Source organism: Bufo bufo, chromosome 8, assembly GCF_905171765.1.
Source record: "Bufo bufo chromosome 8, aBufBuf1.1, whole genome shotgun sequence".
Lineage (NCBI taxonomy): Eukaryota > Metazoa > Chordata > Amphibia > Anura > Bufonidae > Bufo > Bufo bufo.
Genome location: NC_053396.1, coordinates 199,075,437 through 199,338,052, shown reverse-complemented (window position 1 = coordinate 199,338,052; position 262,616 = coordinate 199,075,437). Strand labels below are relative to the sequence as shown.

The following is a 262,616-nucleotide window of genomic DNA, read 5'->3' as shown; positions in this document are numbered from 1 at the left end:
CTCTTCATCAGTCCGCTCTTCATCAGTCTGCTCTTCATCAGTCCACTCTTCATTCGTCGGCTCTTCATCAGTCCACTCTTCATCAGTCCATTCTTCATCAGTCTGCTCTTCATCAGTCCACTCTTCTTCAGTTAAGATGAATGGCGGACCCTGAAATACATGGACGTGCCTAGTCTGACAGGTTGAGAGCAGTTGTTTATTAGCGGATCTGTGCTCCGGTTCATAAGGAAGAATCCTAAGCAGACGGCCCCTTCTATGTTGTCAATATACTTTAAAGAGGACTCATCAGCAGGATCCACCCTGTAATACCATGCATACTGCCTAGTAGAGTTGATACTGCTAATTAAAAAGATATCTGCTTTGTGAAAATTGGTTGTCATTTCTGACTAAAAAGATGTTTATTCTTTATGCCATTGAGGGCTTCAGTGCACCGAGGGGTGGAGCCTAACCTCTTGGCTTCTAGTGCTGGCCCCGCCCTCTGTGCACTGAAGCCCTCATCTGCACAGAAAATGAAAGTCTTTTTTCTCAGGTACACCGCAACTGGTTTTAACAAGATGGGCATCATTTAATTCGGCAAGAGCAACCAAAACCAAGCAGTATAGCTGGATTAAAAGTGTAGATCCTGCTGACTGGTGCTTTTTAAAGGGGTTCTCCAACATATTTAAACATTTCCCATAAGCCAGAAATTGTTATAAAATAATAAAATAAATGCTATACTTACTCATTTAACCCCTGCTTCTTTTAGCAGTGGTGTCCTGATCTTCCCCATCCCTGCAGCTTTGAGATGAGGAAACAGCTCTCATTGTGTGAACATTGTATTTGTTTGTGTAGATAAAGTTAGCTGATTTGAACTGACATTCTGCTCTTTGGCCACAAGGGGCCGCTGTTTCCTAAGCACAGCTGACAGACTGCATTTGTATGTTCATGAGATGTTATACTCTGATGAGTGGAGTTACAAGCCTGAGAGGAAGTGAAGGATCCTCCATCGTAAGCCTCATTCACACGTCAGTGTTTTGGTCAGTGATTTCCATCAGTCATTGTGAGCCAAAACCAGGATTGTAGCCTCCACAGACATAAGGTATAAGGGAAAACCTGCACCTGTTCTGTGTTTAGAGCTGCACCTTGTTTTGACTCAAAATCACTGACTGTCATGTAAATGAGGCTTTAGAGTGAGCCTGGGGGAAGGATACAGGAGCTGTGTGAGAAGAATCCCTTGACATCCAGGCATGAGAGCATCTTCAGGGACCAGAGCTGCAGCCAAGTGGAGCTGATCGTGTCCATGACCCTGATCTTGTCCAGTGGAAGGGGAATTGCTGCTAGGAACACTGATGAGAGCTGAGGAGCAAAGCAACATACCATACGCTTGTTGGAGAAACCCTTGTTCCATCCACAGTCACCAGCTTATACAGAAAAGGCCTGGGTTGGTAACACTGATAGCGAATGCATCTCATACAGTTTTGGCACCTAGGATCCCAGAGACTGAGACCAGGCCTGTAGACAGTTAGTTAGGGTTTATCTTTGTCTCAGGCCACAAGGATTGTTAACTGCTCTTAAAGGGGTTGTCCGGGCTCAGAACTAAACCCGGACATACCCAGAATTTCACCCAGGCAGTCCCCCTGACAAGAGCATCAGAGAATTTCATGCTCCGATGCTCTCCTTTGCCCTGGGCTGAATCGCGTAGGAAAAAGGCATTTTCAGGAGATCCGGTGACGTACCAGGCTTTCCTTAAGGCTGCCAGACGGAGGCTTCCACCCAGCAGTGAGACCTGTGACGTCACCCGCTCTGATGGGTGGGCTTTGGCGCTGCCCTAGCCTGTAAAATGGCTAGGGTAGTGCTAAAGCTGCCCCATCATAGCCGGTGACGTCACCGAATACACTGCTGGACGGAAGCCTCCCCCTGGCAGTGTTTTATTGTAAATAAAAAAGCCCTTGTACTGCGCAATCCAGCGCAGGGCAAGGGAGCGATGCTAACATCAGGGGGGCTGCCTGGGTGAAAATATGGGTATGTCTGGGTTCAGATATGAACCCGGACAACCCCTTTAACAAGAACTTGACATTTAAAGTGCCAGTTCACACCTGAGAGCTGAGAAGCTTCACAACTAATTCAAGCCAGGCTGGTGTTTATTCAAGAGAAATACTAAGGCATGTGCTATTTGACCGGTTGTTGGGGAAGGGAATTATTATAGCATGGAATAAAAAAGAATGTAAGCCGTTGTGCTGTACCGCAGGCTAGTCCGCACCACGCACCAAATAATTGTTCCTGATTCTAGGATAATAACAGGTAAGGCGTGGCTGTAAATTACCGCTCTTACCTCCAGCATCCACCGGAGGGCGCCGCGCTGTACAGCACAAGGGTCTCAGCCTCCTGGCTGGGTGTATATAAATTTATTCGTGGTCACATTCATTAACACGGTTAAGTAAAATACGGTTTTCGTAAATCTGGTGTTGGAGTCGCTTTCCTCTTTCTTGACTTCGCTGTATCCTGGGGAGCCCACCCCGGTGCACGGCTTACACAGCCACGATGTCATCTACCTGGCTGCAGTGACGACATTCCATATACACAGATACTTCAAATATGGCTGGCTGGGATTGCTGGTACTTGTTGTGCTAGCCCTGGGAAGTGATAACGATGCCTGACTGTGGCCAATAACCGATCATACAGCGAGCCTGTGTCATGTGTTCCTGATCACGCCCCTGGCTCTTTACTGAGCGCTATTGTCGTTTCCACCTCAATAAAGCGTCACTATTTTATTAGATATTCATGTGTGTGGTTCCAGATGGTAATAACCAGGGCTTTTTTTCTGGCGGAACGCACCGGAACGGCGTTCCGCCACCTTTTGACATCGCAGCCTGCGATGTATCAGCGGGGAGGGACTGGGAGGAGGAGCTGGGGGCCGGTACGTTCACTGTGCTCCGGCCCCGCAGCTCCAGTAGAGACTGTTATCGTAATGCAGGCCGGGCAGACTGCTTCATTCATAAAGTAGGACGGGCAGGCACGTGACGTCAGTCAGTGACGCTGCCGCTCGTCTGCCCGGCCGGCCTGCATTACGATAACAGTAGCCCTGTGAGTACAATATATTGAAAGTTATACTACTGAGGGGGCAGCATGAATCATTATTCATTTTATTACACATTTTTTAACTGTACTGGTGCGGCAATGGGGGTCTGTGGATGGCACTGTTATGGGGTGGGGGGGTCTGTGGATGGCACTGTTATAGGATGGGGGGGTCTGTGGATGGCACTGTTATGGGGTGGAGGGGGGTCTGTGGATGGCACTGTTATGGGGTGGAGGGGGGGTCTGTGGATGGCACTGTTATGGGGTGGGGGGGGTTTGTGGATGGCACTGTTATGGGGTGGGGGGGTCTGTGGATGGCACTGTTATGGGGTGGGGGAGTCTGTGGATGGCACTGTTATGGGGTGGGGGGGTCTGTGGATGGCACTGTTATGGGGTGGGGGGGGTCTGTGGATGGCACTGTTATGGGGTGGGGGGGTCTGTGGATGGCACTGTTATGGGGTGGGGGAGTCTGTGGATGGCACTGTTATGGGGTGGGGGGGTCTGTGGATGGCACTGTTATAGGATGGGGGGGGGGGGGGCTGTGGATGGCACTGTTATAGGATGGGGGATCTGTGGATGCCATCCCCAGATCCTCCACCCCATTAACAGTGCCATCCCCAGATCCCCCATTAACAGTGCCATACCCAGATCCCCCATTAACAGTGCCATCCCCATCTGGGGGGTTTCTTTGCTGGGCTGGACTTTTATAGCCCCCCCCCAAATTTTACTTGCATCCCTGTTCTCTAAAGGGGCGGTTTTAGGGGGTGGTCCTAGGGAGTGGGTATGGGGGCGGTCCTAGGGAGTGGGTATGGGGGCGGTCCTAGGGGTGGGTAGGGGGCGGTCTTAGGGGCGGGTAGGGGCATGGCCAGGGGAGGGGGGGGGGGGTGAGTTCCACCACCTTTTCTCTGAGAAAAAAAGCCCTGGTAATAACATATAAGAATCTGGCAGGTGTTATTAGGCCCCACCCAGAAAAGCACCTGGTTACCATGGAAACCCTGTTCCATGATGTCATAAACACTACTGTGATGTCATCGCTGCTATATAAAGCCGGGTGTCACCCAGAATGCTCTGAGGGTTGTATAGGAGAGAAGGAGAGTGGAGTTTGGAGACTTTGCTGTTGTTTTTTGCTGACGTCATATGGAGAGATTTCTTGTAAGTAGGTTTTATTTCCTGGTATTAGGATTATTATATTATTACTGCTGAGATTTCCAGAGATTAATACAGTCCTGTATTGTAATGTAGAGCGAGGAGAGAACGGAGGATGATTGTAGATGGTCCACAGAACTGTGTGTCCAGGGACAGGAATACGATTTCCAGATGTTGTATTTGCCCCCAGACCCCTCTCCCTGCACCCAGAGCACAGTGACCCGCAGTCCTGAACTTGCAGAGACAGTCCCTGCATATTCAGGCTGCGCTGGGCTAAAATGGGCGGGGCTAAACCGGCGGTCCTGCTCTGTTCAGGGGCCTATTTCTCCCAAATTTACCATCCGCAAATTGTAAGTCTGTCAGAGGAGTCAAAAAGGGTAAAATGATAAGAAAATATGAAGTCTGTTTGCTTGATTTCCACAGTTCAGTTTTTCTCCACCGTCTGTCACCTGGTTACCATGGTAACAGTCATTGCCCATTTACCAGAGTTCTAACCGTGATGTCATCGCTCTTGGAGCCTGATGTTACCCATAATGCTCTGGGGCTTGTATAGGAGCAAAAAGTGGGTTTTGCAAAAAATAAAAATTTTGGACTGATTCCTTGTAACTGGATTTTATTTACTGATTGATTAGGATTATTCTGGATTATTACCTGCGGTCCTCTCCAACCGTAGGAGCATGCTGGGAGTTGTAGTTTTATGACAACTAGAGATTCTCTGGTTGCAGACAAAGCCAGGAGCCCGGTGCTAGCAGAGGATAGCCCTGGGGCCTCGCAGCGCTGGGGCCCTGGGTGCAAATCTGACCATGGACAACATCTGCATGGAGTTTGTATGTGTTTGTATGGGTTTCCTGATAGGGGCCTGTGGGTACCACTGAGGACAAAAAGTGATGAAAATGTCTATAAAGTGCTGTGGGAATATGTGAGTAAAATAAAATAAAAAATTGATATTGATGGAAATTCCTCTGGATAGGTCATCAATATCTGAACACTGGGGGTCCGACACCTGACAACCTGCAGATTAGTTGCTTCAGGAGGCTGTTTTCTCCTCTTACCCAGCACAGCGCCATCTATTACACAGTTGGTTGTGCTTGGTATTGCCGCCCAGATTCATTCACTTGATAGTGGCCATGTGACTGATGAATGTGGCAGCGACTTTTTTAAACAGCTGATCGGTAGGGAAGTTGGACCCCCAGAGATTGGATATTGATGACCTTTCCTAATGTCAATATACCTGGTGGTCTAAGGTATTGAAAGGCAGCATCCATTGTAGTATTTTGCAAAGAAAGGGTTAAAGGGGTATTTCCATCTCGGACATTGGGGGCATATCGCTAGGTTATGCCCCTCAGTGCCTGAGAGGTGCGGATCCCAGAGGTGAGCTATTTCCGTCAGAGACGTGAATGGAGTAGTAGCCGAGCTTGTGCGGTGCACTTCCCATTCATTTCAATAGGACTTCTGAAAATAGCCCAGCGTGTTGCTCTACTGTTTTCGATGCTCTTATAGGAATATATGGTGGGCGGCCATGCATGCAATCTGTATTCTAAGTATAGGTGCGTGTCCCCAGTGCCCGAGATCCGAATACCCCTTTAATGTAAGAACCTCTGGTTGTCTAGTAAGCTTCCCAGTTGAGGACAGTGGAAAACCAAGGGAACGTGTCACCTCCAGGTCCTATTAAGTGCAGTAATACATGAATAGTTCTGCTCCTACTGACTGCAGATCACTCATTTATATTTCCATACTAAACCCTGTGGAGTCCAGGACCAGAAGACATAGCGAGGACTCATGAGCATACACACATAATGGAGGTTACATGACGAGTCCTCTTAATGCTACATATCTGGGTGCAATGGTCACTTACCTGTGTCGGCTCCAATGTTGTTCTAGGTTGGGCATAGAATCTATGGGCTCCTAGGTGAATCCAGTCCTACTCCCAAACTACCCCTAGCATCCATGCCCACCACCAGAAAAAGCCTAACTCTAACCCTAACACATACAAAATACCAGATAGATCACCTAGAAAAAAGTCGCACAGTCCCCTATTCTCACCACCACCCTCCCTCCTGTGACCTAAACCTCCTTCGGACCCATACACTTTAGGTTTTACCAATGTTTTTGCTGAACCCTCCTGATTCCTCCTGCACTGAAGATAGAGATGAGAGCAGAGAGGATAGAGAGGACTGTGCAGCTGTAACTGTATGGCCACACAGTTCTCACTATGATCAGGCATGCTCTGCCCTATCTTTAAATGAAGCGCTGAAGATATTGACTTTTCTGAGTAAAGCTAACTCCTACATATGCAAACGGGCTCTTTTAACCATGTACCCCTCCCCCTTCCATGCATCATTGTATTTCATTGACCCTAAATTCTGTTTTCTTTTTTCCACTACAGAACAAACTAAATCGGCGCGCCCAGCTTCACCCTCGGTTCATCGAGGCAGAGGAGTTAGGGCAAGCCAGGACCTCGTCTGAATGCCGCCGAAAGGTAAATGGATGCATGATATGAATGAATGAATTGGAGGACAGTTGGTTGGATGGATGGATCATTGGATGGTAGATACATGGATTGATGGATGGGTGGATGTTAGTTGGTTGGATTTTGCTTAATTGGATGTATGGATGGATAGTTGGAAAAGATGAATGGGTGGATGGTTGATGGCTGATTGGGTGTGTGGATAAATGGATGGAGGATGGATCAACAGATAGATAATAGATAGATAGATAGATAGATAGATAGATAGATATACTGCAGATAGATAGATAGATAGATAATAGATAGATATTGTCCACCTTGCATATGTCCCTGTATTTTACTGACACTAAATTCTATTTTCCACCACAGAACAAACTACCTCGGCGTGCCCGTATTTACCTTGTGTCCTCTGAGACACAAGGAGAGGAGTCAAGGAGAGCTGAAGGCTGCTGTTTTTGGAACAAGGTAAATGGATGGATGATTGGCTGGGTGGATCATCAGATGATAGATAAACGGATATATGGACGGATGGATGATTGGTTTCTGCTTGGTTGGATGTATGGATGGATTGATACATGGATATTTTGATTAAAAGACTGATGGATGGACAAATGGATGAATATAGGGTTGGTTGGATGAATAGGGGATCGGTAGGAGGGTAGATGTATCCTTCCTGTACTCATTAGAGAGATAAGGACAGAGAAGGGATCAGGGTTGCCAACAATTCAGAAATTTCTAGACAGTCCATAAAAATATGCAACTTTTTTCCTGAGTCAGTGAAAAATAAAGGAATGTGTCTGTGATTGTTTTAAGGCCGGAGGTTCTTGTCTAGATTATTTTGGTGGTAATTATAGTCATTTTACAGCTGACCGTAAATGCTGGAAATTAGTTCTTACCAGTATATTGAGCTATGGACATGTACTGGAGCGCTCTATCCAGTCTTGGGATGAGAGAGGCTCAGGGAGTCTGTGCAGATGTAGAGTTTTCCTCAGTGAAGCTCCTAGATAGGCAAAGAGGGCTGTTTTATGGCCTTTAAGAGGAGCTCTGATAGTCTGTGAAGCTTGCCCCTACATAGTCATGGGGGCTGTTTTAACCATGTAGCCTATCCCTTCCATATAAATTCTGTTTTCCTCTCTCCACCACAGATCACACTACTTCTGCGGAACAACCGTGTTCACCCTCTGTCCTCTGAGGCAGAGGAGTCAGGAGGAGCCGGAACATCAACCAAATGCTGCCGTTCTATGAACAAGGTAAATGGATGCATGATTGGATGGGTGAAATGGAGGATGGCTGGCTGGTTGGATGGATCATTGGATGGTAAATAAATTGATGGATGATAAATGGATGGATAGTTGATATTTGCTTGGCTGGAAGGGTGGATGGTAGGTGGTTGGAAGGATGGATTGATGGATGAATATTTAAATGGAAATATTAATAGGTGGATGGATCGAAGGTTGGTTGGTATGGTGGATGTATGGATGAGAGGATGAATTAATGTTTGGATTCATAATTGAGAAAAGGATAGATAGACAGAATTATTAGATAGATAGATAGATAGATAGATAGATAGATAGATGCCAAATCTCAAATTATAGTCCCTCCCCTCCCTTGCATAAGACCCTGTATTTCACTGTCCCTAAATTCTGCTTTCCTTTATTCACCACAGACCAAACTACTTCGGAGCAACCGTATTCACCCTGTCTGAGGCACAGGAACCAAGGAAAGTCGGGACATCATCCGAATACTGCCATTCGCCAGGGACACCAATAAGCGCACCTCCATCTGAGCACAAAACCAGGACAGTCAGGACCTAGACTGTAGACCTAGGCCTGAGGACAAGCAACTTTGTTCAAGTTGATGAGAAGGGCCGTAAGAACAGCCACATGGTTGATGCTGCAACTTTACCGAACAAGACCTGATCCCTGTGGTGGGTGTGACAAGGACTGGACATAACCTTGTAAGGGGGTGCTTTGATGAGGACTGTCAAAAGGTAGAGCTTCTCGCCCTTTGTATGGCTTGTATTGTTGAACTGTGAATTGTCAGTGGTGGGTAATGTCTGGTTATGTTCTGCATGATGAATGTGCCTGCTGCTTTCCATTTTTATTGCAGACACTGTCCCTTTAGCAGTCGTCTATTTGTGCTGTATCCTGCAGTGCTCTACATTGCTTTTTGTAATGCATAACTCACATGACACTAGGAGTTTCAGAGAACAAGAGTTTGGTATGTAGCTGAAGCCACATGGAGTGAGACTTTAGGCACATACCCAGTTAATGGCAGGGACCATGCCAGATCATTTTTTCCTTCTGTATTACTCATTGGCACCAGGGCTCTTACATATAGCTCACTTCAATTTCAGTCCAATGTTGTAGATGTGTAGCAGCCTCTTAGAGAGGATGATATGTGTAGTGACAAGGTTTTCTTGTAATTTTAGGCTTATATATTTGTCATCCCCTTCTAGGAGTTTGTCATCGAAGGACTGGAGGTTGAGAGTCAATATAACTGGGAAGATTACCACCACGGAGCTGCTGATATAATTAATTTCCACGTGAGAGTTGGCTGACGAATAACATCAGAAGAAGCAGAAACATCAGGCACGACCAGGGAGAAGAAGACTGTGTCACCACCAGTAATAATATGGAGAGACATCATAGGGTAGATTCAGCGATCGCATAAGAACACCCAGATACTAGGATTTCATGTCCCTGGAGGCGAGAGGACTTGTCACCTAATGTCCAGAGAAGGAGAAAACATTTCACAGCAGCCGGTGTGATGACAATGAGTTCTCCTTCATAGAGAAGAGATCATCACCATCCCTCAACAAGAGCACCCACTTGTTCACATTCCTCCCCTGGTGGAGAGAAGACACTGCATGTCCACATCATCCCTTGAGGGCTATGTAAAACTTTGCTGGGCCCCATGTTCTTCACTGGTCCCTGAGGAGCTGAATGAAGAACATCACCGCTGACCAAAGAATGGAGACATTTTTTTTTATTTTTTTACAAGCTTTAAACTTGTAGCAGATATTTCTTATACTAAAATCACCATCAATAAATGTCATCTGAAAAACAGAAACTTATTGAGATGATATTTGGAAGGGAGGTAGAAAACCATCATGTGTGTATGTGGTCATGGAATGGCTGTGTGGTTACATGGGGGTGGGCTGATATTTACAACGGACTAGATCTTTATTATGAAATACACCTGTCTAAATTGATTTTGGTTGAAATGTAGATTTTTGGACAACTTAAAAAAAAACAAAAACGCACCCCCAATGTGTACACACTGTCAGCGTACAGGAAGAGATCATGGAGACATGAGTTAGGTTCAGTGGCGTCTCTAGCTTTCAAATTTTGGGGGGGCACACTGGGGGCCAGGACAAAAGTAGGGGGGGCAGCTATAACAACGATACATTTACACAAGTACGCTTAGAAATGCTGCAATACTTTACCCAATACCTAAAACCGCAACAGGGAAGAAAAGTCCAGCTGTCTGTGGATGACACTTTTATAGAGAGGGGGATCTGTGGATGACACTGCTATGGGGGGGATCTGTGGATGCCACATACCGTATATAGCATCTTATGCTATATGTGTCACCCACAGATCCACCCCATGATAGTGTCATCCCCATTTCCCCCTCCATAACATTGTCATCCACAGATCTCCCTCCCCGCCTCTCACAGGAGTGTACATATATAAAATAAACATATTTCACATGAACACTTACAGTTACTTGGCCCTTGGGGATCTCGGACGCCACTTCAACACTTTGGCCGGGGGCTCGGCGGAGCTGATGTTGTGCTTTATCCTAATGAGAAAGATTTCATAATAAGGATTTGGAGAAGGGGCAGAGGGATAGTAGAGCAGGGAGAGGCTGGTGCTGTTACTAGGGGCTCATACCATGGGGGAGTAATAAAGCCCATCATAATGCCCCCCAGTAGAAATAATTCTCCTTATAATGTGCAAAACATACCCCCTTATGCCCCCAGTTGATCCCCCATAATGTGCCAGTATAAAATACCCCTATATAGTGCCCCAGTAAATGCCTCCATAGTGCTCATCTCCCCCCTTCCTGCTAGTGCCCCCCATAATGTACCAGTATAAAATGCCCCATATATCGTGCCCCAGTAGATGCCCTCAGTGTCCCCCATAATTTGCAAGTATAAAATACCCCTTCTTAGTGCTCCCCGTAGATGACTCCATAGTACTCCTCTCCCCCCTTCCCCATAGTACCCATCATAATGTGTCCCAGTATAAAATGCTACTGTACAGAGCCCCCCATATAAAACACCCCTTCTTTGTGGCCTCAGTAGATGCCCCTATAGTGCCCACCAATAATGTGCCAGTAATAAGTGCCCTCAATAACGTGCCACTGCCAGTAACAAGAGCCCCCCAATGTGCCAGTAATAAGCCCCCATCACGTGCCAGTAACAAGAGCCCCCATCACGTGGCAGTAACAAGAGCTCCCATCACGTGCCAGTAATAAGCCCCCCATCACGTGCCAGTAATAAGCCCCCCAATGTGCCAGTAATAAGCCCCCCCATTACGTGCTAGTAATAAGCCCCCCATCACGTGCCAGTAATAAGCCCCCATCACGTGCCAGTAACAAGAGCCCCCATCACGTGCCAGTAATAAGCCCCCCATCACGTGCCAGTAATAAGCCCCCCAATGTGCCAGTAATAAGCCCCCCATCACGTGCCAGTAATAAGCCCCCCATCACGTGCCAGTAATAAGCCCCCCAATGTGCCAGTAATAAGCCCCCCATCACGTGCCAGTAATAAGCCCCCCATCACGTGCCAGTAATAAGCCCCCCAATGTGCCAGTAATAAGCCCCCCATCACGTGCCAGTAATAACCCCCCATCACGTGCCAGTAATAAGCCCCCCCATTACGTGCTAGTAATAAGCCCCCCATTACGTGCCAGTAATAAGCCCCCCATCATGTGCCAGTAATAGGCCCCCCATCACGTGCCAGTAATAAGCCCCCCATCACACGTGCCAGTAATAAGCCCCCCAATGTGCCAGTAATAAGCCCCCCATCACGTGCTAGTAATAAGCCCCCCCATCACGTGCCAGTAATAAGCCCCCCATTACGTGCCAGTATTAAGCCCCCCCCATCATGTGCCAGTATTAAGCCCCCCCATGTTCCAGTATTAAGCCCCCCCATCATGGGCCAGTATTAAGCCCCCCATCGTGCCAGTATTAAGCCCCCCCATCATGTGCCAGTATTAAGCCCCCCCCATCATGTGCCAGTATTAAGCCCCCCATCATCATGTGCCAGTATTAAGTCCCCCCATCATCATGTGCCAGTATTAAGTCCCCCCCATCATCATGTGCCAGTATTAAGTCCCCCCCATCATCATGTGCCAGTTTTAAGTCCCCCCCATCATGTGCCAGTATTAAGTCCCCCCCCATTGTAATAAGCCCCCCCCAATATGCCAGTAACACTATTGTAAAAAAACAAAAACACTTATACTTACCTCAGTATCAGCGATGCGATGCAGACTCTTCCTGTGTCCCGCGCTGTAAGGCTCAGGCGGCGCGATGACGTCATCGCGCTGCCTGCGCCGGCCTCTGATAGGCTGCCGGCCTAGTGCCTGCAGCCTATCAGAGGAAGGGGGAGGGACACGCCTCTCCCTCCCCTGCACCTCCGCTGGCACAGGCAGGTTACAATGGAGATGAGCGCAAAGGAAGCGCTCATCTCCCTGTGCCCGGCGGCGGCGGCTCACTTAGGGGGGGGGGCATTTTAGTTGGGGGGGCACATGGGGGGGCACAGCATGATGTAGGGGGGGCCGTGGTAAATGGATGCATGATATGAATGAATGAATTGGAGGATGGTTGGTTGGATGGATGGATAGATCATTGGATGGTAGATAAATGGATGGATGGGTGGGTGGATGTTAGTTGGTTGGATTTTGCTTAATTGGATGTATGGATGGATAGTTGGAAAAGATGAATGGGTGGATGGTTAATGGCTGGTTGGGTGTGTGGATAAATAGATGGAGGATGGATCAACAGATAGATAATAGATAGATATAGTCCCCCTTGCATATGGCCCTGTATTTCACTGACATCAAATTCTGTTTTCCACCACAGAACAAACTACCTCGGCGTGCCCGTATTTACATTGTGTCCTCTGAGACACAAGGAGAGGAGTCAAGGAGAGCTGAAGGCTGCTGTTCTTGGAACAAGGTAAATGGATGGATGATTGGCTGGGTGGATCATCAGATGATAGATAAACGGATATATGGATGGATGGATGGATGGATGGATGGATGGTTGTTTTCTGCTTGATTGGATGTATGGATGTATTTATGCATGGATATTTTGATATACAGACTGATGGGTGGATGGATGAATTGATGAATATATGGTTGGTTGGATGAATGGGGGATCGGTAGGAGGGTAGATGTATCCTTCCTGTACTCATTATAGAGATAAGTACAGAGAAGGATCAGGGTTGCCATCCGTCCAGAAATTTCTAGACAGTCCATAAAAATAGGCAACTTTTTTCCTGTGTCAGTGAAAAATAAAGGAATGTGTCTGTGATTGTTTTAAGGCCGGAGGTTCTTGTCTAGATTATTTTGGTGGTAATTATCGGCATTTTACAGCTGACCGTAAATGCTGGAAATGAGTTCTTACCAGTATATTGAGTTGTGGATATGTACTGGAGGGCTCGATCCAGTCTTGGGATGAGAGAGGCTCAGGGAGTCTGTGCAGATGCAGACTTTTCCTCAGTGAAGCTCCTAGATAGGCAAAGAGGGCTGTTTTATGGCCTTTAAGGGGATCTCTGATAGTCTGTGAAGCTTGTCCCTACATAGTCATGGGGGCTGTTTTAACCATGTAGCCTAGCCCTTGCATATAAATTCTGTTTTCCTCTCTCCACCACAGATCAAACTACTTCTGCGGAACAACCGTGTTCACCCTCTGTCCTCTGAGGCAGAGGAGTCAGGAGGAGCCGGCACATCAACCAAATGCTGCCGTTCTAGGAACAAGGTAAATGGATGCATGATTGGATGGGTGAAATGGAGGATGGCTGGCTGGTTGGATGGATGGATCATTGGATGGTAAATAAATTGATGGATGATAAATGGATGGATAGTTGATATTTGCTTGGCTGGAAGGGTGGATGGTAGGTGGTTGGAAGGATGGATGAATATTTAAATGGAAAGATTAATAGGTGGATGGATCGAAGGTTGGTTGGTCTGGTGGATGTATGGATGAATTAATGTTTGGATTCATAATTGAGAGAAGGATAGATAGACAGAATGATTATATATATATATATATATATATATAAAAAGATAAAGTATATGTTTTTAGTGCCTCATCCATGGTAGAAATGCCCTCTATGCCCCCTCTGTTAAACCCCCCCCCCCCCCAAAAAAAACAAAAAAAACACAGTACCTACTCACCTTGTCCCGTTCCTGAAGCTCACAGTCCTCTCTCTCCTGAAGACACAGATCGCTCTGCAGCACAGTGTGGGAGGAGCTTAGGCAGATTCCAGGGCTGCAGGCTCCTCCCACACAGGCCAGCAGCGCGATCTATGCCTGCAGGCTGAATGGTGGAGCAGAGAGAAGTCTCCTGCTTCACCAGTCGGTGCAGGAGAGACGTTGTGCGGGGAGCCGAGTGACAGGACCACAGCTCCCTGCGCTACAGCAATGAGCGCTTCCATCTGTATTGATGGAAGCGCTCATTGCTTGTGGGCTCTAAACAGATACAGAGTGGGGGACTAACTCACAGATTGCCCTCAATAATAATAGTGCCCCCTATAGTACCCCCAATAGCAATCCATTAGTAGTAGTGCCCTCCATATTGTGTCCAATAAATCCCCCACCGTACCTTCAATATTAAAGGGGTTTTGCCATCATAGACAATGGGGGCATATCGCTAGGATATAGGGGTGGGCGATATGGCCTAAAATCTATACTGCGATATAATTTTAAGCATGTGCGATATATATTACGATATATTGTTTTCTATATTGGGGGGTGGGTGGGTGTTTAAACTTTTTTTTTTTTTTACTTTTTATTTAATAACTATTAGCCTCCTTAAGGGCTAGAACCCTTGTCATATTCACCCTAATAGAGCTCTATTAGGGTAAATAGGACTTTACACTCTCCCTGCTGCCCTGTGCTTTGTGCACACAACAGCAGGGAGCTGACCATGGCAGCCAGCCTCTGATCCGCCCCCCAGCCTCTCCCTCTTATCAGCCCCCTCTGGTAACTCAAACCCACCCCCCCTCCCCAGTATTAATCATTGGTGGCAGTGGCCACTGGGTCCCCCCCCCCCATCATTGGTGGCAGTGGGCAGTTCCGATCGGAGTCCCAGCAGTGTAATGCTGGGGCTCCGATCGGTTACCATGGCAGCCAGGACGCTACTGAAGTCCTGGCTGCCATGGGATGTTAGTGAGCAGCATTATACTCACGTGTGCCGTGGCCGCCGGGCGCTCCTTCTTCTCATAGGTCTGTGTGGCGCATTGCTAATGCTATAAGCATTAGCAATGTGCCGCACAGACAGAAGAAGGAGCGACCAGCGGCCACGGTGCACGTGAGTATAATGCTGCTCACTAACATACCATGGCAGCCAGGACTTCAGTAGCGTGACTCCTGGCTGCCATGGTAACCGATCAGAGTCCCAGCAGTGTAATGCTGGGGCTCCGATTGGTTATATGGCCGGCACATTCATTGGTGGCGCAGTGGCCACAGTCCCTCCCCTCCTCCTCCTACTTTGTTCTCATTGGTGGTCAGCGGCAGCCGCGCACAGTGGGGAGGGAGGGACTCCCTCCTTCTCCTTCTCCACTGTATCGGCTCAGGAGAACATGGTGCGTGCCGAGAGCGCGATCATATCGCGGTCCAGCAATATGCACAAAATCCATATCGTGGCACAAATTTATATCGCATATCGACTATATCACCCACCCCTACTAGGATATGCCCCCATTGTCTGATAGGTGGGGGTACCAGAAGAAGTAGAGGAGGGCGCACTGGCTTGGCAATTTCCATCGGCCCCATAGAAATGAACGGGAGTCGGGGCCGCACATGCGCGGTGCGCTCCCATTCACTTGTATGGAGCTGCTCTTGGGGTTGGTAGTATAATGCCCCATATATAATGCTCTCCCCCTCTAGTATAATGCCCCATATATAATGCTCTCCCCCTCTAGCATAATGCCCCATATATAATATGCCCATATATAATAGTATAATGCCTCATATATAATGCTCTCCCCCTCTAGTATAATGCCCCATATACACTCGCCTAAAGAATTATTAGGAACACCATACTAATACGGTGTTGGACCCCCTTTTGCCTTCAGAACTGCCTTAATTCTACGTGGCATTGATTCCACAAGGTGCTGATAGCATTCTTTAGAAATGTTGGCCCATATTGATAGGATAGCATCTTGCAGTTGATGGAGATTTGAGGGATGCACATCCAGGGCACGAAGCTCCCGTTCCACCACATCCCAAAGATGCTCTATTGGGTTGAGATCTGGTGACTGTGGGGCCCATTTTAGTACAGTGAACTCATTGTCATGTTCAAGAAAACAATGTGAAATGATTCGAGCTTTGTGACATGGTGCATTATCCTGCTGGAAGTAGCCATCAGAGGATGGATACATGTTCTCATTCTGTTTACGCCAAATTCGGACTCTACCATTTGAATGTCTCAACAGAAATCGAGACTCATCAGACCAGGCAACATTTTTCCAGTCTTCAACAGTCCAATTTTGGTGAGCTTGTGCAAATTGTAGCCTCTTTTTCCTATTTGTAGTGGAGATGAGTGGTACCCGGTGGGGTCTTCTGCTGTTGTAGCCCATCCGTCTCAAGGTTGTGCGTGTTGTGGCTTCACAAATGCTTTGCTGCATACCTCGGTTGTAACGAGGGGTTATTTCAGTCAACGTTGCTCTTCTATCAGCTTGAATCAGTCGGCCCATTCTCCTCTGACCTCTAGCATCCACAAGGCATTTTTGCCCACAGGACTGCCGCATTCTGGATGTTTTTCCCTTTTCACACCATTCTTTGTAAACCCTAGAAATGGTTGTGCGTGAAAATCCCAGTAACTGAGCAGATTGTGAAATACTCAGACCGGCCCGTCTGGCACCAACAACCATGCCACGCTCAAAATTGCTTAAATCACCTTTCTTTCCCATTCTGACATTCAGTTTGGAGTTCAGGAGATTGTCTTGACCAGGACCACCCCCCTAAATGCATTGAAGCAACTGCCATGTGATTGGTTGACTAGATAATTGCATTAATGAGAAATAGAACAGGTGTTCCTAATAATTCTTTAGGTGAGTGTATAATGCTCTCCCCCTCTAGTATAATGCCTCATATATAATGCTCTGCCCCTGTAGTATAATGCCCCATATATAATGCCCCCAAGTGAGGGACACTGGGATGGGTGATGAGGCTGTGATAATGTTTCATGATTTGGTGAGGAGCTGTATGAGTTCTTGGGTTTTCCTTGGCCCTATTGTTATGCACTTTACTTGGCTAGTGGCCATTATGTGGAAACCTTTTCTGTGTTTTCCCCATTTTTTGAGAGTCATTTTGGGGTGATTACCTTGTGTATACTTTGATGTAAACCACACTTATGGTATTTGCTGCTACTCCCATGTATACCACTAACTATTGGCCCTCGCCCCCTTTCCCAGTAGTCCCTCTCTTATGTATGTTTTACCCCATGGAATTTTGTAGACTCCATTACATGTGTTTTATTGAGTATTTCCAATAAAGATTTTTTTGCTTATTATATGGTTGCTTGTGTTTCTGTGACCTGGGTATGCACATATTGCTTGTAGGTTTCGGAATACATGTATAATAGCTATTCCCCCAGGGTAATACCATGTGAAACCCAAGGAAGATATGTCAAAGCTAAATATATAAGGCTGGATACATGGATAGCGATACACTCACCTAAAACAGCATAAAATATAACTGCTGTAGGCTGAGTATATAAAGAGGAGTATAGAAATAATACCAGATGCCCTATAAGGCTAAATATATTATGCTGAATACATAAATAATATGAGACACCCTATAAAGCTAGATGTATAACGCTAAGTACATGGATAATATGGGTATGAAACGCCCCATAAAGCGGAGTATATAATGCTGAGTACATAAATGACACAAAAGGCTCTAAAGTATTATGCTGTACCTCAAACTAAATACATGGTATAAAGTAAATGGACAGTACCAGTGAATGAAAGAAAGTGTCCGGCTAATAAAAGGAGCCATATAAGGGTCCATTCACACGTCCGCAATTTCATTCCGCACTTCCGGGTCTGCAATCCCCTTCCCCAATAAAAAATAGAACATGTCTGAAATTGCGGACAAGAATAGGACAAGAATAGGCATTTTCTATTAAGTGCCGGCGATGTGCGGTCCGCAAAATGCGGAAAGCACATCGCCGATGTCTGTGTTTTGTGGATCCGCAAAACACACACGGACGTGTGAATGGACCCTAAGGCTACAACAACCTACCCAAAGACATGGTATGCAGCACACCGAGAGGTCACCACACACACCAGCACCTCGACACGTGTTTCGCCCCTTAGGCTTCGTCAGGAGGTGTATTCTAATATAAAATGAATGTATATATAGGGAGAAGGGGCATCCAATTAATTACAAAAGCAAATCACATGAAACACACCGTAGATGGCGTGGCCCCGCCATGATGGCCGATCCTCATCTCTGCAGCGCGTCTCCACGTAACCAGCGCGCATGCGCGGAACTAAAGGTCCCGTGTATCAGAGCGCATCAAGATAGAATCATTCAGCGCATAAGACGGGCCGCGACTTGATGTGGTCATGTGATTCTAGCATCACGCGAGCAAAACCGGAACTTAGTATCAGTGGTGAAATGCCAAGTTGTCGCTGTTCTGCGTATATAAGTGCGCTAGATAACACCGCAATTAAATAGGATGCACAATCGCAGTATAAATACAAGCATCACTAAAATACCGAAACCATAATAAATCACTATGAGATGTCCACATGATTAAGATAGAGAAAAAAGAGAAGAAATTGTAGAACAAAAAAGGAAAAAAGAACGAACGAAAGAGAGAAGGACAAGAAAAGAGTCCTCATGTGTGCAACAATGTAATCATGATCAATCTCTCACCTCTTTAAAGAAATTAATATATGAAAAATTACTAAAAAAAATACATATAATCATAGCTTATAAATTTATTAATATACATATAATTAATAAAATACATTCAATCAACGTAAATAAATTATTGTGTAACTCCATAATTAATACCATGATAAAGTTCATAGTGTGGACGTGTCACCGGGATCCTGTGTATAGAGCTGAGGACATGGGCTGCTAGATGGCAGCTAGCACATCCGCAATACCCAGTCCCCATAGCTCTGTGTGCTTTTATTGTGGGAAAAAAACGATTTGATACATATGCAAATTAACCTGAGAGTCCTGTATGTGAGATGAGTCAGGGACAGGACTCATCTCAGGTTAATTTGCATATGTATCAAATCATTTTTTTTACACAATAAAAGCACACAGAGCTATGGGGACTGGGTATTGTGGATGTGCTAGCGGCCATCTAGCAGCCCATGTCCTCAGCTCTATACACAAAATCCCGGTGACAGGTTCCCTTTAAGGCTCCAAAAAAAAGGAGCAATATTGCCCCTTAAAAATTAAATGTTATAAATAGTGCAAAAATATGTACAAAATATATCAATTCATATGATGTTTGTGTCTGCACGAGACCATTCAAAGCCCACAACAAAGGGGCAAATGTGTCTCATGCAGGCCATACAATAAAGTGCAAAAAAACTATACCAAATAAAAAAGTGTGTGAATACCATAACTGAGATTATCATATCTAAATGCCAAAAAAACATAAAATCAGGTGAAGCCTGAAGATGAAGTCCCACATGACATTGTCCGTGTAACCCCTATAGGAGATGATACAAATACAGAATCAGAAACTAAGAAATCCCATATCTTCCATAACAGTCATAACTAGAAGACACATCTCTCCCTCCCCTTTCGTTCCCTTCTTGCTTGTGATATTTATATAACTTCATCCGTAGACCGTGATTCATTCGCCAAAAGTATGCAAAGAGCAATCTAGAAAATATATTAAGAAAATTAATTACACATTAAAAAACAAATATATATAAATACCTCCAAAGTTACAGTTCATGTACTTCCAAAAAGGATTTAAAGCTGTTCTGTACATTTCGGCCCCTTGGAGTCATCGTATCCAACAACACTGTGCATCTGGCTTCTTTTCCTAACACTGCTGCCGACTGTCACCACCTCCGGAACCAAGTCCCATCTGTACCCCCCTCACCTGGACCTCTCTACAATCATGGCGCTTACGAAAAATACCTCCAGCATACAGTCCCATGTAAAATACATCACTCTCACTGTCTTCAGTCCCTTTAGCATACAGTCCCATGTAAAATACATCACTCTCACTGTCTTCAGCCCTCCAGCATACAGTCCCATGTAAAATACATCACTCTCACTGCCTTCAGCCCTCCAGCATACAGTCCCATGTAAAATACATCACTCTCCCTGTCTTCAGTCCCTTTAGCATACAGTCCCATGTAAAATACATCACTCCCCTGCCTTCAGCCCTCCAGCATACAGTCCCATGTAAAATACATCACTCTCACTGTCTTCAGCCCTCCAGCATACAGTCCCATGTAAAATACATCACTCCTTCTGCCTTCAGCCCTCCAGCATACAGTCCCATGTAAAATACATCACTCTCACTGCCTTCAGCCCTCCAGCATACAGTCCCATGTAAAATACATCACTCCCTCTGCCTTCAGCCCTCCAGCATACAGTCCCATGTAAAATACATCACTCCCTCTGCTTTCAGCCCCTCCAGCATACAGTCCCATGTAAAATACATCACTCCCTCTACTTTCAGCCCCTCCAGCATACAGTCCCATGTAAAATACATCACTCCTTCAGCCCTCCAGCATACAGTCCCATGTAAAATACATCACTCCCTCTGCCTTCAGCCCTCCAGCATACAGTCTCCAGTACAAGGATCCTTCCTCCCCCCCAGTACACAGAGCAGTCCGTCCCCTCCTCCACACACCGGCCGCCGCCGCCTCTGCTCCTCTCTCCTCTCTCCAACAACGATCTCAGTCTGTAGAATCTCCGGCAAATCCTGAGGCCCCGCCCCCTGTCTGTTGAGACCCCGCCTCTTCCTATGACATCATACCTGCCAGGAGCAACTCCATACAAGTCACTACCCTTTCAGCAGCGGCTGGTGTGTCCGTCTAATCCTTCCCTCTCCATAAAGGTTCCGCTTTCTGCCCTTGACGGGTAACATGGCCACTGCAACCAAATTAATTCAGAAGCTGAGAAACTGGGCGTCTGGGGTAAGATCACGACGTCGTGCTCATGGCACAGTATAACTGACAGTAGACGGAGAACTTGTGGAAGCGCTTGTATCTGTTACTGGGCATAGCAGGTGTGACGGTTCAGGGATGGAGGTGTGCGATTTCTGCCTTGGTTATACCGCATTGTGTGAATAAAAGGGTAGTTCAGGTCAGGTTTGTATCTGGATCCAAAATGTCCAACAAAATGCTACTAGAGCTCCCGCTAAACTCCCAGGAGACGCTGCAGAGATCACCCAGTGCACAGTACTGCTGCCAGACTGTCTTTATTCTCCTCTGTCATTTGACAGCTTTTGGTTTTTAAAGGGAACCTGTCGCCAGCGTGCGCCCCCCCCCCCCTCTGTCGCCAGCGTGCGCCCCCCCCCCCCTCTGTCGCCAGCGTGCGCCCCCCCCCCTCTGTCGCCAGCGTGCGCCCCCCCCCCTCTGTCGCCAGCGTGCGCCCCCCCCCCTCTGTCGCCAGCGTGCGCCCCCCCCTCTGTCGCCAGCGTGCGCCCCCCCCCCTCTGTCGCCAGCGTGCGCCCCCCCCCTCTGTCGCCAGCGTGCGCCCCCCCCTCTGTCGCCAGCGTGCGCCCCCCCCCTCTGTCGCCAGCGTGCGCCCCCCCCCTCTGTCGCCAGCGTGCGCCCCCCCCTCTGTCGCCAGCGTGCGCCCCCCCCTCTGTCGCCAGCGTGCGCCCCCCCCTCTGTCGCCAGCGTGCGCCCCCCCCTCTGTCGCCAGCGTGCGCCCCCCCCTCTGTCGCCAGCGTGCGCCCCCCCCTCTGTCGCCAGCGTGCGCCCCCCCCTCTGTCGCCAGCGTGCGCCCCCCCCCCTTTCGCCAGCGTGCGCCCCCCCCTCTGTCGCCAGCGTGCGCCCCCCCCCTCTGTCGCCAGCGTGCGCCCCCCCCTCTGTCGCCAGCGTGCGCCCCCCCCCCTCTGTCGCCAGCGTGCGCCCCCCCCCTCTGTCGCCAGCGTGCGCCCCCCCCCTCTGTCGCCAGCGTGCGCCCCCCCCCTCTGTCGCCAGCGTGCGCCCCCCCCCCTCTGTCGCCAGCGTGCGCCCCCCCCCTCTGTCGCCAGCGTGCGCCCCCCCCCCTCTGTCGCCAGCGTGCGCCCCCCCCTCTGTCGCCAGCGTGCGCCCCCCCCCTCTGTCGCCAGCGTGCGCCCCCCCCCCTCTGTCGCCAGCGTGCGCCCCCCCCCCTCTGTCGCCAGCGTGCGCCCCCCCCCCTCTGTCGCCAGCGTGCGCCCCCCCCCTCTGTCGCCAGCGTGCGCCCCCCCCTCTGTCGCCAGCGTGCGCCCCCCCCCTCTGTCGCCAGCGTGCGCCCCCCCCCCTCTGTCGCCAGCGTGCGCCCCCCCCCTCTGTCGCCAGCGTGCGCCCCCCCCCTCTGTCGCCAGCGTGCGCCCCCCCCCTCTGTCGCCAGCGTGCGCCCCCCCCCTCTGTCGCCAGCGTGCGCCCCCCCTCTGTCGCCAGCGTGCGCCCCCCCCCCCCCCTCTGTTTAATAGGAAACAAGGGCGGCCAGAGGGGTGAAAGGTGTGGTTTTCTGGGCACATCGCTGAGGGACCTGGGCACTTGCTGCAGTAACGCCGCACCCTGGGCCGAACCTCATTAGCATAAATTTAAAGTATTTTTTTGAAGATCTCGGCGAGGGAGAGCACAAATAAAGGTACCACTGTAATGTGGGCACAGGAGCTGTCTAAAAGGGTCAGATTAGGTGACAGACTCGCTTTAAGACATTTTTCTTTGGGAAGTGTTTGAGATACATGAAATAAGTTTATACAATGTGTTTTTTTAAACCCACAGCATAATCTTCAATCAAAATTACAGCTACGTTATACGGAAATTGCAAGCAGGTAAGCATTGGCAATAATGGTATTGCTATAGATGGAGAATGCTACTTTGCATAGTACCCGCCTCCAAAACCGCCTAGGGCAGCGCTATACACCGCCCATTTGTGCCTGTGACGTCACTGGGCTCACTGCCAGGTGGAAGTCTCCGCTTAAGGGTCCATTCAAACGTCCGTGAATGTGTCCGCACCCGTTCCGCAATTCTGCGGAACAGGGGCGGACCCATTCATTCTCTATGCGGCAGGAATGGATAGGGACAGCACTTCCTGAGCGCGACCCCGATCTTCCGGTCCGCGGCTCCGGAAGAAAAACAAAACATGTCCTATTCTTGTCCGCAATTGCGGACAAGAATAGGCAGTTCTATGGGGGTGAATGAACCCTTAGGGGGCACATGCACACAAACGTATTTTCTTTCCGCTTTCGTTCCGTGTTTTTTTTTGTTTTCTTTGCGGACCGTATGCGTAACCATTCACTTCAATTGGGCTGAAGTTACTCCGTGTGCATGTCCTATTATTGTCCGCAAATCACGGCCCGAGACGGAATGCACACGACACACATCCGTATTTTGCGGATCCATACTGTAGAAATGCTATGCCCAGCCCATATTGCTCATGAGTTTGATGATTAATAAGTTACCGTTTCTGTATACGATCCGCAGAAAAAAACGGCTCAAATACGGAAACCATACGGATATGTTTTGTGCAGGAACGGAAGAGGACTTAAATCGGGAAAAAAAAATCTCCGATACGGAACAGATCTGTGAAAAACGGACCGCAAAACAACGGTCGTGTGCATGAGCCCTAACATAGTGATGTGAAGCCCGGTACGTCACAGGCTTGTGCTGCGCAATGCCGTGTGACAAGGAAGGAAACGCTCCACTCATATAGTAAAAGAATAAAATGTATCAGGGTTCAGCCCTGAACCCAGAGAACCCCTTGAACCGCACTGGAGTCCAGCAAGGCCCATCTGCAGGTAACCCCGTTCCTCCTGTCCACCTCTCGGCTCCAGTGACGTTACCATGATGGCGCTCCAAATCTTGCTGGCCTCAACCTCATACCGCTGGTGCATGCACAGTTTGCTGGCTGAAGATTTCAGACTGCACGGCCGCATGCAGAAAAGGGAACGTGTGCCCTCCTGATATTTGGAGACGGCACCGCAGCTAGGAGGTGGCCATAAAAATGGTGGTTGTTGTGTTTTTTTGTTTTTTGTTTTTTTTTTAAATCAGATAATTTTTTTATTCAAGATTTTACTGTACATATACAGTTCCAATCAACAAGAACAGTACAAAACACCTCCCATCCAGTATGAACAAATATATTTCTGAAAGAACTAGGCTCATAGCAGTACAATTTCACCTACTTCCAAAGGTCCTGCCGTCCACACGTGTCCACTATGACGCCAAGACGTACAGCATCCAGCCCAATGTGCAGAATCCACATACTCCACTGACCTTCAAACTTTTTGAGGTACACCCTCCCCTCAATCGGGACTCCCTACCATTGAGCACTGAAATGGATGGGGCAGCAGGTTCTAGCAGAACAATGGTATCCGCTTCCTCGCCTGATGTAGTATCTTGGCAATAGCTAGGCTGATATACTCCCCAGTGCCTAACGTGTTTAAGTACACAAGTGGGGGGGGGGGTTATTAGGAACTGTAATCTGATATATCCTATAAATCAGAGCCAGTGCTCCCTTCCAAGACCCATCTAATATCGGATAATGCCAGAGCACATGCATCGAATCAGCAGGAGAAGCCATGCACCTCACACATTGGGTCGTATCCCGTACCAATATCCTATGTAAAAAGGCTCTATGAAGGAGATATACACTGCTCAAAAAAATAAAGGGAACACAAAAATAACACATCCTATATCTGAGTTAATTAAATATTCTTCTAATATACTTTGTTCTTTACATAGTTGAATGTGCTGACAACAAAATCACATAAAAATAAAAAAAATGGAAATCAAATTTTTCAACCCATGGAGGTCTGGATTTGGAGTCAAACTCAAAATTAAAGTGGAAAAACACACTACAGGCTGATCCAACTTTGATGTAATGTCCTTTTAAACAAGTCAAAATGAGGCTCAGTAGTGTGTGTGGCCTCCACGTGCCTGTATGACCTCCCTACAACGCCTGTGCATGCTCCTGATGAGGTGGCGGACGGTCTCCTGAGGGATCTCCTCCCAGACCTGGACTAAAGCATCTGCCAACTCCTGAACAGTCTGTGGTGCAACGTGACGTTGGTGGATAGACGAGACATGATGTCCCAGATGTGCTCAATTGGATTCAGGTCTGGGGAACGGGCGGGCCAGTCCATAGCATCAATGCCTTCGTCTTGCAGGAACTGCTGACACACTCCAGCCACATGAGGTCTAGCATTGTCTTGCATTAGGAGGAACCCAGGGCCAACAGCACCAGCATATGGTCTCACAAGGGGTCTGAGGATCTCATCTCGGTACCTAATGGCAGTCAGGCTACCTCTGGCGAGGTCATGGAGGGCTGTGCGGCCCTCCAAAGAAATGCCACCCCACACCATTACTGACCCAATGCCAAACCGGTCATGCTGGAGGATGTTGCAGGCAGCAGAACGTTCTCCACGGTGTCTCAAGACTCTGTCACGTCTGTCACATGTGCTCAGTGTGAACCTGCTTTCATCTGTGAAGAGCACAGGGCGCCGGTGGCGAATTTGCCAATCTTGGTGTTCTCTGGCAAATGCCAAACATCCTGCACGGTGTTGGGCTGTAAGCACAACCCCCACCTGTGGACGTCGGGCCCTCATATCACCCTCATGGAGTCAGTTTCTGACCGTTTGAGCAGACACATGCACATTTGTGGCCGCTGGAGGTCATTTTGCAGGGCTCTGGCAGTGCTCCTCCTGTTCCTCCTTGCACAAAGGTGGAGGTAGCGGTCCTGCTGCTGGGTTGTTGGCCTCCTCCACGTCTCCTGATGTACTGGCCTGTCTCCTGGTAGCGCCTCCATGCTCTGGACACTACGCTGACAGACACAGCAAACCTTCTTGCCACAGCTCGCATTGATGTGCCATCCTGGATAAGCTGCACTACTTGAGCCACTTGTGTGGGTTGTAGACTCCGTCTCATGCTACCACTAGAGTGAAAGCACCGCCAGCATTCAAAAGTGACCAAAACATCAGCCAGGAAGCATAGGAACTGAGAAGTGGTCTGAGGTCACCACCTGCAGAACCACTCCTTTATTGGGGGTGTCTTGCTAATTGCCTATAATTTCCACCTGTTGTCTATCCCATTTGCACAACAGCATGTGAAATTGATTGTCACTCAGTGTTGCTTCCTAAGTGGACAGTTTGATTTCACAGAAGTGTGATTGACTTGGAGTTACATTGTGTTGTTTAAGTGTTCCCTTTATTTTTTTGAGCAGTGTATATAACTGCCCACAGATACTCCCATTCTATACTGTCAAACGCCTAAGCGGCATCCAGCGAGAGAACTACTCTATGCCCAACATTGTTTGGCTTTGCTTATAGATTTAGAAAGAGTTGTCTTAAAATTGACAGCCATCCATTTACCAGGCATAAAGCCTGTCTGGTCTGGGTACTAGAGAGGTGACAACGTTAGCAAGTCTCATGGCCAGAACTTTCACAAGGAGCTTGACATCTGTTGGAAGTAAGGAGATAGGACGGTAGGAAGTGAAGGGTTCTTACCAGGCTTTGGAAGGACTACAATAACGGCATCTCTCATAGAGGCGGGGAGAGATCCTGTATGAAAGGCTGCTTGCAAAACTTTCAACAAGTGAGGTATTAAAGTGTACTGTCCACATATCTCTTATATTATAAAAATGAGTTTCTGTCTGTCCTGACGTCTGTCTGTCTGTTCTTTATGCGCGACCAAATGACTGGAGCGATCTTCACCGAATTTGGCACACATATACATCAGGTGTCCGGGAAGGTTTTAGACCGGGTCTTAGCTATCTAGGATGTACCGTTCCTGAGATATTCCCCAAAAATGACCTGCATTGGCCAATACAAGCCTGCAAGCCATATCCCAACTGCCATACACACGGTCACATGTCCCTTATAAGCCAATAGAAGCTTGCAGGCCCTTAGTCTCCACATACACACAGTTTTACTCCAGGTTTCCATAACAACCCAGCCATTTTTCTTCACTGCTGTAGGTCAGCTTTAGGCTAGGGCTACAGGACGACCATAAGTCGCACGACACATAGGGCACAACTACGCTGCTACATGCACCCATCTTGGATCAATTTTTTGCGACTGTCGCAGTCGCAGCATGTCGTAGTGCGACACCATAGCCTATCATTATAAAAATTGTTGAGACAAAATGTGTCGCAACACATGTCGTTGTGTAGCCCTAGCATTAAAGGGGCAGGGCGCTGTGGAGGTCACTGCTAAGGCAGCAGGGTACTGTGGAGGTCACTGTTAAAGGGAATCTGTCACCTGGTTTGACCATATTAAGCTCTCACCATTGCCATGTTTAATAAAATGTCTTCTCTCCTGCAGTGGTTTTCTTTCTTATATTCATGCTTTTCATTTTGCTAAAAAAGCGATCTTTGTGTTATGCAAATGAACCCTGAAGGTGCCCAGAGGGGCGTTATTCTTCACCCTCTGAGCCCAGTAACGCCCCCCTGCAGTGCCTAGCCCGCCTTAGTTTATAGCCCAAGCACGCCTCCTCGCTACGTCCGTTAATACATCCAAACCAGGCACCTGGAATCTTCAGATAGTCCGGCTGAAATCTCGCGCAGGCGCAGTACCGCCTGCGCCTGTGTGATCCGACCGCTCCTGAGGGCGACAGCGATAAGAAGACGTCACTGGGCTCTGCGCATGCCCAGTGACACTCTTGAGGCTGTTGCCCTCAGGAGCGGTTGGATCGCACAGGCGCAGGCAGTAGGCGGTACTGCACCTGCGCGAGATTTCAGCCGGACTATCTGAAGATTCCTGGGTCCTTATGCTAGTAACCTATATATTTCTGTCGGGAGACCATCCATTCCCGGGGCTTTGTCATTTGGCATACTTTTGACAACAGCTTCAAGTTCCTCAACACGAAGAGGTTCCTGTAATAAAGACCTACTCTCAGCAGACAAAGCAGGCAGTTCATGCTCCGACGCTCTCCTTTGCCCTGTGCTAAATCGCGCAGGGCAAAGGCATTTTCTGGAGTTTCGGTGACGAACCGGGCTCTCCTTAGGGCTGCCATCAGTGAGCCCGGTGACGTCACCGATGGGCAGGCTTTAGCGCTGCCCTGTCATCGAACACACTGCTGGGCGGAAGCCTCCGCCCGGCAGTGTGCTACTGTAAATAAGAGCCTTTTTTTTTTTTTTTTTTTTTTTTTTTTTTACGGCATTCACCATGTGGGGTACATAGCACTTTTTTTGATCGCTCAATATTGCACTTTTTGGGAAGTGAAGGGACCACAAAATGGCTTTTCTGGCACCTTATTTATTTCTTTATTTTTTACGGCATTCACCTGGGAGGTTAGATCATGTGATATTTTTATAGAGTCGGTCATTGCAGAAGCAGCAATACCTTGATGAGCAGAAAATGGCACTTACTAAAGTGCATTCAGCTTCTCCTCTCTGCTCGGTCACAGCATTACCAACTAGGAGTCCAAAACCGCTGTCATCCGGAGCAGAGGCGAGGGGCTTATTGTAAAGCTTGTGTACAAAAATGATTAAAATATAACAAACATGCAGTAAAAATAAGTAATGCTGAATAGTTTGTATAAAATGTGACATTACTTACAATCAGGTCACCTCCTCCACCAAAACTTCCAGTGGGTCCAAACCACAAGTTGGCCAACAACTACTACTGCACTCACGATGGACGCCGAGAAAATGCACCTCCTACTATCATTATGTCTCCACAAAAGGCTCTGGTGTCTGGAGAATCCTCACCCAGGTAAGTCATTTCTTCTGGTGCAATAGGTTTTGATAGGTCCTGGTAGAAACCTTGGAGATGTGGGTGAACCTGGCAGCAAGTGTTCAATTTCCCTGCTGCTATAAGGAGGCAGTTTTCCCACTTCTGCCTCTTCAGTAAAGGATTCCATTGTTTTATCTGGAGGCCGTAGGCGAGGATGTTACAGGTAAGGCACGTACAAGCATTTTTGGAGACTACCGGTTGAGGAATGGGCGTATCTGAGAGATCTTGGGTTGGAGGTGGAAAAGACTTGTATGTGCAGTTTGAAGGACAGAGTAGAATTAAAGGTTACCCCAAGACAGCGGACTTGGTTGACCAGGGGGAGTTTCCAGCCATTAACTGTGATAGATAGGTCTGTTGGTGGCGCTGAGTGAGATGGGGAACAGGTGATAACTTCTGTTTTAGAAAGTGAGAGGAGATGGAGGATATAGCAGATGGGCATTTCAGGTTTCTTAATAAAGAGGTGATACCTGGACCAGAGAGGGGAATTTTCATGTAGTCAACATAGAAGTGATACTGAAAGCCATGCCACTCAGGCCAAAGTTGTAGATTGAGAAGAGCAGGGGTCCTAGGACAAAGGCTTGAGGGACACCAACAGAAAGGGGTCGAGATCAGGTGGTGGTGTGCGAGTGTCCGGTCTGTGAGATACGAGGTGATCCGGGAGAAGGTCATATACATGACGCCAAAAGAATTTGACACTGTCGACCATTCCTTTCTGTAAGGCCTCTTGCCCACGAACGTAAGGGTTCCGTGCCCGTGCTGCGGACCGGAATTTGCATGGGCACCGACCGTGGGGCAGCCGCATGTGGATCGGGACCCATTCACTGGGGGTCCGCGATCCGTCCGTTCCGCAAAAAGATAGAACAAGTTCTATTTATTTTTTAATTTTTTTGCACAATGGAAGCACGAAACGTAAACCCCACGGAAGCACTCCGTAGTGCTTCCGTTCCGCACCGCATCTCTGGATTTGCAGACCCATTCAAGTGAATGGGTCCGCATCCGTGATGTGGAATGGACACAGCTGGTGACCCGTGTATTGCGGAACCGCCGTATGCGGTACACAGCATGGGTACGGAGCCCCTATGTTCGTGTGCAAGAGGCCTTAAAAAGACTAAGGCCCCTTTCACACGAGCGAGTATTCCGCGCGGATGCGATGCGGGAGGTGAACGCATTGCACCCGCACTGAATACCGACCCATTCATTTCTATGGGGCTGTTCACATGAGCGGTGATTTTCACACATCACTTGTGCGTTGCGTGAAAATCGCAGCATGCTCCTCTTTGTGCGCTTTTCACGTAACGCAGGCCCCATAGAAATTAATGGGGTTGCGTGAAAATCGCAAGCATCCGCAAGCAAGTGCGGATGCGGTGCGATTTTTCACGCACGGTTGGTAGGAGACTATCGGGATGGAGACCCGATCATTATTATTTTCCCTTATAACATGGTTATAAGGGAAAATAATAGCATTCTGAATACAGAATGCATAGTAAAACAGCGCTGGAGGGGTTAATAAAAAAAAATAAAATCATTTAACTCGCCTTAATCCACTTGATCGCGTAGCCCGGCATCTCCGTCTGTCTCTTTTACTGAATAGGACCTGTGGTGAGCATTAATTATAGTTCAAGGACCTGTGATGACGTCACTCCGGTCATCACATGGTACGTCACATGATCTTTTACCATGGTGATTCACTGCACCCACCGCTGGATATGGGTTACCATCTATACGTGGATAATTACTACACCAGTCTACCACTCTTCCAGTTCCTAACCTCCAGAGGTACTGTGGCATGCGGCACAGTATGCAAAAATCAGAGAGGCCTCCCTAGATCCCTGGTAGGGCAACCATTGAGAAAAGGAGACAACCGTGCTCTCCTCAATGAGAACATGGTGGTGGTTAAGTACAAGGACAAGAGGAATGTCCTTTTGCTGACCACCATTCACAGTAACACCAGCTCCCCAGCCCCTGTACGTGGTACCACTACCACTGTCCCCAAACCAGACTGCATTCTGGACTACAACAGGCACATGGGGGGTGGGGGGTGGGGGGGGGGGGGTTGATCTTTCAGATCAAGTTCTGAAGCCCTACAGTGCCACACACGAAAAACAAGAGTGTGGTACAAAAAGCTGGCCGTGCACCTCGTACAGATGGCGCTGTACAATGCGTACGTGCTATTTAGATCTAAAGGGCCAGACGAGAACATTCCTACAATTTCAAGAGGTGGTGATAAAGGCCCTAATTCTTCCAAATCAAGCAATTGAGGGCCCCAGTACTTCTGTAAGTTATGGTGCCCGAGTTGTACCAGGGAAGCATTTCCCCGGTGAAGTCCCCCAAACAGCGAGGAAGGGAAGGACCCAAAAAATATGCAGGGTGTGTTCCAAAAGGGGGATAAGGAAGGACACCATTTACCATTGCGAAACCTGGCCTGTGCATCAAGGATGGTTTCAGAATCTACCACTCATCCATGGAGTAACTTCATCCATGATGTAGTTTTACCACCTTATATCTCTGATTACATATTCATTTCTGTAAAACACCAGTTTGGTCAAAGGTGCCCTTTTCACCCCTTAAAATGTTCGCACAGGGGTGCACTTTCCAAAATGGGGTCACTTCTTGGGGGTTTTCAATTTCTGGGGACCTCCAGGAATTTTTTAACATGCGACATGGCACCTAAAATCCATGTCTACCAATTCAGGCCAGCACAATCCATAGTTTGCTCTTTGCCTCTAGAGCCCTGCTGTGCGCCAATACAGCAGGCTACAAGCACATGTGGGGTGTTTCCTGAATGGGGAGAAAATGGGGAACACATACTGGGGTGCACTTTCTCCTCTTACCCCTTTTGAAAGTGAAAAATGTGGGAGTAAAGCAACTTTTTCTAGAAAAAAATAAAATTTTTCATTTTCACAGCCAAGTGTTTCCTAATTCTGTGAAATCCTTGATGGGTCAAAGTACTCACTATACACCTTGAAATATTCCTTGAAGGGTGTAGTTTCCAGAATGGCGTCACTTTTTGGGGGTTTCCACTGTAGGGCCACCTCAGGGTGTCTTCGTATGCGACATAGCTTCCAAAAGCCTTCTCGTTTGAACCCTGCCATGCGCTCATACGACCGTTTTTGAGCACATTTTTGGGGTGGGTTTGTAAACTGCAAAATCAGGGTAATAATGAGGTTTATTTTCCATTTAACCCTTGCTATGATACAGCAAAAATGGAAGAAAATGGAAAATCAGAAAAAAAATTGAAATTTTACCTTCATTTCCCTTTAATTCTTGTGGAACACCTCAAGGATTAACAAAGTTTGTAACATCAGTTTTAAATAATTTGAGGGGTGTAGTTTCTAAAATGAGGTCATTTATGGGTAGTTTCTATTACCTAAGCCCCTCAAAATCCCTTTATAACTGAATTGCTGCTTAAAAAAAAAAAATGGTTTTGAAAATTTTGTTGAAATTTTGAAAAATTGCTTTTAAACGTCCTAAGCCTTCTAACATCTTAAAAAAATAAAATTACATTTACAAAATGATCCCACCCTAAAGCAGACAAACGGGGAATGTTAAGTACTGTAATACATATTTTATGATGTATCACTTTCTGTTTTAAAAGCAGAGAAATTGAAACTTTGAAAATTGCACATTTTTCAAAATTTTTGGTAAATTTTGCATTTTTTTCATGAATAAAGGTGAAATATATTGACTCAAATGTATGACCTTAATTAATTACAGTGTGTCATGAGAAAATAATCTTAGTATGGCTGGGATAAGTAAAAGCGTTCCAAAGTTATTACCACATAAAGTGACACATGTCAGATTTGCAAAAATCGGCCTGGGATTTAAGGTGAAAAGTGGCTCGGTACTCAAGGGTTAAAAAAAAAAAAGAATTCACCCTAGACTCTTGCATTTTGGTGGCTTTGGAATAAGTATAACTAGCATTTATAGTTATGGTTTGAAAACAGTTGTGGAATTTGAAGGAGTTCTTTTTAGTCTGTAAAGCCTCATGCAGACGTCCGTGGAGCGCGGTCCGTGAGATACCGGACTGGCATCCTGCGGAGCGCACGGCGTCATTGGTTGCTATGACGCCGTGCGCTTTGTGCCGCAGTACAGGAATACACTCGTCTGATCTATACACGTGTATTACTGTACTGCGGCGGCACAAAGCGCGCGGCGGCACAGCAACCAATGACTCTGTGCGCTCCGCAGGATGCCGGTCCAGTATCTCACGGACCGCGCTCCACGGACGTCTGCATGAGGCTTTACTGTCATATATAATGATTGTTAGGTCACCCAGAGCCTCCTGATTATTTGTGGGCTACTTGGGTTATTCATATAAGCATTCCTACTTACATACCTCTTACAAATTGGCCTTTTAAAGGGGTTTTCTGAGTAGAGAAGTGTCCGATACCTCCAGAACCCACAGGTATCCTGAGAACGAAGGTCCCAGAATCCCCTATAAAAATGGAGTGAATGTGTATGGGTTCATTCACTTCTATGGGACTGTTGAAGATGGTGTTGGCCACATATGTGCTCCACTGGTCAATCCTTGTAAGGGACTTCGGGACCTCCATGTTCATGTGTCTGTGGGAAACCCTTTAACCATTAAGTCTGTGGAGTGGAGCTGAACCAAGGAGCTGGTATGGAAAATGTCATTCTTGAGTCTACTTTTCTTGGATGTCCCCGATGGGAGTCGATTCCTTTTTTTATTTCACACATGCAGTAAAATACGGGGTTTATTTCATGTCTTTGGCATATGTTTAACATGCACAGATACCTCAGACAGATACTGCGGCATCTGTCACCATAGACTTCCACTGTATAAGAAAAAGTATACTTTCTTGCATGACTCCCATCCTGCAGAATGTGGTACCTCGCCTTCCTTTTCCATCCTACAGAGTCTTGCAAAAAATGTATACTTTTTTTTTTTTACAATGGAACTCTATGGTGACGGATGCCACAGTATGGCATCCGTCTGATATCTGCTAATGTACGGTATACCTTTTTTTGGGTACGCTAAACATATGACAAAAACATGATGTGAACCCTGCCTTAAAAATGCCATATGCAGAGCATCATTGCATAGTTGTCTTATCCTTTTTTAATTTATTTTATTTATGTATTTTTTTGTAGCTCTGATGTGACCGTTGCAAAAGCCCTAAAGAAGCCGGTAACACCTGGAACGTGTCCTCCCAAGCTGAAACTGTCAAGTGATGAGCCGTACCTGTGACTGAAGCATGAAAACCTGAATCTGAAATATAGGCATCTATTCAACTATTATATTGTATAAATCAAAATAAAGAAAAAGAAAAATTTTAATTGTTTCTGTAATAATTTTTTTTTTTTTTGTGCAATATGTTGATATAATTGACCGTCCAGGCTCCCTCTAGGCTGGGTTCGTATCCGCCTCCATTGCAGATTCTTGCAAAAAAAAAAATGCAGCATGACTGATACCAGCAGACCCCAGTACAGTCATTGGGGGTCATAGAAATAGGGGACATGCCACAGGTGTGAACCTAGTCGTGCTAAGATTAGTTTCACATGAGCTCGCTGGGAGAGATTGATCAAAGGAGCTGTGAAAGATGAAAGCTGGAATCTGGTTGCTATGGGCAACTAAGCCAGTTCTACTTTACACCAGTTTGATAAATGCCCCCCATAGTGTGGCAAAGTGTCCCTTGAACTGAACTGAGAGCTTCATGGATCCCTATAATGCTATCCGCTAAGGTCAGGCTGGGACTATCCGCCATAATACAGGCACAGGAAACAATGTACAGAACAAAAGAAGCCCTTTCCCTTTTACCCACTTCAGTTATTTCCTATCCCTCTGAAAAAGTCTGAGGCGTGCCGATAACCAATAGCAAAGCTCCTCACAGCAAGGAGCTTTGCTATTGGTTGGTTCGGGCAGCTGCCAGAGTGATGCAGGGGAGGCTGGCGGGAGCTGAAAGGAGGAGGGGCTAGCTCCAGGGGGTTTCTATAGTAACCCGACAAACATGGCCGCGGCAGAGATGAAGAGGACTCCACAGTGGTGAAAACCACAGCCTTGGACGTCAAGGAGGTGACAGCAGTGTGTAAATGCACAGCAGGCTATTTTAGCCAAGGGGGTAGATCCGCTATATGGTCTGGATCACTTTTCTATAATTGCCTGATGTTATTTAGACGAGTAATGGTTCCCTGCAGAAATACCCACCTCTTAGGCCACATTCGCACCTCCACTATTCATTCCTGTTAGATGAGCAGAGCAATAAAAAAATAATGGAAGCGCTGGATTAGGAGTTTTTGTCATAGGTTCAACATGACACAAAAAAAAGTATACATTAATGGACGCCTCAGACGGATGCCATACTGTGGTATCCATCACCATAGAGATCCATTGTAAAGAAAAAAATCAAACCACGTTTTTCGATCCAGGAAAACATATACTTTTTTTTTTTTTTTACAATGGAACTCTATGGTGACGGATGCTACAATATAGCATCTGTCTGAAGTGTCTTTATATATATATATATATATATATATATATATGTTTTTTGTAGACATTAAAGAGATTCTGTCACCAAGTTTTCGGTTATAGAGATGAGGACATGCACGGCTAGATCGCCGCAATATACCGGTCCTGTAGGGCTGTGTGCTTTTATTTTCTTTAAAAAAAGGATTTTAGAGATATGTAAATTAGTCTTGTAAGGTGCCCAAGGGGCTGTACGAACCTTCCTGGTGCCCAGCACCGCCCGCCTGTGAACGAGGCCAGCACCGCCTGCGTCCTCCGAATCTCCTCCTTTCGTCATTGATAGATTGCCGTAATCTCGCGGATGCGCAGTTCCTTCCCTGAGGCTGATGCCAGCACAGGGAAGGAACACTATACCGGCACTGCGCATGCGCGAGCTCGCGGCTGTCTAACTGTGACGAAAGGAGGAGATTCGGAGGACATAGGCGGTGCTGGTCTCCTTAACAGGTGGGCACGGCACCAGGAAGGTTCGTACAGCCCCTTGGGCACCTTACAAGACTAATTTACATATCTCTAAAATCCTTTTTTTTTTTTTAAAGAAAATAAAAGCACACAGCCCTATAGGACCGGTATATTGCGGCGATCTAGCCGTGCATGTCCGCAGCTCTATAACCTAAAACTTGGTGACAGAATCCCTTTAAATGTATGACAAAAAATGTGATGTCCCGGCCTGACAGGTAAGAAGCTGAACCGACTGCGCCGATTATGAGGAGATCCTGTCTTATCACCAAAGTGCTGCATATAAGGCTATTTCTGTTTGGTCTTTCAACAGAATCTCCAAACGCAGATGTGGGCAAGTGCAGGCCTACATATTATGTATCTGTGTTACTGCAACTTTCATACTCCTCCTCGGGTAAAAAATACTCCTCAAAAACGGTAAGAGACGTATTTTTATTCTTCAGTGCGACCTCTGATCTCGTGTTTAATTTCAGAATAGACCAGGCTTTAGTTTGTGTTCTGTCTGTTGCAGTGATTTCTTTTAACTTTACGATTGTCTCAATTAAAAGTGTATTTTACTTTGAGCTTTATATCTGATCGGTGGGGGTCCGACTCCTGACCGGCTGTGGCACTCCAGCCTCCGAGCTTACCAGGCAGGCACAGACTCTGCTTTGTATTGCATGTAAATGAGGCCCAATGGGACTGAGCTGAACCTCGGCCCTGTGACCAATAAACGTAACATCTCAGTCTGCTGGGGAAGAGGTCAAAGCGCTCGCCAGAGCTGATCTGCAAAGAGTCAGAACCTGACCGATCAGCTACTGCCGCCCTGAAGATAGGCCGTCCATATCGAGAACCCAGACAACCCTCTGCTCAGCCAGTGAGGGAAATTACAAGAGAAGGGGAAGACAAAAGGCTTAAAGGGGTTGTCCAAGTTATATTTATTGATGACCTATCCTCAGGATAGGTCATCAATAGGGATGAGCGAATCCGAAGTCTATTCACATAAAACTTTTTTCAATACTGTACAGAGCGAGCGCTCCGTACAGTATTAGTATATTGGCTCCGATGAGTTATGACTGGCTCATCAGAGCCAATACTGTACAGAGCGCTCGCTTTGTACAGTATTGAAACGAAGTTTTATGTTTCATCCAAAGTAGATTCGCTCATTTCTTATCATGGGTATCATGACCGAAAACACCCATACTATAAAAATAAAAACTAAATAAAAAACTAAAAATTATAGGGGTCGGAATATGGTGATGCAAAAAAAAAAGTTTACATTTATTTTTGCACTATTTAGACATAAAAAAACAAACTTACAGATATGGGGTATCGTAATCGTACTGACCCAGAGAATGAAGGGCATGGGTCAGTTTTCCCATAAATGAAACGCCGTGGAAACAAAATCCGTAAAACTGGAATTTTTTTCTCCCCACCACATTTTATACCATTATTAATAGTGGAATTAGAAAGTACAACCTGTCCTGCAAAACAATAAGCCCTCATACAGCCATGTGACTGGGAATACAACAACGTTATGGCTTACGGAAAATAGGGAAGAAAAATTTAAATGCAAAAAACCTTAATAGAATAGATGCTCCGGAAAGGGAATGCAATTACTTTCCAGCACAGGCGAGGTGAAGGCATCTCTTCTGTAAGGTCACATTTAAAAATAAAGTTAAACTTTGTTTATTTCAATGTTTTCACATTTCACCACTGGACAGGCTACTTTGGGTTTTTGCACGGTATTGACTATTGCAATATTTTCTTCGTATTGAAATGTAATCAAAATTCTGGTAGTGACAACTCTAGCGCACATCCCTTTCACAGGAATCATAACACCAAGTTGTCAGACGTTAAGGGAGTTTTCCCATGAAAAATATTCATTTTGAACCCGGCACCTGATTTCTCTTGTAATTACATGCGATTATAAAAACGTGTTCTTTGACCTGCTCCACTCAGATGGTCGCACATGCTCAGTTTCATCGCTCCACTAGAATGGACAGACCCCATGAGAGGGCAGCTTGATAGAAATTAGAGCAATGAATTGGGGTCTCTGGATCCATGCGAGGTACGGGGCTGGTTCTGGCTTTGTTAGAAAGATTGTCATGTACCGTATGATGGATGATTTGTTTTTATTCCTCATGGGATAACCCTGGACAGTACACCTGACGCTACCACTACCTGCCAAACAGGAGACGACTAGAACGGTTAAGAGCAGAAGGCGTTACTGGGATGTCTACGGAGAAGAGACAAGGACACAGATAATGAAGTGGCTTCCACCACAGCACTTGTGATTGCAGCTCCGGGGCAATTAATGGTACCTGCGCAGCAAATATGCATTTGCGCGCATGAAATTCTGTAGCCTAAGGGGTGTATATCTAGGTCTGCATCCATTCAAAACAGATGTGGCCCCATTAAAATGAATGTGGCCACAAAAGATGCAGACAGCACCCCATGTGCTCTCCGCATCCATAGTGCCGTTTCGTGGCCCCACAAAAAAAGAGACAGAACATGTCCTATTCTTGTCTGCAATAACGGACAATAGGCGCTTCTATTATAGGGCTGGACATGTGTGCGCTCCACAAAAAGCAGACCGCACAAGGCCAGTATCTTTCGCGGATCTGCAATTTGCAGACCGCAAAACACTTAGGCCTCTTTCACGCGAGCGTGACGGACTGGCTCCGGATGAGTTCAGTGAAACTCAAACCATTTTGCAAGCGAGTTCTGTCAGTTTTGTCTGCGATTGCATTCCACGCGGGTGGAAAAAACCGTGAAGGTTTACAAACATCTCTTAGCAACAATCAGTGAAAAACGCTCTGCAGCCGCACTTTCTTCTGGATGCAATGCGTTTTTTACTGAAGCCCCAAATCACTTCTATGGGGCCGGGGCTGCGTGAAAAGCGCAGAATATAGAACATGCTGCGATATTCACGCAACACAGAACTGATGGGTGAAAAACCGCTCATGTACACAGACCCATTGAAATGAAAGGGTCAGGATTCAGTGCGGGTGCTATACGTTGACATCACGCATCGCACCCGTTCGGAAAACTTGCCCGTGTGAAAGGGGCCTTACGGTTGTGTGAGCGGGCCCTAAAACAGTAGACGTTTCTGCATAGTCATCTCTCCAGGCACTGTCCGTCGAGAATGAAGGGCTTTGGGCCATCACTGCTGCACTTAGCTGCTTCATTGCATATGGTTTAAGTATTTTTATTATTTTTTTTATCTCCAGAACAGAGAAAGAACGGCTGAATGAAGGGTATAAGTACATTCAGCAGAGCGAGCCCTACAAGGCATGGGGTCTGGTTTAACACTCCAGGTGACCCATTCCCTACTGCCCAGTTCGGACACTTTGAATTTTTATACTAAAGTGGACAGAAAGAAAAATCCAGACAAATTCCTTTAGAAAACTTTATTTTCAGCCAACACAAGTTCTTTCACTGCCAATCCATCTCCAATGAGCTATGGGGACCAAACATCGGGCATCTGAAAATGAACAGAAATATATATGTTACCTTCACGTGAATACAGCTCAATGTTGATACCACCACAAGTGCACATTTAGTTTAAATCCTTTAGTGTCCAGCCCGTTTTAGGGTAGTTTCACACTAGCAGCAGCAAGGGACTCCAGCGAACACGTGCCCCCGGACTACTGCTCCGACCTGCTTGGCTATAACAGGGGCAGGGCGGAGTTCCTGCGGCAGCAATGCCAAGAGGCGGCCGGACTAAAATAACATACTTTTAGGGCCATTTCACACGAGCGAGTCCATTGCGGGAATCACACCATGTGCGAGTGCGATCCTCCGCTCTGGAGTGCACGGCATCATGATTTATAATGCTGTGTGTCTCTGCTTGACCTGATTTCTACAGAATCATACTGACAGATTTAGGTCACCGATTCTGTGGAAAAGGCCATGCAGAGACACACAGCATTATAAATCATGATGATGCCGTGCGCTCCTGCAAGTCCAGAGCGGAGGATCTCGCACACACTGAGCGCGATTCCCACAATGGACTCGCTCGTGTGAAACACTCCCTTAGTCCTGCCGCCTCTCGGCATGCACTGCCATCAGAACTCCGCTCGGTGGTCCGGGGGCACGCCTGCACTAGCGGCAGCATGGATCCGACAGGTTGTTCGCCCGCCTGAAGTGTGAAAGGGGCCTTAGAAAAAGAAGTTATAGCTCTTGGAAGGTGACAAAACATCTATGCAGCCATGAGGGCTTTTCTTTTTGTGGGACAATTTGTAATCTTTAATGGCACCATGTTGGGGCACACAACTTACTGACTAAATTAGTAGCAATACTGCAACTGAGTTTTTAGGTTATAAATATTGCATGTCACAGAATTTTTTTTAATTTTTTTATAACAGGCAATCTTGATGGCTTCTGAAATTCTCTGCACTACAGAAATAGTGCAATATATTTTAATGTCTGCTATATCAACATTCACCAGGAGGCTGCACCGAGGCACACTAGAGGCAGACATGGGGCCTTTACTAGGCCCTGACCCGACTGCACTGAAATCTGCAGGGTGCCGATAGGAAATAAGGCGTCTGCTCCCTCTGTAACCGCTTACGTGCTGCAGGTGCCATGAGCAAGAAGATGAGTTACAAACTGGTACAGGAAGAGAGGAATGCCTGAGGGATGAGGAAGGGTACAGTAGGTAAGGGTATAAGCTACTCATATGGCAGAGTTGTGGCAGTGTTACTGTACATTGTAGGCTTCTCTGAACAGGTGGGGTTTCATGTTTCTTTCCATGGTAGGCGAGAGTGATATGTTGGGTAGAGTCTGAATATGGGGAAAGCATGGGGAGAAATCTTTGAGGCGACTGAGAGAAGAGTAGAGAAAGATCTTTGCGGATTGAAGATTCTGTGTGGCAAGGTACCAGGAGGAGATCAGGTCACATATGGAAGGGACAGGTTCTGGATAGCCTTGAGATAGTTAAAGGGGTATTGCGATTATAGAAAGTTATCCCCATCCACAGGATAGGCGATAACTATCAGATCTGAGGAGTCCCCTCTGATCACAAGAATAGGGGTCCCGTACCACATTGAGCCCCCTCTAAAAAAAATGGATGATGTTGCTAGCTGGAAGAGGGTCTTGCTGCTCCATTCATTTATATGTGGAATCTGTGGAATCAGCAGGAGGTAGAAAGACTTGGATGTGTCGTTTGAAGGACAGAGTAAGGCTACTTTCACACTAGCGTTGTTTTAATCCGGCGTTCAATTCCAACACCACTACTGAAAAAAAATATGGAAAAACTGATCCGTTTAAAACGGACCGCAAAACACTGAAAAAGCCATATGGTAGTGTGCAAGAGACCTCAGTCTGTTTCATCAGTGATTGAGCTAAAACCAGGTGCTGTCGAAAAAGAACATGTGCAAATATTTTTTTTTTTAACTTCTCCATGTAACCTCCAATCCTGGTTTGGACACAAGTCACTAATAGAAGCCACTGACTAAACACAGACTGAATAAGACCTAAATGTCTGAGGTGATCAAGGAGTGCGCCATGTCTGATGCCAAGGCACCCAAGTGGTAACCGTCAGAGGCAGAGGACAAGTCAAGGAGGCAGACCGTAGAGTTACTTGGCTTCGGGTAGTTTTAGGAGTGAGGACAGTTCAATGTGGACAAGTTTAAGTAACTTTGAGGCAAACGGGGGTAATGATAGGGGTTATAGGAAGACACAGGACAGGTCAAGGGAAAGCTTTTAATGATGGACGAGATGAGGATCAGGTCAAACTCAGATCGTGAAGAGTGATCTGGAGAGCAGGGTGGAATAATTGTTTTATCTAATGGTGGAGAAGCTGGTTTTGGGGGGAAATGACTGGACAGTTGTGTACAGGAGCTGCAGGTCAAAGATTTCTCTGATGTGGTCAATCTTCTGTTAGAAATATGTGGCAGATTTGAAAGTGTTGAATAGCTTGAAATCGAGAAGGGTTTGTGTGCCTTGAAGCGCTCCTTGGAGTGAGTTTTTTTTCCATTCTCTCTAACCCTAGAAACTCAAACTTGCAAACTTTCTTTAGTCAAACTTTCATGCCAGGCTTGTCTCGACTTTCAGTATTAAAACTGAAGAAACACTATATAAATGTCGTACCGACTTGGAGAATGAAGATAACATAAGGAAAGCTGTAAAAACCACCCATAAGACTGGTGGAGTTGCTCCCATCTTCCCCCCCCCAAACTCCACTCCATTTGGATTTTTCCAGCTTACCACTACATTGCATGCAATAGTAAATGGTGCTATTAACTCCGGGAAGGCAGGGAGTGAAAAGTGAAAATGCAAAAATGGGAAGTTGCCGAGGTGTGAAGGGGGTTACAATAATGCTTAAAGAGTAACTAAACTTTTGAATACATTTATGTTAAAGGGGTTATCCAATCCTAAAAAAAAAAAAAAAAAAGAACATGCTGAATATACTTACCTGGGTGCCCACTCTGCTTCTCCCTGTGCCCAGTTAAGATCTGGGGGCAGGGAGGTGATGGGGCCCAATGGCAGGCATGAGCCTCCCTAGCATCGCAGGTGATGCTAGGGAGACTTGTCCCCCCCACCAGATGTTTTCACCCAGGCACAGGGAGAAGCAGCAGCGTCGGTGCACTGGGTAAGTATATTTAGCGTGGGGGCCAGTCTTTAGGATTGGATAACCCCTTTAACATATCCCTAATGCCCTAACAGTTTTTGGAATCTACTTTATTAAATGTATTTTTAATAAGACTCTCCTCCCTAAACCTGTGTGCTTAAAATCCACTTTTCTGTTACACTGCTGACTTCTCATTTCATACACATTTTATCAATGGGGCCGCAACGCAGGGAGTACGGCAGGAGCACCTGTATCGCTGCTGCTCCTGCCCCCCACCCCGAAATTTACTAAATCCCGGCATAGCACATGGGTACCCTGTAACCATGTGCCGAGACATCATGGAGAAACGTCTCCCAACTCAATTACCTTCAAAGCAAGCTAGCGCAGTCTTCTGGCTTCACGTTCCGACTCCAGCAGTGTAAGAACATCCCCTTCTCTAACTGGTCCTTTGACATTTCTTATGATGGAACGGTTGCTGTCATCCATGAATTCTACACGGACCTATAGGAGAAAAAAAATTATAGAACTCCGTATACAGTTGAATGACAAAGTAAGATCTTACCATTTAGAAAACATGGACTTAAGATATTTATTGAATACAGTAATTAGTGTTAGTAGAGCAATAGGGGGTCCAACACCACCAGCTACTGGAGAGGCCGCTGCGCTCTGCTCTGCAGCCTCTTGCGACCCCAGTGGCATCGGACGGCCTATGTGCAGCTCTGTCCTATTCTAATGAGTGGGCTGTCAAACACCAAGCATAGCACCGTTTAGTATGCAGTGAGGCCACAGCAGCCTCTCCAAATAGCTGACCAGGAGTGTCCCCCACAACCAGATAGTGTCCCTTTTCTGATAGTTCATCAATACTGTACCCCGGGAAAACACCTTTAAATGAACCCGTCACTCTGAAATGTGGCGCAATCTGCAGGTAGCATGTTTAAGAGCAGGAGGAGCTGAGCAGATAATTGTGGAAAAAGATTTAATAAAACTTCTAATTGATAAATCTGTTCTTACAGTTCAGTTGTACCCAGGGCCATCCTATCACTTGCCGACAGCTTACTATGTATACATGCTTACACCGAGAATGCCACTGATCAGACTGAATTCAGCTACTGAGCTCAGAAAGAGCAGAGATTTTAAAGAGCCTCTGTCAGCATGATCAACCCTATAAAATCAGGCATATTGCCCGGCAGGGTTGATCATGGACAACTAAATCCATACCGTATTTATCTTTGTAGGTTGCAGCAGTCGAGATGAGGATTTTTATCTTTATGCACATCAGGCAGTTGAAGCATCAAGGGGTAGGTTGTAGCTCTGAACATCTCTGCTCCTAGTGCTCATTACAGCCCCCGCCCTTTGACAGGACTAATAACTCCATCTAGTAGTCGTACTCATTGGTGGTCCGGCATTATTATACAGAGTCTATCAAAATCAAGCAACCCCCCCCCCCCCCCCCCATTAGAAAAGCAGAATTTCCTGAACGTCCCTATGACAGCACCACAGGAGGTTGTCCTAGGTCTCCAAGAACAGGAAGAACGATTAAGGGGATTAGTGGGGACAGACGCAGCGTATCCCTGGTTAGGGTAAATATTTTAAGTAAATGTGCTTTGCCATCGCCCCCATAGAAAAATGGAGAGCAGAAGAACATTTCCCACCAGCTGCTCGGTCCACTTCAGTGGGGCTCCACAGGGTGTGGGGTCCCAGCGGTGGAACACCCAACTGAGCAGATAGTTACCCCTGGAATATCCCTTTGAGAAATGGGAAAACTAAAATACTGTCCATTCCACAAGAATGTCGAGAACTTGCTGTTATTTGATACAGTGAATATAAAATTATGGGAGGAAGTTCCCAAGCTCCATGTGCTGCTGGCCAAAGGGGTAAAGACTATGCCATATAAAGAGTCCCCTCAGCATAAAGATCCGATTGATCAAAAATCCGCCCGGTTACTTAGAGATCTTGGTCGCCAGCCACAGCTAGAATTAGCACAAACTACCACATTGGTGGCAAGATCTATGTTGCTAAAAACAAAGACTATCTGGATTCGCCTCCTTTGTTCAAGATGGCCACAACATCTATAGCCGATGCATCGTCTGAATTGGTCAGATATGCGGCCGGGAATGGAGCACTATGTGATGTACTCTCTGGCTTCACACATGGTCAGGTCACTGGTTTAACCCCTTAAGGACAGCCTTTTTACACCTTAGGACCAGGCCATTTTTTGAAAATCTGACCAGAGTCCCTTTAAGTGCTGATAACTTTAAAACGCTTTGATTTATCCAGGCCGTTCTGAGATTGTTTTTTCGTCACATATTGTACTTCATGACACTGGTAAAATGGAGTCAAAAAAATAATTTTTTTTGCACCAAAAAATACCTAATTTAACAAAAATTTGGAAAAATTTGCAAATTTCAAAGTTTCAGTTTCTCTACTTCTGTAATACATAGTAATACCCCCAAAAATTGTGATGACTTTACATTCCCCATATGTCTACTTCATGTTTGAATTGTTTTGGGAATGATATTTTATTTTTTGGGGATGTTATAAGGCTTAGAAGTTTAGAAGCAAATCTTGAAATTTTTCAGAAATTTACAAAAACTCAATTTTTAGGGACCAGTTCAGGTCTCAAGTCACTTTGCGAGGCTTACATTATAGAAACCACCCAAAAATGACCCCATCTAAGAAACTACACCCCTCAAGGTATTCAAAACTGATTTTGCATACGTTGTTAACCCTTTAGGTGTTGCACAAGAGTTATTGGCAAATGGGGAGGAAATTTGAGAATTTCATTTTTTTGTCTAATTTTTCATTTTAACCCATTTTTTCCACTAAGAAACCAAGGGTTAACAGCCAAACAAGACTATCTTTATTGCCCTGACTCTGCTGTTTACAGAAACACCCCATATGTGGCCGTAAACTACTGTACGGGCACACAGCGGGGCGTAGAATGAAAGGTGCGCAGTTTGGTTTTTGGAGGGCTGATTTTGCTGGACTGGTTTTTTGACACCATGTCCCATTTGAAGCCCCCCTGATGCACCCCTAGATTATAAACTCCATAAAAGTGACCCCATCTAAGAAACTACACCCCTCAAGGTATTCAAAACTGATTTTACAAACTTTGTTAACCCTTTAGGTGTTGCACAATATTTAATGGAAAATAGAGATACAATTTCAAAATTTCACTTTTTTGGCAGATTTTCCATTTTAATATTTTTTTTCCAGTTACAAAGCAAGGGTTAACAGCCAAACAAAACTCATTATTTATGGCCCTAATTCTGTAGTTTACAGAAACACCCCATATGTGGTCGTAAACAGCTGTACGGGCACACGGCAGGGCGCAGAAGGAAAGGAATGCCATATGGTTTTTGGAAGGCAGGTTTTGCTGGACTGTTTATTTTGACACCATGTCCCATTTGAAGCCCCCCTGATGCACCCCTAGAGTAGAAACTCCAAAAAAGTGACCCCATTTTAGAAACTACGGGATAGGGTGGCAGTTTTGTTGGTACTAGTTTAGGGTACATATGATTTTTGGTTGCTCTATATTACACTTTTTGTGCGGCAAGGTAACAAGAAATAGCTTTTTTGGCACAGTTTTTTTTTTGTTATTTACAACATTCATCTGACAGGTTAGATCATGGGGTAATTTTAAAGAGCAGGTTGTCACGGACGCGGCGATACCTAATATGTATACAATTTTTTTTATTTATGTAAGTTTTACACAATGATTTCATTTTTAAAACCCCAAAAATGTTTTAGTGTCTCCATAGTCTAAGAGCCATAGTTTTTTCAGTTTTTGGGCGATTATCTTAAGTAGAGTCATTTTTTGCGGGATGAGATGACTGTTTGATTGGCATCTATTTTGGGGTGCATATGACTTTTTGATTGCTTGCTATTACACTTTTTGTGACGTAAGATGACAAAAAAATGGCTTTTTTTACACCGTTTATTTTTATTTTTTTACGGTGGTCATCTGAGGGGTTAGATCATGTGATATTTTTATAGAGCCGGGCGATACGGACGCGGCGATACCTAATATGTATACTTTTTTTTATTTATGCAAGTTTTACACAATGATTTCATTTTTGAAACCAAAAAAATCATGTTTTAGTGTCTCCATAGTCTAAGAGCCATAGTTTTTTCAGTTTTTGGGCGATTATCTTGGGTAGGGTATGATTTTTGCGGGATGAGATGACGGTTTGATTGTTACAATTTTGGCGTACATGCGACTTTTTTGATCACTTTTATTACCTTTTTTGGGAAGTAAGGTGGGCAAAATTTCAATTTCATCATAGTTTTTTATTTTTATGGTGTTCACCGTTCGGGTAAAGTAACATGACCGTTTTATAGATCAGGTCGTTACGGACGCGGCGATACCAAACATGTGTAGGGAATTTTATTTTTTTCATTTTTTATCAGTGATAAATGTGTTTTTTGATTTTTACATTTTTTTCACTTTTATTCACTTTTTTTTTGACCCAGATCCACTTGGTTCTTGAAGATCCAGTGGGTCTGATGTCTGTATAATACAGTACAGTACAATATATATTGTACTGCACTGTATTTTACTTACACTGAACAGATCTATGCCTTTCAGCACAGATCTGTTCAGCACCATGGACAGCAGGACGCCTGAGAGGCGTCCTGTTGCCATGGGAACCTTCCCCGTCTGCTCAGAACTTCACAGACGGGGAAGGGTAAGGAGGGGATCTCTCGGGGGGCTGTCTGGGGGCTCTCTCCCTCTCCATCGGGGGCTGCAAAGGCACAGCAGCCCCCTGATGGGAGAGGGAGGGAGCTCCCTGCGCTGTTAACCTTTTCCATACGGACCGCTGTATGGAAAGGGTTAAACGGCTGACATCGCATCGCAGATGTCAGCTGTTTATACCAGGGTGCCAGCAATGTGCTGGCACCCTGGTATACCCACTGAACACCAATGAATTTTCAAGGGGAGGCGGGCGGGGGATCGCGATCCCGCCTGCCGCACCGCCCGCCTCCCGCACCCCTCCCCCTGCACCTCCCGCCACCATAAAAATCATTCGGGGGTGCAGGGGGGGGGGTTAATAAAACTTTTTTTAGGCATATAAAGTTTCTGATCCCTGCGGTCAGGGACCACGGGGACCAGAAACCGCAGGTCTGAATTGACCTGCGGTTTGCCGCGATCGCCGACATGGGGGGGTCACGGGACCCCCCCGCGCATTTAGCCTAGGTGCCTGCTCGATGATTTGAGCAGGCACCGGGTTCCGATCACTGCCAGCTGCACGGCAGTGATCGAAAATACACAGGGCGTACATGTACGCGCTGTGTCCTTAAGTACCAGGGCACAAGGGCGTACCTGTACGCCCTATGTCCTTAAGAGGTTAAAGAACTAATTATGCCCCACTCCATTCTCAGGATCATATGGCTTTTGTACATTACAAGATCCTAGGAAGAGCAGCCAATAAAACCATCAGTACACACCTGGCAGAGGAAAGGGAAAGAGCAGGAGATGGAGCAAGCCTAAGACCTCGTTCACACGGTCAGTATTTGTGAGCCAAAACCAGGAGTGGGTCCAAAACACAGAAGAGGCACAAATATTTCTATTAACTTTTTTCTGTAGGTTTCACTTCTGGTTTTGGCTTACAAATACTGATGCAAAATACTGACCGTATGAAAGAGGCCTAAAGGAGGGAGAGGACTTCTTTAAGGCGTTGTCTCACTTCAGCAAAAAGGACATTAATACAAGGGACTTCCTAACGTATTGTCCATATTGCTTGCTTTACTGGCTATAGACTTTTTCCACCATGTCATAAACTGCTCGTTTCCACGGTTACAACAATCCAGCAGCAGCGGTTGTGCTTGCACACTATAGGACAATGCACCACCCTAGGGTGCCAGGAGCAGAGAGGCTGGCACATATCTGAACAGTCTCCCCCTAGTAGCGGTGGATGGTCAACAAGAAATCAGACCTCGTCCCAAGTACTAAGGCGGTCTTTTTGGGAACTCTTCTGGATTCTTAGACTCAAATGTCATTTCTCCCACCTTTCAAACAAGGAATCATACTGATGAAAAAAAAAATAAAAAATAAAGTGCTCACTGATGGAAGCAACGCCCATTCGGAGGTTAATGACCACACGCATCCCGATGACCTCTCGGACTCCATTCCTGCACATTACCAAGAATGTTTTTGGTCCATTGGTATAGAGACCTCAGGAAGATGGCTTCATGGTGGACAGACCCACAAAACCTGAGGATGGGAGCTCAGCGGAAGCTCTCCTTACATTCTTGTCACCATGGATGCCAGTATGCAAGGGTGGAGGGCACAGAAAAGGGACTTTTCAAGGCAGCTGGTGTCTAACTCCTCCTCGCTCCACACAGGAGCACGCACTGTCCCTTTCCCTCCTCCAGGATGGCAGAGCATTGCAGACTGTCAGCTGTAACATACAGCTGACAGTCTGCTTCAAGCTACAGACATAACCCTTCCATGCCACAATCCTTAGGGACTGCGTATGGAATGGAAGGTGCTAACCATTGGGCCGCTGCTCTGATGGCGTGGCATTAATCCCCCCCTTTCCCATCTTTAGGAGGGCCGGGAGCTGCGCTGTGGACTCGCACTCAGGTGCAATGGTCACATTTGACCATGGCATTTGAGGAGTTAAATATCTGCAATCTACATGATCGCTGATCATGGATATGACAATGGAAAGAGCAGCTACTGCACCCATGAGCAGGTGCCATTTTTATAGACTAGACTTCTATCAGATCTATACATATATAGTCCCATAAAGGGTTAATGTATAAAGTACAAGTTACACTGAATGCTCTCAAAACTACCAACCTACACAGCAGTACTGACCACATAAGGGAGAAGCTGGGGTGAGACGTGCAAATACCATCAGGAGTGGTGTAATTAAAGTTTTATTCTGCCAAGCTCCGGTCTATTGCCCATGGGGGCGGAGTCACAAGTGCTTTCCCAGCCCCTCCCCTGAGTGACATCTAAGCCTCCCGGTGGGCTGGTTGAGCTGTCACTCCGCAGAGGAGGGGTTAGGAGACAGCTGAGACCACTTCAGGGACAGAATAAAACCTCACATGTGCACTACTCCTGGTGAGAAAAGCTCCACAAAATAAACGTTCTTACTGATCTCCCCAGCCCCTCCTCACCTGCTGCTGTCAGCTCCATCATCAATACTGCTAATAGAATCCTTTTAAAGGATTTTAGTACAAGGGCACAAAAGTGACAATTCTAAGAGAACGGAGCCCGGAGAGTGCCGTTGGGAGCACCACACATGCGCGGTCACCCGCCATTTGTTTCTACGACAGGGCTGAAGATATCAGGCAACTTCCAGCAACACCATAGAAGTCACACCATTCTAAGAGTAGACACGGGGGCCCCAAGTTGGGATGAGGGGTCATTCATTAGCAGGCCCCGCGACAGGGACAAGGCTCCTCAGCGCAACCCGCTAAGCTAGGGAGGCTCGTTCCCTTCGCGGCCCAATAATGGCTGCCCCCCCCCTGACCCAGACACTCATCGGCACAACCGGCCATGCCGGTACTAGAGGTGATGCGGGTGCCAGTGTACAATCTGTGAGGCCGGGTAAATGGGGGGACATTATAGATCTTTGATAACCCCTTTAAACTCCTTCCAGATTTCAAAACATCCTAAAAAAGTTTCATGGTTAACACTTTCCTTCCCGTGGCCCTGACACCTTACCTGAGTACATTGCCCTTGAGATCCAGTTCTTCCAAGAACTTTAGTGACCTAAAAAAAAAATATAAAAAAAGTGAGAATCGTTAGCAGCAGGTCCTGCGGTACCGCACGCGGCCAGGCAGAGGCGTACACACTGCACAGGGAACTGCGGCTACTGCAGCGCTTTATTCCCTATTATAGCGGGACCTCGGGGCGGTCAACCGGACAGACAGAAAAGGAAGGACCATCCGCTACAGATACGTTACCCTGGCTAATTTGATGGGTTGCACGCGGCTGGCGTCCATATCTGCGGCTGCTGTAGGCCCAAAAAGAGGATCACGTGTGGAGGCAGCGCTCTTTTATAGGACTGGGTGGAGACCGGAAGTGTCGTCAGCTGCGACCGTGCTGACGTCCTGAAGACAAACGGACTACAATTATATGGTAGAGGCTATTTCCTAGTGCTGACGTCAGTGCCCATGTGACCAGACTCTGGCGGCGGAGGGTCTTCGGTAAGATGGCCGCCTCCTAGCGCCTCGGTCGTTGCAGTAAGCTATCACAGTTTCTCTCTATAATTTCACCTTGACGAAAAGCAGACGACGTGATTGGCTGCCGCGTCCTCGCGAGACTTCCCTGCCGGCATTAAACAAACGTGAGGCGCTCGTCGGTCGGTTCTGGTTTCTGGAAAAAAAAAAATATATATATATATATATATATATATATTTTTCAGCTCAGAAAGTCGCTTCCTGAGTGACCGGCGCCGCCATTATGGTAAGAGCCGCACGGGGCCCTGTGTGCCCGGGGGACACCCTAGAGTGCGCAGTCTGCGCCATGTGGTTAGCGTGTTCTTGTAGAACTACAAGTCCCAGCCTGACTCTGTTCCTTACTAGGGAATGCTGGGATCTGTAGTTGCAGAAAAACATAAAGGCATGTGGTCTATACATTGTAGCGTGGACTGACTTGTTTTACTTTCCAGTAGATCCTGTTTTCCCTCCCAAATATCTCTGCTTGCTGTCGGTGAGTAGAGGCTTCCGTCTTTAGATTCAGAGGCTGTAAGTCTATACACCAAACACGAGGTATAGCTGCCGCAAGCTGTGAGATGTGCTGGTTCATTCACTGGCAGCAAGCAGTGGTATTGAAAACGCATAGGTACATGGCTGTATTGGTATCCCCTGTCAGTTCCATCATCTAGAGTCTCCTCTTGTCCTCCTCTGCAGCTCTTCTATTCGTTTTTCAAGTCTCTGGTGGGGAAGGACGTTGTGGTGGAGTTAAAGAACGACTTGAGGTAAGTGACTTACCTGCCACGTCTCCGGCAGGATGTAAGCCGGGTCACGTTCACACTGTTATCACGGCTTCTACAGATTGGGGGGATCGACTGCTGGGACACTAACGGGTCGTGAGTGGCATCAGGTTCAGTGTGTGTGTGTATATATATATATTACACAGGGGAAACTCGAAAAATTAGAATATCGTGCAAAAGTCCATCCATTTCAGTAATTCATCTTAAAGGGAACCTGTCACCGGGATTTTGTGTATAGAGCTGAGGACATGGGCTGCTAGATGGCCGCTAGCACATCCACAATACCCAGTCCCCATAGCTCTGTGTGCTTTTATTGTGTATAAAAACCTGATTTGATACATATGAAAATTACCCTGAGATGAGTCAGAGCTTGAAAATATGACTTCTCTGGTCACACAAGTAAGATATGACTTATGTTAATTTGCATATGTATCAAATCTGTTTTTATACACAATTAGAGCACACGGAGCTATGAGGACTGGGTATTGCGGATGTGCTAGCGGCCATCTAGCAGCCCATGTCCTCAGCTCTATAAACAGGATCCCGGTGACGGGTTCTCTTTAAAAGAAATTGCATTAATGCAGCTTAAAATTAGAATATTGTGAAAAGGTTCATTATTCTCAGCTCATGGTGTCGCACTCTCGTCAGCTAATTAACCCATACCCCCTGAGCAAAGGGTATCTCAATATTGTGACTTTGGGGTTTCGTAAGCTGTAAGCCATAATTATCAAAATTATAACAAATAAAAGCTTGAAATAGAGGACCGGGGAGCGCTGCATTCAGTTTCTTGATCCTCCGGTATGGATGAGCGCTTCCTTAATGGAAGCCCTTATTAGTATTCAACCCATAAGACGCAGTGACCCTTCCCCACATTTTGGGAAATAGAGTGTGTATTAGGGCTGCAGTAAAAGATTATTTTAGAAATCGAGTACTCTAATAAGAAAAAACTAAAGTTTTTCTTTATAAAAGCTCTTTCCCCAGTGCCACCAGCTTGCCCACAGATTCCTAGTCACCAACATTATATATCGGTCAAAAAAAAAAAACCTTCTCTATATACATATATTTTGCTGGGGTCCTAAGGCAATCTAACACAGGGGCCCCATGACCACGGAGCGGTGAGTAATAACAAATTCTTCACTCCGGCTCCGTGGCCACATAACACAAACTAATCTTGCATCGAGGATTTTTTGTGTCGAGTTAATCGATTCAACCGAGTAATCGTTTCGGCCCTGGTGGGCCTATATGTTATTTGTATATTTCCCCTCTCCTGTCCTGATACTGATGACTGGTTTCTCTCTTGCAGCATTTGTGGGACTCTGCATTCTGTAGATCAGGTAAGTGCCGCAGTGTGGAAAGATGGGCACCGTAAAGGGGTTTTCTGGTCCTTTCATATTGATGGCCTGTCCTCAGGATCCGCTGCTCAAGCATTCTAGCTCCAGTCATTGTGTGCAGGGCATGGGCGCAGCACTGCAGTTATCGACTCTGTCCACTGCACACGATAAATGGATGGACCTGTGTGGTTCCAGCACTACCGCAGCTGATCAGTGGGTTGTCTGGTGCCAGTCACATATTGTTGGACTATCCTGAGGATATCTGGTCCCAGAGATCTGTGTGTTAACTGTAGGCCGTTTGCTTTAAACAAAACTTCCACCAGGAAGACATTTGGGAGACTTGTCCTAATTGATGCAAAGGAATAGTGATGGATCCTTAAGGCTGAGTTCACACGGGCGTGTCCGGATTAGGTCCGGATGCGTTGCACCAAACCTGCGCGAGTAGGTACCCAATTGCAGTCAGTTGTGACTGCGATTGCGTTCCGTTGTTCAGTTTTTATCGCGCGGGTGCAATGTGTTTTGCACGCGCGTGATAAAAAACTGAATGTGGTACCCAGACCCGAACTTCTTCACTGAAGTTCAGGTTTGGGTTAGTTGTAGCGTAGATTGTATTATTTTCCTTTATAACATGGTTATAAGGGAAAAGAATAGCATTCTGAATACAGAATGCATAGTAGGTGGTCAATTAAGGGTTAAAAAGTAAAAAATAATTAACTCACTTTCTCCTCTTGATCGCGTAGCTGCCGGTCTCTTCTTACTACTTTAATCATGAGCTGCCGGCTAAAGGACCTGTGGTGACATCAGATCACATGGTCCATCACCACGGTGATGGATCATGTGAAATTATGTCACCACAGGTCTTTTAGCCGGCAGCTCATGATTAAAGTAGTAAGAAGAGACCGGCAGCTACGCGATCAAGAGGAGAAGGTGAGTTAATTATTTTTTACTTTTTAACCCTTAATTGACCACCTACTATGCATTCTGTATTCAGAATGCTATTCTTTTCCCTTATAACCATGTTATAAGGGAAAATAATACAGTGAATAGACTGTCTCCTAGCAACCATGCGTGAAAATCGCACCGCATCCGCACTTGCTTGCGGATGCTTGCGATTTTCACGCAACCCCATTCACTTCTATGGGGCCTGCGTTACGTGAAAAACGCAGAATATAGAGCTTGCTGCGATTTTCACGCAACGCACAAGTGATGCGTGAAAATCACCGCTCATGTGAACAGCCCCATAGAAATGAATGGGTCGGTATTCCGTGCGGGTGCAATGCGTTCAACTCACGCATGGCATCCGCGCGGAATACTCGCTCGTGTGAAAGGGGCCTTACCGGCACGTCGACAAGCCTCCAGGTGTTGTGACACTACAACTCCCAGCATGCATACTTGGGCTTCTCATAACTCTCCTAGAAATGAATGGAGCATGCTGGAAATTGTAGTTTCACAACAGCTGGAGTGCCGGAGGTTGCTGACCCCTGGCCTACACTATACATATCTGTCTGAGTTGTAGAAGACTAGGTCTAAATTTTTCTAAAAATGGCACCACTCATGTCTCTGGGCTGTGTTGGGTATTGCAGATCAGCTTAACTTATTATATTATTTTTATATATTTTTTTGCAGTATCTGAATATCAAACTAACAGACATCAGTGTGACCGACCCAGAGAAGTATCCGCACATGGTGAGCCCTCCATCCTGTCGGCAGCTGCTGTGAAACTACAACAGCCCATTATTGTCTAGGTGCTCTGGGAGTTGCAGTTGGTAGGTGCTCTGGGAGTTGCAGTTGGTAGGTGCTCTGGGAGTTGCAGTTGGTAGGTGCTCTGGGAGTTGCAGTTGGTAGGTGCTCTGGGAGTTGCAGTTGGTAGGTGCTCTGGGAGTTGCAGTTGGTAGGTGCTCTGGGAGTTGCAGTTGGTAGGTGCTCTGGGAGTTGCAGTTGGTAGGTGCTCTGGGAGTTGCAGTTGGTAGGTGCTCTGGGAGTTGCAGTTGGTAGGTGCTCTGGGAGTTGCAGTTGGTAGGTGCTCTGGGAGTTGCATTTTCACATCGGCTGCCGGTCGCAAATCCATTGTCTGCTTTCGTCCCGGTATAATTTCTAATCCTTTTCTGCGCTGTTTGTCTGGGCAGCTGTCGGTGAAGAACTGCTTTATCCGCGGCTCCGTGGTCCGCTACGTCCAGCTTCCTGCCGATGAGGTGGACACCCAGCTCCTTCAAGATGCTGCAAGGAAGGAGGCGGTTCAACAGAAGCAGTGATGTGTGAGCAGATCGGAGTCCAGCGATCATATTCTGGGCCATCTTGCCTCTCAGGTGTTTACCTGTAAGCTTGGCACTTGGACTACTGGTAACTTAAAGGAGACGAAAGTATGCAGCCTTTCTGCAGATTTTTTTTTATTTTTTTTGTCCCCCTGAGTGTAATGCCTTCTGTTTCCTGTTGGTGTCACTGACTGTTAATTTTATTTTTTTTATATATATTTTTTTTTATGTAGAAGTCTCCCAATCTAGGAGGTGATACTAAAGGGTTAATCTAGCGCCACCTTCTTCCCTGAGCAGGAGCAAAATTGCTGAACCCCTAACGCTATCTTGACGCGCAGTGGACATGCTGCAGATTTTGCTGTCCAGATCTGCAGCATGTCCGTGCAGATTTCACCTGTTGCAATGCCGATTGCTTGTAAAGCTCTCCAATCTCTTGCGGCTGGACGTGACTCCGTACTAGGACAGTCCTTTTTTGTGCGTCTTGCCCTTTTTGTTACCACCCTATTTGATTAAGAAATGCCATATTTAAAGGGGTGCATGCATCTGAGAAGAAGTCACTTCACTCTTCCAAACACAGCATATGGACAAGAGTGGCGCTGTTTCTCGGAAGGTGCAGGGATCGTGGTCGCGCATGTGACCGTTTTTGATGATGATGATGGTCCTGCAGGAGCACGGTATCACCAGCAGACTGCCATTTTCCAGAAATTAACCCTATCTGTTAAATCAGCAGAACCAGTTTATTGTTAGACTTATGTGGTGAAAAGAAGACGAGTGCGATATTTTTGAAGGGTTCATGGGGCAGATTGATTTTTGTTCTATTTTTATGTTTATAAATAAATAAAATGTTTGGGGTCCCACGTGGCCCACCGTCACTGCGGACTAGAGAAGGTTTTGGTGTTCAGACATCTGTATCTAGAGAGGGCTCATGAATTCTGTGGTCTGCAAAAAATACGGATGACGTCAGAAAGGAACAGCCTGCCCCTAATAGAACAGTCCTATCCTTGTCCGTAATGCGGACAATAATGGGATGTGTTCTATCTTTTTGTGGAACGGACATATGGAAACTGAATGCACACGGAGTAACTATTTATTTATTTTTTTGGCTGTCCATTGAAATTAGATGGTTCTGCATACAGTCCACAAAAAAACGGAACAGACACAGAAAGAAAATACGTTTGTGTGCATGAGCCCTAACACAGTGGGGGTGGGGTCGCCTGATCGGAACCCCAGACTCTCTCGTCCGTTATTAGCTGAAGCAAGGAGCCCTTACCAAGACCCGTTCCAGCTCTGGAGGGGGATGTATACGTTGGTATGGGGAGGGGGCCTAGTATTGGTAAAATGGATCTTTATCCCATTCACATCTTGCATTATTTAAGGGTCACTTGCTTTATCAAACTCCTGACATCATTGCTATGTCCAGGGGCTGAGACCCCATTGCTAAAACAAGGTGAAGGAAAATGTGGTGTTAAAAAGGTAGGTTATGCCATCTTAATTTTTACTTTCGCATACAGTAATTCTATGCACAGGGAGAGAAGAATATTGGTTTCCTATTTTTATTGCATCTGGAGTTTTCTAACATTCTCCCTTGTGCTGTGTCCTGGGTATGACTGCTCCTCAATTGCACGAAAGATCATGGAGACGTCATGGGGACGCAGGTTTGGTTATCTGCAGAGAGATGGGACATACTTTACATTTTGAAAGGTGTACAGCTACAATCCTCATTCACAGCAGATTTTACGTCCTGCAGCCAGAATTCATAAGCTTTGCTACCATTTAGCCCTGAATACAAGTTAAAAGGGAAACATGTCCCTAGGTTTGGGGCCGCTGTGCCAGGATGTCTTTAGCGACCCTAAGCCTAGTGACGGGTTCACTTCCTATCACGCTGCCCAGGGAAAGTCCTAGTACTGTTTTTGTAATCCTGGACCAACCCCTATGGTAGAGGAAAAGGCTTTCTATTAGGGCTCGTTCACACGACCGTGTCCTTTTTTGTGGTCCGCAAATCACGGATGGTGCCTGTGTGCCTTCTGCAATTTGTGGAATAGAACAGGAGGCCTATTATAGAAATGCCTATTCTTGTCCGCAAAACGGGTAAGAATAGGACAGGACTCATAATTTTTGCAGGGCCACGGAATGGAGCAACGGATGCGGACCCATTGAAATTAATAGTTCCATATAAGGACCGTATTGCGAACGGACCGTATACGGAACACAAAATGCGTTCGTGTGAACGAACCCTTAGGGACATGAGCTAGAAGGGGAGACTGCTTATAAACAAGGTCTCTCTATGAAGATACATGTCAATGAATTAGGCTAGGGCTACACAACAATTGTTGCGCGACACATGTTGCAGTGTAGTTGTGCCCTATGTGTCACGCGAAACATGTCGTCGTGTAGCCCTAGCCTTACAAAGGCAGCCGATTAACTTCAATAAGAACTGTGTAAAACCTCCATTTAACCTGTGGTGGCACTACAGGGAAATTTGAACATTTGCTGCGCCCAGCTTTCCATTTGCGGGCTGTGTAAATGCTGCGAGACTCTGTTGCTTTGTATGGCACAAGATGTGTGTCATGGGATTTACACACATGACTGCTTACCTGTATATCCTTGCACAGGTACTAAAGGGAAACGTATGCATTTACTGCATGTGCAGATAAAGCAGATTCTGTGGAGTCTAAGTCAAAGCTAGTTTCGGGTTAAATTTAAAGTCAGTAGAAATGTACTGACTCCAGCTTTAATTTTTTTTATTTAGTTATTGATATTGTGTAACTTATAAATACATTTTGAAAAGTTTTAGGAATGTTGATATAAATATATTTTATGTTTTTTTTTAGTAATCTAAGGTCCTTATCTAAAAATAAAGTGATAAGCAGGACGGTCTAGTGCTGATAGATAATCAGGTCTCACCACTCCTGTGTGCACTCCTGTCCCTTTATACTATAAACAGGGTGTTATGGTGGTGATAGAAAATCAGTTCTCACCTCTCCTGTCTTTATGCTATAATCAGTGATGATAGATAATAAGTTCTCATCTCTCCTGTGTTTTCTCCAGTCTTTATGCTATAATCGGTGATAGGCAGGGTGTTCTAGTGGGGAGTGATAGTCTGTTCCATCCTTTCCTGTCTCTAATACTATAAACAGTGATGATCAGGGTGTTCTATTGGTGATAGATAATAAGTTCTAGCCTCCCCCCCCCCCCCCCGCCTCTATTCAAGCTTGGCTTCTCCATTTTTACGTAGATGGCCTCCTTCACACCTCGTTTCTACCAATCGGCCTCCTTATCCAAAACACGTACTTGACTGTCTTCAAAGGTGTGACCTGTTTCTTTTAGATGTAAGTACACGGCTGAATCTTGACCAGAGGTTGATAGATAATCAGTTCTGTTTCCTGTGGTCTCCCTGGTCCCTTTATACTATAGACGGTGATAATATCCCCTGTCCTTATACAATAAACGCCGATTGTAAGAAAAGCCTGATGTCACCATTTTACTACAGTATATGTATTACTAAATTGGCCATTTATGAAGGGGTCGGGGTGTGATAAAATGCAGGCGTCGGTCAGACCTTTGGCTTACAGGCTCCACAGCCCTCGGTTCTGCTGTCACACTGCCGGTGTGCTGATCGTATTCAGCATGGGACATCCAGGGACAGCTGATAAAGCATGTATGTGGTGGGAAGTTGTCTGAAAAGCACCATCTTGTGCCCTATGGACACAGCCCCTGAGGCTTGCAGCATTTACATAGCCCATCGATGGGTGGCTTAGGGCCTTCTACTGAACAGTATGAGATTGACAGAGAAATGTGACACAAGTCCCTTCAATAAGACATAGCCATTACTTTGTATGACCCACCTCGTTGTAGAAAGTTGTCAATTCCCCGACTCAGTGTCCTGATCTTCATCTTTGTTTTCTCCTTAAGCTGTTATTGATAGAAAATGTGATTATATGTCACCAGCAATGCAGGAGAGACATCTCGGCAGAATAGGGGGGGGGGGTCTCTCACCATCTGGACAATCGTTTCTGTGCTTGGTAAGAGGCCTGGTCCAGAAGCAGACACACCTTTAATCGTTAGTCCGAGCTGCAGATCTGTAAGAAGTGACATGGGTTACTCTTAATATTTTGGGTTTCTGCTGACAATTTAACCATTTGTAATGTACACTGCTCAAAAAAATAAAGGGAACACAAAAATAACACATCCTAGATCTGAATTAATTAAATATTCTTCTGAAATACTTTGTTCTTTACATAGTTGAAGGTGCTGACAACAAAATCATGCAAAAAAAAAAAATGGAAATCAAATTTTTTAACCCATGGAGGTCTGGATTTGTTGTCACCCTCAAAATTAAAGTGGAAAAACACACTACAGGCTGATCCAACTTTGATGTAATGTCCTTAAAACAAGTCAAAATGAGGCTCAGTAGTGTGTGTGGCCTCCACGTGCCTGTATGACCTCCCTGCAACGCCTGTGCATGCTCCTGATGAGGTGGCGGACGGTCTCCTGAGGGATCTCCTCCCAGACCTGGACTAAAGCATCTGCCAACTCCTGGACAGTCTGTGGTGCAACGTGACGTTGGTGGATAGAGCGAGACATGATGTCCCAGATGTGCTCAATTGGATTCAGGTCTGGGGAACGGGCGGACCAGTCCATAGCATCAATGCCTTTGTCTTGCAGGAACTGCTGACACACTCCAGCCACATGAGGTCTAGCATTGTCTTGCAGTCTTTAGGAGGAACCCAGGGCCAACCGCACCAGCATATGGTCTCACAAGGGGTCTGAGGATCTCATCTCGGTACCTAATGGCAGTCAGGCTACCTCTGGTGAGCACATGGAGGGCTGTGCGGCCCTCCAAAGTAATGCCACCCCACACCATTACTGACCTAATGCCAAACCGGTCATGCTGGAGGATGTTGCAGGCAGCAGAACGTTCTCCACGGCATCTCAAGACTGTCACATGTGCTCAGTGTGAACCTGCTTTCATCTGTGAAGAGCACAGGGCGCCAGTGGCGAATTTGCCAAACGTCCTGCACAGTGTTGGGCTGTAAGCACAACCCCCACCTGTGGACGTCGGGCCCTCATATCACCCTCATGGAGTCTGTTTCTGACCGTTTGAGTAGACACATGCACATTTGTGGCCGCTGGAGGTCATTTTGCAGGGCTCTGGCAGTGCTCCTCCTGTTCCTCCTTGCACAAAGGCGGAGGTAGCGGTCCTGCTGCTGGGTTGTTGCCCTCCTATGGCCTCCTCCACGTCTCCTGATGTACTGGCCTGTCTCCTGGTAGCGCCTCCATGCTCTGGACACTACGCTGACAGACACAGCAAACCTTCTTGCCACAGCTCGCATTGATGTGCCATCCTGGATAAGCTGCACTACCTGAGCCACTTGTGTGGGTTGTAGACTCCGTCTCATGCTACCACTAGAGTGAAAGCACAGCCAGCATTCAAAAGTGACCAAAACATCAGCCAGGAAGCATAGGAACTGAGAAGTGGTCTGTGATCACCACCTGCAGAACCACTCCTTTATTGGGGGTGTCTTGCTAATTGCCTATAATTTCCACCTGTTGTCTATCCCATTTGCACAACAGCATGTGAAATTGATTGTCACTCAGTGTTGCTTCCTAAGTGGACAGTTTGATTTCACAGAAGTGTGATTGACTTGGAGTTACATTGTGTTGTTTAAGTGTTCCCTTTATTTTTTTGAGCAGTGTATAAGGTGCAACCCACAACAAGTTTCCCACAGAATGGGTGAGGGACATGCAAAATCTGTGACTGAAAAGTCAGCCATGTGTCCTGGTCCATCAGTGTTCTTGGGTTTTGTGGCAAGCCTGCTTAGCGGTATGAGAGCCCAGGATGCATATCTGAGGAGATGTTCTGGGAACGCTGGATGACCATCCATGTAAAAACGTTAGTGTCAGCCCAAATGGTCGACAGAATCTACTATACAAAGAAGCAACTGAAAGAACCGGCTGTGCAGAATGGACAACCCGAGGTCCAGTGGGTCTGTGCGCCATGGTTTTAATTCGCTCACTGTAGTGTGTCCTTCTGGTGTAGGACTCTCTGCAGCCATGTTTACCTGGTACATGTAGGACTGCCACCTGAACCTCACATAAGGTCAGCGTATCGATGCGGTTCGGTATGACCAGAGTGATGTATCGTCCGATCATTCCTTTACATGGAAAGGTCATTGTTGCACCCGCAGTCATGGAGGTGATGACCGAGCAGCTGGAAGAAAAAGGTAAAAAAAAGGGCAAAGGGCTGGTGCACATATATCTGAAATCATAAGGTGCGTTGTGGCAGTCTTTAGAAAGCATTATTACGGTAACTATTCATGAAGACTCAGCGCCTACTATTTCTAATACCCCAGTAGTCACAGTACCTCAAAGAGAAGATAGAAATCAAAGTCTTCATCACCTTCCTGTGCTCACCTGGGGTTAGACACGCCAAAGCCTTGGAGACTCTCGCCCACGTGGATCTCAGCCCAAGGCACCTGAGAGGTCAGGGTTCTGAGTTGGCTAGTAATGGTGACATTGGCAATTAGGTAGCCACGTCTTAGGTCCACGGTCCACCATGGCTGGTACTCGCTGGTTGTCTGACTGCAGGACCCTTTCAGAAAGTCAGTATTAGTGTTGTTGTCTATTGCTAAGTGAGCTTCACCCTGCCCCGGGACTGTGCTGGACTGGAAGGCGAGACCCTGTAGAGCCACGTTCACTGCTGAGAAGAGAGGACCAACATGGCTGTTAGATGTGCATGTGTGACTTGAGAGCCCAAGTTTTATTTACTCCATGTCTATGGCCAGCCTGTCGTGAGTGGAGCAGGGGACTGACGTGCACTACTACTTGATTCCAATTAAAGACGTGGGGACCCCTGCTCTTGCGATCACTGGGGGTCCCAACGGTTGGACACCCAGTGATCCTACATTTATCACCTGTCCTGTGGATAGGTGATAAATGTGGTTGGGGGACCACACCTTTAAGTGATTTTAAACAGGTTGGTGCTTCTTAAAATTGACCAAGGGATCCTGAGGTGCCATCATGATGTGTTAGGGTGCACTCGCGCTACGGATCTTGTTGCAGAAGTTTCTGCAGCTCAAAATCAGTTCTATTCGTTTCAATAGGGCGGCAAACACATGGACATCTGCAAGACAAATTCAGGTGCACGGAACTGATTTTCAGTAGTGGAAGTTTCTGAAACAAAGTCTGCAGCATGTGACGGCACCCTTAGGCTCTTCCCTAAAAATGGAAATGTATAAGAGCACATGGGAGTGTGGCACTGGCACCTTCTTTGCAGTTGTGCCAGACAGCAAGGTCCACCACTTCAGGAGGGCAACGTCCTACAGTTAGAGTACAGTCAGGCCTCTTGCAGATGAATGTAAGGGCTGCGTGTCCGTGCTGTGGTCCGCAACGCACGGGCACCGACCCTGGGCCAGCTGCATGCGGATCGCGACGCCATTCACTTGAATGAGGTCCACGATCTGTCCGTTCCCCAAAAAGATAGGACAAGTTCTATCTTTTTACGGAATGGAACACCGCAGTGCTTCCGGACCGCATCTCCGGATGTGCGGACCCATTGAAGTGAATGGGTCCGCATCCGTGCTGCGGAATGCACACGGCCGGTGTCCCGTGTATTGCGGAACCGCCGTATCCGGGCTGCAATACGGCCACGGGGGACACACGGTCGTGTGCAAGAGGCCTCACAGAAATGCCTGATACTTCCTTTCATCTTAATGGGGCTTACAGAAATCCAAAACAACCCAATTCACATGTATGGAACTGATTCGTGGTTGCAGAAATTTATGCAACAAATAAGGTTCAAAGTGAACTTTCCGCATGGAGAGCTCTGAATCTGCTCTGTAAGCCGCTTCTTGTGTATTTGTTAACATTTTTGATTCCTGCAGCTGCCTCTAGGTGGCGCTTACTGGATACATAATCCTAACACTTAATACATAAGTAAAAAAAAAAAAAAACATTATACAGGTGCTTACAGTTTATTCACTTACCCACAGACTCCACGTGTGTTTCATGCTTTAAGCCTGTAAACAAACATGTTACATATGACATGTGAGCAGCATACTGTATATCCTCCACATTCTAATCCAAAGAAAAAAAATGCCCTGAGCATCGGCCCAGCAAAAAGTACTGTAGAATTGTATTACTTGACTTCAACCACAGTGTATACCATCATAGATTAAACCATTGCGTTGGAAGATGTGGTACCGCGATGGGGTCTTGCGGGTTCCCTGAGATAAACTAGGTTATGGTGATCATACTGTTTCATCAACATTGCTTGTATAATTCTTGACTGAAAACCTGATGCCACCACCATCTTTAAAGAGGATCTTCCACCTCTCCTGACATGACATAGCTTCATGCATTCCCCATGTAATAACAATTCCAGAGCATCTATTCTTATGGCTCTATGTTGTGCCATTCTTTTATTATTTCTACTAGAAGTTATGAATGAATTGCTAGCAGTCTGCAGTAAGGGTACAGAGGGGTGGTAACAAATTGGGGGTGTGCAGCTGCACAGACTCACACTATCCAATCAGTGCTGCCATGTTCAGTCTGTGCAGGTACACCCCCCCAACTGGTTACCGCCCCTCTGTACCCTTACTGCAGACTGCTAGCAATTCATTCATAGCTTCTAGTAGAAATAATAAGGGAACCGCACAACATAGAGTTATAAGAATAGATGCTCCAGAATTGTTATTACACAGGGAATGCATGAAGCTAATAGCATGTCAGGAGTGATGACAGGTCCTCTTTAAGAGCGCACTGCCCTCCAGTGGAGTGAACCATCACGAGTGCTCTACCGCTCTACATGCATTGCAGTGTTGGATGTAGAGCTGAAGAAGGAACTGATCCTCCTGTTCAGAGAGTCGACCATAACAGTGGTAATGTGAACCTCCTATGATGAGCAGATCAAAAACGTTTTTTTTATTGCAGGAACCCTCAGCGATCAGCTGCAATCCATGTGGAAGGAAGTGTTGCTTTCCTCTTCAGCGCCACCACAGGAGAAAATAAGTATTGCATGGTTCTCATTGAAGTCAATGGTTTGTCCATGCAATATACAGACATGCTAAGTCCCCCAGAGTGAGAGATAAGGGTCCTGAATGGAAGACTCCCCTCTCTTAATGGGTTTTTTAAATGCAAATAACCCCTTTAATAGAAATGTGTGCTCAGAAATGACCAATTGTTTAAACAAAGTTATATTGTATTTTATTTTATTTTTTCAAATTTTTCATGTGTTTGGGGGGAGGAATGAAAAGTTGCATTTTTTTTACTCTGGGCCTCAAAGTAGGCTGACTTTTCTCACATCCGAAGTTGATTTTGTTTGAATACTGTACAGAGCGAGCGCTCCGTACAGTATTAGAATGTATTGGCTCCTATGAGCCGAAGTTATTACTTCGAGAAGTCTTGCGAGGCGTCGCATTATAACTTCAGAAATCAGGGTACCACTTGGAACCAAACCCGAGTTCAGGAAATGTTTTTTTTTACAGTAGAAATTGATTTATGAAGTTATTATGCGAAGTCTCACGAGACTTCTCGAAGTAATAACTTCGGCTCATAGGAGCCAATACATTCTAATACTGTACGCTAGCGCGCGCTCTGTACAGTATTCAAACAAAGTATTATGCGAATCGACTTTGGATGTTTCATCCGAAATCGATTCACTCATCCCTAATCCTCATCACCACAGGCAGAGTTACAATGACAGGTAACACCTCTGTACAGATAACATAGGATTCACCGAACGGTGATGGTCACAACTCCCTGCAGAATTACCACAACACTCTCCATTAGAAGTTGATGAGTTCTCTATAGACATTGGTTTCCTATGGTCTAGATGGCTGCTATAAAGCAAATCTGAACTGCTGTTTACAGAACAGCGCAGCTTCTCAGGCAAGATGGCCACTTGTGTACAGAAGGTTATCCCCATGATCAATGTAAAAAAAAATAACAATCAGACATCATATAGTACATGACATTCTCTTTCTAACAAAGCTAGAACCAGCCCTGCACCTCACATGGATCCAGAGATCTCCCCATTTATTGCTCTGCTAGATTCTCTTCAGGCTGGCAGCTCCAGAGGCGTGTCCTTTCTGTTGCAGCTGTCTCCTGATCAGAGATGTGTGTCCTTTCTACTGCATATATCTCCCTATGACAACTTATGGGGTGCGTCCTTTCTGTTGCAGCTGTCTCCTGATCACAGCTAAGAGATGTGTGTCCTTTCTGTTGCAGCTGTCTCCTGATCAGAGATGTGTGTCCTTTCTACTGCATATATCTCCCTATGACAACTTATGGGGTGCGTCCTTTCCGCTGCAGCTCTCTCCCTGTAACTGTCACAGCTTCTAACAGTAGATAGTGCTGGTGGCAGTTGAAGGATGGAACTGAGCGCGTGCAACCACCCCAGTAGGTGTACGTGCACATTGCCATGCAGATTACACACACCAATGGTTACCCTTGTACTCCACCCACACCAATGTCCCAACCTACTTGCACAATCTGCCATACATGGGGGCCAACAACTTGGCGATGGTACAGAGGCTTAAACCTAGTGGGGTAAAAGAGTAGTCCGACAGAAAGAAATCAAAACAAGAAAGGCAAAACCAGGATCGGATCAGGATCCAAAAGCTACGTCAAAATCCGGCCAGAGTCCAAAGCAGAGAGATGTCAGAACCAACAGAAGGTACAAACACAGAGTCAAATAGCAGATGGAGTCAGTGCCAGGAGATAATCACAGAGGTATAACCAGTAGTCAGGAGCAGAGTCAGGGACAATCCAAAGGTCAGAATGCCAGGAGTCCAAACGATACTACAACACGTGCCAGTAAGGCAATGAAGACCAACCACAGGCGCCTGTTGCCAGCAGCTGCCTGTTTAAATCTCTCATTGACTGGCACCAGGTGTCCCTGATCGGCCGACTGTCAGTGGACCTGGTTGCTCACCACCGGAGCACGGACAGGTAAATAATTGACAGACGTAAAAGAAAATATCTAATAACTGGAACGTTGTAGTCATAGAACGTAAATTACAAAAGTAACTCGTTTTTGCGGTTGAATTATATGAAGTAACATTTCATGTTGGCACAACCTCTTCAAGGCTATAGCTACAGATTGATGCCCCGCTATCCATTCTATTGCCATCAGGCTTACAGCTCTGTTAAATTGTTCCCGGGACCCTTCCTTCTATTTATATGTTGTATTACTCACCTCCAAGCAGGATGAATATGAGAATGACCGGCAACATCTCCATCTATTCCAGATGTCCGGATAATAGCACAGAGTCATTACTTTCAGTGTCGCTTCCCTTTGGTCTATTTTGCAATGGAAATCAGGACGATGTTAGTATATGCAGATAAATGGTCCCTAAGCCTAAAGTCAACAGTTTACACATAGAGCTGCTGCTAGCGCGCACACCTATGCATGTAAATGTGAGCACCGGGGATATATACGAGCTGCAGTAGTCATCATGGGGGTCAGGGAGCTTTCTAGACTTCTGGTCAGTGCTTGCATTGAAGAATACTACAGTCATCGCTTGCGTTGTGGCAGCTGTAATTTCCTAGCATTGTCTGACATCTGTCATATGGTGGACAGGAATGCTTCCCTAAAGCTATCTGCACACGCTGTGCTTCACACGCAGGTTTTCCATGCAGATTCTCGTGTGGAAAAACGGCAGCGTAATACAGTACCAGCAAATTGAATGAGCGTAGACCAGGGATCAGCAACCTCCGGCACTCCAGCTGTTCAAAAACTACAGCTTCCAGAATGCTTCATTCACTTCTATGGGGGTTAGAAGAGCGGCCGAGCGTGTTTGCATGCTGGGAGTTGTAGTTTCACAGCAGTTGGAGTGCTGAAGGTTGCTGATCCCTGGCGTAGACAAATCTCATGGACACTTTGCTTTTTCTTTCCGTACGGAAAAAAATGACCTGCTCTATGGATTTATAAATCCGCAGCATGTCAATTGTTTTGTGCGGATTTCACCCTTTGCAATGCAAAGGGTGAGATCGGGGCAAGACCTCATCAAAATCCTCAAGAAACGCATGCGGATTTTGGTATGGAAATCTGTGTGGAGCTACCCTGTGGGTGTTCCCTGCCGAAAGTGGCAGAAGGGTTAAGGACATCAATTGATCATTGACCCCTGTCCACCACCAAAAGTGACTACAATGGTTTCATGAGCATCAGAACTGGACCATGGAGCAATGGAAGAAGACAGCCTTGTCTAATGGATCACTTTAAATCATGTGGACAGCCGGATGCATGTGCATCACTTACCTGGAAAAGAGATGGCACCAGGTGTACTAGTAGAAGAAAAGCTAAAAAATGTGGGTCTTGGCCATTCATGTGGATGGGAGACATACAGTACAGACCAAAGTTTGGACACACCTTCTCATTCAAAGAGTTTTCTTTATTTTCATGACTATGAAGGCATCAAAACTATGAATTAACACATGTGGAATTATATACATAACAAACAAGTGTGAAACAACTGAAAATATGTCATATTCTAGGTTCTTCAAAGTAGCCACCTTTTGCTTTGATTACTGCTTTGCACACTCTTGGCATTCTCTTGATGAGCTTCAAGAGGTAGTCCCCTGAAATGGTCTTCCAACAGTCTTGAAGGAGTTCCCAGAGATGCTTAGCACTTGTTGGCCCTTTTGCCTTCACTCTGCGGTCCAGCTCACCCCAAACCATCTCGATTGGGTTCAGGTCCGGTGACTGTGGAGGCCAGGTCATCTGGCGCAGCACCCCATCACTCTCCTTCATGGTCAAATAGCCCTTACTTTCAAAGTTTTCCCAATTTTTCGGCTGACTGACTGACCTTCATTTCTTAAAGTAATGATGGCCACTCGTTTTTCTTTACCTAGCTGTTTTTTTCTTGCCATAATACAAATTCTAACAGTCTATTCAGTAGGACTATCAGCTGTGTATCCACCTGACTTCTCCTCAACGCAACTGATGGTCCCAACCCCATTTATAAGGCAAGAAATCCCACTTATTAAACCTGACAGGGCACACCTGTGAAGTGAAAACCATTTCAGGGGACTACCTCTTGAAGCTCATCAAGAGAATGCCAAGAGTGTGCAAAGCAGTAATCAAAGCAAAAGGTGGCTACTTTGAAGAACCTAGAATATGACATATTTTCAGTTGCTTCACACTTGTTTGTTATGTATATAATTCCACATGTGTTAATTCATAGTTTTGATGCCTTCAGTGTGAATCTACAATTTTCATAGTCATGAAAATAAAGAAAACTCTTTGAATGAGAAGGTGTGTCCAAACTTTTGGTCTGTACAGTACAACCTACCTAAATACTGTATAGACCAGTTTTGCTGACGTCACGCTACTCACATTCCCGCTGTTTGGTCCCGATCCTCTCGCTCTACCCTGTTAGTTCCATTCTCTGCAGGCTGTGACGGGGCGTCTGGACTATAGGCCTCCTGGCTTGCTTTATAGGGTGCATGCAGACTTACTCTCAGCCTCTTAAAGGGTCATCCCTAGTGTAGGTGCTCTCCCCCGTGGGAGGGTGCCTGAGCTATAGGTTCCTAGTCCCTAGTTACCAGCAAAGGTGTGATTCTCTGACTACCAGTGTACCATACTCCAGCTTGACAATGACACTGTCATCTGTCCTGACCTTAGCCTGTTTATTATATTAGCGATTGCTGCTTGTCCTGACCTCGAGCTTTGTGTAGATACTGCTTGCCCCGACCTCAGCCTGTTATTGGACTATGAATATTGCCTGACCCATCAGTGCTTTGCATTGTAGTCTCTGACTGCTGTAGGTCAGCCGCCAAATACACCAGAACTTTTCCAAGATGTAGTGGCCTGGTGGCTTCACTGCAGCAAAGTTCAGATCACTGTATAGGGGTTAAAGGCTGAAAAATGGTAATGCTAGGATAGTACCCTTAGAATTTGCCCAAAGTCAAACCGTTTAGCTGGCACAGTGGGACCACACTCGCTGCCCGTCACACAAGTACTCCTCATCGTGTCAGGGGTGCCCCCTAATATCAATGCTCTCTTTCAGCAGGATAATGCCCCAGCCACACTGCAGGAATGAAGAACATCACAAAGAGATCAAGGTGATGACATTTCCAAATTATACAAATCGGAATTTGCTCATCATCTGTGGGATGTGCTGGATACAAGTCCAATCCATGGAGGCCACACCGAGCAATATACAGGAGTAATGTCTTGGACACCTTCAGATAAGGCAGATGTTTTTTTTTTAAGGCTGATTGGTGTATTTTCTTGGTTCTCCATGATGTATTCAATGATGTGTCCACAGGAGGACGAGTCATGAGAATAGGGAAATCCTATTCAAAGTAGATGTACACATTGAACTAGACCCGAAGGACCATATGTATCTGGTATGTACCGGCCTTCAGCCTGCGCCATATGTGATCATCTAGTAACCATGCACAGTCATCAGGCTACTCATAGGAAGGACTTGAGGATGATGACGACAGCGTGAGAGTTTATTAATGACCTCTTTCTATGACATGAAGTCACTGTGTAAAGATGCCATAAAATGAGTATTTATAGTATTACAGCAAGAGCTGAGGTCAAGAGATAAAAGGATCATCCGGAACAGGAAGAAAGGGTTAACACAGCATGGTAGGCAAGGAGTGATAATCGCTGAGTACGTCTTACATTTATTCAAAGAAATAAAGGGATTCTCCAGATTTTTAATACTGCTGACCCGTTCTTGGATAAAGTAGGTCGTCAATATCAGCTGCTTCCCACACACAGCGGCTCCTGCAAACAGCTGATCGGTGGGATTGTCAGTAGCTGGACCCCCCCACAGATCTGATATTGATGATCTACACTAAGGATAGGTCCTCAATATGAAAGACCCGGGCACCTCGTTTAAAGCACAGCATACAGTATGTGACTATATAAATATTATATTACATGACATTATACCATATTACAATATATTATATTACGCTATATTACATTACATATTCTAGTTTACATTATTACGCTATACTACATTATATTGTATTATATTACATTATATTACCGTATTTTTCGCCCTATAAGACGCACCAGCCCAGAAGACACCTCTAGGTTTTAGAGGAGGACAATAGGAAAAAATATTTTTTATTAGACCTCAGGTCAGACCAGCAATCAGACCCCCAATATTACTCAGACCTCAGATCAGACCCAAAATCAGACCTCAGCTCACACCCAAAAGTGAATGACACCCAATCAGACCTCAGATATGAGCCCCAATATAAATAAGACCCCATTCAGACCTCAGATCAGACCCCCAGCCTCATATTAGCCCCCATGTCTCATTTGATCAGCCCCCAGCCTCATATTAGCCCCCATGTCTCATTTGATCAGCCCCCAGCCTCATATTAGCCCCCATGCCCCTTTTTATCAGCCCCCATTTCCTCAGATGACATAAAGTAAAAAAACACTTACCTCTCCTGCTCCTGGATGCTGCCGCCCCTCACCACCCGCGCTCTTCTTCCTCCAGCTGTGCTGTGAACCGGCGCGCATGGCCCTCCCGCTGTGCGCAGCCTTCACAGCCGACAGCCGAGGACCAGGAAGCATTGAGTACAGAGCTTTCAACGCTTCCCGGTACTCTGGTACTAATGAGCGCTTCCATAATGGAAGTGCTCATTAGTATTCACCCCATAAGACGCAGGGACATTTCCCCCCCACTTTGGATAAAAAAAACGGCGTCTTATGGGGCGAAAAATACGGTACTTCATAATATACTACAGTATGTTGTATGACATTATGTTACATATTATTACTTTACAATACATTTTATTATATTATACTATATTTCATAATACTGCATTACAATATACTACTGTATATTACAACATATTAATATACTTTACAATATTATATTTTACAATATTATACTGTGTTACATACACTATGCTATTTGACTATTATACGCTATACTAGATTACATGGTATTACTTTATATCACTTAACATTATACTATATTACACTACAGTATATACAGTATACTATAGTACAATATATTATAGTATATTACATCCATTATATTAAATGCACTATATTACATTGTACTTTATGACAATATACAGTATTATACTATAATACTGTATACTATACTACATTATATTTTATACCATTATACTATACTACAATGTATTATATTATATTGCATTACATCATGTTACATACCATAGTAACTAGTTTATAAAGCTGAAAAAGTCATCTGTCCATCCAGTTCAGTCTGTTATCCTGCAAAGCTGATCCAGAGGAAGGCAAAAGAAAAACTCATAAAGTAGAAGCCATTTTTCCTCATTTTAGAGAAAAAAATTCCTTCCTTGTATATAGGAAAAATTCGTACCTGGGATTTTACTTTCCTTGAGTCCAGAGGCAGCACAGCATGGGTTAATAGGTTATCATCTTCTCTCTAGGACCGCCCACCTAGCCAAAACAAGTAAATCAATTAATTAATTAGTCTAATAACTTGCCCTATAAGGGTCACCTCCCACAATGCACAGACGTGTTTAAAGAAATAGACAAAATATATGCAAAATAAGTAATTTATTAGGGAGGGTAAACTTGTGCTGCCTCCGGACTCAAGGAAAGTAAAATCCCAGGTACAATTTTTCCTTTCCCCTTTCGACCTCCGGCAGCACAGCATGGGATTTTTATAGATCTCATAGGGAGGGAATTTCATCCAAAGCTGCTGACAAAACCCCAGTACCAAAAGCTGAGCTCCTGGCATTGATGTCCAGATGATAGTGTTTCGCAAACGTCAGAGACGAGGACCATGATTCGGCATTGCAAATATCTTCAATAGGAACTTGCGCCATCTCTGCCCAAGGAGGTTGCTGCAGCTCTGGTGGAATGGGCCTTGACTGGAAAGGGTGGAGGCACGGCTTCAAGAGAATAGGCTTCCATAATCGTAGATTGTACATAGGGAAACCTGGATGACAAGGCTTGCAGTTCTCCCAGTCTTTTTGCGGACGTAATAGCCGTGAGAAATAAGGCCTTATAAGAGAGCCATTTGAGGTCTACATCCTGTAAGGGCTCGAAAGGTGCTGATGTAAGTCTCTTTAAAACTATGGAAAGATCCCAAATAGGTGTAGGATCCCTATGCACTGGCTGTAATCTTCTAACTGCCTTGAAGAACCTGGAGATCAGCGGATGATGATGGAATGTATTTTCCGTCATGGAGTTAATGGCAGTAGTGAGTGCCATATTCTTAGCAATAAGCCTTAAAGAATCCACCGGGAAATCGCAAAGAAATTCTGCCGCCAGTTTCAAAGTCGGTAGCTGCCGAAGTAGATCCTCCCTGCAAACGCCGTCTTCAATATCTTTGCCTAATTGGCTAAGCCATACCCTCAGAGCACGGGCTACAGGTACCGTGGCCATAGATGCGAGGTAAGTATGTAGTCTCTTGAGGGGACCATCCACCTTCTTTTCCATTGGGTCTTTTAATAACGCTGAATCATCAGCAGGGAAGAAAGATCTTTTAGCTAATCTGGTTACTGCCGAATCAACTCTGGCCGGAGACTCACAACTTGTGGATTCCGCAGGATCCGTCTTATAGATATTCTTGAATATGGATACTAAATGAATTCTTCCCACCGGCTGTTCCCATTCCTTATGCATTATTGCGTCTAGGACCGGGTGGCTGGGAAACACAGGTGCCTTCTTTTTAGGAAAGTAAAAAAGAGCTTCCTCCTCACGAGTACACGATTTTTCTTTACTGGCCTCCATAATATTTTTGACTTCTTCTATTAAACGATTTGCATCTTTTTTATTAAATAATAAATTATCTTCTATGAAGGGCGAATCCGAATCAGAAGAAATCTCGCCTTCCGAACGTTTTAAATAGAGACATAAGTTTATTTGTCTCAACATCTGACGGATTATCAGGATGAGTACAATCCTCACAAATATTGGAGGAACAGTCAGCTGGTAACTGGTGAAGACATGAGATACAGAGGGAAGCTTGAGATCTTTGTTTTTTCTTTGAGGGAGAGGAATCTTGCGTATCACGGTGACACCTGACACATAGATCCTGAAGAAAATCATCCGGAAGAGGTTGCTCACAAGCGTGACACATCCTATGTCTGCTCTTCCTGGATCTCTTTACAAAGGGAGGTACAATAAGTCAAGGTGGAAAAAAGAAAAGAAATCATCATGTCAGTGCACAACTGAAGATCCATGTTGATACCTCTAAATGTTGGAGCTCGGCTGCCTGGCACAACGGGCACCGAGCTCCAGCTAGATCCACTCTTGAATACTTAACTTTAGCGCTCAAACGGGGCCAGGAGGCGCGCCTATTGTGACGTCAGACAGAAGCGCCTGCGTGTCACGCTGCGTTCCACACGCGGGAGACCGTAAGTTCGGCACCTTAACTTCCGGTAGGAGGATCGCGCTCTGCCCGTAATGAATGCCCCGCTGCTGAAGACACATAGACTTCAGGGATGGCGCTGGAGCGGATGGGAGTGGAGCCAGGTCACACACATGGCTATTCCCACTCCTGGGCCTGAAACCTTGCCAAGGTATGAGCGGCCGCAGGGTAGTCTTCTTAGGTGGGCTCATCCTCAGGAAGAGGACAATAAAAAAACACGTCTGTGCATTGTGGGAGGTGACCCTTATAGGACAAGCTATTAGGCTAATTAATTAATTGATTTACTTGTTTTGGCTAGGTGGGCGGTCCTAGAGAGAAGATGACAATCTATTAACCCATGCTGTGCGGCCGGAGGACGAAAGGGGAATACAGTATACTGTCCTATGTAGTGTATATATACAGTATACTGTCCTATGTAGTGTATATATACTGTATACTGTCCAATGTAGTATATATAAATATATATATACAGTATACTGTCATTTTGTAGTATATATATATTGTGGGGTTTCGCTCTGGTAGACAGGATTAGCGGACGCAGTATAGAGGCAACAACAAGTTCTTTGGACCAAACAGTTCAGTGTTTTATTCACACTTTAGGCAAGTGACAAAACAAGCAGTCATAAACAAGCAAAAAGTCACCTTGCGGTGTTGGTGGTAATTCACACCATGCAGCAATTCTGCCTCAAAGAGTCCTTGCTGATAGCAGCACCAACCTGTTTTCACGCCAAACAGGTAGCAAGCCTTCCTCCAGACACAAGGCTCACAGATCCCAACGCAGAGACACAGCTTCTGAGCCCAGCTGCCTATTTAAGGACAGTCAGGTGCTGCCAAAACCCGGACCAGCATTTCAAATCTGGTCCGGTATTTGACCTCACCTGGCTGTAAATCAGCCCAGCAGCACATGCTGGGAGGAAAATACCAGTTTTTTCAGACAAAACCTCTCACTGTGTCACAATATATACATTATATATGTAGTGTATAGTGTACACTATATACACTGCAGTGTATATATATATATATATACAGTATACAGTCTTCTGTAGTGTATATATACAATATACTGTCCTCTGTAGTATATATATATATATATATATATATATACACAGTACAGACCAAAAGGACACACCTTCTCATTCAAAGAGTTTTCTTTATTTTCATGACTATGAAAATTGTAGATTCACACTGAAGGCATCAAAACTATGAATTAACACATGTGGAATTATACACATAACAAACAAGTGTGAAACAACTGAAAATATGTAATATTCTAGGTTCTTCAAAGTAGCCACCTTTTGCTTTGATTACCGCTTTGCACACTCTTGGCATTCTCTTGATGAGCTTCAAGAGGTAGTCCCCTGAAATGGTTTTCACTTCACAGGTGTGCCCTGTCAGGTTTAATAAGTGGGATTTCTTGCCTTATAAATGGGGTTGGGACCATCAGTTGCGTTAAGGAGAAGTCTGGTGGATACACAGCTGATAGTCCTACTGAATAGACTGTTAGAATTTGTATAATGGCAAGAAAAAAGCAGCTAAGTAAAGAAAAACACTCCCTGTCATTATAGAGTCCTTAAATATCAGAAATAAGGATCTGACTATGACATTACTTAATTCTCTTAGGAAACAGGGGTGTATGCCATCTGGTCCCGGCGATTTGTCTATTTTAATCTTTTTCAGACGCCGCTGCACTTCTTCCTGAGTCAGACAGCCACTTTTATTTGTCTTTTACATATTCTATTTTTTTTCTTGTCGTTTTTCAATGCTTCCTCGCTACCCTCCTGTTTTGGCGATTTAAATGCTTTATTTTTGTAATTTGTTGCTGTCTTTACATTTCTATCTTCCTTGTTTTTTCTTGTTTCTCACCCTTTTATTCCCATAAGGTATGTACCTCTCACCACGGGTGGATTGGCCATAGACCTTACATTTCTATCTTCCTTGTTTTTTCTTGCTTCTCACCCTTTTATTCCCATAAGGTATGTACCTCTCATCACGGGTGGATTGGCCATAGACCTTACAGGGAAATTTCCCAGGGGGTGCCTGTCCCCTCCTCATGGCCGCCCAGTGGAAGTTTTTGGAGATGTATTTTGTGCATCTGGCAGCAGGATTTTGTGATGCACTGTGGTATTTGGCTTTGTTGGGGTGGTATAATGTGCCACAATATGGTATTACTGGCCCCGTCTACTTGTGTTGGCCCTGCCTTCCATCAATTTGGACCCAACTACAAAACAGGGCCACTTTTAGTATTTTTTCCAGGGCCACTTTAAGTTTCTAGTCCACCCCTGCCTCTCACAATGAACGTTTAGGATGTCTTTAGATAGATAGACAAACAGTATATCCAAGGAATAGGCAGCACTCCAAATGTGGTAAAAGGTGATGACCCGTTTATTCCCAGGCAACGTTTCAGACCCCACACTGGATAGACAAACAGATAGATGCTGTACAAAACTAGCAGAACCAAAAAAGCAAAAAAAAAATGCGAGGTGCAAGTCCAAGAGGACTTGACCAAATCCCAGTAAATAAAGCAGCAACAAGGCAGCACACTCCAGTGGTTAAAAAGCAAAAGATAGATAGGACAGATAGATAGAACAGATAGTATGAAGTCTAGGTAGCGTGCAATATATTACATAATGTGTATTGGGTGGATCTATGTAAACCTTGGCAGTTTTACGACATGACGGGATGGTTACTGACAGACTTTATAGGGTAGGTGGGTGACGGATTTAAGGAAGGATCTTCACTTGCATCACTTCTTAGAAGAGTCTACGTCTTGACAGACACATCATGTGAGAAGCACGGTGGACCCGGACATCAGACTCGTTATTACTGTTTATGTTTTTCTTCTTCATCCTGTCCTGAGAAGTTGCCTCATACAGACAGCAAAATGAAATACCTTAAGTCTTGGGAAAGGTAGGTGGAAGTAATTACGTGTGGAGAGTGGAGACAGGATTATTCAGGGTAATTAATGTGGGCCATGAAAAGTCTTGGAGATAAGGAGCCTTGTTATTAATACACTGTAATTCTTCTCTCACCTCATTACATTTGCGTTTTGAGGCATGATTGTCTGATAAATCATTATCATTTTTAATGGTCAGTTTCCTGTACATCATGTATGGGGCATATGTCCATGTCCATGTCCTAGACTTGTATCTAAATACCCTGGCACCTCCTTTGCCCCAGGACAAGTCTAACCATCTAAACCCAAGCATACATATTTGACTGGGGACCCTAACCCATTGCAAAATTGCAAATGTTGATGGTTTATGCCATCCAACATGTCCCCTACTCTGGAAAAGGAGGCAAAAAGCGCTTATTTCCATATCTTGACGAGGTTGACTTGGCCTTCAGGCTGGTACCTTTCTTCAGCATTGGAGTGGGGAACGCTATAGGGTCGGCTTGGCTATTTCCTTAAGTCCCACAGTGGTGGCCCTGCATGCATGATGCGCTCTCCATTCACCACTATGAGACTTCTAAAAATACTGTTCGGAAGTCTGGCCTTGAAATCTTGCTCTTGTGCCAGCGAGACTTCATCGGTGCATGCAAGGTTGACCTCATGAGGCTCTTCCCATTGAGATCTGCACTGGGCATGCACCGATGAAGTTTCGCTGACACAAGAGCAAGATTTCGGGGCCACGCATCCCAACAATCAGGATAACAATCAGGATTCCTGATTAATCAGGCCATGAGGGGATTAGCTACAGGTGGGACGAGGTGAAGTAGTGCTCCGAGGGGCTAGGTCAGCCCCTCGGTGCTCAGATTACCACATTTACTGTGTCGGGCTCCAAGGGGTATGGAGTAACCTTTTTTGTGATTGGTGGGGGTCCCAGCTGTACAACCCCAACAATCTAATATATATCACCTATTTTGTGGATAGGGATAACCTTTATCAACCAGAATACTCCTTTAAGTGGCTGTTAAGCCCTGCCTTTGGCAGTGCTTAATAAGGACCCATCAATTTCACCATAGACCACAATAATAAACCACTGTGGTCAATGGTAGAGGTGATTGAATGATCCGCCTATTTCACTCAAAATTCCAGCCAAAATATGGCGGCTGCCGAGGAGAACCATGATGCCATGAACTGAGAGCTGGAATGTGGTTGCTATGGGTAATGACTCCACTTTTTAAACCAGCCACTTTCTATGTATTCGGAACTGGGCGATCCCAAGACTCCAAAACCTACATCAGTCGTCGCGCTTGTCGTGAGAGATTTCTTTCAGGCTTTACAAGGCGATGATAGCGGCGATGGACACGTCAGCCAGATAAAGCTTGTAAACATCTGGGAGGATTCGGAGGTGGTCTTTACGATCTGTAAACGGTGGCTTACACGGCGCAGAACATTAATTACCGTCTCGTTAAGCGTCGGGAAGCGCTCAGCTCCTCTTGTATAAGGGATGATGAGCTTGTGACTACGTCTGGTGACACAGCCACTCAGGAATGTTCCAAAATGGCCACCGCATAGACGTTCCTGACACCTTGAGGGATCATACGGATTTGTTGGGATTAGCAAATGGATATTTTATGGATTTTCAAAAGTGTTGGAGGCTCATGGCGCAATAATCCGGGGATTACGTGGCGTCTCAGCACGGCATGGCAATGGTTAGGCGGCGGGTATAACCTTGCAAAAAATAAATAAATTTGTTGCTAGGTCTAGTAGAGACGGATGAACGCAGGAGGCGAAATGGATGTGCTATACTCCAGGCGGACCTGAACGAGTAAGTCAGAATTTTTACCTATATATATATATTTACTTATATAGCAGCGCCATAGTCTACGGTATGTCACGGAGGAGGCAGTATTATACATTAAAGGAGTTGTTTAAGAATGGAGGCAACCCTCCGGCGCCGGCTCTCCTCTCCTTCTCCTCCCGGCCTGTGATGCTTCGCTGGGCTCCCTCGATGTTCACATCGAAGGATCGCAGGCCAGGAGGAGAAGGAGTGAGGAACCAGCGCCCCCCTCCCTTCCAGTCTTGCACAACCCCTTTAAGACAGTCCCTATCATGACTGGAGGATTCAAAGTGACCGTGCATTACATGACTGGCATTGACTTCAATACATGCTGTGCAGTACTTCGGGTTACCACTAGGGGAGCTGCCACAGGAGGAGTATGTCTTAGGTCTTGGATCGGTTAGTATTTCTTCCGTTTTTTTGCTCGTAGTCTTAAATAGCGGCAACATTCTGCAGCGGTGTGCACAATCTAATTTACCGTACCTCTCTCAGTCACGCACGCGCTGGCTCTATGTTTTCGGACGATGGGAGGACATGGGAAAACCAGGAGTCAATCCACCCTAACACGAGGGGAACACAAAAACAGGATTGCCAACCAGAATTTTTATTTTTTCTGGACAACTTATCCCAAAATCACGGACAGCCAACATTTTTGAAAAACAGTAATGAATGACGAAGGGGTGCACCATCAATGAGGCCAGGTGAAGCGATTGCCTCAGGCAGCACCAGGTAGGGGCAAGATGGGGGCGGGGGAAACAAAGGGCCATGGGCTGAAGGGTTAAGAAATTGGCATTGGTGAGGGAGGGGGCGATGTTTCAGTTTTATGCCTCAGGCAGCAGGAAGGCTAGGTGCACCCCTGCCCGGACTACCCTATGTACATACATACCTGTAAATGCAATTGGGCAGGGTGGTATAGGCAGCTGCCAGGCGCCTATGATGACGCTTATCTCTAGTACATAGAAGCGATATATGAAGATATAGATATAATAATAAATAATAGGAAGCCACCTGGTGGCCATAGGTGGCACTGCAATCTGGATTGCTTTTTTTTTTATTTTATTTTTTTTACATTTTTTGGCTAGAATTGTTGACATTCTAATAAATTATCACCCCCCCCCCTCCCCAAACTATTTCTCCATGGTAATTTCCACTGCAAGACATTTACAGATTATACACTTAAGAGCTCATGCACACAACCGTATGTATTTTACGGATGACATCCATGTGCACTCCGTATTTTGCGGAACAGAATGGCTAGCTCCTACTAGAACAGTGCGGACAATAATAGGACATATTCTATACTTTTTTTGCGGAACGGACATACGGAAACAGAATGCACTTCTGTTTTTTTTTTTTTTTTTGCAGACCCATTGAAATGAATGGTTCCGCATACGGTCTGCAAAAAAAAAAAAAAAAAGGAAGGGACCCGGAAAGAAAATACCTTTGTGTGCATGAGCCCTTAATCAGACATCCCTATTAAAGCAGGTCGGAGTCGTACACAGGACAGGAGCAGTAGCTAATAGGTGACATCACAAGGGCGCATTAAGCTATCACAGAACAGGCTCCTGTAATATGGGACTCTATGAGTAACCGCTGCCGGTTCTCTCCTCGCCTTTGATGTTGATGTCTTACATCCCGGGAAGCGGAGCCTCGACTCTCACTGCCGCACGTACTGCTCTGACGGCAGCTTTGGATCCCTGCACCAGGACAGTGGAAGGGCGACAGGTAGGCAGTCTGCGTGTTATTCTGGGTGTCCTATGGGCAGTGTCCTCTGGGTAGTGAAGACCGGTCATGTGTGACCTTGTGGATCTTCTCACACTTCCGTATGGCTGTGTAACTCCAACGTATTGGATATTTTAGCTTCTCTTATATCAACACAGTATGAAAATACGAGCTTAGAGCTTACATTACGTAATAATCACCTGGTGTCGGGTGAAAATTGTGGAAACAGAGCTCACTGAAATACTTACCTCTCTCTGCCGACCCACCAGGGCGGAACTGGGCACCTAGGTGTCACCTGAAGCTCCTGGGCCAACCTTCCATAGGGTCCGCTACCTACCACGTGTGGTATATCATGCTGGTGCCTCATGCAGCACACGGTGCACATGGCCCACACTTCCTCATAGAGAACCTACGTGTCACAGATTTAGGGCTCGTTCACACGAACGTGCCGTTTTTGCGGTCCGCAAATTGCGGATCCCCCAAAAACGGATGCCGCCCGTGTGCCTTCCGCAATTTGCGGAACGGAACAGGAGGCCCATTATAGAAAGGCCTATTCTTGTCCGCAAAACGGACAAGAATAGGACAGGACTCATCATTTTTGCAGGGCCACGGAACATAGCAACGGATCTTTTGCGGACCCGTTGAAATGAATGGTTCCGTATACGGACCGTATGCGGAACGCATAAAACGGTCCGTATACGGAACGCAAAATACATTCCTGTGAACGAGCCCTTATTTTGTCTCAATCGTTAAGCGTTAATGGATTTTAAATCGTACTTGCCAATTTTAGGGGGAAATAAATTTGCATACATAAGCCACACCCACAATTTTAGAGCCCACACCTCTTTTTTTTTAAATTCACGGACCATTTTCAAGACCCCCCTCCTCACTGTAATGTATAACGATGAGTGAATCAGTTCTAAAATTTGGTTATTCGACCCGATTTGATTCGACCAAATTCAATTCAAGGGCGTCATGGTAAGGGCTCATGCACACAAACGTATTTTCTTTCCGTGTCCGTTTTTTTTAGGACCGTAGGCGCAACCATTCATTTCAATGGGTCTGCAAAAAAAAACGTGTGCATTCCGCTTCCGTATGTCTGTTCCGCAAATAAATTTAACTTGTCCTATTATTGTCGGCATTACAGTAAGGATAGGACTGTTCTATTAGGGGCCAGCTGTTCCACAGAATGCACATGGACATATCCGTATTTTTTGCTGATCCGTTTTTTGAGGAAATACATATGGTTGGGTGCATGAGTCCTAAGAGGGAGATAGAGGAGATTTTACCAGGTGTGACACAGTGAGGGGTTGTGTCTGGCAAGGCAGGTATTTTCCTCCCGGCATGTGCGGCTGGGCTGGTTTCCAGCCAGGTGAGGTCAAATACCGGACCGGAGTTTAAGTGCCGGGTCGGGTTTTGGCAGCACCTGGCTGTCCTTAAATAGGCAACTGGGCTCAGCAGAGATGTCTCTGTTTTTGGGATCTGAGGCTTTGTACGCTGGGGAAACAGGCCCCCTAAAGCCTGCTGTGGACTACTGGAGGCAGAACTGCCAGCAAGGTGACTTGTGTTATAGGAACTTTCCATTGTGTGTGAATTAACACCAAGACTGCAAAGTTACGTGCTGTTTTGTGCAATTACCTCAAGTGTGAATAAACGCTGACGTTTTGAGTTAAGAACTTGTACTTTGCCTCAGTACTGCGCCCGCTTACCCTATCTACCAGAGTGAAACCCCACACAGGCAATCAGAGAACAGTTTGAAGAAATTCCGTCCATTTGGCCAAATCGGATCCAAAGAATTTTGCTTGTCATCTCTAATAATGGACAGAACTGCACCACACTGGGTTCCCCTCTACCGCCAGGCTGTGTGCCCCCTGGGGGATCAGGAGGGAGTTGAACAAAAAATGGTGTCTGCTAGCTGTGATGGGGGTGGGGTGAGCGCAGCGAAATGGTGGGAAAGAGAGTGAGGACTAAATGGCACCTGGGGGGAGGGGGGACTGGCAGACTGAACGGCTGTCAGGCAGAAAGACTGTTCCCACCACCAAGCTGAAGATGCTCCCCGCCCCTCACTTGATTAAGAGGGGTGGACATCCCGGACAATTTTGCGCCTGCGCTGCTGCTCAGGCTCAGAGACTCTGCTACTGCTACTGCAGCAGAAACTGCACATGCGCTGCAACACTTCCAGAGAGAGGTACACGATCAGTTGCTTCTTCAGTATCAAAAGCAGAGCACTTGTGGAGCACCAGCGCATGCGCGAGATGACCTGCATCATCAATCAAGCGTCAAGGGAGTGTCCTCAGCTTCAGGGACTCCCCCCGGCAGGTGCAGAACCCTGCTTGATAAAGTTGGTCGATTTTTACGAATTAATTCACTGATCTCTAATGGCGTTCGTAACAATCTAACCCCCCTCCCCACTTTATTATAGGGACTGAGGGGTGGGTGTGATGACAAGCTTGCTGACTGTTACCAACAGTAGTGTTGAGCGAACCCGAACTGTAAAGTTTGGGTCCGTACCGAACTTTGCGAGTTCGGGTACCCGGACCTAAACCCGCACTTTGCTGGAAAAGTTCGGGTTTGAGTTCGGTGTTCGGGCATTTAATAAAGCTTTTGGAAGGCTGCAGGGCTTTTAAGCTGTGTGCCCTTAGAAGCCATCACAGCCATGCCTACTAATGGCATGGCTGTGATTGGCCGGTGCATCATGTGACCCAGCCTCTATACAAGCTGGATCACGTGTAGCACGTCCCGTCTTAGTAGTGACTTTGCTCCTGATGAAGGGGGTATAGAGACCCCTGAAACGCGTTGAGCCGCATATTTTAACATTAAAGGGATCGATTACGAAATTCTGGATCCGTGTGCTGATTTACATCTGGGCTGCACATCCAGCGCACTGATATCGACCTCTACCATTCTAAACGCGATCCCGGCCGGGAAGGGGGTCACTTGCCCCAGGTGTCTTGAGTTTATCCTGGTGGCGACCCCCCAGGGAAGTGAGTGGATTATTATTCATTTTATTGTTTTATTATATTTCAATTTATCTCATTTTATATATAATATATTGTTTGACTCCACACGCGACTCACGCATGATTGTGGGGGGTGCAACTCATAGCATTCTGACTTAACCTGCTATTCTATCTGACACCTTTGAGATTGGCGCTCATTTCCTCACATTATCATTGACAACGGTGTTTTACCCGGGGTGGGTCACTTCCCCTTTCTTTTCTACCTTGTCACTGCTATATGCTGATTCTTTGTCTTATTCCTAAGGCCCCTTTCACACGGGCGAGTTTTCCCGCGCGGGTGCGATGCGTGAGTTGAACGCATTGCACCCGCACTGAATACCGACCCATTCATTTCTATGGGGCTGTTCACATGAGCGGCGATTTTCACGCATCACTTGTGCGTTGCGCGAAAATCGCAGCATGCTCTATATTCTGCGTTTTTCACGCAACGCAGGCCCCATAGAAGTGAATGGGGCTGCGTGAAAATCGCAAGCATCCGCAAGCAAGTGCGGATGCGGTGCGATTTTCACGCACGGTTGCTAGGAGACGATCGGGATGGAGACCCGATCATTATTATTTTCCCTTATAACATGGTTATAAGGGAAAATAATAGCATTCTGAATACAGAATGCATAGTAAAACAGTGCTGGAGGGGTTAAAAAAATATAAAAAATAATTTAACTCACCTTAGTTCACTTGATCGCGCAGCCGGCATCTCCTTCTGTCTCCTTTGCTGAACAGGACCTGTGGTGAGCATTAATTACAGGTAAAGGACCTTTGGTGACATCACTCCGGTCATCACATGATCTTTTACCATGGTGATGACTGGAGTGACGTCACCAAAGGTCCTTTACCTGTAATTAATGCTCACCACAGGTCCTGTTCAGCAAAGGAGACAAAAGGAGATGCCGGGCCGCGAGCAAGTGGACTAAGGTGAGTTAAATTATTTTTTATTTATTTTTAACCCCTCCAGCGCTAGTTTACTATGCATTCTGTATTCATAATGCTATTATTTTCCCTTATAACTATGTTATAAGGGTAAATAATACAATCTACAGAACACCGATCCCAAGCCCGAACTTCTGTGAAGAAGTTCGGGTTTGGGTACCAAACATGCGCGATTTTTCTCACGCGAGTGCAAAACGCATTACAATGTTTTGCACTCGTGCGGAAAAATCGTGGGTGTTCCTGCAACGCACCCGCACATTTTCCCGCAACGCCCGTGTGAACCCAGCCTAAGTGTTGAGCCTTGCTAACACTAGAGCAGCCTTCTCCACTACATCACCTCTTCAAACCTTGGTTACATCCACTTCATGGTCCTGTAGGCGCCTCTTGTTTATCTTTCCCCTTCAAGGACATACCCTGGTCCTGTGACGCATTCGGATAACCTCCCTGTTTTTTCTTTTGTTTTCACGTGACTACTTAGTAGCGCAGGGACACTGAAGCGAGGGAGAGTGTTAGGAATCCGGCTATTTGTTTTGTGGGTGACCTATAATGATTTTTTGTGGATCCAATACACCAGCTTTGCACCCCTGACACAGAAATATAATAGTTAATCCGTCTGTTAGTTCGGTGGGTGACATATACCCATTTTTGGTGTGAGGTACACCTGCACTTTATACGTGACAGGGAAATGAATATAGTTAATCCGTCTGTTAGTTCTGTGGGTGACCTCAAAGAATGAGGAGAGCATCAAATAAGGGACGTGGTGTTGCTGGAGCTCCTGTTGCAGGGAGAGGACGTGGTCGATCTGTGCCAGCTACGCGCCCAAATGAAACACCTTCGTCAGGTGCACGTAGGCGACAGGACGTTCAGCGTCATTTTGTAGGCCCGAAATCTGGTGTACGAATGGTGAGGCCAGAACAAGTACAGGCGGTAGTAGATTGGGTGGCTGACATTGTCTCCCACCCGGGCCCCTGCTGAAAGCGCAGAGTTGGCACCTGCAGCCTATGGGCATCTGTCTTTCACCTCACCCAATATAGTAGGGATATATCAGGATACAATTAAGGCGCAAAATACACCGGCCAGGGCACTCGCATGAAAAGTAAGAATCTTCTTCTTCTTTATTGAGTTTTTTTCTTTTTGTGTTAATAAAATAACAAAACAACGTGTTTCGGGGGGTACTAAAGACCCCTTCATCAGGTTAAAAAGACTCAATGCTATTTTTCAGTACTAATACAATTGTTATAAAAATATATATAAAAATAGTTAGATATTAAGATTAGGGGTGCACCGAAATGAAAATTCTGGTCTGAAACCGAAACCGAAAATTCAGGATGCCCTTGACCGAAAACCGAAACTGCCTTTTTGCCCAAATACTTTTAAAATACTTTTTTTTTAATGATTTTATTAATAATTCTTTTTCATGAATGAAATTCATCTGTGGGTGGCGCTGTTATGGAGAGGGGGATCTGTGGGTGGCGCTGTTATGGAGAGGGGGATCTGTGGGTGGCGCTGTTATGGAGAGGGGGATCTGTGGGTGGCGCTGTTATGGAGAGGGGGATCTGTGGGTGGCGCTGTTATGGAGAGGGGGATCTGTGGGTGGCGCTGTTATGGAGAGGGGGATCTGTGGGTGGCGCTGTTATGGAGAGGGGGATCTGTGGGTGGCGCTGTTATGGGGAGGTGGATCTGTGGGTGGCGCTGTTATGGGGAGGGGGATCTGTGGGTGGCGCTGTTATGGAGAGGTGGATCTGTGGGTGGCGCTGTTATGGGGAGGGGGATCTGTGGGTGGCGCTGTTATGGAGAGGGGGATCTGTGGGTGGCGCTGTTATGGAGAGGGGGATCTGTGGGTGGCGCTGTTATGGAGAGGGGGATCTGTGGGTGGCGCTGTTATGGAAAGGGGATATGTGCACTGTTATGGGGAAGGGGATATGAGCACTGTTATGGGGAAGGGGATATGAGCACTGTTATGGGGAAGGGGATATGTGCACTGTTATGGAAAGGGGATATGTGCACTGTTATGGGCATAACAGTGCACAGATCCCTTTCCCCATAACAGTGCACAGATCCCTTTCCCCATAACAGTGCACAGATCCCCCCTCCCATAGCAGTGCCATAGACCGATCCCCCTACCCATAACAGCCCCGGCCCTGCTGCTCACAGCATCACTCACTGCATCTTTATTTTACCTTACAATCGTGACGCTCCAGTAACAACTCTGCAGGCAGAGCGGAGGGCGGCGTAACGTCACTTACTCACGTGACGCACCTGCTCCGCCCACTTTATGAATGAAGGAGGCGGAGCAGGCGCGTCACGTGAGTAAGTGACGTTACGCCGCCCTCCACTCTGCCTGCAGAGTTGTTACTGGAGCGTCACGATTGTAAGGTAAAATAAAGATGCAGTGACTTAAAGTAAACCGCCCGCCCGGCGCGGGTGACAAATGCCACAAATCCCAAACCCCATATTTTCTGCCGATATGTACCAATATCGGCCGAAATGGATTAGGCCCATTTTCGGCCGCCGTAATTTCGGTGCACCCCTAATTAAGATGGGACATTTACCGGTATATATAAATATATGTATGTATAAAAATAAAGATAAAAATCAAAACAATAAGCATATAGGGGTGTTATTTTTATACATACATATATTTATATATAAATGTCCCATCTTAATATATACCCCTATTTTTATAACAATTGTTGTAGATATTATATATCCTTGATTTGTTATTTCCTATCCCTAAGTAACCCATACTAATGCCCCACGTGACCCCTCTGTGACCCTATGAGGAGCAACAAGTCAGCCGAGGTCCGCCACGGATGGATCGCTGATCGGCGCTTCCAACCCCGGGGATGCGCACCACGTGACCTCTGTGTATGCGATCACATGGGACGCATCCAGACACGAGCTGGATCGCAACCTACCAGCAGCGTGTCTGGTCGCTATGGCGATGGACCATGTGACCGCAGCCCAGCGGTCACATGATCCGCTCTGTGTGTTTTCACCTACATAGAGGGTGAAAGCTGCATTAGATTGGGGACAACAGAGATGCTCGTTTTCAACTATAATATACAAAGGAAGTGTCTCTACAGGGGTCCAGACTATGGACTCTGGTCCGATCACTATTTTTTATTAAAATGAGGTTTGTGCAAAGTTGGGAGCACAGGTGGAAACGCTCCCCCCGGGCAGCCCCCATGATGCTCAATTGTGTTTGACTATAAATATGTGCAATGAGTGCAACAGAAAGCATTGAGTCTTTTTAACCTGATAAGGGGGCTTTAGTACCCCCCGAAACGCGTTGTTTTGTTATTTTATTGACACAAAAAGAAAAAAACTCAATAAAGAAGAAGATTCTTACTTTTCATGCGAGTGTCCCAGCCGGTGTATTTTGCTCCTTAATTGTATCCTGATATATCCCTGCACAACCAAGTGGCGGACCACCGATACGTGGACCAGTAAGCACGGTCAGGGACGTTATATCTCCCTAACTGCACACTGGGTAAATGCAGTGGCCGCTGGGCCTGAGGCGCATAGCAGTTTGGCGCATGTCCTACCACCACCGAGGATTGCAGGACATTTCTCGTTGCCTCCTCATCCGGTCAGCGTAACACCTTCACCACCAACTTCAGCACAGCCCGGGGTAAACGACAGCAGGCAGTTTTGAAACTCATCTGTTTGGGGGAAAAACCCCACACCGGGCAGGAGCTGTGGACGGGCATAGAAGAACAGACCGATGAGTGGTTGGGGCCGCTGAGCCTCAAGCCCGGCCTGGTGGTGTGCGATAATGGGCGAAATCTCGTAGCAGCTCTGGGACTAGCCGGTTTGACGCACATCCCTTGCCTGGTGCATGTGCTGAATTTGGTGCAGAGGTTCCTAAAAATTATCCCGATGTCAGAGCTGCTGCAGAAAGTGCGGGCCGTCTGTGCGCGCTTTCGGTGTTCTCACCCTGCTGCTGCTCGCCTGTCTGCGCTGCAGCGTAACTTCGGCCTTCCCGCTCACCGCCTCATATGCGACGTGCCCACAAGATGGAACTCCACATTGCACATGCTGGAGAGACTGTGCGAGCAGCAGCAGGCCATAGTGGAGTTTCAGCTGCAGCACGCACGGGTCAGTCACTCTGTGGAACAGCACCACTTCACCACCAATGACTGGGCCTCCATGCGGGACGTGTGTGCTGTGTTGCGCTGTTTCGAGTACTCCACCAACATGGCCAGTGCCGATGACGCCGTTCTCAGCGTTACTATCCCACTTCTATGTCTTCTTGAAAGAACACTTTGGGCGATGATGGAAGAGGAGGTGGCACAGGAGGAGGAGGAGGAAGACGGGTCATTTCCATGGTTATCAGGCCAGTCATTCCCAAGTGGCTCCGAGGGTGGGTTCCTGCACCAACAGAGGCCAGGTACACAGTTCTGTATGATGAGGAGGAGGAACCATGTTCACAGCAGCGTGGCACCCAAAGCAGCTCATGGCCGTCACTGGTGCGTGGCTGGGGGGATACAGAGGACACAGACGATACGCCTCCCACAGAGGACAGCTTTTCGTTGCCTCTGGGCAGCCTGGCACACATGAGCGATTACATGCTGCAGTGTCTCCGCAACGACCGCCGTGTTGCCCACATTCTAACTTGTGCTGATTACAGGGTGGCCACGCTGCTGGATCCCCATTACAAGGACAACGTACCGTCTTTAATTCCGTCACTGGAGCGTGATCGTAAGATGCGCGAGTACAAGAGAACGCTGGTAGACGCGCTGCTGGTGGCATTCCCACCTGACAGCGGGGGCACAGTGGAAGCACAAGGCGAAGGCAGAGGAGGAGAAGGAAGAAGTCGCCAACGCAGCTGGGGCACCGCCAGCACCTTAGAAGGCAGGGTTAGCATGGTCGAAATGTGGAAAAGCTTTGTCAGCACGCCACAACAACCAGCACCACCAGCTGATATGGAACGTCTTAGGGCTCTTTCACACCTGCGTTCTTGTCTTCCGGCATAGAGTTCCGTCGTCGGGGCTCTATGCCGGAAGAATCCTGATCAGGATTATCCCCATGCATTCTGAATGGAGAGAAATCCGTTCAGGATGCATCAGGATGTCTTCAGTTCCGGAACTGAACGTTTTTTGGCCGGAGAAAATACCGCAGCATGCTGCGCTTTTTGCTTCGGCCAAAAATCCGGAACACTTGCCGCAAGGCCGGATCCGGAATTGATGCCCATTGGAAGGCATTGATCCGGATCCAGCCTTAAGCTAAACGTCGTTTCGGCGCATTGCCGGAGCCGACATTTAGCTTTTTCTGAATGGTTACCATGGCTGCAAGGACGCTAAAGTCCTGGCAGCTATGGTAAAGTGTAGTGGGGAGCGGGGGAGCAGTGTACTTACCGTCCGTGCGGCTCCCCGGGCGCTCCAGAGTGACGTCAGGGCGCCCCAAGCGCATGGATCACGTCATCCATGCGCTTGGGGCGCTCTGACGTCATTCTGGAGCGCCCCGGGAGCCGCACGGACGGTAAGTATACTGCTCCCCCGCTCCTACTATGGCAACCAGGACTTTAATAGCGTCCTGGGTGCCATAGTAACACTGAAAGCATTTGGAAGACGGCTCCGTCTTCAAATGCTTTCAGTACACTTGCGTTTTTCCGGATCCGGCGGGCACCTCCGGCAACGGAAGTGCATGCCGGATCCCAACAACACAAGTGTGAAAGAGGCCTTAGCAGGAGGCAGCATTTCACCAACATGGTGGAGCAGTATGTGTGCACACGACTACACGTACTGAATGACGGGTCTGCCCCCTTCAACTTCTGGGTCTCCAAATTGTCCACGTGGCCTGAGCTTTCCCTTTACGCCTTGGAGGTGCTGGCCTGCCCTGCAGCCAGTGTATTATCTGAACGTGTGTTTAGCACGGCAGGGGGCGTCATCACAGACAGATGCAGCCGCCTGTCCACAGCCAACGTGGACAAGCTCACGTTCATTAAAATGAACCAGACATGGATCCCTCAGGACTTGTCCGTACCTTGTGCAGAATAGACAAGTATACCGGCCTTAACCAGCCATTGTTATACTGCAGTGCACTTTCTCTTTGCTTTCTCTTTTCTATTTCCCAATATTTTGGGGTCTTCCCAAATTTATAAATAAATAAAGGGGAAAAAAAACTGTGTTGGCTACCTCCTCCACATCCTCCTCCTCCACATCCTCCTCCTCCACTTTGACCTCCACCTCCTAGTTCAAGATTATTACAGTATTTCTTTCTATTGTTTGTTATTTTAAGTCATTTCCCTATCCACATTTGTTTGCAGAGCCCTTGCCATGCTCTTACCCCCATTTTGCTTCCTTTAGCAGCCCTCTAGCCCTTACTACGACTATTTTACAGCCATTTTAGTGCACCAAAGTTCAGGTCCTCATTGACTTCAATGGGGTTCGGGTCCCGAACCTGAACATCCACGGGTCCGCTCATCCCTAACCAACAGCAGACAGCAGAATTGTGAATGCAGTTCTGAAGTATCATACTATAACTCAGAAGAACTGTGAATGTGGCTCTGAAGTATCATACTATAACTCAGAAGAACTGTGAATGTGGCTCTGAAGTATCATACTATAACTCAGCAGAATTATGAATGTAGCTCTGGAGTATCATAATTTAGCAGAATTTGGAATGCAGCTTTAGAGTATCATAATATAACTGAGCAGAATTGTGAATGCAGCTCTGGAATATCATAATATAACTGAGCAGAATTGTGAATGTAGCTCTGGAATATCATAAATCAGCAGAATTTGGAATGCAGCTCTAGAGTATCATAATATAACTAAGCAGAATTGATTTGATCAACCGCATGTCCAGTAATCCATGCAATGAGCCTGGATCAGTATGAGCGCCGGTGAACCGCATTCTGATGACGTTGATGGCCAGAGTCGGTCTTTTTTCCCCCAGATATCCGTCCGATATATTTTATCCGATTATTGTCACATCCCATCACCTACGTCTGATGCAAAACTCCCTTTTGAGGTCGCAACTTGCATTCGGCAAGGCTTTGTAAGAGCACTTCTGTTCAAGCGCATGAGTCAGCCCCATTCTCTATATTATCAGCTTTGAAGTGTAATAAGTATTCCTGGTAATGGACAGGAAGGCTGCCTGACTAAGAGGAGGATGGCGCTGATATTGCATCAGCTGTAATAACCAGGCTTCACCACCAGAGGTCGCTTGACTAGCCAAGATAGCGGGCTGCCCCACATATTGCCTGTAGGCAATGATCGTTGTCACTATCTGGTGTCTCGGTGTAGAAAATCCCAGTGTATGTACTTCAGAGACAACATGGCAGTGGTTAGTGTTAGTGTATTCAAAGATATAGGGAAAGAGAAATAAAGAAATATATTTAGAAGGCGACATTGGATACAGGCGAGAGCTGCAGACAGCTCACTAAGGGCAAGTCGGGGTCCATTGACGCTTGCCGGTAAGGGCAGAAGTAGGAAGTGGAAAAGAAAGAAAATACACGTGGGGGGAATGTGCGTGACGTCACTGACGAGGAGCTGAGGAGAAGTGAGTGTGAAAGTGAGGGTTCCGGGGTATTGGGGGTATTGGGGGAATGTGGGGGAGGGGTAACAGTGCGGCAGGTCAGAGACAGAAATCACGTGTACTCCAAATACAGGGGGACTACAAGTCTCAGAAGGACATCTCCTTGTCACCTGTCATATGACCTGTGTGTGGCATCGTCATTGATCGGATCAGTGCAGGTAAAATGCATCAGTCTGAACCCACAGAGCTTCATTCAGACAGGATGCAACTGTAACAGATCCCCAGCTGTCAGAGAAGCTTTACATAATGTAAACAAGATCGAGTCAGATCACTGACAGCAAGCAGAGAGAATGAAAATAGTGAGGAATTGAAACACAGTGGAGGGAACAGGTCCAGAGAATTTAAAGGGGATGTCCACCTTTTAGATATTGATGGTCTGTCAGGATAGGTGATCAGTGGGGGTCCGCCAGGGGTGGCCGATGGGATTACGTTTGTATACATATAAAATCTGACCCCGGGTCCCCACTGCTTTCTTTTTTATTAGACTAGCAAAATAATATTTATTTTTTTATGCGACACACGGCTTATTTTTATTATGTTTTTTAGTCATATCTCTTCACATTGTGTTTGGGGAAAACAGGAAAAAAATAAAAACACAACAACAACAACACTAAAAAGTTATAGCTCCTTATTCTTTAAAGGGTTTCTCCAGGGTTTTGATATATCAGATCAGCGGCGGGGGGAAGGGGTGTCTGACACCGGGCACCCCCCACCGATCAGCTATATGAAGAGCAGGCGCCCCCAGTCTCTCTTTCTGCTCGCCATAGACATAGCAGCGGCGAGCAGGAGACGGCACTGTGCGCCTTCTTTTTCCACCTATAAACTGTACAACTCAATTGAAAAACAAACTGAAATCTTTTAGGTGGAGGAAAGAAAAAATATAAAAATAAAATAATATGGTTGCATAAGTGTGCACACCCTTAAACTAATACTTTGTTGAAGCACCTTTTGATTTTATTACAGCACTCAGTCTTTGTGGGTATGAGTCTATCAGCATGGCACATTTTGACTTGGCAAGATTTGCCCACTCTTCTTTGTAAAAACACTCCAAATCTGTCAGATTGCGAGGGCATCTCCTGTGCACGGCCCTCTTCAGATCACCCCACAGATTGTCAATCGGTGAAGCCATTCCTTTGTTGATTTGGATGTATGCTTTGGGTCGTTGTCATGCTGAAAGATGAAGTTTCTCTTCATGTTCAGCTTTCTAGCAGAAGCCTGAAGGTTTTGTGCCAATATTGACTGGTATTTGGAACTGTTCATAATTCCCTCTAGCTTAACTAAGGCCCCAGTTCCAGCTGAAGAAAACCAGCCCCTTGGCATGATGCTGCCACCGCCATGCTTCACTGTGGGGATGGTGTTCTTTTGGTGATGTAAAGTGTTGTTTTTGCGTCAAACATATCTTTTGGAATTATGGCCAAAAAAGTTCAACCTTGGTTTCATCAGACCATAACACCTTTTCCCACATGCTTTTGGGAGACTTCAGATGTGTTTTTGCAAAATGTAGCCTGGCTTGGATGTTTTTCTTGCCACTCTACCCCATAGCCCAGATATATAAAGAATACGGGAGATTGTTGTCACATGTACCACACAGCCAGTACTTGCCAGATATTCCTGCAGCTCCTTTAATGTTGCTGTAGGCCTCTTGGTTGCCTCCCAGACCAGTTTTCTTCTCATCTTTTCATAAATTTTGGAGGGACGTCCAGTTCTTGGTAATGTCACTGTTGTGCCGTATTTTCTCCACTTGATGATGACTGTCTTCACTGTGTTCCATGGTAGATCTAATGCCTTGGAGATTCTTTTGTACCCTTCTCCTGACTGATACCTTTTAACAATGAGATTCCTCTGATGCTTTGGAAGCTCTCTGTGGACCATGGCTTTTGCTGTGGGATGCGACTAAGAAAATTTCAGGAAAGACCAACTAGAGCAGCTGAACTTTATTTGGGGTTAATCAGAGGCACTTTACATGATGGCCGGTGTATGCTGACTCCTATTTAACATGATTGTGAATGTGATTGCTTCATTCTGAACACAGCTACATCCCCAGTTATAAGAGGGTGAGCACACTTATGCAACCACATTATTTTTGTTTTTTTAGTTTTCTTCCCTCCAACTAAAAGATTTCAGTTTGTTTTTCACTTGAGTTCAGTACAGTTTATAGGTCACATTAAAGGTGGAAAAAGTTCTGAATTGATTTATCTTTGTCTCATTATTTTACATCCCAGAAACCGGACATTATAACAGGGGTGTGTAGACTTTTTATATCCACTGTATACATGTGTAGTTTCATGTAATGGCGACGGTTTTTGATGGTGTAGGCATTTTTATTAGTTTATTTTGTTATATTTGTATTTTATGATTAATATCTTTTAATATAATCCCCCAGGAAGTCCTTAAAAAACCTGGGGGACATTTACAATTCAGATTTTTTATTTTTTCCCCCTTTAGTTTGCACTTTTCCACTGTCACTTGGGGCACCGCTCACAGGCAGGAGCTGATCGGGGGTCTCCTAAAGCCTGTATTAGGCTAGGGCTACACGGTGACATATGTCGCGCGACACATAGGGCACAACTACACTGCAAAATGTGTCGACATTGATGTCGCACCAGTGTCGTGCGACTATTTTTATAATGATAGTCCATGGTTTTGCACTGTGACATGATGTGACACAACAGTCGCAGAATAATCCATCTTGGATGGATTTTTTGCGACTTTCGTGTCGCAGTCGCAGCATGTCACATGTCGCAGTGCGACACCATAGACTGTCATTATAAAAATTGTTGCGCGACTTTTGTGTCACGCAACAACTGTCGCCGTGTAGCCCTAGCCTTAGACAGTCCAATTGTCGGACAGTTCATTCTGGGTTCCTGTCCAGCAGGACTGGCGCCACCAACCTTGGCTGTGCTGATCAGCCAGATTCTTGTAAACCTCCCCCATAGAGCAGGATACGCCGATCTGCCTCTGGTACCCGTTGTTGGGGAGACAATAGATCCGTTCCAGTAGTAATGTCTCCTGACTGCCGCTGTAGTAGTGTTACTCAGTGTCCCCTTTCTCCGCAGGTATTGGCTTCCCCCTTCCACCATGTCAACGCTCTACCTTCCCCTGTCTTCTACCTCAGACCCACGATGCATCTGGGTGCGCATCTCCGGACAGTACTCCCCCCACCCTCGGCCGGCCGTGCAGGAGGTTGAGACTGGGCCTCGCGGTCTACCCCTGCCATGCCTGCTGTCTCCTTCCACCGGCTCAGTATGGGGCACCTGGGCCGTGTCGTACATGCTGGCTCCTGAGAGTCTCTCGGGGCGAGGGGATCCCCGAGCGTTCTCCCTCATTAAGCAATGGGTGAACTACGCAGAATCTGACTTGTTGCCGGCTGCCTACGGCGTGGACCATAAGCAGGTGAGACTCGGTGGGGGCTTTACAATGGACATTCTTGGATTTTTGACGTCCTCCTGTTTTCTTATTCTACTTTTGATTTTGTCACAGACAAAAGAGCGCTCTCGCCTGGAGCTTCAGAAGATACTGGAAGTCCTAGAAGGCCACCTCAAAGTGCGAACGTACTTAGTAGGCGAGCGCCTGAGCCTCGCGGACATCGCGGTGTCCTGTTGTCTCATCCAGCCATTCGACAACGTGAGATTTTTAAGTCCATTTTGCAGGAGTCTGCATTGTAATTTGCACCATATGATGTTGGATAAATGAGGTGGTTCATCTGCAGGGGTCCCTCGGTCAGACCCTCCTATGTGGTCAGACCTGCAGAGGGAAGCATACTTACCTGCTACCTGCCACAGGGTTCAGTTCCAGTTATCTTAGGCCTCATGCACACGACCATATTTTGTATCCGTGTCCGATCCGCATTTTATTTTGAAGATTTGCCAAAAACCCAACTATCCTTGCACAACCCCTCTAATGGAGTATGACCGCAACTTTTTAAAAAGTCACCGTTGATAAATCCTGTGTAAATCAGTGGAGAGGCTATCCACAGCCCCTGTGCCTCCCACTTTATAAAGATGGAGAGGAGTGATAATGCCAAATGTTGGAAACGTTTTGAGCAAATAAGACCCAAAAGCCCTATTTTGTGACCTTTTGAAGGCACAATGCAGGAGCGCAGAGCTTGATAAAGTCCCCCCATGTTTTTGTGCTGGCCTCCTCTATCGTGGGGCATGGGCACATCCATGTAAAGGTGCCCTAATAACAACGGCTTTGTAATGACTGGTGCCCTTTAAATTCCACTCCCTTCATGGTCTATAAGCACAGCTGTGTTACGTACATGTCCGTCTAGGGTGTAGTATATGGATGGAAGTGTACGCACAGGCCTGGACCAGACATCATCTTTAGTCACATAACTGTAGTTCACCAGGTACATAAGAGTCATGGACAGATCTGGAATTTTCTTCCAACCTTGGCGCAACTAACAACCGTAGAGGGCCAGTGGCACTGCAGGGAGTGGGGTGGTCTACAGAGGTGTCAGGTCTGAGGTCACCATGGACTATAAACCCTTTCTCGCTGCTCCTTCCAGGTCATCTCTCCTTCCCTCAGACAGTCTATTCCTAATGTCACCCGCTGGTTCCTGACCTGTGTAAACCAGCCGCAATTCAAGGAGATTTTGGGACAAGCGACACCACCGAGTGAAGGTAATGACCTCTGTGCGACTCTGCACTGGTTTGCGGTTTTTATATGTTTTTATCGCTTGCTATGTGATTATCTGATCCTCCCACCCATCTGGTTAGGCGGCCTCCACACCCAGGTGGAGAATGAATGAGGAGGTGGCCAGGCCATTATCTTCTGTTGGAGTTGAAGGGATTGTCCAGCATTCTTCTAAACACAGCGTCACACCTGTCCACGGGTTGTTTGTGGTATCACAGCTCAGATCCATTCAGTATCCTGGTTCAGAGCTAGAAAACCAAACAACCCATGGACGGGTAAGAAAATTTTGCATCTCCCTCAGCCGTATATAACCTACATCTTGTCTTTCATCCCAGAACCCAAGAGTGACCGTAACTCTCCGGCGGTCACCGCAAACACTCCTGCCGTTAACGGCCCTCCCAAGACTGCTGCCCAGCTGAAGAAGGAGTCCAAGAAGAAAGAGAAGCTGGACCGGTTCCAGCAGAAGCAGGAGAAGATGAAGGAGCAGCAGACAGAGGTACAGAGGTCACACTTGTGACCATGAGTTTTTTTATTCTGTTCTTTCTTTTTAACGTTTGTCTTTTCTTATGCTGCTCAATCACAGAAGAAACCAAAAGTCGAGAAGAAAGACAAGAAGGAGCTCGGTGTGATCGCCTATGATATTCCAACCCCTCTAGGGGAGAAGAAGGACATCTCGGGTCCTATGCCGGAATCGTATAGTCCTCAGTATGTGGAGGCTGCTTGGTATGCGTGGTGGGAGAAGGAAGGATTTTTCAAACCAGAGTATGGGGTGAGTGTCATGTTTTCCTTGTTTTATCAGATATGTGCTTAAAGGGGCTGTCCAGGATTTTAATATCGAAGGCTATCTTCAGGGTAGGCCATCCATATCAGATTGGCGGTTGTCTGACACCCCACACCACCACTGAGTTCTGCCACTGGAAGTTGGTGCCAGAACTACACAGCTCCATTCATTGTACAGCGCCGCTCCCGTTCACTTTAGTGGTAACGGTGCTGAGGTAACCAGCTCCCTCCACCACACAATGGACGGAGCTCTGTAGTTCCAGCATCTGAGCTTTTGTGATACAGCTTCTTGGCAGGGCCCCCTCACCGATCTGATATTGATGGCCTATCTTGAGGATACACCATCAATATTAAAATCCTGGAATACCCCATTTAAAGCACATATTAGCTTTGGGTAACCCCTTTTTGGTGGAAGGTTCCCCATGTGATCAGCGGATCAGTAGTTATCTGCAACTGGCATTCTCAGTGCTCAGTTTCCCTGCAGTGCCTCCACAGGGGAAATGAAGCATTACACGGCTCTCATTGATATCAGCTGGTTTTCATGTAATGCATGGACACACCAGGTCCTCCAACCCTGGTTTTGTTCACATATGTTCCATCCACTGATGGGTTGGACACATGTAGGAACCTAGTGAAAGATCTGCATGTGCGATCTTTGATCAGTCCAGTGTCTCCTCGATCAATATAGCTCCCTGGACCTCATATAGCCTCTTCATGTCGGATCAGCTTCAGCTCCTTTATCCTTGTCTTACAGAGAAAAAGTATCTCAGAACCCAACCCAAAGGGCATGTTTATGATGTGTATCCCTCCCCCAAATGTGACGGGCTCCCTGCATCTTGGCCATGCCCTCACCAATGCCATCCAGGACAGTCTGACCCGCTGGTGAGTACCCATCAAGAACTTAGGTGATGCGAATCAAGCATTAGAGGCAGGAGGTTTCCCTACACAGTCTGACGTTTACCCATTCAGTGCTGCCAGTCTTAGACTGTGCAGGGACCCCCCTCCTGCTAACACCCATCTGGACCTTTAATGCAAACTGCTGGCAACGCAATCATAAACATCTATTAGGGGTAATAGAGGAACAGCACATCATAGTCATAAGACTAGATGCTCCAGAATTATTACATGAGGAATGCAAGTAGTTACTAAAACAGACATGTCAGGAGAGAGGACAGCTCCGCTTTAAAAGTTTGCAACAGGGTGCAGACAAGCCAGAGTGTTACATGAATGAGGTCGCGCCTTGTGTTCATCCACTCACCAACCTATCCTCCATGAGGGGGTGACTGCTTAGAATAATACTTGCACATAAATAAGGCTTCTATAAGGTGCACGGATATGAGTAGTGCACTGTGTGGGCTACCAGCCTATTGGTCACATCTCACCCAGCACAGCCCACAAAGTACTGATACCCCATTGGGCTGTATTAGAGAGATTAGATATTATTTGATATTTTGGATGCAATCCGAGTGGAGGGTCCTCATCGTCTCGCCAGCCTGACACTGAGGTCCATACTTACTGATACAAGGGCATCCCAGCAGGATGCAGCGAGGCCCAATAAATATGAGGTGTATAGCATGTATCTGTGACGCTGAAGGTAGCTGTTCTCCTCCGATAGCTATCCTTTGCAAACCACATGCATCCTGGGCTTGGCCCAAGTGTGCATGTGTTTCTCAGTAGAGACAGGTATAAGCCGCTGCCTGACGCCTCTAGTAGCAACTTTTATGCACTTGAGAACATATGGATGGTGCCTGTCGGAATTCAGCTGCCTACCCATCATCTTCCTCAACTTCTTCCGTTGAGGAAACCCCGAAACTGGTGGGTTCTTCTGACCTTTTATCTAATGTCTACGGCCAACTTAACCCCCATTACTTTCCCTTAAGGCATCGCATGCAAGGTGAGCTGACCTTGTGGAACCCTGGATGTGACCACGCAGGGATTGCTACTCAGGTCGTGGTGGAGAAGAAGCTCTGGAGAGAACAGAAGAAGACCCGCCATGACCTGGGCAGACAAAAGTTCATAGAGGAGGTCTGGAAATGGAAGGGAGAGTGAGTCATGGCCTGCTTACCCATCATTGCTCCCATTAGCTATATATTATGGCCCTCACACCATCTTCCTTCTCTTCTTACCAGAAAAGGTGACCGGATCTATCACCAGCTGAGGATTCTTGGTAGTTCATTGGACTGGGATCGAGCTTGTTTCACGATGGAGCCAGTAAGAAGCCACCATGTTCCTCCAGTTCTTTCCATTTGAGAATATTCCCCCAATTAATAATGTTCTCGTTTCCTTATCTCAGAAACTATCACAAGCCGTCCAGGAAGCTTTCATTCGTCTGCATGAAACCGGTATTATCTATCGCAGCAAGCGACTGGTCAACTGGTCGTGCACCCTCAACTCTGCCATATCGGACATAGAGGTGAGGAGTGGCTGGAGGAGCAGATATTTGGGACACTCATAAGTTTAGGGTTGTTGAAGACTTTCAAGTGTTTTTAATTGCCTTGATTTAATCTGCTGGATTGGTGAAGTGTAGGTTGCTTCCTTGGCATTTAAGATCTCCTCTTGGTGTCGGGGAATAGAAAGATTCTTGTTGACCTTCAAAGGCTGAAGACTTGCATACTCCGGTCATAGAGCAATGCCTACGACAGTCGGCTCATCGTCAGGACAGGTTTTCAGCCTTTAGTTGAGAACCAAATGGTTGCAATTCAATGACAGAAAGTAGAGATCTTGAAACTGAAGGAAATAAACAAGTATATTAGAAGTTATGTATTGAAGATTAAAGCTTTATTCCCATCTGAGACAACAGGGGCATATCGCCAGGATATGTCTCCACTGTCTGATAGGTGTGGGTGTCTTCTCTGGGACCCGAGAATGTAGCGGGGAAGGTGGTGAGCGGAAGACCCTGGGGAAGGGGGGGACACCCCGCTCCTATTCATTTCTATGGAGCCGACGGAAATAGTCGAGCCAGCACTCAGCTATTTTCGGCGGCCCCATAGAAATGAATGGAGGACAGCTGCACATGCGCAGTGCGCCCTCCACAACTTTCGGGGCTCCATTCTTGACATAGGTGTCCCCCCCAGAGGTGTGGGATCTGCACCTATCAGACCAATGGGGGCATATCCTAGCGATATATCACCAATGTATAAGATGGGAAAACCCCTTTAACCCTTTCAAGACCAAGCCATTTTTCACCTTCGTGACCAGGCTTGATTTTGCAAATCTGACGTGTCACTATGTGTTGATAACTTTGGAATTCTTTTATTTATCCAAGCCATTCTGAGATTGATTTCTCGTGACATCTCGTATGTTAGGGGTAAATTTGGGTTCATAACTTTTACCTTTATATTATAAAAAAATCCCAAATTTACAGAAAATGTGGGGAAAAAAAAAATTTTCTAAATTTTAATTTCTATGCATTAAAGGCAGATAATGATACCTCATTAGATAGTTTTTACTCAAGATTCCCTATATGTCTAGTTTATGTTGGCATCATTTAAAAAATAAAATTTTATTTTTTTAGGACGTTGGAAGGCTTAGACATTTAAGAAGCAATTTTTCAAATTTTATATAAAATTTTCAAAACCGAATTTTTCAAGGACCAGTTCAGTTCTGAAGTCACTTTGAGGTCCTTACATTATAGAAACCACCCATAAATGACCCCATTTTAGAAAGTACGCCCCTCAAATTGCTAAAAACTGTTTTTGCAAACTATGTTAGCCCTTTAGGTGTTCCACAAGAATTAAAGGAAAATGGAGGTGAAATTTTAAATTTTCAGTTTGTACGCAGATTTTTTATTTTAATCCAATTTTTCCTATAACATAGCAAGGGTTAGCAGCAAAATGAACCTTACTATTTATTACCCTGATTCTGCAGTTTACAGAAACACCCCATATGTGGTCGTAACCTGCTGTATGGGCACACGACAGGGTTCAGAAGGAAAGGAGCGCCATATGATTTTTGGAGAGCAGATTTTGCTGGAATGGCTTTTGGGTATCGTGTCATATTTGAAGGCACACTACAGTACAGTTTTTGAGCACTTTTTATTCCATTGTTTAGGAGGTGAAGCAGGCAAAAATTGCATTTCTGTCAATGTTTTTTATTTTTATGGGGTTCTCCATGTAGTATATCTGATATGATTTTATTCTGTGGGTTGATACGGTTATGGCCACACCAAATTTGTATTGTGTTCTACCACTTTTTTATTAGATTTTTTATTTTATTTTTTTGAGGTGAGGCAAAAAAACAGCAATTCCGCCAAAGTTTTTTATTTTTATTTTTACAGCGTTTACCATGCAGGATTAGTACCATAATCGTTTTATAGATCAGGTCATTACGGATGCAGCAATAGCAATTATGTGTAGTTTATTTTATTTTTTTAATCTCTTATAAATGAGCGGATATGTGAAAAGGCTGTTGTTTATATATATATTTTTTTTTTAACTTTTTTTTTTATTTTAACTTTTTTTTTATTTTTTAAATTCCCTCTTGGATCTTGAAGATGCAGTGGGGCTGATGGCTGTATTATACTTTGCAATGCTCTCGTATTGCAAAGTATAGTACTATCAGGTTTTCTGATGGCAACACTGGACGCATTTGCAAAGCGTACGGTTGCCATGGCAACCATCAGGCTGTTGCCATCACATGGTTGAGAGAGGGAGCCCCCCGCGGCATCTAAGGGGTTATAGCAGTGTCGGCATACAGCTGACACTCGCTGCTGATGGCGGCGGCTCAGGAACTGAGCCGCCGCCATCACATTCAAGAGGACTGCAACAGGGGGCACAGATGAGGGCAGGGGGCTGATATGGGGGCAGGGGACACAGGCATGCACAGTGGGAGCCACAGGCTGGCACGTGCAGAGCACGGCCGCCAAATTTAAAGCCACTGCGAACAGATTGCGCGGAGAGGGAGACAGTAGCTATTTGGGGGCACAGATTGGGACAGGGGACACAGATGAGGGACACATATTGGGGGCACAGATCAGCTAATGCCTGATTTCAGGCTCTGATCTGCAGATCAAAGCCTGAAACCGGCACTTTTACACTGCCGCGATCCTATTGGTTAGTCTGATAGACTAACCAATTGGAGCAATCGCCGACAAGGGACCACTCTGATTGGTCCCTTGTCGGCATTACTGAACTGAAGTTGGGAAGGGGTTAATGTTTGTTCAAGTAAAGCTGGAAAAACTTCTTTGCATCTATAATGAAAAAATATATATTTTTGTAACCATCTTCATGAAAAATTTCGTACCGTTTTGTATCTACAGATCCTGTGCATCTTGTGTTTCCATGGTTACAGACTACAAACATACTTTATGTAGTCACTTCCCAGAGCCATGTTTGCTTCTCTCTGTCCTTTACTTCTTGCTGACATTCGTTGTATAGGTTAGTAAGAATTTGGCTGCTGAGCCAAATTACACAGGGTTTGTTTGTAGTCTGTTACCATGGAGACACATGTCCGCCCGAGGACATAGCCTCTAAGTGTGGCCTAGGGGTCTGGTTTATCAGGTCACAGTTTAGTATAGTGAATGGACGGCCAGCCTTGAATTTGGTCATCCCTTTTACTCACTGTTGGAAGGTTGGTCGATGGTTTTAACGTCAATGACATTGGTATTGTAGGTAGACAAGAAGGAACTGACGGGTCGCACAGTGCTGCCGGTGCCTGGATACAAGGAGGGCGTGGAATTTGGGGTGTTGGTGTCCTTTGCTTATAAAATACAAGATACAGGTGAGATCCTACGACCTTTCTTGTTCCCTCTGTGTCTGTTGTTGATCCCCACCCCATTTACTTTCTGATATGGATGTCCTTCTAGATGAGGAGGTTGTAGTGGCCACCACTCGTGTTGAGACCATGCTGGGGGACACGGCCGTGGCTGTCCATCCTCAGGACGAGCGCTACAAGGTAAGCGAGCAGTTCTTCTTTAGGTGACGCGTTTTGGTTCGTACCTCAGAAGATATTTACTCCTCTCCTTCATGATTCCAGCACTTGAGGGGAAAGTCTGTGGTCCACCCATTCTCATCGCGACTCCTTCCCATTGTCTTTGATGAGTTTGTGGATATGAGTTTTGGGACCGGTAAGTGTGAGCATGACTAGTCTTTGCCGTATGGAAGCCGCTCTCGTCTCCTCCTCATCTTCTCCATCTCTCCCCCCACCATTTCAGGGGCGGTGAAGATCACCCCGGCTCACGACCAGACCGATTACGAGGTTGGGATGAGACACTCGCTCGAGTTTGTGAACATCATGGATGACAACGGACTCCTGATTAATGTCCCACAACCATTCTTGGTGAGGAGAAGCCGAGCAGTGATATTTTATCGTTTTGTGAAGGCCTCATCGTGGTTTTTTTTTTTTTTTTTTCGTCCTCCAACACTTTGAATTTTCTTTCCTGTTTTAGGGAATGAAGCGTTTTGAGGCCCGGAAAGCCGTCTTGCAAGCTTTGAAAGATAAGGGATTATTCAAGGAAATAAAGGACAATCCCATGGTGGTCCCAGTCTGCAGGTAATGACCTCATGAAGTCATTGCTCGCTTTTTGCAATATTAGAAGCATTCTATTAACATGGATCGCATGGTGCTCGGAGGTGGGACATGTAATTTGGGTTAGATTCCATCTGCAGTGTGTGGGCACAAGAGGTTTCAGGAAACTTCGCCATTCTTGTCCATAGGCTGTGTGTGGTATAGCAGTTCAGCTACAGTACCAGTTCGTAGGCAATAGTGGTGCTTTGTTTAGTTTTTTTGAGGGGGTTGAAAATTTAAAAAAGATTTTCCCAATCTTATACAATCACTTGAAAGTTAAAGTACTGCTCGAGGGTTGCTTGCAGCCTTGTGTAAATCACAGATTGATTTCACGTTGAGTTCCACCAGATAACATACTCCGCTCTGCTACATCTGTGACAAGGCTCTTTCTTTCTCCAGTCGATCTAAGGACATTGTAGAGCCGCTCCTCAAGCCTCAGTGGTACGTGCGCTGCGATGAGATGGGCAAGAAAGCAGCGGACGCCGTCCGTGATGGACACCTGTCCATCAAACCCGAGTTCCACACTAAAACCTGGTTTAATTGGATGGATAATATCAGGTGATTATTGCGCTGCACGGATGTGAGCGCTGCTGTCGGCATTGAGTACTTGCTACTTCTGATGTTGAATTTCGTTTTGCAGGGATTGGTGCATTTCCCGGCAGCTCTGGTGGGGTCACCGTATCCCGGCCTACTTTGTTACTATTAATGACCCGTCTGTGCCACCCGGAGAGGTGAGAGGGTTCGGATGACTGCACTTTAATTTGGGACACCACTTAGACTCTTTGTAGCATGCCAGCTGATACTGCGTCCTAAAGCTAGCCATACACATTATTGCAGTATGTCAGCCGTCTAATGTGTATGGGGCCTCCCAGCACTTTCCCAAGCAGCAGATGTCCAGGGGGATAAGGATCGAGCATGTTTGATTTCAGCTGCCCTATCTGTCTCGTGGAGGTGTCTGGCAGCCTCTTTTTTTACGCATTTACAGAATACGCATGATCAGCTTAGCCAAGTATGCATATGTAGGGGAGGCTAGCTGGCAGCCTAACACTAGAAAGGTATCTTGTGCCTGTGTGACCAGCTTAGAGGGGGTTTTCTGACACTCGAGACCCCCACTGATTAGCTGTTGTTAGAGAAGGTACCAGCGCTCCTGTGAGCGCCGCGGCCTTCTCGCAGCTCGCCAAGCACAGCACCGTACATTGTATAGTGGCCGTGCTTGGTATCGCAGCTCAGCCCCATTCAGTTGAATGGGATTGAGCTGCACCGTGGCCCTGTGACTGATGAATGTGATGCCACTAGCCTAGGGACAGCTGTGAGAAGGCCGCGGTGCTCACAGTAGCATTTCTGCCTTCTCAAACAGCTGGTCGGGGGGGTGGGGTCGAAATAGGTACTGATGACCTATCCAGTTTAAAAGCCTTGGAAAACCCCTTTTAACAAACATTATACAACAATTGACAGTATCGATGCATTTATCATACGTATTGACCATGCAGTTTACTTGTACAGGATACAGACGGCAAATATTGGATCAGCGGGCGATCGGAGGAGGAGGTGAGATCCAAGGCCGCCAAAGCTTTTAACGTTGCCCCTGAAAAGGTGTCGCTGAGGCAGGGTAAGTAGTTTGGTAGTAGGAACAACTAACTTCCAAAGATTAGACTTGTTCCTGACTCACCTTATATTGTGGTTCTTAGTACATCCGTAACATGAACTGTACAGCGTCACTCGCTGTGTTGTCCTCACTTTGAGTTCTACATCTCTGTGTTGTGTTGCAGATGAAGACGTACTTGACACCTGGTTTTCCTCTGGAATTTTCCCATTCTCCATCTTTGGCTGGCCCAATGAGGTTAGGATCCCTAAAGATTGAAGCTTAGTATTTACGGGGGTATTTCCGCCCTAACTTTCTGATTTATACAGTGTGGGTGCGGCCTCTACGACCGTCGCCGGTTCTGAGACTGAGGGAACCAAGGCTGCTTTTCTCCTGCACAATGGACGTCCTGGTCACCTACTGGACAGGGAATTGTGATACAGACTCATTCAAGCCAGTGGGGCCTTGTTGCATGTTCCTGCCCTAGTAGTTGGCCTGGTGGTCGCTGTGCCGGGAAACACATTAGGACTTTGCCCTCCTTTCTCAGAATTGGTGTGGTCCTGGCAGTAGGACCTCCAGCAAATCAGTAACTGATGGCATATCATAGCTGTGGTATAAAGATCCCCTTAAGTTGGATCTTCTAGTGGCCACCAGGTTCCCACCTGTCCAGATGCATGGTGTCCTGTTTCTTGTACTTGTTTCCTCACTATATTGGATAATAAAACGCATTATATTGATTTCCCTTAGTCTGAGGACTTAAAGGTTTTCTACCCCGGCACTCTCCTGGAGACTGGACATGACATCTTGTTCTTCTGGGTGGCCCGAATGGTGATGCTAGGTCTTACGCTGACCGAGAAGCTGCCCTTCAAAGAGGTGAGGTACCACGTGTGCTTATCTCGTAGACTCGTACGTTTATCCACGTAGGAAAACCTCTCAGAATAAAGCCGGACAAACACATGAGATAAGTGTTGGCCAGAACGCTCATGACAACTGTCTCTCCCGTTTCCCCGATACACATGTCTGTCTGGCCAAGTATGCATGTGTTGTCTAAGAACAAAAAGATTGGATATTTTTAAATCCAACATGCGTGACTGTTCTCTTCCCCCAGCATCTTCCATCCGGTGGCGAGTGGTCAGGCCGCCCCTTACGCATTAGATGGTTTGTTACCCTCACAAAATTGGATGACATACATATAATACAGGGGTCAGCACACCAGCTCTTGTGAAACTACTACTCCCAACATGCTCCGCTCACTTCTATGAAAGTTTGAAGAAAAACCAAGCAAATATGCATTCTAGGAATTGTAATTTCACCACAGGTAGAGTAGTGAACGTTGCTGATCCCTGCTCTTATAGAGAAGTTCAGTTTCCCGGCTATCACCTCAGTGTTCCCTACTTATTCGTCTTCTAGTTTAAACTATAAGATCATCGGAAGCAAATGCCTATAGGCATAAGCTTCAGAGAAGGATAGAAAAATGACTGGCACTCACTATGTGGTACACATCAAACGTACTATTTATTATCTGCCCAATCAGCGATGGAGTAGTAGCAGCAACACATACAATTTAAAACAACATTACAATAAAAATATGCACTAAAAAAAAAACCCTAAAAGGAATAAAAATGCTTAAATGCCCTGGTTGTATGGATATGTAAATACAAAAACACATATGTCAAAACATGGGACCTCCTGGGATATATGGATACCAACAATATTGCTTAGCGTTGTGTATCCTGATCAATCCTGTTGAAGATAATGTCTCTTAAGTGGCATAAATCACCAAACCAATTGGTCTCCTATATAATGTCCACAGTCTGTGTATTCAATTGTTCCGGATCCAAACGGACATCCACAAGTTACAATGGCTATGATATTGATACTGCTGGGGGATATCACTCCCCTAAATATAATGCTTACTTCAGCAGTCCTTTGGCCGGTTTGTATTACGGCCTTGACATAGAATCTGTTGGAGGTAAATATCGCTTACCCTTAGACGAGTGTTACAGACAGTCCGGTTTGGCCGCTCGCTGTACCGCTCACTTACAGCGTCCTGGGCGGGTTTACAGCAGTCAGGCCCTGGTCACTCGCTGCACCGCTCACTCTCGGCGTCCTCGCACTCTGGTATTGAACACGTGGTATCTCAGAGGTATCGCGGGACTTGGAAATTCACTTCCGGTATTCCTGTGAGAAGGTGCTTTCGGTAAGATGTAGAGATGGAGCGCTCCACTTATGAAGGATGATTTAAATCTTTATCATCATATCCGGAATATTGCTGTAGACAGGGATATAACGCTAAACGCGTTTCGAGGACTTCCGTCCTCTTCCTCAGTAGCTATATCCCTGTTGAAACGTCATCCCCTTTTATATCGTCACAAGCAATCTACAAAATCTGGGCTGGAATCCTTTATTTGTATGATGCGATTTCTTCATGCGTTTTTGGTGCGATTTAAAAAACGCACATGCGTTTTGTGTTGAATTTGAACTGCAACTTCTTAATAGGTCCATATGACCCAAAACACAAAAATAATACGATGTAAAATGTGAAAATAATAAACAAAATCTAAAAACAGGTTAAAATGTAATATATATAAATATAGGAAGTACATATTCATTAGTCAACAAATGGAAACGAGATGACAGTTCATAAAAAAACTCTAGTATATAAAAGGACATCATCCTATATATCTTATATTCTGATATAGTATACTCTTGATAGATGTTATGGAAAATGGTGCAAGGGGAGGTGGGCCCATCAACAAGAGGGGATCACACTGCCGATAAACGGCCAAAATGTGATCCCCAATTGAGTGAGGGGCACACCACCCATTCTATAGGAAACCGAAAATTTCCAATTCCGCATTTAGCCCGGCTGGCATCAGGCTTCCGAAATTCTAAATTTGTTTGGATTCTGCCCTGGACATCCGTTCAATGTGATTTCCGCCCCTCCAATGTTTGTCTATTTTTTCTAAAGCCACAAACGACAAGCCTGAAGGGTCTTGTCCATGGGCTTCTTTGAAGTGCCGTGAGAGTGAGTGTTTCTCATATCCTTTCTTAATATTAGAAATGTGTTCGGATATCCTCACTCTCAAGGCTCTCTTAGTCCGTCCAATATACTGTCTCGAACACGGACATTGAGCTAGGTAAATCACACTGACAGAGTTGCACGTGAGAAATTGTTCTATCTCCCACACAAAAGTATTCTGTGTGGAAGATACCCTCTTAGTGTTTCTTGGAATTTTCGTGGTTTTGCAACAGATGCACTGGCCACATTTATAAAAACCCTGCAAGTTAGTTAATCTTCCAGCATTTGATATTTTTAACTTTTTAGTCTTGACCGAGGGAGCTACTTTTATCCCTAGGTTAGCCGCCCTCGTGTATATTATTTGTGGTCTTGAAGGTATTAGCCTACCTATTACTTTATCTTGCAGAAGGTGGTGCCAATGTCGTTTGATGATTTCTTCCACTTTCTTCCTTTGTGTTAAATAGGGAAGAATAATTCTGAATTGGGGGTCTATCTCATTTTGTTCTGCTATTTTTACAGTCAATAGTGAGCTCCTCGGTAGCTTTCTCACCTTTTCCAATGACCCTTCTAGTATGTTACTCGGATATTGTTTGGCCAGGAACTTATCTCTCAGATGTAAGGCTTCCACTTCAAACTGGGCCTCTTCGGTACAGTTCCGTTTCAATCTACGGAACTGTCCGAAGGGTACATTTAATAGCCAGTCTGATTGTTGCAAGACAATGAAAAAGCAACAATCAGATTTTATTTTAGAAGGTATTGAACACATCTTACAACACAACTATTTTTATTTTGAAGGAAGTTTTTATTTACAGATTAGAGGAATGGCCATGGGCACCAGGTTTGCCCCCAGCTATGCAAACCTGTTCCTAGCACAATGGGAGCGGGCAACCATTGATGTGCATAGAGGGGGCGACCTGGTGCTCTGGCAACGTTATATTGACGATGTTCTTTTAATATGGAAGGGAGATCAAGACAGTCTTAAGAAATTTTTAGTAGAATTGAATGTAAATAATCTGAACTTGGTTTTTACCCGTAACACTAATATGATGGAAATTGAATTTTTAGATCTGGCAATTACGAGAGTAGCCAATAAATACATCTGCAAGACATACCAAAAACCCTCAGCCAGGAATGCATTTATATTACACTCCAGTTGCCACTTGCCAAGCTGGCTATTAAATGTACCCTTCGGACAGTTCCGTAGATTGAAACGGAACTGTACCGAAGAGGCCCAGTTTGAAGTGGAAGCCTTACATCTGAGAGATAAGTTCCTGGCCAAACAATATCCGAGTAACATACTAGAAGGGTCATTGGAAAAGGTGAGAAAGCTACCAAGAAGTGCACTATTGACTGTAAAAATAGCAGAACAAAATGAGATAGACCCCCAATTCAGAATTATTCTTCCCTATATAACACAAAGGAAGAAAGTGGAAGAAATCATCAAACGACATTGGCACCACCTTCTGCAAGATAAAGTAATAGGTAGGCTAATACCTTCAAGACCACAAATAATATACACGAGGGCGGCTAACCTAGGGATAAAAGTAGCTCCCTCGGTCAAGACTAAAAAGTTAAAAATATCAAATGCTGGAAGATTAACTAACTTGCAGGGTTTTTATAAATGTGGCCAGTGCATCTGTTGCAAAACCACGAAAATTCCAAGAAACACTAAGAGGGTATCTTCCACACAGAATACTTTTGTGTGGGAGATAGAACAATTTCTCACGTGCAACTCTGTCAGTGTGATTTACCTAGCTCAATGTCCGTGTTCGAGACAGTATATTGGACGGACTAAGAGAGCCTTGAGAGTGAGGATATCCGAACACATTTCTAATATTAAGAAAGGATATGAGAAACACTCACTCTCACGGCACTTCAAAGAAGCCCATGGACAAGACCCTTCAGGCTTGTCGTTTGTGGCTTTAGAAAAAATAGACAAACATTGGAGGGGCGGAAATCACATTGAACGGATGTCCAGGGCAGAATCCAAACAAATTTAGAATTTCGGAAGCCTGATGCCAGCCGGGCTAAATGCGGAATTGGAAATTTTCGGTTTCCTATAGAATGGGTGGTGTGCCCCTCACTCAATTGGGGATCACATTTTGGCCGTTTATCGGCAGTGTGATCCCCTCTTGTTGATGGGCCCACCTCCCCTTGCACCATTTTCCATAACATCTATCAAGAGTATACTATATCAGAATATAAGATATATAGGATGATGTCCTTTTATATACTAGAGTTTTTTTATGAACTGTCATCTCGTTTCCATTTGTTGACTAATGAATATGTACTTCCTATATTTATATATATTACATTTTAACCTGTTTTTAGATTTTGTTTATTATTTTCACATTTTACATCGTATTATTTTTGTGTTTTGGGTCATATGGACCTATTAAGAAGTTGCAGTTCAAATTCAACACAAAACGCATGTGCGTTTTTTAAATCGCACCAAAAACGCATGAAGAAATCGCATCATACAAATAAAGGATTCCAGCCCAGATTTTGTAGATTGCTTGTGACGATATAAAAGGGGATGACGTTTCAACAGGGATATAGCTACTGAGGAAGAGGACGGAAGTCCTCGAAACGCGTTTAGCGTTATATCCCTGTCTACAGCAATATTCCGGATATGATGATAAAGATTTAAATCATCCTTCATAAGTGGAGCGCTCCATCTCTACATCTTACCGAAAGCACCTTCTCACAGGAATACCGGAAGTGAATTTCCAAGTCCCGCGATACCTCTGAGATACCACGTGTTCAATACCAGAGTGCGAGGACGCCGAGAGTGAGCGGTGCAGCGAGTGACCAGGGCCTGACTGCTGTAAACCCGCCCAGGACGCTGTAAGTGAGCGGTACAGCGAGCGGCCAAACCGGACTGTCTGTAACACTCGTCTAAGGGTAAGCGATATTTACCTCCAACAGATTCTATGTCAAGGCCGTAATACAAACCGGCCAAAGGACTGCTGAAGTAAGCATTATATTTAGGGGAGTGATATCCCCCAGCAGTATCAATATCATAGCCATTGTAACTTGTGGATGTCCGTTTGGATCCGGAACAATTGAATACACAGACTGTGGACATTATATAGGAGACCAATTGGTTTGGTGATTTATGCCACTTAAGAGACATTATCTTCAACAGGATTGATCAGGATACACACCGCTAAGCAATATTGTTGGTATCCATATATCCCAGGAGGTCCCATGTTTTGACATATGTGTTTTTGTATTTACATATCCATACAACCAGGGCATTTAAGCATTTTTATTCCTTTTAGGGTTTTTTTTTTAGTGCATATTTTTATTGTAATGTTGTTTTAAATTGTATGTGTTGCTGCTACTACTCCATCGCTGATTGGGCAGATAATAAATAGTACGTTTGATGTGTACCACATAGTGAGTGCCAGTCATTTTTCTATCCTTTTATTCTATACCATTGGACTGACTGAGTGAGCAGCCCCTCGACTAGAGCACCCTTACCGTATTGAGAAGGGTGGTGAGCTATCCACAAACTTTTTACATTACATAAGCATCAGAGAGTTCAGCTCTGAAGCTTACAGAATTATGAATGCAGCTGTGACTATAATGCAGGACGTAACTGGAGGTCAGAACTATATAGATAAGGTATTTACATAGTACTCATGTCACCTTCATCTTCTTGTCCTCCCTCAGGTGTACCTCCATGCTATAGTGCGTGATGCTCATGGCCGCAAGATGAGTAAATCCTTGGGCAATGTCATTGACCCCCTGGACGTGATCAAAGGTATTACCCTGGAGGTAAGGAGATCATGTGGAAGGGGAAGCGCTGAGGTGGGATGTCAAATCAAGAAGTCATCATAAATGTATGCGTTTGTCTCCTTAAAGGGGCTTCCACTTCTTTACAAGTGATGGCCTATCCTCAATATCTGATCGGCGGCGTTTCGGCCCCTTTAACCCTTCTGTCTACTTTCCCAGGGTCTTCACACCCAACTTCTTGACAGTAACCTGGATCCTGCTGAGATGGAACGAGCCAAGGAAGGACAGGTGAGTCCAGATCCCTGCTCAGCGCGGAGTCCCATCCATCACCATACCAGGTCGGCTGATGGACCATGTAATAAAACTGTCTGTCCTTTACTCCTTAGAAAGCGGATTATCCTAGTGGGATCCCCGAGTGTGGAACAGATGCCCTGAGATTTGCTTTGTGCGCGTATACCAGTCAGGGTAGGTTTACAGTCCTGTGGTTGGCCTTAAAGGGAATGTCCAGCTTTTAGCGTCTTCTTGTTTATGGTGCGAAATTCAGTGCCGACTAGCTTCTTAAAACATCTTTATAACAATCGGAGCTCCTTATTTCTGAGGAGTGCTCCAGATTCCCTGCAGAGTCCTAGTTAAAGGGGTTTCTTGGACCCAGTGGAGATTCATCAACCCACATTAATTAATCCTAACCGGCCTGCAGAAGAAAGTGTCCTCTATACTTACCTTCTCGACGTTGTGTGGATCGAACTTATCTCCGGAAATCCTATATCCACCGACATCTCGTTCTTCAGTCTGAATACCCGTTTTCCGATCTGGTTTATGGATGGGCAAGTCACTTGTGCAGCCCAGAATTGATGGGGGGGGGGGGGGGGTTGGGTGTGTGTGGGGGAAGGGGGTGTATGGGGCCACAACTATCATCTCCCTGGTGCATGTGCAGGTTAGGTGGATTCAGGAGTTTGCATGTGCGCTATGAAGACAAATGGTTCTTAGCCCGTCGACAGCATGTAGTTTACACTGGGCTGTGGAAATGACATGCCGTCCATTGATCAGAAACCAAGTGTTCTGACTGAAGGACGTGATGTCGGCAGATGTAGAATTTCGGAGCACAGGTGTGTCGTGTGGCCTATCCATGCAACTTCGAGAAAGTAAGCATATTGGAAACTTTCTTTTGCAGCCAAGTTAGGATTAATGAAGGTGGAATGATGAGACCTTGAAAATCCCTTTAAAAAATAAGATTCAGGCTTTCTGCCGTCACCACTAGAGGGAGGTCATGAGCTTACTGCATGCTGTGTTATTAGGAAGTTTAATGTGCAAACAGTAGGCAGAGAGCTCCCCCTAGTGGTAGCAGGCAGCCCACACATTTTTGCCCAGACAGTAGATTGGAAGCTCAGTATCCGAAAAGGAGATTCAGATAGTTTTAGGATATGGTAAGACGTGTTGGTAGTTTATGATTAGAAATCAATTATTTTACCTCGTAATTAATTATTTTCAGGCCGAGATATTAACCTCGATGTCAACAGGATCCTCGGTTATCGTCATTTCTGCAACAAACTCTGGAATGCAACCAAGTTCGCCATGCGGGGCCTGGGAGATAACTATGTCCCTCCTCCATCTTCACTGGTGAGTGGTGGTAAGAGGGAGGTCTCCAGGTTCACATCGGTTTAGTTAGTTGGGTGGACGGTAGTGCACAGCGAGGCCATGGCGGGTATCGCGCTCCGTGTGAGTGATCCTCCGTTCTGGACTTACAGGAGAGCACGACATTATCATGATTAGCGATGAGCCAACCTGTGTTTCAAGTTCGGCCATAAGTTATGGTCCGTGTTAGCGGGATCCATAACTGAATTCTTAGATAACCCGAACTTTGTATGCCGAACGTGAAACACAAGTTTGCTCATCCCTATACATGATTTATAACGCTGTGTGCTTCTGCGTGACCTTACTTCTACCGTGTTTCCCCGAAAATAAGACCTAGCCCACGGTACAGGATGATACTGACAGCTTTATGTCACCGTGATCCTGTAGAAGGAAGGTCAAGCAGAGGCACACAGCATTATAAATCATGATAATGCCGCGTGCTCCTGCAAGTCCAGAACGGAGGATGGCGCTCGCGCATGGAGTGAGATTCCTGCAATGGCCTCGCTCGTGTGAAACAGCCCTTCGAGTCGTGATCCGTTTACTCTATAGGAGACCTAAATCCACCATTCTTGATGAGAACTTCTTTTTTTTAAATCAGATAATTTTTATTGAACATTTTTTTTGAAATGTATACAAACAATAGGGACAACAGCATCCCACATAATACAGTATCCATAAAGAACAAGGCATGTGCCCCAGAATTCCCACCCAACCCCTAGCGAAGAGACGGTTATCAGGGTCCTACCTCCACTACCTCCCACCAACTAAAGCCAGCGATACGGATCCAACGCACCCAAATCTAAAAGAGTGCAATATCCCATGAGAGCCCCCCACCCACTTATCATAACACCTTTCCCCCTACAAAACACAGTAGTGATGTTGAGCAGGTAGTCTGACCAGGACTTGATGAGAAGTTCTAATGTTGTTAAAGGCGACACACTCGCTCTCATTCGAGATTCCCTTGAAGGGAGTCGTGTAGGCCGCCATTATGGTTTATGACCTTGTACGTGCAACAAAATTGCTTCAAGCCGGCGACACAAGTGAAGCCCAACCTTCATGGGCCTGGTGCCTTGCCCTCTAATCCGTGTCCCGTTTCAGCCCTCTGGACAGGAGAGTCTGGTGGATCTCTGGATTCTGAGTCGTCTCAGTTTAGCGGTGGATCTTTGCGACACTGGCTTCCAGAATTACGACTTCCCAGGGATCACCACAGCCGTGTACAACTTCTGGTTGTATGACCTGTGCGACGTCTACCTGGTAAGGACCTACAGTTCATGGATATGAACTTTCCACCATCATTGTCTTTTTTCCATCTTCTTTTCACTGTCCTTTGTGTTGTTTTCTTCTTCGTCAGGAATGTTTGAAGCCTGTGTTCTCCAGCACAGATGAAATCGCCATTGCCGTAGCCAGGAACATGCTCTACACGTGCCTGGACGCTGGCCTCCGACTCCTCTCACCCTTCATGCCGTTCCTCACAGAGGAGCTTTATCAGCGACTCCCCCGACGGTCCTCTGAGACGTTCCCCAGTATAGCCGTCACTCCTTATCCTGATGCTACAGAGGTGACCGCCTCTATAATACCGTATTTATCTCTAGATTTAGGAGCAGGACCGTTGTGTCGTCATGTAGAGGGGGGTGTGCAGCATCTCGGGCAGGGTGAGCCATATTTTTAGGGAGAGGTATGTAAAATGGCTCTCCTCTAGAAGAAAGAAAGCAGTCTTTCTACTGCCACCTATAGGTAGGGTTGGGGAAGAAAACGTTCCTCTAGTGCCACCGATAGGTAGCTACACAGTAAGTTACATCCTACCCAATAAAGAGCCCCGAGATATCTACAGGGACATTAATGATCTTAACATCAACTCTGCTACATCTGTACTATGAATTGCGTTTGTAAAGTTCCCCTGGTCTCGGCCATTAAAGGGCATCTGTCAGCAGATTTCTAGGAGGAATAGCAACGTGCATATTGCTCCTAGAGGAGTATATTAAAACATAGTTTTTCTCAGCACTGCGGGCGCGTATGAACATGGAACCAACACAGGTAGATGGGTACAAAACTGCTGACAGATGCCCTTTTTAAAGAGCCTTGCAATATGCACAGGGACATTAATGATGTGAACATCCACTTTGCTACATCTGTATGATGTACTGCATATATAAAGAATGACAGCTACACTTTAAGTAAATGCAATACCAGGCACCACCACTACTAAAAGTACCGCCTGGAGTGCGCTGGAGCGCTGCGGTGCTTGGGAGTCCATCCATCTGCTGATGAGGACTTATTGTAAGGATGGGACCGTCCTAAGCCTGTGTGGAGTGGATCCTGTCGGAACGGTCTGTGTAGGGTGGCACTCACCGTCGTTTCTGTCCTCCTAGTTCCGTTGGCGAGACGAGGAAATAGAGAAGAATATGGATCTGGCTTTACTGATCGTGAAATCCATCCGGTCTCTGCGGGCCGATTATAATCTCACCAAGACCAAGGCTGACTGTGAGTAGTAGGCACCGGTAGATCGGAGAACGCTCCTGCCACGGGCCAGTGGTCTATGAACCCACTGTATAAATCTGTATGTTGTGAGCACCCCCTAGTGGTGGCAGCAGGCTGTACAAGGGGATTTTAGAGTTCGGGATCAGATTAAAACTGGGCTCTGAGCTTTAGGAAAAAGGTGTTATAAAATAATTTTGCACAGCATTTTGGAATCGTTTAGAAAATAAGTACATTTTAATAGTGAAAGGTGGACATGTCCTCCTGCCAGTCCTACACGTGAGATACAGATCAGCCGAGCAGGCGTGTTTACTGCCGTAGGAGGAGGGTATAGTGCGGCCACCCGTTTCTGACAGTGCTCACCTCTCAGGATGGCAAATGATTGGGCATGTTGACATCCATCCATGTATGCCTTCTCCAACAGCAGCCAGGCTGCCACCTTAACCTTTTCATTGCCTAGCAGTAATATGTAATGCATCATGGCATCCCCTCTCCTGACATGTCTGTCTTAGTAACTGCTTGCATTCCCCATTTAATAGCAATTCTGGAGAAACTGTTCCTCTGACTCTCTCTCTGATGGGCCAGTCTTCTGTTATTCCTACTAGAAGTTATGAATGAATGAATTGCTAGCCGTTTGCAGTGAAGGTCCAGAGGGGGTTACCAGTTGGGGGGAGGGTGTCCCTGCACAGGCTGACGCTGGCAGCACTGATTAAATAGTGTCAGACTGGTAACCCCCCTCTGGACCTTCACTGCAAACTGCTAGCAATTCATTCATAACTAGAAGGAATAATAAAGGAGTCATAGGAATAGATGCTCCAGAATTGACATTCCGTGGGGGATGCCAGTGGTCACTAAAGCAGACATGTCAGGGGAGGTGGCGGGAGTTCTTTAAACGTATAATTGTATGTAGCATCAAGGCGTGGTCTTTGTACAGAGTCTGGACTTTGCGCTAGCCCATACCTATACACCGTCTGTCACTAGTGTTTTAACCATAAAGGTTGGTTGCCTATTAACCCTTTAGTGCCATAAAGTGATAAAATTCTTTCCGCATCATCTGACATTGATCAGGGCTTGTCCTATTCACTATATAAATACTGCGGACGGTATTGACCGCTGACACAACGGCGTCTAAGTCCAGCGTCAAGAGGAGCCGTCCCCTCTCCTGACGTGTCTGTTGTGGTAACTAAATTGCACCCCCCCCCCCCCCCATGTAATATCAATTCTGAAGCATCTCTTCTTATGACTCTGTTGTGCCATCCCTGTACTATTCCTGCTGGAATGTATTCATGAATTGCTAGCAGTTTGTAATGAAGGTTCAGCTGGGTGTTACCAGTTGGGGGGGGGGGGGGGGGTGTCCCTGCACGGTCTGACACTATCCAGTCAGTGCTGTCAGCATCGGAGGACTGTGCAACTGGAAACTCCCATCTAGGTCTTCAATGCAGTTCGTTCATAACTTCTAGCAGGAATAATAGAGGAACGGCACAACATATTCATAAGAATGGTCCTTGCAAGAGGGGTGCAAGTCATTGCTGAGGCAGACATGTCGGGGGAGGTGACCGCTCTTCTTTAAGTGTTTAATCGTCTCTCCAGCTTTTTGCATCTTCTTGTTTCAGGTTACGTGAAATGTCAGGACGCCGACACGAAAGCTGTGGTTGTTGCCCACACCTCGTATATCACCGTCCTCTCTTCCTCCCGCTCCCTGGCAATCCTTGAGCCTCGGGATCCAGCCCCAGCTGGGAGCGCCGTCAACACGGCTTCTGATAAGGCTACGGTTTTCATGATGCTGAAGGTAAAAAGAACCGCCAGTACAGATGAAACGGCGTCTCCAGCGCCAACGTCCCGCTGCTTTTCCGTCCACATTATACATTTCTCCAATGGTGGAAGACTCAGTGGCTCCATGTGTGTCTCTCTTCTGCAGGGGCTCATCGACGTGGACAGAGAGCTGGGCAAGCTGCTGTTAAAGAAGACCGAGCTGAGCCGACAGCTGGCAAAGTTACGTGAGCGGATGGGGGGAGCGGACTACCGCACCAAGGTTCCCCCCACCGTGCAGCAGCAGGACTCTGAAAAGGTGAGACCAGGACAACCCTGCAACCTGGATGGTTATTCACTAACAATACCAGCCTCTGCCTACAGGTGGCACAGTGACATCGCTGTGTGTATTACCCCCTCTACCGTGACATCACTGTGTGTATTACCCCCTGTACTGTGACATCACTGTGTGTATTACCCCCTGTACTGTGACATCACTGTGTGTATTACCCCCTGTACTGTGACATCGCAGTGTGTATTACCCCCTGTACTGTGACATCGCAGTGTGTATTACCCCCTGTACTGTGACATCACTGTGTGTATTACCCCCTGTACTGTGACATCGCAGTGTGTATTACCCCCTGTACTGTGACATCACTGTGTGTATTACCCCCTGTACTGTGACATCACTGTGTGTATTACCCCCTGTACTGTGACATCACTGTGTGTATTACCCCCTGTACTGTGACATCACTGTGTGTATTACCCTCTGTACCGTGACATCACTGTGTGTATTACCCCCTGTACTGTGACATCACTGTGTGTATTACCCCCTGTACTGTGACATCGCAGTGTGTATTACCCCCTGTACTGTGACATCACTGTGTGTATTACCCCCTGTACTGTGACATCACAGTGTGTATTACCCCCACTCTGTGACATCGCTGTGTGTATTACCCCCTATACTGTGACATCGCTGTGTGTATTACCCCCTATACTGTGACATCGCTGTGTGTATTACCCTCTGTACTGTGACATCGCTGTGTGTATTACCCCCTGTACTGTGACATCACTGTGTGTATTACCCCCTGTACTGTGACATCGCAGTGTGTATTACCCCCTGTACTGTGACATCACTGTGTGTATTACCCCCTGTACTGTGACATCGCAGTGTGTATTACCCCCTGTACTGTGACATCACTGTGTGTATTACCCCCTGTACTGTGACATCACTGTGTGTATTACCCCCCCTCTGTGACATCGCTGTGTGTATTACCCCCCTCTGTGACATCGCTGTGTGTATTACCCCCCCTCTGTGACATCGCTGTGTGTATTACCCCCCCTCTGTGACATCGCTGTGTGTATTACCCTCTGTACCGTGACATCACAGTGTGTATTACCCTCTGTACCGTGACATCACAGTGTGTATTACCCCCTCTACTGCGACATCACTGTGTGTATTACCCCCACTCTGTGACATCGCTGTGTGTATTACCCCCTATACTGTGACATCGCTGTGTGTATTACCCTCTGTACTGTGACATCGCTGTGTGTATTACCCTCTGTACTGTGACATCGCTGTGTGTATTACCCTCTGTACTGTGACATCACTGTGTGTATTACCCTCTGTACTGTGACATCGCTGTGTGTATTACCCCCTGTACTGTGACATCACTGTGTGTATTACCCCCACTCTGTGACATCGCTGTGTGTATTACCCTCTGTACCGTGACATCGCTGTGTGTAATACCCCCTGTATTTTGACCCCGCTGTGTGGATTACCCCCTTTAACGTGACATCACTGTATTACCCCCTCTACTGTGACATTACTGACTTATCATTCTACTGTGTGCATTCTTTTTACTTGTTTGTCTCCACTTTCTATGTTCCCTCAGATGAAGCAGTTTGAAACAGAATACCAGAAGGTGGAGGAAGCCATGAGCAGTTTCCAGGGCATGGTCCAGTAGTAAATTATTTTCGGCTTTTGCAGGACTCGCCTGCGGCCCGGATGCTGCTCCAGAACTTTATCTTTTTTAGAGAAGAGGACAATGTTGTTCTAGAATTGTCTTGCAGGGTGTATTGTATGTAATAAATCCTGTAGAACCAAGGACGGCTCAGCGTGTGGATTCCTGAGGGGACGAGGGGGAACTTCTCAGCAATGGGGGAAATTGAGATTCATCCAATCATTTTTCACCATTTTTTTAATTTATTTTTTAACACCTGTAATTCAGGTGGTTGCTATGGGCAAAACCCACTTTTTGTTCACTGCTGAGGGTTTGCTACCATTGTATCTAGTGTAGACAATCCTCAGATACATTTCACTGCACAGAACCATTTGTATTGTAGCAAGATTTGTGCTGCCAGTCTGAGCATAGTCTAAGCTAGATACACGTGGAGCAAACCCTCAGCTGTGTGTAGCAAGAAATGGCTTGCATCTTATAGTCCGCAATCAGGGTGGTCAAGCAGTGCAGGACCCTCTGACTGTTTCCTTAATGATCCGGCAAAGCACTCGTACAGCGCTCTACTGGATCAATGAGAGAGGCGTGAGGTGTAACTCTGGCCGAAGGTCTCCCCAAGCCGCAATTCATGGGGATGAAAGTGCTGCACGTCAAGGACCTGCGATGATGTCACCGGTGGGCAGATCCAGACGAGTAGTGCAAGAAATGAGTACAGATGGACCCTATAGGGTAAAGGAAAAACTGGCTTAGTTGTCCCAAGCAACCAGTGTCTCCTTGTCTATTACCAAGGCTGTACCCTATGTCTCTGTGTGTTGCAGAGCTGTGTGCATGTAGCCAAGCTGTGTTTGTTGTGTAGCGGAGCTGCGTGTGCCTGTAGCAGAACTGGGTTTGTTCATTTAGCAGACATGTGTTTGTTTTGTGCGTTTAGCATACCGGTATGTCAGATTCAGCAGCACTACCAGCTAGGTGAAGGACGTGCACACACACTGCAGAAGCAAGATGGTAGGAAATCTTTAATGAAGACTATTTTGAAAGTTACTTAGGAAGTAAATTATTATTATTATTATTATTTATTTATTTATTTTTAATAAAATTTCCATGGGCCTTAAAGGGGTTCTGCAGTTTTTTTAAACTGATGATCTATCCTCTGGATAGATCATCAGCATCTGACCGGCGGGGGTCCCGGGTTTCAGCTGTTTGAGAAGGCAGGAAGCACTGGCAGCAGCGCCGTGGCCTTCTCACTGTTTACCGCAGGCCCAGTGATGTCACGACTAGTATCAATGGCCTGGGCGGGGCTAAGCTCCATTCAAGTGAACAGAGCTTAGCCCCGCCCAGGCCAGTGATACTAGTCGTGACGTCACTGCGCCTGAGGGAAACCAAGAGAAGGCAGCTGCCTTCTCAAACAGCTGATCGGCGGGGGGTCCCCGGTGTCGAACCCCCCCCCCCCCCGACGATCAGATGCTGATGATCTATCCAGAAGATAGATCATCAGTTTAAAAAAAAATGCCCCAAATAAATGTCCAGTGTAATATTTGAACAAGCGGAGTGTGTAGACCCCTCTACGACCCCCCTATACCCTAACAGCACATCTATGACGGCGATCGGAGTAAAAAGAGCCGGCTTTTTATACTGGACTTCGATTCCCTCCCTGCGCATGCGCCTTGTCATCTATTAGGTGCATTTATAGCAGTCTGTGCACCCGGTGTAAAAACTACTACCTTCGGCTTAGTTTTTTTTTTTAAATCTTAACAATTACGCCTGCTTCCAAGTGTAAATGTAAATAAATGTGCCAGGGCCCCACCCCCTCACGCCTCACTGGCAGACATGGCGTAAAACCGGCCACGCGACTAAATATTGTCGCACGGCCGGTTCGAGAAGGGGGGACTTGTGGCTATTTTACGCCTTTTAGTAAATGTGCCCCAATCCCTTTTTTAAACCGCACAGCAAGTAGTAGACGGGATTGGCATAATAAGTGTACTGTTTCTTTAAGCTTAAAGGGAGCTGCGTATACAATAACGGAGACACGAGGCTCTATGTAACATGAAGATAAAGGGTCGATGCAGAAGCCAGAGACAGTTTCTCTTTTAAACGAAAGGTTCTTTAAGGAAACGCGCCGGAGTTAATTGGCTGGTGCAGCTGCGAGCAGCCGTCCTCTCTGCGGGGCTCAGTCCCATGACGCCGCTTCAGAACCTAATCCCATTCACATGGCTGCGAATAACAAGAGCAGAACTGTGCAATAATACACACGATGGCGGTATATAATATCCTCCAAAAAATGATCTAAAACCGAAGAACACCAGCGCACTTACAGTATATGGAGTGTCAGCTCTTGGGGCCACTGTATTGCAGCTTATAAAGACCTATGTGCCCCAGTCCTAGCGCCTAAGCATCCATTAGGGAGATGCACTTGGCTATTCCTGGGGGGGGGTTAGTGCCTAAGCGCTTACTTTCTCACGCTCCCCCCCAGCCTCGGCTTTTTGTGGGAGCACAAAGGATTTGTGACCTGTTACTTGTGCGCAGACACAAAAGACGTGCACACAAAGAAGCCGGATTAAAGGGGCCACACCACTGTGAATCTCTACGTTTTACTCATTTTGGATCCAGAGTTTTTTTAAATTTAAATAAAGAAAAAAAAAAAAAAAAAAATTTTGTGAGTGACTTTTTCTGCACTGCCCTGTCCTGGGGCCGCCCCCGGTCTATTTGTGATCGCATTGCTTTCAGATGATTGCTTCCTTTTTCTGTGACACCGCTTGTCTCCCCGCACACACACACAAAAAAAGTAACTCTCTTGACATGCAGCCTTGGTGAATAATTTGCTGCTGTCCCTTTAAGAGCGGAGGGAGGGACCCGCTGTCATTTATCGGGCTGATGAACACTCCGAAGTGGCGACTGTAAAGTAGAAGATTAGAGGTCTGGGTGAGGACGCTGAAGGGTGGCCGAGAACTGCAGGTGCGGAGGGGATGATGGGGGTGATGACTAGTGACACAGCAATTAGGAGGTTTGATGAAGAGATTTGTAGAAATAGGCATGGGGGGGGGGGGCGTAAGCTTGGCGCTGTAAGGGTTAATATAGGTGTGTGCACCTGTCTCAGTTGTCAATTGTGTGCGTACGTTGTGGGTCTATACATAGAGCTGTGCACTTCACCACACGTGAGTATCTACACCTACAGGTGTGTACTGTATAGATCTGTACATAGGAGTGTGCACTTTACATGTGAGTATCTACAGACGTGTGCGCATGGTCCTGTGTGTACTGTATAAATCTGTACATAGGAGTGTGCACTTTACATGTGAGTATCTACAGACGTGTGCACATGGTCCTGTGTGTACTGTATAGATCTGTACATAGGAATGTGCACTTTACATGTAAATATCTACAGACGTGTGCGCATGGTCTTGTGTGTACTATATAGATCTGTACATAGGAGTGTGCACATTACATGTGGGTATCTACAGACGTGTGCGCATGGTCCTGTGTGTACTGTATAGATCTGTACATAGGAGTGTGCACTTTACATGTAAATATCTACAGACGTGTGCGCATGGTCTTGTGTGTACTGTATAGATCTGTACATAGGAGTGTGCACATTACATGTGGGTATCTACAGACGTGTGCGCATGGTCCTGTGTGTACTGTAAAGATCTGTACATAGGAGTGTGCACTTTACATGTAAATATCTACAGACGTGTGCGCATGGTCCTGTGTGTACTGTATAGATCTGTACATAGGAGTGTGCACATTACATGTGGGTATCTACAGACGTGTGCGCATGGTCCTGTGTGTACTGTAAAGATCTGTACATAGGAGTGTGCACTTTACATGTAAATATCTACAGACGTGTGCGCATGGTCCTGTGTGTACTGTATAGATATGTACATAGGAGTGTGCACTTTACATGTAAATATCTACAGACGTGTGCGCATGGTCTTGTGTGTACTGTATAGATCTGTACATAGGAGTGTGCACTTTACATGTGGGTATCTACAGACGTGTGCGCATGGTCCTGTGTGTACTGTATAGATCTGTACATAGGAGTGTGCACTTTACATGTAAATATCTACAGACGTGTGCGCATGGCCCTGTGTGTACTGTATAGATCTGTACATAGGAGTGTGCACTTTACATGTAAATATCTACAGACGTGTGCGCATGGTCTTGTGTGTACTGTATAGATCTGTACATAGGAGTGTGCACATTACATGTGGGTATCTACAGACGTGTGCGCATGGTCCTGTGTGTACTGTAAAGATCTGTACATAGGAGTGTGCACTTTACATGTAAATATCTACAGACGTGTGCGCATGGTCCTGTGTGTACTGTATAGATCTGTACATAGGAGTGTGCACTTTACATGTAAATATCTACAGACGTGTGCGCATGGTCCTGTGTGTACTGTAAAGATCTGTACATAGGAGTGTGCACTTTACATGTAAATATCTACAGACGTGTGCGCATGGTCCTGTGTGTACTGTATAGATCTGTACATAGGAGTGTGCACTTTACATGTAAATATCTACAGACGTGTGCGCATGGTCCTGTGTGTACTGTATAGATATGTACATAGGAGTGTGCACTTTACATGTGAGTATCTACAGATGTGTGCGCATGGTCCTGTGTGGACTGTATAGATCTGTACATAGGAGTGTGCACTTTACATGTAAATATCTACAGACGTGTGCGCATGGTCCTGTGTGTACTGTAAAGATCTGTACATAGGAGTGTGCACTTTACATGTAAATATCTACAGACGTGTGCGCATGGTCCTGTGTGTACTGTATAGATCTGTACATAGGAGTGTGCACTTTACATGTGAGTATCTACAGACGTGTGCGCATGGTCCTGTGTGGACTGTATAGATCTGTACATAGGAGTGTGCACTTTACATGTAAATATCTACAGACGTGTGCGCATGGTCCTGTGTGTACTGTATAGATATGTACATAGGAGTGTGCACTTTACATGTGAGTATCTACAGACGTGTGCGCATGGTCCTGTGTGGACTGTATAGATCTGTACATAGGAGTGTGCACTTTACATGTTAGTATCTACAGACGTGTGCGCATGGTCTTGTGTGTACTGTATAGATCTGTACATAGGAGTGTGCACATTACATGTAAATATCTACAGACGTGTGCACATGGTCCTGTGTGTACTGTAAAGATCGGTACATATGAGTGTGCACTTTACATGTAAATATCTACAGACGTGTGCGCATGGTCCTGTGTGTACTGTATAGATCTGTACATAGGAGTGTGCACTTTACATGTGAGTAACTACAGACGTGTGCGCATGGTCCTGTGTGTACTGTATAGATCTGTACATAGGAGTGTGCACTTTACATGTAAATATCTACAGACGTGCGCACATGGTCCTGTGTGTACTGTATAGATCTGTACATAGGAGTGTGCACTTTACATGTGAGTAACTACAGACATGTGCACATGGTCCTGTGTGTACTGTATAGATCTGTACATAGGAGTGTGCACTTTACATGTAAATATCTACAGACGTGTGCGCATGGTCCTCTGTGTACTGTATAGATCTGTACATAGGAGTGTGCACTTTACATGTAAATATCTACAGACGTGTGCACATGGTCTATGTACAGATCTATACAGTACACACAAGACCATGTGCACACGTCTGTAGATATTTACATGTAAAGTGCACACTCCTATGTACAGATCTATACAGTACACACAAGGAGTGTGCACTTTACATGTAAATATCTACAGACGTGTGCGCATGGTCTTGTGTGTACTGTATAGATCTGTACATAGGAGTGTGCACTTTACATGTAAATATCTACAGACGTGTGCGCATGGTCCTCTGTGTACTGTATAGATCTGTACATAGGAGTGTGCACTTTACATGTAAATATCTACAGACGTGTGCGCATGGTCCTGTGTGTACTGTATAGATATGTACATAGGAGTGTGCACATTACATGTAAATATCTACAGACGTGTGCGCATGGTCTTGTGTGTACTGTATAGATCTGTACATAGGAGTGTGCACTTTACATGTAAATATCTACAGACGTGTGCGCATGGTCTTGTGTGTACTGTATAGATATGTACATAGGAGTGTGCACATTACATGTAAATATCTACAGACGTGTGCGCATGGTCTTGTGTGTACTGTATAGATCTGTACATAGGAGTGTGCACTTTACATGTAAATATCTACAGACGTGTGCGCATGGTCCTGTGTGTACTGTATAGATCTGTACATAGGAGTGTGCACTTTACATGTAAATATCTACAGACGTGTGCGCATGGTCCTCTGTGTACTGTATAGATCTGTACATAGGAGTGTGCACTTTACATGTAAATATCTACAGACGTGTGCGCATGGTCCTGTGTGTACTGTATAGATCTGTACATAGGAGTGTGCACTTTACATGTAAATATCTACAGACGTGTGCACATGGTCTATGTACAGATCTATACAGTACACACAAGACCATGCGCACACGTCTGTAGATACTCACATGTAAAGTGCACACTCCTATGTACAGATCTATACAGTACACACAGGACATGCGCACACGTCTGTAGATATTTACATGTAAAGTGCACACTCCTATGTACAGATCTATACAGTACACACAAGGAGTGTGCACTTTACATGTAAATATCTAAAGACGTGTGCGCATGGTCTTGTGTGTACTGTATAGATCTGTACATAGGAGTGTGCACTTTACATGTAAATATCTGCAGACGTGTGCGCATGGTCCTGTGTGTACTGTATAGATCTGTACATAGGAGTGTGCACTTTACATGTAAATATCTACAGACGTGTGCGCATGGTCCTGTGTGTACTGTATAGATCTGTACATAGGAGTGTGCACTTTACATGTAAATATCTACAGACGTGTGCGCATGTCCTGTGTGTACTGTATAGATCTGTACATAGGAGTGTGCACTTTACATGTGAGTATCTACAGACGTGTGCGCATGGTCTTGTGTGTACTGTATAGATCTGTACATAGGAGTGTGCACATTACATGTTAGTATCTACAGACGTGTGCGCATAATCCTGTGTGTACTGTATAGATTTATGCATAGACTATGAGCACAATATGGACCTATACATAACCGTGTGCGCTCTGTTGTATACTTCAGTACACGCTGATCTGTGTGCACTCGTCAGGGTAAATAAGTGCGTGTAAGTATACATTATGTGTGCACTATAGACCCATGTATGATGTATGCAGGTTGTAACCGTGCACCTTTGTACGCTGCAGGCATAACCGCTGTCCACGTGCCCCATATAGCTGTATAGATAGGGGCGTGCCTGTGAGACTCACCTATGAATCAGAGTCTCCTCCTGGCACCTGTTCCCACCGCGCTTCTCGCACAGTTATGTATCCTGCTATGTGCAATGAATCCCTGCGGCCAGATTGACATCTCCCATGTGGGATTTGCAAAAAGGTCCTAAATTTTTTTTATTTTTTGTTCCACTGTGCACCGTGGAGCAGACCTGTCAACGAGAGAGCCCATTGTCTAATGCAGTGGCCCCCAACCAGTAGCTCAGGAGCCCCCAGTTCTGGCTATAGGCACTGGTTACAATGCGACCTCCGCACTGAGGTAGGAGCACAGAGGGCTGCAGATATTGAGAATCTCGTGTCTATGGGGCAGCGCGATATTGGGGGGGGGGGGGGGGGAACAAGGGTCGGACTCGTCAGATTTTATTGGTTCCTTTGTTTTCCTAAGATAAACGTCGTTAGAGGTGCATGCCAGCCGCTTATCTGTGCGGATTTCCGTTGCGTTTCAGCATCAAATCCACTTCATTGCAAAGGGTAAAATCTGCACAAACAATACATGTGCTGCGAATGTCAAAATACATCCCGCAGGTCAGTTTCCGCACCGTTCTGAATCTGGATGCATTCGTTCCGTGTGAAATCAAAACGGAAAAAAAACTGATCCAAATCACTAAATACATTGAAAGTCAATGGGTGACGGATCTGTTTTTTTTAGGCTCCTAAAAAAACGGATCCGTCACCATTAACTTACATTGTTTTCAGTAATCCGTTTTTTCACGTCTGGACACAAAACCGCAGCTTGCAGCGGTTTTGTGTCTGGTCACAAAACGGAACGCTGACGGAACGGAAGACATCCTGATGCATCCTGAACGGATCTCTTTACATTCAGAATGCGCGAGTACAATACAGGAGACCTGTGGTTGGGCAGGAACTCACAGCAGTTTAAGTCATGATGATGCTGTGAGTTCGGGTCTGAGGGGCAGCATTCAGTCCGGGGTATGCAGCCATCACATGAAGCATATTTCACGGATGGAACACGCTCATGTGAAATTAGTCTAAGGGTACTCAGTGGAGCATGCGGCCATCACGCAAAGTATTTCCCTGACCCGAACTCACATCTTCTTCATGACTTATGATGCTGTGACTTCCTACTGTACTGTACTCGTGACATTATGTGAGTACAGTACAGTAGACCTGTGGTTGGGCAGGAACTCACAGCATGGTAAATCGTCAGTTCGAATCAGGGGAGCAGTGTTCGTTCCGGGAAATGCATACATCAGACAAAGTGTTTCCCTGACCCGAACTCACATCATCTTCATGACTTACGATGCTGTGAGTTCCTTCCCAAACACGGGTCTACTACTCTGTACTGTACTCGTGGCATTATGTGAGTACAGTTCAGTAGATCTGTGGTTGGGCAGGAACTCGCACCATGACGTGAGTTCGGGTCAGAGGTGCAACGTTCGGTCTGGGAAATGCGGCCATCACACGGAACATGTTTCCCAAACCGAACATGCCTGTGTCAAATTGGTCATAGCTGGAAGACGTGTGTGTTGTCATGAGAAAACCTGGCAACTTTCTTATATCTGCGGGTGTCTCAAGATTAAGGCTCCATTCACACGTCCACAATTTCGTTCCGCATTTTGCGGAACGGAATTGCGGACCATTCATTTCTATGGGGCAGCACGATCTGCTGCCCGGATATAGAATTACGGACCCGCACTTCCTGGTCCACAATTCCGTTCCCGAAAAAAAAATAGAACATGTCCTATTCTTGTCCAATTGCTGACAAGAATAGGCATATTCTATTAGTGCCGGCGATGTGCGGTCCGTGGCACGGACATTGCCGTGTCCATGTTTTGCGGATCTTCAAAACACGTTGCGGACGTGTGAATGGAGCCTAATGTTGTGGTGACCTACAGTACATGAAGGTAGGTCAGGACTTTTTTTTTATCACGAGGATGATGGTTCAAGATACAAAGATGCAGTAATAAATCAAAAAGTGGAAAAACTCTGCCCTCCCGAGTCTGCTGTGCCAGGGTTTTCTTATACGGCGCATCATTTGCAAGCGGAGTGTCAGCTCTTGGGCTCACTGCCCTACAGTATAGGCCGGACTCATACGGCCACATTTTAACATCTAGAGCCCTCACGGATAGTGTTGAGCGAACTTGTGTTTTAAGTTCGGCGTCGGGTTATCGAAGAATCGCGTTATGGATTCTAAATTCCCTTATGGTCCGTAGTAGCAGAATCCATAATGCGATTCTTCGATAACCCGAACCCGAACTTTAGACGCCGAACTTAAAACACAAGTTCGCTCAACACTACTCATGGATCTACTGACACAAACTTAGATCCCCCTAGGATTCTATAGTGCAGGTGCTCCAGCTGTTCGAAAACTACTACTCCCAGAATCCTCCTTACACTTCTGGGGGAGTTACAAGAACAGCCAAGAAATTTTGCATATTGGGAGTAGTAGTTTCACAGCAGCCGGAGTGCCTGAATCTGGTTTAGTAGGACGGTGCGGGGTCCAGAGTCAGATCTTCTGGCCTCCTAAAACCAGCCTTATACAAAACCTACAGATCAGTAGTACATGCCATGTTGTTCTCTTTAGGTCCATCAGCTTTTTGGAAAGCTGGGTGACCGCCAACATGATCTGTATCACAGAACCCTGAATGGCACAGCTGCCAAGGTGGTCAGTGCCTTGGCATGGATGGACTCTAGGGAAGCTGATGGCATTGTCAGCCAATACAGGTGACTTTTGGTTTTTTAACGCCGCAATTAAAAGACAGATTTTTTTTAAAAAACATTTTTTTTACATGAATTTGCTAAATTTAATTTTGCATTAAATTTTTAAATTACATTTTAAATGTAATATTTTAATTTTCGGTGTCAAGTAATCCAGTAGGGCTGAGTATTGTAATTTTCTCCTCGCCTCCATCGCATTAATAATAGAGTGTGAGCAGCGGCACAGATGTAATAATGGGGTCGCAGGCAGTAATTATGTGACAGGAGGCTTTGTGTGACTGAGGAATAGCGTATTCAGTGGCGGGGAAGGGTGCAGGGTTTATATTAGCAGCTGGAGTTGGGGGGGGGTGGGGGGTGACAAAGCTGCTTGGCATTCCTAATGAGATGTGAAGATGCCATGTTAACTTCAAATTCAACAGAACGCTGTCAACATGCAGACTCAGCAAGAAAAATGGAAATGTGTTTGAGAAAGTCTCATCTGGTCGCCATATGGCCTCCAGTGTCGGCTGAGGAAGCTACATTAGACATAAAGTCATGTACAGATCCCTTTAAGTCTCCAATTCAGGACCTTGAGTGAAGAACGGCCACAAAGAACTCCTCTCGCTCTGGAGGACCCATCATGTCCATACGTTACACTGACCACCCATTCATTTCAATGACATGTGTGTAATACTCAATTTCACCAGTGGTGGCACTGCAGAGAAACTGAACACTTGCTTCCAGGGTACCCACCGATGATCTCTGGGGTCCCAGTAGCCCAAATGGTTTCTGATAAGGAGGTTCTAGTCCCCTCCAAGTTTGACTAGGGACTGGCGGTGCTGTGGGTGTCTGGAAGGTCCCTGCAGCTGCTGGATAGCTGGTCTGATCTGGTGTCTGGCCTCAGGAGAAAAATGGCAGCCTCCAGAGGTACATAAGGACTCATTCACAGTAAGACTGTCTTTGTTGCCCTTCGCGACAAATCAGAGCTCAGCTTTCATTTTACCACAGCAGTTTAAAAAATGAAAGGTGCGCTCTGATTGGTTGCTTTGGGCGACAATGACAAATGTCTTATCGTTAAACGGTTCTGATAAGTGAGGCTCATAGTAATGACAGGACGTCATCCGAAAAGAGGAGAATAGCACGCTCAGGGATGCTGCTATGTTTTATATAATGTCCCTTTAAGGGTTCCTTCACACATTAATTTGATGGTGTTTTTTTGTTGTGTTTTTCATGTCACATGCATTTTTTTAGGTCTGTTTTTTGTTACAAACGTGTGAATTGTTACAACATTCTGCTTTAAAAAAAAAAAAACTGCCATGAATACGCCGCAAATGAAAAAGAAAAGAACCTGATACTATATTAAAAAAATACATAAAAAGTGTGCACTTTTAAACTGAGCACGTGCGACCAGCTCAGTGAGATGGACAAAAAAAGAAGAAAAAGAATAAACAGCAGGTGGCGCTATACAGATACATTTTATTGAATAACTCTTTGGCTATACAAAATTTTTAATTACATGCAATTACAAAAGTATTCAGATCCAGGGGCTGGTTTGAAAAACTTAGTATATGTTTCATGACACAACCCTTTTAAGTGTTTATTTAGGGCAAAGTAGTGTTTTCTGGCTCTGGGTATAACCAAAAATGCCTCCATTCATTGGCAGCAAGCAGAGATCTTGAAATTGGTGACATTTACTGAAATGTAAGGTAGACCAGAAAGTTATCTGACCTTTAGGTAATCATACACTAATATGTGGTCCTTCTCCATCCAGGCAGGTGCCCTCAATGAAGGATCCATAACCATCTCCTTGCCCCATGCTCCTCCCCTTTCTCTTCCTCTGGGGCCTGGCCATACCAGGCGGCCATGCCTTCTTCCCAAACTTCTGGTCCAAGATCCTGTCCTTCACCTGGGGATCTTTCACTCATCAGGATCTGACAGAAGAAGCCATGCTCAACGTCACCCTGCAGATCCTACTGGACAACAAGCATCCCACCAGACCCCCTCTTCGCTGGGAAGACTTTGAGGTGAGGGGATGGGGGGGGGGGGGGGGGGGGGCGTCTCATTGTTTGCAAGGCCATGTGGGGGCACCTTGTGGATTTCTTAGGTAGATCTACATTTTGTTATTTTTAGATGGATCTTATATTTAGGGGTCCGTTGACCCCTTTAATTTGGTCAAATGCATGCCCTGCCGAACTTCCCTGCCCTGTGCTAAGCCTCTGTTCACACTGGCCTCCATCTTTATGAAATTCCTGATATGGCAGATTCTCCTATTGGCAAAAATATATAGACCTTAATAAGGAGGAGAATTTCATATAATAAAAAAATGGTATTGACGACTCTGGGATCTGATGGACACCATGGCACCTGACAGATCCCATTGACTCTAGTGGTATCTGGTTTCCGCCATGGTGTTACAATCCTACAGGCTCACCTGAGTCAGAGGATAGCTGGCTGGAGGTGGAGCCCAGTGGCAAGGACCGCAGGCAGGTTGTAGTTGCAGCGTAGTCAGACAGAGGCGTAATCGGTTAGCAGGCGGTGGTTCAGGGCAGGCAGCAGTGAGCGTGGTCAGACAATCCGGATCAGGAACGGTGGAAGCAGGTCAGTTGGTAGGGACAAGCAGAAGAGTAGTCGGGGACAATTCCAAGGTCGGCAGCAGTCAAGTTGGTAGCAGTAGCAGCAGAGGAACAGCAGTAGATGCAGCAGGATCAAGTCCAGAAGAACAATAACCAGCAGGGATCTGGTGCAAGAGGCTGGGCTTATAAAGAGGAAGTAGCAGGTGCAAGGAATCACAGAGATTAACAAGGCAAGGCTGGAACAAGGTAGATCAAAGAGTTCAGTAGAAGGAAATATCCAGAAGGGTTGGTAGTCTAGTGGCTAGAGCTACTGCCTGGGACATGGCTGGTCACTGGTTCGAATCCCGACAGTACTCCCCCCCTTCCAAGGTGACCTCCGGGCACCGCAGATGATGGTTTATCGGGATGTCTTTGGTGGAAAGATTTTACCAGTCTGGGGGCATGGACATTTTCCTCCGGCTCCCAGGAGTCATCCTCGGGGGAATAGCCTTTCCACCCAACAAGATACTGCAGCCTTCCACGGTGGAGTCTGGAGTCAAGGATCTTGGCCACAGTGTATTCCTCCTGGTCTTGTACTCTTACCGGAGGAGGAGGAGGGGGGTGGCGGCCTGGGAAAGTGTTCTCAACATGTGGTTTCAGGAGAGAGCAGTGGAAAACCGGGTGCACTCGGATGGAGTCGGGAAGGTCGAGTCGGAAGGTGACTTCGTTGATTCGAGCCGTGATCCAGAAAGGACCCATGTATTTTTGGCCCAACTTCCGGGAGGGAACCTTTGGGCTTAGGTTTCTGGTGGAGAGCCACACCTTGTCCCCTACCTGGAATTCCGGAGCGGGTTTGCGGTGTTTATCCGCTGCCTGCTTGAAGCGGCTCTGGGCTCGATGTAGATTGTCCCGAATATTTTCCTGTGCCTGTTGTAGACTTGCAAGACGTTCGGCCACAGCTGGGACTGTGGTGGAAATGGGCAAGTGAGGGATGAAGGTTGGGTGTAGGCCGGTGTTAGCGTAGAACGGGCTGTATTGGGTAGAACTGTGCTCCGCATTGTTATAGGCGAACTCGGCCGTAGAGAGGTGGTCCAGCCAGTCGTCCTGCAGATGGGTGACGAAACAGCGCAAATACTGCTCGAGGGTTTGATTCGTTCTCTCGGTCTGCCCATTGGATTGGGGGTGGAACGCAGAAGACAGGTTCACCTTGATCCCAAGGGCTTGACAGAAGTTTCTCCAGAACCTGGAAGTGAACTGTACTCCCCGATCCGAAACAACATCGTCCGGGGCCCCATGTAGCCTAAAAACCTCTCTGAGTACGAGATCGGCCGTCTGTTTGGCGGTGAGTCTCTTGGCGCTGCGGATAAACTCTAGGTTCCGGTGGTCAGTGTATACAGAGATGGGATTATGGGCCCCCTCCAGCAAGTGTCTCCACTCGGTGAAAGCGTCCTTGATTGCCAGCAGTTCCTTATTCCCGATGTCGTAATTCCGTTCAGCGGGGGACATCTGGCGGGAGAAGAAAGCGCAAGGGTGTAGGAGCATCTTTTCCCCTGAACGTTGAGACAGAATTGCGCCCACCGCAGCGTCGGAGGCGTCCACCTCGACCGTAAATGGTAATTCAGGGTTTGGGTGGGCCAGGATCGGGGCAGAGGTGAAGAGGGACTTCAGTTTAGCAAAGGCCTCCTGTGCCTCCGGAGTCCACCCGAAGGGGACAGTCTTTTTTGTTAGTTGAGTGATTGGGGCGATGATTTTTGAAAAGTTCCTGATGAACTTCCGATAAAAGTTTGCAAAACCTACAAACCTCTGGACCTCCTTTTCGTTCTTCGGGGCAGGCCACTCAGTCACGGCCTGGATCTTCCGGGGATCCATACTTAAGCCCTCCGGTGAAATAATATAGCCGAGGAATTGGGTGGAAGTCTGTTCAAATTCGCACTTCTCCAGCTTAATATAGAGAGACTGTTCACGGAGTTTCTGTAGCACCCTGCGGACATGCCCACGATGTTGTTCAGGGTCTTCTGAGAAAATCAAAATATCGTCCAGATATGCTACCACAAATTGGTCAAGCATGTCCCTGAGGACGTCGTTGATAAAATGTTGGAAGGTAGCAGGGGCATTGCAGAGGCCGAAAGGCATGACCAGATACTCAAAGTGACCATAGCGGGTTCGGAAGGCGGTTTTCCACTCGTCCCCCGGGCGAATTCGGACCAGGTTGTAGGCTCCTCGGAGATCGAGCTTAGTGAAGACTTTTGCCGCCCGAAGTCTCTCAAGGAGTTCAGAAATCAGGGGGAGAGGGTACCGGTTCTTCACAGTAACGTTGTTGAGCTTTCGATAATCTATGCAAGGGCGTAGAGAAGAGTCTTTTTTCTCCACGAAGAAGAAAGGGGCCCCTGCAGGGGATGTGGAAGGTCGGATAAAACCTTTTTTTAGATTTTCGTCTAAGTACTCCTTCAGGGCCTTTAGTTCCGGCTCGGAGAGGGAGTATATACTGCCGAAGGGTATTTCGGCTCCAGGTAGCAGCTCAATCGGGCAGTCATAAGGCCGATGCGGGGGCAGTTTGTCTGCATTTCTTTTGTCACAGACATCCTGGAACTCCAGATATTGAGGGGGTAAAAGCTCCTTGGTGGATAGTCCGAATATGGTAGGTTCTTCGGGCGGAGAAGGGACGGATTTACGTAAACAGTTCTGAGAACAAAAGTCCGAGCGGAACCGTATGCAGCGGGCATCCCAGTCCACCGAGGGGTTGTGAGTTTCCAACCAAGGGATGCCTAGGATCACCGGAAACTTAGGGGAGGTGATCAGGGAGAAGTGAATGGTTTCCTGATGATCGGGTTCGACGAGAAGTTGAAGATCAGCGGTCTGGTGCGTAACCGGCCCAGAAGAGAGCGGGGTCCCATCGACGGTTTCCAGATCGATGGGGGCTGCCCTGGTTACCAGTGGTATGTTGTTCTCATGGGCGAAGGTCAAGTCCATGAAATTTCCGCCGGCCCCCGAGTCAAGCATTGCGGAGCAGGGAAGCTGTCGTTCCCCAATGGTGATAAGGATGGGAACAATGAAGTGGGACCCGGTACCTGTAGTGTCCATGGTTTCAGAGGCCAAGGGTGAAATTGTAGCTTGTTGTAATTCCCGTAATTCAGTGACAGCAATGGTTCGGCAAGTCTTATTGGGGCACCTAATAGCGAAGTGCCCTGGCTCGCCACAGTAAAGGCAGAGGCCCGCGGCCAGTCGTCTCTCCTTTTCAGCAGCCGATAGAGTCTTGCGCAGTGTGTCGACCTGCATCGGTTCGGTGGAGGGTTGGTGAGCCGGCTGAGTCATTGGAGTGAAAGGGTACGCGGGCCTGTTATCTAAGGACCAGAGTCTTTCTCTCCTTCTTTCCGCGAGTCTCCGGTCAATTCGGATGCACAGTTGGACGAAGTCATCCAGATCATCTGGGGCGTCTACCCTGGCGAGCTCATCCTTTATAAGTTCGGAGAGTCCGCGGCGAAATTGACTTTTCTGAGCAGCGGGGTTCCAGGTGGTGTCCGTGACCCAGCGGCGGAACTCGGAGGAATACTCGGCTACAGAGCGTCTTCCCTGCCGTAGACTGTGCAGCCTAGCCTCGGCAGTCGCGCAGCGGTTAGGGTCGTCGAAGACTTGGCTCATGGCTGTGGTGAAGTTGTCTAGATTATTTAATAAGAGACTGTGGGACTCCACATATGGGGATGCCCATGCTAGGGCCTCGTCAGTTAGAAGGTTAATGATGAACAGGATCTTCTTTCTGTCCGAGGAAAAGGAGCCCGGCTGCATCTGAAAGTAGATACGGCACTGGTTGAGGAACCCCCGAAACTGGCTCCGATCGCCGTTAAACTTTGACGGGAGAGGCATGCGGGAGTCTGTGACCGCGCTGCGTACGTCCAGTAGTTGACGCTGTAAATCGATAATTTCTCTCTGTTGGCTCTGGATTGCGCCTTGAAGTTGAGTCATTTCCTTTTGGGCAGAGGTGCCAAACTCCTGAAGTTCGGAGACTTGTTTGCGCAGGGTGGCCATCGCGGACTCCATTTTTCGGGCTGGTTATTCTGTTACAATCCTACAGGCTCACCTGAGTCAGAGGATAGCTGGCTGGAGGTGGAGCCCAGTGGCAAGGACCGCAGGCAGGTTGTAGTTGCAGCGTAGTCAGACAGAGGCGTAATCGGTTAGCAGGCGGTGGTTCAGGGCAGGCAGCAGTGAGCGTGGTCAGACAATCCGGATCAGGAACGGTGGAAGCAGGTCAGTTGGTAGGGACAAGCAGAAGAGTAGTCGGGGACAATTCCAAGGTCGGCAGCAGTCAAGTTGGTAGCAGTAGCAGCAGAGGAACAGCAGTAGATGCAGCAGGATCAAGTCCAGAAGAACAATAACCAGCAGGGATCTGGTGCAAGAGGCTGGGCTTATAAAGAGGAAGTAGCAGGTGCAAGGAATCACAGAGATTAACAAGGCAAGGCTGGAACAAGGTAGATCAAAGAGTTCAGTAGAAGGAAATATCCAGAAGGGTTGGTAGTCTAGTGGCTAGAGCTACTGCCTGGGACATGGCTGGTCACTGGTTCGAATCCCGACACATGGATTGCATGGTACGTGTATAGCGGTATTTTGTCCTAATGGTGGATCTAACCATACCTGATTAGAGTTAGGGCCCACTGAGCTACATGAGTACTCATCATGCTCCTGGACTACTCCCTGTGAGTCACAATATGGATAAGTATAGTTCATTACGGTAGGATGATGGATTCCTGAGCAGAGATCCTTAATCTCTTGGAAGACCCGGCAGGACGGAGGCTCAGGCGTCTTTCCAAGGGGCATGACTAAGCAGCGCAATTTAGGAGATGACATAAAGCACTTTTATTTTGGCAACAGATCTTTATGCTTCTGTCTCTTGTCCTGTGTGATGATGTCTCGTCAGCCATCAGGGTATGATGAGAGTTGTAGTTTTGAGACACCGGAAGGGCCACGGGTCTTGTTTAAAGTAGAACGTAGAAATTATTCCTCTAATTTGGGATTCATGATATATTAAAGGGTATTTCTGAGATTCACATCCTTAGGATAGGTCATCAATATCTGATGGGTGGGGGTCTGACTAGCCGGTGAGCGCTGCAGCCTGTTCCTAGACCAGTGACCTTACATTCATCGGTCACATGGCCTAGGCCAGTGATGGCGAACCTTTTAGAGACCGAGTGCCCAAACTGTCACCCAAAACCCACTTATTTATCCCAAAGTGCCAACAACGCAATTTAACCTGAATACTGAAAAATACCGGCCAAGTTAAGTTGTGGGGGCGTGGCTTAACACAGGCCCCAGTAAAATGAATGCCCCCATTGTTGCCCCCTTTAGTATTAATAATGTCCCAGTAGTGGTCCCCAGTATTAATAATGTCCCAGTAGTGGTCCCCAGTATTAATAAGGCCCCCATTAGTGGCCCCCAGTATTAATATTGTCCCATCAGTTGTCCCCAGTATTAATAAGGCCACATTAGTGGCCCCCAGTATTACTATAACCCCAGTAGTGGCCCCTAGTATTAATAATGCCACTGTTATAAAACTCACCTCCTCCATTTGATCGCGCTGCGGTGAACACTCGCTGCTCACTGGATGCACAGGACAAGACCTGCGCTCCAGTGTGATGACATTTCACAGGTCCTGCGCATTCAGTAAGTAGAGAGTGTTCCCCGCAGTGTGATCAAATGGATGAGGATAAAAGAAGAGTGTTACTCACCTCACTGATTCCCGCTACTCCCATTCTGACACTTCCCCGCTGGTTTACTTCCTGTTCCATCTTGACACACAGGAAACCAGCAGTCAACCAATCACTGTATGAGGTGGGTGGGTCTCCTTTGCGGCCAGTGATTGGCCGAGCAGTCATTTCTTGTGTGCCAAGAGGGCTCAGTAACTAGAGACCAGCAGGGAACTGGGAATCCGTCATAATGGGAGGCGTGGGAATCGGTGACAAAAGGATTGCTGCTTTTTTATCCCGTCCTGACCTTTAAAAAAAAAGTTACCGCTTACAGATTTGTACAGCTTCTATTGATATCAATAGGTCTGTCATTATAGGGCTGTGCTAAGGGTAGCAGGAGGTTTGGGACACTGTGTCAGACTCAGTATTTTGGATCAATGTAGATTTAAAGGGGTTTTCTCACAGTAAACATTTACCACCTACCTGCCGAGCCTCCAATTCCACCACTCTGGAGTCTGAAGGGGCCGAAAGATCCATAGGAGGAGTCCAATTAGGCCGAGGTTCCGGTTACAGGTTTTGTACTGGAGCCCAGGAGCTTCAGGCTAGATGCAATGAACATGCAATACAGATAGGTTAGACGTGTTTCTGCCTCCTATTGGGTTAATTTATCAAACTGGTGTAAAGTAGAACTGGCTTAGTTGCCCATAGCAACCAATCAGAGTCTGTCTTTCATTTTCCAAAGGAGCTGTGAAAAATGAAAGGTGGAATATGATTGGTTGCTATGGGCGACTGAGCCAGTTCTACGCCAGTTTGATAAATGACCCCACATATGTAGTATTTTCTATGATGGCGATTTGCTATTAGCCCGATTTGTAATTCCAGCCAGTATTCCTCTACGAGGTGAACAGTATGGAGGGAATTGCTTTGTTTTGAGTGGCGGTCATGTGCCGCGATCATGTGATTTGAGTAACGCATCCACCTCCTTATGGGCTGGAGCATGCGCAGTCAATTTTCACTGCTGGGTCGCCATCTTGGTTGTGGTATCGGATGTCCTCTATGCGAAATGTTAGTCTCGCGGGAAGAGAAGCACTCGACGCCTGCGCAGTATGTCTTACCTAACGCCGATCAGGTCCTGCCGTCTCGAGCGACATGTGAGACTCTGATAACGAGTTATTTGATTTCAATCGCACAATCATGTACACTTGTGATGAGATGTTTGTCGATTGAGGATATTTTATGATATGGATTATTAGCACATTGCACTTTACATAGTATTGTTTTGGTACTTTTGATGAAGAATTACCGTATGTACACGTTTATGAAATCACTTCGGAATCATGTATTTTAACACTGTTTTTAATTGTATTGAGATCTAATCATGTAATCGCTATGTCTGATTGGGTATGCTATATAAGCACATTGTAACATGGCTTGACAAAGGCTCCATGGAGAGAGCTGAAACGTTGCTATCACAGGGGTTAATAAATCACCCACTTTTTTTTACGGATTTAAGTCTGCTGCCTTTGTTCTTTTTGGTGTATTCAGCAAAAGTATTTTGAAGGTATTGCACCGCTAATTTGTTTGTGTGCTGCTCTTTAACTTTTTTCGTTTATAGTATTTTCTATGGCTATTAGTGTAGGATGTGCGTCTGTAGGTCAGAAAACCGCTCTTCCCGTCAGTCCCCGCTCTCGTGTCTGTGGAGGGTCACGTACTCAGCTCTTCCTCTTTGTCTGTATGGCGTGTGTGGTTCATGAGGTTTTGTATGTCAGGGACACGTGACCATGGGCTGAGCGTCGTCTCCATCCTGTTACATGTAGAGCGCGGTTGTCATCATTACATGTTATTGCATAATACTGAGCGGCTGCAGCGAGCGCGCTGTCTGTGGACTGTGCAATGCCTCAGGGAACCGATTAGATAGCAATGCCGAGCTATTTCCAGAACTTATTATTTTAGCTTTAGGAGCAAATCAAAACCACAGCAGGGCGGCTGGAGGAATGTGTAATGGGCTCGGTTCTGATGCTGTATCTATGTAGTAAGCTTGGTTCTGGTACCATATCTATGTAGTAAGTTTGGTTCTGGTACCATATCTATGTAGTTAGCTTGGTTCTGGTACTATATCTATGTAGTAAGCTTGGTTCTGGTACCATATCTATGTAGTAAGCTTGGTTCTGGTACCATATATGTAGTAAGCTTGGTTCTGGTACCATATCTATGTAGTAAGCTTGGTTCTGGTACCATATCTATGTAGTAAGCTTGGTTCTGGTACCATATCTATGTAGTAAGCTTGGTTCTGGTACCATATCTATGTAGTAAGCTTGGTTCTGGTACCATATCTATGTAGTAAGCTTGGTTCTGGTACCATATCTATGTAGTAAGCTTGGTTCTGGTACCATATCTATGTAGTAAGCTTGGTTCTGGTACCATATCTATGTAGTAAGCTTGGTTCTGGTACCATATCTATGTAGTAAGCTTGGTTCTGGTACCATATCTATGTAGTAAGCTTGGTTCTGGTACCATATCTATGTAGTAACCTTGGTTCTGGTACCATATCTATGTAGTAACCTTGGTTCTGGTACCATATCTATGTTGTAAGCGTGGTTCTCTTAGACCTCTTTCACACGGGAGAGATTTCCGCGCGGGTGCAATGCGTGAGGTGAACGCATTGCACCCACACTGAATCCGGACCCATTCATTTCTATGGGGCTGTGCAGATGAGCGGTGATTTTCACGCATCACTTGTGCGTTGCGTGAAAATCGCAGCATGCTCCTCTTTGTGCGTTTTCCACGCAACGCAGGCCCCATAGAAGTGAATGGGGCTGAGTGAAAATCGCAAGCATCCGCAAGCAAGTGCGGATGCGGTGCGATTTTCACGCATGGTTGCTAGGAGACGATCGGGATGGAGACCCGATCATTATTATTTTCCCTTATAACATGGTTATAAGGGAAAATAATAGCATTCTTAATACAGAATGCTTAGTACAATAGGGCTGGAGGGGTTAAAAAATAAATAGAGGGGGCGCATGCGCGAAGCTTTCGGAGCAGACATGTCTCTGTGAGCTCCGCTCCGACCGCTGGTAATTACCCTATATTAGCGCCGTTCATTCGGCTCCACAAGCCCTGAGAAAACATGCAGGGGTCGCAGAAGAACTCCCGAAACAAGAGAGGATCGAAAAACCCGGGTACGCCACTCGCAGCACATACTATACCGGAGATCTTCCGGGCCACGAGACACTCCATCATGGCCGACAACGCGGCGCCTCCTGCGAGCCCGGCCTCCTCAACTGAGAATGAGCCTATCGTGGATACAGGCTCCTCACAACCAGGCCAGGCAGAACTTTATGCCAACATTGCAGCTCTCTTTAAAACTGAGCTGACCCAGGCGGTAGCAGAGTTCTCCCGCCAGATTAATGAACTGGGAAACAGAGTTTCTGACCTGGAGTCCAGAACGGATGAACTTGCAGATGCCGTCGGCGCTGACAGAGAGGACATCGACGCACATTCACTCCAGCTTCAGGCCCTCGAGTCAAAGATTGAAGACCTGGAGAACAGATCAAGAAGAGGGAACCTACGTATAAGAGGGTTACCTGAATCCTTCCAGGACTTAACGAGCACAGTAAGTGCATTATTTACAGCTTTGCTACCCCAGACCCAACCGAGTCAGCTACGAATGGACAGGATCCATAGAGCACTGGGGAAGCCGCGTATCCCTGATACTCCCAGGGACGTGGTTTTAAAGTTACATTACCCGGAGACAAGAGACATGATCTTGAATGCGGCGCGAAATATGGCGGCCCTACCTGATCTCCCGCCAGAAGTGCACATCTATGCCGACCTAGCGCCCACAACACTCCGTAAGCGCAGGGAGATGAAACCTGTCACGCAAGCACTTCAACAAGCCCTGGTGCGCTATAGATGGGGGTTCCCCTTCGCCCTATCCTTCCAGCTCAATTCACGCTCTTACACTATTCATACTCCTGAAGAGGGGATCGAGAAGCTACGACAAGCCGGACTAAAGGTGGATCGTCTGGATAAATCAGTGGCACCCCCAAGGCCGCAACGCCCGGCCAGAGTTTGGACCCAGGTACCGACCAACGCTAACTCACCGAACCACTGAAAGTGAGACTCTGTTGTTAATGTTTTCCATGTTTTCAAGGAGGGACTGCTTATTATAAAACCTGCTTGCCCTGGACTTGAGATCCATTATAAACGGATACCTGCAGGGTTATGTCTCAGGACACTCGCCAGGGTTACGGCGTAACGGACACTCTTGCTGTCCTCCTTCATTAGGCCATATTTTGTGGAGTCAGGGATTAATATCGCTCCCCTGATCTCTGCAGTAGGCCCACTTGTTATTGCAGGCCTCATTAGGCCCTGCCATTTTTGCTGTACTACGGCATTGTTTATGTTGTTTTTGTTGTTTTTGAATGTGTTTTTCAGTTTTCTTGTCTATATGGAGATCCTAACAGCCACGACTAGATGCTCTTTAGGAATGAGGCAATTAACCACGCTAAATTACACTATTTATTGCTGGGATAATGTTTAAATTAATATCACATAATGTGAGGGGCTTGAACTCCCCAGGTAAACGCAAAACTGCTTTTACAGCCTACCATAAACACAACCCAGATATTATTTGTATACAAGAGTCACACTTCACCACGTCTTCTCACCCTAAATACTTTCACCCTCGATACTCTAGATTTTTTTCTTCAAGCTTCCGTACTAAAAGTAGGGGAGTAATTACTCTGATAAGGAATTCCTTTCCGATCCAGGTTAACGATCAGATTATAGATCAGGAAGGTCGTTATGTTATCCTATTGGGAGAATACAAAGGAAAAGTTATGTGTATTGTGAATACATATGCTCCAACCGAAGACCCAATTACTTTCTTCACCCATATGTTTCACCTAATAGAGCCTTTACGGTATGATGAAATCATATGGGCAGGAGACTTTAATTTTGTGATGAATCCACCGATTGATAGATCCTCTCAACTTAGCACCCCGCGCTCTACTGTATTAGGGAACCAAATTAAGATGGTTATGAAATCCCTCTCTCTGGCAGACTCTTGGAGGGAATATAATGGCGGCCAGAGGGGTTATACGTATTACTCCCCAGCCCATCATCTCTATACACGTATCGATCTAATTTTAATTTCATCATCCCTTTTGCCACACCTAACGTACTGCAGACACCAGGTAATATCATGGTCAGACCATGACATGGTTGTAGCAGATCTTAACCCGTCCGCCCCAACTAGTAGGTTATATACATGGAGGCTTAATGAGTCATTACTGACCAGACCAGTCATACGAGATAGGATCCAAGACGAGTTAAAGCAGTTCTTTCTAGATAACTCTGATCAGAATGTAGACCCTACAACTGTTTGGCTAGCTCACAAGGCTTATATGAGGGGCCAAATTATAAAAGAAGCATCACGCTTAAAAAAAGAAAAACAAATAACATTACTAAACCTTGAATCCAAACTCAGCAAATTAGTAAATGCACACCAAACAACTCCTTCGCTATATCTTTTAAGGGAGATTAAGAACACCAAAACCCAAATTAATATGATCCTTACGGACCAAACAGAAAAAGCCCTGAGGTGGACTGAATCCTACTACTACAGATTTGCTAATAAGCCCGATAAAATGTTAGCACGTCAGCTTAAAGCTAAACAAACTATTAACCAGGTATTTCAGATTAGATCTAAAACAGGTCAAACCTCATCCAATCCCGAAACTATCTACCAGACCTTTCATACTTTTTACCAGAAATTATATGCTAAACCGAACGACTTGCAAGGTCAGAACCCTAACAACTTCCTAGCATCTATTAGTATGCCACAGATCTCCCCTGAGGCGGTACACGATTTGGGAAAAGCAGTGATAAACGAAGAAGTAGAATTTTCTATTAAGTCCCTGAAGTTAGGTAAAGCGCCTGGCCCAGATGGGTTGTCTGCTCTATACTATAAAAAATTTGCCTCCCTCCTAACCCCGCATATTACAAAATTTTGTAATCACATATTACAAGATAACACCCCGCAACCTGACTTTTTGACGGCCAATATAACAGTTATTCCAAAACCCAAAAAGGATCATCTCTCTCCCTCCAACTTTAGACCAATTTCCTTATTGAATTTAGACACAAAAATTCTTACATCTATACTCGCACGTCGACTTAATATTCTGCTCCCTAATTTGGTGGGTAAGGATCAAGTAGGGTTCATCCCAGGTAGAGAAGCCCCTGACAACATCCGTAAAACCCTTAATCTAATACAAGAAGCAAACAAAAGAAAAACACCATTAGCTGTTCTGGCCTTAGACATAGAGAAAGCTTTCGACTCAGTCACTTGGGATTATCTTTACTCAGTCCTCCAATCCATGGGTATTAAGGGTCCATTTGTGCAGGCCATTAAAGCTCTTTATTCAACTCCAGTAGCTTACCTTAAACTCCCGTCCCTGAACCCCTCCCCTATCCAAATACTTAGAGGCACACGACAGGGATGTCCCTTATCCCCGGCACTTTTTGCACTGGCAATGGAACCATTGGCCATCTCTATTAGAAATGATCAGAACATAAAGGGGGTTAAAATTGGCGAGAAAGATTACAAACTAAGTTTGTTTGCAGATGACCTCCTCCTTACCATTACCAATCCTCTAGTCTCCCTACCAAACCTCCTACGTCTCTTGAAAAATTTCTCAGAGGCCTCAGGACTACGAATTAATCACCAAAAATCCGAACTTATGTTATGTAATAATCCTCCCTCCTTGAAGTCTCTCCTCCTAAAAAACTTCCAATTTCATTATTTGCCCAACCACATTCCATATTTAGGCACATTATTACCAAACTTTCCGAATAAGATGTATAAATTAAACTATATCCCTTTATACAGAAGTATAAGAGATGACCTTAAAACTTGGCATAAGTTACCAATATCCTGGATAGGACGAATACATGTTATTAAGATGGTGGTATTACCCAAACTCCTGTATCTATTCAGGACTATACCAACCCCAGTCCCAAGTGGAGATCTCCAAGACCTACAAAGGGATGTAATGAAGTTCGTTTGGGGCAATAAACGAGCGCGTATTGCTAAGACTACCATGTGCCGACATAAAACACAGGGTGGATTATCTCTCCCCGATTTCATTAAATATTACAAAGCAGCTAGATTATCCCAACTTTTTTTGACTCACACCAAATATGAAACTCACCCATTATGGGTTTCGCTGGAGCAGTCCCTTATATCCCCTTGGACATGGAAAGCTTTAATCTGGACTTCATTACCCATTCCAAAAAGAATCTGTACTGACTCGCCACTATCATACCAGGCCATACTTTTATGGAGGTCAGTTAGGTTTAAGCTTTCATTACAGTCAAAACCCTCTCCACTCATTCAATTAATAGGCAATCCTGCCTTTGCACCGGGATTGATATACTCCAATTTTAAGTGGTGGATTGACAACAATTATATAAATCTGCACAGATTCCTGGTCAGGGGGAAGTTGATTACCCTGGGCGATTTTAGAGATAAAGTAAATCTCCCAAGCGATGAATCGTTCAGGGCTAATCAAATTTTCTCATTCCTTCAATCCCTGAAGATTGATAATCAGACATTAGACTTTACTTCTTTTGAGCGATTTATCAACTTCTCTCTGTGTAGATGGGGTATGTTGTCTAGATTTTATAGTATGCTGGATCTCACGCCCGAAGGGGTCCGTCTTCCGTACATGGCGGAGTGGGAAAAAGATATCCAAGAAGAATGTCCACTATCTGAGTGGTTCCTTCGTTCTCAGACACTGACCAAGACTTCTTGGCAGACCACACTGGCTGAGACCTCAGTGAAGGTCCTTCATAGAACCCACTTAGTCCCATTTCGGTTACACCGTATATATCCAGAGGTATCTCCATTATGCTTTAGGGGATGCAATGATGTGGGTACGGTTTATCATATATGGTGGACTTGTCCTCATGTACAACTATTCTGGTCCAAAATTGGCAAATTACTTACTACAATTTTAGGATGTTCCTATCAAATTACACCAACTTTATGCCTCTTGGGAGATAAACCTCCTGAACTAACTTTTGCCAAATTTAAATTGTCACAGTACATACTAATGGCAGCCAGAATTCACATAGCATTTAAGTGGAAAACAAGCGTCCTAAGCTTCCAGGCAGTTATAGATAGAATTAATAGGATACTTCTTTATGAAAAACTTTCAGCAATTCGAACTGACACCTTCGAAGCGTTCGAAAAACTATGGGAACCCTGGGTCTCTTCAACCTACTCCGCCAGGATACAACATAATCTATCTCTGTAATGTACATTACTCAAAGTGTTGTAGCATTAGACTAAAAACGAGCAGGCTGTGTTTATTCATGATGCTATCTAAATTCACCTATGACTCTCTACCTAAAGTACTCTAGATGACCTCCATTTGACAATTAATTATTGTTTTATACATATTGTTTTTAATTATTATTTCTTTGTATGTCTATACTTACTATATTAACAGAATGTTTGTATATCAACAATTATTCTTTAATACACCAAGATACATTGTTGTTGTTGAAAATAACTTTTAATAAAGCATTTGAAACATAAAAAATAAATAGAAATAATTTAACTCACCTTAATCCACTTGTTCGCTCATCTCTTCTGTCTTCATCTTTGCTGTGCACAGGAAAAGGACCTGTGGTGATGTCACTACGCGTATCACATGGTCTGTCACATGATCCATCACCATGGTAAAAGATCATGTGATGGACCATGTGATGAGCTCAGTGACATAATCAAAGGTCCAATTCCTCAAAGAAGAAGACAGAAGAGAAGCCGGGCTGCTCGAACAGCCCTATTGTACTATGCATTCTTTATTAAGAATGCTATTATTTTCCCTTATAACCATGTTATAAGGGAAAATAATTCAATCTACACCACACCTAACCCAAACCCGAACTTCTGTGAAGAAGTTCGGGTTTGGGTACCAAACATGCCGATTTTTCTCACGCGCGTGCAAAACGCATTACAATGTTTTGCACTTGCACGGAAAAATCGCACATTTTTCCGCGACGCACCCGCATCTTATCCGGGCCAAAAACATGACGCCCGTGTGAAAGAGGCCTTACTGTATCTACTGAATAAGCTTGGGTCTGGTATCATATCTATGTAGTAAGCTCAGTTCTTTTACTGTATCTATAGAACAAGCTTGGTTCTGGTACCATATCTACAGTTGCAAGAAAAATTATGTGAACCCTTTGGAATGATATGGATTTCTGCACAAATTGGTCATAAAATGTGATCTGATCTTCATCTAAGTCACAACAATAGACAATCACAGTCTGCTTAAACTAATAACACACAAAGAATTATATGTTACCATGTTTTTATAGAACACATCATGTAAACATTCCCAGTGCAGGTGGAAAAAGTATGTGAACCCCTAGACTAATGACATCTCCAAGAGCTAATTGGAGTGAGGTGTCAGCCAACTGGAGTCCAATCAATGAGATGAGATTGGAGGTGTTGGTTACAGCTGCCCTGCCCTATAAAAAACACACACCAGTTCTGGGTTTGCTTTTCACAAGAAGCATTGCCTGATGTGAATGATGCCTCGCACTAAAGAGCTCTCAGAAGACCTACGATTAAGAATTGTTGACTTGCATAAAGCTGGAAAGGGTTATAAAAGTATCTCCAAAAGCCTTGCTGTTCATCAGTCCACGGTAAGACAAATTGTCTATAAATGGAGAAAGTTCAGCACTGCTGCTACTCTCCCTAGGAGTGGCCGTCCTGTAAAGATGACTGCAAGAGCACAGTGCAGACTGCTCAATGAGGTGAAGAAGAATCCTAGAGTGTCAGCTAAAGGGACACTGACAGGCCAAATCAGCATATTTAGTTATATATATGACATTACAGGTCTTATACAGTCTTTTAAAAGCATCTAAGTATCCCCCCTGTCCACCTTATAAATACCGAAATATAAAGTTTTATAACCTGCCTGTGTCGCCACCAATCTGCCCAAGGGGCGGCGTTTAGATCTCAAAATGCGCCCAGCCAGCCGCTCCCAAGTTCCCAACTGCCGTTCTGAAGCCCCGCCCAGCTCATCAATATTCACTTCGCTGGGCGGCGTCTACAACTCTCCCCAGTCACGATCCTGCGCATGGCCAATTAAATCCTCCTGGCATCGTTCATGTCTAATCTTCTGCGCCTGCACCCCGCCGTGGTTACATCGCGCCTGCGTACACACCCAGCCTGCGTCTTCGAGGCAGCTGCAGCCTCTGCCGCATGCGCCATGCGCCATGCACTGTTCAGAGCAGCGCTTCAGAGCGCTGCTCACTCACATCTCAAAAGGGGTTAATGATAGTGCGTCCGACCTCCAAATCTTCACTCCGCCCTCATTGTCTGTGTGTACACAGTGCAGACAAAGAGAGGCGGAGGAAGAGTTTGAGTTGTAGCCACCGCCCAGCGAAGTGAATATTGATGAGCTGGGCGGGGCTTCAGAACGGCTGTTGGGAACTTGGGAGCGGCTGGCTGGGCGCATTTTAAGATGGAACGCCGCCCCTTGGGCAGATTGGTGGCGACACAGGCAGGTTATAAAACTTTATATTTCGGTATTTATAAGGTGGACAGGGGGGATACTTAGATGCTTTTAATAGACTGTATAAGACCTGTAATGTCATATATATAACTATATATGCTGATTTGGCCTGTCAGTGTCCCTTTAAACAGAAGAAAATACGCCTTCTGGAGTGGCCCAGTCAGAGTCCTGACCTCAACCCGATTGAGATGCTGTGGCATGATCTCAAGAAAGCGATTCACACCAGACATCCCAAGAATATTGCTGAACTGAAACAGTTCTGTAAAGAGGAATAGTCAAGAATTACTCCTGACCGTTGTGCACGTCTGATCTGCAACTACAGGAAACGTTTGGTTGAAGTTATTGCTGCCAAAGGAGGTTCAACCAGTTATTAAATCCAAGGGTTCACATACTTTTTCCACCTGCACTGTGAATGTTTACATGGTGTGTTCAATAAAAACATGGTAACATTTAATTCTTTGTGTGTTATTAGTTTAAGCAGACTGTGATTGTCTATTGTTGTGACTTAGATGAAGATCAGATCACATTTTATGACCAATTTGTGCAGAAATCCATATCATTCCAAAGGGTTCACATACTTATTCTTGCAACTGTATGTAGTAAGTTTGGTTCTAGTGCTGCATCCATTTACTGAGCTTGCTTCCATACTGTTCTATGTAGTAAGCTTGGTTCTGTTACGCCTGAAATCTATGCTAGCTCCTTGCTGGCTCATTAAGTGTTCCTGCATGGCAAGACCACTTACTGTTATCTCACATATATATTCTTATTATTATAGCCAAATTTACCACCCTAACGCCTCCCACAGTTTTTACAATACATAGACAGTAATATACCGAAACGTGCGGATTGTTCCCGATTGCTGTGCTATTACTTTGTGGAACGTTTCACCGAATGGTTCACGAAATATCAGCGTTTTTGTGGCGAAATTGGTCCCATAGGAATGAATGGCGGAATGTTCAAAACTAGAGTGGGAGCTAAAAAAATCAGGACATGATTTCTAAACTGCCACCACTCCCTCATTTTCAAGCCCACCTACACAAATCGGCTGCTAATATTTTTATAAATGTATGTTTTAATGTAACTGTGAAGCACTTTGGGCAACAACATTGCAATTAAATGTGCCATATAAATAAATGAAAGTTGAAATGCATTTCTCAGGCCTCTTTCACACTTGCGTTGTCCGAATCCGTCGTGTACTCCATTTGCCGGAGGTGCCCGCCAGATCCGTAACACCGCAAGTGAACTAAAAGCATTTGAAGACAGAGCCGTCTTCAAAATGCGTTCAGTGTTACTATGGCAGCCAGGACGCTATTAAAGTCCTGGTTGCCATAGTAGTAGTGGGGAGCGGGGGAGCAGTATACTTACCGTCCGTGCGGCTCCCGGGGCGCTCCAGAATGACGTCAGGGCGCCCCATGTGCATGGATGACGTGATCCATGCGATCACGTCATCCATGCGCGTGGGGCGCCCTGACGTCACTCTTGAGCGCCCCGGGAGCCGCACGGACGGTAAGTACACTGCTCCCCCGCTCCCCACTACACTTTACCATGGCAAACAGGACTTTAGTGTCCTGGGAGCCATGGTAACCATTCAGAAAAAGCTAAACGTCGGATCCGGTAATGCGCCGAAACGACGTTTAGCTTAAGGCCGGATCCGGATTAATGCCTTTCAATGAGCATTAATTCTGGATCCGGCCTTGCGGCAAGTGTTCAGGATTTTTGACCGGAGCAAAAAGCGCAGCATGCTGCGGTATCTTCTCCGGCCAAAAAACTTTCCGTTCCGGAACTGAAGACATCCTGATGCATCCTGAACAGATTTCTCTCCATTCAGAATGCATTAGGATAATCCTGATCAGGATTCTTCCGGCATAGAGCCCCGACGACAGAACTCTATGCCGGAACAGAACAACGCAAGTGTGAAAGAGCCCTTACTCTATCAGGCTTGCCATGTGCACTTTTTAAATTTGATCAATCAATTGGTTAGTGTAATGTTTACTATCTTTACTCACTCCAAACACTCCATAAAGTTACTCTGCCCAGTCCAACCTTTCCACAGTTACTGAAGCCACTCCAACCACACAACAGTTACTGAAGCCACTCCACCCAGTTACTCCGCCCACTCTAGTTGTAGACTACTGGTGGAGGCAACAACACTTCACACAATTTCCCCAGATATTGTAGCTTTTCTAGTTTTTAATACTGTACTCTGCAGTCCAAATAATACTGCCATCCAGTAACTGTCAAGCATATTGGTACGACTCTATCTGCCTGATTCCTCCTGCCATCGTTGAGTGGGGAGCTCACATACACCACTTACCAACCAAAAACCATGGCTCCCCACGTATCACCTGCTGACTCTCCCCTTAATGATCAGCAGAGCACTCTTGACTCCCTCTGCTCAATCATAGACAGAACTGTGCCATCATACAGTTATAGCTCCTCTGACATCTCATACCTACACTCATCTCTATCCCTTCACTACCCTAGACCACCGTGAATCTTTACAGTAACCCCTTCATGGCCCTAGACCACCAGGGATACTGGAATGAACTCCCGCACTGCCTTAGACCACCAGGTAAAAAACCTACAACACCTCTCTGTCTATTGCTGACAGTACCGTACCCCACCTAAACTACGCACAATGCCATAAACACAAAAAAAGCAGTGGGCCCAAAATATCAAAAATATATTCACTTTATTAAGTTACATCTATTAAACAATGGAGAAAAAAGGCAAGTTGGAATAAAGATACATAGAGAAGCAAGGGGCCAAACCTCCCTGGACAACCATGTCTCTCCACAAGATAATAATAACCAGGTAATACACTGTGCCTCACATAACGGTGGTCAGACACAGTGGTCCAGGTCGGATGTCGAGCCCTGCCAAACAAACAAAATATCGTCGATATATCTGGACCACGAGATCACAGAGCTATAGCCAGGCAGATTATGGACAATTTCCCTCTCCCACAGCCCCAGGAACAGATTGGCGTATGAGGGCGCACAAGTCGCCCTCATCGCCGTCTCACGGAGCTGTAGGAAGAGGCGGTCCTTAAACACAAAAAAATTATGTGTTAATACAAAGGTCAACAAATCAATGATGAACTGGATCAAATCCTTATGCAAATCTGTCATCTGCAAAAAATATCTGGGTGCTCGGATCCCGTGGTCATGACATATCGACGTATACAGGGACTCGACATCACAAGTTACAAGGATCATGTTGTCCTCCAACCAGACCCCATTGAATTTACGCAGGACATCTGAGGTGTCTTTGACATAAGACAGTAGGGTCTCCACACATCCCCTCAGATAAAAGTCAACATATCTACTAGCCTGCTCGCAGAGTCCTCCAATCCCGGACTCTATTGGGGGTCAGGGAAGGTTATTCCTATCCTTGTGGACCTTTGGCAATAAGTAAAAAGTTGGCACTACCGGATGGTCCACAACCAAAGTTGGCTATAGCCAAATATAGTGAACCCAGAAGTACATATTTGCACCCCTGCCCACCCACCCCAGTGCTAATGGTGTATTTGGATGGACATTACATTACATTACTACTAAACATCCAGGAGATTACATCACCACATACCTAATCCTTCCAGTGATGTCTCCTCGAATGTAGATGTTGTCTTCTCTCATCTTCTCTGTTGGAAGCAGACCATAATGACGACTTCTCTCAGCCACGTCTCGTCTCTGCAGAGTTTACCGCACAAACATCTTATGTTCCTCACTTTTTTTTAACATCCTTTCCCTCTTAGTGCCCCAACAGTGTCATCCTGCTGCTACCATACTACTGCACCCACTGTGCTCCCTCATGCCCCCAAATACCATACAGCAGAAATAATAGTACCATACAGATAGTTCATCATAGTAATATAAGTCCCATCAATTAAAATCCTTTTCCAGAGTACCCTCATTACTAATAGAGCCCGTTAGTAGTAGTGTCCTCCAATAATAATACCCCCCCACTGTGCCACCAGTATTAATAAGGCCCCTTTATAATCCTCCAGTAATTATTAAAAGCCCCTCTATAGTGCCCCCAGTAAAAATAAGGCCCCTTTATAGTGCCCCAAGTAGTTATCATAGGCCCCTGTGTAGTTCCCCAAATAGATACTATAGGGCCTTCTATAGTGCCCCAGTAGTTGATATAGACCTCTTTATAGTGCCCCAAGTAGTTATCATAGGCCCCTCTATAGTGCCCCCAGTAGTTAATATAAGCCCCTCTATAGTGTCCCCAGTAGTTATCATAAGCCCCTCTATAGTGTTGGGTATATAAAGCAATTGCTTTATATAAAGATTTAAAAAAAAATTGCGGATCAAAAGAAAAATTATGCAAACGATATTGATCCGGGAGATGGACATAATCATCTCACGAGTTCGATCAAGAACCTGATTATTTTGTGCAATCAGTAAAACAGGGTACAAGCGTCTATGCAAAAATATAAATGGTTTATTATACAATAGTTTAATATACAATCAGAAATGAATCAACATAAATTTCAATAATATACAATGATATGCAGTACCCAGAATTCACCACTATATGATGCCAACAAAACAATACTCAACCAACACAAGAAAATTATGCAATACAGCTTTAAATTTGTGAGAGATATACAATCAATGGATTATGCGGAAAACTCAATCAAGAAGATGACAGATACGAGCCCTTGCTCCACCAAAATTGATGACCAAACTCAGATAATTGTAGTATTGCAACAAAACTTATAAATTATTGGCTTGATGTCAAACTAGGGAATACTAAGATTCCCAACAGAGAGTTTCTCCAGTATTATCCCCTTTATTCAGTTATATGCATCGTAACTGAAATAAGAGAGAACACTGATGTAGCAACTAACGTTACACGTCCGCAAATGAGCGGGTATCTGACTAAGTATCAAGCCAATTAAGTTAGATCAATACTACATAAAACAAAAATATACATTACCCAAGGGTCAAGTGATGTGCAGAGTCTTGGGACAGCCAGCTCTCAAGAGTTTTTCCCGATAATCCAAATGATTCTCCAGAGATCTACAATCCAAATGTTTTTTTTTTTTTTTTCTCCTTTCCTCTTTTTCTTTCTTTTTTTTTTCTGGTAACTGGTTTCTTAACCCAAAACTTATCAATCATTGTTGGGTGGGCGTGGGCATTGATAAGGAGCATGACGTCATAACACTACCCAGAACGCACTTTTGCTACTGATGTAGTATTAACTGCTCATATCTAGGTGGCACTGTTGTGTAAGCAATAGGCATCATACCATTAAGGGTTAACTCATACATGCCTGATATTTTCACTACTACACCTCTGACGTCTAGAGGCCTTGTCTCAGGGCCGAGGGACAAACTTGGATACATGAATGTATACTTTGAGGAACATCTAGACAATTCTCACACTGTGAAATTCATGTTCAGATATGAAAAACAATGAAGACTCAGAATCTGCAGGTGCAGTGTATCTTCTAACTTTCTAAATGTATAATATATTGTTACTATAACACTAGCTTTTGAACAGCACAGTAATCTTCTCATGGATTTACTTTGGCCTACATGAAAATCCATACAAAACAGTGAATATAAATCAACATTGCTCTTAAAGGCAATGAATACCCATTATAACTAAAATAAGTAGATATAACTGTTTACACTTATGAAAAAGCACAACAATAGTGTCCCCAGCAGTTAATATAGGCCTGTCTATAGTGTCCCCAGTAGTTCATATAAGCCTCTCTATAGTGTCCCCAGTAGTTAATATAAGCCCCTCTATAGTGTCCCCAGTAGTTAATATAAGCCCCTCTATAGTGTCCCCAGTAGTTAATATAAGCCCCTCTATAGTGCCCCCAGTAGTTAATATAAGCCCCTCTATAGTGTCCCCAGTAGTTATCATAAGCCCCTCTATAGTGTCCCCAGCAGTTAATATAGGCCCCTCTATAGTGCCCCCAGTAGTTCATATAAGCCCCTCTATAGTGCCCCCAGTAGTTCATATAAGCCCCTCTATAGTGTCCCCAGTAGTTCATATAAGCCCCTCTATAGTGTCCCCAGTAGTTAATATAGGCCCCTCTATAGTGCCCCCAGTAGTTAATATAGGCCTGTCTATAGTGCCCCCAGTAGTTCATATAAGCCCCTCTATAGTGCCCCCAGTAGTTCATATAAGCCCCTCTATAGTGCCCCCAGTAGTTCATATAAGCCCCTCTATAGTGTCCCCAGTAGTTAATATAGGCCCCTCTATAGTGCCCCCAGTAGTTAATATAGGCCTGTCTATAGTGCCCCCAGTAGTTCATATAAGCCCCTCTATAGTGCCCCCAGTAGTTCATATAAGCCCCTCTATAGTGCCCCCAGTAGTTCATATAAGCCCCTCTATAGTGTCCCCAGCAGTTAATATAGGCCCCTCTATAGTGCCCCCAGTAGTTAATATAGGCCCCTCTATAGTGCCCCCAGTAGTTCATATAAGCCCCTCTATAGTGCCCCCAGTAGTTAATATAGGCCTCTCTATAGTGTCCCCAGTAGTTCATATAAGCCCCTCTATAGTGCCCCCAGTAGTTAATATAGGCCTGTCTATAGTGCCCCCAGTAGTTAATATAAGCCCCTCTATATGCATCTACTATATGCATTATGTGCAAAACTACTGCTTCACTGGTGCAGATAATTGCATGTTTTCAGTGGATTTCGGTGGCTCTTGATGAGATCACATAGTCACGGTTTCCTTCCCGTTCCCAGTTTGCTGTAGACTTTTCAGCAATCTTAATCAGCCTATTAATAATAGGGAAGGAGTCATCAGGGATTGAAGGGAGAAGGACAGATGACTAATGGAGCAGGTGCACTGAGAAATAATAAGGGGATGACCGTGCCACATGCTCGTCTCTATAAGTCCCCCCTGCTGGGGCGGCCATTGATGCAATGTTCTGCTTCAGACTGGGGGCAGCGGTGCTGACTCACCACTCATGACCCCCCTGACAAGCCGCATTACATCCGTATGACATACAGGCGCTATCCATGGTCCTGTACTGTGCAAATGCCAGGATCTGCACTATGGCTCCGGGAGTCTATATTCATCTTAGTATTTATGCAATGTGAATATGACAGAAATACAATGACACAGGCAGGGCCACGTTCTGGTCTGAGGTATGTGTGGAAACATTGAAAGGGATCTCTGCAATGTTTTCCATACAATACTGCAATAACATCAGTGGCTAAATAATACTGCCATACAATATCCAAATAATACTGCTCAAAAAACAAACAAAAAAAAAACTCCAATACAGTGCTCAACAATACTGCTATACAGTACCCAAATAATAATAATGCCATATAGTAGAAACATAGAAACATAGAATGTGTCGGCAGATAAGAACCATTTATACTAATACTACATAAATAATACTGCTATACCAAGCATATATAATACTACTATATAGTGCCCACATATATTACCATATGTTGGACGAATATTCACATCATGCAATGTCTTCATTTACTGCCATACAGTGTCCAAACATTGCAACCAAGCAGATACTTAGTATTATTCTTCAAGCCTTCAAACAATACTGCCATGCAAAGTGTAAACAATACTGCCATACAGAGCATAAATAATACTATTAGACAGTTACTGCATAAACTGCCATAAATTGCCCCAGATAAAAAAGAACACTTTCCAAAAATATTGCATGACTAATGCCATCATATAATGACTGCACATACTGCCACAGTGCCCAAAAAGTACCGTCAAGCATTGTGTAAATATTAGCATGGAGTTTGTATGTTCTCCCCGTGTTTGCGTGGGTTTCCTCCGGGTTCTCCGGCTTCCTCCCAAACTTCAAAGACTTACTGATAGGGAACTTAGATTGTGAGCCCCACTGACGACAGCCCGATGCTAATGTCTGTAAAGCGTTGTGGAATATAGTAGCGCTATATAAGTGAGTAACATAAATAAATCAATAAATAAATATTAGTATTATGCAATAACCAAATTATAAGACTTATACTCTGCAAATAATACCGCTGTCCAAAGTTCTAATAATACCCCTATACTGTGCCTAAATTATACTGCCATACCAAGCATGAATAACATTATCATATAAGAGCTACATATACTGAAAAGAACCACCATGTATGGCAGAAAGTACCATCATGTGATGAGTACATACAGTATATTGCCATACAGTGCCCAAATATTACAGCAAAGCGTGGTCTAAATAATACACTGGCCAAATATTTAGACCATATAGTCTCCAAATAATATGCCTTTGCAAAGTCCAAATAATGCCGCCAAACAGTGACCACAAATCACCATATACGGTAGTGCTCACGTAATACTTTCACGCACCGTTCAAAGAATAACTTCATACGTTTTTCCTTTACCTGCCAGGGCAAGACTCTAACAGCTGACGCCATATTGGGGGCATATTATGGAGATGAAGTGTCCTTGCGTCCATATCGAACCGCCATGAGGCAGATCGTTAGTGCCAATGCTAATATGGACTTTCTGAATGGTACCCGCAATGATCCTCTGAGGCACTTTGACTCCGAGAGGGTGAGACAAGGGAACAGCCTGGTGCTACGAGCCCGTGAGGATCTGCTGTGGAATATGAGGGCCAAGGAATATGAAGGAGCCCGAGAGATACTGGGCCAGATATTACATTCACTGCAGGTAAGGCTGGAGGGTATACTGAGGCTAGCTGAATTTAAACTTTAAAGGGGTTGTCTATTTTTGGGCGCTTGGGTATAATAGCCAGAATGAAGAGCCACCCCAAAGAGACTCAGTATACTGTACATGTTGGACCTGACTGGTCAGTGCATTGCATGGATAGCCCATGGATTGCAATGGCAATCTTGTAGTGCTGGTATCTTACCTAGATAAGATCACAAGGGATCGGCGCTTCGTGGTCAGGTCATAATCTTTTAAATTTTGTTAATCATTAGAATTTTTTGCAACAGTACCTCTATGGGCCAGTAGGTGTCAGTGTAGAGCATTTTGACCTTCTTATCAAAAATCTGAGCAAATTAGCTCATGTCAACCAATCCAGAGACTGGATGAGCCACTTCTACACTTGCCCTTCCGCAGCTGGGAAAAAAAATATGTAAATTAGTTCAAATCGGCCAAAGACTAATAATTTTGTAGTGTCATAAAAATCAAACTCTCCTAAGGATCTGTATAATGTTGATCCAGCTTTACAGAAGATACATAAGAAACGCACCAACTCCAACATTGGCTGAAAATAATAGTCGGCTAGGTTTCCTCAATGAGAGCCATCACCTCCACATCCCTTACCCCCAGCTGCGTCTTTGGCATCTCATCCAGCCAACCAGTATCCTGCTCTGTACTGATGAGGGACAAGAACCTCATTGTCTACAGAGGGGTCGCTCTTCCTTTTGGGGAGTCCCTGGTGAAGCAAAATGCTGCATGGACTATATACAGTTAAAGTGGATGAGAAAAACAAAGCGCACCCTCCATGAATTCTATGGTTTAATTAGGACATAATAAAAGAACATCTGGTCCTTAGAAGGTCTTAAAATTACATAAATTCAACTTCAGATTAATAGCAGCACATGAAAGATTCTACCGCGTAATAATTAATTCAATAAAAATTAGGCCAAAGTGCAGAAACTGTGTGAAAAATTAAGTATACCCTTACTGCTTAAGAGGGTAAGAAAAAGAAGCAGCTACTAATCAAATGCCCTTGATTAATTAATCATCAGTAAGTGTGAAGACCTCTATAAAAGCAGGCGTTTTGGCAGTTTGCTGGTCTGGAGCATTCAGACATTTGTTAACATAATGCCAAGGGGAAAAGACATCAGCAGTGATCTTAAAGAAGCAATTGTTGCTGCCCATCAGTTTGGGAAGTCCATCATTTTGCAGCGAGAAAGATTATTAACAAGTGAAAAACATTCAAGACAGCTGTCAATCTTTCCAGGAATGGACGTCCCAACAAATTTATCCCAAGGTCAGACCATGCAATGCTCAGATAAATAATAAAAAAAAAAATTTAGGACGCTACAGGATTCGGTTAGCATGTTAAATGTTCAAGATCATGTTAGGACTAAGAAAAAGACTGAACAGGAGAAAGCCTCTTCTTTGTTAAAAGAGTTTGGCAGCCCTGCTAAAGTTACATCTGAACAAACCACAAGACTCCTGGAACAATGTTCTTTGGACAGACGATGTCACGGTCCCTCAGGTGACTGGTGTCAGGAGATCAGGGAGACTGGCTGAGCGTGGAGGAATCTAACAGCCTCCTTGATTTCTCTTGATTCAGTGTTGATAGGGTTAATGACCACTTCCATTTTCTCAGCTGTTGCTCAGTGGTCATCACTTCTACCCTTTATAGTCTGACCCCACCCTTCTGACTATGCGGTAGATAGCTTCATTTGGGTTTGGCTGAGCTGGTGTGAGGTCGTCTCTGGTGTTCCTGTTCATCCATCTCTACAGAAGTTAGGTGTCGCGTTTGTTTGTGTTTGTTATATTCCCTGTTGTTGTATCTGGGCCTGAGACAGAGACTTCCATTCGTCCATCTGGGGAGGAATGGGTTGTCTCTGGTCCTAACCTAATTCCAGGGCCTTATGGGGAAATCAGGGCCTAGGTTTCCTGCATATGAATATTCCTACCTTCAAGGTCTATTCATATTGATAGGTAGTCAGGGCCCGGATTAGGGTTGTTTAGGAGGTGACCCGTTTCTTCCCTAGTTTCTAGGCCCAGTTACTGTTCCCCTTCCCTCCTGTGTTCAGTGTGGAGTTTTCCCCCCACACTGATCGTGACAGACGAGGCCAAAGTGGAGATGTTTGACCATAATGCACAGTGACATTTTTTATGAAAACCAAACGCAACATATAAGCACAAACACCCCGACTGTCAGGCATGGTGGTGGAGAACTGTCGATTTCAACTTGTTTTGCAGCCACAGGACTTGGGTTCTTTGCAGTCATTGAGTCGACCATGATCTCCTCTGTATACCAAAGTATTCTAGAGGTAAATGTGAGGCCATCTATCCAACAGTTAAAGCTTGGCTGAAAGTAGGTCATGCAACAGGACAATGATCCCAAGCAGATTGGCAAGTCTACAACAAAATCGCTGAAAAAGAAAAGAATCAAAGTGATGCCATGACCCAGTCAAAGTCTAGACCTCAACCCAAATGAAATAATGTGGCAGGACCTGTGCATAAACGAATGCCCACAAACCTTAATGAACTGAAGCAATGTTGTTAAGAAGAGTTGGCCAAACTTCTTCCAGAATAATGTGAGGGACAGATGAAGTCAAGGTACTGCTGCTGCTAAAAGTTCTACAAGCTACTGATTCAAGGGGTGAACTTAGTTTTTTACAGATGACTTTTCCATTTTGAATTCATTTTTGTTGAATAAATAATTACACATTGGAATGAGGTTGCATTCCCTCAATTTTAAGACCTTCCACAGACCAAATTATTTTTATTGTGTTTTGATATGTAAAACCATAGAGGTCAAAGAGGGTATACTTTGTTTTTATCATGACTGTAACTGATATCTGCTTGGTCTACACCTCTGTCCTAACCTCTGCTCACTTTTCCCTTCAGGATTTTTATAGCCATACTAACTGGGTAGAACTAGGGAACACAGACGTCCATCCTGATCTTGCCACCCCTGGGAAAGACATTGACTCTATAGCTGAAGGTATGTGGGATTTTTATAAGCTCTGCCACCCTGGCACTGTCTTTTCCTTAATCTCTACTTTATTAAAAATCTTATTGATGCCCCTGAGGTTGTCACCTATTCAAAGTAGCTCACTTCTTATACGCTATTTTTGTCTAGTGCAATCCGGTCTTGTACCAGCGTTGTCATCTTGTTGTGATGTGACCAGCCTTGTCAGATGGTTGTCCTGTGACCAGCCCTCTCAGCCAGTTGTGCTGTCCCCAGTCTTGTCAGCGCCTGTTGTGATGTGACCAGCCTTGTCAGCCTGTTGTGATGTGACCAGCATTATCTGCCTGTTATGTTGTCATCTGTGGATGTGTTTTACTCCACTAAAGGAATACAGGCAAAAGAGATCCTCACTGTGTAAGACAAGTGCCTCAAAGCATGTAGAGCTTGGTCTATAGGTCACAAGCCATGTAGCCGATGGAGGATGTTTATCTTTTCCTTTGTAATGTTATAATCTTTGCCATTTTACTTTGGTCAATAGAGTACAGGCTGACGTAAACAGTGCTTTCATCCATGTAGTATCTAGGGCATCATGGAATCAATCACCCTCTGTCCAAAATGTCCATTGTTCATTAGGGATCAATTGTGAATAACAAACATCTTCTCGTTGACATCAGAAACTTGACCACTGCCATCTGTTCTAATATCCTCTCCACGTCTTCACTGCCATTATCCTGCAGAGGTTTTCCATGACTGTTCCTCTGTCTCTTCTCTCCATCTCTCAGTCTCTGAACAGACCTGTACAGATTGTGCTGATATTTCTTGCCAGAATAACATTGCAGCAGCCATTCAAAAGAGACATCTCCTGACATCCGGATACTATGGAGTGTCACCTGTAAAGCCTCGAGGTACGTAGAGTTAAATCAGAGACTTCATGGATTTTCATATGTTCTGATGAAAAACATGTCATTGTGACATAACCTAAGATGACCATAAACAGTAGATATTTGTCAGTGAGTGCAACTGTACCCCAATGTTTAAATATTAGACTGGGCATATTGGATTTCCCATGTCGGAGATCTCTGGTAGTTGCTTATATTCTCTTATTCCATAGAATAAAATGTTTCCCACCATGAACCTTGATACATTGTCTATGTGTGTCAATCTGACCGTTAAGACCCCTGTTGATGCCTAAAACAGAAAACTTGTAATTTTTTGTTTTTACATTAGGGAAGTGCAGTCATGGGGGTATATTTGATGACAGTAGAGAACGCAGTGCCCGAGGAGGGATCAACAAGGACACAGCCACTGCTGTATTTTCCCCCCACCATTTTCTCCATGATAAAGCTGCTCGATTGGCTCTACAGGCATCTATTAAATTTCTGAGTGAGCTACGAAGAGAGGTGACCGATAGAGATATGTTAAGGTGAGATGCACAGATAGATGATTGCATACAGGGCCAGATTGGCCAGTTGACTCAGCCTTTATTTTATTCATGGGGCCCCAAAAGTTCGGCAGAAAAGCCTGTGTGCAGCCAACCTCTTGTGACTAGGGTTTACTTCTAATTGATTGAATAGATCTTGTTGATGATGTATCTTACACTGATCAAGATGATAAAAATGTTAATGATGCAATTAAAACTGGACGTGCACATGACCTGTATAGATGGAGGGTTGGCCAGGTAACCTAAGTTTGATACTGCATGCGAATCTATGGTTGTACTCTAGTAATTTAAATGTTGTTGGGCTCCATTTACATCCGTGTCGAGTCTATCTGTCAAGTTTTCCAGCATGTTGTTGGCTGCATTCATGCCACCAAAATGATGGAATCCTTAATGGAATCCCAAAGAACCCTATTAAAGGTTTACATTGTCCTAACTTTTTGAATTAAGATAATATAGCACATTGTGCTGTCATTCAGCTCTGCTACATATCTGCATATATCCACTTGTTGCTTCAGACTCCTGGGAGTTTCTGCCTTCCCAGCTTTGAGCTTTGTCCTGGACACTACAGGTAGTATGGGAGAAGAGATCACATCGGCTCGTCTACAGTCACGAAACATTATCCAACGTCAACGCAGGACTTTACTGGAACCAGATTACTACATCTTGGTGCCCTTCCATGACCCAAGTAAGTTCATCAGTTCATCTGGACTCACTTATCCTTACATTCAGGTACCAACTTATCTGTGGTAGGGTCAGATGGTCAATCATGGTAATTTTGCATCTTTAGGCTTTGGCCCTGTGTATAAGACAAGTGACCCTGAAGAATTCTTAAAAGTCCTTGACAGTCTTCATGCTCTTGGTGGTGGAGATGAACCTGAGATGTGTTTATCAGCTCTTCAGGTAAGTGTCCATAACCTTCAGCCCAAATCTCTATCTCTCTCTGACATCTTCTCACTTTTTAAAAAATTTTCATCACCATTTTTCCTATCTCCTCAGCTAGCCCTAATCAATACACCTCCACATTCTGAAATCTTCGTCTTCACCGATGCCTCGTCCAAGGATGAACATCTCCGAAGTAATGTTGAGGCTTTAATCCAAGAAAGGAAGATGAAGGTGAGTGATTGAGGCTTGAAACAGTTGGGTGAGACTTTAATGATAGAAGCTAGTTGGTCACTATTGCTGCCCTGAAGACATAAGTATGAAGTTGTCATGTTCTTCTTGTGCTCCAACAATCCAAAAATATTTTTGGGAGCTAAGTCACCCCCTTGACCGTATCTTGCTTTCACATTGGGTATGGAAATTATACCGTACATATGCTAGAGTAAGGCCTTGTTGATTCTCCCACTTAAAAATCATGGAGGGGTCTGAAATTCACATTGTAGGTGCATTCCCACTGTGAGAGACAGAATAAAAAATAAAAAAAAATCAGGAAATTACATTGTATGATTTTTAAAGAATTTATTTGTCTTGCACTGCTGAACATAAGTATTTCAACACCTGAAAAAATTAGTGTTAATATTTGGTACAGAAGCCTTTCTTTGCAATTGCAGAGGTAAAACATTTCCTGTAGTTCTTGACCAGGTTTGCACACACTGCAACAGGGATTTTGGCCCACTCCTCCACAAAGATCTCCTCTAGGTCGGAATTCGGGGCTGTCGCTGAGCAACAGCTTCAGTTTCAGCTCCCTCCAAAGATGTTCTATTGGATTTAGGTCTGGAGACTGGCTAGGCCACTCCAGAACCTTGATATGCTTCTTGGTTATCCTGGCTGTGTGCTTCGGGTCGTTGTCATGTTGGAAGACCCAGCCAAGACCCATCTTCAATGCTCTGACTGTGGGAAGGAGGTTGTTGCTCAAAATCTCACAATAAATGGCCCCATTCATCCTCTCCTTAATACAGTGCAGTCTTTCTGTCCCCTTCACAGAAAAGCACCCCTAAAGCATGATGTTACCACCCCCATGCTTCACAGTAGGGATGGTGTTCTTGGGATGCAACTCATCGTTCTTTTTCCTCCAAACACGACGAGTGAAGCTTAGACTAAAAAGTTCTACTTTGGTCTCATCTGACCACATGACTTTCTACTATGCCTCCTCTGGATCATCCAGATGGTCATTGGCAAACTTCAGACGGGCCTGGTCATGTGATGACTTGAGCAGGGGAACCTTCCGTGCAATGTTTGATTTGAAACCATGATGGCGTAGTGTTCTACCGACAGTGACCTTTGAAACTGTGGTCCCAGCTCTCTTCATGTCATTGACCAGCTCCTCCCTTGTAGTTCTGGGCTGATTCCTCACCTAGAGGAGATCTGTGGGGAGGAGTCGGCCAAAATCTCTATTGCAATGTGTGCAAACCTGGTCAAGAACTACAGGAAACGTTTGACCTCTGTAATTGCAAACAAATGCTTCTGTACCAAATATTAACACTAATTTTCTCAGGTGTTCAAATACTTATAATCAGCAGTGCAAGACAAATAAATTCTTTAAAAATCATACAATGTGATTTCCTGATTTTTTTTATATTTTATTCTGTCTCTCAGAGTGGGAATGTACCTACAATGTGAATTTCAGACCCCTCCATGATTTCTAAGTGGGAGAACTTCACAGGGTGTTCAAATACTTCTGTTCCTCACTGTATATGCAATACCACAGACAGCCTGTGATGTGGCGCTATTTTTGGAGAAAGCTTTTGTTATATTTTTGTTATCTTGGACCACCACATTAATAGAAAGGTTATTAATAATAATATAGTGTCTATCATATTTAGGTGTCTTTCCTAATAACAGAGGACCCTTCCAGAACAAGAGCAAGAAGCCGTCGGGAGTTATTACGTCCAAACAGATTTGACCTTTATGCAGAATTGGCCTCAGTTTCTGGAGGTCAGATCATCTTTACTAACAACCAAGACATCTCGGAAGTTGCCAAAGTTATAACAGATTCGGCCTATTTTGATGTGGTGAGTAAAAACGCTTCGAGGGAGAGTCTGCCAAAGAATTGTAAGCATAGGTGTGCACGAGCCCACATGGGAAGTGGAGGAAGGATGGGAGTGGTAGTTGTGGCCTAGATAGTGGTAGTAATGGTTCATGGTGGCCTTAGTGAATGGAGGGTGCACCCTTTCCTCCCTCAGGGCACACCACGGACCTTTTGGGGACTCCCACCTGGTGGTGGAGCATTCAGTTCAGATCCTCCAGAGTACATACACAATACTTCCAAGGCTGAACATGAGATGATAGTAAGATTGCTGACTCTCAGTCTATCAGATCCCAACTACTTTCCAAGTCAACTAAAGGGGTGCACATTCACAATATTGAACTACAGTTCCCACAGCAAGATGTAGATCTTTCAACAGGTACCTCATCTCTGGTAAAGGTGTGGTGGTCTCCTGAGGAGATGTACCCTTTCCACTAGCAGTAAGGCCTGTTGCCATAAACAAGTGATTGCATTTACTGTCTGTCCTTTGTACCAGTCCTTTAAATTGGCCCTCAGCAGTCTGTATATTCTGTCCTTCTTCTCTCGCAGCGGATGGTGGTAGTTGTTGGGATGCATGGATGAGAGTTCCTCCCGCAGTCAGCTAGACCTCAACTCACTAAGTTCCTGACCCAGAGGAGGATACAATAACTAAATTGTGTTGCAAACATCACATAGAAAAAGTGCTTTAAAATTAACAATGGACATTAACCCATTTGCAGTAACCCTCTGGGGTACTGCAAGTAACCCTCTGGGGTACTGCAGGTGTAATGGTAAATCTTTCCTGCTGCAGGTCACCCTCCTGCACGTGCAGACCACAGAGGGAGGCATCGCTCATCATGTCTTTCTGGTGGACGAGTTTCTGCACAGCGTCACGCTGTACATAAACGGTGATATCAGGGAATTCCGTATCCATGATCCGAGAGGTAATGGAGTGGTGTGGAGCTCCAGAGTGAGCTGGAATTTGACATACGAACGCCATCAAGACTTACTAAGCAGACACTTCTCTCTTACTTGAACTAGGCCGAAAACAAAATGGCCGCCGCCAGTCTTATGGCAAATTTACCCGAGTGTTTCTGTCAGACCCTCTGCAGGTGGGGAACTGGACAATATTCATGAAAACTGTCGAGCCCTACAGTATTCACATCCAAGGTGAGAATGTTAAGAAGCACTTTTTCTAAAATGTGGACATATTACGTCTATGCAGCAGATGGAGCAGAGCTGTGTTAGTCTATTTCCTTTTTGGATGAGTTTATGTTTTTCACATTTCTTTGCAATTTTTTTGTGCTTTTGAAAAAGGGAAATACTTATGGAAAACCACACATGTTTTACCTTGGTGGTTTTGGTGGTTTTTACATGAAATGTATTGGTGAAATACTGGTGCTAAGGATAAAAATGAAAATATGTACGATGCATGTAAGAACACCTTCTGACAACTTTAACATCTTGTTGAATAAATTCCAACCTACAACTTTTACATGTGGTATCAAGCATACATTTTTTTCTAGCTTCATAACTTTCCACCTGGATCTACTGATGTCTTAGGTTTCTCCTCTCCATGTAAATGATGATGTTTCCTCTCCTATCTCAGACTACTGGTTTTCTTTCTCTTTGTTAGGTCGAAGCTCTGTCGATTTCCTCTATTATTTTGGGACTCCTGTGAATGGGTCTCATCCTGGACTCTATGAACTCAACAACCAACCAGTGGCTGGTAGGTAATAATGCAAGGTCTAAGCCAGGTGTTTACCTTCCAGACTTGTGGAGGAATTGGTTAGGCTTCCTCAAGGCTTCCATTTGAGAACATGCATGATGTCATGGTTCCATGCTGGAAACTGAGTAGGGAAGGTCTTCGAGTCTTAGGGAATACTTACGTTACAACTGAGTGGATATAGCCTATGGCACGTTATTTTGTTTATTAAGCCTCCACTGTTGCCATCATTTCCTTTTGCTGTCCTCAAGGTGTCCCTGTGATCCTGGTTGTTGATGCCATTGGCCTCCCAGAGTCCGCCAACCTAAGCCATGTCAGCTTGACCGCACGCAACGGCGAGACGCAGACAGCCGAACTAGAGACGGCCAATCAGGCAGGACTCTTCACTGCGAAAATCAGTGACATCCCCATCGGAGAGTTTAGTGTTGGTGTGAGAGGTCAGGATGGGAGAGGACTTCAGCTGAAACGGGAGGCACCGCAACAATTCAGTGCAGCTGAATGCATTTTGGAGGTATTCTTTGTGCTTATTAATTCCTAAGGACTCTTTATGTCAACATACCAAAATCAGATGTGGCATTGCCATCTATATGAGTCTCCTAGGCCTAGGGGGTTCAGAGGTAGACCAGACCATGATAGATTCATCTTTTATACAGTAGATTCATAGAACTGTTTGAGTATTTTTGTTTAACATAGAAGTATAATAATGTCTTCCAGATGTCCAGTAATTTACTTGTGACACCAGGAACCTTACATCCAATTTTAATGAAGGTCACCAATTTTGGAGGACATCACTGCTATTCCATCAGCATGACTAACGATGTCAACAAGGACTCTACTACATTCAGGTGAGCAGCTGTCCCATTAAACATACTAGATTCTTCTTCAGATCGTTTTATGACTTTTGATGCTTGAGCAGAAAATTGCACATGGACTACATCTTCACCAGTCCCAAGCCATTACTTAAAGGGAACCTGTCATGTTGAACACGGTGTTTGATTTGCAGTATAACTTGTCATTTATGTGTTTAAATCTCTGCTCTTTCTGTGTTTAGGAGTCCGGTGGGCGGTCCTTTTAGTGATTGACATCTATGTTCCAGAAAAATAAAAATAAAAATCACGGTTTTATTGATATACATTAAAAAGATGCAATACGGACCTCCAATACCAAGACAAAAAATTACAAAAAAGTGGTTTACTGATAGACTGCATCCAGATAAATGATAATACTGCTGGGGAAAGGGAAATAAATTGTCCCTATATTTACCCCTATCCTAAAACCTCAGCCCAGGGAGGACCCCTGATGGTGGAGACCCCCTGTCCACGTTCCTAGGCTATTACTCACCCTATGTTATCCCTACGGGTTTATATATCAATATAGTCTGGATACCCCCGGGTATGAGGCAAGGATACAAAAGTACCAAAAATACAAAAAATTCTGGATGCTAAAGACAAAGTGCGTATACATATAGTCAGGGTTGACCATATAGTCAACACCTAAAATAAACCTTGACGCGTTTCCCCCTAGTCAATGCTATGGGATCATCAGGAGGTGAAGATATCAATAATAATGGCCTATCAAGTACTGATGTAACACAATATGTACTGAGTCAAAACCAGGTTACAAAACAAGATAGTCGCTATACATATAGTCTAGATGGGAAGCGTTCTGAGACCAGTCCACTTAAAGTGTAGCACCATTCCAAGTCAGCCACAACCACAGATATCATATGTGGCTATAATGCTGGTGCTGCGGTCACGGATCCTGAAGGCCAGAAAAAAGTGTGTTCCACATCAGTTTGGAGGTATAATGCACCCTAATCAGACAGCATTCCTGTCGTCCCACTGTAGAAAGCCTTGATAAGGACCACAATATTCAAGGCCTCCCTTCAGTTAGCGCTCCCCCGGTAAGCCAGTGATTGACAGCCTTCCCTGTTCATTCAGAGATAGTTGTCGATCGCCTACTAGACTCTTAAAGAGTCACCGTACTTTCACACAATTTCTCTCATTTAATAGAGAATCGAGTAACTAGCAAAAGTCTAAATCACTTAATTTTAAAATCTGCCTGCATCCACCTGAAAAAAGCTGTAAAGTAATGGCCACTAGGGGTCTCACTTCCACCTAAGTTGCAGTCCACTGCCTGTCAGGCAAGATCCGTCTCTAGTAACAGAGACTCAGAAGACAGCTCAAACGAAAAAGATGTGTGTCAGAGGTAGCTGAGATTCCGAGACTGATAAAACAACTTCTTAATTCTGCTTCTTAATTCACGGGAGCATACAGCCTTTCTGTAAGTGTGATTTCCCCCTCCTTATCTATTCTGTGAGCTTCAGAGTGCTTCTGAGTGAAATGCATCTAGCTGTGCAAGTAAAACAGGGAATAATAATACACCTTCACAATTAAGATTGTACATGGAAGCACAGCCATTATGCAATTTATTTTTTGAAAAGTCAGATTCCATTTAAACATAGTGCAGAGATTTAGATGAGTAAAACATGAGTTATACAGAATCTTTTCCCATGAAACTATATATCAGTCTTATAGCTTAGTTCCTCCTGCTCTATAAATTGCTGCCTACCTGTGCAACATGACAGGTTCCCTTTAAATATAATCCTCCTCTGTATTTGATTTCCTTGAAGGTACCTCCTCTTTGTTTTCTCCCAACTCTTGAAGATTATTTGACTTTCTGAACCTGAAACCTCTGAACTTCTCCTGACAGGATACAGATGGAGCCTGGAAAGACAGAAGTAAGGAACATGGAGATCAGAGTTCCTGACAGCACCGAGCAAAATACCATCGTCACAGTGATGGCAAAGGCAGATGTGTGCGGCAGCAGCTCCCAACCACCATGCTTCACCCACCTCTCATTAATAGTTATTGGGGAAAATGAGGTTGGTGATACCTGCTCTACTAAATGTGAATAGTGACTTTATTGTGTAATTGTGCTAAGAGGCCTTTTTTTTTTTTTAGCTTGACCTTTGTTTTAGACCCTTCCATATGAGCAGATCCCAACTGGACCTCATGTGCTCCTGGAGAACTGACCAGAGTTATAGATCATCCAGTCCAGTCCTCCATTACATAGACAGCCCATTAATTTGAATGGACACTGTGTAATGCTTCATTTATCCTGTGGTGGTGCTGCAGGGAACTTAAGCACTCTAAAGGACACAGCTGAACACTTTGTGATCAGTTCATTATCAAGGGACCCTTCTAACAAGAAGGGATTATCCAAAATGGAGAAACCCTTTAATGATAATTGCATTTGTTTTTAATGAGCACTAGGACAGCGAATCAGAACAAAACCCTGGGCTCTTTGCCCTGCCGTTTGTAATGCTCCCCCAAGAGCAGAGGCCTTCTGGTGACTGCAGTCTCTGCACCCCTGTAGCTGCACCACTTTCAGGAAACATTGGAGTAGATTTATGAAGAAAAATACAAAAACTACAATGTCTGGACACTAGATGGTGCTATGAAGACAAAATATTTTTTGATTGTTAGGCTTCTTCACATGGGCACAACCGCTGAAGTACCAGGCATGTGAACTGCTATGGTGCTCGGGGGGCTTGCTGACAATTCACCAGTGCTATTTTACAAACTGACTACAAACTTCCATGGTGGGCAAGAACATGTAATTAATAGGTTAGAATTTTTATGATCAACCCAGAGTCAACACCAAATGGTGATGTTCTCTCCTGGATCTTTTAGGGGTTGTCCACATTTGGGAACCTTTCAGCTTGAACCCCCACAAGTCACCAGACCTACGGAGGAAAGCAATCTTCTCTGCTCCCCTCTGGTCCCCCACTGCCACTAAGGTGCCCCTCTCCCATGTATCAACATCTGGTTTCATGGTGGTCATGTAACGCACGGGGTATGTGTCACTGGCTGCAGCTGCACACATGCCCCATGTCAAACTGGATGTTGACATGTGGGACCAGACTGCGCCAGTGGCAGAACCAAAATAGACGTACCCTAGTGGCAGGGAGGAATGTTTCCCTCTGTAGGACCGGTGACGTGGATGCTCAGGCCAAAAAGCCTTAGAACATAGACAGCCCCTTTTAGGACCCTGTGGTATTAGGGGCCCATTACTGTGCCAGAACATGGCCCTAAGAAGGATCCTCTGGTGGTTTATTCCAACCCTAGTAATTATATTTCCAATTCTTTAATGAATTTGCTTCTTCAAACTGGGGCCCCATTCTGAGTTTTGCTATATCTGACAAACACAAGGTCCAACAGCACACTACAAACCAAAAGTAGAGTACAAAGGTGTATTACATTGCAAATACTATGCTAATAACTTAGAGATGCTTAGCAAATACATTTTGTACAAAATCATTTGAGCCCGTCTGCCGAACGCCAAGGCGACCTCTATAAGACGGGTCCTAACACTAAAACTCACCTGTTGGGTGCCATAACTGCGACCATGGATCCAGAGAGTGCAGGTCCCACATGCATGCTGGGCCCCCTTGATTTACGTCTATGTGGAGCCAAAATGGCCTTCATTGAATCCAGGGGCTGAGTTTTGCTATAGGCGCCCCATGGCTACTTATTACATCTCGTAGTGTATTCCATTCTTAACTCCACCTTATCTTTCCTATCTGCAGACCTCCACGTCGCCTCCACCCGTTTGCCCTCAGCCATCCTATCTCCAGTCCTGCCCTGAGTCGTTGGCCCCCAGCCGCTGCAAGGATCACCAGTGGAGGGCCACTCTCTTAGTCACAGACATAGATGGGATTAAATCTGTCCACGTTGTGAATGGTTCTGGTTCAGCCTCTCATTATTCAGATGCAGGAAATGATGGCGTTGAATACACATCCGACTGCTGTGCCCTGCAAGCTGAGCTATCGATTACTAACCACAAGGAGGCAGGTTGGAGCTGTTCTCTACTTGCCCCATTCACGGCTGCGCAGGCGGAACATAAAGCCCACTATTTACTGATTATACCCCTTCTGCTGGTACTTGTGGTGGGCCTGGGGATATGTTACATGCAGAAGATAAGGCGACGTCAGACTGATTACAGCAGTCCAAAGGACTGCGAGAAAGATTAATGTTAACGGATGAAAATGTCTGGTGCCAAAAATCCCCAGCACCAGGTATGAAAGGCACAGTGATCAGACAGGAGCACAAAACGTTAAGGTGATTGCCCTCCATTTTTTTACTTAATTGGTCCAAAATTCTGTGCTTATTACCATTTTTTTCACTTTATAAGATGCACCCGATGATAAGACGCACCCCAGATTTTAGAGGAGGAAAATAAGATTTTTTATTTTTTCATCAGACCTTATATCAGATCCTCAGATCAGACCCCAATAAATATCAGGAAATCACATCAGACCCCCATATCAGGACATTACATCAGACCCCTATATCAGGACATCATATCAGATCCCCATATCAGGACATCATATCAGATCCCCATATCAGGACATTACATCAGACCCCTATATCAGGACATTACATCAGACCCCCATATCAGGACATGACATCAGACCCCCATATCAGGACATGACATCAGACCCCCATATCAGGACATTACATCAGACCCCTATATCAGGACATCATATCAGATCCCCATATCAGCTCTCCATATCAGATCCCCATATCAGCCCTCTATGTCAGACCCACATCAGACCTCAGATCAGCACTTAGGCCTCTTGCACATGAACATATTTTCATTCGGTTTCTGTTCCGTTTTTTTTGCGGACCGTATATGGAACCATTTATTTCAATGGGTCCGCAAAAAAAATGGAAGTACTCTGTATGCATTCCGTTTCCGTGTTTCCGTTCCGCAAAAAAATAGAACATGTCCTATTATTGCCCGCATTACGGACAAGGATAGTACTGTTCTTAGGGGCCAGCTGTTCCATTTCGCAAAATACGGAATGCACACGGATGTCATCCGTATTTTTTGCGGACCGCAAAATACATACGGTCATGTGCAAGAGGCTTTAATGTCATACCTCCATCATACCTCAAATCAGCCCTTTATTTCTGACCCCCATCAGACCTCGAATCAGCCCTTTGTTTCTGACCCCCATCAGACCTCGAATCAGCCCTTTATTTCTGACCCCCATCAGACCTCGAATCAGCCCTTTGTTTCTGACCCCCAACAGACCTCAGATCAGCCCTTTGTTTCTGACCCCCATCAGACCTCAGATCAGCCCTTTGTTTCTGACCCCCATCATATCTCAGATCAGCCCTTTGTTTCTGACCGCCAACAGACCTCAGTATCAGAATAAAATTAAAAACTCCTCCTACCTCTCCTGCGCTGCGGCTCCTCTTCATCTCCATCAGAAGTCTCGCTCCCCTGTCTTCTCCGGCCTGTGCTGCACTGTCACCTGACAGCATGCAGCGTCAGGTCATAGTGCGCGCACTACATCCTGACGCTGTACGGGGTCAGGACAGTGCAGCGCCGGCCCCAGCAAAGAAGACCAGGGAGGGTGAGTACCTGAAGCACTTGCAGCACTTCTTCCCCGCTTCCGGCACCTAATGCATACTAGTGAACGCTTCCATAATGTAAGCACTCACTAGTATTCGCTTTGTAAGATGCGCAACCATTTCCCCCCAAAAAAGTGTGTCTTATAAAGCGAAAAATATGGTAATTTTCTATATTTGGGACCTTTGAGAACCTGTGGGACCTGCACGTGGAACCTGGGGTACCACAATGGAGGTACCCCAACTCCCATCCTGATGGGTGAAGCGGATGGTAGCCCCTGCCTTTAGGCTGATAGTGAATGTAGGGGGGGCTACGTGTGTCTGTAGCTTTCTCCATTACTATGGGAGTCACAAAAACAGCCAAGATGTGGCTGCCATAGATATGAATGGATAGAGACACAAACAGCCGCTTCTCCATTCAGTACCTTCCTGGATGCTGTGGTCAACGGCTGCCTCACCAGGTTGGCAGGAGATGGAGGACCCTCATTTCGAGATAGGTGCAAGTTCTGCGAGGAGTTCCGCATCTGTCACATATTTATTGCACATTCTCTGCATATGCTATGACTTCCTACATTTTAAAATTCTGACTTCCTGATGCTACCACTAGGGGGAGCTTATGAGCTTATAGCATTCTGTATATACAATTAAAGCAATAATAAAACAGTATGCGTTAAGCTCCAGAGCTCCCCCTTGTGGTGGCTACTATCAGCACAAAATATTGCTCCTAAAGATGATATTCCGTTAAAGAGGCCCTGTCACCTCTCCTGACATGTCTACTTTAGTAACTACATGCATTACCCATGTAATAACAATTCTGGAGCATTTTGTATACATATATATATATATATATATATATAAAATACAGACCAAAAGTTTGGACACACCTTCTCATTCAAAGAGTTTTCTTTATTTTCATGATTATGAAGGCATCAAAACTATGAATTAACACATGTGGAATTAAATACATAACAAACAAGTGTGAAACAACTGAAAATATGTCATATTCTAGGTTCTTCAAAGTAGCCACATTTTGCTTTGATTACTGCTTTGCACACTCTTGGCATTCTCTTGATGAGCTTCAAGAGGTAGTCCCCTGAAATGGTCTTCCAACAGTCTTGAAGGAGTTCCCAGAGATGCTTAGCACTTGTTGGCCCTTTTGCCTTCACTCTGCGGTCCAGCTCACCCCAAACCATCTCGATTGGGTTCAGGTCCGGTGACTGTGGAGGCCAGGTCATCTGGCGCAGCACCCCATCACTCTCCTTCATGGTCAAATAGCCCTTACTTTCAAAGTTTTCCCAATTTTTCGGCTGACTGACCTTAAAGTAATTCTTGTTTTTCTTTACTTATCTGCTTTTTTCTTGCCATAATACAAATTCTAATAGTCTATTCAGTAGGACTATCAGTTGTGTATCCACCTGACTTCTCCTCAACGCAACTGATGGTCCCAACCCCATTTATAAGGCAAGAAATCTCACTTATTAAACCTGACAGGGCACACCTGTGAAGTGAAAACCATTTCAGGGGACTACCTCTTGAAGCTCATCAAGAGAATGCCAAGAGTGTGCAAAGCAGTAATCAAAGCTAAAGGTGGCTACTTTGAAGAACCTAGAATATGACATATTTTCTGTTGTTTCACACTTGTTTGTTATGTATATAATTCCACATGTGTTCATTCATAGTTTTGATGCCTTCATAGTCATGAATATAAAGAAAACTCTTTGAATGAGAAGGTGTGTCCAAACTTTTGGTCTGTACTGTATATATATATATATATATATATATATATGTTGTGCCGTTCCTCTATTATTCTTACTAGAAGTTTATAATTGAATTGCTAACAGTTTGCAATAGTCCAGCTGGGTGTTACTGGTTGGGAGTGTCTTGGTACTATCCAATCAGTGCTGCCATTGTTAGACTGTGCAGGAACCCCTCCCCCCAACTGGTAACACCCGCGTGGACCTTTATTAGTTCATAACTTATAGTAAGAATAAAATAGGAATAACATACAGTTACCGTATATGAAAAATTGCTCCAGAATGGTTGTTACATGGGGAATGCAAGTAGTTACTAAAACAGACATGTCAGGAGAGGGGACAGGTATTTTTTAAATAGCAGACATTCATTTAAAGGGCATTTCCATCTAAAATGATAAAGAAAAATAAGAAAATAACAAATAAGTTATCAAAAACTTTTCAGCTACTGGTTAAATCTGTTTGCAATATGGCTGCTATTTCAGGTTCATCAGGAATTGTCAGCCATTGCTTTCAGTCTATGAAGGGTTTATCTGCCTCATTATGCCACTGCATAGCAATGGAGGATATAACTACGTATCTGGTTTGATTTACTGGTTTGAGGAAAAGCTGGGTGACAAACCCAGTGGAAGTGATCACAACCTATTGCAACCTATTGTTACAAATGGTGGAATGGAATCTTTAAAAAAAATCTTTGGATGAGGGCAACTCGAGGACTAAGGGCTGATGCACACGACCATATGTATTTTGTGGTCCGCAAAAAATATGGATGACATCAATGTGCATTCTGTATTTGGCGGAACAGAACAGCTGGCCCCTAATAGAACAGTGCTATCCTTGTCCATAATGCAGGACATGTTCTATTCTTTTGCGGAATGGAAATTCGGACATACGGAAATGGATGGAGTTACACATGGAGTAACTTCTGCTTTTTTGTGTGGACCCATCGAAATGAATGGTTCCGCATACGGTCCGCAAAAAAAAACCTGCAACGGACACAGAAAAAAAATATGTTTGTGTGCATGAGCCCTTATGATGAAATTTTTATTTGCTCCTTAAAGGAACACTATAGGCAAAACTGATACACTGCGTCATGCCTAGTGTGGGCCCCGAGGGGGCGGAGAATAACTCAGGTATTCAAAGAACACCAAAGAGAAGAATCCCTCGGTCATGCTCTGCCCCCTCTGGGCCTGCACCAGGCATAACCCAGTGTATCAGTTGTGCCTGGCATGCTCCTTTAAGAAGTCCCTATGATTTGGTCGGAACTGATGATAGCACTTCCTGTTTTGCACAACTCTGTGTTTCCGGCCATGTTGCATCTGCTCAGCAGATACAAGAAGACGTAATCCATGGACGGAGTAGTTAGATGATGTAGGATGCTTAGAAGCTACGTGTGTGGACAGTATGGTTAGGCACAGTTTGAACTTGGTGAAATATTTGGAGAGACGTTCTGTAGTTTGGTTTGTGCAGTGAACTTCAGTTTTATAATATTTTTTAAATCCTTGGTGTTTTAAGGTAAAACATTTTTCTGGTCCTTCTATACTGATGACCTATCCTCTGGATAGGCAATCCATACCTGATCGGTGGAGGTCCAACCCTGCACATCCGCCGATCAACTGGTCTGCTGTAGCTCTGGTACCAGAAGCTACTACACAATAGACAGAGCTGTAGTCCCAGTGCTGACCTCCGAGGCTAGAGCTACTTCAGAACATCTGATTGGTGGGGTTGCAGGTTGTCGGACACCGCCAATCAGATATTGATGGCCTATTCTCAATATAAGAGGATCGGACAACCCCTTTAAGATAAGACCTAACAGGTGAAGAATGGCTGCTAGTGGCCTCCAGGCCTCCATGTCCATTGGGCCATCAGAAAATACAATGACCACTGGGCCATCACGGCTTAGAGCTGCCACTAGACCAGGACACAGAGATACCAATGTATAGACAATTTTGTAGCCCTTGTTCCAAGAAGTAGATGTCCACCAGAGATGGTCATTTAGGTCCCGTTTGGTTATTTGAGAAGGTTTGGGCCTCAGGTATCAAAAGTAACAAAAGAAGGGCAAAAGAATTGGTAGCCCTTCATCTAAATACCCTGACCAGGGCAGAGTGGCTTGTTGTTTGCCTGGCTCCAACACCTGTGATACATGTAAGACCCTCCGCTATATAAAGAAGCCATCTAAGACCCCATTGGGGAGACGTTTCAAGCCCTGATCAGATCACAAAAGCAGTCATGAGCCATGATTTTATAAATCCACAGTGTCTACTGAAGCCTGGAAATCTACGATCTGTTATCATTTCCGCTGTATGTTTTTAAATGTTTTTGTAGATTTGATGTTCCTTGGTTTATGGCGGGTTGGTCTTGAGGTGAACATATTATATTTATTAAGACACAACCTGCAACTATACCTCGTTATATACATAATTGTCGCTGCATTTTTCACAAGCACAAGGTATTTGTAATAAAAATGTTTAAAAAAAACCCTGTCCATGGTGAGATTCTCCTTACTTTTTAATATGTGCTCTGATAATTTGTCTATTTTAGACTTGCATCACAGATCAGGGAGCATTCAGAATTGTGCATATGCAATGTGCACTTCCCCCCAGGGCCCTCTATATTGCTTCCAAGGTTTAGTAGGAATGCAGAGTGGTGTAGTGCGGCCTAAATGTCTCTTATTGTGTGTCACGGTGCTCCTACCTGTATACTGCTGGACCCCAGGCTTTGGCTCCGAAGCAATAAATAGGGGGAAATAATTGAGGGATTTGAAAGAATAACTTGAGTCCAGTCCAGGCAAACTCAACTCTGCTTTATCTCTTTCTCTCTGCTGTATTGACAGGCTAGCTTAATGACTTTGATTTTCTTCTTTATGCTGCACCTCTCTCCTTAGTCAGACTTTGGTTCTGACAGAGGACTATGCTCTTGGCTTCTGAGGCTTCAAGCTTCTGCCTCCATGGCCAGCAGAGCTTAGGTTCCTCTGGCTGGCATGGGCATGTCGAGCAGAGATGTTCCCCTACAAACCCTTTCCCTTTCTGCGGGTAAACTAAAACTAAACCTAAATGGTCCCCAACTGTCCTTCAGGAAGTGGGGCTAGCCCACTTCTCTCCAGAGGTGGGTAAGAATGGAATGGCAAGTTCCATTCTCTCTAACTATAGCTCTGCCATGTTTTCTGCCACCTGCTGGTGAACCAGGTACATTACATATGAACAGTTGCATAACCAGATTAGGAATGCACATTGTGGAGGACCTGGACAAAAATACATAAGGTGACATTGTGTTAGCCCATTAGAGATAGAAGGATGCAGGAGTGGTAACACCACTCTGGAGTGTTACATACCCCCTTACTTAAAACCAAGCCGCCCTTGGCTTCTGCTTAGGGTGTGGTCTGAGTTTACCCAAGGAAAGTTAGAGTTCTGCATGAGACTATTTATTATTATAACATACATAGACTGATATAGCAACGGCTACCACTAGGTCTCTGCCTGTATGAGTAGGGTGTCTATTCACAGTTCTCCCTCTCGGTTTAACCAGAGAACCTAAAGGTCTGCAACAAGCGCTCAAATACTCCTGTTGTGTGTGGATACCGAACTCTAGTACCACCGGAAGCGTGGGGGTATAATGTACTGTAATCCCTCCATGATACTACGCCCACAAATAGAAGAGTGGCTTCATCCTGTAATCCCTTCCAGCACCAAAGTCTAATCATGCTTTCCGTTTCATCACTTTGATGACTAAAATGGTAGCTTTGCATTCCCCTTAGGGCTGTGCACAGTGCGTTAAGGCACCTAGGAACATATTTTTTAGCAGCAGGGTTACCCTTTACTATGTTAGACCTGCTTGTGACTTTACCACTTGGTCCTCCCTGTGTAGCATCAGCACATGATCCCAAAGACACAGGACATACTGGCTCCTTCCCTTCCCAATTCTGTGGAGAGACAAAGGTTAAGGGCATATGCAAATACAGTACAATACCTAGGCTTTCTAAACTAACACAAGGCAAAGTAGGACCATTTGTATTCAGCGTCCTCAGAGGCAGTCCATATGAGCAATGAAGCAAGAACACTAACTATCTGGCTAACAGTATAAAGTTCAAAGTCCATTCAAAAGTGCATAAGAGGTCACATTGTTGTACCCATGAAAGAGTCCAGACAATAGGCTAAAGTGCTTAAACGTTGCAGAACCAGTAAAAACGTTAATGCAAAAATAGTACAAAAAGATAAAAGTCATTTGTAATCCACATAAGGTATGGTATCAAATAAATGAGAACCCTTTAAGACAGGTGGTGTTCCCACTTAACCCAAGTAGGGGAAAAAAGGGGATTGGCGCCCTTGAGCGCAACTTGGAGGTATTTTGTAGATGGGGGAGTCCTGACAAACCATGTCCATCTGGGTGAGGACCGAACAGGGCAATGGAACAAAACAGATGGGCCAACAAGTTCTCACCCTTCAAGTCCAGTCCATGTTGTGGCTCCCATAGTCTATAACTTTTCTTTCTGTATCTTGACTGAAAGGCAGCTCCTTAGAGGAAGAACCTGAAATTCTCATCGCTGCTTGAGCTTCTAAAACTCATGAGGGGACGCTCCTGCCCTTTGTCGGTGAGCCACGCTGTTGTTGCGGTACTTCACTGCCCTCTTGTGGAGCTATCAGGTAATGACCAAGTGGTCAAATTAGCAATGGCTGCGGCAACTTGTTGCTTCAGGTCGCAGGAACCTCCCGCCGGGGCAGGGGAACTCAGGATCTCTGGCTGCGGGTGCTGTGGTAACCGGGTCTCAGCTGGTGGAGTAGGAAATCGAGGACCTTTGGCTGCTGCCGACTCCATCTTCCAGGGAAGCTGGTAGTTTACCATCGTGGGTTATATGAGAAGGTCATCGTGGCCTGGTATCCCATCAGGAAAGTTGTAGGTGGCGGCAGTCCATAATCAGTGGCTCTGGCTGCCACTTTTCCTGGAAGCAGAGTACTCCCTCCTCGGTCTCTTGGAGGCAGCGCACACGGCATGCGGCCGCTGGATCCTCCTGGCAGAGCTCAGGTACCGTTGTTACACTACTGGCAGGTGGGTAAATGAATGTCATCATCTTGTGTCCAAGATTTTGATTCCCGGCACCCCCACTAATCAGCTATTTGAAGAGGCCTCTGTGCTCCTGTCAGTGCTGCAGCCTCTTTACAAACCAGTGATGTCACATTCATCAGTCACGTGGCCTAGTTGCACCTCAATCCCATTCAAGTGAATAGCCCTGGACTGCAATACCAAGCACAGCCACTATACAATGTATGGTGCTGTGCTTGGTGAGCGGGGAGAAGGCCGCGGTGCTCACTGGCGTCCTGCAGCCTCTTCAAACAGCTGATCGGCAGGGGTGTCGGGAGTCGGAACCCTCAGTGATCAGATAAGGTTGACCTATCCCTGTGATGGCTAACCTCCGGAACTCCAGCTGTGGTAAAACTACAACTCCCAAGATGTACACTTGCTTGGCTGTTCTCAGAACTCCACAGAAATGAATGGAGCATGCTGGGAGTTGTAGTTTCCCAACAGCTGGAGTGCCGGAGGTTAGCCATTACTGAGCTATCGATATCAAAATCTCAGACAACACCTTTAAACACAGAAACAATGTTCCGGAGCTGAAAAGTCACTTTCACAGCAGGTTCTTCCTCTGGACGGGTTCTCTCAGCGTTCAGACTTCACATCACTTCATGGAGGCCAGAAGACAGCCGGTACAGCGGGCAGCCGGACATATAGGATTACTAGAGGGGATCCATATTAGAATTAAATACATTACCATACCTCCCAACTTTTGAAAAGCGCAAAGAGGGACAATATGTGCCGGCATGCACCGCGGCAATTTTTTTTTATACTAGGCCACGCCTCTAACTCCGCCCAAAGCATAATTACTGACACCGTCACAACTGCAGCAGCCGGGGATCGGTGAGTGTAAGTTCCTTTATTTTTTTACAGCATGTGGATCCCCCGAAACAATATTTTTCTTGCGCTTCAATATCCATTTAAATATTAGCACATAAATCATCAGATTATAGATATTTTAAGGTAGAAATTGCACCAAATAAAGAAATAATGGTCTAATGTACAGGTAGAAACCATACACATAGTTTAGTAAGGAGCAATTTAGTAAATGTATTAATGCACATTTATGCATTAACCCCTTAAGGACCGGGCTCATTTTCACCTTAAGGACCAGGCCATTTTTTGGAAATCTGACCAGTGTCACTTTAAGTGCTAATAACTTTAAAATGCTTTGACTTATCCAGGCCATTCTGAGATTGTTTTTTCGTCACATATTGTACTTCATGACACTGGTAAAATGAAGTCAAAAAAATTATTTTTTTTTGCACAAAAAAATACCTAATTTACCAAAAATTTGGAAAAATTTGCAAATTTCAAAGTTTCAGTTTCTCTACTTCTGTAATACATAGTAATACCCCAAAAAAATTGTGATGACTTTACATTCCCCATATGTCTACTTCATGCTTGAATTGTTTTGGGAATGATATTTTATTTTTTGGGGATGTTATAAGGCTTAGAAGTTTAGAAGCAAATCTTGAAATTTTTCCGAAATTTACAAAAACTCAATTTTTAGGGACCAGTTCAGGTTTGAAGTCACTTTGCGAGGCTTACATAATAGAAACCACCCAAAAATGACCCCATCTAAGAAACTACACCCCTCAAGGTATTCAAAACTGATTTTGCATACATTGTTAACCCTTTAGGTGTTGCACAAGAGTTATTGGCAAATGGGGAGGAAATTTGAGAATTTGATTTTTTTGTCTAATTTTTCATTTTAACCCATTTTTTCCACTAACAAAGCAAGGGTTAACAGCCAAACAAGACTGTATCTTTATTGCCCTGACTCTGCTGTTTACAGAAACACCCAATATGTGGCCGTAAACTACTGTACGGGCACACAGCGGGGCGTAGAGTGAAAGGTGCGCCGTATGGTTTTTGGAGGGCTGATTTTTATGGACTGGTTTATTTACACCATGTCCCATTTGAAGCCCCCTGATGCACCCCTAGAGGAGAAACTCCCTAAAAGTGACCCCATCTAAGAAACTACACCCCTCAAGGTATTCAAAACTGATTTTACATACGTCGTTAACACTTTAGGTGTTGCACAAGAGTTATTGGCAAATGGAGATGAAATTTGAGAATTTCATTTTTTTGCCTAATTTTCAATTTTAACCCATTTTTTTCACTAACAAAGCAAGGGTTAACAGCCAAACAAAACTGTATCTTTATTGCCCTGACTCTGCTGTTCACAGAAACACCCCATATGTGGCTGTAAACTACTGTACGGCCACACAGCGGGGCGTAGAGTGAAAGGTGCGCCGACTGTTTTTTTGACACCATGTCCCATTTGAAGCCCCCCTGATGCACCCCTAGAGTAGAAACTCCATAAAAGTGACCCCATCTAAGAAACTACACCCCTCAAGGTATTCAAAACTGATTTTACAAACTTTGTTAACCCTTTAGGTGTTGCACAAGATTTAATGGAAAATAGAGACACAATTTCAAAATTTCACATTTTTGGCAGATTTTCCATTTTAATATTTTTTTTCCAGTTACAAAGCAAGGGTTAACAGCCAAACAAAACTCATTATTTATGGCCCTGATTCTGTAGTTTACAGAAACACCCCATATGTGGTCGTAAACCGCTGTACGGGCACACGGCAGGGCGCAGAAGGAAAGGAATGCCATACGGTTTTTGGAAGGCAGGTTTTGCTGGACTGTTTTTTTGACACCATGTCCCATTTGAAGCCCCCCTGATGCACCCCTAGAGTAGAAACTCCAGAAAAGTGACCCCATTTTAGAAACTACGGGATAGGGTGGCAGTATTGTTGGTACTAGTTTAGGGTACATATGATTTTTGGTTGCTCTATATTACACTTTTTGTGCGGCAAGGTAACAAGAATTAGCTTTTTTGGCACCGTTTTTTTTTTTTGTTATTTACAACATTCATCTGACAGGTTAGATAATGTGGTAATTTCATAGAGCAGGTTGTCACGGACGCGGCGATACCTAATATGTATTACATTTTTTTAATTTATGTAAGTTTTACCCAATGATTTCATTTTTAAAACAAAAAAAAGTTTTAGTGTCTCCATAGTCTAAGAGTCATAGTTTTTTCAGTTTTTGGGCGATTATCTTAAGTAGGGTCTCATTTTTTGCGGGAGGAGATGACGGTTTGATTGGCACTATTTTGGGGTGCATATGACTTTTTGATCGCTTGCTATTACACTTTTTGTGATGTAAGATGACAAAAAATTGCTTTTTTTACACAGTTTTTTTTTTTTTTTTTTTACGGTGGTCACCTGAGGGGTTAGGTCATGTGATATTTTTATAGAGTCGGTCGATACGGACGCGGCAATACCTAATATGTGTACTTTTTTTTTATTTATGTAAGTTTTACACAATGATTTCATTTTTGAAACAAAAAAAATTATGTTTTAGTGTCTCCATAGTCTAAGAGCCATAGTTTTTTCAGTTTTTGGGTGATTATCTTAAGTAGGGTCTCATTTTTTGCGGGATGAGATGACGGTTTGATTGCTACAATTTTGGCGTACATGCAACTTTTTTGATCACTTTTATTACCTTTTTTTGGGAAGTAAGGTGAGCAAAATTTCAATTTCATCATAGTTTTTTATTTTTTATTTTTATGGCGTTCACCGTTCGGGTAAAGTAACATGACCGTTTTATAGATCAGGTCGTTACGGACGCGGCGATACCAAACATGTGTAGGGAATGTTATTTTTTTAATTTTTAATCAGTGATAAATGTGTTTTTTGATTTTTACTTTTTTTTCACTTTTTTTCACTTTTTTTTTTACCCAGATCCACTTGGTTCTTGAAGATCCAGTGGGTCTGATGTCTGTATAATACAGTACAGTACAATATATATTGTTCTGTACTGTATTTTACTTACACTGAACAGATCTATGCTTTCAGCACAGATCTGTTCAGCACCATGGACAGCAGGACAACTGAGAGGCGTCCTGTTGCCATGGGAACCTTCCCCGTCTGCTCAGAACTGCGCAGACGGGGAAGGGTAAGGATGGGATCTGGCGGGGGGCTGTCTGGGAGCTCTCTCCCTCTCCATCGGGGGGCTGCAAAGGCACAGCAGCCCCCCGATCGGAGAGGGAGGGAGCTCCCTCTTACTGTTAACTTTTTCCATACAGCGGTCCGTACGGACCGCTATATGGAAAGGGTTAAACGGCTGACATCGCATCACCGATGTCAGCCGTTTATACCAGGGTGCCAGCAATGTGCTGGCACCCTGGTATACCCACTCTACACCAACGATTATTCAATGGGAGGCGGGCGGGGGATCGCGATCCCGCCTGCCGCACCGCCCGCCTCCCGCACCGCCCCCACCGCCCGCAACACCCCCCCTGCACCTCCCACCGGGCTAAAATCATTCAGAGGTGCAGGGGGGGGTGATAAAAATATATTTTCGGCACACTAAAGTTTCTGATCGCCGCGGTCAGGGACCGCAGCGATCAGAAACAGCAGAAAGCGCAACAAACCGCAGGTCTGAATTGACCTGCGGTTTGTTGCGATCGCGGACATGGGGGGGTCACGGGACCCCCCCGCGCATTTAGCCGAGGTGCCTGCTCAATGATTTGAGCAGGCACCTTGTTCCGATCACAGCCGGCCGGGCGGCAGTGATCGGAACAACACATGACGTACCGGTACGTCATGTGTCCTTAAGGACTCGGGAAACATGCCGTACCCATACGTCATGTGTCCTTAAGGGGTTAATTCCCCAGGACAAAAAGAGGGACATTTAAGGGTCAACAAGGGACATGGGTCAAAAAGAGAGACACTTGGGAGGCATGCATTACACCTTAGTACGACGCCCAGGAGATCACCTCCTATCAGGTTTCACCTTTACGGCTTCATCAGGGGTTGTGTCCCGAGCTGTGATAAACCTGCTGTGGAAGTTAATGACCTTAACGACAAAAATTAAGCTGGGCCCAGCATGTGGAACCTGCACTCCCTGGATTTTACAGCAGCCATCATGCCACATAACAGGTAGAATTTAGTGCTAGGTTCCCATCTTACAGAGATCGCCTTGACGTTTGGCAGACGGGCTCAAATAATTATGTACAAATTGTATTTGCCAAGAATCTCAAATTTACTTAAAAAGCATAGCATTAGCATGAGAATACTTTTTTGTACTTTATTTGGTTTGCAGAGAGCTGTTGCATCGTATTTTATTTATTTATTTTTGCTGTGGAAGTTCTATAGGAAGAAGAGGTCCTGTCTGGGGAGGAGAAGTGCGGCCATAACGTGGATAATCTGGACATATTGACCGTTCAGCTCTGGGAATTTACTCTTTTCTCTGTTTCTGTGCCTGTTGTTTTCCATCATCAGGAGCAGGGAGTCCTGTATTAAGGGCTTGTTGCTGTTTGATCCTCCTCATATCTGTGTCTTTATTACTTTGGATGGGATTTACTAGAAGTGACGAGGTGATCCGAGAAGAGACAATACAGTATTGTCATAAAAATGAAGGAAATGCCATTTAATAGCCTAAAAATAAAAGAAATAGTGACTTGGTCAGAATGTGTTATTAAAGGGTTAAAGTTCTATCTATCTATCTATCCGTTACATTTATTGACCCTTTAAAGCCCACCTGCCAGCAGGTTTGTACCCATGACACTGACATGACACCGGCTGACCTGTTACATGTGCACTTGGCAGCTGAAGACATCTGTGTTGGTCCCATGTTCATATGTGCCCGCATTGCTGAGGAAAATGATGTTTTAATATATGCAAATGAGCCTCGGAGCAACGGGGGCGTTACCATTACACCTAGAGGCTCTGCTCTCTCTGCAACTGCCGTGATTGACACTTTGATTGACAGAGACAGGCAGTGAAAAAGTCATCACACCTGTCAATGGTCCTGCCAAACAAAGTACAGAGGGCGCGGCAGGTGCAGAGAGAGCAGAGTGTCTAGGTGTAATGGTAACGCCCCCGTTGCTCCTAGAGGCTCATTTGCATATAATAAAACATGATCTTTCTCAGCAATGCGGGCACATATGAACATGGGACCAACACAGATGCCTTCAGCTTCCAACGTGTCAGCCAGTGTCCTAGGTACAAATGTAGAAAGATGCAGAACAAAATATTGAATTCATTCACAGAAGTCTTGCGCGACTTCGGGTGAAACGGATTTTGCCTAATACATTATAATGTGTTAGAATGAATCGACTTTGGATCTATTATCCGAAGCTCGATTCGCTCAACACTGCTGCTGACAGATGCCTTTTAAGTAGGTTTTTTTACAACCGGGTGTCTACGCTGAGGAGGATGAGCCTGTAGTAGAATGGGATCCCTAAATTTAATAGGGGGCTTTACAAACATTGCCATGAGGCTCAGTATTATCCAGTTCGGCTCCTTTTTTCTGGGTTCTGTACATACTGCTCACATCTGGACCCCCCCCCCAGGAACATGGGGATCCCCCGATGGCCTTCCACCGTCCTGGAGAAGAGGTGGAGATGTGTGACTGTCGGTGTCATTCTTACAACTTACCTCGGTCATCAGTCTCTTGTCGATCACTTGAGGAGCAAAATCGGAAGCAGAGCCAGGAGAATGAGCGCGCTCAATGGTCCAGAATCTGGGGAGAAATCACATAATACTCCTTACAATCCGAGCTGCACTCAGTAATCTCCGCCATTGTTCCTTGGGTGCCGAATTGTCCTCCTTGAAAAGCACTTTTAAATCTACGCATTGCTGTCCCTCTGTTTATTACTCCTGGAAAAGCTTGACTAAATTATCAACTGGCTGATACCTTCCTCTGTCAATAGGATGTGTCCGTACACAATCTGATGGAGTGGTTGGACAATGTCAAAATGTGTAAGGACACGCCATGCAGACAAGGAGAATGGTAACGCCCAATTGTCCATTTATTCAGACATTTCCATTGGTATTTTCATGGAAAGTACAAGTTTTAGGCCTCTTTCACACGAGCGTGACGGATTGGCTCCGGATGCGTTCAGTGAAACTCGCTCCATTTTGCAAGCAAGTTCAGTCAGTTTTGTCTGCGATTGCGTTCAGTTTTTTTCCACGCGGGTGCAATGCGTTTTGATGCATTTTTCACGCCCGCGATAAAAAACTGAATGTTTACAAACAACATCTCTTAGCAACCATCAGTGAAAAACACGTTGCATCCGGACTTGCCTGTGGATGCAATGCGTTTTTCACTGAAGCCTCGTTCCACTTCTATGGGGGCAGGGCTGCGTGAAAAACGCAGAATATAGAACATGCTGCGATTTTCACACAACGCAGAACTGATGCGTGATAAAAACCGCTCATGTAAACAGATCCATTGAAATGAATGGGTCAGGATTCAGTGCGGGTGCTATGCGTTCACGTCACGCATTGCACCCACGTGGAAAACTCGCTCGTGTGAAAGGGGCCCTAGACCTAATATAAAATATATATATATACATATATATAAAAAATATATTAATATGTCAACTCACGGAGGGTAGATTGTCCATTTTCTTGTCCTTTATTTTCTTCATCCATGGGGGTAGTAGAGGTCGTAAAAGTGGCAAATTCAACATTAAGGCTAAATGTAGTTGGTTGTCTTCTTGACCTCAATGAGCTTTGCCTTGTGGTACTATCATACAAAATATCTAGGAAAATCATGATGTTGTCACTTTCACCATTCCGTATCTGGGGGGTGAGAGTGACTTCAGAGCCAACATGGATTACGAGCTGCAGTGACCCATTAGTGCAATTGGAATAGATGAATCTGTTCCCATTGCTTCCTGTTGAGGACACTGATACATTAACCGTTGGCTCCTTGATCATGGAGGTGCAGAGGAGATCGGTGGAGTTGATGCATTGGGTTTCATTCTTCTGGGCGACCACTGTGTACAGGAGTGGGTGGCCGGCTGATACAGTGAGGACTGCTGACCCAATTTCTGTGTCTCCGATGTGGGTCGATGGGACAGAAACCAAAATTTCTAGATTGTTTATGATCATTTGGGCTCCAACTGCAGAAGAAATAGCAATATAAGACGTGTAAAGGAACAAGAACTTCGTAAACCACATTTCAGAAGAAGAACCTCAGTCTCGATGGAGGAATGGAGTATTGCAGGTCCCTGACCAAGGGAGAGGACTAACTATAATAGCAAGTTCTGAAACAGTCAAGAAAACTGTGCCCATCAAGATATCATAACTGCCCATGGCCCTTGATATACCATTATGTCAAAGTGCAAAGATATAATTAATGTTTTTTTTTGTGTTGTTTTATGATTAATGTAAAATGAAAATCAGACAAGGACAAGACAATCTCTTACTAGCAAAGCTAAAACCAACTCTGTACCTAACATGGATCTAGAGATCTCCCCATTCATTTCTCCAGTTACTCTACAAGATACTCTTCAGGCTGGCACACAGGGGCGAGTCCTTTCTCTGGGGTCTTGCCCTTTCTACTGCAACTATTCTCCTGTAACTCTCATAGAAGATACGGAGGGCTGCAGTTGAAGTATGGAACTGAGCATGTGCGACCAACTCAGTGATGTTACGGAGGTGGACAGGGAAATGAGAAGAATAACAAACAGAGTAACAAGCAGATGATGGAGACAGCAACTAGGCTTGCATGACTATGATGACTAAAAGCCTCTTTCCTGAGGATGATGGGTGTCATTGTACAAATATCAGTAGAAGGCACAGTTCTAGGGTATATCATGAGACAGTCTTTTTCCAAAAGCTGTGTGTAGCGGCAGGCAGTAGATGAATCTGTGCCAACCAGCCGAGCGGGAATGGAAAGGAAGATGGGAGTGGTAGTGGCTGTCTGTAACGGTTAACCGTAGCGGCAATCCTCACACTGATGCTCCATAGGGCCAGGGGACTGAAAGGAGGGTGCATCCTTTCCACCCCTTCCCCCGATGTTGGGATTCCTGCCTAATGGTAGTTGAGGTGCCCAGGGTGTTGTGCTGGCCGGCGTATGATTCTGTAGTCCGTAACCAGGCCAGTTGTAGAAAATAAAAATCTCTTTTTACTAAAGTGCAGAATAGGAGTTGTAGTACATCCAACGGAATCAAAACACAGTGCCAAATAGTTTACAGTCAGTGGAATAACTAGAAATGACTGGGCCCCACAGCAAATTTTTGAATGGGTCCCCCACCCCCAGAAACTTCTTTGCAAAACCGTCCTCACGTGCAACCCCCACTCCTGTCAAGGTCGCGCTCTCTGACGAGGCCCGGCAGCCGCTCGGTCCGTTTCCTACAGTGTCTCTGTATATAATGTCATATTATAATACTGTTGAGGGGGCCCAGACAATACAATCTTTTAGTCCTCATGCTGGGTGGGCGCCTTCTGAGTTCAGGCCCCAAAGCAGCCATTTTCCCTATAGCTACGCCCCTTTACAGTGCAAACCTGCCTGGATAGCAATGTATGGATTTAATCAAGGATGGAGGTTGTAGTACTCCTTCCCTCTGTCTCTCCAAAGTCTCTCTCTACTGAATTTATAGCTGGCAATATTTCTCTTGCAATGCTGACTGTAATTCCCAGCTGAGGGGTACAGGATTTAAAATACGGTGGGCCAGACTGTGTCCAAGTGTGAAGGGTGTCTCAGCAATGTCCCTCTCACTGCAATAAAGTCAATAGCTTTGGTCAGCAAAGGCCTTACTGACTGACTCCAGTGCTTAGCCAGGCATATTCTGGACCTTCACGTTTTTTCTTTCCTCCCTCTCTTTCCTGAGAACTGTAGAAAAGGTGAGGTTTTTCACTCAGTAGATAATCCTCTGAGAATGAAGGTAACAACCCCTCACTTGTAACAACCCCTCACTTCCTCTGCTAACTCACTAGACTGATCTAAAGGCAGATTCAGACCCACACTTAATTTCTTGTAGGGGCAGCGTCAAGATTAATAACCCCAACAGAGCCATACAGAACCGTGATTTTTACATTACAAAGCATTAAATAACATCATTTTACATTTCACAACTACCCTATTCTGAGTTACCGCATATTCCCTCTAAGTCTCTTTCTAAATACACAAGGCAATCTTCTCAATAGACTACAGTTGGGTAAGTCCTTTTTCCATATATCTGCAATATCCATACTGCAGAGCGCAGTTCTAAATCGAATGGCTAGTCCATCTTGGAATTGTAGTAGGTGCCAGAAGCAATTAACCCTAAACATGTGCAGCAAATCCAAAGTCATAAGTGTGCTTTATTTTCTCTGGCTAGTAAACACACTGTCCCTTAATGGTCCTCAACCTTCTGTAAATATCTGTTCTGTTCTCTCTTAGAGGTTGGTTCTCAGTGCAGTTGGCAGTTAGGCCTCTATGGCTTTGCTAGACTACTTTGTAGCTTAGCTAGACTCTTTTCTGTAACTTAGCTAGACTTTTTCCTGTACAGCAGCCATATAACTAAAGAGCGGGTCCAGCCCAGGTTGCCAGGTTCTTGGCAGGTCCAGCCCACCACCCGGCAACTTTAACTAAGGGATGGCAGTTAACTCTTCCCTCCCATATGCAACCTTTTGGAGTACATAGTGCATAAAGTATTGTATATAGTTTAAAAGGAACCTGTCACCTCCAAAAACCATCCCAAGCCACCAGCAGTACCTGAGAGTAGCCCGCAGTGTGTTTCTAATGATCATTTTCGTTCAGCAGTCAGATGTGGTAAAAGCTCTGAAAATGTTCTTTTATCCCCTGCCCGCGCTATTTTCTATGCATGCCTGAAGTCAAGATGGCAGCGGCCTCCTTGCTTTAAGTCAAGGTAACGTTGCCCCCTTCCCTGCCTCTTTACCATGACAGACAGCCGGCAGTTCGGCTGGCTTTGCCGAACTCTCTGCATAAGCGCTGTCAGTCACAGCGAAGGGTTTTAGAGGTGACAGGTTCCCTTTAAGCAATAAGCCATATGGCAATTCTAACAATAAACCATAACAGTAATCCTTTATCAGTGATCCATAGTATTAACCCTTTAGCTATGAACCACTGGGTCACTGCACAGGAGATTAAAAACACAGTAGATAAAAAGGATATGTACCACTATCTTTTTTTAAATGTCACAAAAAATTATAGATGACACATTCCCTTTAATATACTGTATTGTAGTGGTGGGAGCTACATTTCAACTGCTTATTCTTCACAGCCTCAAATGCAAAAATTCCACCTGTAGGGGGCATTTCTGGAATACACAAAAATACACATTCTGTTTGGGGAAAACTGATTCTATTAATTACATTATGTGAATAGGTAGATTATTGGCCCCCAAGGTGTAGGGTCCCTAACCTTTTTGTCAGTTGGCAAGCCACTTTCTAGTTGGACTGTAGCTTTCAGCTACACTGAACTAAAAAGCCTATTCAAGGGCCACATGTGTCTCCCAAGCTGTTTGGGGATGACTTAGTCGACTCCCCCAACCCTATGGATAAGTTTTCTTAGTGATGTTGATTCCTCAAATGTGTAGATTTTGGTTTTCTGCTCCCTCACGTTTATAAAGCCTCTATGGACATCTATGTTTTTGGACCTTATCTTGGCAGGAGATGTCTCCAGAGCTATTGAAAATGTCATTTAACTAAAGCTATTCCTCTAGGGAACAAAAATTTGCCCTGCAGGCACATCATGGAGACATCTCATAGTGCTTCAATTCTTACATCACTCATCATCATCAATTTCAATCTCCTCTTACCAAGTGTCCAGAGAGTAATGAAAATCAAGGTTTTCTTTCCAAAGTCCATCATTTGGCCTTCGTCAGACTTGACCTGTTGATCTGGTCCAGAGCGGGATCTACTGGCAGAAGAACCCAACAGACTCTTTACTATATAACATTAGGTGATTGCTCTTCTCATTACAATTTTATCCTACAAAGTCTATTTAAAAGTGTTCTGGAAGTTGTAAGGTTATGACAACCCATAAATCTAGGAATTGTAATGGGTTGTCCAAGTTTTTATGGGGGAGATCAGTGCATAGAAATGTATGCAGCTACAACTTACTGGAAGCTGAAATAATCTGTTTGCATTCAGCTCCCCCTAGTGGCCACTGTATGAAAATGCAGTGTTTTAACATTGTGAAGAGAAAGGAGTTCGGCGCTGGAACTCCCTCTCCCCGGGCCCTATAACAATTGCATGGTCTGCCTCTATTTAAGGTGCTCCACTGGTAGGTGCCTTGGTGCACACAATGCCTTGAACACTTATCTGAATAAGTTGGATTTGCTTTGAAATACGCACAGATGATACAGTCAGGTCCATAAATATTGGGACATCGACACAATTCTAACATTTTTGGCTCTATACACCACCACAATGGATTTGAAATAAAACGAACAAGATGTGCTTTACCTGCAGACTGTCAGCTTTAATTTGATGGTATTTACATCCAAATCAGGTGAACGGTGCAGGAATTACAACAGTTTGCATATGTGCCTCCCACTTGTTAAGGAACCAAAAGTAATGGGACAATTGGCTTCTCAGCTGTCCCATGGCCAGGTGTGTGTTATTCCCTCATTATCCCAATTACAATCAGCAGATAAAAGGTCCAGAGTTCATTTCCAGTCTGCTATTTGCATCTGGAATCTGTTGCTGTCATCTCTCAAGATGAGATCCAAAGAGCTGTCACTATCAGTGAAGCAAGCCATCATTAGGCTGAAAAAAACACAACAAACCCATCAGAGAGATAGCAAAAACATTAGGCCTGGCCAAAACAACTGTTTGGAACATTCTTAAAAATAAGGAACACACCGGTGAGCTCAGCAGCACCAAAAGACCCGGAAGGCCACGGAAAACAACTGTGGTGGATGACCGAAGAATTCTTTCTCTGGTGAAGAAAACGCCCTTCACAACAGTTGGCCAGATCAAGAACACTCTCCAGGAGGTAGGTGTATGTGTGTCAAAGTCAACAATCAAGAGAAGACTTCACCAGAGTGAATACAGAGGGCTCACCACAAGATGTAAACCATTGGTGAGCCTCAAAAACAGGAAGGCCCGATTAGAGTTTGCCAAACAACATCTAAAAAAGCCTTCACAGTTCTGGAACAACGTCCTATAGACAGATGAGACCAAGATCAACTTGTACCAGAGTGATGGGAAGAGAAGAGTATGGAGAAGGAAAAGAACTGCTCATGATCCTAAGCATACCACCTCATCAGTGAAGCATGGTGGTGGTAGTGTCATGGCGTGGGCATGTATGGCTGCCAATGGTACTGGTTCTCTTGTATTTATTGATGATGTAACTGCTGACAAAAGTATCAGGATGAATTCTGAAGTGTTTCGGGCAATATTATCTGCTCATATTCAGCCAAATGCTTCAGAACTCATTGGACGGCGCTTCACAGTGCAGATGGACAATGGCCCAAAGCATACTGCAAAAGCAACCAAAGAGTTTTTTAAGGGAAAGAAGTGGAATGTTATGCAATGGCCGAGTCAATCACCGGACCTGAATCCGATTGAGCATGCATTTCACTTGCTGAAGACAAAACTGAAGGGAAAATGCCCCAAGAACAAGCAGGAACTGAAGACAGTTGCAGTAGAGGCCTGGCAGAGCATCACCAGGGATGAAACCCAGCGTCTGGTGATGTCTATGCGTTCCAGACTTCAGGCTGTAATTGACTGCAAAGGATTTGCAACCAAGTATTAAAAAGTGAAAGTTTGATTTATGATTATTATTCTGTCCCATTACTTTTGGTCCCTTAGTAAGTGGGAGGCACATATGCAAACTGTTGTAATTCCTACACCGTTCACCTGATTTGGATGTAAATACCCTCAAATTAAAATTGACAGTCTGCAGGTAAAGCACATTGGTTGGTTTCATTTCAAATCCATTGTGGTGGTGTATAGAGCCAAAAATGTTAGAATTGTGTCGACGTCCCAATATTTATGGACCTGACTGTAGATATGACATAACTCTCAATGAGGTTAAAAGTTGAGGACCATTCTGAGGATTAGATACACTGCTCAGCAGATGGTATCACATATGACAGATTTAGATACACAGCTTGCAGACAGTATCACACATGAGAGGATTAGATCATCAGCTCAGCAGACAGTGTCACACATAATACAATTAGATACATGGCTCAGTGGACAGTATCACATATGATAGGCTTAGATACATGGTGCTGTAGACAGTATCACATATGATAGGCTTAGATGCATGGTTCAGTAGACAGTATCACATATGATAGGCTTAGATACATGGTTCAGTAGACAGTATCACACATGATAAGCTTAGATGCATGGTTCAGTAGACAGTATCACACATGATAAGCTTAGATACACTGACTTAGCTCGTTATACTGCATTATATCATATAATTTTTCCATATGTTATTAGAACACCTCCCTCCCAGCAGAAGAGACTGTACATTATATATAACTGCCGTCTAGTGTGATATACGTCACTCCTATCTAGGTAACATTTTAGTAATATCTATTTTAGTGATTTTCTTTTACATTGTCCCACCAGTGCCGTTCTCTTCCAGCTCTCTCTGTTATAATCTATGGGAAGAGCCCATCCAATCAGACATTTATACTGGTACCTATGGATATTTCAGCCTGTCTTATGTTCAACAACTATATTTAAATTAGCAAATTTTGGATAAATACTGCACAGGTATGTCAGCCAGAGATGGAGACAAGTACAGCATCACAAGTACAGCCTCAGTACTATGAAGAGCAATGACTGACGTCTATGAGATATTTGTTGAATACCATTCACACACAAACCATTACCTGGATGTTCGAATGAAGTGTAACGATGGGTACCTGATCCCCAGTCCTTATAAATGTGTTGCTTCACACAGTATTTGCAAATCAAGGATTTCTACTCACCACAATGTACAGATACATCCGGACAGGATATTGAGGAACTGTTCTGTCTTCATACATGTTCACACAGTGTGCAGTCTGACGTTCAGCATAAACCATTCCTATCTTCCAAATAAGAGGACTGTTCTTTGTAGTCTAATTTGTTTATTGATCAACAGGTCGTACATGGAATTTATTGATTATATACGATTGATTGGTAAAACAGGATTGTTTGGTAAAACTACAAGAATACAATGAACATGTATAAGTATTAAGCATAGCATGTACTATAACATTACATTAACACTGAAGCACATGGTAAAATGGCTGCCTGTACATAAGATTGCATGGCTAGCTAAGGCTACTTTTACATTAGCGTTTTTGCTGGATCCGGCAGGGTTCAGCAAAAACGCTTCCATTACTGATAATACAACCATCTGCATCCGTTATGAATGGATCCATTTATATTATCTGTAACATACCCAAGATGGATCCGTCATGAACTCCATTGAAAGTCAATGGGGGAAGGATCAAATTTCTATTGTGTCAGAGAAAACGCATCTGTCCCCATTGACTTGCATTGTGGGTCATGACAGATCAGTTTTGCTCCGCATCCCATGCTGTGGTTTGCGCTACGGTATCAGAACGGAACGGAATGCATTTTGGAGCATTTTGTTCTGTTCAGTTACGTTTTGTCCCTATTGACAATGAATGGGGACAAAACAGAAGCATTTTTTCCCGGTATTGAGACCCTATGACGGATCTAAATACCGGAAAATATTAACGCTAGTGTGAAAGTAGCCTAACAGTAATAACAACTCCCTGAGTAACAATTCCAACTTGCTGAACAGCTCTGCAACACACAATATCCCTGAAACAAAGGTAGATCTCTCACCAGATATGATTTTACAAGGATGGTGGCGTTTGAGAAGGAGACATGCATAGGACAGCTCTGCTGATGTGTCCTGGAGACTGGAGACTTCTCTTTCCCAGGATGCTTTGCACTCCCACAATGTAGTAGTATTGTAACAGGAAAAACAAAGTGTAATACAACTTAACACCGCTAGATAGTGCTATAACCACACTAAACACTTCAGAAATACCAAGACTGAGGCAGACGTTGTCACGGATGAAATAAACTGCAAGATATCTGGAAATAAAACGCAGTCAATCGATTTTTTGATTGTCGCATCCAGGATTTACAGATTCAATTCCTGATACCCAGCAGATAACGCAATAAAGATAATTCAATTCCTGTAATTACAAGCTGTTGTCCTAGGAGGCCAACGTTCTCTTAACATAATTACAGCTAGTCTCCTTAATTAACCCTACACAGAGAACTTCCTTGCTGCAGAAATCTCACAGCTAGGTGCGAACCGACACCTGACCAGAACATCACTGATAGAGGGCTTGTAAGCCAGCCTGAGCCAGACTTTCTGGCACCAATGGAAAATGAATATGTCATATGATTTTTACCCCTTTGTGCGAATATCATACGTAGGATAGATATGTAAATTATATCATTTTGTTGGTCAGGATCCGCTGAGTATTCTGATATAAAACATATGCCGCTGGGATAAGCAACATCCAGGTTATTAAACATCTCAGTAACCGAATATGATATAGTTCTCATGTATGGTGTCAATGAGATCGACATTTTCTGAGGATCGTAAATTTGTCATTATTAGTTGTGTGCGATGGACGTGTGCTGAGATATGAAAATGTCATATTTTTGGGACTTGAACTTCCCTCTGAATAACAGCACCCAGCCCAGGGGCTGAGCCTGAGATCTCGCCCTAACAGCTGGCCCCTTCATAAGGCCATGAGCGAAATCTAATGGGAGTCCTCCCTTGTGTAATATCATCTGAAGAAGCCAGCCAAGAGGACCAAGGTGGGCTGGCAGCCATATTTACCGGACTTTTTATTCCGGAACAAACTGACTTTCTTGGACTCTCCACAAAGACTAAGTATTCCCTTTCATCTGTTTCCATTTTTATTTTACACTGGACTATCCTTCCCTATAATTGTTATTTTTAATAATTTCTGTATATGTTAATCATTTGTATTGTATGTATAATAAATGACGTTAAAGTCATTTTCTTCAGCCTCATACCTGCTCTGAGCACCGCAGAACGAATCCTAGCAGTTTCTGAAGAGTCGCTACCCGGATAGTTGTCGTGTTTAGTCAAGGGTTTCCCTTGCCCTGTTACAAGGGATGGTGGCAGTCTACCTACATATTGCGTAGTGTATGTTTTCTGTAGTTCGCACGCTCCCTCCTAGCCTGTCTGCTGCCCAAATTCCGGCGGTTTCAGTTCACCGATCGCATCCCCACAGTGGACGATCTGCGGTCTGAAACATATTGGAAGGCATTGAGCGGTCAGGCATATAGGGGGCATGTGATAGCAGTGGCAGCATGTGTAACAGTGCTGGCCGCTCCTGTGACAGACGTGATCTCTAATGATTCTCTAACTCAGCTGGGCAGAAACAGAAACACTGATACCCATAGGACAAGAAATCCGTGCACATTTATTGAAAGTTCCGAATCCAGATGGTTGTAACACAATAGTGGACCCCATTGAGCGAACATAAAAAAGAATACAATCGCCAAAATTTTTTAAAGTCATCTTCTTTATTTAGGAAAGAGTAAATTAATTCCATTTATTTAGCCTTGAGAAGAGGTAAGGAGGGGGGAAATTAATAATGTATATCGATATACAAATGAATTCCCCAGAAAGACAAGTGTGCAGTGCCTCTTTTTGAAGGAAAAAAGGTAAAGTTCCCGAAGTCGACAAGGCTTCTTAGAGAGCGGTGAACCAGAGAAGAAGACATTTCAGCAGCTGGTCATAGCAGGAACAGGTGATGGCTACAGTTGAGAACTAGATAACCTTAGTGCCTATTGAAATGTAAAGGATTGGTGACCTGATCTTTTGCCACTTGGGATCTAGAAAGATGTTTTTCCTTTTAGGACAGCGCGATTTATGCCTTTTTGGTTTTCTTATATTTTTCTGGATCAATGGGGGGAAACAAAGCATTAAAATTTACATATACCATCATCAGTATCCTTTCCCCTCCTCTGATAGACAGATGTCATTTATAGTCAAGTATAATGTTTTCTTGACAAGACATAGAGGAACCGCAATGGGATCAACCACTACCCAAGAAGGGGTATGACTATATAATTTTACTCAGCCACCCATTATCCATCATGTGTTTTATAGGGAATTTCACAAAATTCAAATGAAGTACATGAAAAATCCTCCCTAGTTAAAGTATCCCCATCTCAGTTTCTTCTTCTTGTCACGCAATAGTCTGGCAGAGTCTCCTCGTCTAAGCACAGTTCCCTAACTGACGAACACTAGGCGCTTTGACATACTTACCAACATCACTGTTGGTAAAATCGTGACATATGACCCCCCACCCAGAAATGCCCTGGACCCACACGGGAACGCCCATTTGTGGATGGGGGTTGTGTTAGCCATACCTATTTTCGGCTTGGGATACTTCAAATTTGCTGGGGCTTGAAAATCAGGGACAGTCCTAGCAATTTCGGGACAGTTGGAAAGTATGCTCTGGCTGCTGTCCTTATATACAGTTTCTGGCTAAACTAGAACCTTCTAGATGGAGGGGTGGCGTGGAGATACTCAGCACAAACAGATACAATGTTACAACTCCTGTCTCTCATAGACTTGCATTAGAGCTTCAGTGATACTCAATGGCAATGACACAGCAGTTTTTCCAGACAAAAACAGGTTTTCAGACATAACAACAGAGCTAAACCAGACATCCAAGAGGTCAGTCTTCCTGGATTTGGTGGTAAACAAGTCTGGTTTGTTCCCTCCACAACATGCTCTTCTTTAAACCCTATGGCAGCTGTGGAAAATTACCAGCTTCTCATTATTAGCTAGAAAGTCCCTCAGTGCAGTAGTTAAAGCGATGTCGTGCCCACAATGGGCATCGCTCCAACACAGTGAACGCCGGCCCTGGGCACTTGCGAGTGCTCATTTGCATATGAATTAAACTTTGTTTTTCCAGCCTCTGCAGGTCTAAAGAAAATAACATAGGTACTATTACATTCATGTATAGGTGTGCTATAGGACAATGTAAGCGCTGTATATTGCCATATGGAGGTGACAGACTTCCTATAATTAACATTCCTCATCATTCAATAAGTCCCTGCTCCAATAGGTTACAACAAGGTGCCCCCAACACTATAACATTATACCACGAGACATAGTGTGTACCTCAGTGGTCCCCTAGGTTAAAAGGGGTGATGAGACACAGTCTCGACCACCTGCCGGCCGGGACACAGCAGAGCGCTCCAGCTCCCAGTAGCTCTGAAAACAGAGCGACACAGCAAGCCAGGGGCGAACATACCGCCTGTGCAGCTGGTTTAGCTGCACAGGGGCCCAGCCTGGACGGGCTGCAGCGGGGCCCCCTTCCTGAACTTCAGAGGGACTGAGAGATGATCTGCTGGTCAGAGGCTGAATAGCAGCGCTGATTCATAGGAGGGCTGGGAGGTTTTAGTGTAATCAGCACTCCTGGTCAGTAAAGCTGGATCCACAGGGTCAGATTTTTTACAAATCGCGGCAAATAAACATCGCATTTTGCCGCAATTTTATAAAAAATAGGACGTTGTGGACCCAACCTTACTGACCAGGAGATGGAGAGCTGATTGGTCTACAAACTGTCACTCAAACGCACTGACAGCCTCTCCTCCAATGAGCCAGCTCTGATAGAAGGTAGGAAGGGCTGCTGCTGTGTGGAGACCAAGGCCTGCTACTGAGAGGGGGAGGAGCCTGAGCCTGCTACTGAGAGGGAAGGGCCTGCTACTGAGAGGGGAGGAGCCTGCTACTGAGAGGGGGAGGAGCCTGACTGAGGGCACAAGAACCAGCAATACAGAGCCAGGAGGTGAGGAAGGGATCTATATGTAATGTAGTGTAAAAGAGTGCCTGCATGTATGACTGTGAGTGTATGTGAGAGTGCCTGCATGTATGACTTTGAGTGTATGTGAGAGTGCCTGCATGTATGACTGTGAGTGTATGTGAGAGTGCCTGCATGTATGACTGTGAGTGTATGTGAGAGTGCCTGCATGTATGACTGTGAGTGTATGTGAGAGTGCCTGCATGTATGACTGTGAGTGTATGTGAGAGTGCCTGCATGTATGACTGTGAGTGTATGTGAGAGTGCCTGCATGTATGACTGTGAGTGTATGTGAGAGTGCCTGCATGTATGACTGTGAGTGTATGTGAGAGTGCCTGCATGTATGACTGTGAGTGTATGTGAGAGTGCCTGCATGTATGACTGTGAGTGTATGTGAGAGTGCCTGCATGTATGACAGTGTGTGTATGTGAGAGTGCCTGCATGTATGACAGTGTGTGTATGTGAGAGTGCCTGCATGTATGACAGTGTGTGTATGTGAGAGTGCCTGCATGTATGACAGTGTGTGTATGTGAGAGTGCCTGCATGTATGACTGTGAGTGTATGTGAGAGTGCCTGCATGAATGACTGTGAGTGTATGTGAGAGTGCCTGAATGTATGACAATGTGTGTATGTGGGAATTCCTGCACGTATGACAGTGTGTGTATGTAAGAGTACATACATGTATGACAGTGTGTGAATGTGAGAGTGCCTGCATGTATGACAGTGTGTGTATGTGAGAGTGCCTGCATGTATGACTGTGAGTGTATGTGAGAGTGCCTGCATGTATGACAGTGTGTATATGTGCGAATGCCTGCATGTATGACAGTGTGTGTATGTAAGAGTACATACATGTATGACAGTGTGTGTATGTGAGAGTGCATGCATGTATGACAGTCTGTGTATGTGGGAATGCCTGTATGTATGACAGTGTGTGTATGTAAGAGTACATACATGTATGACAGTGTGTGTATGTGAGAGTGCCTGCATGTATGACAGTGTGTGTATGTAAGAGTGCCTGCATGTATGACAGTGTGTGTATGTGGGAGTGCCTGCATGTATGACAGTGTGTGTATGTAAGAGTACATACATGTATGACAGTGTGTGTATGTGAGAGTGCATGCATGTATGACAGTCTGTGTATGTGAGAGTGCCTGCATGTATGACAGTCTGTGTGAGAGTGCGTGCATGTATGACAGTGTGTGTATGTGAGCGTGCCTGCATGTATGACAGTGTGTGTACGTGAGAGTGCCTGCATGTATGACAGTCTGTGTATGTGAGCGTGCCTGCATGTATGACAGTGTGTGTATGTGAGAGTGCCTGCATGTATGACAGTGTGTGTATGTGAGAGGCCCTGAATGTATGACAGTGTGTGTATGTGAGAGTGCCTGCATGTATGACAGAGTGTGTATGTGAGAGTGCCTGCATGTATGACAGTGTGTGTATGTGAGAGGCCCTGAATGTATGACAGTCTATGTATGTGAGAGTGCCTGCATGTATGACAGAGTGTGTATGTGAGAGTGCCTGCATGTATGACAGTGTGTGTATGTGAGAGTGCCTGCATGTATGACAGTGTGTGTATGTGAGAGTGCCGGTGAGGATGTGTGAAAACGACCCATTCATTTCAATGGGGCTACAAATGATGCAGACAGCACACTGCGTGTTGTCCACATCCGTACTTCTGTTCCTCGGCCCTGCAAAATAGATAGAACATGTCCTATTCTTCTCCGCAATTGCGGACAAGAATCAGCATTTTCTATCATAGGACGCACGCGGGCAGTCTCCGTGTTTTGCGGATCCGCAATTTGCGAACTGCAAAACATATATGGCTGTCTAAATGGTCCCGTAGGCTAGCACAAGGTGGCTGTGGCTGCAACACACATTGTGCAGCCAAAGCTTGAAGCAACACTAGGCTACACCGCAACTAGTAAAAGTAAATGCGACTGTGACCCGACAGTCACAAAAAATACAACCTGCTGAATTTCTTGCGACTTTCTGATTGTGAAACTTGTAGGTCACAATGCGACCCCGTTCATTTTAACTCAATGCATTGCAGCATTGTGCTGCTGTGATCCTTGGTTGCACGACACATTGTTGGCCAAAAGCACTGTGCAGCCTTATATGCTCCTTGGTCTTCCAGGATTATGCACGTATTGTATATGTTTATGTCTGTATGTGTGGTTTGTGGAGGGGGTGGGCCCAGGCACATTCTTTGCACAAGGGCCCTCTGCTGTCTATGTCCACCCCTGCAGCAAGCTATGCTGTTTCTCTAACTTGGAAACAGCATATCTTGCTGCGTCTGGATATTTGTGGACATTTGCCTATTTCCCCTATGCAAAGTTATAAATAGTGGAACAGTCATGAAGCGGAGAGGGTGGGAATAGCATGAGAAGTCCACAGAGTGGACTTATGACATAGTGGTGAGGTTAAAGCAGCATGAGGAGACCACAGAGTGTCCCAATGATAGGGTCTGGAGTTGGCAGCAGTATGAGGAGGCAACCGAGTGACACAATGACAGAGTCTGGAGTTGGCAGCAGTATGAGGAGGCCACTGAGTGGCACGATGACAGAGTCTGGAGGTGGTGGCTGTATGAGGAGGCCACCGAGTGGCACAGTGACCGAGTCTGGAGGTGGCGGTATCAGGAGAAAGCCACCGAGTGGCATAATGACAGAGTCTGGAGGTGGCAGCAGTATGATGAGGCCACCGAGCGGCAAGGTGACATAGTTTAGAGGTGGCGGCAGCATCCGGAGACCACAGAGTGGCAAGGTGACATAATGTGGAGATGGCAGCAGCAGGATACTACAGAGTGGCAAGGTGACATAGTGTGGATATGGCAGCAGCATGAGGAGACCACAGAGTGGCAAGGTGACATAATGTAGATGTCAGCAGCAGCAGGAGGAGACCACAGAGTGGTAAGGTGACATAGTTTAGAGGTGGCAGCAGCATCCAGGGACCACAGAGTGGCAAGGTGACAGTGTGGAGATGGCAGTAGCATGAGGAGACCACAGAGTGGCAAGGTGACATAGTGTGGAGATGGCAACAGCACGAGGAGACCACAGAGTGGCAAGGTGACATAGTGTGGAGATGGCAGTAGCAGCAGCAGTAGCATCAGGAGGATACCACAGAGTAGCATGGTGACATACTGTGGAGATGGCAGCAGCATAAGGAGACCACAGAGTGGCAAGGTGACATAGTGTGGAGATGGCAGTAGCAGCAGCAGAAGCATCAGGAGGATACCACAGAGTGGCATGGTGACATACTGTGGAGATGGCAGCAGCATAAGGAGACCACAGAGTGGCACGGTGACATAGTGTGGAGATGGCAGCAGCATGAGGAGACCACAGAGTGGCAAGGTGACATAGTTTAGAGATGGCAGCAGCATGAGGAAACCACAGAGTGGCAAGGTGACATAGTTTGGAGGTGGTGGCAGCATCAGGAGGCCACAGAGTGGCAAGGTGACATAGTGTGAAGATGGCAGCAGCATGAGGGGACCACAGAGTGGCAAGGTGACATAATGTGGATATGGCAGCAGCAGGATACTACAGAGTAGCAAGGTGACATAGTGTGGATATGGCAGCAGCATGAGGAGACCACAGAGTGGCAAGGTGACATAGTGTGGATATGGCAGCAGCAGGAGGAGACCACAGAGTGGTAAGGTGACATAGTTTAGAGGTGGCAGCAGCATCCGGAGACCACAGAGTGGCAAGGTGACAGTGTGGAGATGGCAGTAGCATGAGGAAACCACAGAGTGGCAAGGTGACATAGTGTGGAGATGGCAACAGCACGAGGAGACCACAGAGTGGCAAGGTGACATAGTGTGGAGATGGCAGTAGCAGCAGCAGAAGCATCAGGAGGATACCACAGAGTGGCACGGTGACATAGTGTGGAGATGGCAGCAGCATGAGGAGACCACAGAGTGGCAAGGTGACATAGTTTAGAGATGGCAGCAGCATGAGGAAACCACAGAGTGGCAAGGTGACATAGTTTGGAGGTGGTGGCAGCATCAGGAGGCCACAGAGTGGCAAGGTGACATAGTGTGAAGATGGCAGCAGCATGAGGGGACCACAGAGTGGCAAGGTGACATAATGTGGATATGGCAGAAGCAGGATACTACAGAGTGGCAAGGTGACATAGTGTGGATATGGCAGCAGCATGAGGAGACCACAGAGTGGCAAGGTGACATAGTGTGGATATGGCAGCAGCAGGAGGAGACCACAGAGTGGTAAGGTGACATAGTTTAGAGGTGGCAGCAGCATCCGGAGACCACAGAGTGGCAAGGTGACAGTGTGGAGATGGCAGTAGCATGAGGAAACCACAGAGTGGCAAGGTGACATAGTGTGGAGATGGCAACAGCACGAGGAGACCACAGAGTGGCAAGGTGACATAGTGTGGAGATGGCAGTAGCAGCAGCAGAAGCATCAGGAGGATACCACAGAGTGGCACGGTGACATAGTGTGGAGATGGCAGCAGCATGAGGAGACCACAGAGTGGCAAGGTGACATAGTTTAGAGATGGCAGCAGCATGAGGAAACCACAGAGTGGCAAGGTGACATAGTTTGGAGGTGGTGGCAGCATCAGGAGGCCACAGAGTGGCAAGGTGACATAGTGTGAAGATGGCAGCAGCATGAGGGGACCACAGAGTGGCAAGGTGACATAATGTGGACATGGCAGCAGCAGTATACCACAGAGTGGCAAGGTGACATAGTCTGGAGTTGGCAGCAGTATGAGGAGGCCACTGAGTGGCACGATGACAGAGTCTGGAGGTGGTGGCTGTATGAGGAGGCCACCGAGTGGCACAGTGACCGAGTCTGGAGGTGGCGGTATCAGGAGAAAGCCACCGAGTGGCATAATGACAGAGTCTGGAGGTGGCAGCAGTATGATGAGGCCACCGAGCGGCAAGGTGACATAGTTTAGAGGTGGCGGCAGCATCCGGAGACCACAGAGTGGCAAGGTGACATAATGTGGAGATGGCAGCAGCAGGATACTACAGAGTGGCAAGGTGACATAGTGTGGATATGGCAGCAGCATGAGGAGACCACAGAGTGGCAAGGTGACATAGTGTGGATATGGCAGCAGCAGGAGGAGACCACAGAGTGGTAAGGTGACATAGTTTAGAGGTGGCAGCAGCATCCGGAGACCACAGAGTGGCAAGGTGACAGTGTGGAGATGGCAGTAGCATGAGGAGACCACAGAGTGGCAAGGTGACATAGTGTGGAGATGGCAACAGCACGAGGAGACCACAGAGTGGCAAGGTGACATAGTGTGGAGATGGCAGTAGCAGCAGTAGCATCAGGAGGATACCACAGAGTGGCATGGTGACATACTGTGGAGATGGCAGCAGCATAAGGAGACCACAGAGTGGCAAGGTGACATAGTGTGGAGATGGCAGTAGCAGCAGCAGAAGCATCAGGAGGATACCACAGAGTGGCACGGTGACATAGTGTGGAGATGGCAGCAGCATGAGGAGACCACAGAGTGGCAAGGTGACATAGTTTAGAGATGGCAGCAGCATGAGGAAACCACAGAGTGGCAAGGTGACATAGTTTGGAGGTGGTGGCAGCATCAGGAGGCCACAGAGTGGCAAGGTGACATAGTGTGAAGATGGCAGCAGCATGAGGGGACCACAGAGTGGCAAGGTGACATAATGTGGACATGGCAGCAGCAGTATACCACAGAGTGGCAAGGTGACATAGTCTGGAGTTGGCAGCAGTATGAGGAGGCCACTGAGTGGCACGATGACAGAGTCTGGAGGTGGTGGCTGTATGAGGAGGCCACCGAGTGGCACAGTGACCGAGTCTGGAGGTGGCGGTATCAGGAGAAAGCCACCGAGTGGCATAATGACAGAGTCTGGAGGTGGCAGCAGTATGATGAGGCCACCGAGCGGCAATGTGACATAGTTTAGAGGTGGCGGCAGCATCCGCAGACCACAGAGTGGCAAGGTGACATAGTGTGGAGATGGCAGTAGCAGCAGTAGCATCAGGAGGATACCACAGAGTGGCATCGTGACATACTGTGGATATGGCAGCAGCATAAGGAGACCACAGAGTGGCAAGGTGACATAGTGTGGAGATGGCAGTAGCAGCAGCAGAAGCATCAGGAGGATACCACAGAGTGGCACGGTGACATAGTGTGGAGATGGCAGCAGCATGAGGAGACCACAGAGTGGCAAGGTGACATAGTTTAGAGATGGCAGCAGCATGAGGAAACCACAGAGTGGCAAGGTGACATAGTTTGGAGGTGGTGGCAGCATCAGGAGGCCACAGAGTGGCAAGGTGACATAGTGTGAAGATGGCAGCAGCATGAGGGGACCACAGAGTGGCAAGGTGACATAATGTGGACATGGCAGCAGCAGTATACCACAGAGTGGCAAGGTGACATAGTCTGGAGTTGGCAGCAGTATGAGGAGGCCACTGAGTGGCACGATGACAGAGTCTGGAGGTGGTGGCTGTATGAGGAGGCCACCGAGTGGCACAGTGACCGAGTCTGGAGGTGGCGGTATCAGGAGAAAGCCACCGAGTGGCATAATGACAGAGTCTGGAGGTGGCAGCAGTATGATGAGGCCACCGAGCGGCAAGGTGACATAGTTTAGAGGTGGCGGCAGCATCCGGAGACCACAGAGTGGCAAGGTGACATAATGTGGAGATGGCAGCAGCAGGATACTACAGAGTGGCAAGGTGACATAGTGTGGATATGGCAGCAGCATGAGGAGACCACAGAGTGGCAAGGTGACATAGTGTGGATATGGCAGCAGCAGGAGGAGACCACAGAGTGGTAAGGTGACATAGTTTAGAGGTGGCAGCAGCATCCGGAGACCACAGAGTGGCAAGGTGACAGTGTGGAGATGGCAGTAGCATGAGGAGACCACAGAGTGGCAAGGTGACATAGTGTGGAGATGGCAACAGCACGAGGAGACCACAGAGTGGCAAGGTGACATAGTGTGGAGATGGCAGTAGCAGCAGTAGCATCAGGAGGATACCACAGAGTGGCATGGTGACATACTGTGGAGATGGCAGCAGCATAAGGAGACCACAGAGTGGCAAGGTGACATAGTGTGGAGATGGCAGTAGCAGCAGCAGAAGCATCAGGAGGATACCACAGAGTGGCACGGTGACATAGTGTGGAGATGGCAGCAGCATGAGGAGACCACAGAGTGGCAAGGTGACATAGGTTAGAGATGGCAGCAGCATGAGGAAACCACAGAGTGGCAAGGTGACATAGTTTGGAGGTGGTGGCAGCATCAGGAGGCCACAGAGTGGCAAGGTGACATAGTGTGAAGATGGCAGCAGCATGAGGGGACCACAGAGTGGCAAGGTGACATAATGTGGATATGGCAGCAGCAGTATACCACAGAGTGGCAAGGTGACATAGTCTGGAGTTGGCAGCAGTATGAGGAGGCCACTGAGTGGCACGATGACAGAGTCTGGAGGTGGTGGCTGTATGAGGAGGCCACCGAGTGGCACAGTGACCGAGTCTGGAGGTGGCGGTATCAGGAGAAAGCCACCGAGTGGCATAATGACAGAGTCTGGAGGTGGCAGCAGTATGATGAGGCCACCGAGCAGCAAGGTGACATAGTTTAGAGGTGGCGGCAGCATCCGGAGACCACAGAGTGGCAAGGTGACATAATGTGGATATGGCAGCAGCAGTATACCACAGAGTGGCAAGGTGACACAGTGTGGAGATGGCAGCGGCAGCAGCAGCAGGATACCACAGAGTGGCAAGGTGACATAGTATGGAGATGGCAGCAGCATGAGTAGACCACAGAGTGGCAAGGTGACATAGTGTGGAGATGGCAACATCATGAGGATACCACAGAGTGGCAAGGTGACATAGTGTGAAGATGGCAGCAGCATAAGGAGACCACAGAGTGGCAAGGTGACATAGTGTGGAGATGGCAGCGGCAGCAGGATACCACAGAGTGGCAAGGTAACAAAGTGTGGATATGGCAGCAGCAGGAGAATACCACAGAGTGGCAAGGTGACATAATGTGGAGATGGCAGCAGCAGGATACTACAGAGTGGCAAGGTGACATAGTGTGGATATGGCAGCAGCATGAGGAGACCACAGAGTGGCAAGGTGACATAATGTAGATATGGCAGCAGCAGGAGGAGACCACAGAGTGGTAAGGTGACATAGTTTAGAGGTGGCAGCAGCATCCAGGGACCACAGAGTGGCAAGGTGACAGTGTGGAGATGGCAGTAGCATGAGGAGACCACAGAGTGGCAAGGTGACATAGTGTGGAGATGGCAACAGCACGAGGAGACCACAGAGTGGCAAGGTGACATAGTGTGGAGATGGCAGTAGCAGCAGCAGTAGCATCAGGAGGATACCACAGAGTAGCATGGTGACATACTGTGGAGATGGCAGCAGCATAAGGAGACCACAGAGTGGCAAGGTGACATAGTGTGGAGATGGCAGTAGCAGCAGCAGAAGCATCAGGAGGATACCACAGAGTGGCATGGTGACATACTGTGGAGATGGCAGCAGCATAAGGAGACCACAGAGTGGCACGGTGACATAGTGTGGAGATGGCAGCAGCATGAGGAGACCACAGAGTGGCAAGGTGACATAGTTTAGAGATGGCAGCAGCATGAGGAAACCACAGAGTGGCAAGGTGACATAGTTTGGAGGTGGTGGCAGCATCAGGAGGCCACAGAGTGGCAAGGTGACATAGTGTGAAGATGGCAGCAGCATGAGGGGACCACAGAGTGGCAAGGTGACATAATGTGGATATGGCAGCAGCAGGATACTACAGAGTAGCAAGGTGACATAGTGTGGATATGGCAGCAGCATGAGGAGACCACAGAGTGGCAAGGTGACATAGTGTGGATATGGCAGCAGCAGGAGGAGACCACAGAGTGGTAAGGTGACATAGTTTAGAGGTGGCAGCAGCATCCGGAGACCACAGAGTGGCAAGGTGACAGTGTGGAGATGGCAGTAGCATGAGGAAACCACAGAGTGGCAAGGTGACATAGTGTGGAGATGGCAACAGCACGAGGAGACCACAGAGTGGCAAGGTGACATAGTGTGGAGATGGCAGTAGCAGCAGCAGAAGCATCAGGAGGATACCACAGAGTGGCACGGTGACATAGTGTGGAGATGGCAGCAGCATGAGGAGACCACAGAGTGGCAAGGTGACATAGTTTAGAGATGGCAGCAGCATGAGGAAACCACAGAGTGGCAAGGTGACATAGTTTGGAGGTGGTGGCAGCATCAGGAGGCCACAGAGTGGCAAGGTGACATAGTGTGAAGATGGCAGCAGCATGAGGGGACCACAGAGTGGCAAGGTGACATAATGTGGATATGGCAGAAGCAGGATACTACAGAGTGGCAAGGTGACATAGTGTGGATATGGCAGCAGCATGAGGAGACCACAGAGTGGCAAGGTGACATAGTGTGGATATGGCAGCAGCAGGAGGAGACCACAGAGTGGTAAGGTGACATAGTTTAGAGGTGGCAGCAGCATCCGGAGACCACAGAGTGGCAAGGTGACAGTGTGGAGATGGCAGTAGCATGAGGAAACCACAGAGTGGCAAGGTGACATAGTGTGGAGATGGCAACAGCACGAGGAGACCACAGAGTGGCAAGGTGACATAGTGTGGAGATGGCAGTAGCAGCAGCAGAAGCATCAGGAGGATACCACAGAGTGGCACGGTGACATAGTGTGGAGATGGCAGCAGCATGAGGAGACCACAGAGTGGCAAGGTGACATAGTTTAGAGATGGCAGCAGCATGAGGAAACCACAGAGTGGCAAGGTGACATAGTTTGGAGGTGGTGGCAGCATCAGGAGGCCACAGAGTGGCAAGGTGACATAGTGTGAAGATGGCAGCAGCATGAGGGGACCACAGAGTGGCAAGGTGACATAATGTGGACATGGCAGCAGCAGTATACCACAGAGTGGCAAGGTGACATAGTCTGGAGTTGGCAGCAGTATGAGGAGGCCACTGAGTGGCACGATGACAGAGTCTGGAGGTGGTGGCTGTATGAGGAGGCCACCGAGTGGCACAGTGACCGAGTCTGGAGGTGGCGGTATCAGGAGAAAGCCACCGAGTGGCATAATGACAGAGTCTGGAGGTGGCAGCAGTATGATGAGGCCACCAAGCGGCAAGGTGACATAGTTTAGAGGTGGCGGCAGCATCCGGAGACCACAGAGTGGCAAGGTGACATAATGTGGAGATGGCAGCAGCAGGATACTACAGAGTGGCAAGGTGACATAGTGTGGATATGGCAGCAGCATGAGGAGACCACAGAGTGGCAAGGTGACATAGTGTGGATATGGCAGCAGCAGGAGGAGACCAAAGAGTGGTAAGGTGACATAGTTTAGAGGTGGCAGCAGCATCCGGAGACCACAGAGTGGCAAGGTGACAGTGTGGAGATGGCAGTAGCATGAGGAGACCACAGAGTGGCAAGGTGACATAGTGTGGAGATGGCAACAGCACGAGGAGACCACAGAGTGGCAAGGTGACATAGTGTGGAGATGGCAGTAGCAGCAGTAGCATCAGGAGGATACCACAGAGTGGCATGGTGACATACTGTGGAGATGGCAGCAGCATAAGGAGACCACAGAGTGGCAAGGTGACATAGTGTGGAGATGGCAGTAGCAGCAGCAGAAGCATCAGGAGGATACCACAGAGTGGCACGGTGACATAGTGTGGAGATGGCAGCAGCATGAGGAGACCACAGAGTGGCAAGGTGACATAGTTTAGAGATGGCAGCAGCATGAGGAAACCACAGAGTGGCAAGGTGACATAGTTTGGAGGTGGTGGCAGCATCAGGAGGCCACAGAGTGGCAAGGTGACATAGTGTGAAGATGGCAGCAGCATGAGGGGACCACAGAGTGGCAAGGTGACATAATGTGGACATGGCAGCAGCAGTATACCACAGAGTGGCAAGGTGACATAGTCTGGAGTTGGCAGCAGTATGAGGAGGCCACTGAGTGGCACGATGACAGAGTCTGGAGGTGGTGGCTGTATGAGGAGGCCACCGAGTGGCACAGTGACCGAGTCTGGAGGTGGCGGTATCAGGAGAAAGCCACCGAGTGGCATAATGACAGAGTCTGGAGGTGGCAGCAGTATGATGAGGCCACCGAGCGGCAATGTGACATAGTTTAGAGGTGGCGGCAGCATCCGCAGACCACAGAGTGGCAAGGTGACATAGTGTGGAGATGGCAGTAGCAGCAGTAGCATCAGGAGGATACCACAGAGTGGCATCGTGACATACTGTGGATATGGCAGCAGCATAAGGAGACCACAGAGTGGCAAGGTGACATAGTGTGGAGATGGCAGTAGCAGCAGCAGAAGCATCAGGAGGATACCACAGAGTGGCACGGTGACATAGTGTGGAGATGGCAGCAGCATGAGGAGACCACAGAGTGGCAAGGTGACATAGTTTAGAGATGGCAGCAGCATGAGGAAACCACAGAGTGGCAAGGTGACATAGTTTGGAGGTGGTGGCAGCATCAGGAGGCCACAGAGTGGCAAGGTGACATAGTGTGAAGATGGCAGCAGCATGAGGGGACCACAGAGTGGCAAGGTGACATAATGTGGACATGGCAGCAGCAGTATACCACAGAGTGGCAAGGTGACATAGTCTGGAGTTGGCAGCAGTATGAGGAGGCCACTGAGTGGCACGATGACAGAGTCTGGAGGTGGTGGCTGTATGAGGAGGCCACCGAGTGGCACAGTGACCGAGTCTGGAGGTGGCGGTATCAGGAGAAAGCCACCGAGTGGCATAATGACAGAGTCTGGAGGTGGCAGCAGTATGATGAGGCCACCGAGCGGCAAGGTGACATAGTTTAGAGGTGGCGGCAGCATCCGGAGACCACAGAGTGGCAAGGTGACATAATGTGGAGATGGCAGCAGCAGGATACTACAGAGTGGCAAGGTGACATAGTGTGGATATGGCAGCAGCATGAGGAGACCACAGAGTGGCAAGGTGACATAGTGTGGATATGGCAGCAGCAGGAGGAGACCACAGAGTGGTAAGGTGACATAGTTTAGAGGTGGCAGCAGCATCCGGAGACCACAGAGTGGCAAGGTGACAGTGTGGAGATGGCAGTAGCATGAGGAGACCACAGAGTGGCAAGGTGACATAGTGTGGAGATGGCAACAGCACGAGGAGACCACAGAGTGGCAAGGTGACATAGTGTGGAGATGGCAGTAGCAGCAGTAGCATCAGGAGGATACCACAGAGTGGCATGGTGACATACTGTGGAGATGGCAGCAGCATAAGGAGACCACAGAGTGGCAAGGTGACATAGTGTGGAGATGGCAGTAGCAGCAGCAGAAGCATCAGGAGGATACCACAGAGTGGCACGGTGACATAGTGTGGAGATGGCAGCAGCATGAGGAGACCACAGAGTGGCAAGGTGACATAGGTTAGAGATGGCAGCAGCATGAGGAAACCACAGAGTGGCAAGGTGACATAGTTTGGAGGTGGTGGCAGCATCAGGAGGCCACAGAGTGGCAAGGTGACATAGTGTGAAGATGGCAGCAGCATGAGGGGACCACAGAGTGGCAAGGTGACATAATGTGGATATGGCAGCAGCAGTATACCACAGAGTGGCAAGGTGACATAGTCTGGAGTTGGCAGCAGTATGAGGAGGCCACTGAGTGGCACGATGACAGAGTCTGGAGGTGGTGGCTGTATGAGGAGGCCACCGAGTGGCACAGTGACCGAGTCTGGAGGTGGCGGTATCAGGAGAAAGCCACCGAGTGGCATAATGACAGAGTCTGGAGGTGGCAGCAGTATGATGAGGCCACCGAGCAGCAAGGTGACATAGTTTAGAGGTGGCGGCAGCATCCGGAGACCACAGAGTGGCAAGGTGACATAATGTGGATATGGCAGCAGCAGTATACCACAGAGTGGCAAGGTGACACAGTGTGGAGATGGCAGCGGCAGCAGCAGCAGGATACCACAGAGTGGCAAGGTGACATAGTATGGAGATGGCAGCAGCATGAGTAGACCACAGAGTGGCAAGGTGACATAGTGTGGAGATGGCAACATCATGAGGATACCACAGAGTGGCAAGGTGACATAGTGTGAAGATGGCAGCAGCATAAGGAGACCACAGAGTGGCAAGGTGACATAGTGTGGAGATGGCAGCGGCAGCAGGATACCACAGAGTGGCAAGGTAACAAAGTGTGGATATGGCAGCAGCAGGAGAATACCACAGAGTGGCAAGGTGACATAGTGTGGAGATGGCAGCAGCATGAGGAGACCACAGAGTGGCAAGATGACATAGTGTGAAGATGGCAGCAGCAGCAGCAGGAGGAGACCACAGAGTGGCAAGGTGACATAATGTGGAGATGGCAGCAGCAGGATACTACAGAGTGGCAAGATGACATAGTGTGGATATGGCAGCAGCAGGAGGAGACCGCAGAGTGGTTAGGTGACATAGTTTAGAGGTGGCAGCAGCATCTGGAGACCACAGAGTGGCAAGGTGACATAGTGGCAGCACGGTGGCTCAGTGGTTAGCACTGATGCCTTGCAGCGCTGGGGTCCTAGGTTCGAATCCGACCAAGGGTAACATCTGCATGGAGTTTGTATGTTCTCCCCGTGTTTGCGTGGGTTTCCTCCGGGTACTCTGGTTTCCTCCCACACTCCAAAGACATACTGATAGGGACCTTAGATTGTGAGCCCCATTGGGGACAGTTGGATGCTAATGTCTGTAAAGCGCTGTGGAATATAGTAGCGCTATATAAGTGCTTTAAATAAATAATAGTGTGGATATGGCAGCAGCATGAGGAGACCACAGAGTGGCAAGGTGACATAGTGTGGATAAGGCAGCCACATAGTTTAGAGGTGACATAGTCTGGAGACCAGCGTGAGGAGCCCACAGAATGGCATAGTGACATAGTGTGGATATGGCAGCAGCAGGGCAAGGTGACATAGTGTGGATATGGCAGCAGCACGAGGAGTGGGTGGACACATTTTCGGTGGACAGGTGAGTTCACCCTTGGGGTAAACACGTGCTCTGATGCCACACTAATGCAGGACAGAGCAAACTGCTGTGACGTCTTGTCTTCCTGTAACTCCTGCTCCTCCTGTCCTGTCAGCTGAGTAGAAAAAACACCCAATTGGATACACATTGCCTGTTCTTCAATGTCCTCCTTCCTCCTTCCCTCCTCATGTTCCAGTTCAGCCCCCACAGGGCTCATGTGGCCATCAGATCGAGGTGCCACGTCTCCTGTCCCCTGACCAGCCATTGTTACCATCATCTGTTCCAGGACATGAAGCAGTGGAATGATGTTGTCCTGGTGACTGACAAATAACGTGACCTCCTCAAAGGGCCTGAACAAACGTCAGGTGTCAGGCATGAGCTGCCACTGGCTGACGTCGAAGTTACACAGTGGAGTACTCCTATCCTCTTGCATCATCAACAAATCATTGATGGCCTTTCTCTGTTCGTATAGTCGGTCCAACATATAGAGGGTGAAATTCCAACAGGTGGAAACGTTGCATATCAGCCTGCCGCTGCAGCTCAAGGAGGTTGTGCTTTGCGGTATACCAGTGGCTGAAAGTGCATGAAAAGTTTCCTGGCCATTTTTAGGATGTCTTGCAGATGGGTGGAAGACTTCAGGAACCGCTTGACAACCAGATTGAACACATGTGCCCTGCAGGGCGCATGGCTCAGCCTTTCTTGACGCAGCACCGACACCATGTTCTTTCCTTTGTCAGTCTGCATGGTTCCGATTTTCAGTTTTTGTGGAGAAAGCCAGGATTCAATTTCTTGATGTATTACACGGAGCAGTTCCTCCCCTTTGCGACTCCGTTTGCCAAGGCAAACCAGGTGCAGAACAGCATGACACCACCTAGCCCTGCACATGTGGTATGCTGGAGGAACACTGTGACTTGTCCCTGCAGTGGAGGCTGAGGACATGATGGAGGATGAGGAGGCAGAGATGGACATTGTCGCAGGACCAACGGCGTGACAACGTGGAGGCGGAAACGGCATGACCTTGCCAAATTGCTGGTGTGGCTGTGCAGGAGCCACATTCAGCCAGAGGGCCATAAAGGACATGTATTGTCCCTGACCGTAGTTACAGCTCCACACGTTGGTGCTCCCGTTCTCTTTGGCAGACACCGACAGGCTCAAGGACTGGCCCACCTTCTGTTCTACATGTGTGTGCAGGGCTGGTACTGCTTTTTTCGCAAAGAAATGATGGCTTGGGACTCTCCACCTCGACTTGGCACAAGCCATCAGTTCTCTGAAAGGTGCAGAGTCCACCACTTGGAACGGGAGGGACTGAAGCACCAGCAACTTGGACAGGAGCACGTTGAGCTTCTGCGCCGTTGGATGCGCGCACGCATAATGTTGTCTCTTGGCAATCGCTTCGGTGATTGCTGACGGAATGACTGACGAGGAGTAGGAGCAGGAGCATCTGGACCAGCAGAAAATGGGATTGACAGACAGCTCTCTTTGGCTGAGGTGGTGGAGCCTTGACTGGCTGAAACTGGGTGCGTGCTACTAGGTAATGTAGCAGTAGCTGCGGCAGGCTGGACCACCACATCGGAGCCACGGTTCTCCCAGGCCACTTTATGGTGACGCTCAGGGCCGGCTTCAGCACCCGGCATACCCGAGCGTACTAAAATTTGCTGTGGTCCCCAGTCAGTTCTAGCTACATCACTGCACAGCTCCTTCTCTCCTCCAGGCCCGGCCCAGCAGTGATGTCATGACGTGTGTCTCACTGCAGCAGCGGGCCAGAGGAGAGAAGGAGCACAGGGAGCTGTAGTTAGAAAATGACAGGACCGCCGGCTCCCCTGCGCTCCAGCAATGATAGGTAAAGTGGATATAAAAAGTCTACACACCCCTGATAAAATGTCAGGTTTCTGTGATGTAAAAAAATTAGACAAAGATAAATCATTTCAGAACTTTTTCCACCATTAATGTGACCTATAAACTGGTAAAGTGGTACACTCAATTGAAAAACAAACTGAAATCATTTACGTACAGGGAAGAAAAAATATAAAAATAAAATAATATGGTGCACACCCTTAAACTAATACTTTGTTAAAGCACCTTTTGATTTTATTACAGCACTCAGTCTTTTTGGGTATGAGTTTATCAGCATGGCACATTTTGACTTGGCAGGATTTGCCCACTCTTCTTTGCAAAAACACTCCAAATCTGTCAGATTGTGAGGGCATCTCCTGTGCACAGCCGTCTTCAGATCACCCCACAGATTTTCTATCGGATTCGGGTCTCGGCTCTGGCTGGGCCATTCCAAAACTTTAATCTTCTTCTGGTGAAGCCATTCCTTTGTTGATTTGGATGTATGCTTTGGGTCGTTGTCATCCTGAAAGATGAAGTTTCTCTTCATGTTCAGCTTTCTAGCAGAAGCCTGAAGGTTTTGTGCCAATATTGACTGGTATTTGGAACTGTTCATAATTCCCTCTAGATTAACTAAGGCCCCAGTTTCAGCTAAAGAAAACCAGCCCCTTGGCATGATGCTGCCACCACTATGCTTCTCTGTTGGTATGGTGTTCTTTTGGTGATGTGCAGTGTTGTTTTTGCGCCAAACATATCTTTAGAAATTATGGCCAAAAAGTTCAACCTTGGTTTCATCAGACCATAACACCCTTTCCCACATTCTTTTGGGAGACTTCAGATATGTTGTTGCAAATTTAGCCTGACTTAGATGTTTTTCTTTGTGAGAAAAGGCTTTCTTGCCACTCTACCCCATAGCCCAGATATATGAAGAATACGGGAGATTGTTGTCACATGTACCACACAGCCAGTACTTGCCAGATATTCCTGCAGCTCCTTTAATGTTGCTGTAGGCCTCTTGGTTGCCTCCCAGACCAGTTTTCTTCTCATCTTTTCATCAATTTTGGAGTGACGTCCAGTTCTTGGTAATGTCACTGTTGTGCCATATTTTCTCCACTTGATGATGACTGTCTTCACTGTGTTCTATGGTATATCTAATGCCTTGGAAATTCTTTTGTACCCTTCTCCTGACTGATACCTTTTAACAATGGGATCCATCTGATGCTCTGGAAGCTCTCTGTGGACCATGGCTTTTGCTGTGGGATGCAACTAAGAAAATTTCAGGAAAGACCAACTAGAGCAGCAGAACTTTATTTGGGGTTAATCAGAGGCACTTTAAATGATGGCCGGTGTATGCTGACTCCTATTTAACAGGATTCTGAATGTTATTGCTTAATTCTGAACACAGCTACATCCCCAGTTATAAGAGGGTGAGCACACCTATGCAACCACATTATTTTAGTTAGTTTTTTTTCTTCCCTCCACCTAAAAGATTTCAGTTTGTTTTTCAATTGAGTTGTACAGTTTATAGGTCACATTAAAGGTGGAAAAAGTTCTGAAATGATTTATCTTTGTCTCATTTTTTTACAGCACAGAAACCTGACATTTTAACAGGGGTGTGTAGACTTTTTATATCCACTGTATGTGAGGGCCCCTTACACAGTGCCCCCTTTTATAATGACCCCAATGACCCTCCATTCAGTATAATGACCCGCAGAGCCCCCATTAAATAAAATGACCCCCAGTGATCACTATACAGTATAATGACTCCCAGTGCCCCTTCCATACAGTATAACCCCCAGTGTGGGGGCCACTGGGGGTCATTATTCTGAATGGGGGGTGACTAGGGGTCATTATTCTGAATAGAGGGTCACTGTGGGGTCATTATACTGTGTGAAGGGCCACTAGTGGTCATTATACTGTATATGGGCTAGTGGGGGTTATTATACTTTGTGGGAGCCACAGAGGGACATGTAAATGTAAAATACCCCAAGGGGGCCCAGTGGGATTTATCGCCCAAGGGCCCACATGGACCTGGAGCCGGCCCTGGGGACGCTGCATATGTTGATGCAAGGCCGTGATGCCAACATTGGCACACTGCTAATGCTTCACCTTCTGCCCACTGTGAGACAATGACAGGCCTCATAGCTGTTAGGAGAGAGGAATTTCAGGATTATCCATCTCTTTCCCATCAGTGGTCAGGCCTGAGGCAGCAACAGGTGCCACAATCAACAGAGCATAAAGCTGTCCTCAAAGTGAGAGGGGTGTTTTGTGTTGTACAGAAGCCTGGAGTGGTTCTGTGTGTGGTCTGAGCTGGGAGTGCTGAGAGATCACGAGGCTGGGATTAGCCTGAGGTTTGGGGGGTCCCGCGACGCCTAGGGATAAGGGTTGCACGGTCAGCGTCGGGCGGACGACTAGACGACAATCTCCCAAAAGACACCGGTGTGGTAACAGCCAGTAGGCTGATGGACATTAGGCTGGGAAAGTCGCATGGGTTCACGTGTGTATAAACGGTGACTTAGGTGAGTCAGGGATATACTGTGTTTAGGTGTTGCAATAAAGCGCGAGTTGGGACATGAAAACCTGTTGTCTGCGAAGTTATTTGTGAGGATGATCCATGGAAAGAAAGCTACCTCTCACACCACATATTCTACATATGGCCATGTTGACCTCCTCCGGCGGATTCACAAAAAACTGCCACAGCGCCAAATACCTTATTTTCCCCCCAACACTACTCAAGGGCTGACTGCTACCGCCGCTGCTTCCATGAACCCATGCACCACTCCTTTCCGGGCAGGTAGGCTGCTGTAGGGCGAGTGGACTACCCCGTGCCCATTTGGCTCCCGACCTCACACTGCTGCCACCCTGCTGACTCCCGGCCACGCTAGCAACTTGCTGGCTCAGGCGCTGCCTGACGGGCAAGCTGCCACCCTCTTCTCCTGATGATGACGAAGCCCCTTCTTCACGCGGCTCCCAAGTGCGATCGACTTCATCATCATCGAGTAGTGTCTGCACATCACTGATGTCCTCCTCAACGGTCTCTGGGTCAGAAGCCTGACCGCTTGCAACACAAGCTCCCACGCCACTCTTCTCATCACTACTTGCCCGCCTAGCATAGAAAGCGGCAGATGTCTCCTCCACATCTTGGCTGGGCAGTAGCTGCCGACTGTCCGCTAGTAGCTCATCTTTGCTGAAAAGTGAAGATGAGCCCAATGCATGTAGTACTTCTCGCGGTGAGGGAACAGAAAAGGCCAGAGGCAGGTTAAGGACAGGTGAGGGCACAGGGCCTGCTCCCTGGCCATGCCAACTAAGGGTTGTGTCTGACGAATCCACCGACTATTGGCTGGGGTATCTGATGTCACTTGGGATGACGTGGATGACAGAGTTAACCAATCAAGAACCGCTGGGTTTCTGGTCAAGACACGACCGCTAGATGACACCGGGAGCTCAGGCCTCTCGCTGCGACTCCTACTGCCACGCCCTCTTACTCTGCTGCGACATCTGCTTGCGCCAGACACATTCAGGCCTCTGCCACTCCTCTGTGCATGGCCCAGCACTTCTCTGCCTGACATACTTGTAGCTGAATGAAACAAATTAAATGGAAATTAAAACAACCCTAAAAGCGACGAATATATTTTTCTTTTTTTTACTGAAATAGGCCACTAAATGCTTTCACCACAATTAACTGCAGAAATGCACTGAGAATATATTTTTCTTGTTATACTAAAATATGACCCTATACTCTTAGACCAGAAAAAACTCAAAGAGTGAAGTGCCTATATACACTGAACAAAAATATAAACGCAACACTTTCGGTTTTGCTCCCATTTTGCATGAGCTGAACTCAAAGATCTGAAACATTTTCTACATACACAAAATACCCATTACTCTCAAATATTGTTCACAAATCTGTCTAAATCTGTGTTAGTGAGCACTTCTCCTTTGCCGAGATAATCCATCCCACCTCGCAGGTGTGGCATATCAAGGTGCTGATTAGACTGCATAAATATTGCACAGGTGTGCCTTAGACTGCCCACAATAAAAGTCCACTGCAAAAAAAATTTAAGAGTGAAGTGCGTCTATATATACAGTACAGACCAAAAGTTTGGACACACCTTCTCATTCAAAGAGTTTTCTTTATTTTCATGACTATGAAAATTGTAGATTCACACTGAAGGCATCAAAACTATGAATTAACACATGTGGAATTATATACATAACAAACAAGTGTGAAACAACTGAAAATATGTCATATTCTAGGTTCTTCAAAGTAGCCACCTTTTGCTTTGATTACTGCTTTGCACACTCTTGGCATTCTCTTGATGAGCTTCAAGAGGTAGTCCCCTGAAATGGTTTTCACTTCACAGGTGTGCCCTGTCAGGTTTAATAAGGGGGATTTCTTGCCTTATAAATGGGGTTGGGACCATCAGTTGTGTTGAGGAGAAGTCAGGTGGATACACAGCTGATAGTCCTACTGAATAGACTGTTAGAATTTGTATTATGGCAAGAAAAAAACAGCTAAGTAAAGAAAAACGAGTGGCCATCATTACTTTAAGAAATGAAGGTCAGTCAGTCAGCCGAAAAATTGGGAAAACTTTGAAAGTAAGGGCTATTTGACCATGAAGGAGAGTGATGGGGTGCTGCGCCAGATGACCTGGCCTCCACAGTCAACGGACCTGAACCCAATCGAGATGGTTTGGGGTGAGCTGGACCGCAGAGTGAAGGCAAAAGGGCCAACAAGTGCTAAGCATCTCTGGGAACTCCTTCAAGACTGTTGGAAGACCATTTCAGGGGACTACCTCTTGAAGCTCATCAAGAGAATGCCAAGAGTGTGCAAAGCAGTAATCAAAGCAAAAGGTGGCTACTTTGAAGAACCTAGAATATGACATATTTTCAGTTGTTTCACACTTGTTTGTTATGTATATAATTCCACATATGTTAATTCATAGTTTTGATGCCTTCATAGTCATGAAAATAAAGAAAACTCTTTGAATGAGAAGGTGTGTCCAAACCTTTGGTCTGTACTGTATATATATATATTTCTTGCAGTACTGAAATACGCCCCTATACGCTTTCACCAGAAATAACTGCAGCAGTGAGCTGATAATATATATTTCTTATTGGACTGAATTAGGCCACTATATGCTTTGACCAGAAAAAAATTTAAGAGTGAAGTGCGTATATATATTTCTTGCAGTACTGAAATACGCCTCTATACGCTTTTACCAGAAAAAACTGCAACAGTGAAGTGAGAATATATATTTCTTATTGGACTGAATTAGGCCACTATACGCTTTGACCGTAAAAAAATTTAAAGAGTGAAGTGCGTATATATTTCTTGCAGTACTGAAATACGCCCCTATACGCTTTTACCAGAAAAAACTGCAACAGTGAAGTGAGAATATATATTTCTTATTGGACTGAATTAGGCCACTATACGCTTTGACTGGAAAAAATTTAAAGAGTGAATTGCGTATCAGTGGCGTGCCCGGGGGGGCGGTGCGCCCCGGGTGTCGGCTCTGACGGGGGTGCCAGCAGGCCCAGAAGCAATGAGCTCTTCCATCAATACAGATGGAAGCGCTCATTGCTGAAGCGCTGACACCCGTGACCCAGTCCCACATACTGCAGCAGGGCAGGGAGCGGAGCGCATAGTTCCCTGCCCCGCCGCCGATCACCTATGCGGTAGTGAAATCCCGGCGCAGGCACGCGTGATGATATCATCGTGCGCGCCTGTGCCGGGACTCAGCAGCACAGTGCCGGGACTCTGCAAGCAAGCGCAGGTAAGTATTTAGCTATTAGTGTTTCCTTCTTTTTATTTTTTTTTCTTTTATGTGCCAACTTTGGGGGGACATGAATGGGCCGGGGTGCACAGAGGACGTGTGGGGGCAAACTTTTATTTTATATTATAATGTGGCAACTTTGGGGGACATGAGGGGGCCGGGGTGGACAGAGGACGTGTGGGCGCAAAGTTTTATTTTATTTTATAATGTGTGTATTTTATTTGATAAAGTTTGTGTTAGATCTAGCCCACCAACACGTTCTCGGGGGTCACCTGGGGCTGCAGAAAACTCAGGATCAAATTCTACAGCGGTTTTACTGGCCCAGCATATTCAAAGAAGTGGAAGAGTTTTGTAAATCTTGTCCGACCTGCCAGATAACTAGCCCTGAGCCACATTTCCGTAGTCCCCTACTACCTCTCCCGGCTATCGAAGTACCGTTTGACCGAATAGCTATGGACCTCATAGGCCCAGTACTGAAGTCTGCCAGAGGGCATCAACACATCTTAGTCATTCTAGACTACGCCACTCGGTACCCACTGTGACATACATCAGCCAAACTCATAGCTAAGGAGTTAATGGAGATGTTTTCCCGATTAGGACTACCTAAAGAGGTTCTGACTGACCAAGGGACCTCTTTTATGTCCAAGGTGATGAGGGAACTATGTAAGTTGCTGCACATAAAACAACTATGGACGTCCGTTTGCCATCCGCAAACGGACGGTCTGGTAGAATGGTTTAACCAAACATTAAAAAATATGTTGAAAAAGGTAGTGTCTAAAGATGGGAAGGACTGGGACCTCCTTCTACCCTATCTCATGTTCGCAGTGCTAAAGGTACCCCAGGCCTCTACTTCGAACTGCTATATGGCAGACACCCTCGCGGTCTCTTGAACGTGGCTAAAGAGGCGTGGGAACAACAACCCACTCCACATAAAAGTGTCATTGAGTATGTTACCTAGATGCAAGATCGGATAGAGACAGTGTTGCCTCTTGTTAGGGAGCATATGGAGGCAGCTCAGAGAGCCCAGAGTCGGGTCTATAATAGGCAGGCTCGGGTCCGGATCTTTAACCCGGGTGATCGGGTTTTGGTTCTGGTGCCGACCATGGACAGTTCCTGGCTAGGTGGCAGGGGGCGGGCCCTATGAGGTATTCGAGAAAATTGGAGATGTAAACTACAAGGTACACCAGCCAGGGCGGCGAAAGCCGTAGCAGGTTTACCATGTGAATTTACTCAAACCATGGAAAGATAGGGAAACCTGTACAGAAGACAACCCGTGGCCAGGTTTTCTAGGAGAAGAGGTACCGGCCCCTCTGTCTGATGCAAGAGAGGCGGCTGCCACAGTGAAAATTGCTGACAGCCTCTCCTCTAAACAGACTCAGGAGGCCAGGGAGTTCGTTAGTCGGAACACGGATGTGTTCTCAGATCTCCCTGGACGCACTTCCATAATCCAGCATGACATTGTCACTGAGCCTCAGGCTAAAGTCCGATTAAAACCATACTGGGTGCCCGAGGCTCGGGGACAAGCCATATCGGAGGAGGTGCAGCTAATGTTGCAGCTAGACGTCATTGAGGAGTCAAAAAGTGAGTGGGCCAGTCCTATAGTGTTGATACCCAAGCCAGACGGGACGTTGCGGTTTTGTAATGACTTTCGAAAACTTGAGGTTTCCAAATTTGATGTGTATCCCATGCCCCGGGTGGATGAACTCATCGAGAGGTTAGGACAAGCCCAGTATTTTTCTGTTTTGGACCTCACGAAAGGGTACTGGCAAAGAGAAAACTGCCTTCATCACGCCTGAGGGGCTGAAACAATATAAGGTCTTACCCTTTGGTCTGCATGGTGCCCCCGCCACTTTTCAGCAACTAATGGACATTGTGCTTCGTCCACATCGTTGGTACGCTTGATGACCTATACTCAGGATAGGTCATCAATATCAGATAGGCAGGGGTCAGACACCCGGCACCCCTGCTTATCAGCTGTATGAAGGGAAGGTGCTCACAGTGCGCAAGTGCCGTCTTCCTTCTCTCCTGCCAGGTGTCGGACCCCTGCCGATCTGATATGATGACCTATCCTGAGGATAGGTCATCAATATCTAGAGCCTGGAGAACCCCTGTAAGAGACACAAATGTAGGGAACTGTAGATACGTCAATTAGATATCCTCATCCCATGACCTTACTACAGATAGCATCATTCCATTAATCCACCACAATCAAAACCAGGCAAGTGAAAGATCAATAAATATTAAGATACGTACATAAATGGTGTGCGTAGCGGCATGACGTAGGACGTGGACGTGCTGCGCCCTGCCCCCTGCCTTCCTCGCTCAACAGTACCATTCATGCTTCAGCCAGACGTATGAATCAATGTCGCGAATTGTTCCACCCACATTTATTTTGTATGGGACGCGCTGAAGGTCTCTATTGCGGTAAAATAAAAAGGCAACGAGTGGAGTTTCATAAACAAGAGAACTTAATCATAGAGACTTTCCAGATGTTGCAGTGCCCTGGCTAAACAGAGTAGTGATTCCCTCCGCACACAGTTGGAAGAAGCGAACCAACAATATAAGACCTTTTTGGTAAATAAAGCCCAACATAAATTATTTTTTCAAGGACAGAGACGTTTTAGTGCGGGGGGGAACAGGTAAGGCTACTTTCACACTGCCGTTTCAGGGTCCGCCTGTGAGATCCGTTTCAAGGCTCTCACAAGCGGCCCCAAATGGATCAGTTCAGCCCCAATGCATTCTGAATGGATGCGGATCTGTTCAGAATGCATCAGTTTGGCTCCGTTCAGCCTCCATTCCGCTCAGGAGGCAGACACCAAAACGCTGCTTGCAGCGTTTTGATGTCCACCTGGCGATGCGGAGCCAAACGGATCCGTCCTGACTTACAATGTAAGTCAATGGGGACGGATCCTTTAACATTGACACAATATTGGTGCAATTGTAAACTGATCCGTCCCCCATTGACTTTCAATGTAAAGTCAGGACGGATCCGTTTGACTTACACTTAGACTTTTTTTGACTAAGTGTATGCAGACGGATCCGCACTGAACGGATACCATCGTTTGCATTTATAGGTGCGGATCCGTCTGTGCAGATACCAGACGGATCCGCGCCTAACGCAGGAGTGAAAGTAGCCTAAAATGTTAGCTGCATTAGTTGCCAATCAAAGAGGAGTCAGTAAAATTAGGTCCATTAGAAATACATCGGGCCAGATAGTAAATGATCCAGATCAGATTAGACAGGAATTCGCTAATTATTACTTTACTATATATAAATCTGAAACGGTATGTAATCAGTCTACCATTAAGTATTACTTAGATCAACTAGAAATGCCCTCTCTTTCGGTACAGGAAAAAGAAACACTTAACTACCCTATCCGATTGGCAGAATCGGGGTTCTTGGTACCAGCGACAGCAGCCAAAAAAAAAAAAAAAAAAGGGGGTTGGGTGGGATTATGGGATAAAATATAATAGGTCAGAATCTACAGATCTAGATTTAAAGTTACTGTCCATCAGTTTGTTAGGATTGTATTAACATTCCTTATCTATGTTTGTAAGTTCTTTTTTTCTACTTGTTTATTGGCTTTAAATCTTTTTTAACTATTTTGGAGAAAAAAAAAAAAAGATCCCTACAATCGATTGTTGGGGGTTTCTGAAGACGGACTTGTGGCAATCTGCAAGTTTGCAATCTCATAATCAATTACCTGTTTTTGATATTCAGGTTTGGAGAATCAATTTTTAGCATGCAGTTGTAAATTTCTGTACTATCAGGTTTTTTGGACTATCAAATGGCAAAGGAAAGGAAATGTTACTTTTAAATTTCATCTTGAATAAAACCATAAAGACTGTGGAATTAAGCCACGTCAAGAAGAGCTCTTACTTGTTTCAAGAAAGCTTGCCAGAAAAGAAGGAAACAACAAGAAGTAAACAGTCGATTTGCTTATTGTTTAAAAATCATTTGAAATTAAAAAAGATTGCCTAAGACGTTGCAGAATTTCCTTAAACGATGTATTCAGTTACCAAACAGAAAATCTGCTTTGTCATGGATGTGATATTATAGACCAGTGCCAGGAAAATTTATTGCGTGGCATAGGAGTTAAGGCCGTATTACACAGAAAATCGCTAATGAGCGTTCCGCATGAGCTTTTGTTAGTGATCATCTTGCAGTGTAATACTGTTGCCAATTTCCAGATGAACGAGCAGTCATCGGGCAATCCAAATCTTTTGACATGTTAAAAAATTATCATTTGCATTTGGCAGATCGTGGTGTCTAATAACAATCTGCCACTGGCAAACCACTAGACAGCATGGGAACGAGTGATGTCACAGAGATCGCTACATGTAATAGTAGAAGTCTCCTCCGCTAGCAAGCAGGTGATTGCTGGGAGGGAACGCTTCCCTCCCGACAATTGTCTGCCACATCGGGCTGTTTAATACTGCCTTAAGTCACTGTCGATGAGCAAATTCCTCGATTTTAGTAAACTTGCCTGTAGTGATGGACGAACATCTGCCGGGACGGTTCGCGAACGCCATCAAATGTTCACAAACCGCAAGTTCGCAGCGGATCTCATTCATTTTAATGGCAGGCGAACCTGAAAAACCTTCAGCTCATATTTGCAGCCAAGAAATAATTACTAGAAGTGCACAAATAGTCCCACAACATGGACAGTGACATACCAGATGTATTATTCGAATTTGCGATCTCCATTCATTATTTTTTTCAATGCGAAATATCGGCAATATAATTTTCGCGTACGCGCATGCGCAAATGTACTATACAGTACCCAAATGCACTATAAAGAAAGTATATTGGTATAAAACACCCCGCTTCAATCAGTTTTTTTGTGAGATGACTGGTATATCACACCAGTAGAAATTATTTGTTCCAATAACGCTTGTCCCTCTATATACCTGCTGTATCGCAGCAGAACCGCACACAACTGCCGCACAATACAAATGCACTAGAATATACCGTCTAACATAGAAACTATATTATAACGTTGTACAAGGAAGGCAATCCATTAGAATATACATAAAGGTAAAACGTAACCTTTAATAATGTTACTATGAGGATCCATTCACACTTCCGTAAGTGTTTTGCGGATCCGCAAAACACGGACACCGGCAATGTGCATTCCGCAATTTGTCACTATAATAGAAAATGACTAATCTTGTCTGCAATTGCGGACAAGAATAGGACATGTTCTATTTTTTTGCGGAAACGGAAGCACAGATGCGGAAGTGCGGATCCGCAAATGGGGATGCGGACAGCACATTCCGGCCCCATTGAAAATGAATGGGTGTGTAACTGTTCCACAAAATTGCGGAACGGACGCAGTCCCATTTTGCGGATGTGTGAATGGAAAAGATATCCCTCAAAATGAAAATAAATGAAATTATTAAAGTTAAGCAAAAAGCATAGATGTGGTCGGCAATAACAAGTGCTCGGCGGCACCAAATCAGAAACCATATGTCCTACCACAATCCGGGGGGTTCCAGTGCACATCGATGAATCCAGGAGGGAAAGCAAAAAACATCTATCCCTGGACTAGATGATGATGTGGTATTGAAGGACAGGGTGGGCAAAGAACTGTCCCTGATATTGCCCTACAGGGGGGTGCTATTCTGGCCCTGATAGCCTAACCACAGACCACCCGCCCTGATAAGAGCGACCCCGTCCGGAACCTTACCCTATATAAAAATGGCCCTAGTAAGCCCCTATCCCCTAGGCCCCTGACTTCCAGGTGATCACTATATAGAGCTATGTGATTTTGACTTATTATAAAAGTATATTATAAGTATATTACACCCATCTGTGTATCACACATATCGATTGCACACCATACCTGTACTTAAAATGACTTTTGTGGCCCTATTAGCTAGCGTTAGGTGTCCCTAACAGCCTGTCCCTGCCCCACACAGCAACCTCTCCCTACACTGGCAAAACACTGAATGTAAAATGGCGGCCAGATCGGGTTTATTTATAAGGTAGGGGGTGTGTCCATGTGCTGAAACGTCTCAATTGGCTGTCCTGTACCACCTGATTGATGTGTCATGGGTCAAAGTTCTTCATAATGTAAAAGAATATGGCGGGCGCGAATTTCTCCATATGTTCGCATGTTCGGCGAATCGCGAACACGCAAAGTTCGCCGCGAAACGACCGCCGGGCGAACCGCAAGGCCATCTCTTCTTGCCTGCCCTCCCAGTGATTCAAGTTGTATAAGGGTCGTTGAGTCTGCACTCCAGTGATAGTCTCTGACTCACTAGCTGTGTTCCTGGTTCTTGTGCTTATTGGCTTGCTCGTTCCACTGACCGTGGCTCGTCTTCTGACGACTTTCTGTCTCTAGTTTGGTATTGCATAGCCTGTCTGGTTCTGCCACATTTACAAAAGACTCTGCTATACAGACAGATAGAACGCCGAATGCCCCGGAATGCGGTAACACCATGTCCTTCCTCTCCTCTTCGCAGGTACTGCTCCGGTATTTCTTAACCCACTGGTGGCTTCAGAGCTTATATGCCCCACCTTTGGAAGAAAATGAACATAGCATAGATCCACTAAAAACTTTTCCAAAGCACTTAATTTACTTACAAGATTCTTGTTTATTTGCGCAAAAAATCCAACACAATGCCTGACCCGGGTTTTGCTCCACTTCAACTGGGGTGTCTTGGATCATCATGGGCCGCACGAGATTTTTCGCCAGATCTTCAATCAAGATGGCTGCAGCCGGCTCGTCGCAAGCAAATGGATGAGATTTTGCTTGTTTTTTTTAAACATTTTTTTTATTTTACACTGTGTTATTTCTATCAGATGCCGTGATAAGCTATGAACGCAGCATCTGAGAGGTACAATGACTGGGAGAGGCGCAATCGCAATCCAAGGTGGTGCGCTGTGGTTTGGCTGCGGTCGTTGAGCGTCCAGTCATTTTAATATTTATGTGGGCCTCAGTTGTTGGAGTGACCGGTAGTGTTCATTCTGCTGGAGTTTTTCTTGTTGCCGTGTCTTACATGCTCTTGTTCTTTCAGATACCTGTAAGTGTATAATTTGGACCCTTGGACATTCATATATATCTACTGGGCGAAACAGAGGGCCCAGGTTTGTCCAGGTGGCAGAATTTGGACAGGGAAATGGTAGAGGTGCATTGGATGGGTGTTTGGGGTTTGACTTGGTATCCGATACGTCCTCGATTTCAGGTTAGTATTTGTAGATTGGGGGGGGGGGGTGTTCTACAAATTTTAGTCACTCATGTGGGAAGCAATCACGTGGATAGCTATCCTACGCTGAATTTTATCAAACACATCAAGCGGGACCTGTTATGCTTTTGGGATCGGCATCCTGGTTTGCTGATTAGTTGATCTGAAATTATTTAACGCTGGAGGAATCAGGTTTCAGTCTCTACTTTGGATGGGAAGAATAACAAAGCCTGGATAACTTTGTCAGGCTGAATGGGGGCTTGGTGGTGGGACTCGTGTTATTGGAGAAGGGAAGTTTGTAAATTGGTAGGGATGGGGTCCACCTTACAGATTTAGTTTTGGATGTGTTTAATTTTAGCCTGGAAGAAGTTTTGGAGTTTGGGATCCATGATTGGTGGAGTATGCAGACTTAAAACAATCAAGTCTGGATACTTTGGTGTTTTTTTTTGGCAACAACATTACCCTGTTCAATGGGGATCATAAGAAAATTGGGTGATTTTAATTACACTAAGGTGTAGTATGGCATATATGGGTTTCTCTAGGGGGCGGACCCTGGGAAGCAAGTTGTTGCTCATGGTTTACTGTTAATGGATACCCATGGTTACACGACTTCAACTGGTTGAGGTTTTGTGGCTAGTGGTTGTAAGGGCACCACTGCACTAATGTGGATGCATGTTTTATATAGCTGTGCAGTGACCCAGAGGGGAGGCGCAGGCCAAAGAGCATGGGAGTGGTGATTGTGGCCCTGAGGGGGTAGTAGTACTCACGGTTCATGGTGGCAGTCCTCCTTCTGGTGTTCCCTGGAGCTGTGCAGTGAATGGGGGGGGGGGGGTGTACCTTCTTTTATTTTTACCTTGGGGCATTCCTTGACTTTGTGGGGCTCCTGCCTCATGGTAGTTGGGGTGCCCTTGATGTTAGGTGGCTGGCAGAGTGCCAGACAGTAGTACGGATGCAGAGGCCAGTGGGTTGTGGAGTAAATTTGCAGACCCAGTTTAGTGATAACAAAGAACAGTCTCTTTACTGAGGATGATGAGAGTTGCAGCACACATAACAGCAACAGGCTCAGTTGTGAGGTGTAGCACAGAGCTTACCTTTCCCAATGGCTGTGTATGGGACACAACAATGATGGCAATGGTAGAAATCCCTGACTCTCCTTCTAAGGACACTTTGCAGTCTCTCCACAAGACCACAGGCATGCTGTTCCTATTAACTCCTTATGCAATTCATAATTGCCCCCCAAGACTCTTGTTTCTCTTAATAAGAGGACTAAACTGTAGGGGGAAAAAAATAATCACTTCCAGATCTGGCCATTTACCCCCTTCCTAATCAGGCCTAATTTTGCAAATCTGACATATGTCACTTTATGTGGTAATAACTTTGGAATGGTTTTACTTATCCAAACCATTCTGACATTGTTTTCTCATGACACACTGCACATGTTAATGGTAAATTTGAGTCAGTATGTTTTACCTTAATTTATAAAAAAAATCCAAAAGTTACAAAAAATTTGGAAAAATTCACTATTTTCTAAATTTGATTCTCTTTGCTTTTAAGACAGTGATACCTCATAAAATACATATTAATTAACATTCACCATATGTCTATTTTATGTTGGCATAATTTTGGTAATGTAATTTTATTTTAGGACGTTAGAAGATTTAGGATTATAGAAGCAATGTTTTTAATTTTCAAGAAAATTTCCAAAATCAAGAACCAGTTCAGTTCTAAAGTCACTTTGAGGAGCTAACATAATAGTAACCACCCATAAATGACCCCATTTTAGAAACTACTATTCAAAACAGTTTTTTAAGAAATGTTGTTAGCCCTTTAAATAGTCCACAGGAATTAAGGCAAAATGGATGAAATTTCAAAAGTTTTTCTATTTTAATAAATTTTTCCCTGTAACACATCAAGGGTTAACAGCAAAACAACCCTATTTATTACACTGAATCTGCAGTTTACAGGAACACCCCATATGTGGTCGTGAACTGCTGTACGGGCACACGCAGGGCTCAGAAAGCAAGGAGCGCCATATGGTTTTTGGAGGACAGATTTTGCTGGAATGGCCTTTGGGTGCTGTAACGGCATACAAGGGAATACTCCAAACTCCCGAACGGAACCTCACGAATAGCTGCTAGCAGACGAATAGGAAACGTACCCAAGCGGCTTACACTCCTAGCAATCAGTCTCTAGCAGCATACAGTGAATCCCCCCAAGAACGAGACGAGGCTCCGTGTTGAAGGTAAAGCAGTGGACAGCCATAGCTGTGTGTTTATTGTTCTTATATAACATTGTTACACACTAATACCACCCACAGGGTTTTGTGAAAACAACCAAAAAACACGTACAATACAGTAAAACACTCCCACACAAAATCCTCCCCTCTGCCTGTGATACAATTACCTTACACAATGGGTTGATGTAATTATCACAGGCAGGAGAATACACAATGTCTTCTGTCCTGGAGACAACCGAGGAGTAATTCAATTATCTCTAAGGACAAAAGGAAATCGCCAATACACACGTGGAGACAATAGGACAGACATCACTACTCAAATATACAATGTCCCAACCATTACAGTAAACATAGACATTTAACATATCCCCAGATGGCTTGGATCTGAGTGCTCAATATATCCAAACAGCGCTCAGATGCCACAAACACAGTCAAATCGCCATGGGGTTTAAGTTTAGCATGGGCTGATGAGAGGGCCCATAATCCTGGGGCAAGAGGCTGGCAACCAGGCTTCTCCACCACCCAGTGGTGAGGTTGGTTTCGCAGCATTTCTCCCCTTTTCCAAACAGACTAACAGGGTATCTGACCTTCTGCCGGTCAGTGCCCTTGTTAGTCCAGCAGCCCACCCACAAAATAGAAACAGCAGTACAGCCCACCCACAATAAATGGTTACTATACCTGAGCAGGGGAGAAACCTGTCCATGTCCATGTGCCTCACTACGGCTGTGTGGGGGACTGGTAGACTGTCTTGGTGGGTTGCTGAGTGGGCAGAGACCAGCGGTACTTTGCCCTGATGCCAGTGCTACCATGGAAAAAGCCTGGTTGTACCCCCTGTGCTGTGAGTGCAGAGACCACGGTCCCATCTGCACGGTTGTGGGGCTTACTGTCTCCCCCTAGTACATTAAGCTGCCGCTGGGGAATGGAGACTGGGCTCCCAATTCCCAACAAATCCTTCTGTTGCTGTGGGGTGGAGACTGGGCTCCCAATTCCCAACAACTCAATCTGCTGCTGGGGGACAGGACCGACTGTCTCTGGCCCCTGGAACTCAGCCTGCCACTGGGGAATGGAGACTGGGCTCCCAATTCCCAATAAATCACACGGCCGCTGGGGAATGGAGACTGGGCTCCCAATTCCCTGTAAATCACCTGGCCGCTGGGGAATGGAGACTGGGCTCCCAATTCCCTGCAATTCACACTGCCAATAGGGAGAGGGGGTAACAAGCTCCTCTCCCATACATACTTCCGACTGTCTCCGCTCCCAATACAGTGTCCTGTTCCTGGGGAAAGGAGACTGGGCTCTCTATTCCCTGTAGGACATTCTGCCACTGGGGGACAGGACCGACTGTCTCTGCCCCCTGTAACTCAGCCTGCCGCTGGGAAATGGAGACTGGGCTCCCAATTCCCTGCAGGACCATTGGAGAGACCTCGGTCCCACCTCCACCGGCCACCTGGGGTTCTTCCCAGTAAATCTCCACAATATCTGCCCAGCTGAATGGGTCTGGATCCGGGTCTGTCATCTTGCTGTCCTGCTCAGCCTTCCCAATGGAGTGGAAAAGATCTCGGTAGTCCTGCTACAGTTCCCACTCCAGGGTTGCTAGGTGAGCCAGGTCTTTCTCTACCTCATCGGGGTCATCCCAATCCTGCCTAGCCTCCCTCTCATAGAAAATGTCCTGAAGTCTGGACTGTGCATGGCTCCCGAAGTCAGGCTCTGCAAAGGACTCCCATAACAAGCCAGGACCATCAAACTCCTCTCCCTCTGGCTTGTGCTCAGCTGTCCAGGGTATATACTGAGCCATATACCACCAGGCATCCTCCAGCCATAGCTCCTGCCATACCCGGTGCTCTAGTTCCTTCACTCATTCCTCCAGGGGCTGCTCTCCCAGGAAGGGCATCCGCAGGGCCACTTGCTTCTGCAATCGCTGCTCTTCACTGGGGAGACTCTCGCCTCGCTGGTATTGTACATTATCCAGGGCCTGGTACCAGATGCCTTTCCTTAATGCATCCCAGCCCTCCAGGTCTTCCTCATCATATGCCACTGCTGGTTCCATCCTGCTGCTGTCAGGGTCGCTGTACTGGGACCTGCATTGCCCTCAAATTGTAAAATTCATGGAATGGTGTCTCCTGTAGCTGCCCTTCTGGCTGTGGGAATGATCACACCGCTTGCCACCAATTGTAATGGCATACAAGGGAATACTCCAAACTCCCGAACGGAACCTCACGAATAGCTGCTAGCAGACGAATAGGAAACGCACCCAAGAGGCTTACACTCCAAGCAATCAGTCTCTAACAGCATACAGTGAATCCCCCCAAGAACGAGACGAGGCTCCGTGTTGAGGGTAAAGCAGTGGACACCCAGAGTTGTGTGTTTATTGTTCTTATATAACATTGTTACACACTAGTACCACCCACAGGGTTTTGTAAAAAAACAACCAATAAACACGTACAATACAGTAAAACACTCCCACACAGAATCCTCCCCTCTGCCTGTGATACAATTACCTTACACAATGGGTTGATGTAATTATCACAGGCAGGAGAATACACAATGTCTTCTGTCCTGGAGACAACCGAGGAGTAATTCAATTATCTCTCAGGACAAAAGGAAATCGCCAATACACACGTGGAGACAATAGGACAGACATCACTACTCAAATATACAATGTCCCAACCATTACAGTAAACATAGACATTTAACATATCCCCAGATGGCTTGGATCTGAGCGCTCAATATATCCAAACAGCGCTCAGATGCCACAAACACAGTCAAATCGCCATGGGGTTTAAGTTTAGCATGGGCTGATGAGAGGGCCCATAATCTTGGGGCAAGAGGCTTGCAACCAGGCTTCTGCACCACCCAGTGGCGAGGTTGGTTTCGCTTCTAACTACTTCCAAAAATATTCAGCTTTGATATTAATGAGTTTTTTGGGTTCATTGAGAACATGGTTGTTGTTCAATAATAAAATTAATCCTCAAAAATACAACTTGCCTAATAATTCTGCACTCCCTGTATAGATTAGCTTCTCCCTGCATTGACAATAACAAGCACTTACTGATTGCTCTTACTGATTCATGTATCTCCTGGTGGCTGGTTAGTTACTTAGCGAGCTGGGGATACAGCAGAATCACTCACTGACAGCACTGACAACTCTGATCAGTGAGAAATAGAAAGGAAAATATATATTTATGGCATAGATATATATATAATGTACACTATGTGAGGGAGAAGTGAGTGCAGCAGCCCAGCCCGTCGTGCCAGTCAGTACTGCACTGTAGTGTACTAGGAAGATGGATGTGCCTTAGCAACGCTCGTTTTAAAGAGTGCTGCAAAGGGACATTTCTGGGCACATTTTCTACTATAAACGTACGATTTCAATAAATAAACTATAATACAAAAATATTCCCTATCTCTGTCCCTGCAGCAACCGGACCATAGGGGCAATATGTGTGATCGTGGTGTAGTAGTAGTTTACTCACAGTTCTGTAGAGCTCCATGGGCCGGCATGCAATGAATGGAAGGACAGCACCAGTTCCTTCGGGGCACACTCTGTTGTCCAGGGACTCCCACAAGATGGTGGTTGAGGTGCTCTTGGTGGAGTGGTTTTTAAGGTGACGGGGAGGCAGGGTCCCTGGTGTTCGTGACGCCAGCACCGTAAGGTGCAATTGAGGATAATGAAGAACAAGGAGAGTCAAAGACTGATGAGCAAACTGGAACTTTAGGCCTCTTTCACACTTGCGTTGTCCGGATCCGGCGTGTACTCCATTTGCCGAAATTACACGCCGGATCCGTAAAAACGCAAGTGAACTGAAAGCATTTGAAGACGGATCCGTCTTCAAAATGCGTTCAGTGTTACTATGGCAGCCAGGATGCTATTAAAGTCCTGGTTGCCATAGTAGTAGTGGGGAGCAGTATACTTATAGTCCGTGCGGCTCCCGGGGCGCTCCAGAATGACGTCAGAGCGCCCCATGCGCATGGATGACGTGTCCATGCGATCACGTCATCCATGCGCGTGGGGCGCCCTGACGTCACTCTGGAGCGCCCGGGGAGCCGCACGGACGGTAAGTATACTGCTTCCCCGCTCCCCACTACACTTTACCATGGCTTCCAGGACTTTAGCGTCCTGGCAGCCATGGTAACCATTCAGAAAAAGCTAAACGTCGGATCCGGCAATGCGCCGAAACGACGTTTAGCTTAAGGCCGGATCCGGATTAATGCCTTTCAATGGGCATTAATTCCGGATCCGGCCTTGCGGCAAGTGTTCAGGATTTTTGGCCGGAGCAAAAAGCGCAGCATGCTGCGGTATTTTCTCCGGCCAAAAAACTTTCCGGTCCGGAACTGAAGACATCCTGATGCATCCTGAACGGATTTCTCTCCATTCAGAATGCATTAGGATAAAACTGATCAGGATTCTTCCGGCATAGAGCCCCGACGACGGAACTCTATGCCGGAAGAAAAGAACGCAAGTGTGAAAGAGCCCTTACTTATGAGTAGAGATGTCCGGTTCATGAATGAATCGTTCTTTTGAATCGATTCTTTTCACTGAACTGGAGGAGTCGATTCCTCTGACTAAGCTAATCCGTTTGAAGCACCTCAGTGTGAAGTAGATATCTGATTGAGACTATTTGTGACAACAATCCCATTGATATTTCAAGATTTCAAAGCTGTGAGTGGCCCACAATGAAAGAGTGTGGGGAAATATCCTTCTAAAATATAACCTTTATATGATATACATTAAAATATACACCTGAAGATGCATCACAATACAAAACATATAGTCAAGGGGTTCTGGGTGGATACCCCACTGCTGGTAAAGAAAAAAGACAGAACTTAGCACTGATACGCATAGGTGAATGCTAACAGTATAACCCAACCAACACAAGTATAACATGTATTGGGGTTCCAGGACGGATACCCCACTTCTGGTAGGACAAGAATATAAGATGTAACTGCTGCGCCAGTGTGGACACAGACAGTCTTACCTGACCGACCAGATGACTAGGATCAGCGTGGTAAGGGAGTCAGGCCTGACGGAAGGGAGTGTAGACAGGGAAAAACAGTCATGAGAGTATGGATGCTGTGCCCTATATCACCCTATATACTTGGTAGGATTGGGGCCTGCTCCCATGCTGCCTGTCTACACAGAGCACTCGCCCTGAAAAGAGCGACCCCGTCCGGATACCTGTCCCTAGTTATGGACCTGAACCCTAGTCTAGTGAACAAACATAAAAAACACAAAGCGACTACAGGCCTCCCGACGTGGCACGTTTCTGTCGTGTCGACTCCTCAGGGGGATAAAATGCATGTAGAGACAAAACGAAAAATATACCGTCTATGACCGCAAGAAGCAGTCAAACATATGCTGCAGTAGGACGGTTATATGAAAGACTAGACCCAAGGTTCAGAGTCAAAGTCTAGGGGCAGGCATCCATGGTGCAGGATTGCCATGCTACAGAGGAATAAATGCTTCTCTGCTCTGCTCCTTGGTGTGTAAGGATCTGGTGGTCCTCACTAAAGGTAGTATCCCTAATGTTAAGGGGGTTCATCAACCTATACCAGCCACCGTGGCTGGTATAGGTTGATGAACCCCCTTAACATTAGGGATACTACCTTTAGTGAGGACCACCAGATCCTTACACACCAAGGAGCAGAGAAGCATTTATTCCTCTGTAGCATGGCAATCCTGCACCATGGATGCCTGCCCCTAGACTTTGACTCTGAACCTTGGGTCTAGTCTTTCATATAACCGTCCTACTGCAGCATATGTTTGACTGCTTCTTGCGGTCATAGACGGTATATTTTTCGTTTTGTCTCTACATGCATTTTATCCCCCTGAGGAGTCGACACGACAGAAACGTGCCACGTCGGGAGGCCTGTAGTCGCTTTGTGTTTTTTATGTTTGTTCACTAGACTAGGGTTCAGGTCCATAACTAGGGACAGGTATCCGGACGGGGTCGCTCTTTTCAGGGCGAGTGCTCTGTGTAGACAGGCAGCATGGGAGCAGGCCCCAATCCTACCAAGTATATAGGGTGATATAGGGCACAGCATCCATACTCTCATGACTGTTTTTCCCTGTCTACACTCCCTTCCGTCAGGCCTGACTCCCTTACCACGCTGATCCTAGTCATCTGGTCGGTCAGGTAAGACTGTCTGTGTCCACACTGGCGCAGCAGTTACATCTTATATTCTTGTCCTACCAGAAGTGGGGTATCCGTCCTGGAACCCCAATACATGTTATACTTGTGTTGGTTGGGTTATACTGTTAGCATTCACCTATGCGTATCAGTGCTAAGTTCTGTCTTTTTTCTTTACCAGCAGTGGGGTATCCACCCAGAACCCCTTGACTATATGTTTTGTATTGTGATGCATCTTCAGGTGTATATTTTAATGTATATCATATAAAGGTTATATTTTAGAAGGATATTTCCCCACACTCTTTCATTGTGGGCCACTCACATCAGTGTGAAGTAGCCAGGACTGGTGCAAGGATTTTTGCCACCCTAGGCGAAAGCTAATTTTGCCGCCCCCCTTGACTCAGCCCATTGACCACACCTTTTGACCCGCTCCTTTTTTGTCGGCCACCTATTTAATGATTATTGCATGCAACATTTTACTTGACCAGTTAATTTTAGATATTCTAGATATTCTTGGTAGTCATCTGCCATTTTGGCCTCAAAACATTACATGACCCCCTACACTACATTACATTATTGACAACTGTAAGTTTTTACCTTGACTGGTGGTAGCCTAGGTGTGTTTATCAGCAGGTCTGCTCCAGTCACTGTTATGGGGGATCTGTGGATGACACTGTTAGGGGGATCTGTGGATGACACTGTTATGGAGGATCTGTGGATGGCACTGTTATGGGGGATCTGTGGATGGCATTGTTATGGAGGATCTGTGGATGGCACTGTTATGGGGGATCTGTGGGTGGCACTGTTATGGGGATCTGTGGATGACATTGTTATGGGGGATCTGTGGATGACACTGTTATGGGAGATCTGTGGATGACACTATTATGGGGGATCTGTGGATGGCACTGTTATGGAGGATCTGTGGATGGCACTGTTACGGAGGATCTGTGGATGACACTGTTTTGGGGGATATGTGGATGACACTATTATGGGGGATCTGTGGATGGCACTGTTATGGGGGATCTGTGGATGACACTATTATGGGCGATCTGTGGATGACACTGTTATGGAGGGGGATCTGTGGATGAAACTTATGGGGGGGATCTGTGGATGACACATACCGTATATAGCATCTTATGCTATATGTGTCATCCACAGATCCACCCCATGACAGTGTCATCCACAGATCCCCCTCCCTATAACAGTGTCATCCACAGATCCCCCTCCCTATAACAGTGTCATCCACAGATCCCCCTCCCCGTCGCTCACAGGAGTGTACATATATAAACTGTAATTCGTATCCTGCAGTAACTTTTAATTTAAATCAGCGCTCATCTCTTTACTACCTTAAACTCAGCTCCAGTAACAGGCAGCGCGGGCGGAAGCGCCCACTCACTGACGTCACGCGTCTGTGCCGCCTAGTGGGAGGAGCAGGCGCGTGACGTCAGTGAGTGAGCGCCGCCCACACTGCCAATTACCGGAGCTGAGTGTAAGGTAGTAAAGAGATGAGCGCTGATTTAAAGTTAAAGTTACTGCAGAATACGGATTACAGTTTAAAAATGTATACTCCTGTGAGCGGCGGGGCCGGTGTAGAGTAGTGCAGGAGAGTCAGAGCGGAGAGCACTGTGACTTCTATTGCGGCCAGATCGGTGCCCCCTGCAAGAGTGCGCTCTACGCGGTGGCCTACCTTGCTTATGGGTGGTGCCAGCCCTGGAAGTAGCAGGGACTCTAGCAGGTCTTGTGTAACATGATCCTAGAGTGAAAGCCAGGCTTCTGCCTACCCCTGCAACCAATCAGATCTGTGAAGCAAGCACTGAGTCACACCCAGTACACTAAGCCTAAGAATCTAATAAGCCTACTAGTTAAAAGAATCAAATGATTCTACTTAGTTATAGACTCATTCGATTCTTTGAGTTAAAGAATCAGATAAGTTACTAAGTTAAAAGAATCGTGTGTCACCTCCAGTAGAACAAAAAAAAGTAGTGGGTTTGTTATGCGGATCAGACATGGACCAATTGCATATTGGGCTGCCTGTCTGACGCGGTGTAATGTTGCGTATATATCACCAATAAATAAGCCTTTGGTTCTTATCTTTTGAGGTTGGCATCTGGAGCTTTGATGGAATATGATGCAGGATTATTATTTATACACTTTATTATGTTAATTTTTTCCCTAGAAATCCAGTGGTCCTGCGTGGCATCATCACTGCATTAACTCTGTGTTAGACTTGCTGTGGGTTTGGCTGCGCTGTCCGTAGATGCAGTCTATCTTCTATGAAGGATCAGACAGCTCCTCCTGAGCTTCGGTTCACTTGCTTGTCAGCCAAATCGGTTCTTTTGAATAAACTGATTCAAATGAACCGATTCATTTTAAAGATTCGAACTTCCCATCTCTAGTCATGAGGTAGAGCTGCAACTCCAGACAACAGGCTTGGTGGTTGGTTAACACAGGCTTTAGCTTAGCTGGTGAAGAAGAGATACTTTCTTAGCTGTGCTTTTCCTCTCAATTAAACTAGACTTCAGGTACTTGGATCTTTATCAGAATTCACATTTAGCTTCTGCAACCTACAGGACGGTCTCCCTAGCGTCAGGCATCAATCTTCTGCTCCATTATTTATAAAGGTTGCCTTTACACACAAAAGTCTACTGTGTCCCATGCTGGACTGTGGTACTGCAGAATGATCCTGTACGCTAGGTCTTGGTTCCTTCCTTAGATTCCCCAGCTGGCAAGTGCCAAGGGGACACACATCGGCTACTACATGGTGTTCCTTACTCTCCTCACTCCACAACTCCTCAACTCCCTGTGAAAGGCCTGTTACTTATATAAGATGTACTAGGACCATCTAGTGGTAACTAAAATGTAGTGCAGTTACAGTACCATCCTGTTGTTAGGAATGTGCAGCTTAATACATACGAAATAGACATTAGCATATAATTGCAGTGGCCAGGTACGGGTGGATAATATTCTGTATTTGTCATGACACCAATTGCAGCGTGCGCAGGGTACTTTCCTAGGGCCTCTCCAAGGTGTTATAACGCACGTCCCAGATTAGGAATGCCAGAGTGGTGTAATGGCCTATAATGTCTCTGTAGTGTTGTGGTAGTTGTGTCACAGTGTCTCCTACCTGGGTACGGCCGGACTCCTGGCTTCCTGGCTGACTTGCAATAAATTTGAGTGTAGTGATAGTAGGAGTAATAGAGGAACTTGGCAGAATAAATGATGTCCAGACCTTTAGATGAAGTTCAAACGTTGCTTTACTTGGAATAACTTGCATCCAAACAGTATATAGCTTTGGTCTCTTGGTCCCAGCAGGTTTTGGCAATGATTGGCAGGAATGAATACTTCTGCTTTAAATGTGGAGCTTGCAGGATAAAACATCTGATTGGTAGGCGGTAGCTCTGTAACTGTGGCAGGATTAGCTTCTGCACTTATCTGGTACCTTCTGCTGTGTGGGGACAGACTCGCTGAGGAGGAATTGGCTTCTCCTAGGCACTGGACTTATCTCACAGATGGATTCTCAGGGGATGCTTTCTTCCTGGAACTCTGGAGTTTGTCTGTAGTTTCTGCTCCTTCATCCAGCGGAGCTGAAGGTGCTCTAGCTGTGTATATATATATATACCTGCATTCCCTGGATTTTATGTGGCTGTCATGGCCCATGAACAGGTAGGAACAAGAGTTAGGGACCACTCATGAGACAGCCTTGACGCGGTGAGTGGCTTACTATGCTTTGGCCAAAATATAAACCAATGTCTCATCCAGCATGGAGGGCAGAGTGCTGGATGTAGTGTGCGATCACATTTGCATTTTCCGTTTGTATATGTATTTCGCCATAGTGATGTGCACCTGCAGGCAGGTTGTGCTGACCCAACCCCTTATTTTTTTCTTTGTAATATATATATACGGCCAAGTCTCAGCAGAGACTAGGTCCTTGCTGTCTTCCCTAAGAAAGGGCTAAGAAGGGGGTTCTCCTGGACACTATCACACAGCCTTTCCCAACAGGGATGGCTGGTACACTGACTAACTTCCTTCTCCACCCATACTGCAGGATGTGGGACCAGCCCACCTCTCCACAGAGGGGGAGCTAAGCTGGAATAATCCATTCAAGCTCAGATACACTAAACTGTAGCTTGTACCTGCCAACGGGTTGCTGCCACCTACTGGTAACCAGGCAAGTTACACGAACAATTGCTTTTAACATAGTTTTGTATGCACATTTGTGGAAGACATAATGTAAATTATATCTGATGACATTATAAAGACTCTTAGAAGACAGTAGCGGGGTAGAGGCGTGTAGTAACACAAGTCTGGGGTGTTACACAATGATATGCTGAAAGATTTAGGGACCCACTACTAGCACGGACACTACATCCCTACACATTAGCAAAAATATAACATGGCAGTTACACTTTAAGTTTGGATGTGTTCAGTTTTGACCTGGCGGAAGTTTTGGAGTTTAGGTCTGTGTTTGGTGGAGTATGCAGACTTAGAGTTCATTATCCTATTGAATGGGAACCATAAGACAACTCAGTATAATATGACTTACAGTATATGGGTTTCTCTAAGGAGTAGACCCTGGGAAGCAAGTTGTTGCTTATGGTTTGGTTTTAATGGTTCTCCTTGGTTACACCTCTTTAGCTGTTTTGTAGCTAGTGGTAAGAAGGTCACCGCAGCACTCATGTGGGCGCATGTTTGGGTTAGGAGGTCACAACCTTACTTCCTTCAGGGCACACCCTGATACTGGGGGTACTGGACTGGTAATAATTTGTGGTGCCCTTGATGGAGTTCATCTAGGTTTTGGGCAGGAGTGAAGAGGGCCATCGGATGGAGTAGTGGAGTCAATAACCAGCAGCATGGAGCATCATGTCCCAAACTCTGTACTCATGTAAAAAGGTCTGCACTACAATAAGCCCTGGTACTGGTCGGTATCTACAAGAATATGGCTCCAGGAATAATTATAAGGAATAGTTGGTCACCTTAGATTATGTAGTGCCCTGGAGCAGGGGTACTTTGAAGTATTTGCCTCTATTTTCCCTATGCAAAGTTATCAACTCCTTAATTTATTGCACTTTAAAGGGTTAGCTTGTACTGACTTACTGTATAATGTTTAATTCTGTGTAACTGCATTTCATGTGTTTGTTATGATATCTTTCCTGTTTATTTGCATTGTATTTTCACGGTACTGTGGAAAGGGTTAATGAATCCTGAGAGACCTTTGGGACTTTCTAGTTAATAATGAGAAGCAAGTAATGTTTCACAGTTACCATAATGGTTAAAGAAGGGCATGTTTTGGAAGGAAAAAGCTAGACTTGTTTACCACCAAAACCAGACAGACTGACCTTTTGGATGTCTGGGTGAGCTATGTTATTATTTCTGAAGATTTGATGTCTGGAAAAACTGCTCCGTCATTCTCATTGACTATTATTGAAGTTCTAATGCAAGTCTATGACAGACGATAATTGTAACAATGTGTCTGTTTAGTGTTGAATCTATTTTTATTGAATAGAAAAAGAACACAACAATCATACATAGCAACCAAGACATTGTATGAAAAATATATCTCCAATTCCATTTCCAAGACCATGCGAAACATAAAATAAAGTGCACAGATGGATTCAGAGACCACCGTATTTCTCTGGGCCGCAACACTGAGGACCAGAGAAGACAATTGCCATCAAGTAAATACTAAAGGAGAGATTCGGCAATGCTAGGTACATACAGTGTAATATGAAGAACCTTAACTGCTAAATGGGAAGGCAAAAGGAACTTAGGACACGTTCCTGAGATAGTCAGTGATGGCGGTTTAAACAAAGGGTTACTAAAATGTAACTCTTACGTGAAACAGATTAAATCATTAACCTAGTAGAGACAGGGGGACAGACAAGAACAAAACACGACAAAACAAAAGACAGGGGAGGGGGGGGGTTGGGAAGTGGAGGGGGAATAGGGGGAAGGACATGAAAACATATCACGTATCCCAGGTACAGTCACCTGAGACCAACCAGGTTTGAAGACGAGAAGAGCTCCTAAATTGTTTCCAGGGTTCCCAGGTTAGTGCAAATGTTTGGACTTGATTAAAGGCCTCAGCTTCCATTTCTTCCATCCTGAATAAGGCATCTAGGGCACGTATCCAAGTAATTCTCTGCAAACTGTCTGAAGATCTCCACTGACGTGGTATGATCTGTAGTGTTGAGCGCGAATATTCGAATTGCGAATTTTTTTCTCGAATATCGCAATTTCGAGATTTCGCGAATATTTAGAATATCGTTCTATATATTCGCGAAATAGAATATTCGTTTTTTTTCTTTTTTTTTTTATTATATTTTTTTCTTTCCCACTTCCCTAAAGTTGTTCTTACCTGTCCTTTGGATTCCTGGCTTCCTGGCTGCTCCAGTCAGTGGCGTTTTCAACTTACTGCTATATTCCATATTAGCTAAATTACAATCTAATCTATATGTGTATTTTACGAAATTTCGCAATAGTCGCAATTGCGATGCGAGTAATATAACACGAAATATTCGCATGAAGATTTCAATTTAGCACTGCTATACTCCATATTCTAGCCTAATATGGAATATAGCTGTGCTAAGTTAGCACTGCTATATTCCATATTAGGCTAGAATATGGAGTATAGCAGTGCTAAGTTGAAATCTTCATGCGAATATTTCGTGTTATATTAGTCGCATCGCAATTTCGACTTTTTTAAATGTTCTTAATATTGCTCTAACTTCGTCTTTTAGAAATTTCGCAATATTGCTCTAACTTCATCTCTTAGAATATTACGAATATTCTAAAAAACGAAGTTAGAGCAATATTACGAAATTTCGTAAAATACACATATAGATTGTAATTTAGCTAATATAGTGCTATAATCCCTTTTTTTTCCTGTAATTTTTTTTTGCCTCTTCTAAACTTAAGTTTTGTAAAATATGTACACTATTAAAAATTATTACTATAGCAGTATATTAGCTTAAATACAATCTATGTGTATTTTACGAAATTTCGTAATATTGCTCTAACTTCGTCTTTTAGAATATTACGAATATTCTAAAAGACGAAGTTAGAGCAATATTAAGAACATTTGCAAAAGTCGAAATTGCGATGCGAGTAATATAACACGAAATAGTCGCATGAAGATTTAAACTTAGCACAGCTATATTCCATATTCTAGCCTAATATGGAATATAGCAGTGCTAACTTAGCAGGGCTATATTCCATATTAGGCTAGAATATGGAATATAGCAGTGCTAAGTTTAAATCTTCATGCGACTATTTCGTGTTATATTACTCGCATCGCAATTTCGACTTTTGCAAATGTTCTTAATATTGCTCTAACTTCGTCTTTTAGAATATTCGTAATATTCTAAGAGACGAAGTTAGAGCAATATTACGAAATTTCGTAAAATACACATATTAGCCTAGCCATAGTCATTAGCATAGGAACGTTGCCTTATACTATCAAGATAAATTTTCGCAATATGCGAAAAAATATTTTCGCGATAATTGGAATAATTGCGAATATTCGATTTCGACGAATATAACACGAATATTCATGCGAATATTCGCGAAATATCGCGAAATCGAATATGGCACCTCCCGCTCATCACTAATGATCTGTCTCATAGAAAGGACAAATGTTTTTAGTACTCCCTTTTTGACATGTTTGATCCTACCCGGGAATATAGAGAGCAGGGCAATCAAAGGGGAAGGAGATATAGTAGACCGGTAAAGTGCATTGTACAGAGCAAAAATGTCTTGCCACAAAGGGGCGACCCCAGGGCAATCCCACCAGATGTGTAGCATGGAACCAACCTCTGAATGGCAACGCCAACAAGAGTTGGGGATCGATGGATAAAAATGGTGCAACTTAACCGGAGTCCTATACCAACGAGTAAGGATCTACAATGTGTCTGTTTAGGCAGTGTTTCTCCACTACAACCTTCCCACTAGAAGGTTCTAGTTCAGCTAGGAATGGTATATAAGTAGGGCAGTCAAAGCCCCTAGTGTTCAGCAGTTAGGTATCAGTGCTTAGAAGAAGAGACTGCTAGACTACTTGGGTGACAAGAAGAAGACTCTGCAACAGACCATGGGTCACCAGCCTTTTTCCAGGGTACTGGCCTTCTGAGTGAGAGAGGGACAGCCAGCTCAAGTCTTTCCTCGGCATAAAACCTTCTTCTGACAGGGAGGAGAAGCCAGCTCAGTGCCTTGCCTGTTTTGCGCTTGAGTTCCTCCAGTAAAGAAGCACCCTGGTTTACTGCAAACCCTGACTCTCTGGACTTATTTTCCATTGGGGAGCACCACGCCTTACCATCCCTTCCAGAGAACAGCAACACATGGTGACACCTCAAGGAAGTCCTGGGGACCCAGTGTAGTTTTGGAACCACCCCAAACCCGGCCACTGCAATTACAATGACTATTGATCCATCAGAGCACAAACCATGTGATACAACGAGCTAATCGGTTTCTGGTAACTCCAGATGGGATCAGCCCTTTAAGGGGATTGCATTAAACAGGAAATATCAGTGACAGATGTATCTAATATATCTAAATTTGGTTATTTTTTGTATTGTATAACTAGTATTCATTGGTGGTTCTTTATGACATGACCAAGCAGAGCCAGATCTGTCTTTATTGATATGTAGACACTACTGGCAGGCGGGTAAATAATCATCATTTTATGTCACTATCTCCCAGAATCTTTAGCTGTTATTATAAGAAGCTCTGCATTTATTCAAGAGTCAGATGGGTAAATTGTCTACATTGACTGTGTATGCAGAGGTCAGTGTGGTGCAGCAACACAGTAAGGTTTCTGCATGCGGTTTTGGAAGCCAAAATCAGGGGTGGATTGTACAATGAGAGAAGGTATTCAGGACAGACACCACTTCTCCTCTTTTTTTAAATTCACTCCTGATTTTGGCCTCTAGAACTGCCTGCAGAAACCTGACCATGTGGCCGTACCCTAAAGTGGTTGTCTAGATTTTGATAATGACGGACTATCCACAGACTATCCACAGGCGTCTGACTCCTGGCAGTAACTGGCACCAATCCACCTCACTTGTCTATATCCCAGATGTACAGACAAGTGCAGGACAGCACTATAGTACAGAAACAAACGTAGAGAAGGCTTCCAGCGTCTCCAGTTAAAAACAGGTTTTATTTGCATCCGACATAGACAAAGCTTACACTTTTCAACCCTTCAGTGGTGTCTTTATCATAACTTATCATCTGTAAGAATGTAAAAGGAATCATCGTGGATTATAGGTATGTGTCACCGAGGTTCCTGGCCTCGGTTGAGTAAGAGCCAGTTTTCATGTGTCAGCAGCAGTTGCTGTTTGACACTTTGCTATTTAGTATGGCTGTAAATAGCTGATCAGGGACGGCTCTTACTGGGAGTAGTCAAAGTGCTGGGTGGGTGACTACTCCCCACGTTCCAGGCCGGGTTTTGTCAGGCCTATAAAAAACAGTCAGCAGTGTCAGGTGTGGGGATTTATCTCTCTCTGGCATTGGAGCTCTGGCAATCTCTGTATCAGGATCTGAGCCTTGTGCCAGGCTGGAGGCCTGAATCCGGGAGTACTGCTCTGTTCTGAGCTATGCCTGTCGGGTGTGGATTAACACCTAGGACAAAAGGTGACTGTTTCGCTTGTTTGAGCTATCTGGGTGTGAACTAACACCAATACTGCAAATGAACGTACTGTGTACTTGCAACAAGTGTGAATAAACACTGAAGTTTTTGAGTTATAAACTGGTCTTTGCCGCTTGTCCGGACTACCAGAGCGAGTCCCCACACAGCTCACAAACGTTTCAATAATTATAAAACATAACTTAAACATCATTAATCAAATGTATGCAAAAGTACATCAGCCATTGTAACAATAAAACACGATTTGCATAAAATCACAATTGGAATGCTAACAGTATAGATGTAAATATACAGAGTATAAGACACAATGTAACATCAGGTCTTATTTGCAGTTTAACCTGTTGGGTACACAATGTATTAAGAGTAAATAACCAAAAGGCCTCCCTGTTTAAGAGCTCACGTCGATGATTTCCACACCCCAATAGGAGGGTCTACTTTTTGAATACTGATTAAATTTGGCCAAGAGGTATCGCAGTCATAGACCAAAGCAAAATTAAGGGACACCGCAGAGATACATCTAGGGTTTGGACAGGATATATGAGATAAATGACATCTAACTCTAATCTTGAGACAGCCTCCTGCTACTGATCAGCTGTTGGAAGAGACCACTGCTCCCCGGTGAACACTGTGGCTTCCTTCTAGACAAGTGACATCACGTTCTTCAGTCTCATGGCTTATGTGCAAGGGTGTCGGGAGTCTGACCCCCACTGATCAGATATTGATAACTTATTTCAAGGATAGACCATCAATATATAAATCTTGGATGACCCCTTTCAATAGAAAGAAAATGTTCTGGAGCTGAGAAGTCACTTCTCTATTTAAAAAAGCATGTCCACACTTCTCGTCTTCTTCTACTAGGGCCTCCACAGACAGGACCAACTTCTTCCTATGACATAAAACTTCTACAGCAGGTTTTTCCTCTGGACATAGATTCACTCAGTGTTCAGGCTCCATTAGTCACATCACTAATGGGGCAGGGGAGATCAGGACACGAGGTACTAATGGATAGGAACAGTGTTAACATTTAATACCTGGCTTCTTCCATAAGACTTACATCACCTCATTCCATTACACATTCGTACAGCACCCATGAGCTCACCTTCTACCGCAGGGATCAGCAACCTATGGCACTCCAGATGCTGTGAAACTACAACTCCCAGCTTGCAAACATGCTCGGCTGTTCTCACAACTCCCATAGAAATAATTGGAGCATTCTGGGAGTTGTGGTTTCCGAACATCTGGAGTGCCGGAGGATGCTGATCCCTGTCCTACCAGGTTTCACCTTTACGGCTTCATCAGGGATTGTGTCCCGAGCTGTGAAAAACCTGATGTGGAAGTTTTATTCTATAGGAAGAAGTGGTCCTGTCTGTGGAGGAGAAGTGCGGACATATAGTGGATAATCCAGAGATACTGACTGTTTATCTCCCGGACTTTGCTGTTTTGTCTGTTTCTGTGACTGTTGTTTTCCATCATCCTGTCCTGTATTAAAGAGGCCCTCTCCCCGCTCCTAACATGCCTGTTTTAATAGCTTCATGCATTCCCTGTGTAATAACAATTCTGGAGCATCTATTCTTATGGCTCTATGTTGTGCCATTCTTTTATTATTTCTACTTGAAGTTATGAATGTTATTATGCTAGCAGTCTGCAGTAAGGGTACAAAGGGGTGGTAACCAGTTGGGGGTGTGTCCCTGCACAGTCTGAAAATGGCAGCACTGATTGGATAGAGCGAGTCTGTGCAGGGACACCCCCCAACTGGTTACCACCCGTCAAGTCTGTACCCTTACTGCAGACTGCTAGCAACTTATTCATAACTTCTAGTAGAAATAATAAAGGAATGGTACAACATAGAGCCATAAGAATAGAGGCTCCAGAATTGTTATTACATGGGGAATGCATGAAGCTATTAAACCAGGCATGTCAGGAGAGGTGGAAGGTCCTCTTTAAGAGCTTGTTGCTGTTTGATCCTCATATCTGTGTCTTTATTACTTTGGATGGGATTTTCTAGAAGTGATGAGGTGATCCGAGAAGAGACAATACAGTATTGTCATAAAAATGAAGGAAATGCCATTTAATAGCCTAAAAATAAAATAGAAATAGCGGCTTGGTCAGAATGTGTTATTAAAAGGTTAAAGTTCTTCACACATGAGATCTATCTATCTAACTAACTCATATTTATCAATTATATTTATTAACCCTTTAAGTACGGTAAATATTTATGATCTATAGATCCACTCTGCGGAGAGTGTATCTGTAACAGAATGAGATCCCAAAATTTAATAGATGGGCTTTCCATGATGCTCAGTATTATCTATAGGCTTCTGATTATCTCAAATGTGGACCACTTTCCAGGAACATGGGGATCCCCCGATGGCCTTCCACAGTCCTGGAGAAGAGGTGGAGATGTGTGACTGTCGGTGTCATTCTTACAACTTACCTCGGTCATCAGTCTCTTGTCAATCACTTGAAAAGCAAAATCGGAAGCAGAGCCAGGAGAATGAGAGCGCTCAATGGACCAGAATCTGGGGAGAAATCACATAATACTCCTTACAATCCGAGCTGTACTCAGTAATCTCTGCCCTTACTTATCTACCAGTCACCGCTCTGTACTTGTAGTAGTGGCTGTGCTCGGTATTAGGCTGGGGCGACATGAAGACTTTGGGCACGACACAACCAATAATCCAAGTGTAGCACAGCCTGAATCACACCTTATGAAAGCCATATTGTTCCTCAGTTGGATTTCTTTCGACTTCTTGGTCACAGCAATTTACAGATTGTAGCACGATCCTATTCACTTCCATTCGTTGCCATTCAGGCTGCTCTACGCTGTGATATTTGTTAATCAGCATGTGTTGTAACCCCGGCCTTACGCGTCTCTGCTGCTCGGCCCCCCTCAAGTGATCGCTACTGAGCTGTATTAAAAGGAGCAGCCATTACCAAATATAATGAAGGGGGCGCAGCACCATCTGGAGCACCACAGCCCCTTCCGTCTGCTCATCGGTGGGGTTTCCAGGAGCAGGACACCAAAAGACAGACCGTCAGTTGTCATGTAAAAGCACGTAACAATCATTTCTCAGCAGGATCTACTGCAAAATAATACCCGTCTTGTGAAAAAATTGCCCCTTTCGGCAGAATCAACCCCATTAAACCAGGAACACTGCCTGGTTGGATTGATCCTGCTAATTAAAATGATATCTGTCTTGTGAAAATTGATTGATGGGTTCTTCAGATTTTTTTTAGGTTTATTCTTTATGCAAGCAAGGGCTTCAGTACTCTGAGAGGGTGAGGCCATTACTGAGGAGCTGAGGTGCACAGAGGGGCCAGGCCCGCTCTCACTTGCATAAAGAATACATTTTGTTTTGTTTGCCGAGGAACCTAACAGCCAGTTTTCACAAGACAGATATAATTTTTATTAGCAGGATCAACCCAACCAGGCACTATGCCTAGTTTAATAGGGTTGATTCTGATGACAGGTGGGCATTAAAGTATTTGCAAAATTCACATATAATCATCCATTCTCCCCTCTTCATTACATATACTGTATATACAGCTATATATATATATATATATATATATATATATTCAACTCACTCAGGGTAGATTGTCCATCATTTTCTTCGACAATGGTAGCAGTAGCAATATAACCAATAATGCTAAATGTTGTCGGCCTTCTAGTTGTGGTCAATGACATGCTTCGGTTGGCACTATGAGTCAAAATATTTAGAATAATCGTGATGTTGTCACTTCCACCATTCAGTATCTGGGGGGTGAGAGTGACTTTAGAGTCAATATATATTACGAGCTGCTGTGACCCATTAGTGGAATTGGAATAGGTAAAATTGTTCCCATTGCTTCCCCTTGAGGACACCGATAAATCAAGTTTTGGCTCTTTGATCATGGAGGTGCAGAGGGGATCGGTGGAGTTGATGCATTGGGTTTGATTCTTCTGGGCTACCACTGTGAACAGGATTGAGTGGCCAGGGTATGGAGTGCGGCCTGCTGACGCAATTTCTGTGTCTCCGATGTGGGTCGATGGGACAGAAACCCAAATTTCTAGATTGTGCCTGATTTGTTGAAATGTTTGGGCTCCGACTGCGGAAGAAATAGCAAGAGAAAATGAGATGTGTAAAGAAACAAGAGCTCCATAAACTACATTTCAGAAGAAGAACCTCAGTCTCGATGAAGGAATGAAGTATTGCAGGTCCCCAACCAAGGGAGAGGACTAACCATAAAAGCAAGTTCTGCAACCATCAAGAGAACTGTGCCCATCAAGATATCATAAATGCTCATGGCCCTTGATATACCATTAAGTCAAAATATAGGGAAAGGCACATTTCATTAAAGGAGTTTTCTTTAAAGGGTTATCCCATGATAAATGTAAAATAAAAATCAGATATTATATAGTGGATTACAATCTCTTATTAAAAAAGCTAGAACCAGCCCTGTACCTCACATGGATCTTGAGTTCCCTCCATTCATTTCTCCAATTTCTCTGCAGCTCTAACCCTGTAACTGTCATGTGCGACCACTTCAATGATGCTACTGAGGTGGACAAGGAAATAAGGAAAACAGCAAACAGCAGGTGGCGCTCTTTTAATAGATTTGGTTGACTAACTTAGTGGTTATATCAAATATGCAATTACAAAAGTACTCAGATCCATGTGATGGTTTGAAAAATTTTGAATATTTTTCGAGAGAAACATTTAGATTAGGTGATGTCACAGCTTATGCCATCTTAACCTCTGCGCAGGTCACAAAGCATGCCTAGAAAACTCTCCTATGGATGTCAATGAGGCCCCCTCCTGACCTTTGTGTCTATGGCCCATAGAGGTTGCTGTAAAGAACAGCTCAGGCAAGATGGCTGCCTTTGTAATCATGTACAGGAAATAAAAAAATCTACAAATAGAACATAAAAAACTGATTAGATAAAAAAAAAACTGATGCATCACTATTCCTAAAAGTCAGAAAAAATGATTGGTGACACATTCCCTTTAATACTGTATTGTTGTAGCGGTGGGAGCTCCATTTCTACTGCTCATTCTTCACAGCCTTAAATGCAAAAATTCAGATGACTCGCATCCACCTCTAGGGGGCGCTTCCTAAATACACAATAATCCACCTTCATGTTAGGCACACTGATTCTATTAAAGGGGTTTGTCACTTCAGCAAATGGAATTTATCATGTTGCCCAGCGGACCCCAACCACCGTGCCGTGGATTATGTGGTATGCCAGAGTTGATCTCCTAATTGGATTGCTAGTGTTGAGCCACACTGACCTAAAAAGCCTATTCCCCACTGGTTGGGGATCTCTGCAGTAGGGCTTGGCGACGATGGGCAGCTCAACCACCCCTATTGATAAGATTTAAAAGTAGTGATGTTGATTCCTGAGATGTGTAGATTCTGTTTTTTGTCTCCTTCTTATTTACTAAGCCTCAATGAACATCCTGTATAAACCTCTATATAAAGTTTTTAATTGTCCTGAATGTGGGTCTAGTTCCTCTAGTCTTTCATGACATGTTGCACGCCTCACTCCTCACATCATTTTGGACCCTGTTTTTGGACCTTCTCTTGGTAGGAGATGTCTCCAGAACTATTGAAAATGTGACCTAACTAAAAAGTATTTGCCTCATAGGCACATCTTGGAGAAATCTCATAGTGCTTCATAACTTGCATCACTCTCATCATCATTATCATCATCATGAATCCCAATCTTCTCTTACCAAGTGCCCAGAGAGTAAGGAAGATCAGGGTTTTCTTTCCACAGTCCATCATTTGGCCTTCGTCAGATCTGACCCGGTGATCTGGTCCAGAACGGGATCTACTGGCAGAAGAACCAAACAGACTCTTTACTGTCACACATCGTGCTTGCTGTGTAGGAGGAGCAGAGGCTGATCCCCGTCCGGCACCGCTCCTCCTACACAGAGCAGCAAAGCAATGTGTGAGGGCATTGTGTTGCTGCTGTGGAACGCCATGGGCTGGGAGAAACGGTGAAGCGAGGAGAGGACGGCTCCCTGCTTCACCATTACAATCAGCCCAGTGTCGTAACTAGAGGTCTATGGGCCCCAGGGAAAGCTTTGGACTGGGTCCCCCACCCCCATTAACCCGCAACCCCATTATCCCTCCCCGCCACTCGCTCTGTATATATATCACTTGGCCCTCACCCAGACTGTATATATTTCATTTGGCCCCCACCCAGACTATATGTATTTCATTTGGCCCCCACCCAGACTGTATACATTTCATTTGGCCCCCACCCAGACTATATACATTTCATTTGGCCCCCACCCAGACTGTATACATTTCATTTGGCCCCCACCCAGACTGTATACATTTCATTTGGCCCCCACCCAGGCTACCTGCACACGTTGCAGATTACGTCAGTTTTTTCTCCACAGATCCTCATGTTGAAAACCTGCAGCGTATTACAGTACCAGCAAAGCGTATAAGATGCTTCTGGGACTGTATGTTGGAGGGACTGATGTTATTTACATGGGACTGTATGTTGGAGGAGCTAACAGAAGGGAACTGCAAATGTTATTTACACGGGACTGTATTGGAGGGGCTAACTGAAAATGTTATTTACACGGGACTGTAATGGATGGGCTAACTGAAAATGTTATTTACATGGGACTGTATTGGAGGGGCTGATCTTAAAGGGGTTGTATCATCTCAGACAATGGGGGCATATCTCTAGGATATGCCCCCATTGTCTGATACGTGCAGGTCCCACCTCTCGGACCCCCACCTTTCTTGTAAACGGAGCCATGAAGGTCACGGAGGGCACACCGTGTATGCACAGCAGTCCTCCATTCTTTTCCGTCAGCTCAATAGAAATGAATTCCCTAATGGTGGCACTGGCGGTGCGCGGGTCACTCCTTTGTCATGTGACTGACGTCACTAGGGGGCAGAGATAACAGGGCGGGAGGTGGATGCATCCTGTCTACAAGCAAACATCCTGATCTCGCCCTAGACGGCAACAGTCAGGCAGTAACTTAAGTTAAGTGAGTGAGTCAGGGTATCTGTCCAACGCAGCAGCGGCGCAGGCGCAGCCAGTGGGAACACACACTAGCCGGCTGGCAGCGCCCAGCAGATGCAGTTCTGAGTACTGCTGCTGTTCCCGCGAGACCCGTGACCTCCAGCGCCGGGTATCGACGAGATTGAGCAGACCGGCCGCGATCATTACGCCCCTGCCTCAGCCGTTCTGGGACCACGGTTCAGCCACTGAAATCCAGGACTGTCCCACCAGATCCCGAACGGTTGGGAGGTATGGGCTTAGTATCACATATGATGGGATTAGATACAATTTCATAATTCACACATAATACAATTTTATATAAGGCTCAGCAGACAGTGTCACACATGATAGGTTTAGATACAAGGCTCAGCAGATAGTATCACAGATGATAGGTTTAGATACAAGGCTCATTAGACAGTATAACATGATTGGCTTAGATACAAGGCTCAGCAGATAGTATTCCACATGATAGGCTTAGATACACTGACAGGCTACTTTCACACTAGCGTTTTTGCTGGATCCGGCAGGGTTCAACAAAAACGCTTCCGTTACTGATAATTCAACCGGCTGCATCCGTTATAAACGGATCCGGTTGTATTATCTTTAACATAGCCAAGACGGGTCCTTCATTAACTCCATTGAAAGTCAATGGGGGACGGATCAGTTTTCTATTGTGTCAGATTGTGTCAGAGAAAACTGATCAGTCCCCATTGACTTGCATTGGGGGTCATGCCGGATCCGTCTTGCTCCGCATTTCAGGACGGAAAGCAAACTACAACATGTTGAGGTTTGCTCTCCGGTCTGGGAAGGCAACTTAACGGAACGGAATGCATTTTGGAGCACTCCATTCTGTTCAGTTCAAATTTGTCCCCATTGACAATGAATGGGGACAAAACGGAAGCGTTTTTTTCCTGTTTTGAGCCCCTATGACGGATCTCAATACCGGAAAACTAAAATGCTAGTGTGAAAGTAGCCTTAGCACATTCTACTGCACTATATTACATATTATTTCCATATGTTATGAGAACAACCCCCCCCCCCCCAGCAGTAAAGACTATACATTATATATTACTGCCGGCTAGTGTGATATATGTCACTCCCTTCTAGGTAACATTTCTTGCTATGTTATCAGGTTATTTTAGCAATAACTACTTTAGTGATTGTCTTTTACCGTGTCCTCGTAGTGCCGTTCTCTTCCAGGTCTTTCTATGGGGAAGAGCCTTACTAATTAGATATTTATACCATTATCTATGGATATTCCATAAATGTCTGTCTTACGAACGCCCTATTACGAACCCCCATTTAAAAGGTTCAACACCTATATTTGAAACCAGCAAATTCTAGATAAATACTGAACAGGTATATAAGGTAATTCAGAGATGGAGACAAGTACAGCCTCAGTGCTATGAAGAGCAATAAGTGACATCTATGAGATATTCAGTGACTACCTCTCACACACAGAGCATTACCTTGATGTCCGGTCCGGATGTAGTCTAATGATGACTACGTGATCTTCAATCCTTATAAATCCGTTGGTGAGAGTCCTTCCTCCTCACAATATGTGCGTCTCATGGCCTGCTCCTCCCCACAGTGCACAGATACGTCAGGAGATGATATTGAGAAACATTGACAACAAGAGGACAATAAATCTGAGCACATTTATTGGTGGTGATCACGCAAGAGCAATTTCCTAAACATTTGTGAATCCAGACAGTTGTAACACAATAGTGAAGGGGAAATTTCTATAAATGACCTGTAAATATGGTGAAATGCTGTTCCATGTAAAAGACAAGGGGACTCTTGGCTTTCGTCATCCCGGAGGAAGCACAATATGGGTAGTGGTCTGGCTTTATTGGGGTTATGATATTCGTTTTCTTGCACTTGATATGTCTTTTATGTGGATAATATAACACAGTCGATGCCCTTGTGTTTTCCTCCTGTGGATGCCGCCTTTCCTGCACCTGTTCTTTGTATGAATTCATTTTAATCTGATATATTAATAAAGTATATTTTTACCTCATATGGGGTCTGGTAATATATTTTTTAGGGGATTATAATGGGTAATTTACCATAGTTATAATTATTCCTTTTTTCGCACTACATGATGATTGGATACATGAGTATTGTGTTGTATACATGAGTGTGAGTATTGACTCTTGACATATGTGTATCCTATTCGCTCCCTATTTTTTGGTGGAGACTCTTGGCTTTGCAGAAGACTCATTTGTAGTGTTTTCTTGACAACAGTCATAGAGGAACCGCAATGGGGTCTACCACTACCCAAGCAATGGCTATATATGTTTACCTAGCCACCTATTATTCATCATGTGGCAATATGTTTTATAAACAAAGTACACAATACTCAAATGAATTACATTAAAAGGTCCCCCAGTGAAAGTACCCCCTAGAGATATGGCATGTACTGCATGGTGTAGATGTGGATTAAGAACCTATGGTCTAGATTAGTGTCCCTCAACATTGTTCATCACCCAAAGTATCCCGACTTCAATAAATTACATGACAGTTCCCTAAGACTATGAACTTACACCATGATGACCTATTAAAAGTACAGCATAAGGACAATATGAGTACCCCCTAGAAAAGACATGTGTGTACTGCGTTGGTCCCCTAGATTGAGAGCCTAAAATGTAGGGAATTTGAATTGCATTTCACACTATAATTGGCAGCATACACATCAACTAGTTATCCTCCTCCAATGATCTTTCCACAGATGAAAATTGGAGCATAATTGCTTTAATCCACCACTACTAATAGCTGGCAAATGAAGGATCAATAAATATTAAAGGGTCATTGAGATTTCAATAAAATATTTAATATGTCATAGAGACGTTTGAAAGTTTTGATTGGTACGGGTCAGAGTGCTGAGCTCCTCAACGATCCAGGATCAAAAGAAATCTATGGGTCCATCTCAATTTCGTCTATCAAGTTTTCTGGAGTATGGACAATAAATGAATGCTACCTTTGAATATTTCATCTTGAAAAAATCCACATAGACTCTGGAATAAAGCCACAGCAAAAAGTTATCCATTTGGTTTGAAGAAACCTTGTCATTAAAGTAGGAAACAGTAGATTTGCAAATTGTTAAAAAATTAGAAAGTAATGCATTTAGTTACCAAACTCAAAGGAAATAATGGGGGCATATCGCCAGCTCTAAGATGGGAATACCCCTTTAACTGTGCGGCAAAGCAGTTAGTCACTCTTGACGAGCAACTTTCTTGATTTTAGAACACTTTCCTGCCTTCATTGTGCTTCAGGTTGTAAGAAGGTAGTCGATTGGTCCCTGGTCTGCTCTCTGGGACGCTACAGGCGCCGGTTGATGGAATAACAACTAGCGCTAGTGGGCCACGCAAATCAACGCAATGGCGATGCAGATCACAGGGTTTCCACAGGTCCTACGTCACACACCACTTTGGCCTCCACCTCACCAACTTTCTCTTATAATGGACAAGCCACTACTACAGTACCTCATAAAATATCTAACCTACAGTTCTCTGACTTGAAGCCAGACATGAACCATTCACACTTGGCCTTTTGCCTCAAAACACACCTTTCTATCTGCGCCTCTCTGTCCCTCCTATCTGTGATGTAATACAGCTCTCTGTCCTTACAACACACTTACGCATCAACATCAGGCTTTTCCTCGGCTAACCCTAATGATAGCACCTTCTCCATCATGCTGACAGCTGAGAACCAGCATTCTCAGTGATGGCTACTGTGATAGGCCATGGCAGTGCTGATGAGTACCGCAACCTGCTAGTCCGGAAACCGGGATCCAAAGGTTTAGGGTCATCACACAACATAATATTGCATGTACAGTGAAATAAATATTTCTTCTCAAAAAACTGAGTAGTCTCACAGGCAAGTAATCAGTCTTAACCTATATTGTCTCTTAATATAAAATGAGGTATCTCCCAAGAAAGAGGACCAATTCGCTAGCGCTGCTTTGTGGAAGTGACTCACTATGTGTCAAAATCAGACTTTTTGACAAGGGAATTTAGCCAAGACAGATATCTATCCATAGCTGTTTTGACCCTCATCAGTAAGGAGTAGGATTATGGCTGGCTGGGTGAAATGGCTTGAATGCGGCTTAGGGCATTAAGGAGAAACAGCCCCCTGCTTAAGTCTTTTAACCTGAAAAGAGGAATGTATGTATGGCCTCTTTATAAGGATGTCTCAAGTATGGTGCTTTCTTGGCAAAAGAGGAACCGCCATGGGGGTGGCAGTGATGCCTATGCCCTACCTTTTTCTATATCAATTGTGGCTGAGGTCATTTGCCCAATTACCACTCTATTATAACTAATTGGTAATTTGAACATTAAAGCATAATTTTTATTTCCACAATTAATACAAGGCCAAAATAAAGTATTAACAACCCCACATAGGACCTACACTTGGACTCTGAATAACTTCAAAATACCTAGCCAGCAGTGACAGTGTGAATATAGCATATACCACTGTAGTATACACTCTGTCAAGTGCACATCCCATATAAATAACAAATCATTATCCTCAACATTGCAAAGTATGAATTGTGACTAGCAATGGAAGAAAATAATTGTGTTTACATTGTATGAGCCTTTGAGGAGAAAACCTAACAAAGGTGGAGAATACCTTGAATTGTACCTAACTCAAAGGTAAATAGATGGCGGACAGCCTCCGATGGGAAAGCGTCTGTCATTACACAGAGAGGAAAGAAACATATGTGAAGGAGAAATGCAGGGAAAATGAGAATGAGAATAATATGTCCATCACTTGGTGAAGTCTGGGACATTAGAGCACCACTAATTATGAATTTATGAAATGGATATGCACTTCGTTGATAACCAGTAGATAGAGATGCCATAGTTCAACTACTTCATCACAGAGAAATAGCTCCGGAAATCGTGCACTATAGCAACAACACCTTCTGTTGCAAGTCTGGTAGCAAAAGTACGAAGAAGGAGCATGACATGATTACTTGTGAGCCTTCTCCAAGAGGGGTAGATCGAAGAGGCTACATAAAGAAGGAAAGCCTTATACCATCAGAGTGGAGTCTCTCTAAGTCATTACGAAGAGTGAGGTTGAAAGGTAGAACATATTTTTGTTTTAGATCTGTCTCTTTAAGTCTAAGAAACCAAGGAGCAGTTTTTCAGAATTTGCCCCAGTGACACCAAAAGATTGAGACTACTCAGCATTGGTAAGAACTGGCCTTTACATCTTGGCACAACCCATTTAAATGATAACCATTTGTCTGTCTGCAGCCACCACTAGAGCGAGCTTACCGCCTGCTGTTCATAGATTCAATAAGAGAAATCATTTTAATTCTGTAAGCTCCTGGGACAATATCTGTGGTATTCACCACCCAGTCCTCACCATGCGTAGTCCCTAGAGGCTCATAGCAGACTAACTTCCAGCTTTGGTGTTATTTAGGAATTGTATGGGGTTACTAGTTGGGCTCTGTATTGTACTTTTCTTTTGGTCACTGTATAACAGTAATATTGCTGCTATTTGAGCTCTGTGTTGCACTATACTATGGTGCCTGTATGTGATACTGTGAGGCAGTATTATTTAGTCACTCCACAGTGCTGTTAATTAAACTGTGTGTCACACTATATATTGGTCGCGGTATGCGATACTGTGTGGCAGTATTATTAGGCACTCTATAGTCCTGTTATTTAAGCTCTGCTTTGCACTATTACATGCTCGCCGTATAATACTGTTTACCACTGCCACAATTATGGATTTTTTAAATTATTTTAATGGACACATTGGCCCTGATTTCTGAAGGCTAGAGTGTGCCATGTTGGCCTTTATCAGGGAGGCATGTATGGTCATAAATTACCCTCCTCCTTCGGCTCAAGCTGTCGTAGATTTCAGTCATTATTTACATCAGTTTTTGCATTAACTAACGAAGAATTAGCCGGGGGTGATGGTCACAAGCCATTTTTGTAGACTTGGCGAGGGCGGCATAAAATGTAGATTGTGACTAGAAAAGTCACGAATGCATGAATAAGTTGCAAATCCAGTGGATTCACGTCTTTTATATGGCTGGAATACGAAAGTTTTTTTTTTTTTAGCATCACCCATGATGATGATGATGATAATGACTTACAGAGAAATCTTCCATTAGTGATTCAGTTGAAGAGAAAAACACCAAGAAGCATCAGTAGGATGACTTCAAAGAGAAACAATATTATAATCTGCACCAACTATCATTTCAGTTTGGCCTCATATTACTGCTTTGTTCTCCCTCCCAGCTTTATGTCGGGGTCTTTTGGTGGCGTGATCACGTTTGGTCTGCCTGATCCTGCTGCAGATCCAAGGATCCAGTTAATGATTTACATTGCCCTGCATTTCCTCTTTCAGGCCAGCTATCAGAAATAATGCAGGAGAATTCCCTGCCGCCATATGACGCATGGTAATACAGTATCCCGTGTCACCATAAATGACAGCATGCAAGAAGACATTGATTGAGGATGTTACTTATTTATGAACCTCAGTACTTCATCCTACAGATGTAACGCCCCACAAGAGGGCATTACCACCTTTTGCGCCCCTCCACTATCTTTAATGGTGCACCCTGTGTCATCTTGTGTATTTATTGCCATGTCCTGCACAATGTATATTTATATTTCCTTCCAATTACTGTTTAAGGGTAATGTGCCTGGTTCACCAGCAGGTGGCAGAAAATATGGCAGAGCTAGTTTCCCTGGGGTGGAACCTTCTATCCATTCCAGCCCTCTCTAGAGAGGGAGGTGTTAGTTAGAGGTTAGTTCAGAGCAGCCCCTGCAAGGGGAAGGCTGTGTGCCAGCCAGCAGAGCACTGTCTGCTCTGCTAGGCCAAAGAAGAGAATAAAGAGCTTCAGAGCCAGGAGGAAAGATTCCCTGGATAAAGATAAAGCTAAAGATACAGAACAAGATAAAGACCAAGTCAGACTACAGAAAGTTAAGTTGCAGTTTACAGCAGAAAGGAAAAGTTCCTATTTAATTCAGTCAGCACAGCAGAGCTGGAGAGTTCAGATGTAGCAGGGCCAAATGTGTTTGCTCGTCATATTAATGCCAAAACCTGCTGATGACCAAGATAAAGTTGGAAGATTGTTCCCTGATGGAGGTTTATGCCAAGTAAAGTTCTGCCAAAAAATGAAAAACAAAATGGGTGGAACCATGTGTGGAATATCGATGTGCCCACCTGTTGGATGTTTTGACGAAAATCTTTTTAAAAACCTGCTGTGTCTCTAGATGACCTTATGTTGATAGTAGTGTTAATAGAGCCTCAAAGGCCTGTAAAAATAGGGTAACTGCTTCTATAGACTCTATTACCACTGCTATCAACATAAGGTCATCTTGAGAAACAGCAGGTTTTTAGTTTGTTTTCCTTTAGGTGTTCAAGCAATCAAATAAGTTAGGTTTTAACACCTAAAGGGAAAAAATAATTTTAAAAACTTGCTCTTTCTCTAGGTGACCTTATGTTTATAGTAGTGTTAATAGAGTCTCAAGGGTCTATAAAAGCAGTTACCCTATTTTTACAGACCTTTGAGACTCTATTAACACTACTATCAGCATGAGGAATTTTTTGGCTTGTCTGAATATCAACACACGCAATATTAAACTTACTTGGAAGTATAGTCTCACGAATGTTGAATTCTTGGACATTATGATCACAAAGGGTCCTGATGGATATCTGTCCACCGATCTCTTTAGGAAGTCCACAGCTGTCAATGCCCTTCTCCACGCCTCCTCCGCTCACCATCCGAAAACGATACAGGCAATACCTACAGGGCAATTTCTGAGAACCCGCAGGATCTGCTCCAACGATGAGCAGTTTGAACAGCAGGCATCTGTCTTGACGCAGCGATTCCTTGAAAGAGGATATCAATACAATACGATCCAGCGTGGCTACGAGAGAGCCAAAAAAACAACAAGAGACTCTCTGTTGGTGAGTAGAATCAAAAATAAGGCAAATAGGGATACAGGTGTGAGATTCATCACCCCATTTAACAACAAGTGGCGGCTCATCCAGAACATCTTATGTAGGCATTGGCCGGTCCTACATACGGATGGGGATCTGGCGGTAGGCCTTCCCGCATACCCCCAGATCACTTGGAGGAGGTCACGCAATCTGCGTGACATCCTGACCAAGAGCCACTATGTCCCTAAACCTGTGGGAGGCATTTTTGGGAGTAAGGGCCCCAGGTGGGGGTCTTTTTCTTGTGGATCCTGCGCTGCTTGCAAATACATGGTCCGCTCCACTGCCTTCTGTGATTCTTCTGGCCTAAAGAATTTCAAGATTGTACATAACATAAATTGTAACACAGAGGCAGTGATATACTTGATCACATGCCCATGTAATTTGTTTTACATTGGCATGACAAAGAGAGCTCTCAAGATACGGGTATTAGAACACATTTGTAAGATTAGATCAGCCGCAGAGACACCAGAGAGGGATTGGGAATCACTACAAGCCGTCCCACGACATTTTTGTAAGTTCCATGGGTCCGATCCAGGGGGATTGACAGTGAGAGGTATCGATAGAATCCATCTAGGATCTAGAGGTGGCAATATTAAAGTAGCTCTACTTCGCAGAGAAACTAGATGGATAGTCACCCTGGATACCGTCACACCGTATGGCCTTAATGAATCAAATAGCTTTTCCTCTTTTCTATGAACATCGCGCAAATTTTAATTGCAGGGTATATTTCTTTTTGGTTTTTATATATATTTTCGTTATACTATAATATTGTATGTTTCTTTTTCTTTCTTTTTAAGATCAATCTATCCAGTTTCTTTGGGATTTGGTGGTGTTGGATTCAGCAACCAATCAAGGGAGGACACGACCGATACAAGGGACGAGATTTGATAAGAACATCCAGCAACATATGTACTTGACTGTTAAAATATGTTTGGAATATAATTATCCCCGTACATATGTTCATGACCACTCTGACTTATATATGTGTCAGGGCTATCTCCTGTCTTGATATCGTGATGTCCCATTTGTTGGTGGGGATTTATTGATGGACCTCGTTTCATACAGCCTGGGTCATTTTGATTTTATCCATCCCTGTTGGGTTGGGAGTGCCTGGGTCGACCCCGGAAATGCGGATGTGGAGAGCACGTAGTGTGCTCTCCGCATCCATTCCTGCCCCATTGAGAATGAATGGGTCCGCACTTGTTCCCAATATTGCGGAACGGATGCGGACCCATTTGCGGACGTGTGAATGGACCCTTATCTAGAGAAGCTCCTCCAGTTTTCCTATTCCTGGAGTGAGATTGCAACTTTTTTGCAACTTTAAAAAAAAAAAAGTCTCAATGATAAATCTGGAGTGAAATTCATTAATAGGGATGAGTGAATCGACTTCGGATGAAACATCTGAAGTCGATTTGCATAAAACTTCTTTCTAATACTGTACGGAGCAGGAGCTCTGTACAGTATTAGAGTGTATTGTCTCACAGAAGGCTAGGAATTAAAACTTAACTTTTAATGACTATGATTAGAAAAATCTCTTCATCTCGCTATACAACACATTAGACAAACACGGACCAAACCACCACCAATGACTTACAAAAACATATAGGGGAAAGGGCAGGTTCAATAACGTTGGGGAGAGTTAACCCTACTCTCTCCCTAAGGCCTCTTTCACACGGGTGTCATGTTTTTGAGCCGGATAAGATGCGTGTGCGTCGCGGGAAAATGAGCGATTTTTCTGCGCGAGTGCAAAACATTGTAATGCGTTTTGCACGCACGTGAGAAAAATCGGCATGTTTGTTACCCAAACCCGAACCTGGACTTATTCACAGAAGTTCGGAATTGGGATCGGTGTTGTGTAGATTGTATTATTTTCCCTTATAACATGGTTATAAGGGAAAATAATAGCATTCGTAATACAGAATGCATAGTACAATAGCGCTAGAGGGGTTACAAAAATAATAAAAAAATTAACTCACCTCATCCACTTGTTCGCGCAGCCCGGCTTCTCTTCTGTCGTCATCTTTGCTGTGCAGTAGGAATAGGACCTTTGATGACATCACTGCGCTCATCACATGGTCCATCACATGATCTTTTACCATGGTGATGGATCATGTGACGGACCATGTGATGAGCGCAGTGACAACACCACAGGTCCTTTTCCTACTGCACATCAAACATGAAGACAGAAGAGAAGCCGGGCTACGCGAACAAGTGGATGAGGTGAGTTAATTTTTTTTATTATTTTTGTAACCCCTCCAGCGCTATTGTACTATGCATTCTGTATGAAGAATGCTATTATTTTCCCTTATAACCATGTTATAAGGGAAAATAATAATGGGTCCCCATCCC

At 45.5% G+C, this 262,616-nt stretch overlaps 6 protein-coding genes and 2 long non-coding RNA genes across 12 annotated transcripts; 5 read left to right on the top strand and 3 right to left on the bottom strand.

Annotated features, from left to right (window-relative positions):
- Window positions 1–20,892: 20,892 nt before the first annotated feature.
- On the top strand, window positions 20,893–34,080 carry NDUFA7 (NADH:ubiquinone oxidoreductase subunit A7). Its single transcript, XM_040442691.1, has 4 exons — window positions 20,893–21,038; window positions 22,827–22,876; window positions 28,607–28,756; window positions 33,890–34,080. The coding sequence occupies exons 1-4, from the start codon at window positions 20,988–20,990 to the stop codon at window positions 33,984–33,986; spliced, it is 348 nt and encodes a 115-aa protein (XP_040298625.1). The 5' UTR covers window positions 20,893–20,987; the 3' UTR covers window positions 33,987–34,080.
- A 5,014-nt stretch (window positions 34,081–39,094) lies between these two features.
- Window positions 39,095–50,323, bottom strand: RPS28 (ribosomal protein S28). Its single transcript, XM_040405347.1, has 4 exons — window positions 50,194–50,323; window positions 49,952–49,999; window positions 42,640–42,774; window positions 39,095–39,183 (listed from the first exon to the last, which is right to left on the bottom strand). The coding sequence occupies exons 1-3, from the start codon at window positions 50,230–50,232 to the stop codon at window positions 42,652–42,654; spliced, it is 210 nt and encodes a 69-aa protein (XP_040261281.1). The 5' UTR covers window positions 50,233–50,323; the 3' UTR covers window positions 39,095–39,183; window positions 42,640–42,651.
- Window positions 50,324–50,540: 217 nt separating this feature from the next.
- Window positions 50,541–55,679, top strand: LSM2 (LSM2 homolog, U6 small nuclear RNA and mRNA degradation associated). Its single transcript, XM_040405819.1, has 5 exons — window positions 50,541–50,695; window positions 51,142–51,209; window positions 52,528–52,558; window positions 54,182–54,241; window positions 54,682–55,679. The coding sequence occupies exons 1-5, from the start codon at window positions 50,693–50,695 to the stop codon at window positions 54,805–54,807; spliced, it is 288 nt and encodes a 95-aa protein (XP_040261753.1). The 5' UTR covers window positions 50,541–50,692; the 3' UTR covers window positions 54,808–55,679.
- A 616-nt stretch (window positions 55,680–56,295) lies between these two features.
- LOC120977103 (fucolectin-like) lies at window positions 56,296–66,199 on the bottom strand. 2 transcript variants are annotated; one of them, XM_040404870.1, is made up of 7 exons: window positions 66,005–66,199; window positions 62,793–62,825; window positions 61,222–61,507; window positions 60,870–61,018; window positions 58,804–58,886; window positions 58,653–58,719; window positions 56,296–56,472 (listed from the first exon to the last, which is right to left on the bottom strand). In XM_040404870.1, exons 1-7 carry the CDS (start codon window positions 66,045–66,047, stop codon window positions 56,438–56,440), a joined length of 696 nt encoding a protein of 231 aa, XP_040260804.1. In that variant the 5' UTR covers window positions 66,048–66,199; the 3' UTR covers window positions 56,296–56,437. The 2 variants fall into 2 exon arrangements, with proteins under 2 accessions (XP_040260804.1, XP_040260805.1); XM_040404871.1 differs by lacking the exon at window positions 66,005–66,199 and adding an exon at window positions 65,290–65,352.
- A 9,824-nt stretch (window positions 66,200–76,023) lies between these two features.
- VARS1 (valyl-tRNA synthetase 1) lies at window positions 76,024–119,324 on the top strand. Of its 2 annotated transcripts, none has more exons than XM_040442770.1 (30): window positions 76,024–76,064; window positions 94,151–94,487; window positions 94,575–94,718; window positions 95,605–95,719; window positions 96,068–96,228; window positions 96,316–96,501; window positions 97,267–97,394; window positions 98,393–98,557; window positions 98,642–98,723; window positions 98,806–98,925; window positions 102,122–102,230; window positions 102,316–102,404; window positions 102,486–102,576; window positions 102,664–102,788; window positions 102,898–103,001; window positions 103,416–103,574; window positions 103,657–103,747; window positions 104,520–104,625; window positions 104,786–104,856; window positions 105,346–105,471; window positions 111,299–111,403; window positions 111,581–111,649; window positions 111,748–111,826; window positions 112,851–112,978; window positions 114,092–114,247; window positions 114,345–114,551; window positions 115,363–115,474; window positions 117,082–117,257; window positions 117,387–117,536; window positions 119,113–119,324. In XM_040442770.1, exons 1-30 carry the CDS (start codon window positions 76,039–76,041, stop codon window positions 119,182–119,184), a joined length of 3,789 nt encoding a protein of 1,262 aa, XP_040298704.1. In that variant the 5' UTR covers window positions 76,024–76,038; the 3' UTR covers window positions 119,185–119,324. The 2 variants fall into 2 exon arrangements, with proteins under 2 accessions (XP_040298704.1, XP_040298705.1); XM_040442771.1 differs by lacking the exon at window positions 76,024–76,064 and adding an exon at window positions 90,975–91,058.
- A 2,732-nt stretch (window positions 119,325–122,056) lies between these two features.
- Window positions 122,057–170,964, top strand: VWA7 (von Willebrand factor A domain containing 7). Of its 2 annotated transcripts, none has more exons than XM_040442746.1 (17): window positions 122,057–122,124; window positions 130,938–131,190; window positions 156,355–156,636; window positions 159,529–159,625; window positions 160,375–160,497; window positions 160,820–161,015; window positions 161,549–161,718; window positions 161,821–161,933; window positions 162,030–162,146; window positions 163,796–163,984; window positions 164,789–164,921; window positions 165,019–165,147; window positions 165,614–165,706; window positions 165,955–166,214; window positions 166,418–166,548; window positions 168,416–168,587; window positions 170,295–170,964. In XM_040442746.1, the coding sequence occupies exons 2-17, from the start codon at window positions 130,981–130,983 to the stop codon at window positions 170,736–170,738; spliced, it is 2,859 nt and encodes a 952-aa protein (XP_040298680.1). In that variant the 5' UTR covers window positions 122,057–122,124; window positions 130,938–130,980; the 3' UTR covers window positions 170,739–170,964. The 2 variants fall into 2 exon arrangements, with proteins under 2 accessions (XP_040298680.1, XP_040298681.1); XM_040442747.1 differs by having other exon boundaries at window positions 122,062–122,124; window positions 130,942–131,190.
- Window positions 170,965–183,992: 13,028 nt separating this feature from the next.
- On the bottom strand, window positions 183,993–193,654 carry LOC120977639. 2 transcript variants are annotated; one of them, XR_005773941.1, is made up of 5 exons: window positions 193,558–193,654; window positions 190,522–190,622; window positions 186,358–186,876; window positions 185,405–185,489; window positions 183,993–184,402 (listed from the first exon to the last, which is right to left on the bottom strand). It is a non-coding gene; the product is annotated as an uncharacterized LOC120977639 (long non-coding RNA). The 2 variants fall into 2 exon arrangements; XR_005773942.1 differs by having other exon boundaries at window positions 190,522–190,619; window positions 193,558–193,634.
- Window positions 193,655–224,423: 30,769 nt separating this feature from the next.
- On the top strand, window positions 224,424–245,512 carry LOC120977638. The gene is made up of 3 exons (XR_005773940.1): window positions 224,424–224,540; window positions 237,386–237,390; window positions 245,501–245,512. It is a non-coding gene; the product is annotated as an uncharacterized LOC120977638 (long non-coding RNA).
- The last annotated feature ends 17,104 nt before the right edge of the window (window positions 245,513–262,616 follow it).

Coding starts and splice junctions, on each gene's coding strand:
- NDUFA7 (XM_040442691.1), top strand. CDS start 20,988: ATGGCCACTGCAACCAAATTAATTCAGAAGCTGAGAAACTGGGCGTCT. Junction 22,877..28,606: donor TATACGGAAATTGCAAGCAG/GTAAGCATTGGC, acceptor ACTTACAATCAG/GTCACCTCCTCCACCAAAAC. Junction 28,757..33,889: donor TCTGGAGAATCCTCACCCAG/GTAAGTCATTTC, acceptor ATTTTTTTGTAG/CTCTGATGTGACCGTTGCAA.
- RPS28 (XM_040405347.1), bottom strand. CDS start 50,232: ATGGACGCCAGCCGCGTGCAACCCATCAAATTAGCCAGG. Junction 50,000..50,193: donor AACCCATCAAATTAGCCAGG/GTAACGTATCTG, acceptor TTTTTTTTTTAG/GTCACTAAAGTTCTTGGAAG. Junction 42,775..49,951: donor CTCAAGGGCAATGTACTCAG/GTAAGGTGTCAG, acceptor TTTCTCCTATAG/GTCCGTGTAGAATTCATGGA.
- LSM2 (XM_040405819.1), top strand. Junction 51,210..52,527: donor GAGTTAAAGAACGACTTGAG/GTAAGTGACTTA, acceptor TCTCTCTTGCAG/CATTTGTGGGACTCTGCATT. Junction 52,559..54,181: donor CTCTGCATTCTGTAGATCAG/GTAAGTGCCGCA, acceptor ATTTTTTTGCAG/TATCTGAATATCAAACTAAC.
- LOC120977103 (XM_040404870.1), bottom strand. CDS start 66,047: ATGGAGATGTTGCCGGTCATTCTCATATTCATCCTGCTTGGAG. Junction 62,826..66,004: donor CATATTCATCCTGCTTGGAG/GTGAGTAATACA, acceptor GTTTGTTTACAG/GCTTAAAGCATGAAACACAC. Junction 58,887..60,869: donor GGCAGTCCTACATGTACCAG/GTAAACATGGCT, acceptor CACTTCTTACAG/ATCTGCAGCTCGGACTAACG.
- VARS1 (XM_040442770.1), top strand. CDS start 76,039: ATGAAATACCTTAAGTCTTGGGAAAG. Junction 98,558..98,641: donor GTCTGGAAATGGAAGGGAGA/GTGAGTCATGGC, acceptor TCTTCTTACCAG/AAAAGGTGACCGGATCTATC. Junction 98,926..102,121: donor CTGCCATATCGGACATAGAG/GTGAGGAGTGGC, acceptor TTGGTATTGTAG/GTAGACAAGAAGGAACTGAC.
- VWA7 (XM_040442746.1), top strand. CDS start 130,981: ATGCTCCTCCCCTTTCTCTTCCTCTGGGGCCTGGCCATACCAGGCGGC. Junction 161,016..161,548: donor ACCGATAGAGATATGTTAAG/GTGAGATGCACA, acceptor TTGTTGCTTCAG/ACTCCTGGGAGTTTCTGCCT. Junction 166,215..166,417: donor CAGCTGAATGCATTTTGGAG/GTATTCTTTGTG, acceptor AATGTCTTCCAG/ATGTCCAGTAATTTACTTGT.